This window comes from Betta splendens, chromosome 11 (genome assembly GCF_900634795.4).
Source record: "Betta splendens chromosome 11, fBetSpl5.4, whole genome shotgun sequence".
In the NCBI taxonomy this organism is placed as follows: Eukaryota; Metazoa; Chordata; class Actinopteri; order Anabantiformes; family Osphronemidae; genus Betta; species Betta splendens.
Window position 1 is genome coordinate 6,402,620 of NC_040891.2, and position 235,695 is coordinate 6,638,314.

Genomic DNA, 235,695 nt, shown 5'->3' on the forward strand with positions numbered 1-235,695 from the left:
TGGGAAACGCAAACACAATCTCATCCACCTCACACTTGACATTTGTGAACCTCCGCTCACTTCCTTGGGATCATTTAATTTCCTTCCCCAGCCTCTGCCTTGGTCACAGGAAAACAAGTTGTGCTATATTAACCTTATTAGTGGTATTTGCATTCTAATTAAAGAAGAATTTACTGGCCCGGCGGGGGGGATTAAGGAGCGCGAGGACCACTGGGGCATGTGGCAGACGGCAACCTTTAACAAGGCTCCGGCTCTCGTGTAGTAATGATACAGTGGCTGTTGCCTTTGTTAAAATGCCTCGTGTTCCTTTCATCCACCCGAGTTTTCTGAGCGATGGGCTCACGGGGGGGTATCGCGTAACCGAGCCCGTGGGTTTGCCAGGACGCCTGCGAGTCCTGTTCGCCACCAGCACATCCAATCAAAATGTGATGTGTCTAATTTACAGCTACAGGAACCTTCAAATCTTAATGCAGTCATCTTGGCAGTAGCACACCGCCGTTCCCAGTGTGCCTCCAGAAATGCTTGTAAAAAGTTCTCCTTCACTGAGGCAGCAGCGAACTGTTGTCAAACATGTCAAACTATTGCAGCATGATCTACTCCTGCTGTGAGCATCCGAGTATTGGCATAGAGAGTTCAGCAGTGACCTGCACTTTCACACATCTGAGACGCTTTCCCGCTGGATTTTCATTCGACTCAGCTGAGTCAGACTTTGGCAGTGATGGCCCAGAACTTCCTCTTCACTAATCGGTGATGCTCTAAACAACGGGACCTCGGCCGATGCTTATATCCCTCTCCTTAAACGTCAGTCTTGCGAACGCTTGGCCCCGTATTGACTCTTGGCTATTTTGTCTCACTGGTTCTGTCAGGCCTGTCTTGCTGGTCATTTTCAGGCTGAGTGGATGTCTGTGTCTGTCTCTCTGATGTCCTTTGCTTGGCTCACTGTAAAAATTTAAAGGGACGATGAAAAGCTCCGGATTGATTTGTTCTTGCAGACTGTCCCGCTCTTTCAGTTTTGCTCATCTCCGCTTGTCACATTCCGTCTTGTTTTGTCTAGTCAGTCGCCTCATCCCCCTGTCTCCTTTTTTGCCCTCCTTGTTAGCATTTTTTAAAGGGCCCATATCATGCAAAATCCACTTTTTAGACATTTTGGAGCGTCCCTATGACTCTATGGGTCACATATACACACACTGAGCACGGTAGAAATGCATTTCCTGCTTTTTTCACATTTTGAAAACGTAAATTTTCTCATCCAATGAAAACAGCCACGACCTACTCTGAGGCCGTGTCCCAGTTGTCGTCACACTGGTTGAAAGTTCTCCTTGCAAATCCTGAACCACCACCCCCACAATGATCCCGAACCAAAACTGGACTTCCGCCATTTCCCCCCTCTCACTCACCGTGAACAGACCAGCACGGCAGCGCCCAAGTCCTCCCATAGAAATAGTTCGGTTCTTAGGTGTTCTAACCAACACCAAAGTCTCTTCACTTCACCAAGGGATCAACAAGTGAGGATTTGTGGGTCACTTTTATTTTTAACAGACCGGTGCCAGAAACACTGCCTCAGCATTTATACGTATGTGCATTTCAAACGAGGGTGCGTACAATGCTGGATTTGTTTCACGGCTCCTGTTGGAAAAAAAGGACCTATTCCTAAAGTCCGTCATCCACTCACTGCAGTAAGTACATGCTTGATATTTATAATGTTTTAAAATGTTAGTTTGTCCGTTTAAATGTAGTAACCTATGTGTGAGTCAAGTTACTAGCTAGCTATGCTAACGGCTACAGCAAGTCGAGCCTTTGTCCCCTTCAAATGTGCTCATGTGGGCTCCTGCAGCCACACACCTGTGTGGAGAAAAGCTAATGACTAACGGCATCGAGCGGCTACAGACAGGGAGCGGTGGGTCTAGCGTCTGTCCTTTTTCTGTAATCACATACACCTGCGGGGAACAGCTGATCGTTATCGCCCTTCCAGCGGCGACAGGCAGGAAGCGGTGGATCTAGCTCGCTGTAGTAAGTTTGTGCTTGATACTTGTGCTATCTAAATATGTTAGTTGGGTCTGTTTAAAATGCAGTAACCCACATGTGAGACAAGCTAATCGCTAGCGTCGCTAACGGCTACAGTGAGTCAACCGAGCCTTTGTCCCTTTCAAATGTGCTACTCTGAGTTGGTGCAACCACACACCTGTGTGGGGAACAGCTAATAGCGATGGGCCTTCGATCGGCGACAGGCAGGAAGCGGTGGATCGAGCTTTTGTCCTGTTGACGTGCTGCCGCTCCTGTTTGTGTGTTGCGTTAGCCGTTAGCATGTCTTTAGGCCTTTGCACTTTAGAGCGACAGCTGGTCGATCGCTACAAAAAGAACCTGCAGATGAACGCGGTTATGTTTATTACCCCGTCCTGTCCAGCCTAAATCAACTTGTGATTTGGGGTTATGTCATTGTTCTATCAAATTCTAACATGATTAGTTGGAATGATTACTGTGTTGTGTTTCAAGCTTAGTTGCTAATTAGTCACATCTCTACAATACCTGCTGCTTATCTGGTCAGTTACCGATAGCTTGTACCATAGCCATTATATTTGTAGGACCAATACAATTTACAGTAAATGTAACAGTCTTTTCTATACTGTAGGAGGGCAAATCCCAGTTGCCCACATGCAAGGAGGCTGTCAAACAGAGAAATCACTGCAGACTGTTGGTACACAGACATCTGCTGCCCAGCTCAGGAGTGAAGGTATGTAAGTTTGTATGTACCAACAGTAAGATAGGTAATAGAAGATTTTAATTGGTATATACTGTTTAGATTTTATATTTGAATTGTAACAACAGTTTATCTGTTGTTTTAGCACAGACCAGGCCTGTCCTCGTTTGGTTTAATTTTTTGTCTGGTATTGTGTGTTCTTACATTAGAGAAGGTTTTGACCTACATAATAATTAACATTTCACTAATCTACAATTCTGATTGCACTACCTTTTGTTTTGATGAGGTGATGGTGAGGACAGCCACAGCTTCCATCTGGTAGAGGACTGCTTCCGCTCAGTCTTCCAAATAGTGATGAGAACAAGGATCACCACATCTCCCTGTTTACCCTACTTTCATGCATTTCGTCTGCAAGGCCCTGCAAAAGCTTCTCCTTCGTCCTCAAACCCCCAGACTTCTTAATTAACTCAGTAACCTATACATTGCACATTGGAGTGTGAAGGTAACAGTTTGTTCTAGCTTTGGAGTAGTGGTGTATTTTTTTGGTTTACAATAAAGTTGGCTTTAACTATTATGTATTTCACTGAACTCTGTTTCTGAAGGGAAAACACTTTTATTTAGGAAATCATAGTATTGAAATTACATGTTTTTCTCTTTCTAATATGGTAAGCTATAAAGTTGAAGCAGCCATAAATAAAACGCATATAAATTATATATAAATAAAGTTAAAAAAATTCTTAATGAGTGTTGCACTCACAAAAAACACATTTTTAATCAAATGGTAAAGGAGTTATTCTACAGGTGGTCTACATCAATCATACTATGAGTGTTTTAGTGTTTTATCCATCAGGAAACTGCCTTCATTTACAACCCAAGCATGAAGAGATGGCAACTCAGATTCTTCACCCCAGGAATCCTCAGCACCAGCTCACTAGCCTCTGTAGACTAGATACCTGTAACAACTTTAGATACAGAGACATATTACTGTCAAATTTATCATGAATGACAAAAAACATAATTAAAAGCAGTAAAAATACGTTAGGTCAATATATAATTTGAACCAATGCTTTTTGTTCCCAGGTAGGTCATGCAGTGATTGCTCTAAATATTAATGCACATTTTTTAAATAAAATTATGTCAGAGCAGCAGCACAAGTAAGACAAAAACAGTGAAATGTGTAAATGTAAAATCTATTTATATTATTTCAGCTATGCTCTCAAACTTATTTATTTGTATAATGTAAGCTAAAGTAGTGTTTTCTATTAACGAGAGTTTTCCAAGTAAGTCGTGTTGTGAATATTGAAGCTGCACACGCCATTTAGCATACGCATTAGCAACCGCTAGTCACTTTGCATAAATCAATTAAATTGAAGTAAATACGACATTACCAATGAGACACATCTTGCATCAGCCGAAATGTGGCGACTTCAACAGCCTCCTCTTCAGCTTCAGGGTCAGATTCGGGATCGTAGACGTATGGTTCTACTACGCTACGAACCAGCTGGCTAATGTCGTGCAGTCCTGTAGTGGGTCTTCTTCTGTGGAGGATTGCGGTGGATTGCGTTCTCAATGTCGCACTACTGCCACCTATTGTATCCTAACCGTGCGGTGGCTCGTATCCATGGAGCCAATTTAAAAAAAAAACAACAACAAAAAAGGTATGCGCTTCCGCACAGAGGTGTGTTGAGCAGCTTCGCTTGCGACACGCCCAGAAAACACAGCGTTTGCTGATGGAGAGTGAAAACCACACATTGACAGGGGCAGTGTGGACGATCTAAAGGGTTTTATGGGATGAAAATTTACAGAGACCTTACTGAGACATTAAAGTCTAATATTTTTTAGAATGAAAAGCATGATATGACTCCTTTAAATAAAACAATGGAAATATAAAAGCTGAAGCCTGACGTCGTACCACCGCTTGCAGACATGACTGTGTGAAGCACAGTGTCCTGTGCAGACGAGCGGTTGCAGGAAGCTCAGGCTCCTAAACAAGCAGACGACCAAAGTGAGGTGAGCCTCAGATCACAGTGATCAATAGGAGTCGGTGCCTGCTTGGAATTCATCAGACTCACTTGATAATTCAAGGACATGTGTCACTTCAATGCAGTTAACCTGTTCCCACCGTGGAAAGGGTGGTTTCAAGTTGGACCGCACACTATTTATACTCTCTGACTCCGAGCTTGAGTGAAACTTGATGTTTAGGACATATTTTTATTTTCTTTTTACTCCTCAGGTCTTGCTTGGGTAAATCAGCAGCTGATTTGCTTTGCTTTGCTTTACATATTTGACATGTCGCTGTCTCAGACAACGTTGTTTCCTGGCAGCATGTTCCATCTGGCTGCATCAAGATTTTTTTTCCAAAGTTAAATAAATTCTAATCCTAATGTCCAATGTGAACACACTCACTCCTAAAGTGATTACATAAACTGGAATCCCTCTGTAACTCCTATGGATTTGGTATAACACTAGAATAAAACTGTATTATAAAAATATGCTGAAGTCAATGGTTTGGATTACTAGAATCCAACTATTCATTATTAAACAAAGCTCAATTTTAGATAGATAGCCAGATTTCTTCCAGTAGCTCTTCACTATAAATAAATGTTTTTGTTTTTAATTTATTTCATTTATGGGTATTGGCCACTTTAATCAGCTTTTTTTTGTTTATCTTTTCTAATTTTTCTTGTCTATCTCTGTTGTGTCTTGTCGGGTGCTTGTAATTCAGAATCTCTCACAATCAGAGTGTTTTTGGTGACAAAAGTGAAGCACAGGGCTATTGTTTTATTTCATTTGCATGAGATTGTATGGTGCCGGAGTGAAAGCAGCAAGAAAAGGAGCTAAGGAAAATGTTGTTGCCCTTTTTTCCCTCTACGAAAACATGATTATGTTCTGAGGGTGGGGACTCAAAATGGAAGCATGGCTGCTACGGCAGCACTGGGGCATGAAATTTTCATTTGCTCCTGAAGTTTTCATCATGCAGAATATAACGCGTTCACAAACCAAGTGGGTGTCGAGGCTTCACGATCGCCATATCGCCGACACCCGTGTGTCGCTGCTCTACAACTTCCTCTGAGGGACGTGGTCCTTACTGCAGGGTTCAACCAGGACCAAGCTCTCAATGAAAACACCAACTTAAATGAAGAGAGCTCACTAAAAAAAAAAAAGCTAACTAATAACCGTGTCCTTCCAGTCAGTCGTTTTCTTTACACTTCTTTCATCTTTTATTTGTGTGTTGGCCTTGGCGATGACTACTCTGCTAATTATGTGCAAAAATAGTGTACAGTACAGTATCGGTGGAAACCACACGATCACTACAGAGCAACAGACCGTAACAGGAAGTAAAACGTTCTACTAAGAGGTGCTGCAAAATAGAAACGTCTGCATTAACACGGGTCCTCATGTTCTCATATTGCAGCTCGCAAGCTGTCAAAAATACATATGTATGTGATACTCATGTTTAATTGAGCAGTCATTTAAATATTGGAGTCACCCTGACTGTATAATAGCTGATAGCTGTTGAATATTGTTGCACGGCCATGCTTGCGCTTACGTGAACTCGGATCCTCAGGTACAAAAAATGTTCACGCAATGTTCTCGCTTCTACAGTTCTACTTACTTTGTCGCATTAAGAAAGTTCGGTTACTGCCCTTCAAAAATATTCTGGCCACATCTGATGAGATTCCAAGGATACTGTACAACTAAATGCTCAAGGGACTGCAACTCGCAGCTGCCCCAAGGACGCTTGAGTCCCACTGGAGGAGTTCAAGCAATTTGTTGAGGGGCGGAAAGACTTTTGAGCTGCTCTGTTCACCTTCCTGGCACCTTGGCACCACTTAGTAGATCACTATCTACTGCCATTAGTTATTGTACCTGGGTAATTTTGAAATAATGTCACATAGTCCACATTTCTTGCCCATCAGACTTTGCTTCTCTGGCCAAATATAGAATATTTGTTACTGTAAAAAGCCTCTTTTTCAGTTGTGGATGATAAAGCACAGAAACATGCTCCCTTGCTATCATCAAGTTTGGCACGGTATCCATCGAGAATTGGGCAAAAGAGAGGAAACATTCCATTTTTCATGAGACATGTGTGAATGTATTCATCTAATTAACCCAATTACCATCTGAGGCTCGCGTTGCATCGCAGAGGTTCACCATTAGGTCACTGTCAATGTGTTTTGATGACTTACGTCTTCCCTTTACGTCTCCCTCGCTCTCGTTTTGCTTTGTTCCCAGTCTCTCTCTTTCTCTCTCTTTCTCTCTCTCTTTCTCTCTCTCGGTTGCTCTCTCTGAGCAAATGCATCTTATTATGCAAAGGCCAAGCTGTGGAATTAGCAAGGTAATAGATGTGATCCGCTTGCTAACCCCAGCCGGCAGTCATGCACAGAATTTCAAACAGGGTCTTACACACAAGCGGGGTGCGCGTTGCTGCGTAGGGGGCCTGTCATCGCTTCGTTGACACTGAGCGTGTGGGACTGTGTCGCGCTTTTGTCACATATGTGTCCAACATCTGTTACTGTGGTGCATAAACCTAGAGGGCGGTCTGTGAGGAAATGTCATCGCTTACCAGGAATACTGCACGTGTGTGTGTGTGTGTGTGTGTGTGTGTGTGTGTGTGTGTGTGTGTGTGTGTGTGTGTGTGTGTGTGTGTGTGTGTGTGTGTGTGTGTGTGTGTGTGTGTGACACAGAAGAATCTTTAATTGAAGCAGAATCTGCCACTTGTCTACAAAGAAGAAGCCAGAACTGGTAAAATGCACTGTGACTTGTATGAGCTCATTTGCTAAAATACAGCCACTAAGTCCTGTTTTCAATCTGTTGGGTCGCGTAGCGTCGGCCTCATTGAAGGCCAGATTCTGATCAGCTGAGGGCCTGTGCTCAATCTGCATAAAAGGCAATTCGTGCCGTCGCAATGTGACTTTCACAGCGTGAGCGTGCACATGCATGTGCGCGTGCGTGGACGCCGCTGAGCGTGTGAACAGCTGACGCCGGGGCCGCGTGCGCTGGTTCCAAAAGCGCTGATTTGCACGGTCGAAGGGAGCAGATTTTCATATATTTAAGGACAGGCACGTTGGTGGGCTGTGACAGGCTGAGGGCATCCATGCATTAGAAAAGCCTGTGTAAACCATAAGCTGCCGGGGACTGGGCTGTAATACCTCCGCCCCCGTGTCCTGCTTCTCCATTTACCTTGACTCGTTTCCGGTTCGTCAGGTGACCTCATCACATTTCTGTCTAGATTTGAATATCTTATATCCTTAACTCATCTTTTTTTTAAATCTCTCCTTCTCTGCCTTCAGCAAAAGTTTTGGAATTGGATGAATAATGCATTTCACAAAATGACTGAGCTGTCAGAAACGGAGCAATAAGTGGGAAGACCAGCTCTCACCCCTTGTGTCCATCTTGGTTGTTGGTGACTTTTTCACCTTTAGAAAACAATTTTCATTAACAGCTGAATTAAACTGTAATGGAAAAGCCAATCTAAGAGAAACAGGATAGAGAAATATTAAGGATGGAGACTTGACGACTGAACCTCCACATCATGAAGTAGGACGGAGCTGCATTCACACTCTGTATCATATGCTTCTACGTCCCCGGTCGGTCAGAGCAGTGAGGCTCAGTGGATTCGAGTCTGTTCCCTTCACATGACCCCGTTTCCCCCCGAAGCACCGCATTGTTCTTGTCCTCCCCCTCCTTTTGTTCCCCGGCACCCAAAAAAGACTTGGCTCGACCTGCAGGCAAGTGTAGAGCAAAGGCCACGGAAGCATCCATCTATATCCACTTTCTCCCGCTCGCTCCCTAAAAGTGTGACAGAAGTCACCTTGAAGCCAGACACTTGTACAACAGAAGAGACAAACACACACACAGAAGCTCTGAGGCCTCACTCTGTCCTTGTCCGTCCCTAACCCTTCCTCCCCTGTCCCCATCCCTCGCTGTCTCCCCCTCACCCCCTCCCTTTTCTACAGCAACAGATCTGGAAGAAGCAGACCACTGAACAAATACTATTCGAACAATATCCATGATGGGTGTTATATAATTTATAGAGAAAGGAAGGGTACTTTTAAGAAAAGACAAATGAAAGCAAAGAAGTCGGAATCTAAATTTTGAAAAGTAGATATTTTTCATTGAGTATCTGACGAAGTGACTCTATAAAAGCAGGAATCTGAAGATGGTTGACTTCAGTTCTTCTCGCATTGTTACAGACATTTTCCTCTGAACGCAGTTCTTACCACGCTGCAGTGGGGACGCCTCCTACCACAGCTTGGCATCTGCTCCGAGCTCCAACGTGCACAGTTAAAACGAGGACAGCAGCTAAAGACCGCCGCACAAAGCCGATCGCCTGCTGTTTACTGTACATTCCTCGCTTGTTGCTTCGCATGTAAACACGTCCGCCCCCGCCCTCCTCCCTCAGGCTTTTGATTACCTGCTTCCTGCAGATGACATTTGTGGCTATCGGCTTGAACGTACGCCACAGGACGTGACAAGGTCAGAGACGAGATGGTAATCGTTAATTAAACAGACGCTGTATTTACATGACTTACACACTTTGTTTGGTTTAAGCGGAGTTGCTGCACACGGTGAATGTGGAGGTGAGGCTCATCTGGTGGAGACCTCTGTCTCTGATGTGGGTCCAGACTGTCGGCCTTTAGGTCGGAGGTGCTTGGTCTTCATATGGAATTATCAAAGACAGTTATTCATCACTAACTCTGAGGATTAGTCTTGCACATTCGCCGCTCGTGTGATTTATCTGTTGATGAATTAGTCAATCGCTGCCTCGAAACAGTTCTGCGAACGCAGCGAGTCTCCAAAGGTCACGCCACCGCAAACGCACAAACACCAGCTTCTTCCCGAGACGGACAGATGCCCTTATTCAGCATCAGTTAACAGGCGCCGCGCGAAGACGTTTAGGGCGGCGCGTTTAACATCCCCACCTTGTCTGCAGTTGTTTATCTCCCGCCCTTGATAAAGTGAAGGGCCCATTGTCTGCGCGTGTGTGTCACGGGCAATCAGCCGAAACATTTCCCACAGTCCCAAACCAGATCAATTGACCTTCCGCAGACATGTGAGCAATGAAGAGTGATGGACGAAACGGAGAAGAGGAGCGGTGCCGCTGGAGGAGCGACAGGGAGGAAGAAGAAGCGGAGTGAGGAAGGAGAGGAACACCACCCTCTGAATGTGAACCCAAATTAGCCATTATTCCCAAAACCGTCAGAATCTCACAGTAACTCGCTGGAATCCCTTTAAATCCGAAGGTCGGAGGGACTGAAGACGAGGCCGTCTTCTTCCACTCCGCGAGGTGCTGAGGTGTCTTTGCTGTAAAGGTCCAGCAGTGTGTTTTGTTTGTGTGCATGAACACCTTAGCGTCGCCTTCATCACAGGCTTCCTACATTCCAGAAGGAAGCAAAGGACATTAACTGCAGGAAGTTGCATTATATAAAGACGTCAGCGTTGCATTACGTAACAAAATGTGACCTTTCATTATTCTTCTTTCGCTGCTGTAAGACAAGGAGGAATAAACTGATGCTCAGAGGAAAATGTGTTTTTAGGTCAAACAATAAAAGATTCCAAGCTGAGTGGCCGCGCTGTCAAAGAGCTTGTCTCGTCTGACGCTCTTGATTCTTCTTCCACCTCCTCTTTTTTCCCCCTCAAGCTTCATCGGTGGGTTTTCCCTTGAGTTCAGGGGGAGTTCAGATTCTGGGTGTTTGGTCATTATCTGCTGTCTAGGACCAGGCTTACATTGATAACCTCCCATTCTAATTACAGCACATTCCTCCTTTTGACTTTCACATGTAATGTTTTTATTACTAGCTACTATTACACTTCGTCATTATTCGAGCTATTCATCCTATATTTAAATATCACAGCATCATGTTTCATTTAAATGTTCTAACCCCTCTATAAAAAAGTCTTGTTGGGTTGATTAAGTGTACCTATGCATCAGACTGTGCTCACTAGCCGAACATAGTCACGACTCATCGCGTTTCCACGGTCCGAGGCAGAGATTCATCATCATTTCATGAGCTCGTCATCTGAACTCTGTGCTCAGACTCTGCTCGCGTCCTCTCCTTCCATCCCGAAACCTCAAAGCCGGACTCATCCGTCTACAAAACAGTTTGGTTCCAGTCACATAAAGGCCACTGTTTGGGCTTCTCGGCCCGGTGTAACCTTTTCTTCTGATCTCGAAACCTCTGTGTTTTTTTCCTTGTCAACTTTGCCCGCGAGGCCGGCTGACCTCCCACACAGTGTCTGCGCCCACCGCTTCCTCTCTTGTTTTATTCAGCGGTGCAGCCAGTTCAACAGCGGTGAGAAATGTGTTTTTCATGGAGGACACACTTAAGGACATCTTCTCTGTTGGACAGATGTGCACTTGGGCCTTCCACTGTGTCTTCTGTCCTGATTTGTTGCAGTTGCAGCCGCTCCCCGGAGGCTGCAGTGTACGCTTCCCGATAAATCTTTAATTTCTCGGTTCTATCTTGTAGGAAACAACTTTCCTTTCTAACAAGTACAGACTGAGAAGTTCCCTAAGACGACTGATGGTGTTTGGTCATTTGTACTAATTTCACTGAAAACAACAGCCCACTCTTCCTAGAGAGTGAGGCCAAAAATAAAAGTTCTCTGCAGAAGCAGATAGCTTAAGCGCTTTTAAGGCCTCGGGCGTTGTGAGCAGTAAAATAAACAAATGCATAGAGGATCTTACAGTGCACGGCAGCACATTGGCACATCATGGAAGCAGCAGGAACATAATGGAGGACAAAAAAGTAAATGATGTCATTAAACCCTATGAATTGCCTGTCAGGTGCGTTTGAAGGTTCTTGGAGCGTGTGGTCTTGTGCGTTTGTCGTCTGATGTGGCTTTCAGGGGCTTCACTTCAATAGCACATTTGCTCTCTCTCCCCCAACGGTCACCGACGGCTACACAGCTAAGCCTCTTTGTCTGTCGAGCAGCCCCGTGACGCTGTCTGCTGCCTGTGTGTCATTGTGTGCCCAGATTCACCCAACAGGTGACTGAAAAGCAAAGAGCGTCACCAGGCAGCCGGCGCCCGAGGCGTCGAGCGGCGTCGACCTCCAGCTGTGCGACGGGGTGTCAGGTTGGATGCGCTGGGAGACGGGGAGACCTGTGGACTGTGAGGCCGACGTCATGATGACGGCCACAGCAGCACTCTCCCATTAGAGCAAGGCTTAAATCTGAGGCTCAGTGGGAATCTAATCATTCCCCTTTTACGCGGCTCTGTTCTTTGCTTTTCTGGCAGTGACGCTCACGACCTCATAACTACTCAGTTAATTCGTAGTTACATGCTGTTTATTTGTAGCCTCCTCAAAATAGATTGTCAACGCATTTGAGTAAAATCCGAATGAAAACGACTTTGCCAGCGTGAAAAAGACCTGAGACCGTGGATCCACGTGCACACGCGAAGGCGTGGCGCAGCACAGGACGTCAAGCTGAGCTCCTCACTGGTTCCGTCGCAGTGGAACCGCTGCAGGAAGTGAACGGCAAACCAGCCTCATGTTCAGATACAGAAATACACTTGAATCCCGCTGCTGTCGCCATTTCATGTCGGCTGGTGTACGAGCGGAACAATAACAAACACACATTAGCGCATCTTCACGAATGAGGCCCATTGATTAAAGCGTCATCGCTCCGATTAACTCATTTGTCAAATTGCTCATCTGCCTGTTGATGATTCGACTTTGACCCCTCGCGTCTTCTTTCGCTGCTTCGCAGCACATTTCCAAAAGTAGAAATAACTTCAATATATCACTTGGGATGCGGAGTCAAACGGAAAGTTAAAGTGAGTGTTTACCCCAGGTGCTTCATTTATCATCACAATGCTACGATGTGTCAAGGCAAAATATAGGTCAGTCACTCAAGGTGAGACTCGTTCCTTCCTTTATAAATACTAAGAAAAGTAAAGGTGTAAAAACAAAGGTACCTCAATACTTCCTCTAAAGATCACACTAATAAGAATAAACGCACCGATCAACAATTAGAACTGTTCGTTCAAATGCAGACTAAATATATCAGCGATGACGGATCTTGCTCTGAAAACGTGGGCCTAAAAGGTAATCGCTCTTCAAAGCTTTGTTCCCGCAGCGCGTGTGAAAGGGTTCCATGACACAAACCCACTCTGTGTTCCATTGATAAGGTCTGCGTGACGAGACGGGCCAACGGGGGCAGGAAGTGCCAGTTTTCACGCGATGCAGTCAATGACCTCCCCCTCCCCTTCAAAATAAAATATAAAATAGAATAAAAACACACACTGTCATGTTAGATCTCTCACGATACGTCTTTGTCACAGGAGCACCATGGGATTGCGTTGAACCCGCGCTTCTCCCACATCCGCGGCGCAAATCCGCCGCTAATCATAAATCACAGGCTCATCTGGGAGCCGTGATTGATTTCATTGCAGTGAATAAAAGGCAGAATCAGCCTCGTCTCCCGCAACCCCTGCAACTCTTCCCGCTGTGCTAACGCTGCCAATCCCGCGAAGCTACACGGCCGACGGCGGCGGGGGCGCGGGCGCGATTTCCGCGTGTGCGTCACTGGGAGTAATGAAGCAGAGGATGAGGCTGACATGAAGTCTATCAGAAGGTGTCAGTTCAGGTTAATCCTGATGCTATCCTGTCTGTACACACACACACACACACACACACACACACACACACACACACACACACACACACACACACACACACACACACACACACACAGGGTAAATTCATCAAGCTTATGAATAGAACCACGAGGCCCAATCCCTCCTACACACGAGCTCTCACATCTTATAGGTTTGACATGAAGGTAATTGAGGAGACCGTTCCCAATTAACACTATTTTACTATCTTCATAACCTGTCACCACTTCCATCATTACAGCATGGACCCAAGTTTGTTTTGTTCTCTCAGAGAACAGGTTGCAACATAATTACTAATAATCATGCAAAATATCAGGTGAGACGTTCAGATGATAATAAGGTGCAGTATTTTGTACTTTGAGCTTGTGATCCTCCATTAAGACGCGGACCGACGCATGCTTCTTGCCCTCGGCTGACGTGAACCCAACTATAGCCGCTCGTCGGCGCCGGCAGACGCGTGTGAGAGCGCAGCCTTTTGTGGCGGGTCGGCGCAAACTCCCGGCGGCGGTTGCTGCTCGTCTACAAAGCGCAAGAGAGGAAAGCGGGACGGGGCGAGGGCGAGTTCATATTTTATAGCGAAGAGACATGATGCAAGTCAGCGTGGTGGAAAAGTTTAGGAATTAAATGAAAAAATAAATAAATTAGAACAAAAAAAAAAAGTTGAAGCTGAGCTCAAAATCCCAGAATACAGTGATCTTTACCAGCACAACTGACACTGCAGCGCTGTCACAGGCCTAATGAGCTTAATTGGCACAATGAAGTTATAGCGGCGGTAGAAGCTGGAGAGTTTTTCTCTAGCGAGCCATAATAAGATTTCTAACCTAACCATTGTATTGCACAGCGTGTGTCACAACAATAGAGTCTGAAGCTTTAGCCACACACATAAACAGCACAATGTGATAATAATAAGCGGCTCCAGCTTCTCCAGTACAATCAGTTCATTCTTGGCTTTGTTTAATTAATGCGATTGGTTGAAGAACATTATATAATATCATATTTATTTAAAATACCTCATGTTTGCAGTCATTTGCTCTCTGCGGAACGAGATGCTTCAAAGTTCAGTTTAATTCTTCTCTGAACATTATCTGCCACTCGCTCCATCTGGCCCTCGCTGCCCCGCGGCCCGTCCGCACGTGGGTCGACATTTCCCAGCAGCGCTTGATGTATATCTGACCTTTGATGTTGTCGCCGCGTGTCCTAAAGCCCGAGGCCCAATTAAAACTAACAACCCCTGAGGCCCTCCAACGATCCCTGGAACCCACTCCGTTGCGGCGTCTCCTCTGCCTCGGCCATTACTTCGCCTCTCCAACGTCCTTCATCCTCGCTGCACCTCTGCACCTCCCTCGTCTGCTCATTTGCGATTCCTCCCGCGTTGTTGTTTTGTTTTTTTTTACTGATATTTGCAGTTCCACCACCTAACACGAGATCGCCCGCTCTCCTCCGCTCCCTCGTCCTCTCTCTCCATTTTTACATAGCCATCCATCCAAACAGATTTTGCCTCGGCTCCCGTTCGGGTAATGGTTCTGCTGGAAACTCCAGAACTCCCATTTCAGCGCGTTGCTCGTTTCCCTCGCTTGATGCATGGTCTGTGTCATGCGCCTGCAATATCCAGACCTCATTTATTCCATTTACAGCACATTTGGTAATTTCAACAAGTGCAGATGCTGTAGAGTCCCACAGCATATTCATTGTGATGACTTATGGATCTAATTAATCAGCGTGTGAGGCTGTGACTCCACCTCCCTGCTCCTCTGATCAGCTGCCATCATCTCTTTGATGCAGAATGTCAAAACAAACACTGGATATCACAGAATCCCTTAATATTAAAGTTGTGTGTAAATATATTTTAGGAAGTGTTGTATTTCAAATGTATTTTACAAAATTATTCACAGACTAATTAAATTCAGCATTTGGCAGAAGCTGAAGCTGTGAATCTTCTCACCTACTTTTGGGATCTTTATTCCAATAGTTCTCATTATATTTGTCAGATTGGATGGGAAGAATGCTGATGAATAGATTTCAAGTCTCGGATGTTTGCCTACTTCCTTACTTGGCTGTTTGCCTCAAGTGTCGCCCCATAATCTCACGTCTCATGCTCTCTGGAGCAGTTCGCTGCCCTCCACTGGGTCACATCTGTCCACTCAGCTTTAGCGAGATGCTCGTCATTCCAGCAGCTTCTCCCATCGCTGCGGAGGACTTCGGAGGCTTTATTAAAAATAGCTGGGTTCTCGGCCACCTCCCTCATCAAGGCCCCTTGGGTCCAGTAAAGTAGTTTAGCTGGATGGCTCGAGATAGTTGAGTCCTTGTGGATTAAACTATCCTCCATTTAATATGTCACATGCTGCTTTGCTCATATAAACTCACTGGATAACATTCACTGAGGCTGAATATGGATTCCTGTTCTTCGTCCAGCCAGAGGGGGGCGACGGTTGGCACTGAGCCCATCCGTACGAAGCGCCAGGCCCTCCTCCACCCGGTCCTGACCTCCTGTCCACCTCTCTGCCCATCTCCTTTAAATAATGCAGCCCGGCGACCTCCCTGACTCCTCCTGACAGCGCCGCCGCCATATCTCGCTATCACTTGTACTTACACCGCGCGCGCGCTCAGAGAAGGTCAGCGTACATGTAGCAGACATGTTAATGCGCAGATATATGTGTCAGTGGGGGTGGAGCCGGTTGGAGAAGAGATACAGATCTTGACCAGTCTCCTTCAAACCGCCACAGGGACAAAATGCCTGTATCTACAGTATTCACTGGCCACATTATTGGGTACTTCTGCACTGGCATGGAGGCCCACTGTAAATATAGGTCAACATTAATATTAGCTGTTAAATGGGAAATGAATTTCAGGTCCGTTCCGTCCCTTTATATCCTGCGTTTCGGTGTCTCTCGCCTCCTTCCCCCGCGTCTCCTCCTCCTCGGGGAGCGGTGAGCGTGGAGGTGATTACAACGTGGATAGGTCTCGCCACAATGAAGCTGTCAGGCCCGAACGAGGCACTGGAGCTTTTACACACTTTATCCTTCAGATTACCATAATCATGTGGCTGAACACAGGCCATGCTTCCTCTTCATTTTCAAATGCTAAAACATGCCTGCTCTGCAATTTATGCAGAGTGTCGAACACACCTACTGCAGCGTGCGGGACTTGATCCCCCACGGAGATCCTTTTAGAGGGATTTTGTCAAAGGCTACTTCTTTTTGCCTATCAAAGTGAATTATTTATCAAAAGCCTGTAACAATGTACAATTTTTTACACCAAAACATAATTTAGGGTATTTATCGCATGTACGTATGAATAAACCCAGTATTTAAGCTCCCAGATGTCTTTCAAAGAGTCGGGTCATTCTGAAGCTGCTCAGTCTGAGTGTCGGGGCCCGTGGGATGGTCCCCGTAGAGCGTTACAACGCGGGCTCATTCATCTTGCCCCGCTGTAGTGGGGGGTGTTGGGGTTGATGGATGCAGACAAACTCAGGGGTTGTCATCGATGTGGGCGACAATCTGGGCTTTTTGGGACCGTGTCACGGCGCAACTCCAGGTGTGATGGCAAAGGCTGAGGGAGCACGTTGTGAGGATACAGTACATAGAGGTGTCCTGCTCAAGGGCAGGGAAGGGGCATCGGTGCAGCGCTGCAGGCTCCTTCCCTATGAAGGATGCAGCACCCGTTCCAAAAGCAGCACCAGGCCCATTCCCATCCTGCACACATGCATAATACAGATGCACAGGCCACGGCTTATACAAGAAACCCACCCATTTGTAGTAATTCAGATGAATAGTGAATTAGACAGGCAGCTGTGACAGAATAAATAAGTTGTTTAAAGTTTTATCTCTATTTTAATTTTTTAAAGTTTGTGCCCCCTGTATTAAAGATGCATTCAAAGTGAACTTTTCTTATTGGCATTTTTCTCATTGGCAAAGTTTGTTGGGCTCACGGCTCCTCGAGAAGCCAGTGTATCATAGAAACAATGTTAGCGGCTCAGGCGGGCGCTCGTACCTCACTTCGCGGCGCCTCGGGCACAGTTGAATATTACACCATCCTCTGGTTTTCTGACTGCAAATCCTTGTTTGATGTCTAATGTCTCACCATAGGCAGCGAGGCCAGCCGCGGCGCTCTAGATTGACTGGGATCAGATCAAAATATGGAGGTGAAGCTGAGGCCTTTGTTTCAGAATGCTTATAGAAAGTATAGCTGATGTCGTGATGCTGAGACATGACTAATAGGTTTTCAGCATGAAGACCCTTTCAAATTAAGACATGAAACGTCAGGGATGTGCTTTTACTTTGCCTGCAGACTTCCTGCTGGCAACGGGAGGGACCTCTGTCATTAGACGCGTGTGATGTTATAACCACCACCTCTGACTGCATCTGAGCAGCCTCAGCGTGACGGCCTCAAACAAATAAGTCCACAAATGATATTAGAGTCAACAATGGAAGACATATCCCCAGTTAAATACTTGAACAAATCCAATTCCTTCATAGTTCTTTTAATAATTCCATATTCCAAATTACGGTCATTTACTCTGCTCACTAATGGGTGTCTTATTGGAAATGATTCTGAATCACGAGGTTCAGTGTGTACTTTTCAAAGTCAACCGCAAGACATCGTTAGAAAAAGCCCTAAAACTAACAGCTAATGGAAATTACAGAATATGTTTTATATTTCATCACAGCAGGGATATTTAATTCTCCTCCACCGCCAAAACCTCGGCTCTGATTTTTTTTTTCCTACGTTCCGCTCCAGACACATGGACCTGTGTGCAGGGGGGTCATGTCAAACCCACGTATGTACATTGCAGTAAGAAATATGTCCACTCTTTTCACACTGAAAAGTGCAGGAACCAGAATGTCTACCCTCATTTTCACATTCTTTCCTTTTTGTTACTTTACTTCATGGCATCTTGTTTCTTTGAAATCCTGAGGTGGAGAAAAAAAAAAAACACCTTTGATGTTCCATTGCAGAACTTCAAAGCCGAGAGCTGCTGTAATTGACCTTGAAGTAATTAGATGGTGAATTGTTGATCCTGACAGTTTTTACAGTGTGACGTCCTGCTGGTTAACGCGAGCTCAGAGCGGCGCCGCACGGCTGCAGTCGTATGGGCCCCGATGAAAGGTCGGACCGAGAGGCGCTCTTTCATCACTGTACAGTGTACACGGAGGTGTGTGTAGATGGAACGCACACAAAATCAGTAGACCGTGTGTGAGGTCTTGTTCATCTGTGTGTGTGTGTGTGTGTGTGTGTGTGTGTGTGTGTGTGTGTGTGTGTGTGTGTGTGTGTGTGTGTGTGTGTGTGTATCCATGATGCTGTGCTGCTGCCATTGAAGTGGCCTTAGAGTCGCTAATGAACCTTACGAGCGTGTGTGTGTGTGTGCGTGTGTGTGCGTGTGTGTGTGTGTGTGTGTGTGCGTGTGTGTGTGTGGGGGGGCCGCGGCTGCGAGGCGATACAGCATGCGTGCGTGTTGGTATGCGCGTGCAGTGAGTTTGTGTGAGTGATATCTTGTGTGGCCAGTGGGGCTGAGGAAGCTGCAAGTCGGCGATGGCGCCGGCCTCCGTGGTGCTCTAGAGCTAATCTAGTGAACTGCGAGACATGGGGGGGGTCAAGGAGAGGCCTCGTCGTCTCGAACCGGGTCAGCCCAGCAATCTAAAAACCTACTCCCTGACTAAGTGCCCCCCTCCTCCTCCCCCTCCCCTTCAATCACCGTGGAACAAAAGCCACGGTGGGTGATATGATCCCTGGAAGCCGACGCTGCTGTACAACGGCATGAAGGTGGTGCTGCAGTGTGAGCATTATTCAACAGAGTCATTAAAGGCTTTATTTATTCTCCGCTGTGCTACAGTATGTCTCTTGTTTTGTGTTCGTGCGGTGCTTTCCGAAAGACGTTAACAACGTTAAACCTGAAGGTTTGGTTTTAGCTGGATTAAGCCATTTCTCTGGCAAATCCCATGTGATTAGAGGGTAAACAATATAAGCCACACAACAGCTTTAAATAAGACGCGGGGCTGATTACACAAATAAAACTTATTAGAAATGTGTGTTTTTTATAAATTAATCTTGTCACAATGCCCAAGACTTGAACTAACCTCCTATGACTCAGACGTGAACAATGATAATTGTGCTCTGAATCCATCTCAGTATTGATTAAGGGCCCCGGTCGAAATGACAGCTCTGAATGTCTTTATTTAGTGTCTGGATTGAAACAATGATCCGTCCAGTCGACTTGAATCCATCAGAGTATCCTTGATTCTTTCATGGCTCCCTGAAAGGGAGCGGCAGCCGCCAAAGTAGCTGCGGCGACGCATTCAGGCTCAAACAACAACCATTAAGCCAAGGTTGAAATCAGTCAAGGGCCTCTCCTTGTGCCCACTCGCCGCTGCGTCCGCTGTGCCCGGCAGGAGCACAGTTCAGTGATTAAAATGTCTGTAATTACTGGACACGCGTATGAGGGTGCGTTCATCACACTGTCGTTAGGAGGAGGACGCGTTCCGTGCATCCTGGGTGAAAAGCAGTGGAGGATTTGACTCAAGGCGTTGGCACAGAGAGAGGTGTGTAAGCAGTTTGTCAGAAGTACTGCGTGTGTGTGTGTGTGTGTGTGTGTGTGTGTGTGTGTGTGTGTGTGTGTGTGTGTGTGTGTGTGTGTGTGTGTGTGTGTGTGTGTTCCTCACTCCTGTCACGAGGTGCATAGGTGAGTGTTGATCCCTGAGACGTGTGCAACGATCAGTGCGAAGAAGACTCTATTTTCAGAATGTTGGTCCTTTCGCACAGAGTTTCTATTCAAAGGGCGTTTCAAAATGCACCGAATCAAAGCAGATGACGGCCGAGAGAAGTCTTTCAAACTTTTCTGCCCTGTCGTGTTGCGATCCTGTGCATTTAGAGACATTTAGCACCAGGCGCATCTCTGAAACGCTCTCAACTCATTACACTGAATGTCCTTAAGATTGTCGTGTGCCCGACGGCTCGCTGAGCGGCGGCAGAATGGCAGCACGCAGACAAAGAGCCCTTGATTGAAGTGGCGGAGCGACCGCAAACACCGGCGCATTGTGATCCAGGAGTATTGTGTGGAAAGTGGCGGTTTGTGTCAGGGTGCATTAAGACGGCAGTCACCGCACGGCTCGGCTCCTTTGTCTGCTGGAATCAGCCAGCGGCTGCACGTGAGCGCCTGTTTGCAGGATTAAACCGGGAATAAAGTCATCTGTGAGATTTTGAATCTGGGAGTTTCAGGCGCATGTTGGACGTAGTGTATTAAAGCACACAAAGCGTCATCCTGGGGCGGTAGCATGGCGAATGACCCTGCAGGGATCCTGTGCTCCTGCTCTTTGCTCTGTTCATTATATGCAACACATACACCTGCCCAAGTGCACCCAGGAATTCCATTACAATGCACAAGCAGGGACACATGCACTTATATGCCAAGATTTATAGATTATACTGCACCGGATCCAGCAGGGATGCAAACACAATGCAATTCTGTTTCTTCATAGTCTGTGTGCAACTATTTATTAACTATCATTATAGTACCTGAAAACTGTTCTAGAAGACCAGGAAATCCAGATATAATATAATGTAATCCAAGTTACAAGGATTTTTCCAGGATCATATTTTCCGGAATGATAAAAAGTAGGTAGAATTCTATACTACAAATGCTAATAAGGTGGAAATTTAGACATGATGTGACGTTTAGAATCCAGTCATTTTAACAAACTACCACATGCATAAAAAAAAAATCATAATAAAGTAGTGAACTCTGAAGTACAACTTTATTTAATCAAGGCGATAAAATGCACAATGTGGCACACGGTGCTAATAAAAGAGATAAAATCCACATTGTGCTACAGGACTAAACCTCTTCTATATTAATCCAAGTGCAGACACAAAGGATCCTGTCACACAGCGGGGAGAAACGGGATCTCTAATAACTACACTGGAGACATTTTAATGCATTTAAAGGTCTCACAATAATTCCAGCTGCGATTTGTAGGTCAGATCGGGGCACGGCGACCAAAAATAGGTGAGGGTAAACCATAACATGCGGGGGGAGATTAAAAAAGATATGGAACGCTTAGCAGATCCAATACCAGAGGAGAGAGCAGAGACCCAGAAGAGGGTTTGGATCAAGAAAAAGGAAAAGTATAGGCTACTAAAAAAAACGCCACCGCACTAAACATTCAAAAATGTAATTAGACGTATTACGGCGCCGCGTGTGAAGATGTTGCATCAGGGCATCTCAGGCATCAAAGCCTCAGCGTCATCCCTCATTATCCCCGGGTTGTTGTGCTCCCGCTCGTCTCACACCTCTGCTACTTCAGCCTCCGTGGAGGGAACCGACACAGCAGAGATCCATACGGGCCTCTTTTAACGCGTTCTTATTCTAATGAGGCTGCAGATTAGAATGGGAGAAAAGGCGCTTTAATGCAAAAAAAACACCTTTCACTCCGTCAGAGAGATTCGCGTTGACCTCAGGAAGCCCCCGCGTCTGGGAAACAGGAAGGAGATGTTCTAATTACGGAGTATTTCTAGTCACCCTATCGTCAGCCTCCACATTTTCCCATCCTCACCTTTTTGGTCCTCATCACAGTCATGCAGGATCCACAGTGTGTGGACTTACTGTCACCGCTGCTCTTCTTGTAATTAAGTCGTCATCTTCCCAGTTTTCTCTCTTTTAAGACATGTTGGAGCCTCTGTGATTAACCTCCATCCCTGTTTATCGCCCTCCCCTCTCTGTCTCTCCTCCTCATTACAATGTGAGCGCTCGCTGCGAGGAAGGCAACAGGGGGAGCATTTAACCAATGGCTCCCGCCCATTAAAGCCACTGACTTGCCGAGGTTGAGCCCAACCGTGTCCTTGACCGGCTCTGTGAACCACACTGCAGACACGCTGTGGGGGGGGGGGGGCTAACGAGGGCCTGTGTATGTAAATGGGGTCTCCTTCGCCGCCTCACGCAGGGTGAGCACGGAGTACAAGAAGCACGGGTGCAGACGTTGGGGAAAAGCTGCGAAGCCAAGCCGGGCCTGACACCGCTCGTTTGTGTTTGGTGCCGATGAGGGGAACCCACGGCCCCGTCCCACCGAGCTCTGTGGAAGCTCTCTCTCTCTTTTGCTCTCGCTCTCTCTCTCTCTCTCTCTCTTACTCTTTCTCTCTCTCTCTCTCTCTCTCTTTTGCTCTCGCTCTCTCTCTCTCTCTCTCTCTTACTCTTTCTCTCTCTCTCTCTCTGCACTGTGCTGACGCCGCAAAGGTGGAGCGATGCTGTCACTGTGGTAGTGGAGGTGCGTCAGAGTGATGTGTGTTTGTCTAATTAATGACCTCTTCTGTTGTGTTTAGTCAGTATCTCAGCAGAAAACAAACAAACATTTAACTGTTTATTTCTTTGCTTCATTCCGTTTCTTTTCTCGGTTTTAATTATTTTCTTTGTATGTCAAGAATGAGCAGCAATAGAGAACGCTTCAACTGGTTTATTAGGTTTCAACCACCGACCTGCTGAGTCTAAAGCACATTTGCCATTAATAACAATTACGTCCAACTTGATTAGGAAACATTGTGAGTGACAGTAGCGAGTTAAACAGCCGAGCGAGGCGCAACAACTGGGGGAAGGTGAAAGCAGCGCGCCTCGCAACACAACCAGCAGCTTACTAAAAACAAACATTCAATGTGTGAAAGTGAAATAAGTGTTAAACAACAAAAACAATCCTGGAGGCTCCATTGGTTGCCAGGAAACAGCTGAAGAGATTCTGTGGCGTAAATCCACCACTTAACAGCAAGCTGTTAATTTTACTCTTCGTTCTATATGATTAAACTCCTGCACGTGGCTGCAGCTGCTTTAAAAGTCGTCCTCTCATCTCCACTGGCAAGCAAACAAACATTAGCTGATTTCCTCTTCTTTTTAACCGCTCCTTTACTTCGTTTGGCCTCTGTCTCATCCGCTACATCGCATAAAAAAAAGACAAAGTCTCCGTCTCCTCCTTTCAAAGGACGCGTAAATGAGGCCTGTTCATCAAGGTATCGGCGCGACGCCCGTCGTGTGCCAGGAGGCTCCGCGGTCGCGGCGGGGCAGCGAGGCACAGATGGTAGCGCAGGTGCGGCGACGCCACCACATCAAGCACCGTCACCGGCTCCATCTAAACGCTGCAGCCGCTCCCAGCGCGCCCATCGGATGCGACTCCGTGTCTGTCTCTCCTCTCCTACATATGTCGGGAAGCTGGAGTTAATAATTGACGCCAAAGTGGAGCTGGAATGGCCGTAGCTCTGACACATTAAACTTTGATGCGGGGAGTAAATGCGTCTTTTATCGTAACACGTAACAACGCCCTCAGTCCTGGTTTGCTTTCACATCATCACTCTGTTTGACAGCTTTCCCACAGCAGAGATTTCATATTTTTATTTATTTTTTTTCCCAGCATATCACTTGTTTGTCACATGAACTGGCAACCGTGCAGGAGTAAACCAAACAAGACAGCTTGAACGATACCCAGCATCAGCAAAGCACGGGAGAAGTTAAAACGTGCCTGTGGAAATTGACAGCTGCGCTGCTTGACATGTAAACACTTTGCATTCTGCTCCGACTACATGTGTTTTTTTTTTGACATTCTGTTTTGTGAAGGGTGCCCTTCTGCACAGAGGAACCCGGTTTGTGCATTTGCAGCAGAACCGGAGCAGGTGCACTGTACTGTGGGTGGCGGCTCCTTTACAAGCTGCTGCTTTCACTCAACGCAGCCTTGACCCTTCGGTGCGTTAATGAGCAAACGGAGCCCCGTGCTGTAATGTGCGAGCGCCGATAGCGGCGGCGGCGTTTAGAAACCCGTGTGCGGGATTAATTACCTAAAAAGAGTGCTCTTCATGCTGAATCCCTAAGAGAACGGGGTGATTTGGTTCATAATGAGGCTCGCTCATTACAATGACAAGTCCTCACGGCTCATCAGCCTGACTTTGAGGAGGCGAACTCGAGTGCCGAGTCCGCGGCCTCCATTTAGGCTCGTATCAATAGCCAGTTAACAATGAGAGCACATTGACTATTTTGTCATTTACCTCTTAGTTGTGGACGTGACAAACATTAGCACCTCGTCACTTTCGGCAAATTTAATTATAGCGAACCGATTCGCAGAAATGCAACCGCTCAAGGTGGACGGCAATGGAATAGAGTCAACAAACAAAACCCAGGGAGGTCAGAGAGCGAGAATTTGTGTATTTGATGTGTAAAGTTGTGCGAGTACAGTATTTCAGCACTTACACCCCCTGCAATCACTCCCATGTACTGTAACACCCCACTAAATGTACTGATATATGTACGGGGGGGTGTTGAACACTTTGCCTAATGACTATTAAATGCCTCCTAACAGCTTGCTGGGAACAAGACACATATTACGGGTTGGTGAGAATATATTGGCTGCAGCAGTGGAAGGGGACAAAACAACCGGCGGGCTGTTCCCCCTTCATCACAGCCGAGTTCCCGGGCCGGAGGAATAAAGAGAGAAATTCACCCGATGGCCCCAATGCATCAAACGGTCGGTTACAAAGCGCCGCTCCCAACTTGAGGCCATTTATAACAAACAGAAAGGCGTAAAACTCTCCCTCTGCCTCAATCAAAACTGGATTAGAGTCTGTCTGCGGCTATAGGTGCTGGATACCTGCGGAGAAGATCAGGGTTGGGGGTGCACGGAGTTTTAAGGCGATATTATCTCCCCGTCGCACTTTGTTAGTTAGTCCGACTCCAGCTCCGCGCTCCGATCTCCCCCCCGCCCTCCCTCTTCTCCCCCCTCCCGTCACCTTCTCCCCCCCCGATGTCGAGCCGCTGCTCTTTGTGAGCCTTTCTTCCCGCGCCCCGCGTGCCGCTGAGCAACGGCAGCGTGCGCGGTTGTGTCACATAGCAACTGCAGCCGTTGTCCTGCAGTTCCACTGTGGCCGCACACAACCCACAGACAACAGACCCACACCCACACAACAGCGAGTGAGCTACTAATACACCAAGTGAGAAGATCAGGCCTTAAGATTTTTATATGGGATTATTATACTTCGTTGTACAATTCTAATTTACTCTACTTTCATAAGACCAGTAGTTTTAATGTTGTGGCTGCTGGTGAACCCTAATCTCTCCTTCACTTGAATCACACAGCTCTTTATGTCACATTTAAGTTTAAGCTATCACAGCAATAAAGCACAGCTGTGCCTTCGTACCCATCGATCCTTCACCTTCAGACTGTGACACGTGCTGGTCCATCATGGCCGTCGTGATGTGTGCTCCACCTCGGCCCAAACAGAGGGGCTGTGGCTCGTTGATCGCGAGGATGGGGACCTGGAGCGCCTTAAGGTCGAAACGCGGCCCTCAGGATGCACACAAGTGATGTGTGGAACCAATTTGTGCCACGCGCGCTGGGTCATAAGTAGTAAAAGCATGGAATGGTTTTATTACTGTATTGATTGGAAGGATCGTGCTGCATCGACTGCGTGTGTGTGTGTGTGTGTGTGTGTGTGTGTGTGTGTGTGTGTGTGTGTGTGTGTGTGTGTGTGTGTGTGTGTGTGTGTGTGAGACTAAAAATTGCACTTCCCTCTGTCTCTGGGTGATGTGTTATTTTGCCCAGTGCCGCTAATTGCTGTTTGCCTCTTAGTGAATCAAAACTGGCCGTTAGAGGGTTTTAAAGGTTGCACCGACGAATATGAAACACTGTGACTGACAGGTGTTGATGTCCAGACAACGACTCCTTCCAAATAACCTCTCCTGGGCTCAGCTTTGCGTTTTAACACCGCATTTGTTCGCAGAAAAGCAGAAATGGACAAATAGAGAGCGGCCCGTGGGAGGAAATGAGTGACGAGAAATGATTCAATCAGAGGCAGCGGACAAATATTGGACACGGCTAACGCGAGATTATACGGCCGTTGGCCGGACAAGAGATTTGACAGCAGCCAACCTTGACAAGTTCGAGAAGAGCAAAGCAAATGCATTACCACAAAGACTGGAAAATAACAACTCCGTGACATTAAGTCAAGGTCAAAATGACTAATGACAGTTTAAGGATCCAACTGTACATGAGCAGCTCCCTCACACCTTTACATCAAGAAGCATCCCATTAGACATTCATCCAAAACTGACAAAAGATGTGTCCAGACACAGAGACAAAGGCTTTACTGAATGAAGTCCGGTGGGATATTAAGTTGCACAGTGGAGACGTGAGCAAAAAAGGATAAACCGGACCTTAAATTGAATTAATTTACTCTAAAACGGGACAAGAAAGTATCTGGCGTTTAAAAAAAAAAAAGAGAGAGACCACTAAATTGGAGGCGGCAACGTTTGCAAAGCGGAGCAATCCCCTCTGCCTGATCCCGTCTCCAGAGAAATGCCTGAGCCAAACATTCCACCTGGCGCCAAATCTCCCTGTCTGCAGCCCAGGAGGGTGTAGCTGCGGTGCGACCTTCCCCCTGGGAGTGAACCCAAAGACCCCAAAGGTTCCCCAGACCCACGGCCTCTCACAGACTCCCCAACTGTCCAGTAAAGGTCACGCCACATTATGGAGGATCAAGCAACACTTAACTTTCTGGTGATGAATTGAACATGTATGAATGATATTTAACTATTTAACCTGTGTGGGAAAAGGAACTGGTGCTACATCAAAAAAGCAAGTAGAAAACTGCATTCATGAGTGTGGGAAGGGTTACAAGCCCCTTCCAGAGCTCTGGGACTCCTCAGATCCACAGTGAGAAACGTTATCGGCAAACAGAGAACACTTCAAACAATAGTGACCTTTATGAGAAGTGGCTGAGCTTGTGAAATTAGTGGAGGAGGATGGGGATGACTCATCAATGAACTGACATAGCTTCAAAGGCCTATAACTCAGCGAGGGTCAATTATCGTGACGGAACTATTTGATATACAGCAGCTGGTTGATGACATTCATGTGCGAGTGAGCAGGTGAAAATCGCTTAAAAAAACATAAATTCCGCCATTTCCAGAGAAGAACTGAAGTGTTGTTTAATTTAATTTGAAATTTTTAGTCCATTTGTGAATCAAGGATTTTTTTGACTTAAACATTAATCTGCCGCCATGTGCATTCACCCGCCATTTGTTTGACGATCTGAAGTGGTTCAGTGCTAAATACCAAAAGCGAAGCAATCGGGAGGAAGTAAAATAAAGTCAGGAAAAGTTGGAGGCTGCTGCTTCGGGAGAACAAAGGGTTTGACCTGAATGCTAAAATGCTACTCGCCCAACATCATCTCCATGTCCCCTATATCGCCAAGGATCCTGTGCCTGTCTTTGAGTTTGCCTTTGATCCTCTCCGAACGCGCTCCCAGACAGAGCGGATGTGCAGCACTGGGATGGATGGCCATGAAACGAAGGAGGTATCTAAACGAGGCAACATTTCCCATCTGCTCCTCTGATATCTCAACACTCTTCATGTGCCACTTCCCGGCGTCAACCTTCCCTGATTAAAGCGCTAAATACCCAGATACAACAAACTCCTCCGATGTCCTGAGGCAAAGCGCTGTAGCTGACAGCTGAGAGGCAGCAGAGGCTGTTTCAGCTGACACTGATTAGCCCGACGTTTCCTCACTGTATGTTTGCTTTATTACTATAAATATCAGACAAATCAACACTCGGTGTGTGTCTATCCTCAATCTGCTGTCATGTCACGAGATGCACTGCTTTTCGACTTGAAATTACATCTTGGTGAGACGGCGAAGTTTCCTGGTTATTAACTTATTTTGAAGCAGGATGCAAGTAAAACTGAAGCTCAATTAACAGGTAATTCATTTAATTGTACCTTCATCATTTTATGTGTTTGTGGAATAAAAATCCAGTCGCATGAAGCTGGAGCCTTTCCGTTGATTACGCGCTGTCGTCGTAGCATCATCCTCTCTCCTCAGCAGTCGCCGTGACGACATGGGAGCAGCGTACGATCACCCCCTCTCTGTTTTTACCCGCCTCCCCCTTTGTTTGCTTTAACGTTCCCCTTTGTTTGGCACCTGTGTCTCCAATATGACTCACTCCTGGCTGAAACCGGCAGATGATGCTGACTGTCAAAGAGGGGAGGAAGGCAAATGTAGAATTTGAAAGCAGGAAACGGCACGACTCAGCAAATGTGGGAAAAGGGACACATGGAAAGAAAAAAAAATGGGACCCCAAGAGGAAGAACTGTGGCTTTTGGGAAAAACAATAATATATTAATACAGGCACGTGTCAGTACAATTTTAATGAAATATTTAGGCTATAATGACATCAGGGAAGAGATGCTGAACAAATCTGAAATTTATTATCTTATAGAAACCTTAGAGAATGATACGTTTGGAGCAACAAGTGGTGGGGAAGTGTGCACTAACATCGCAAAGTGCATTCATTCATTCATTCAAAACAAAATCTGAAAGAGAAGATGAGGAAACTGTTAAATAAAAAGAGAGCATCTAACCACAAACCACTCCTCTCGGAGTTCACCTCCTTCCACCGCACAGTATAACTGTCACGGAGCATCAGAGGCAGTCAGGTGTGAAGGACTGTTTGGTATCACAGCTTGAGAGGGAGCCAAATCCTTCAAGGCGAAACCTACTCCCCAGAGAAGGCGCTTTGGATCCAGCGACTGCCGGATGAATCTGAAACCTGGTGGTTTCAGCCAGTCCCGATGCAGCAATCCTAAAATAAGCGTGTGGCTCGATTCTGTATATATTCTGTTATATTTCCATCCATGATTTATTAGGGGGAAGCAACATGTGCAGAAACATATGCCGCTGATGAAAAGTGGGTAAAACAAACTTAGTCCACAACACACGGCAGCTCGGCCTCAGCCCGTGTGGGCGTTCACAGAAAACAGCCAGCACAACTTCCTTTAAAAATTCAGGAACGCACGCGCAGCTCCTTCAGCCGCGAGGCGTAAAAACTCTACCCCGGTAAAAAAGTGAATGTCGGTCAGGAGAACAGCGTGTGTGGGAAATTTAGAGTCGGTTGACAGATTGTGTTGAGGTGGGATCCTAAGTGTTAGAGAAACACCCACAAGCACGGCAGCAGCAGCTACACCAGGTCTTACGCAACCACTTAAATCGCCTGCTTTCATTTGGCAACAATGAAAATATTATTTTGCAGCTGTTGTAGCTGTGAATATAAAAATCTGTGAATTAATTTTATGTCTTTAGAGACATAGAATTAGTGTTTAATACAAAACTGCATGCTCATTATTTTATCCATTATATATGTGTGTTTAGCTTTAAATCATCCACGCATAAGAATCTGGAAAAGCAACAGTCTGACGCGTCGTCTGGCAGCGCGACACCGGAACGAGGACGGTTGAAGGCTTCATTTTTGTCCTCGCGCTTTCGAGAGACGTTGCGGCGCTAATAAGAGCGCGGGGCCATTAAAATGCAATTTGGGCCGTGTTCAGTGCGAGCGGCGCGGAGGAGTGAACAGATTAGCCGCCCGCTCCGCGGCGGGAACGAGCGTGTGTGTGTGTGTGTGTGTGTGTGTGTGTGTGTGTGTGTGTGTGTGTGTGTGTGTGTGTGTGTGTGTGTGTGTGTGTGTGTGTGTGTGTGTGTGTGTGTACGCGCGCGCGTCCGGGCGCCAGCGTGAATTATTGATTTCTGACGGCCATTTATTTTTTGGGGGGGTCATTCTCTGCTCATTGACCTCTGTGTAATTACCTTTGGGATGACTGGGAGTGTTATTTAAGCTCATGACACCCTGATCTTGTTTACCTCCCCTCCAAGTGTTAGAATTGCAATAAATGAGCTAATAATAGACTCTAAACACCATTAGTTGGATACACTTTCCCTCCATATGTCATCGTCAAATGAACTGCAGGCACCTGTAGCGCGTTCCTTTGTTTTGCTGCATAACCTTACGCTAACTGGGGGGATTTACTGCAGCAGAACCAGGGCCGAGGATTCACGAGTTCGATCAAGCGAACGCCGGCAGCCGGTCGTCGGAGCTGCCGTTCGTAATTATGACAGATGCCGTTTAAATAATTCATTCCTGTTCCCGCAGCATTAAAACGTGCCATCAGAACTAATCTCACATCAATGCCTCCGTGAGTAAATCCTGCGTACGTGCAAGCGGGGCCTTCACAGGGTTTTTAAACTTGTTTACTCCTCCATTAATAATGATGTTTTTGCAAATAGATAATGTATAAATGCAGCTTTTGGACAACTCGTCTATTTGTAAATACTTTCAGGAGCCATTTGCGAGGATGCCGCCGCCTGTTTTATGCCATTCAAGGTATATGATACCTGCCAGATGAGAGAGGCAACACTCAGCTGATGCACCGCTCGCGCTCCCTGTGGGAATATTTAGTCTGTGGAAACAAATACATTCAGGGCGGTTGGTTCGTTGCTTGAAGTGATATAACTCAGCTGCGCCGGAGCACAGGAAGCTAAGGTGTGCCTGCACTGTGTAACAGTCCCTCCGCGAGTCTTCCGACCGACTAATAAATTTTGTGTATTGTTCATCCGGATACGAAGATGTGACATTTAGAGAATACTAATTGCTTTGCCTGGGTTCCCAGTCATATTTAGCTATTAAATTACAGTCTTTCATCATTAGCTCTGCCAGCCAATTAAAATGCAAATATCACTGACTCTATCCAAAACACGGGGGTAGCCAGTGATTTGTTCTTAATATGTTTTCATTCATATTGATAGCATCTTTTCATAGCGGTAAAAAGACAAATGTGTATACGCAGGAGTGAATAGACTCACACACGGAGTCGTATTTGAATAAATGGCTAGAAATTACTTCCTGGAGGAGAGTGAAGTGATATTATATTATTATTATTATTATAACTACAAATATCCACATGCTGCAGTATCAAAATTAACATGTGAGTGTCTGAGTGAATATGAGCCAGAGGCCCAGCTGTTAGTCAGAGCAGCAGCTGTGTCACCAGCGGCGACTACTCAGCTAAATGGAACAATAAGCACACGGGAAATTGAGAAATAATTCATCTAAAAGTAGTTTTAGTATAATTTACTAGTATCCACCAAATTCCACAAGTTCTTTGTTGATCGTGATCATATTTTGTCATTGTGTGTCATTATTATATTGTTCTTATAAAATTAAAATAGTTAAATTACTGCCTCAGTGAATATGCGTTAGCGAGAACTCAGACCTTCTTTCAATATAATGTATGATTTAAAATATAAAATGATATAAGTATGTTTAACATTTAAAATTCGATCAAATATCAATCACAAAACAGAAACATTTTGCCAAGCGGGAACGCAGGATGGTTTGTATTTGCTAAAGGTCACACAATCGCTGTTTTACATGGATGTAAAGTAGAGTAGAAAAATATAGTGTTATGTTTTTAATATATATATTTTTTTTCGGGCACTAAATCAGTGCAATTTTAACATCAGACATTCTTGTTGCCAAGTAGCGGCTACAGTGAACATTTAAACCTCCTCATAATGATGATGTCCCCATAAATAGAGTTACGGCAGCATCCTCGGTTACTGTGTGTTTGGATCAGAATGTGGAAGGTCTGCGGCTGCTTCATGGACGTGAAGAACATACGTGGATGTCTCACTACACACACTACAGCACATGCACTGAGCCTTTACCGCTCCCTGTCTTCTCTTATACCTGCTCACTCCACACGCGCCCATATGTTCTGATCTCTGCCAGGAGCGAAGCAAGCGAAGGAACGCCCGCCTGGGTTCCTTAAAGGGCACGCGGGTCGCGACAGCGCCGCACTTTACTACGTGTGCGTCCCCTTTGGGTGATGAAGGAGTCGGCGAGAGCCAGGAGCTGACACAAGTTTAAAAGCCGCAGAGGATGTGCACCCACACACACACACACACACACACACACACACACACACACACTCACACACACACACACACATCCTTGTACTCCCTTGGAAGTGAGGACTCCCCATTGACATAATGCTTTCCCTAACCCCTCACCCTAACACTAACCATCACATCTAAAGGCCGACGTCTAACCTTTGCTCTAATCCGAACCAAAACTTAATTCTAATCTCAGCCCTACAATCACATCTTAACCCTCAAACAGGCTCTTCAAATTTGTGAGGCCCAGCCATAGGGCCCCACAAGTGGCCATAGGGCCCCACTTTGGTAGTAAAACAAGTTCTTTAGGCTGCACTTCGGTGGAAGTGCAAGGACACACACATGCGTTTGATCATTGTAGGTGAACTACATCATTTTTTATTATGTATATACCGCCTTCCACTAGGGGTTTCATGCTTCTTGCCTCTTGCATGTCCTCAGACCCATGTACTGTATCTGCATGTGAAGTATGTACCGTAACAAGCTGAAACAAAATACTGTATATGTTTAGCAAACCTTAACTTTAAAATCATTTAACCAAGTACAGTATTAGTATTCATCCAAAAGGAAAACATTTTAATTCCCATTCTGTTAAAGGTGATTAAAACCAATAGCAAACAGATAATTGACCTTAAAGTGCCTTTAAGGGAAGCTTATGCCTGTTACTTCATAATAAAAGACTTGTTTGTATTTGAGGCATTAGTTTAGGTCTTATTCTAAACAGGCAATAATGAGCAGTGCTCCTGTTCCGCATTAATATGTTGCATGTGTGCACGGCTGCACGAGGCTCTACCTCAGCACTCTCTGCTGATGGATGGTCGTTTTCATCGGCTGCCTCGCGCTTAATGAACCCCGCCATCCGTGTCTTAATTGAATGCTTTTCATGCTTTTATGTTCTGCATTATCCAATCAAGTCTCATCGCCCCGTCCATCCGTCCTCCGTCTCCTCTAAATAAAGGCTCTGGCGCCAGTGCCGCACCGACCAACGCAAACACGAGGAGGGAACACGATGCTAACATGCATAAACAGTAAAAAAAAAAAAAAAAAAAAAAGAACAGGACACACCCGCAACTAAAATGCGGACTTTTCTTTCAACTTCTTCGCTGGTGTTTTTGGGAGCACAGCCCTTTAAAACTATCAGCAGGTTCATGCTCAAGCTGGAAATGTCAGGCTTTTAAGGCATAGGCCTCATTAAGTAATCTATAGTAGTCTTTCAATACACACACACACACACATACACACACACACACACACACACACACACACACACACACACGGCCTCCAAGTACCGACAGCTATTGGAGCCCGAGCATCCTCCCTGCAGTGACACTGCTGCACTGCCTTCTTTCCTTTTTTGTTGTTTGGCCCCTTTTTGTTTCCCACTTCCCCCCGAGGCCAACGGAGCTGTGAATCCTCCTCGTGCACAGTGTGCGCACGGGCATCCGGAATCATACATCGCCCTGGCTGCACCGAGACGCTGAGTGACTGGACGACATTCAGCCCTATTGATCTGCATGTGATCTCACAAATGGCGTGGCTCTTTACTGTCAGTGTTGGGGCTCCGGTCATTGCTTACTCTGACAAATAAAAGGAGTCTAATGGTCGTTAGCCATTACTGTCCCCTTAAGGAGCCAGACTAGTTGAGGACAGAACACAAATGTACAACTTTATAACATCACTGTCACCATATGAATTTAAAAATCAATAAAATATGCAAAATCGTGAACGAATGCATCAATTATGATGGTAGTTTAAGGTTCTAAATTAACATTAGCCCAGTGTCCCCATCAAACCGATCAATTACTTGTCAGTACTTAACCAGGCCACCAATTGGAGGCATTAGCTGTAATCGCTTTTAAAAGGCTCTTGTAATCTGTGTATTAACTGCAGGACCTGTCATCTAACATACATCGGCGCCTAATTGAAGTGATTATTATGCACTATGTATTCAGAAACAAATCATAGCTAAAAGCTTTTCACATGCTCAAAGGGCCAGACTGCATGACAATAAAACAGGTGAGAGATGAGACAGACAGGTTGTTTTAAGGTCTTGATCAGGGTAAGAGCAGGAAATACTGTAAGAAAACCTGTTAAGACTGAGGAAGCCAATAACAACACAACAGCACTAATAACGCGACACAGCTTGTTAGCCGACTGATGTGAAATTAATATCGTTCTCGTTGGCAAATTACTTTACAAATTGCAAATAAATGTACAGAAAGTAATCATCCAGTGGAACTGCTGCACCAGAAGCTAAAACAAACACAGTCCAGCGGCTGCGAAGCAACAAGGACGTACGAGGTTTTAAACACAGATCATCCATCGTACGATGGAGTTTAAAAATACAGGCCGACAAATAAATTGGCAAAAAAGCTGGCAAAGCAATGCATACAGAAGCAATTCCACCTCCTCCACCCTTCACTGATGATGTGCTAGTTTGGACCAGAAATAGTATAGTTTCGTATAAAACTGAACTTTATGTCCAAACACAAGTCTATGGCTGTAGCATGTTGAACTGAAGACGACTGAGGTCATGATACAGTGAGTTTCCCTCATTCCCTGATCTTTCTTAGAAGGCATCAGCACTGCAGGGTTCTAGGCTGAACTGCTGCAAGGTATCTGAACAATTAATGACCTTCAGCACTGCAAACCCAACCTGATAGATAGCGGGCCTTCAGATAAAGGAAGCGCCGCTCAGGGACCGGGCCTGAATGTACGGTACACGCAGGGACCGGAGCCAGGTTCTCCAAAAGTTCCCTCAGAAGTGGAAGGAAAAGCTCCTTCAGAGCAAACAGGAGAAATAAAACGCTGTAATACAATTAGATTCATATTGTAGTGTAGCTATCACTCATGGATTTACATCAAATCATGAAATTTTAAGTGATATAACATTATTGTACTTATGGAATCTGCTAGGCTAAAGTTAACACAAAGGACAGAAAATCACCTTGACCTTATTCATACAGTAGTGTAGTTATTTGTATCACAGTGAAAGGAAAATTTAAAGCACGCGCAGACTGTGTGAATCAGAAAACGTCTCAGCCTCCGAATCCCGTGACCTGAGAAACCTTCACGTGCCGCCTTTATGACTCTGGCAGTGATGCATATGTGCCTCTGATGACATCACAGGATAAACATTAATGAAGCTATAGGGTGAGGATGCAACTTTTTTTGATTATGAGCTTGTAAAAACACAATCACTGACTGATTGGCTGCATTCATTTGCATCAGATCGTCCCTAATAAAGTGGTCCGCGTGTCTGTATTTGTCGGGTTGCATTTGCAGGTTAGATTTACACTCGTTCCTGCGTCTGAGCTTGGAAAGCAGTAAGAAAGAACCCAGATTTTATTAGGAGCCTGTCAAATTTTCCAGTATATGTCTCCACGATGTGAAGGACAACATCAAGGCCAACTGTGTTATATTGTGTTTGTACTTGTAAGACATGAATTACTCTATAAGCTCTCTGGAAATTAATATAGCCTTTTCCAAATATTAACTCTGAATATCCAGATTTTTTTTTTAATTTCCATCACAACTACATTAACTGATGAAATAATCATCAAATTGAATCAAATTTATAGAGCTGCAGAACAGAGTCTTCTAATATTTTGCCAACTGCAATTTTAATTTGTTTTCACTCACACCAGTGTAGAGAATCTTCTCTGTGTGGCTGGTGCCAGGGGAGCAGACTCAACTCTAACTCAACTGCACAAACAAACAAACAAACACACACAAAAGGCTTTTGGAGTTAAATGCTGTTTTTGTTGTTGAGGATGAAGCGGGAGGACGTGGGCCCGCCGGCGTTTAAGGCTGCGACCCCAGCGGCCGAGCGGCTCGGCCCGACTTGGGGATCCTCCCGTGTGCTGCATTAACAGCTGCTGCCACCATTAGCCCCTCAAACGCCGTTGTGTTTGCAGCGCGCCTTTCATTCTGCGTGGCGCATGAATATTCATGAGGAATTTGCATTGATCGTTCAGCGTGGGTGTTTTGAGACGAATACGAGACCGGCCAAAAAAGCACACGAGTTAATTGTGATTTATAAGAGAAGTTTATATATAAGATTGTAACTTGAAGTTGTCACAGTCTCTCGGGTGAATTCAAACGTTGCATGAATCCTAAAAGATGTGGTAAAGGATAGTTTTGAAAGTACAGATAAAAATATAGACTTATATTTCAGACTGATCCCTGACAGTTAAATAAAATACCTCTCTTTAATGTACACTGTACTGCTGCTCAATTAGTAGCATATGATAAATGAAACACAAAGAAGCCAATATGAATATTGACGCAAAAGCATCAGATACTATTACACGCATCAGCTTGATATGAATTCAGCAAAAATAATATTGCCTAATTGCGCTGACTCACATCAATATTTATTTTGATGAGATTTAAAACCTCAATACCAGTCTGAGAGAAAACATTAGAGTAACAGCTGATATCACCCAATCTGAAAAGTAAAGTGCAGCACGAGGCTCTGACGATTAGTCAAGAACAGGTGTTTGATATCAGCTAATGCAGTTTAGTCACATGGTGTCAGTTTCACAGCTTCTGGAGCTTTTTTCTACTTGTAAAATGACAAAGGATTTACAGTAGGAGGAGTTACAGACATGTGGGGGGGGGGGGGCAACACTGCATTCAAATGCTTAAAATTACAGATAACCACTAGATGGATTAATAATGTGATATAAATTGATGTTCTAGCATGCCTCTGTTTGTTCCAGCTTCTCATTGATCCCCTTCACCTGAAGCCTCCGAGCACAGGGAGGAGGGAGAACGGAGCGTCTCTAATTTCAATCAAAGGTGCTGGAATGAGCCCAGCGTGCCAGTCAAGACCGAGCCCGCCTATAAATCAATGACCTCTGAGCCTTCATAAATTTCCAAATTGATTGGTTGCCTCATTGAGCATTACCCCGCATTAGCCAATCAAACGCCTCCGCCAGTAAACAAACTCACCGTGAAGACGCATCCTGGGAAGTTCGGTTCCGGATGAGGCGCCAGCGATGTGAAGAAAATATATAAACTGAGATCCTCCTTGGAAGAGAATTTCAAATCATAAGAGTACTTAATATTTCACTGGCTTGATGAAATATGCATTGTACCCCAGAATGGAGGAAAAATGCAATGATTTGGATGCATTATGTATGAGAAGGTCCGCTGGCGAAAATGACACTGCACTGTTGAATAATCACCATTTCACTATCACCGCAGCACAATGAGATTCTGTTATTACTACGCATCGCTCAATTCATTTGCAAAGTCTCTATAGTTTGCATTTTAGCCTATTATTTACATGCACACATGCAGAGGCCGCTTAATGAAGTAAGGCACAGGCTGGATGCGGTTCCCCGCATGTGACCCACATGATGAAGCTCTTTGCGGTTCAGCCCCATAGGAAGTGAAGAATACAAAAATAGGTGTTTACACAGAATTTCTTCCATTTAAAGTAGATTCTTTGCACCAAAGTGGCCACATGACGCTCAGTGGCATCTGTATAGTTGGGTAGGTTCTTCTTAAATAGCTGCTGCCTGGTTCTGAGCCACTGGACCGAGCTCACTCCCAAAAGCATCTTAACCCAAACATATCTGATTGTCTCAGGAATTGATGTGTCCCTAGAGCGTCTTTCCTCCCACATTCTCACAGGAAACCAAGAGGGAGAACGCTTCCTTCTTGCTTTTCTTAAATGTTCACTATATTCTTCTCGCTGACATATCTTCAGTTTATTAATATTTATAGTTCGTGCCTTCGTAATTTACCGTGTGTTCATAAACAGGCGTTCTATAGGAACTGCTGACAGCGTGACATTCAAATAAATGACGCGTAGCCCTCGAGATGCAGACTCTGCTTGGTTTGACTGTTATTTGACTGACAGGTAAATACATCAAAATTTACTTTACTTTACCTGTAAATTACAACTCATGAAAGCAGCCTCCTGACAGCTTATTTCAATCTGTAGGCTTAGACAAACGTCTATCCTGGGAATGTGTCTAAAGGGACCAGTTCCCCGACGTTGGACTCCTCAGACGCTCAGATTAAAGAGCTCACTCAAACCCGAGGCCTCGGAGTGAACCTCCTCAACGCTGGCAAAGTATCAATCGTGCATTTGGTCCATGATTACTTGGCACGATACTCTGTGAACGCACCTACTTAGACGCATTCCGTTTAAGACAGAGCAGGTGGTTTGTGAGACAAAAGTCACTTTCGAACTCATGGAAGTGGTGTGAAAAGAGGCAGTGAAAAAAGCAGCCCCTCTCAAAAGCAGAGTGTATATATTCAACCTGAGCGATATGAGAGATTAAAACATGCAAATAATAGAAACACTTAATAACCACGAGGGCTCTAAGGAAACATAGAAAGCACTGAATGCATAAAAGCCTTGGCAAACACTACACTGGTTTTTCGACAGGAACTTAAACACAACACACACACAAAAAAATGTCTGGCTCTCAGCCACCTCCCTAAATATCATTCAGAGACAGCCTCATTCCAGCCGTCCCCGAATGCCAGCATTTACATGTGTTATTTCCCAGTTAGCCTCCTTGTATTTGCTCATTTATTAAGGCTGATTTGTTGCAAATATATTTCGGTGCCGCTCGGGCTCGGGGAGTCTGGCCTGTGGAGGGATGAGGTCACAAAATCCAAGTTTCAAAGGAACCCGACATCAGAAGCATCAGATATCAGAGTTTCACATCATAAAGATACTAGGATGATTTGAGTTCTTAAGCTGTGACTAGCGCACAGTTAATTGAGGTGGGTTTTGCATTGTTTAACGGAAGCGACTGCGTGCCTTTGTCTCAGATGTGATGCGTGATGGACAGGCACTTCTGAGGAGCTGCGTCCAGCCCGCCTTATTACTGGTTTCACTTTCAAGGAGAATGAGACGCCATCATAAAAAGGACGCTTCACCCCCTCCCCCTCTTCTGTCAAACACTGGAGAGACAATTTTCCTGAAGTAACAATCACATGATCGCTCTCGGCCGACAAAGCAATCTTCCATCTATTTTGAATTAATCCATCTAAAACTGGAGCTCGACAAAAGGGCTCCGCTTTTGGTCCTCCTTCTGCTTCGGAGCTGCTTCTTTCTGGTCCTAACAATTCCAGATGGGTCACTGATTGTTCTCACTGGTCCCAGTTCGCACACCTGTTGAAACGGCGCCCCTCGCCCTGAGGTAACGGCTGAGCGTGGGCTCGGACGCGTCCGTGTGCAGCGCTGATACATCAGCCGATCCGTCTAATACTGCGCGTGCATCCGTCTGCGTCGCTCTGTTTTTCCCGTGTCCACAACAATGAAATTCAAATAACACATCAAGGCGAGCGAGCGTTTCAAGCATTTGGATGCTGTTTGAATGACAGCAAAATATTGGCCTGGCAGTGATATGCCTTTTATGCCATCACTCTGACGGTCAGCAAAAAAAAGAATCCCTTTCTTCACTTTCTTTTCTCCGCTTCCTCACAGACGCCGGGCCCACACTGTTTCTCACAGGGTCTGTTGCCAAAACCCGAATATTTCCAGTGAAAGCAAGCGGCAGAAATAAAACCACGGTTCGACTAAATGTTCTATGTTTGTATCCACGGCGTATGTCAGAGGAGGCATGAAAAAGCTCCCCTCATTCCAATGAACTCATACACCCAGGATAATTAATGACCTCCAGTACGTGTGAAAGTATGGAAACGCAAGTGGAATGCTCTGATCTGATCTGATAGAAACCACCGCAGAGATGGAGTCATGCACACGGTGCAGAAGAACGGGGAAATAAAGGGAGGGTGCACGAGTCAGAGTCGGAGTCAGAGTCAAAGTCAGGTGGCTGAAAGGAGTAACGAGGAGAAAGAGAAGAAATGTTCTAATGTCTATAAAGAGCACGTGCCTCCTTTTTGTCCCACAATGGCACCGCTGACCCGTGAAACGCATCGGACCCCACCCCTCGTGCCTGACACAGATCGGGCCGATCCTCGCCCTCTCCGTCGGCTGCGGAGTCCCGGTTATCGAGGCCCGGCGCACAAAAGGGAGGCGGGGAGAAAATGACATTTGAAAGTCTGAGAAAATGCAGCGACACAAAGGCGGTGGCTGATGAAAAGCGCTGTGGCGTTCGAGGGGGAAAGGGGTTCTGCTGTTTCATTTCGAAGATGTGTTTTTGTTCTCGGCCTTTGATGCAACTCAAAAGAACCTCACTTGATGTCAGGAAACAGATTTCCTACTTTCCCATGAACACCCCACTGCTGGAACCAAGGCTGCTGCAAAAACTAAGCTTGTATAAAAACAATCAGTTGGACATTTGCCTCTTGGCCTGTTTCCTCCTCCTTTCTCCTTAAGTAGCACTTTGTTTTATGTAACAGTGCGTTTACTACCTTTGGATGACGGATCAGAACGCTTAAAGGGATTCATTCACCTGCAGCGTGTCCAGTTGTACTTCAAGTCTCTGCCATAGTGCTGTTTTACACATCTGGCATCTTCTCCAAGCACAGAGCTTTTCAAGGGCTTCCGGAGTAGTCGGTTTCGCCTTGCGATGATGACAAAGCTTTTCCAGAATTATTATATATGCCTCAACAAAAAGTCAAGTGCTGTGTGTTAAATTTCTTTCGCCTTCAGCTTCCTGTTTAGCTGCATACGATGCTAGTGATGTCATGCACACACGGCACGTGTCCTTCACTATAGTTACTGTGCGTTTGCAATTTGAATTTTCAAGGAAAAACGGCAGATACCGACCTTCACGATCAGGTACACACTATACTGTAGTTCCAAAGATGATACTGGTATATTTTCATTTTTCAGAATAAATGTAGTAACTGAATAAGCAGATGATCTTTGGACATTGATTCAGCCTTGAGGTCCTTAAATTGAAAGGAGTGCTTTGCATTCAAAAATTCAGTAAAGCATCAACTTCATAACATCATTGAGCAGCAGGAGACAGGCTGCATCACCCACGGTGTCCTGCTCATGACCTACTATTATTACTAACACAATTTAATGTACAATGCCATGCAGAGCGGAGGAAGACCTCTGTTGTTGCTTTAAATCCTTCACCACGGTGAGTTACGGCTTTGCCTTGGAAACAGCTTTTCCAAATGTGGGTTCATGAGGATTTGGCCACAACTGAAAGAAGCAGCACCTTCAGAGTAATAATGTGAAAATTAGCTGGTGCAGCTCCTTGAACCATCCCAGTTTCAATAAGGTTTAAATTAGCAAATAGCAGGAGTCTGATGCCAAGCCGGAGTCATGATGACAGCAGGCATGGAGCAAATCTACAAGGGAAGAGGAGCTAAATTGCTGAGGACCCCGTTGTCTGACTTTTACTTGCATTCCAAGCAGCTGGTGAGTTTCAGCCAAAGCGTAAAAGCTATTTAGACCCTTTTCGGCTTCAGCAAGATCAACTTGGAGACACGGTACCAATGTTCCCGTGGAGTTCAGAGTGCTCGGCTCTGTGTTTGAACGCAACGGAGCACGTGTTCTGTGGAACCACAAACACATGAAGCCTTTTGTGCTGGTCTACAACGACGCAGAAAAGAATTGTGGGTAATGGCACGAGCCCTGGGCGGCGGCGTCTGGCTCAGGTTCAACCATTGGGAAGTCGCTGGTCATTCTGACTGGACTCTGTGGCAGATATGAGGGAGCAATGTAAACAAACCAAAAAGTAGCTCGTCGGCGCCCGAACAGAACTTTTCAGCATGCAGACTGCAGCTCTCTGTTTAAGATAACCTAGATCGGTGCATCAGATAAACACAGAATGTTTTGGAATAATCTATTAAGCATCCCGCCTCCCTGTCTTCTTCCTCTCCTCCACTATTTCCTCTCATCCACCTCATCGTCTCCTCTTCATCTCCAGGGCGGGAGGCGTTCCACATCGCTCATCCGCGCGCCGCGGGGCGCGTGTTTACTCATTTATTATGTCAAGACTTGAGGAGCAACGCCGTCACCCTCTCTCTCCCACTAAGCCACCACATCAAGGGACCACGCGCTCCGCCGAGGAACGACGCAGCCCGTCCGTCTTATTTATAGGAAACGAAGCACGGCGACGTCACTTCAGGATCAGGTGGGAAACCCTCTGACTGTGTCTGTGGACCGCATCCACTGTGGAACCGGAAGTCCTCCTAAAACGCAGCCGTTCACGTCCATCAGTGCTCTGGTTCAACTCGGCAATGGCGCCATGTAAGTTTAAAGAGCTTTGTTAAATATTAATAATGGGTTTCATCGACTCAGTGAAGTCTCACCAGAACGAGGCTCATTTCTGCCTGACTACAAAAGAGCGGCGCGCGGAGGGGAACGTGTCCTTTGAGCGGCGATTAGGCCGACGCGTTTGAAGCCCCGGCGCCCACCGCCGCTCGCCGCACCAGGTGAGCGGGGTTCAGCTTCCATCAGACGTCCATTCCCACCGACCAGACGTGTGAGGCATCGCAGGCAGACGCTGAACAGACTCTCCGCGGATCGGCTTCTCGACGCGCTGTAGTTACAGGTTATGAATATAAATGGCTACGAGTCATGATTTAGAGCACAATCAGCGCGGCGCCTTTGAAGTGGAGGCTCCACGCCGCCGCGTACACAGGGCAGACAATAAGCTGACGCGGAGAGACGCACTCAGTGAGTGTGAGAGACACAAATGAGAGTAAGACGTGTGGTTTTTAAAGGAATGGCTTGAATGAAGACACTGAGAGGACTTTGACCTCTGACCTCTGACGCAACAGCACAGCCGCCAGGTGATGTGATCACTGCCTTTAAGGTGCGTCCAGTACGGGAGCTGGTGTTACGCCAACACACAGCTGGTCAGGGCTTTGCAGAGACTCTGTTCCTTATGAAAGGTCATTCAGGCATGCTGCATACTGTACATGGCATCTTACAGAATGACACAGCTGTCCCCCGACTGTAGTAAGGCCTAGAACGGCTGCCTCACCCTGCGACCACAGCGTTAGCTTGGCATTTCATGATTAGCGAATAGGGCCAACAGTGCAAGTGGGAGCATGCCTGATAAATTTCATCATTTACCCTCCATGGAAATGAATAGCTCCCATATTCTGTTGGTGTGACGATGCATGACTGTGAGATTTGTTCCACACAGAGGGCTGGTGGTGGCACCCAGAAATGTATCCATGCATCCAAAATGGAACGCTCAAAGGACAAAGGAAGTGTGGACCGGCTCTATGGGAACACTTCACAACCATCAAACATTAATGTGGCCTTACGGAACCCTTCAACCGGTTCCCCCCATGCAGAATGTATGGTCTTTAAAGTAGAAAACGATGTATATATGGTGCAGGAGCCGCCTGATGCGGAGCTCTGTCGTTTCGCCTTCCCTGGTGACTTATTATTAAAGACGCCCGGCCTTCTCCTCAATTAGGACAGCACAGACACAACATGTGGCAGCATGAAATTCACTGTGACACCGTCGACTTCCAGCGCCAGCAAAGTGAAAGGGGGAAAATAGAGTAAGCGTTGGGCTGCGGGGATAAAATATGATGGAGACGAAAATGTACGGAGTGGGAGGAAAGATGAGGAATGATCCCTGATTGTGCTTGTCTTATGAGGGGCATCCATCAGAAATGACACCCGCACAAATAAAACCCTTCCCCCTCATATTCAATTATATAGCATGGAGCCATTTTTTCCACACAAGTGCACACGCCCATGCATAGACACAGAACAAAACAACAACACATCTGGCTCACATGTGTGCGATAGCGTCTAACGCGACTCATATTTGGCTCCGCGCTCGCTCCCCGGCGATTGTTGAATATCTACTGTGGAAGATTTATGGCGCGGCGACAGCGCATTTCTGCGCTATATAAACCGACAGTTTCACGGGATAAAATAAGAATCAGCGCGGAGCCGAGTGGCACAGACTCCCACTTAAATTACAGCCGAGCGTAAATCCGGCCGCCGCCGAACTCGAGGCGCGAGTGAGAGGAGGAGGAGGCTGTCGACGGCCTCACCTGCAGGAGAGGGAAACGGGGCGACCGGGTTCTAGGGGCGCGGGTGGTGGTCCAAAACCCTGCAGGAGCCGACGAGATTGAGCAAATCATTGGGAGATGCAGTATTAACAACTGATTGAAGGATGGAGAGAGAGAGGGAGAGAGCGAGAAAGAGAGAGAGAGAGAGAGAGTCAAGTGGAGAAAAAGACAGATGAAGAATATGCCTCAGGATGTGAAAGAGGGAATCGATGCTTAACTAGTTTGTAAGCCAAGAAAGTGTCAATGAGGAGGACTGAGGTATTCCTCTGCAGATAAACTGTCTGACCAGGTTGGGCAGCTTAGCCTTGGTAAACCGAATAAATAAGTGAAGGGATGCGTTCAGGGGAGCCACAGTAGAGGAATGCAGCGAAGTTTACAGGACAATCAGCAGCTGCTCAGACATTAAGATGAAAAAATGCCAACATTAGCTGCTTTTTTGTGTTACTTAATTGGTAAAACACTTGCTGGACCTCGATTCAGACTATTAACCAAAAGTACACAACTGGCAGTAAGATTAACAGGCAAATGATAAAATGAGCACTATGATGAATCCCTGCGGATGCTGAGCAGTCAAACTCTGTGACAGACACGCTTTTAATTACTAAAACGTAACCACCACACAGTAATCAGCGCGTTTTCCAGTGTGCGGCTCATCACAAACGCGCGTTTGTGACACGTTGGGACAAGTTTCACGTCTTCTATTTGACTTAAACCCTGAATTCAGGTAAAGACCTTGGTTAAGTGGCCCAGCTGGACACCCCGTGATTTGGAGGAAATCTATTCTCCGGCCCCTGGTTGAGCAAAATACTTAGTGCCTAGTGTTTTAGAGAAAAGCAATAGATACCTGAAGAAGACTTATGAAAGAACAAGAGAAAAACAAAGTCAAAAGGAAACAGATAGCGGATGTTTGATCTCCACAGGAATCCGGTCTACTGACAAAAGCAACAGGTATCAGTCAGGTCCACGCGTCTGTCGCCAATCCTGCATGAAACGAGTTCAATAAACCTTAAGAAAATCAGCGCAGTGAGGAACGACTTCCTGTCTCTTCAGGCGCGCATCGACGCATTAAGATACTGGAGTTCAATCATTCCTGTTAAACGGTAATCGTCTGCATTGTGTTTTGATGAGCTGTAAATCATAGCAACGATACAGTCCGCGCCAGCTAATGAATGCAGGGACCGGGTGGACGGCAGTGAATACAGGTAATTCATCATGAAGCTAAGCGGCGTGGTGATAATAGCGGCGCCGCGTCGTGCGTTGCTTTGCGGCTCAGGACTAAACTGTAAACGATGCCAGGCGCTCGCGCATCGCACCGTCCTCCGTCTCCGAGCGTCTGAAAATGCCAGGGCGTGGGCGTGGGGTCGATCCGAAACAGAGTGCGGGCTGGAGAGTGAGCTCCGAACGCCAAAAACATCAAGACTTGGCAGGTGGTTCTGGAACCATGAGTAACGAAGATTCTGCTCATATTTAGCTTTAGAGCGGCGAGGATCTTATTGTTAACCGTCTATATTTAGACGTCTGTATATCGCTATTTTTTGCTTTGATACATATTTGACTTTGTTGCCTAGTTACAAGTCGTGCGGCGTTTTTTCGCTTCAAAGATGAAACAGGTCCAATAAGAAGCGCAAACACGCGGGACGGACGAGGCCAAGCGGCCAAACTGCGGGACGAGGAGGTGAAGCAGGAGCGCGTGCGTTCCCGCCGCCTTTATTTCTTCGGCTTTCCGTCTCCGCCCTGTCGCCCTCATTTTGCCGCGTGTGAAGTAGACGCGCGTGGATCCGCGCAGGCAGGCAGGCGCGCGCAGAGAAAGGCCACCTGCCGGGCAATAACAACAGACCTGTTGCCTAGCAACAGCTAGAGACGGGCTTAGCTGGGAGAGAAAACTTTAGCCTCCCGCCCCCCATGCCCCGCCCCCTTCCTCCTCCCCCACATCCTCCCAAACACTGACGGAGCAACACACTGAAATGTTTTCTACGTCTTCCAGCACTTCGGTTCTGACGTAGTTCACATTCTGATCCATCCTCGTGTGCGTGACGCGAACCTCTTCCTACCTGTCCTTTCTCTCTCTCTCTCTCTCTCTGCTGTAAAACTTTAATAGCAGAATATTTGGGTTATGGGCAGGTAGTTGCCGCTGAGTCAGAGCCGGGACGCGCATGCGTGGGAGAGAAACAAAGTCGGAGCGAACGATTTTCGGCTTCTGAAATAGATCTCATAACTTTTTCACACTCTCTATAAACATTTACTTCATCTCCGCATCAGCTGTTTTGCTGCCAAGGATGAAACTTTTATAACGTCCCCCCCCCGTCGCCGTGGCGTATTTTACCCCCCCCCCCTCCTCTCGGTCGCGCATCTCATTGGAAGCTGACACGGTGGGCACCCCAGCGTCGCCGCCTCCACCCAGGGAGAACAGGCATCCAGCAATTATCCCGCGGCATCGGAAGCGCCGAGGCCGAAAGGCCGGACGCCAGAGTGCAGCACCGCCGTCGCCTCCGCCGCTGCACGCGGTCAAGAGGAAGCGCAGCCCAAATTTAAATAGGTCAAAGATGGAAGGGGCAAAGCGAGGAAAGATCAGGGGGAGGAGGAGGAGGGGGGGATGCAGAGGTGTAAAGATATGCTGCGCTGTTACTTACAAACAAAAATATTCCTGCAGACCTTACTGCCACACGCACGCACGCACGCACACACACACACACACAATCAAGAGAAATGCCAAAAATGAAATGTTGGAAAGTGAAGGAACATAAACCATCAGCCACATTCATTTGTTGGACAGAGGACACTTCTTGGAAAGACCTAAAGCTGGTACAATATGTATTGTATAGCTTCAGAGACAATGTTAATGAAAAACATTTTGTGCTTGATGAGTACTGTGAACGGTGTGAACTGCATGTTATTAAGCCTTGATTCCTCATATTTGAAAGAAGAAAATGACAGTATGTGACTGTAAAGATGAAGATAGCAAATAAACATCATCATTTTCATCAGACGTTACCAGACAGACTGGAGGAAATATCTTTCATTCAGTTTGGATGGAAAATAAGTCAGAACCATGTTCTTTGAGAATAACTGCCACAATGTACAGTGACATCACTGTGAAACCGTTAAACATCAAATGACAAAGTTAATACAGTAGGTCATTAGGCTCAATTACGTCTCAGTACAGTATGTGTCAGAGAAATGCAGGCTCCATGTTGGAGCTGCTTATTGTGGTTGACTGAGAGGTGCTCAGACCGTGAGCATCCTCCTCATACATGCACTCTGAATATGCTAGTAAGTACCACTTCGCCTTGTTGAACGTGTTACTCCAGTATCCTAGAGACCACGAGGGCGGCAAACTGTTTTTCACTGCACGGGAGAAAAAAAAACCCACAAAGTGTTTGCTTTCAGGAAATTAGCCGTAGCTGTTAAAATCTTTTTTTATTGGACGACATAATAAACCGACAAAATAAACCGATATGCAATTCACAGCCGAATCGACACATCCGCCGGGCGCAGACGACTTAACAAACACATGCAGCGCAGTTCTAATAACTTCCAAGGACACGCTACAAGTACAAATACTGTATGTGATAGACGGTTTAGCAGCAGCTGTGTTTTGAAATGTTTCAGAAAGGTTTTAATTCTTCTTCGTTGGTTTTTCTATGGCTCAGTGAGAGGCTGACAGGAAGGAGCCGTCGCCGCCTGGAGAAGCACTGTCGTAGTGAGAGCTGGGTTTAACAGACACAGCATATGAAGCTGAGATTGATGCTAAAACAGGCTGCAGGTGCACGCGGCTGTTTACTGACCTGCTGGGATGGAGGGTAAACAAGTCTGACGAACCGGTTGGGGTCACGACATGAACCGGCCTCCAGAGGACCGACTCCCCGAGCCGGAGCCTGACAGCCGATGAACGACGGAGCCCCTTTGTTGGTGGCGCTCTGATTGACAGCTGTGAAAGGACACGGAAGCTAATCGAACCTCTGATAATGCATTTGGTTATGTGCGCCGGGAGAGTTGTCCCCTTCAACACGGGGATTTACATACACTTAACTAGAGCTCGAGGACACGTCTGTGTGATGTAACGCCGCTTGCATCACAGCATCAAACACAACCGCTAGCTCGTCTCGTGCGCCGGCCCGTCCTAGCGCACACGCGCCACCAATCAGGAATCAAACACACAACGGCGAGCGCAGCCTCGACCCAATTTAGACTTTCCCTCCGCACGCAGTCCTAGAGAAGCTGCTCCTCCACGGAGGCGACTGACTGGATCATTACATGTGGGTGACGGTAAATAGTGAATCTGGAAACACGCAGAACTCTGTGATGTCAACATGCATGTGATCAGCATGAATGTAAGGGGCCCAGTACAAAACTAAAAGCCTGTTGTCGTGCAGTATAGGAAGAAAATAATCTGAAGTAAAACGTCTTTCATTTCATTTTTCTGTAGGTTGCTGCTCTATAACTGGCCCAAAAGTTGTTTTTAAACTGTCATATTCATTTCAGCCCAAACGCTGCCAGAAACCTGTCACTGTCGCGCTTGGTAAAAAGGCCCAGGCTAACGAACGTCACACACAGTAACACTACCGCCGACGTAGAACAAACCACCAATCATTTCGACCGCAGCCTCGTTACAGCGGGATGAAAAACAAAAGAATCACAATTCATTTGACAAAGATACTGTATATTGATGCTTCTAAAATTTGACACGCAGAACCTCTGGTCTGCTGAGAGGAACCGCTGCGGCCTTCAGCTTAGCGCGCCCTGCAAAATTAATGTGCCCAAGCAGTGATGATCGTGTTGAATTCTTCATGTGGACCACCATGAAACATAACACCCACCTGACCCCTGCGCGCACACACACACACACACACACACACACACACACACACACACACACGCTTTGGATAAAGTTGCCAAAGGATAAACTTACCTTTGGCTCTGTTAATGGTAACTAGCTGCTGAAAGCTACAAGGTCTGGCTCTCTCCTGAGGGGCAGCTGCTTGCTTCATGCCTGCTTTGGCAGCGCAGGCCCAGGACCTGGCATTAACGCCTGCGCCATCTGCACCTGCAACTGCAATATGCAGAGCAAAGGGGGAGGGGGGGGGGTTACAAGGATTACTGCTATATCCATTTTACACGCACGCCGTCTCGTCGGGACTGCGTCATGTTAAGTGAGAGGCACGGGGTGAGCTCGGTAGAACCCCGTTTATAACCGTCACGCAGATATTTGCAGCCGTCCTCCCTGAGGGGATCAACAAAGAGCCACCGAATCAACGGGACGCAGGGTGAATTCTATCACATCAGCAGCGCGCTGGTGGCGTGCCAGCGCTGTGGCTCACACGTGCACGTTTGTTGAGCAGAGCGGCCCTCACCTGCTAGGAAGCCGAGGGAATTCTGCACCGAATGTACCGCGACCGAATCCCACAACGGTGCATTTTCTGTAACGTGTGTTGTCGAGTCCCTAGAAGAGCACAAATACCGTACGACCCCGACTGTGACGCTCGGGGGGGTACATACAGTACTGTACGAGCCTCACACTTCCCACCAAAATTAAGGCCGAGCGCTTAAGTTGTTGTTGACTAAACTCTTATCTGTGTCCACTGTTCTGCTGTGCACCGGCGTGGACGGCCCGCCGTGTAATTCACTCTGCCACTGCACTATAATCCCCTCATTACGGAAACGTCTTCCCACTGACTCATCCAGCTGGGGAAGAACTTCGCTGATGCAGGGACGCAGCAGACGGAGAGATGCAAAGCGTGCATTTTGGGAGGGGGGGGGGTGCATATAACTCAGATCAAGAAATTGGTCAGAAGTTTGGTAAAGTGAGAGAAAGCATTAATCATACGTTTTAGGGTAGAGATGTTTGAGTGAGTAATTAGCATATTTAAATCATAACGAGAGACACACCTTAAGAGCTAATGCTTTGGGAGCCAAAGGTTCGAGGGCTCAGCTCAGATTTCTGATCTCTGACACAGATGGAGGAAACCTCGTGAGGCCCATTTCTCACCCGGCTCTCCTTACCAGCCTTGGCCTCCTGGCCATCATTTGGTCGTTGAATAATCTCTCTTTCCCCCACAGCGTCTCTGCTTTTGGGATTCCCACCGTGCCGCTCGCCCAGCGCTAAAGGTCTCGTCGGGGGCTGCAGAGCTGGGAAGTCAGCCAGCAGGTCATATGGTCCCCGCTGCGTCCGGGCTGCCGGTGGTGCGAAGGTTTTGGAAGCTGCCCGAGGTGCTTCTGCTCCGCCTTGGACGGACGCCGGAGCGCTAGCCAGCGTGTCAGCGGGGGGGTTGTGTGGGCGGATTGGAAGGGGAATCTCCCACTGGCCGTGCAGCTTCCCTGAGGCCGGGGGCCCGGTGGGGTGTGGTAGAAGTCCACGCCCCGCGGTGGACAGCGGAGGAAAGTCACTCTGATTGTGTTCGTCCACGCTCTGGTACCTTTCACCAGATGGGTCATAATGATTGATTGACTGGCTTCTGGATTCATGAACCCAAATCTTCCCGTTCTGTTGTTCACCTTTGTCCTGATGTGACAGGGGATTTTACAACACAGGTAATAAATAATATGTTATTTATTAACACTAAGAAGCACTAAAGCTAAGTAGTGGTAAGTCATCCTCCACGCTCACCAGATCTCCTTTCCCCTCTGTCTCTTCCTTACTGAGCTTCATCTTTTCCTCCATCGCTGGACTCGTTGCCCGTGCAGACCTGGCAACGCAGGGACGCCCGCGGCCTGAGCCTTGAGGGCAGGGAAGGGTGAACTCGGTGCAGTAGCGTTGCTGCACCCCCTCCTCGCACTGCGCGTTCTCACTCCAGTCGTTTGTATGTCTCTGCTGCTCATCGGCCCTAGAAAGGAGGGAGTAGGACGTGTAGGAGTGCGGTGGGGTTAATGCACAACACACCCTCACCCCGCCGCCACTGCCACCGCGAGGTTAACTTGCTCATGCAGCCTATGAACGACGTACAGTCGGCCCAGAGGTCAACTGGCTGCCACTGTATACCGCATGACTCACTAGCATTTCATTGCCGTGTTCAACTGAACCTTTCCTTGAACCCAACATCTTGCCCGATAGACGATGAAACGCCGACTCCATCGCTCCCTATCCTGTGTTTGTGGCGAGGCGCCGGCTCCAAACCATGACTTTTTAATGAGGCTACTCTTTAGTCACCAGCCTGTCGACTGTCGAGCCCCGATGCGAAACAGACGGTCCGGTGAGGCCCAGGATGCTTATGATAACGGAGACGTCACGGACGCTCCGGGCGGCTGCCGAGCAGATGGTGTACATTACCATTATACAGTGGGTCTGTGACCGCACGGGAGCCCACCTGATCTCCAGCGCCATGGCAGGAGCAGAAACGGGCCAAACGTCTTATTCGTGCCTCTATCAGTTCATTTAGCAAACGCTCAAAACGTTTTCACTTTCAGCTAATGTTTGAATATAGAATGAGCCTATAGATGACTTGTAGATGTCTATGCCTATAGCGTTTCTTATTTCTTATTGGAAAATCCCAGAGCTAGTGACATAATGGCTGAACGAAAAAGTGAGTAATTATTCACGGATTATTGTTATGTTCATATTATTATATGAACATTTTTAGTGACATTACTGCTGAACACAAAGGACAAAACTCCTTCAACCAAGACTTTCACAAGCTAAAAAAATGTATTTACAGTTTCTTACAACAGTAAAATCAGACACTAGCTTAGAATCCTAGGCCAAGGTGAACGCGTTGGCTCGTTTAGCGTCAGCATTAAGCTCTTATAGCAGCACTATGGGACATTTAACTAGACGCTGGACCGGGACAGACCGTCTTACCGGTGCGTCCGCTTGTTGCCAGCAGCACCGTAACCTCTGCCGAGCCTCGCCTCGCACTTCTTTGCTCTCGCCCAGATGACTTTGCAAACACGGTCAAAGTCGTCGCACGGCACGTGCGGATGAATCCAGGTGGAGCGCGGGAACGGCACGAAGGCCGCGTGTCTCTGCCGCCGATGGTTTTCGCTGATCATTGTCAGTGTGATGTTCACACGCCTTGACGTGTCCTTTGTTACTCCTGTGTTTTTTTTAAATTTGAACCAACTTTTTTTTGAAGAAGAAGAAACAAGGAAACACCACGGCTGCCATGGCAACCAGTTCAAATTGCAACATTCCGACCACAGCGCTGGAGTCCTGCTAAGTTCAGTTTGGATCAAACCCTCGTTTTTAAATAATTATTGTTAATATAGCTAATGCTATTACCAATAAATAGACAGTAGTTGTTGTCCCGAATATATAATCTGCTTTAGTTAGTCTTTTATTTTCCCCGTGTGGACACAAGACGGACTGCGCAAACGGGATCTTCCCTGGAAACAGACGCAAGACCATGTCCCAGAACAACCTGATGAGGAGAGCGGCGTTCCACGCAGGACTATTTATGACGTCCATCATATATACGAGGGGCTCTGGGGCCAACGCGCATTTCATTATCCTGGCTGTTTCCACGCACGGCGCAATGCGGAAAACTAATTACACCGTTCATATGCGAGAGTGGAAACGACTTTGAAATTTACTGGCGAGGGTTCCGGCCTGTTAAGCATCAATTTCACGTTTAGTGAGCAGGAAGTGGACGTCTGTGTTAAACTGCGAGGCAATCCTGTGATTGGTCTTAATGGATGGAGGCAGTGGCCTTTTTGGTGGCCCCTGAATGTTCACCGTAACCACTGAACAAAGTTATTATTATTATTATTATTATTATTATTATTATTATTATTATTAATATTATTATTATTATTATTATTATTATTATTATTATTATTATTATTATTATTATTATTATTATTATTTATTTATGTTGTTTCTTATATTATGGGTATAATATCTTCGGAATACAGTTATTCCTGAGACTTCAAGAGGGAACGGAGTGAAGGGGGGGGAGAAAGAGAGAGAGAGGGAGGGAGAGCGAGAGAGACGCGCAGAGAAGGAGCAGGTCTGCAGTCTGAATCTTGGCGTCGCACAGACCCGAGACGACGCTGTGGCCAAGCGCCGCTACACTGGGAATACATACAGATTTGTCTGTAGACGATAAGACCACTGGCTACGGTTAAGTCCGACGTTGCGTCGAGAAGTTCCTACAACGCGGCGGGTTTTTCTTCGGATCCGGATCTGTGGCTCTCCATCATCCGTCGTTCGCTGAGCCCGAATCTCGGTCCAACGACGAGTTCGAGCGTGGATTATCGACACCGCAGATGCTGCTGTTAACTGTGGATACATTAAGGAGACGGACAATTAAGTGCCCCCGGACAAACTGAAGGAGGGATCTCCCGGTTTCCGCCGTCTGTCTGGTGGTATCAATTACATATGTGGAGCGGACGAGGATTTGTCGTGATTTTCTTCGCCCGTGGGGTAGATCAGTGACCACTTGAATCACGTCTCCCCTTGGTTACCTTCCCCTCTTTCCTCCCCTTTAGGTGTGAAATCTATATTCTCAGACAGAGACTCCGAACCCCTCGGTCCCTGCATGACATGGTTCAGTCCAGCTGCGAGATCCGAGTCTCCTCCATGCATTGGGATTTTTCACAGCGCCTAAAACGAGTGAATCTCCCTTTTCTGACTATCTGAGAACTATCGCGCCTGCCAGACCAGAGAACAAGCTCTGCCATGACCGCCGCTTCAAATCGGGACGGAGCAACGGGACTTGCGAGGAGAGCGGAATGCGCATGCAGGAAAGGGAACGGAATACGGATTTTTGCTCTAATGAAGGCGGGAGTGCAGGTGCACCACTGGAGCCGGGTGCTTTTCTTATATATGGGGCTGCTGACCGCCTCTATAAAGGGTAAGTCCTCATGTGTGAAGCTGAAGACATGCAAAATGCACCAGGCTTACCCCCACTCCACCGCCCACCCTCCCCGAGCCCTGACTGAATGCAAATCAGCATCAGCAACACGCACTCATCCCGAAGGCGCATTTGGAGCGAGCTGAGCGATGATGTCGCTGTTCCAGTATCCGCAAACTTATTCATAGGGAGACGGCTCGTTTGGTGAATAGCGGGTCTTTAGGAATTCCGTCCGAGCTCCTGCCTTATTAATTGCCTTGACTCCGACGGCGTCTTGCGCTAAAGGGACGCGCTGGGTGATTTTGTGTGAGTTGTGGGGTTGTTTAACCGTAAGAGCTCTGCGTGGATGCTGCTGCTCCTCCTGTGAGGAGACGACGTTGAGTTCAGCGTGCCCGCTCATGGGGAAATCAGTTGAGGTGGTCAAGCAGGCGGCTGATTATTATGCTGCTCAGAGTACAAAAAGTGTGTGTGTGTGTGTGTGTGTGTGTGTGTGTGTGTGTGTGTGTGTGTGTGTGTGTGTGTGTGTGTGTGTGTGTGTGTGTGTGTGTGTTTGAATGGAGGGGGATGTTCTCCTCTATGAGTCTCCTCTTGGAAAAGACACCCTATAAAATTTCCACTTGGTAAACGTGTGTGTGTGTGTGTGTGTGTGTGTGTGTGTGTGTGTGTGTGTGTGTGTGTGTGTGTGTGTGTGTGTGCGTGTGTGTGGGCCTTGTCTATTTTTAATTATTTTCTACTTGCAACCGGAGCCGGACATTCAACAGATCATCATTATTATTAATTTACTTCTTGGCTGCGTATGCGGTTCTGACAGGAGAGGCTCAGCTACGGATCCACTTGTTTTATTTATTTATTTATTTATTTCCGTAGCCGTGGGCATTCATTACGAAAAGCTTGAGGCACCATTTAGACTCTAGGCTTTTTCCGAAAAAAAAGGCGCAATGATTTTTTTTGTTTCCCAACCCGGGCAGGTAGTTTGGCAACGAAATCCAAGCGTTTTATCACTGTCTTGGCTCCGCACCACAGAACGGGCACTATTTTTAGCAAAAGCCAAGAATACTGCCACGGCCACAATATGAATTTGACAGTGAGTCATGGCTCTGTGTTCGCCCACTCATACCTTTGGTTGGACAGCAGCGAAATCCACCAGTGAGTGGAAAACGAGCACATTTTCAGCATCACCAAATCGCCGTGGGCCGCGTCGTCTCATACTGTACACGCGTGGCTCGGGCTGCAGCGTCTCTGTAACACAAACGTCACTTCTCGTGCCTCCTATCGTGTTACTCCCACTTCGTCACCCACGTCTGATCAAACTTGTGTCATCAACCACCCATATGGTTTTATCACACACTCAGCTCAGTCCCAGTCATACCCACACGTCTCTCCTGACTTTCCTACGGAGTAAATCTCATTGCGGGGATATTCTTAGGAGGTTGCTTGTTTTATTTGCGTCCTGGGAGCCTTTTATTGCCCACTCTCTTGCCGTTTGAGTCTACTTTCGGAGCCAGTAAAGCGACTTTAACTTATTGCACATATTTACGGAGAGCAGGACGGGGGCCACACTATCCATCAACTCCCCTGTAACCACGGTTACTTTAAACGGCCTCAATAAATAGCGTTGAATAACCCACGCGGGCGACGAGGTGGTCTGGCGCGTCCCTCGATGCTGCTGCAGCCACCAGCAGTTGCCCCATCTTCCCATTGAGCGGCACCAGAGCCTCACGCTATGCTGAGAGGCGGAGCGGAGAGAGGAGAGGAGTCCTGGGTTCGCGGCATTTCCCTGCGCACAAGCTTCATCAGGACCAAAGCGAGGCTTGGAAATAAAAGAACATCATTGACTGATGCGTGCGTGACGTCGCGTGCCGGTCAACATCAGTGCACGGTTTGTTTGTTAGTCAGCGCCACTTCAAATAATCTCCAGCTTTCACTATCGTCAACGGCCACATGGAATGTGTGAAATGTAAAGCAGAGATATTGAAGAGCGCAGCGCATTGTCCATGAGATCTAAAGCAGATATCCCACTGGACTCGTCCCTTAATAGGCTCTAATCTGCGTTTTCATTGGAACGTGGAGAGGCGGTAACACTAAGGGCAGGAATGGAATAGATATGAATTTAGTGTGTCAGGTGCACGCGTATGGTCCCGTGCGCCGCAGCCCGCCCCGCATTGGATCATTCGTCAGCGGCGCGTGAGACAGTCGCTCAGCATATCCATTTACACGCAAGATCACGCTCCGCCGTCCTCTGCTCTCAACAACGCTCCCCTTTATCTGAAGGCGCCGCGTTGTGCTCATGATGCAACTTGTAGCAATGTTATGAGGACCGGAGGGCTTGATGCCCCCTTTGCGTTTTATCTTTCTCACTTTATGACATTTGCTCGTGTTCGCACAGTCACGGATGGCGCTCCTGAAAGAAGCAGTGTGCGCTCGTGTGCGTGTTTGGGGAAAAAAGAGCGCGCGGGTGCGTGTGGGCGGGCGTGTTCCACGCAAACCTTGGCACAGAAGTTTTTTTTTTTTAAATTACAAACTTTCACTATAAAAATCTTCAGGCAGTGAGCGAGGACCGTGGAGTGCAAATGGATCCCATTTCAGTTGGAAAAGCTTATTAGAGTCTCTGCTGTTGACGCTTTATTAACAGACTATCTAATGTCTTCACGGTATGTCTGAACAGCATTAGAAATTCAAGAGAAATTTCTCTAATCGCCGGAGCATTTCAGCACCCCGGACAGCGACAGCGCGCAGCTGAATGTGACGCTCAGTTGAAGGCCTGTTCAGCACACTGGACAGCTCCTCCGGCCAATACCCTCGACAGCAGCTGCTCTTCGCTGATTGGCTCGTTGGCTCTATAACTTGGGTTTTCTCCAATGTTTTAATAGCTTTGAACTCTCCATTAGACACAGACGTCAAACCTCTGTTTGACAAGATCATATCTTGAGGCTTCTACCGCTGCTATTATGCTGATATGAAGAAGCAAAAATGTTAATTACCTTCTTCCAGCATTTCAAATGTTAGAATTTGTAACTTTTTGCCCAGCGTGTGTATCCTGGGAAGGTCAGCTGGTAAACAGAACAAAGTAGCTGTAGCAGTACAATAACATGGCTCTGTAGCATTGCATAGCTATCATTACCTCCCTCTGCAACTGATAACACAGTAGATAGCTACTGTAGAAGCACAGCGGGATTGCAGTTCTATAGAAATCCGATCCCTCTTGTTAAAATATTCAGAAGTCACAGATTCAAAGTCCACCGATACGATACTGTATGTGCTCATTCAATAGTGACTGGTTTACACAGTGAACGCTCTCTCGCTCTTTCCACACAAAACAGGAAGATAGACCAGCATGCACTGGGTAGTCTACTTAGTCCTGTCACCTTGGGTGTCATAGTTATGAGTAGCAAAGATAAATGGCCACTCATGTCCAACACAACATATAGGAAGAAAGTCAAACTATGACATCTTTTTAGACCTACAATATTTGCATCTTGTCCAATTAAACTATAATTGCTGAAACAGTAATGTGATATGTTGCTATAGAAGTTGTTTGAAAATCTTTTCAACACACTTCATGACGTGTATCAAAATGATGCATTGACCTCCTACATAGTAAAGATACACTCAACCAGACCATATATCATCTGGCATCTGAATGGATGTGTCCTCTACACGTGTACAGTATGTTGTTACTTCTAACTTTCCCTTTGTTGGACAAAGAATTCAAGGTGGAATGGGACTGAGAGAGTTCTGGGGTTGAGATGAAGGTGCAGACAATTCCCAGGGATTGAAAAAAAACAAACAAAAAAAAACAGAGCAGCAAAGCAGCATGACAGAATCAGCTGTGAGGGGAAATAGGCGACAGAGAGGGGAGAGGACTGTTGGTGAAGAGAGGCGATAAGCCTCCACCAGCTGAGAGATAATCTGGGCCCTATGTTTCTGTGTCTTTTGAGTGCTGGGTGATTTTCCTCTCGTGGGTAAATGATCTATTTGGAGGGCTCATTTTCTTATCAGGCATCAAGCAGACTTCTATATTTGCAACTAACTGTTCAAGTAAGCTTGAGAGCGTGTGTGTGTGTGTGTGTGTGTGTGTGTGTGTGTGTGTGTGTGTGTGTGTGTGTGTGTGTGTGTGTGTGTGTGTGTGTGTGTGTGTGTGTGTGTGTGAGACTAAAAATTGCGCTTCCCTCTGTCTCTGACAGACAGTGAGGTGCCACCCCTATTCAACATGGGATGATGAGACTAAACTGTTGACAAGCAGATCATTAGCCAGCTCAAAGGGGACCAATGTTATGCTTGTTATGTGTGCGCCTGTGTGTGTGTGCGCCTGTGTACGTGTGCGCGTGTGTGCACAGCTTTCAAATCATGTGGGCGATTTGTCCTCATGCGCACCCTGTATTCCCACACTCCACCCGCTGTGTGTGTGTGTGTGTGTGTGTGTGTGTGTAGTCATGTTCCATGCTCCCTTTGTACCGTCTCCCTTTATCCTACCTCCAACCGTCCCACCACCTTCCTCTGTCTTCCTCCAGCCTCATCTCTGGTGATTCACACTGTCATCATGTCTCCAGATGGCCGGAGCTCTGTCGCTGTGCTTCGTCACAGTGATCACAGCCACACCAGTGACTCACAAGCACACACACACACACACACACACACACACACAGTTATCCACACAGACTTGAAGGCTCCCGCGCCCATAAAATCTTCAAATACATTCCTGCAGCCATTCACCAGCTTCAATAACATTTACACACACATCAACATATGCAAGAGCTGAACAAATAGACCTTGGTTGGAAATTTGCTGAGTTTCTTTATTAAAATGAGATGCATTGATATAAGCGTAATTGAGGTTTACTTAAAGTCAATAGCTTCCCTGCAGTCTTGTCTGTTAAATGCTTGATTTATTTGGTTTTGATGACTGGCACGGTAGAAGAACGTCCATCACATGTGGAGCCTAGACATTCAAAGCGAGACATTTCTATATCTGGGGGCATTGGTTGTAAAGTCAATAGTTCAAAGCTAACACCAGCAGAAAACATGAGAAACACAGATTCCTTTCAAATATGACTGAGCGTGTCCTTGAGCACAGCACTGAATTAATAAATGTATGTTTTGGCGGCGGCGCTTATTCAGGGAACATAAATCTAACGCTGTTTAGACTGTTATTGCTGTGCAACAAATTCCTATGAGCTCTTCTTCTGTCTGGCGTTAGCATTGCAGCATCTTTAGCTCCCTGGAAGATATTGTATAAGGTGAAAGCTGGACATTGCAGGACCTGAGCTGCCTATAAGGACAAATATGCAACAGATAACTGTCAGTGTTGTTTCAGATTCTCCTGGCTGTGATTTCTTGAGACACTTTGTGAGCTACTGTAAATCCACACAGTGAAGACATATGCAGATGTCTGGTCTGCGTGGAATAGAGGGCAGACTCAGGCTGGGGTCCTTTAGCTTCCCGCTTTACACTGGTTTTATCAGATATCAGTGATCCCAGTGATTGGAGATTAGATCCTGGGCATGAGCTGTCTTGTCCCCTGTCTTTTTTTTTTCTTTTTACCGCTAGTGCACTTTCTGTCATTTGTACTTCTGGTCAAAGACAGTGAGCATATTTGGAGGTGGTTTCCATTTAGAGCTCTGCATCTAAAGCATATTGTCATTTTACTTTTGCATTAAGTGTTGACCTTTAGTTTTGTAGTCATTGCTGAGGGGGATTATTATTTTTTCCAATTAACGTATGAAGCTTATTAAATTAGGCCAGAACAGTACTGAGTCATTTGAGGCATGCTGTTCTAGTGTTCCAATCTAGTTGGTGAGTTCTGTGAACCTGGAGGTGCAGGGTTTAAAACGTAGCCAGTTGACGCCGTGATGTCATCATGCTTTTATTTGTTTTTCTAAAATTATATGTGAATTGAAGCACATGGTCTTTGCCTTATTCTTCACAAACCTGTTCTTGCTATGGTGCGGATGCCACAATCTTGTCTACAGAAAGACAAGTGTCCACTAAAATTACTGGCGGGGGTCAGATTCAGGTCTTTCACGTCTTCCATCTTCTTTTCATAAGAGCAGCATTTGTCTTTCTTTAGACAACTCTATGTCAGTCTCATGACAAAAGAAAATTCCCTCTCTGTTCTTTTTTGTGGACAACGTCGATAATATCTTAAAAAAGAAAAAAACACAGACTTTAATTTACACACATGCTGAGTCCACTGGGCTCAACGCTGTCAAAACGAAACATGCGGAGAGTGCTCAACAGCCTCCTTTGATTGTAATCGTGGTCTACAGCCGACACGTCCTGGGGGGCGGTTCAAATTTGAATTGAAAGGTTAAAGTGTGTTACAGCATGTCGAAGTGAGGCTGACAGATCGCTCGCTGCTCATCGGTCTCTCGCTGATAGATGGAATGGTCCTGCTGGGACGGTCATGACCTGACCTTTGGATCGGCGCATCCTCCCAGGTCTGGTTCACACTTCTCAAAGGGGCTCAGATGTCCATGATACCCTCTCACTGACTCACACGCTTGTCCTGGACGATCATCTTAAACTATAAATTTAATACGTCCATAATTGCGTTGCCCTGCACCCCCTATTGATGTTATTTATTGGTCAGAGTCCAGCAAGTCTAGTTAAAATGCAAATACGTGGAGGGATGTAACAAAGACCTGCTCTTCAGACAAGGTTGAGGCTAATGTAACTGAAAGAGTCCAGCTGTTAGATGTGACGGGAATGAAAACGAGGTGATAATTGACTTTCACTGTTTCGCACATTAGTGTCACACGTAATTGCGCTTTCTCCCCATAAGTAGCAGAGAGGCTGAAAGAGAAAGCTGAAATTATCGAAAGCATGTCGTGTGAGAGGGTGCGTCTCAAAGTGAACGCGCGTGCGCGTCGCCGTGCCATCGGGCGTCCGGAGACTTAATAAATAATTGTGGCGTGTGTTCGCTGCCTCCGTTGTCATGGGAACAACATAGAGCTTCTGTGAGAGGAGCTTCGATCAACCATATCTGCCTTGTCCTCGCCTCTTTCCTTTTTTAGACTCGTATTTTAATCATTGACACAAACAGGCCCAAATGTGCAAATATATAAAAAAAATGTGCCCACAACCCGTTTCCGCAGGCATCCAGCCCAGCTGTGCTTTGTGTGGGAGGCGCTGAATACACTCCCCCACAAAGACAGGGGTCTTTCTAAAAGTGAGGAACATCAACCGTAACATGCCTTTGACTCTGAATGGACTGTTTTCTATTGAACAGCTTGACGCCTTGGTGTGTGGGTTGTCGGGGAACTGTGTTTTTCAGAATACACAAGGACTATTATACAGTAGCTATAGTTGGATCAGAGGCTGAACTGCTCGTGTCGTTTTATGGCTGGAGCAGAATTTGTGTTAAGAATAACGGGGTGGGCGTTTCTGGGGGGGTGTCGTTTGCTTGGCGTGAATATACTGCTGGTTAAATATGACCCAGCTGGAAGGAACTGCCCCCCCCCCTTTCCTTCCTCTCTGTCTGAAAGGACACATGCTCCATTGTACCTCTGCTACCAGCCGTGATAACAGGCAGACGTGTGTGGTGATCGTCCAGGTGGATGATCCATGGAAAAGTGCATTCCAAGCTCTGACCATTGACGAAATCCAACATTTAGCCGTTAGCTAGGAGCTAAGTGGACCAGCTAGTGTGTATCGTCAGCTGGTGCCATCCGGCCCGGATATTAGCCTAATGTATGGAGTCGAGCGGCGCCGCTGAGCTCGCCCATTTCCATTTTAATGGCAGCCATCTAGAGGTTAATCCCGCTATGATGCGGGGAAGGCGCGCATCCACGCCGACACGCTGGGAGACAAATGGCGGTGCGGCGGGGGAACCCGTGGGGCGGAACGCTTTATCCTCAACACAGAGGAACGCACACTGATCAGAAGACCAAGAAATGGAAGCAGGGTTTGAAGTTTACACAGGGGTTAGGTTAAACATGATCATGCATAGCATTTGTACTGAATACTCCCTGAGAGACGCAGCTTTTTTAGTGGGGAATTATTCCTACTCGCTCCGGTGGGACGCTTCAGTGGGTAGAACCCGGTACCACATGCACATAAAAGTCTTTATGGTTCCTCGGGAGAATAGGAAAGAGCTGAACTCTGCATCTCTGCCGCGGAGTGTGATATGGGAGACGTGGAACAGCTAGCGCTAAAGGTATATTAACATTCCAAGGGACCCCTCCTGAACTTCAAAAGGCAGTCTTTCCACTTGCTTTCATCACGCACGGCATAAGAGGCGAGGTGAGAACGGCCTCCGTGGCTTTGTCTCTCGACCAAAGGCGAAGTGGAACCGAAGACGAGGAGACGAGACGAGAGGTAGCGCTTGTCTCGCGCGTGGACGCGTGGAGCGAGGCCTCCGTCCCAGAGGAGCGCCGCTCGCTAACAGGGCGGAGAGGCGCTATCTTGTCGCGAATGTCACTGCGGCCTCAGCGCAGGAGGGCAACGAGATGGAGGAGATAGACGAAGAGCAGCCCCCTCCTCAGTCTCTCTCTCTTCCGAACCATTTGCTCCTGTTGGCTGCTGCTCTTCCATTTATTGACCTCCCGACACGTTCTTTCTTGTGCACTTTCAGACCCCCCTCCACCCCTCACGTCGCGTCTTCCAAACCTATTTTCTCTCGTGTCTGCTCATTTCGTCAGTCTGTCCGTCTGGTCTCGTCCCACAACCCCCCCCCCTTTTCCCCAAGCCTCCGTCTTTCCACTTTGCTCCCTCCCGACCGCGAGCTCAGCCAAGTGCGGCGACAGAATCGGCCCTGGCAGAGTCAGAAAAGGTGCGCGTACAGGTAGAACCTGGAGCGTCGCCCCCCGCGTGCACGTCCAGGCGGATGCTGCCAGTGGGCAAAGCTGGACATCCACAGGTAGAGCACCAAGAATAATGGAGCTACCGCCAGCGTACAAGCCAAAGCACATAGTTTCCCAGACATGCTGTGTAATAAAACTCACCAACCCCCAGAATAACTCATCAGCTTCCCTAATTGCTGAACCAGCGTCCGCAGCTGTTCCTGATTCATAACGGCTCACCTGAACTTTTACAGCTTGGGGAAACACGACCTTTCGCTTCGTCCGGGCTGGAACTGAAGTGAAACAGCACGGCCAGCGCTCTGTTTATTGGGTCTTTATGGTCTGTCGTGGGGGTCAACTGGGAAATGGACTCGTCCCCGCAGATTTACGCCCGGGGGTTTCAGAGTAGGTCGCCTGCTCCCAGAAGCTAATTTCATAATGCACGCGGGGCGAGGCTTAAATAACGCAGCCAAGGCCCGAGTGCTTCGTCAAAACCTCGGGGGTTTCAAAGAACCACGAGAGCAGAACTGTCTCTTACTTCAACTGCACTTGGAGCTGAATGTGCTCCACATTGAATAGCCGTGGAATGATGAACTGGCGAACCCGCCGGGTCTGATGAGGTCCCCAACCGCTCCCGCGAGTGCGTTCGTACATTAAGTGAACTCCGAACTTTCTGTTTTTGCTCCGATTCAGCCCTGAGCGTCTAATATCCACAAGGAGAAACTCCTTCTTCTTCTTTTGCTTAATTAAATCCTTGCCTGCTCTTCCGATTGCCTGTTTGCCTGTTCATTCATGATGTAGAGCATGTCCCCTCCCTTAATAACACAAAACGCTGCTCCTCGTTTAAAAATAACAGTCCTTCACTTGCCTTTTTTTAGCTTTTTTAGTCTTTTCACTTTAGCTGCCAACGCCGCGGAAAGCTATTACATTTTAAACACATTGATTTCCAACATGAAAGTCTGTTCGGCCTCAAGACTCCAAGAACCACTACTTTCATTTCAATTCGCCGGCGCTGATTAATAATAATTCCCTTGCCTTAATGTCCTTACTCTCGTATTACGATTCAGCCCAGGTTGCGCGTCCTCGCTCCGCGGCCCCGCACGCGGGGGGTTCACCGTCCGGCCTGACCCCCATCGAGCGCCGCCGTCGGCCGCCTGTCTGAGCCGCTGATTGGCGTTTGACGGATAGAGGCCTTCTGATGAAGGAGATAATGAGGAGATTATTGACGAGGCTGCGCGTATGAAAAGCAGGCAGCGGAGGTGGATGTGGATGTTTTACCTGGATATTAGTATTGATCTGAAGATAATGGGAAGGCTGGATGCTGACTTGCTGGGCCTGTTTAAGGCTTTAATGAAAGAGTCAGGTGGAGACGGCCCCTGCTTTGATCTTCTTCATTCTATTCTCTTGTTCTGTTAAAAATGAGGCCTGAGACTAAACGTGATCAGACTAAATAAACTGTGCTCTGTTATTTCTTTATATTTATTTTTTTATTTCATATAGTCAGGTTACATAAGATTCATCTTAATCCCAACTTGCGCTGTTCTGTTTTTTTTTTCCCATCTCTCATCTTTCCCAAGAATTCCCTGGGACTCCGCCAGACTTCAACCACAAACAAAGAGGCTGAACTCTCGCTGCAGAAATTATACACCTCCAGTAGTCTAAGTGTATTCAAGTAGACAGGGTTCAAGTGCACGAAGCATTAGCATCTTTTGGAGCAGGTCAAGCACACATGAAGCGCCGAAAAGTGACGGCTAAGAGGCCCCCGTCTGTTTTTTTGATGAGACGGGCCCCGGGGAGTCAACAGTGGTATGATGGATATACTGTGACTGGAAATGCTATTATCCTCCTGCTGAGGCTGATTCAGTCCAGGCAGTCTGGGTCTTTACTGCCTGACACTATCTCCCCTTTTTCACCTCCTTGCAAAAATGCATTTAGATACAGACCACATGTCAGCTTTTCCTACGGTAGTTCACGTTTTATAAACATCTTTGTTGTGGCCTTTTACCTTCATACCTTCATTCTTAGACACAAGCAACTATTCAGAGTGTAATTTGGACATATTTGGAGCGTTTCCACCAGCGTCCAATAAGGAATGACACGATTGCATGAATTTAAAGCTGAAAAACGGTCTGAGGACTCTTTTATTTGAATGTCCTGTTTGAATGCCCTCAGGTAGTTTAGCTCATTTCCATGCACTGATTAATCATAGTCATTTGCTCAGTTATGCATTTGGATATAAAAGAGCAAAGCAGAAATCTGTCTAATGCGAGTGTTGAATTGTTTGTGTTGTTGAATAATGTGGGTTATGCTGACAACAGATGTCCTCCAATTATACTCCCCTAATTACATTTTAATCAGGCGGCATTAGGATTCAGGTTTGTGGCTGATACAAACACGGGGAAAGCGCAGGCTGTGTAAATGCCATGTTTTCATTTTCAACCCCCAGTGGCGAGGATATTTATTGGTCCCCTCGCCGTCGCCGTGATTCCACTTACGCTTCGTGTCTTCCACGCGGGCAAATTAATTTAAGGCGCGTTGTGCTCCCGCTGCCTGGGTTCAAAGGCAGTAGCACGTGACGCTGCTTGTGGCGCGTGACCGTCTGCGCCTGAACATCTCTCGCGGGCTGTTGACGTCCAGCTGATGCGGAGAACCATTCACGTGAACCCGTTTGGACCGGCGGAGGTCAGAACAGGCGCGTTGTTGGTGATCCGTCAATGCAGCCCACACGCGGCGTCGTCCACGTCGGTGATTAGCTTCAATGAAAACGAGCATTGACCGAAGGCCTCCGCTGTTCCCGCGCCCGCGCAAGCTCAGCGCACAGAGATGGCAACAGGTACAAATAAAACTTTAAGATCGAAAGCTGCCGCGACACGTGCGAGACGAGAGCAATTAACGCCGCGCTCGGGCGCGCGTCCCACTCGCGGGCGCGCGCGCCTTCGATTGTTATCCTTCGCCTTTTCCTCCGGCCTCCTCATCTTCTCTCCCCCTGCTGTGTCATGTATAATGTGGGAACCTATTACTAATGTGATGAAAGGGCCGGTGAGTGAACAAGTGTGTGATGATGGAGGTGGGGAACGCTGGTGGAGGGTGATCCATTTAGCAGCGCTATATTAATGGCTTATGCTGAACACTGGAGGTGATAATGGATGCTGCAGCACTCTGTCTGAGGGAGCGAGGGAGCTAGTTAGCGAGCGAGTGGGCACGTGTGTGTGTGTGTGTGTGTGTGTGTGTGTGTGTGTGTGATTCCTATTCCTGGATGCCGAGGAGTGATGTTGTTTCTTTATTTATTTCCCTTTTTTAACGTCTCCGCTCTCCTCGCCTAATAAGTGCCACCCTTCCTTCTTTGTGTCTCCACAGCTCAGAACTGCAGTTACACGCTACACAGTCCCAACGGGACCATAGAGAGCCCCGGCTACCCGTACGGTTACCCCAACTATGCCAACTGCACGTGGGTGATTGTGGCGGCTGAGCACAACAGGATACAGCTGGTGTTTCAAGGCTTCGCCCTGGAGGAGGACTTTGACATCCTGTCTGTATACGATGGACCTCCGAGCCCTGGAAACCTGCGGACACGGTAACGACATCATCACTTTCTCACCTCCAGGTTTAAGGTTTTGAGGAGTAACATTTGAATGTATCCAGTATTTTGGCCAAGCATCCCACGGTTCGTGCCTATCTGGGTTGTGGTGCATTCAGGGACCGTTTGTAGCAGATTGTTTGGAGGCAAATGCAGGACAGACTCTGCAAACCGCGTGGCAGCCACAGTTTTTTCACTGGAACTCGCAGCGAACGGGTCCAAAGCAAAACAAGGAGTCACATCGGCACGAAGGCTCCAACGAGTAAAAACTGAATCAACTGTCTCCGCCACTTGAACAGCCATCAATTTAACAGCCTCGGAAAGTGCTGCCTTGCGCAAACGCGGCGGTTTACGCGGTTTTAACAAGTCAGGATTTCGCAATCAGATGTTGCTTAAGCTCAATTCGCTGTGTGAGCAGCCAGACTTCTGTTTTTCATTAGCTGTGATTACAGGAGCCAGCCAGAAAGCTGCTATTCGCTGATGTGTTTAAGTATTTTGGGATGCTATTGCTCGCAGTCTCATATCAGATCAGATCTCTTGGCAGAGCCTCACATACAGACCAACTTAATTAGTGACAATTTCTGCATCTGACAGCTGAGGCTACAACAAAGCTGCTTTTAATTCCTGTCACCTCCTGCTACGAGCTTAGCCTTACAAATAGTTTAAAGCATATGTTACGCAAGCCTCCAGAGCCAGATGAGAGGAATATTCTTAAGGGCTTTTGTTATTGACACTGTTCTGAGTCTCCGTCAGCCTCTGTGCCTCTCCCCGTCAATACCCCCCCCCCCCCATGCCCCCTCCCGTCGCTGCGTCTCTCATTCCGTGCCAGCATCGCCTCCATTGCATCTCCCCGCAGAAAATGAAATGAAAGGGAGAAGCAAATCCATTATGGATTGGTGTTGCGCTGTTCTCCTCAGCCTTTTCTCCGGTTTGGACCTCTGGGCTCTGTTGTATATTGATGCTCCCGTGGGATGGGGAGAAGTGTTACACTCTCACTGTCTAAGCACTTTGAAGGGAAGTGAAGGGAGAGAAAATGAATTTAAAGGGGGAGGGGGGGGGGGGGTGAAATGTAAGCAAAAGGTTTGGAAAGGAAAAAAATGTAAAGCTAAGAAATCAAGAAGCGATTCTGAAGATTTAGTAGAAATCACAGATGATGCTTCGACTGTGTTCCGCAAAAGCGAGACATCAAACGTTATTTTCGAGGGGTGGGAAAGCGCCAGAGGAACGTCTCAGAACATACATGTACATTTACACACAAAGATGCACGTCTGATAATTCAGCGTTGCCTTTGCTCTCATCTGCCGCTCGTGTCAAAAGTAATTTTCTTCCCATCTCTCTTGCTCCTCTTCCTCCAGTGTCTCTCTCGCCCTCCTCATTTCCTCCTCACCCGTTTTTTTTTTTTTTTTTTTTTTTATACCTTATCTCTTTTTGTGTTCTGTTTGCTGCGTTTGCATGTAGAGCACACTCTGGATTGTGGAGCTGGTTACATTTCCTTTAATCTGGATTCAGATCAAGAGGGAATATTTCACCTCACTTTATAGTGAAATAATCACCTTGGATCGAGCGTTTCACGTTTGTTTAGGTTCCTTTATTTACGCGGCAGCCCCCACACTGTACTGTATGCGTGCTTGTGTTATAATGTTATAGTGTGTGTGTGTGTGTGTGTGTGTGTGTGTGTGTGTGTGTGTGTGTGTGTGTGTGTGTATATTGTCTCCTCCACTTGCCTCATGAGTCACAAACACTTGTTAAGTAAAGGCTTCTATGAGTCAGTCTGTTGCTGCAGCCCCTGATTAAACGTTTGATCCCACCTGACACACAGGAATCAGCAATAATCAAAAATCATCAGCCCCATCATCTGCAGTGATGTATGCCTTCGACTTCAAGCATGGGCTGCTGTCTGGGCTTGATTGCTGTTAATTAAGCCGGGCTTTATCTTCCAGAGGTGGCGCACCGATGAATTGGTTAAGTGCTTCTCGCGCCCTAAGTGTTGCTGAAGCTATCAGTGATTTCACGCAGGGAGGGGCTCGACTGCAGCAAAACTAACCTCAAAGGGAAATTAGTTTTGTTGACTTAAGTGGCTTAAATGTAATTAAAAATCCACAGTCTTGTAAAATTAGAGTAATGTGACTCATTTCATAGGGTAATGTCCTCAGACGGCCTCTCGTTCACAGCTGCCGGAGACGCTCTGCAGCTGGATCCCAGTGAGGAGGATGCACAGCGGGTTGAGGAGGATCATTGTGTTGATTTGGATTTGCAGGTTTGAGCTCAGAGGCAGACTCTGTTTCCTCAATAGGTGGATAAACACGGTGGAAGCGCTGCGTAGCGAGGCGTGAGACACTAATGCCTGCGTGTGCTGCATTTGTCCATACAGCGAGGAGCTGGAGTCAGCATGCGCTTCATTTAGCTTAGCGCAGCTCGAAAGAGAGGGAAGCAGCCGCTGAACGGCGGCTCGGCGGCGTCTGAAGTCAAAACAAACACAAGGGACGCACTTCTCTTGTGCGGCGTTCGTGGCGGACGCGTGGGTTGCCAGATGCTGCCTCGATTCGCCCGCAGACCTCCTTCAGACGCGTAGCAAACCTGGCGACGTGGCTGCAACTGCAAAAGCTCGGGAAACTGCACTTTTTTGTTTGTCACTAAACGCAATACAACCCACGAACGGCGCAAATGTGTGGTTATACAAAATGGGGGGGGGGGGGCTGAAAAGCCCCACCATACGTCACCTTCCATACGTTGCTAGCGTCTAGAGCGTCTGTGTCTGTGTAAATGGGCCTGAACTCCATCCAGGCTAGCGCCGGTCCCATCACAACAAGCTGAGTCAGTGTCAACCAAATCAGGGCTTATTGGAATCCGGATAAAACCAAGCTCACCCTCACAAACACGAGCAGTGAGTAAACGGCAGTGGGGCGTTCAGGGACGGAGGCATTTTAAGGCCCTTATCCAGATAACGCCTGTGTAAGATTGAGAAACAGATCCATAGAGTAGATTTGAGTGACAGGCCTCATGCTGCCTTTCAGCCTGGTCTCGGTCTGAACAGGGCGCGTTTTAACCAGGAGTGGAGTCCTCTGCCGAGCGTCGAGGCCTTTCACAGTGCACACAGTCCTCCGATCCTCCGTTAACATAAAAACGCTGATTCTAACGGCTTTATACGTCATTTTATTAGGCCTTCATTGCGTTATATTTCTTTTAAATAGTACCAGCTGCGCTCATAAAAGGCGTGTTTTTTAATACTCTTTAACACTTTATTTTTCCTTCATTGCAGCTATAACTTCTTATTTTATCACTTCCACTGTCGGGATTCATACACGGAGTCATTCAGCATGGAGCATCTAAAGCTTTGGTTAATTCACTTTGTTGTCTTTATCTTATATTGGTGCGTTTGTGTGCATCCCCGCCTCACTGTGTGTGTGTGGGGGGGGGGGCGTAAAGCGCCCACGTCTGCAGGTCAGGGCTGGAGCGGGTGACGTACTACGGCACTTCCTGCCCGAAACACCTGCCATAACTATAACTCTTCCCCCGCGAAGGCCTCGGCCGTTAATCTCTCGCAACACACACTTTGGAAAATGATCCCGCTTCGTGTAGACGACGGCGCGCGCGTGTTTAGCGGGAGCTCGCGAAAATCGCGCGCGCGCACGCGCCTTCGTCCGTTCGACCTGGACGTGCACGTGCCCCCACACACACACGGGCGGGTTGGAGTCTATAAAACGGCTCCAAGGCGGAGCGGATTTATTTCTACCCGCCGGTAATGACGGAGCGCCACCTCCAGCAGCATCCGCGCGCCGCTTCCCACTGTTCACGCGCGGCTCTCTGTCCAAACACGGAGATTTTCCGTCCGCATCCGCCGACGGACGCCTCCAAAAGCAGACGAGGCGCGCGAACGCACGCCGTCGGATTTATGGCTCCTCCGAGTCTGGGATGTTAATGGAGGGACGGCCACTTATCAATGCCAGCTTTAACAACACACCGCTAAAAACAGGAGGAAGAGTGATAGTTTGTTTTTCATCATCTCGCGCCGGGGAAAAAGTGAAACGATGTGGAGATTTACGGCGTTGGCTCACCTGTGAGGCAGAAATATTATGCTCCATAACCCCAGATTAGAGAAATAATCAACTAGATGGCCGTGAATTTATATCCCACACCTTGCGGATCACTCATTATGTGTATTGCTATTGACATTTCCCATCCTCGGGACCTATCAATGTTTTAACAGGATCCACTCCACCGGCGGCGTGAAATGAAATGTTTTCCTACCGAGATAAAAGATTAAATATTCAGGGCACCCTCCAAACAGAGGCTTCGTCTTCCGCCTTTGTGTGTTAAGGGTTTGACTCCTTTAATTAGAAGGCGCCGCAACTTTGAGACGTGGACCTGTAGAGTCTTCACTGTTCGACTGGAAACACGCGCGCCGAAAGTACACGCGTAATTACACCCACTCAGCTCCGCCCCTTATTTTAGCCAGCGCGTGTTCCCGCAGCACCTAATTAAAGCCCTCGCCTTGTACAAACCCCGCTAATCAAATTTAAATGAACGAAGCTGATTATTTTAACGGACGTTTATATAAGAACAAAAGCGTAAAACAAAGCAAGGTGAATCTAGTCGTTCGCAACGAAGGGATTTGTTTGATTTTCCAGCGATCTCGAGGTACAGAGCTGTGTTCAGAGTGACGTCATCCAAGTCAGAGAAAGCCAGCGCTTTCATTATATAGACTAACGAGTCGTAGCCAGCGATGGAGCGAGGCATACGTTGAGCCTCCGTCGTCTGGAAAACCTCTTCATTTGCATGACAACTTATGCAAATCGCATCCTTCACAATTTTCAATTACCCGGAGCGCAGTGTGACTCATGAGCACGCGGGTTTAACGTGCACAGAGCCTCCGGATCTGACAGACAGCGAGCCCGGCGTTTAGCGCTTATGCATTTTATATATCATATGACATGTCGTTCCTGTTCGCTTCGTGTTTGGGGGAGTTGAAAGCAATGTTGACACAGCTACACAACACACACGGTCCCTTTATTCCATCTCTTAGTATCTCTTATTCATTTTCATGTTTTCATCTTTGAGAATAAACTAAAATCATCTAAACATGTGATATTGGAAAATGATACCAACACTTTTGCTTTTATTTGTTTTTGGATTTATCTGTATTGCTGGTTCAAGCTGAGTTTGTATTTACAACAAAAACAGGAAAAAAAAAAACACAGCGTGACAAAGACAATACAATGATGGCGCCACGATCCACCCGCTGAGTCATTTCACTCTTGATTGGAGGAAGTGCTGCGACGGCACAACCAGACGTCTCTCCTGCCAAATTTCTCCCAGCTCAAACGGACGGCGCGCGTCACGAGCCGTCCGTCCACCGATCCATCCATTATCCCGACGGCTCCTGGTGTCCGCCGTGGATGGGTGGGAGGCCGGGTCCTCCCGTAACAGGTCGCCAGTCTGTCACGGGGCTGACGGACGGTGACTCACGCTCGCATTTACAGCCAGGCAGCCATGATCACCTTTATACGTGGGACCATTGGTAGAAATGAACCTCCAAATCAAAACGAATGACATGTTTAAAGTAACAACAGACCAAACCGAAGCCTCAGCTTTGGACCTGATCTACAGGACTGTGCAGCACAAACGTTCCCGCACTTGAATTAAGGCTCAAAGCAGGACCAGCATATTTCTCAGTCATGGTTTCTGCAGGCGTGTTTTCCCTTCCTTGATTTCACTTCTTTGTTTTTTTTCTTTTATTAATTCCTGGAAAACACAGAGCATAGCAGTGTAATTAGCTATTCTAACACCTTGTGAAATGTGATAATGGAAAAGCCTGCATATTTGACATGACACACACACACACACACACACACACACACACTGGGCTGTGCTGTGTCTATCCAAAGGATTTTCCTGGCATGTAATTAGACACATGTTGCATGGAACCAGTTGCACCTGGGCTTATTTGGCTGCTGGTTAAAGGTTATTCATCTGTATTCTGATCTGCTTTATCCCAGAATCAGTGCGGACACAGCAGGGGACCAAAATAGAACAGAATGGAGGAGGTCTCCATACTGACGAGACACTATGTCAAGTCATGAATGTCAGGAGTCACACACGATGGAGTCGTGATATGTGGAATACGCCAAACACAGAGCAGCACTCGGCACAGAGAGTGCATATGAGGAAACCGGTGTTTGTGAGAGCCTGTAGCTAATTCTAGATCAGAACCAGAGCTTTATTCAGTAACACCCCCCTCCTCCCCCCTCCCTCGCTGTCTCTTTGATCATCCCTGCCACGGGAATGAAAGGAGCGCGACGCGTAGAAAGCAAATAGCACTGTCCGGGCGCTCCATCGGTCACCGTGTCCCTGTTAGCTCCGCCGGCTAATCAGATCGTCTGCTCAGCCTTGTTTTGGACTTTATTAGTGGCGTCCCTCTGCGGCGCGAGGCAGACGGACGGGAGGGAGGGGGGAGCAAACGTTAAGATTCGGAATGTATAATTCAGAGCTTCAGAAAGAGAAAAGAAGCATCAGTGGAGGAGACTTAAAGCTGATATTACAGCCTCACTGTGTGAGAGCGAGGAGAAGACGGAGCGGGAGAAACCACGTCGCTGTCCTTTTTCCAGAGGGAGGGAGCGACACGGCAGCTCTGCAGGAGCACAGCCGAGGCCCCTGGACCCGAGGAGCCGCCGCGCTTCAACAAGTCCACGCTTCTTCTCCCGTCAGGATCTGAGTGCAGGGACGGCTTGCGTGCCGCACTGAGTGGCAAATGGCTGCATTTGATTAAACCACGCATCCTTTTAAAGCCAGAGATTCTGGGAAAGGCACCGTTGCACTCGGCCATTACCGGAGTCCACATTAGCGGTTGTTGGGTGTTTGTGTGTCTTTGTATGTGTGTTCCCCCGTCGGGCCACGTGTCTTGTGCAACTACAGAGTGTTTTAGCTCGTTGCGCTGACTCATAAATGCATCATTTGATCCTTGATCAGCTTATATAACACACATCTTTGCAGCATGTGTTACATAAACAGAACTAAGAAATACTAACTAGCGCCACTGTCACAAAAAGTCATAAAATAATAGATTTAACACAACAACCACGCAGGAAGCAGATTATGACTGAATCCATTTGGGGTCTTTGTGGTCACACATGAAGGGTCTGTTTCACCTTGTTTCCTATTTCCTATCAAATGAGTCTGTCCTTATTCTGTCCTTCATCCCTCTCATCCTAGTGTGTGTGTGTGTGTGTGTGTGTGTGTGTGTGTGTGTGTGTGTGTGTGTGTGTGTGTGTGTGTGTGTGTGTGTGTGTGTGTGTGTGCGTGCGTGTAAGTGTGCGCGTGTGTGTGTGCGTGCGTGTAAGTGTGCGTGTGTGTGTGTGTGTGTGCGTGTGTGTGCGCGTGTGTGTAAACAACGGCCTATCTGCCGTCCAGCACTTAGCTTTGTCACTTTCCGCGGGGCGAGAGTGGCGCCGCATTGGATGACTTTTATTCCGGCCCTAATTGTTTCTGCGCCCGAGGATTACGGGACGTAGCCGTGTTCCATTTGTCAGCCTTGATGTGTTTGCTGTAAGTGTAATTGACTCGTGTCTTTACAAAGGTGGAACAAATGAACACGGAATGCAAATCTGTTTCCACTCCTTACTGTGAGACCAATGGTGTTATTGAATGATTCCATATTAAGGCTTTAAATATTTATAGTTCTATAGTAAAGGCTGTTTGTCTATACGTCTATGTAACTTAATGAAATGGGAAACAAGCGGCATCGTTAAGGATTAACATATTCACATTATCAGCCGGGCATTATGTCAACGTTTCCGCTTTTGCATGTGGGAACAGTGTGTCTGGAACTTTAAGCCCACTGCGTTGCCTCACAGGCATCTATGACGCTGAGGATATGCACATGAAGGGAAGGAACCAGTCACATCACTTACTTGTTGACCGCAGTGGAAGTCAGTGTGTGTGTGTGTGTGTGTGTGTGTGTGTGTGTGTGTGTGTGTGTGTGTGTGTGTGTGTGTGTGTGTGTGTGTGTGTGTGTGTTTGTGCTGCTCACTCCTACCCCCAGGTGGACCCAGATTTAAGGAGCCTGTGATTATGAAGCCCTTATCTGTCTCCTCTCATTCACACGGACTCATGCGTTCCTTAAGCTGCCTGCACAGCTCCACTTGCTGCGTCGTCCCGTGTCTCTCCGTGGCCCAAAAATGAACCCGGCTCACAATTCAGACAATTTAACAGAGCCCTGACACTGTACAGTAAATTATTCACTCCTTCGCTCTCACGTCTCTGGCTTGAACTCCTCTCTCTGCTCCGAGGTTCATGTTTATTATTTTGCTGTAATGCCAACCAAAAACAACACACACACACACACACACACACACACACACACACACACACACACACACACACACACACACACACACACACACACACACACACACACACACACTTACAGTAGCTACTTAGCTGTTTCCTCTTGAGTACTTCTAATATTTCCTCCCGTTACTCTCATCCACTGCCACCTCTCACCTTCTCCTTCGCTCTGTTCTTTCTCATACATCGGCATCTCTCTCTCTCTCTCTCTCTCTCTCTCTCGCGCTCTCTCTCGACACTGGTTTCTTAATGACTTCACTGCGGTTTTGTCTCTCTCCTGGCGCTGAGTGCGGTTGATTATCTCACCATCAGCATTCAGCGTGAGAGAGATCTGGGAGACTCTCCCTTCCTTCCCATTCACCATTGATGCACAAATGCCCAGTGATGTCACACACGACTAAACCCTAACGAGGGACTAACTTCAGTGAGACTCCGTCAGTCGATTCCATTCATGAAGACGCATGCTCTGAAAGCTCACGTCCAGAGACCGAGAGCTCCACCCTCACGTCTCAACTCCTCCTGTCAACCTGCTCACTTCCCCGATCGCTGCTAACACGTATGCAGGCTTTCACACACTTTAAGTGAAAGTGAGAGCGCTGAAGGCCGACCGCGAAGCGCTGCCGAGGCGAGAGCGTGCCCTTGGGCGACGTGACGAGGCGCATTAAGAGCCCAACGCATAATAAGGCCCATGGAAACATCTCTAATTGCTGGTGAAGCCCTTCCTCTCAGCTGAAGGAATCAGATCATGTGCGGTGGGAACGCAGTCTCATTTTAACCTCCACCAGGCGACGCGGCCGGCTTTTTGAACTCCGTGATGAGTCACACACACGATGAACGCTGGCTTTTTTAATTAGTGTTTCTTCTTCATTAATCCTTTCTTCTTTAATATCCCTCTGCTTCCAAAAACATATGTGTATACAACCGTTGGCCTTGACCACAAGTCATAGCTGCACAGGTCCTAGTGTTGATAGCACACACACACACACACACACACACACACACACACACACACACACACACACACACACACACACGCACACACACTCCACCTCAAGTACCGCTCTCACTCACCACCCATCATTTATTAGCTAATGTCTCCCCTCAGCCATCAAAATCTTGCTGCTCTATCTCCCCCCCTCCCTTTTCTCCCTTCTGGGTGGAAATTCAGCTGCATCAGCACTAAAGCTTTACCTTCCACCTCGAGCACACACACACACACACACACACACACACACACACACACACACACACACACACACACACACACACACACACACACCAAGAATCAGATTACAGGCTGAATGACCTGATTTAGTCTCCGTGTGCGCACGGCGGTAAACACCCATAAATGTGGGCGGGAGATGAAAAAAAACCGTGACGTCGTGGGCGCGAATCCCTGAATAGCCGCGAAGCCCAACGAAAGTCTCTCGCCGTGACTCATCCTCCGTCAACCCGCCGTCGCCTGCCACCTCCTCATTACCCAACCTCCGCTCCGCTCCCACGCAGCCGTCTTCATGCACGGCGTCTCACCCCCCCCGCCTGTCTCACGCCCTCTTCCTTCCCATGGGGTCGTGGTGGGATAATTGGAAGCAGAGGTTCTTCATTGAGATGATGCTGAGGCCATTCAGGTGGAAAGTCCTCTTAATAGACCTCTGCTCCCTTCATGCATACACACATGAGCTTATGCAAGCACTTAAACACACACGCAGCACAGAATCCTCACACACGTCCATTCTCCTCCTCACGGGCTTGTTTTCCTGCTGAAATTACCCAGTTTCTATACAGCGCCGGCAGCCAGTGCTTTCCAATCATCCCATTATTTTCCCTAACCTGTCTGTCTCTTTCGCTCTCCTTCCCGCCCTCCCGCCATCAATTCGCCGCTCACTGGAGACACCTGTGCCGCGATTCCGCTCTTTTGTGCCGCTCAGTTGCAATCACAGCGCCCATCTCTTCCGTGATAAGAGGCAATCCCCCAGCCGGGCTTCCTCGCGACACCGCCTGCGCGGCCCACATCGCGTCGCAATATTTAATCTGCCCTCGCATGTGGGGCCAGTGTTGTGCGCTCTCCGCCTGTATCCATTTAGTTTCTCACCTTGCTTGGGAAAAGTGGTTCAGAGCGGAGCGCCGTTAATGCCAGATGATCACATTTTGGATGAGCCCCCCCCCCTTTCTATCATATCCTCTGTCAACCCCTCCTTTCCTCGCAGCGAGCAAGATGGCTGCCCTCCAATTCAATTTGTGGTCAGTGAAGGGACCATTTGCATGAACACGTGTCCCATCGTTTAGCGTTTGGCTCATATCCTGCCATGACAATCTCACAGAGGAATGAAGTCGTGCATAAATTACCCCCCCTCATGTGTTACTTAAGGATTAAGTGAAACACCGAGGCCCCTTTTAACACTTGGAGATAAATAGAGGGGATGCACTGTAGCAGATTAGATAAAGTAGGACACACATGCATGGAGAGCACACGTGGGAACAGAAAATGAAAATCAAAGCGACGCATGGGAAGAGAAATTAGCCAAAGAGAGAAACATTATCTTTGAATCTATGAATCAAAGATCTATACGGCAAACAATTCACACATACCCTAAATATAAAATAAATTAACCTGTTGTGACTCACAAACCAGCTTTTAAATTTGTGTGTGTGTGTGTGTGTGTGTGTGTGTGTGTGTGTGTGTGTGTGTGTGTGTGTGTGTGCGTGTGCGTGTGCGGGGGGCGAACATGTTAAATGGATTTATTAGCTGAACATAGTAACGCTGCTGCTGAAGCTGGTCCTAATAAGACAAGGCTCATTACTCCAAACTATTTAGCTTGTTTCCTACATAATTTCCGTACACTGGTTATTAGGCCCTCGGAGGTTTTATCTGCCACAGCACTCGGTGCAAAGCTTCGCTTCAACATCTCTAAACGGGGACTCTTTTACTTTGGCACTAGTGTGTAATAGAACGAAAAGGGTCATGTACTGTAATTATCAGGGTAGCGAAAGGTATTGATTTGACATTTGAATTCGCTTAAGGGGAAAAAGAAGGAAAGTAAAATAACTATCATCGCGGGTGGAAAGAAATTCAACATATTTACTGCTCACTTCTGAAGAAACTGTATCATGACTACTTCTATATTATATAACTTGAAGTTATGTAAATAGAATTTTTAAGGGTGGCAGTCAGTGGGTGCTTTTAATTTGGTAACGACATATAGAAGCTGTAGTTTTTAAGCACTTGATAAACAAATGTGGTAGCAATATAGATGGATTGATGTGTGAACTTCCTGTAAAATAATTTTTTTGTTGATTATCAAGTAACACTGAACAGCTTTTACTCAGCCTGACTGTTAGAAAGAAGCTTCTCTGATAAGACAGGCTACTGCACTTGAAAGCTCCCGAGACCCTGATTCAGAAATGATCTACTTAATGCTGTCCATCAACCTGACGGAGCCTTCACTGACTATGATTCAGGCGCTGGCCGGATCACCAGTCCATCACGGGACAGACGACCAGTCACACTCGCTCACACGGAGCCTCCAAATAGCCAGAGTGCATGTGTTTGAAGCAGATCTCGTTGCTACAGGAGTGTGTTAACGCCCCTAAGGTTGGCTTGCAGCTATGATGTTTATTATACTATAAAGCTGTGTGTTGTAGAAAATGTAAAGGTCACATGATCACAGAAGACAGAAGCAACTTATAGGACCATTCTCTCAGTTTTCTGTCCGCTTGAAGGTCATTTCAATAATCTGTTGATGTGTGTAGAAGTGTCTATAGGTGAAAAGTGAACCTCGAATGCTTTGGGGAACAGTCGACCTGATGAATCAGTCTTCATATCGGGACCTGCAGCCAACTGCGCTATTGATTGGATGTGTCCTTTTCTCTGATTTTTACTGTCCCTCTGTCCATCTGTTCTCAGGTTAACGGGTTTCCAGCTGCCGTCACCTATTGTGAGTACAGGCTCCAGACTCACTCTGTGGCTACTGTCTGACTACGCAGTCAGCGGGCAGGGATTTAAAGCCGCTTATGAAGGTAATTCAGCTTTCTTTATTTATTCTTTACTATTTTGATTCAGCCATGTTAGCATGAAGAAACTAATTGGATGTTCACCTAAACTTAAATCCCTCACGGTATAGTTTAATAGTTCCTATCCAGCTACTGTCTGCCCCCCGCCCCCCCTTCTTCTGGGCCAGAGGTTCACCCTTATCATGGTGACATGGCTGCTTTATGACCCATGGCGAGATCCTATTAATTGTGGCACTTTAAAGCAACGCAGGAGGGAAGGAAAACTGAGGGAGGGAAAGGAAACACGAGCCAGTGACTAATTAGGCTAATTACTTGACAGGAGTTTGTCAGTCGTTTTGAGATATTGCGAATGTTGGGATGTGGCTCAATGGAGCGACATCAAATGCCTCTTGAGACCCGGGACCACATTGCGTGACTAGATAAAACCCAAGACAAAAGAGCGAAGAGACTGTTTGTTATCTCTGCTAGGAGGCGATTTGGAGCGCCGGGCCTTTTTCTTTTCAAAACTGGAAACAACACTGTCCTCATGGTTTTGACCTTGGATGGTTGTAGCTTGCGTTTAATGTTTTTCTGAAAAAAAAATCAGCAAAGGTAAATACAGGACAGTGTGAAACAGCGTAGTGAAAAAGTGTAGTATCACAGAGATGGGGTGAGGAATATCAACCCTATTGAGCACCAGAGGAAACCGGAGCATAAGCCTAATTACCTGTCGTCTACCTGACATGACACAGGTGAGACAAAATGCAGCGGCCCGTGTCAGAGGCCCTGCTGCGCTGACGTGACGCTGCCCCGTAGGTTCCACAGAACGTTAATTGGACGGATAGTGGGCCGAGCGCAGCTTCCTTTCACTGGAACTGACTGGATTCTCCTCTTTTTGACACACGATATGCACACGTATGGAATTTCCTGCTCGATTCCACACTTGGATGAAGTGGATCCTCGACCCCTTTCTCCTCCCTGTTACAGTATGCTCTGTTCCTGTAGTCTCTTTGAAGGTCTCGGGCCATTTCCTCATTGCACCCGCGGGTCTTTGGATTTTCTGTACCACCCAGCTCGAATAGAGCTGACAAAGACCAGATAATCAACTTTGATGTGGATGAAGATTAGAATAAACATCAAGCTGGATAAACAAACATGCCTTATGTACAGTGCACCCCCTGCAGAGTCGGCTCTAAGGAGATTATCATCTTATTAAATAGAAGAGATAGAAAATTGAACTTTAAAATTTCCGACAAGAAAGTCCTTCTATACCTGCGTGAGTTGGACTAATGTGACGTTTCTGATGACTTTCTGTGGAACACGTCGCGGGAGTTGAAACAGTGATTTGTGTAAGTCTACGAATTGAACACAGTCCGTTGGCACAGAGCTAATGTTCTGCTTTAATTTGATTGGGTCACAGTTGGAAACCGTGCACAATGATCGGCGGCGGGGGGGGGTTTCACTCACAGGAAATGTCCAGTCTTTGGTGTGTTGTTTATTTCAAATTAAATCCACGAAGAAGAAAAAACAGAAACATCCTATCTTTACTTTATTCCTTCAGTAACTTGTAAGTCCCTGTAGCTCAGGCTGAGCTTCTCTTATCACCCTCTTTCTCATTTGGCTTTCTCACTCTCAACAATCACTGTAGCCGTTTGCTACACTCCATTTGAGCCAAAACGGCTGCTGAACAAATCAGTCAACACGCGACCGGTCCTTCGCCTCACTTCCAGCTGCACGCGGGGCTCTGTTTTCGAGCGGCGTGATGCGATTGGCTGCAGGCGTAATGGAATCTTACAGAAGCTAATCTCATTTTACTGTCTGACAGCGAGCGCCTTTTATGGCGGCCTGTCAATAGCTTACCCTTAGCAAAGCCGCGGCCGCTAATGGTCCCGGTTAGATCATAAGCAGCCTGTCAAATCATACGTTTATTCCCGGTTAGGTTTATTTGGTGTTAAGAGCCCCACCGCTGTCTGGGCTTTGCTTCTTTTTCTAAGTGCATGTCCAAAAGTACTTTGTCTTTTTTGCCTCGGGGAGCGTGAAAGTGTGAATATTGCATCAATAGAGCAAAGGATGCCAGCTGTGTTTAGGTTGCGTTACCCACAATGCAGCTTGGTTGCTCGGTAGAGGAATGCTAATTATAGGGTTTTACACAGACGGCTTATGATTTCTAATACTTAAGATATCAGAAGAATGCTGAAAAAGGCCTTGTTTTGTTTTATGCCCCATCGATCTGGAGCTTTTGTTCCTTATTACATACGACCCACTTCGAAGATGACAACTTGGCTTTTACAGCTCTTGTACTTCTTTGTCGTGAAAGGCGATCAATGCTTTTCTGATTATATTTAAGCGATTGCATTGATCTGTTTCTTTTCGTATGTGTGTTTTACTCGTTGGGCATCCTTCAGGTTTCCCAGATGCTTTTGTTTCTTAAGCTCTGGCTTTATCTCTCTACCTTTTGCAGCCTCCTGTATCAGCACTGTGCTTATCATCCACCATTTTGGTGTGAGCCCATCTCGCCTATATTAGATATCTGTTCTGATTCAGCCTCCACTGCAATAAGCCTAAGTGCTGCACAGTCCATCTCCCCAACACTGCGTAATGGCCGAGACCGGTCCGGAATCTCTTCTCTCTCCCTCGTTACCATGGAAACCACCAGACTCCCTTTCTCAGCTGTATTCGTCTCCTTCTCCTCCTCCATCTCTTTGCTAACTCCTTATTCATGTTTAATCTGGAGCTATCGAGAAGGAAGCTAACGGAGGCAAGGGGAATTAGAAACATTTGCCGAGCGTCTGAAAACATCTAGTGGGAATAGAAAATAACTCTTATCTCTTCATGTCTTACGGCATTTCTCGCGCTTCGCCCGTTTTCTCTCCAGCTTTTTCCCCCTCTCCCCTTTTCGCCCTCCGCACCTTGAGTCGGCACCTCGATGCCTCCTCCGTCGCCCTCTCGCTCTTGAATTTTAAAGTGCCGCGATGTTGATCCAGTCGTGTGTTGCCAAGTTTCTCCCCCGTCTGTGTCTTGGTTGCACAGTCAATGTGCCTCCAACTGGGTCAGCCAAAAACAGAGGAACGATAGAAAAAAGAAAAGCATTAAGCGCTGCAGGTGTCCGTACTGAGCGTTTGACATGTTCAACCAGTGGTGATGCAGCATCGGCAGCATCGCGTATTCGCTGTGGACAAGAAGTCAACACAGGCAACGCGGCCTTCGCATGTTCCATCAGACCTGATCTACAATAGTGCCTCTATCTACGCCCTCTCCGCCGCTCGCTCTCTCCTTCCTATTAGTATGAGGGAGAGGAAGGTGTGAGCTGAGTAGATGAGGGTGATGAGAGAGCAGCGGAGCGTGAGTGAGTTTAGTGCCGAGCTGAGAACGCTAGCTCCCTGCTTTTTAACTCAGGGAGTTGGCCCGATGTCTGATAATAGAGCAGTAGGAAGAGGGTAAACCTGGATCTGAGCCTAAAGTCCCAATTAGCTTTTAGTGTTTTCTACCTAATGCTGCCTCCTGTGATTTAAAGATGATACGTGGATGCACAGTGTGATTATAACACGTTCAGTGATCTTTGTATTGTACATGGCTGTTGCATGTGTGCGTCTGTCTGCCCTGTTGTTCCACATGAAGCTGCTCTGTCAGGAAGCTCTGGTTGCATGAGACTGGTTCATTTGGTGCCTTCAGCGGTGCAGCTGACTGTTAATGGTTTCCCCCAGGAATCAATGTACAGTATACACCTAAAATGATGCAGCAGCTTGTGATATGGGTGTAGACAATTGGATGAATTTTTTCCTTTAAATTAACACAAAGCTGTAACATAGTGATAATAGAATTATATTAATATGGTTTATGTTGCGTGAGTCAATTCTGGCATGAGGTCAGAGGCACGAAAAGGCCACGGTCACTTTAAATGTCACCACGGTTTGATGCTGCTGGCATAGTGTTAAAGTCACAGCAAATGCTGTGGACCGGACGCTGTGGAATGTATCTGGTAATAACGCACAACCACTGCACCTCCTCAGCAGTAAGAACATGCCGCTATAGCATGTTTGCATGATAATGACTTGCCCCCGTCTTCCTTCTTCGTGTTTTTCAAACAAAATTATTGAAATGATTTATTCATCGGGCGGCACGGTGGTGCGGTGTCGCCTCACAGCAAGAAGGTTCTGGGTTCGATTCCCGGAGGCGGCCCTGGTGCCTTTCTGTGTGGAGTTTGCACGTTTTCCCCGTGCTTGCGTGGGTTCTCTCCGGGTTCTCCGGCTTCCTCCCACAGTCCAAAGACGTGCATTAGGTTGATTGGCTTCTCTCCATTGCCCGTAGGTGTGAGTGTGTGAGTGAATGGTTGTCTGTCTATGTGTTGCCCTGCGATGGACTGGCGACCCGTCCAGGGTGTACCCTGCCTCTCGCCCGTAGCCAGCTGGGATAGGCTCCAGCACCCCCGTGACCCCACACTAGGGAGTAAGCGGTTAAGAAAATGGATGGATGGATTTATTCATCTTCTATTGATGGACACTGACACTGTACATTTAATGCCCACATGCTGTGCTCCAGTACAATTCAGCAGAGGTGAACACAGATGGCTGAATGCTTCTGAACACTCACACTCATCTTTAAATAGCTGCAACATGCCTATTGTTTATTGTGTTTATTCATTGTTATCAGCTGCACCTGTCTACTTTTCTTCTACTATTACTATACTGTATATACAGTATGATGTCCCCTCAGTCCACTGACTGTAAAAGTGTGCACTAACGTCAGAAGTGAAGCGCTCGCTAATCTTCTGTGTCATCAAAAGAACAAAATCAGTGTTTGAGTTGCGCTGCCGGTGTTTTCCTTGAAAAGCAGCGCTTGGTGGGAACATTGGCATAGAAGTATATGGAGTTTCGATGGAGCCTTTGCTGCAAGTTGTAGGAGCTAAAGTTAAGACAACAGCTTAAGTAAAACTATGAAACATTGAAAGTGTCCAGAAGTTTTCATAACTGACCTGTTGCTTCTACAGTAGATGTTAAATGAAGCCCAACTATTATGACTGAATGTATTTACCTAACTAAGTTGTCTTAATTGTGTGTTTCAACAAACACACACATGTAATTATCTTTCATACACTCGGGCTTTACCTCAATGCACCAGAAAAAACTGCTGCGTGAGACTGTTTTCAAAAATAAATGACCTCTCTCTGAATAATTCTGAAAATTTTAGGAAACGAATCTCCTGTATCTCCTTCTTCCCGTACAGATTTGTGGAAACTAAATAATTCGTAGACCTGCCGGTAGCGTGCGGGGGTTAAAGCCAGGCTCCTTTATCATTGGTTAAAGTTTAACAATGCTATATATTTTTTTTAATGCAAACTGACTGGTGCTGCTGGTTTAAGAGAGTGATGTCGTTGTTGAAATCCTCCAGCCGTCGCTTTACCTGCTTCACATTATGTTAATATTTGATACCGACTCCCATCTGAGCCTTTTTGGGATTATTTTTCACATTTCCTTCATCCTTTCTTCTCTTTTTATAGAACTGACACGAGCTAAGCGAGCTCTTGACAGTTCCCTTTGCCCCGCGAGTCACTGCCAGGCACGTCTGCTCCGCAACACTTCAAGATACATTTTTCGGAGCCTCTGCTCTTATTCTTTTTCCGCCCTCTATTTGTTTTCTGGGTGAACGGGTAGTGGGACGAAGTCTGGGTCTGTGGTCAGGAAAATTTGTTTGGCTCTTTGGATAAAAGGGGAAGGGGGGTAGGGGGGGCACTCACTCACACACAGGCACATGTGCAGTCACACAAGTGGACACAGTACACACTCAAAAATAGCATGATGCATCAGCTGTGCAGCGGAGCAGCGCCGAGGTCCATCCTTCCCATCAGCCCGTGCTTCTGGGTGAGTTTATTTGCAGGTTCAAAAGGTGTGTTTATGTCTTGGATTGCAGTTCTCTGGACAACTGCACATGATCAGACTGAATGTGAACTCGCCGTCAGCGGTTTAATACTCTAGCTGCGTACTGTGCGCGTTTTACTCTTGGCTGAAGCTGGTCCCTGTTTGGAATTACTGTATGTGAACTCTAGGACCGATTATTATTTTTATTACAGTGCTGCAGGAAGCTTAATATGGTTTAGTTTTCAGAATCTTGAGTAAATGTCTCTTTCAGTGGAATATTCACATTTTCAAAATCACCTGCATGTACGGCAAAGCACCAAAAAGGTCCACGGTTCTCAAATCAAGGCCTCTTTTATTACTAAAACCAACCTACTCAAAGTAAGAGGTGGTAATTTAATGTTTCATTTGATTTCACTGACTTCAGTTCAGGCTGCTCACCATGATCTAAATGAAGTCCTGTTTCCCATCTGTGCTTTTCACATACTGTAGCTCCAGTATGAAAAATTACAGTCCCATTGGAACCCAGTGTTGGGTGAGGATGTTTAACCTGGAACAAGCTGTGTGTGTGTGTGTGTGTGTGTGTGTGTGTGTGTGTGTGTGTGTGTGTGTGTGTGTGTGTGTGTGTGTGTGTGTGAAAATGCATGTGCGACACTGTAATGAACACATGTTGGCGAGTCGCGGCAGACGAAGCTTGTCCCGCTGTGGAGAAGCAACTGAGGTGTGAGCAGTTTGACAATGGCACAAAGTGACAGACAGACTAAGGGGAGAGCGCTAGAGTGGTGGGCGGGATGTGCTGAGCTGTACGTCTGGGTGTGCGAGCGAGGACGTGCAGTTGTGTGGATTTTTGTATAGCGCGTCCGTTCAAGGCGGTGCGCGTGTGTGTGTGTGTGTGTGTGTGTGTGTGTTTGTGTTTGTGTGTGTGTGTGTGTGTGTGTGCGTGTGTGTGTGTGTGTGTGTGTGTGTGTGTGTGCGTGTGTGTGTGTGCGCGCGCCGTCAGGAGGAGTGAACATTGAGGTGTTACTCACATGCCTGTCTTTATTTTGGTTGGCTGTGAAAAGCCCCCTGTGCCCCCTGCTGTTTCCACACTGACAGGCTACACGCTGACAGGGCCTACCCTCGCCGCATCCTAACAAAGAGGAAGAGAGAGAGATGTGAGGAAGACAACAGGGAAATAAAGAAAAGAAGACATCCACCGGTGGAGAGGGGGCTTAGCTGCAGAAGGGACTGAGGGGATGATTGAAAGGTAGAGGCGGAGGGAAGAGGGAATAGAGGAAATGGAGAAAGCGCTCCGCTGGCTGAGGCGCGAGAGCCGGGGATGACTCACAGTGGAGGGTGGGAGCCATGATGGGGGAATCTTCTCGCGCTACCCTGAGCAAGGTGCATCATCAAGAAAAGCAGGTCACAGGAACACATGAACGCCACACGACGCATTTGCTGCACTATTACTCATTCGCAGCACCCCCCCCCTTTTTTTTTTTTTTTTTTTTTTTACAGCCATGCATATTTTAGGCACTGAGCTCATCTCCCAAAAAAGCAGCGGGGGCCCAAAGTGCACTCGCCTCGGCTCCGACACAGCACTTTGTTATTGGGTTCTGACCGCACAAAATGTCACCCTGAACACTTCCTCGCCTTTTACCCGCTCCGTCTGACTTCTCCTAAAGGTTGCTATTGTTGTTATGCCTCCGCTGTTTATGTGGGGAAGCAGTCTGGCAGACTAATTCTTCCACTTTATGAAAGTGTGTAATTAAGCGCCTCGGCTGGCCTCTTGTAAATGTCATGTGCTCGGCCCTCTGGATCGCAGACTTTGATGTAATTAATTCCAGTCTGAGATAACCCCCATCAGCCAAGTTGCTGAAAATAAAGGTGATGCTTCACCTTTTGGAAAGTCTGTTAGTGAAGGCTGTCGGGGTGAAAGCGGTCCTTTGTGTGGGCTGCACAACAACTCAGGTATGTCATTTTCAAATTGCACGCGCTTGCGATGGAATAAACATTAAATCAAGAGCTATTAACTCAGATTTCAATGCTTCTATCATTTGTTCCACAATACTGAGACATAAAACCCTAATTGCACTTTGTTAATTTATTTGGGCTTTTCTCTCGTGTGAAAACAGGATCATTATTTCGCAGTTACGGGGAATGAAACGGTAAAAGCCAGATGAATAGAAGAAACTATGCCTTCGTGTCGTGGTTTGTGACTCTTCAGGTGCGTGTCGGCAATCCGCACCGGCTGTTTGCGGTAGTTTAAGATGACAGCCGCTGGTTTTCACCAGGGGAGGTGACAGAAGTCGTTGGATTTTATCAGCTGTGTCTTAATCTATAATAACAGCGTAATAACGCACAGAAGGTCGAAGCAGCAGAACAATAGTTTCATTCCGCCGTCTCCACTTCTTGTCTGATGCTTTTGCTACTTTTTCTCTCTCCCCCCTTTTCTCCCAGTCGCTATCGCTCATCAGGATTAGCCTCCTCCGGTTGTTAGCGTGCTAGCTCCTTTTCCTGTGCCGCGCCCGCCGTTTGTCTCGCCGCACAATCCCTGTTTTGTGCGGATTAGCGCCCGTATTGTCCCCGGATTAGGGTGTCATTGTTTCTGAGCCGGGACGAGGTGGGAACTCGCCTCGGAATATGAACGCGAGCGCGTGCGCGCACGGTTCGTTTAGCAGCGCTTCGGCATTTGAGACTGAAGATTCAAGCAAACAAGATGCTCCCAGCAGACACGTATGCGTATATAATTTCTAAATAGATATTATTATAGATTAAGCTGCCAAAATACTCTCTGTTTGACCTTCATCACTATATCTGGGGAAAACATCCCATCATTCCACCTTATACACAGGTGTTCTGTGCTCCTCAATTATCCCTCCACAGAAATCACATGGTTGCCCGGAATCACCTTGACTAAACGCACCTGTCTGCATCTGCATCGACTCAAATAACCGCTCCCGTGTTAAATAACAGGCAAACTTGATTTTCAAATTACAGGATTCCTAATTAGGTTTCTCCCGTGTCAAACTCAGGTTGCTCAACCAGGAGTGAGCAATATTCCCGTTGGCTCAGCATGAGAGTAGCTGCTGATGCTGCAATGATCAAGATGTGCAAATGAATTTCTGGTAGTAGCATGTTGGACCTCATCTATTGTTTGTGACATTATGACGTTACTGAGAATGTTTCTCTGTTGAATTTATTGAAGGGAGACTGTATATTATCCCGCTTTCTTTTGTGTAAAGCTTGTGGTTCCCCTCAGCTGCTTTTTTCCAATTAGTTTGATTGAAATTAAACCTGTAACAGCGTGAAGTGTATTTACTGGAGACTCCGGCACACGCGACTCCCATAAACCCACATTTATCATTAGGCAGTCGTGTAATCTAATACATCATTAAGATTGCCTTGCATTTATGTTGCCTTCCGTGATGAAGTACCCGGCGACAGTTATGAACAGTAACCAGCGAGTTCGCTCTCATTGCTTTAATTGATATCAAGCGAGCGGCTCCTCACTGGCTGCTGCGTTTAATCACTCCTCTGTTGTAACGCGCAGCCATTCATCAGGCCAGACGTATCGATCAGCCGGTGACAACTGCCTCGACTCATCTCTTTCAGATTACATTGACTGTAGTCACTCTCTGGACACACAAAATGCCAAATTTAGGGTGTTTGTGACTGTAGTGAACGGTTTGTTCAGTCACATTTCCTTTTTTCATATTTTTCAGTTATTTCAGCTAATTTAGTTTGTCTCAGGTAAAAATGCTGAGTATTTAAAAATACCTGGGCTTTTAGATGATTCATTTTTTTATCCTCGGGTTGATTTGCGTCCCGCTGTCCGCCTTCGTGTGTGTGCGCGTGACTAGCTTAAACTCCTAGCTTAAACTTGCAAGCGCGCCATCGCTGGAGCGTAAGCCTAAGACGCACCTGTTTGTTTGCTGTCTGCCTCTCACCCATCGCTTGGCATCGCTGCGTGCTCCATTTGAGGCCCTAATTCGCCGCCGCGGTGCAGTCTCCTGTGGCAAACGCTGGGAACACGTGAGGAGCTGCTGTTTGTGTGTGTGCGTGATGCACAGGTCTAAGAGTAGGAGGGAAGTAAAATAGGCAGCGTCAGTGAAGGTTTAATAAATGACTATTAGCATTAGCGGTTTAGCATTAGCATTTTAAGTTTAAGTTGTTCATTCCAAAACCCCTTTAGAGTTGATAAAATGCCATCTAACCTCATCCCTAGTTACAAACTATCTATGCTTGTGTTGAAAAGAAACATAATGGATGGAAACCATGACTGTGCGGCGGTAGGTCCCTGTGGTTTGAACCTCAGCCGCCGGTTCGCAATCAAAGGAAGACACCAGCTCGGGGAATTCTGCCTGGGAATTGAGGGGAAACAGACGAGCGCAAGGAACGTCTCCTTCCACATAAAGCCGTCGCTTTTCTTTTGATGATGCTGAGGGTAGAGTGTATAATGTAGATACGATGAATATGCTTATGATAGGAAAATGCCTAAAGTCAAGTAGTGAATGAAAGACTTTCTGATGTGGAGGAAATTTCCTGGTGGGTTTTCATATTGTGGAAAACAATTCTAATGAGCACTAACCACTACTTTGTCATTTAATAATTGCATCAGTCATTTTATTGGACTGCAGTTCATCGACATTCAAATGCAGACGCTGCGTTAAGCTCGAACGCGCTCCTAGCCCTGAGTTTTACTTGCTAATGTAATTTGGGAAGAAGAAGAAAAAGGGATGTAGAGTGATTTAACCGGTGAAGCGAAGCGTGCGACTGAAGGCAGCACTGTGACTTAGAAGTGTAGAACTGCAGAAGGAGACTTCATTTATGCCGATGATCGCGGCGCCGCAGCGCTGGAACAATTGCCCCTGACCTTTTTTTGTGTGAGAAAACCTCCGTCGGCACGTGAGATATTCTCTGCCTCGCCTGATCTGTGTGGTTCAAACAAATGGTAGATCACTAGCTTCTGGATGGAAAGTACAATATTGTCTCTGCCGTCAGTGGCTGCGGCGTTGGAAAGGTGGCCGTGTTTATTCAGTGCTGTGCGCCGTAATCCTTTGATCGTGCGGCCCTGAGTAGTAAAGCTATTATTAGGCCTCTCCTCTGCACTGCATCCCCCTCTGGTTGGGAATCGCAGCTAATTGTGGAGGTGCAGGAAAGTGCGAACTCCGCTGGACTGGGAGTCGGTGGCGTTTCTCACCCAGAAAAAGCAGAAGGTCTGTGGCGGACGCGCTCTGGATGTCGAGGCCTCGCACGGTAGACGACGGCGGGATGACGGATTTAGTTGAGACCTCAAGGTTAAATAAACGTATTGATTCATCTTCCCAGCGCACCTTTACTTCATCAAGCCCCCCGCTTGTGTATTCTCCTGCACAAGTCCGATAATCAAACCGATGGAGGGCGGTCCAGTTGCTCCGATGCGACCACGTGACCTGTTGACCCGAAAATGAGATGCAAATCAAATTCGTCCCAAGCCGCGTGGCACAAACGTGCCCAGCGGGTTTCAAGCGCACATGTATAATTAGGAGCATTTGCATGTGGTGATAATGGTTTTACATCTGCTCTGCATTCTAAGAAAAAAGAGGTGTGTTTGTTTGCTGACATTTTCCACAAGCCTGCGCGTTTACGCACCGACACTTCCCCTTCCACCAAGTCCCCTCGTGGGGAGGGAGGGGAGTGGGGAGGGGAGGGGGGGCTTTACTGTTTCCAAGGCAACCTCCAGAGGTGGGGAGAGATGATTGGCTGAGGGGAGGGCAAAGCAAGACAAAATGCAGAGAAAACAAGCAAGACAGGAGGATCGAGGCTGGGTCTAAAATACATAGAACTACTTTGTTTATGGATAACTGGCTTCTATCTGATCATAGAAGTGGTTGAAATACTTATTGTTCTTGCAGCTGTTGTATACAGTATAATTATAAGCATCCGTCCAGCCATCTTTCCATCCGTCATCTGAATTGCTAATCCTAGTAAGGGGATCCCAGCTGTCACTCAGGCGAGAGGCGGGGTGCACCCCCGGACAGGTTGCCGGTCCATCACCGGGCCGCGAACACAGAGCGACAGCCGCTGACGCTCGCACCTACGGGAGCGTGAACGGCTGTGACAGGCACACGGTGGAAACCCACCCACAAGGAGAGAGGGGCTCAAAGATGGGGGAGGCCGCCTGCAAACTGGGCTGGCCAGTTAAAACCCACCACGTGGCCTGTAGAGTGGGAACGACTGGCTGGTAAATCCATCAGCGACGGGAGGAAGAGCGGCTGTGGACTAATGGGAATGCCGTTATTCCTAATGCTTGTTTCTTTAGCAGTTTGTGTCCCTGCAGTGGAATTAATAAAGTACACACCTACCAGTTTACTGACTCAACCACAAGATCCTATTCATATTGTACATCAGCAACTTAAGGTTTTAACCAAAACCTCTGTTGAATGTGTATTCGACAGAGCAGTTAGCGCTTCTCTTCCGGCCCCTCTGTGTGACCACAGAAATTCAGTAGTTGTTTGAAAGAGTAATGTCAGTGGAGAGATAAGCCTGAAAAGCCGGGGGGGATTTGGATGCTTGAAGCCAGACAGAGTCGAGGCGGTAGCGCTGATCTCACCTCTCAGCTTCCCCCGGTCCTGTCTCTCATCTGTCTTTTGGCTTTCCTTGAAGTCTCTCATTCTGCCTGATCCCTCTTAGTTTAGTCTCATATATAGTGGATGACTACTGAATAGCACATTATTCTGTTTTGCAGACGGTGTCGGCAGCCATCAATTGTGTATGAGCTGTTCCTTCACGCCTGCACGACTGGCCCCCTTTTTTTTTTTTTCACGTGTGCGCTGGAAATGAGGAAACGCGTGGTTCCTCTCCGTTCTGTAGTCGGCCACATCAAGCCCTTCAAATCCAGGATCACTTGTCTAGTTAGGGGAGCTTTGTACTCAACTAGTCTCAAAATCAAACACGATCTTTCAGAAGTGGGTTTGCCTTCACACGCACGCACGCACACACACACACACACACACAATTACATTGTGCAGCTTAGATAAGGGTTTCGCTGCCTATCTACATCTAAGGTGTTTGGGCTAAGTGTTTGTTTCTGCCTAGTTTAGGGAAATCAGCATTTGAAGCGAGCGGAGCTGCAGAGAACAGTAATTAAATGATAACTCCTGATAAGGCACATTTAGCGTATGGCGCTCCAAGTATTGGAGCTCTGGCTTTTTTACCCTCGGAAGCGTCGTGCATTATTTATCCTCCCTCTATCTCACGATAGTTGTTAGCTGAGGGTTTTATGTCAGTTGCGTCTGACACTGGCGAACAATGAAACTCCCGCGAGTTCACACGGACGCCGTTTCCCTCCCCGGGAGCGAAAGGGGAGTCGGCCGCTGCGTTCCTCAGCCCCTCTAACCAGAAGCGATGGCCGCTGCCAGCTTTTGTCCGGCCCGTGCGCTCGGCGGGGAACAGGGGGCATTGATTGAATTGCTGCTTGACAAAGCAGAAACTGCTTATTGAGCTAATGCACCTGTATGTCGGGGATCGATTGTGCAATGTCACTTCCCGATGCATGGCAGGAAGACGGGGGAGGAGGGGGGGGGGGACCAGGAAAAAACACACCAACCTGGAACTTTGCGGCTTCGCACCGCTGAAATGCTGCTGCTACAGTCGGGTTGCCTTTCTTGCCCTGCTTTTTCTTACTGGAAACTAATTTGGAGCCAGGTGCTGCATAATTTAGCTCCTTCCCATTGATGACAGTGTTGTTTCTCCCACCATCCCTGCAACTATTTATTTCCAACCATCTGTCCACAGGCTCTGCATCATCTCGCCTTCTTTCAGACTTTCTTCATTTTATATATTTTTTTCCTACACTTATATTTAATCACCGCCTGAGAGGCGACCACCTAGACCTTTAGCTGCTGTTTGTTTATTTAAACATCTCTGACTGAACTCCAGATTAGAGCGTTCCACCTCTGCGAGGAGACGTCCTCGCAGAAGAGCTAAGAGATCAAACCCCTCGTTCGGTGGAAGCGCTTGGTTCCGAGCCTCAGCGCTGCCTCTCCGGGGACGTCTGCGCGCGGATGCGTTTCCTGCCGCGTTCCTGTCAATCACGCGTCCTCCTCAGCTGTTTGACGCCGCCGACAGAACGGCGTTGCGTCAGTCGTACAAAGACGCGCTCTTCTCCCGCCTTTGATGTGCGTCTCTTTGCCCTTTCGCCGTCTTCTTCGGATTTACTTTATACCAACTCGCTGAACAGGCCGAGTGGGCAAATTAGATCGGGAGAACAAAGAAGGTTATTGTATCTTGTGATCAGTGATGTGCAGCGTATTTAAAATAATTCCTTATGACAAATTGTGTCAGACATTCAGGATCTCTTTCATGTGTTTCTAATGTTATGTGACATTTACCGTTTTCCCTGCAAGGAATGAATGAATGTATAGACATGAAAACGATCAGGACGGTCAGTTTTATTAGGGTCAAAGGTCACCTCACGGGCGCTGAGCTTCGTACCTGCTCCGCCTTCAGCTCCGTGTGCCACAGGAAAGGCTGAGGGAAAGGATGGAAGTGAATGATGTACAGTGAGGGGTGAGGCGGGTGATGGATGGCAGGGCTTCTCATTACCGCCGTGTTTGCGTGCGCGCGTGTGCACGTGTGCACGTGTCCGTGGCGGATGCGTTGATGGACGAGGAGCATCCTTCGCCGTTTCCGCGATGGAAGTGCTTAAAGCATCCGGGCCCCAGGGGTGAGCGGTGTCACAGTCTTCCATTTGAGTGACTTATGGACCTGCCATGACGAATGCCCGGGGGCTCCTGTCGCGGCATTGGATGTTGGGGGTTGGGGTCTAATGGCCCACGTGACAATAGAAGTCGGACCTCCTGGAAGGAGCACACCTGTCGGTTGGAAACTCACAAACCTCCAAAGCTTGTAAAGCAATTTGTGAAGTAATTTTGATGTATGAACGTGTGTGCAGGGGAGGAAATTAATGGAGAGTAATGTGAAGTCGTCTCGCAAATATTTAAACCAGTTCCTCATTGTGTGTGTGTGTGTGTGTGTGTGTGTGTGTGTGTGTGTGTGTGTGTGTGTGTGTGTGTGTGTGTGTGTGTGTGTGTGTGTGTGTGTGTATACCGTCTGCTTCTGAGGATTTAGCCTCTGGAAACAAATGGAATAGATTGAAATAAATGAGTTCAAAGTACACGGTGCAAAAAAAAAAACCAACAGGCTGCTCGGGTTTTACGCCGCTGCCTTAGCGTCTCGATCTTTGGCAGCAGATAGTCTGTAAGGTTCTCCTGCTTTATTGTGCACAAAGAGAGAGAGGCGCATTACTTTTGCATGGATTGTATTTCTGTCAGCTGCAAAGTCCTTCTGCTATCACATCAGTTTTCCGTGGGAAATAATTGCATCGGAACACAATGAGGAAACGGCTTTATTTTCAGGTGTGTTATGTATTGGTGTTATGGTGCACTACATTACATCCTGTCAATGTTGTTTACCGCTGATGTGTATTGGTTACATGCATACATCTTGGGGATAGAGAGAATGGAGAATATTATACTGAGGATATTGATGGTCCTGAGTCAGGTTAAAAGGCTTTTTCCACTATGATGCTGCAGCCGTAGCCCCGTTCTGTGGAGCGTGTGGGTCAGACTTCATCTACTGCCAAAAGCAGTGGGGAGTGTGTACATGCGCACACACTGATGTATCATCCAGTGGGTCCACGCCTCCAAAGCGGGACCGCTCCCGCCGTCCACACCCTGACTCGCCGTCGCGGGAAAAAGCACAGGTTAACTAATAACATTAACGATGGCTCGCCTCCATTTGCGCGTGCCAGTAGTCCGTGCCAGCAGCCCAGCATGCTGGATATCAGAGCCCCGGCGCTGGCACATCTTAATGGAACGTGGCCAGGGTCAGTGTTACTGGTTGCGCCGCTGTTAAAAAGGACTTGTGTTCTGTTCAAATGAACAGAACAGTCTCGCTCAGACTCCCTCGATCAGCAGGTGAATCGCTACCAAGTCATTTAGTTGCAGGTGTCTGGTCTTTAGCAGATGTTCCAGCTGTGAAAATCACTAAGAGTGCAGCTGCAAGCGTGAACCTCAGATGCTCTTCTCTGCCCAAAGTGAGACACTGAAGCCGAAGCGCAGATATTCTGTGCGCTTTTTTATTTTTGGATTGGAAATCCATGTACAACAAACTAGCATGAGATTGGGTTCGTCAATTAGTGTGTCGACATTTTTAATCGACTCTTCATTCAAAGCGATAAATGGATTTTTACAGATTCCAATTTTGCACATAACTCTGTATTTTGTTATTTTCCAACTACAGAAACCAAGACAGTGCTGAGACATTGAGTCGAATTCGTTTTTAGTATTATCTGTAACTTGCAACCTGCCAAATGCAGATAGAAATAGTCAGGATGCATTGGAGCCAAGAGACGCCACTGCCTCGCTTACAGAGCTGCCGGTTCAATTTCTACAGACCAAACCTTTTCTAAAGCCAGCGTGGGTCGTTTCTGCAGCCAATCGCCATGACTTTTATTAGCCCATATAATGTCGTTACAATATGAAGCGGAGGCGTCTGATGAGGCGCCAGCGTCGTTGCATAGGAGCCACTCTGTCCTCTGTACAGTTGGGCCCGGTTCCTGTGGAGAGAGCGAGTTCTATCCAAAGTGCAGCTCCCTCACTGTGTGGGAGTGTGACTGGTCCTGGAAAGCCAACGACGCCAGGCTTTTCTGTGGAAAACGCATATGTGGTCATGGTTTGTTTTTTTTCATACGCTGGTTTGCTGTTTCAGATGTGGTTCTATGAGTACTCGCTTGTTCGAATCTACATTGTGGGTGTGAACGGAGCATCCCTGGGTGAAGGGACTTCGACGCGGGTGACTCACTCGGTTCCCCCGTTCTCTTTCTGCAGCTCTGCCCAGCTACACCTGCGGGAACCCGGGCCAGCTCCTCAACGGCCACCAGCAGGGCTCCACGTTCAACATCGGCGACAAGATCCGCTACAGCTGCGGCCCGGGCTTCGTGCTGGAGGGTCACACCACGCTGTCCTGCCTCGCCACCTCGGCCGGCACCGCCGCCTGGGACTTCCCGCTGCCCTACTGCAGAGGTAGGAGCGCGTGGCGTCCGGCGGCCGATAGCAACCCACCGCCCGTCTGGTGTTTCCTGGTGCATTTGAACTCGCCTTCCTGCGACGTGACCCGCTTTCTGCCGTCACGCCGATCTCCTATTTACCCTGACAGGACCTCAACAGTCAGGTGCCTGTGCCGCCGTTAGACAGCCAGCCAACCCCCCCCCCCCCGCATGTTTACGCTGCCTGTGTGTCCATGTGGCCCGCGGCCTGTGTCAGCGTTCCTGCTGGGACTCAGCGCCATCTGCATCCAGGCCGGGAGTCTGGAGGGCCACATAGGAGCACACATGGCTGGGCACCACACGCCAGCAGCCCCCGCCCCCCAATCACATGCAGACACATGCACTCTGCAGCTAGACTTGACATTAGCATCCGCGCCCTCTGCCTGCGTCCCCGGCAGCTTCCCGAGAACTCCGCTGGCTCCTCTCCCCGTCCGCCTCTCCTCTTTAATGAACTAATATTTGTTGTTCGGCGCCGAAGCGCGGCTCCTTCGCTCTCCTCGTTTACGCCTGCCGTTCCTCGAAAAAGTGCTCAGGCGCTCAAGGATGCGATTACGCCACCTTTTCAACAGAAATTACATGCCAACAAGTTTTTAGAAACTAGCACGCCCCCCCCTTCACCCCCCCCATGATTAATTAAGGTTCCCGGTGCCACATAAAAGTCAGCGTGCACACCTGAGTGCTCTTTGATAATGCATAAGTGTATAGTTAGTGTCACTCCAATTATAAAGCCTGCCCTACAGTATACTGTATGGAAGCTGGATGGGGGGGGGGGTTATGTTGGCGCGGCCGCCCTCCTGGACTCAGCTGAGTCCTCATGTGCCAGCACCGACGGGCCACAGACGACAGTGATGCTGCAGATACAGCAGCGGTGAGCCTCTCTCTGGATGTAACATTGGTGCTAATGCACATTCAACCTTTAGCTTATGAAGAGGCCGCGTTCCCTCGTATCACTGCTACTGTGAGAGTAGAGGTGAGCTGGTGCATCTTTACAGACGCGCGCAAGAGCTTCAGTGACAGGCTGAAGAAAACAAGGCGGATGCGTCCGCTTGCATCACTGTTCAATAGCTTTAAGGTTTCACCTGTTCTCCAGCCACTTCTTGTGTACCTTCATTTTGCTGTTGCGTCGCCAGTGGCAGCGGCGGTATGGGCAGAGGGCAGCGGGGAGAGTCAAGGTGAGAGGGGGGGGAGTTGGGGGGGGGGGAGGCTTCCCTTCAAGTGTGAAGAAGGCGCCTCGCGTGGAATATCAATGCGCCGCCTCCCCCTTTCTCCCTCACTTCCTGTCACTCCCAGTGCAACAATCACCTGTCACCCCCCTCGTCATGTCTCTTTCTCTCTACTGTCCAACCCCCCCTCCCTCCCTCCCTCCCCCGCCCCGTCCCAGCTTGTCACCTGTCATCCTCCTCATCCCTTTCTTCTCGCCCTTCTGCCGCGGTTTCCCTCCTATTCAAGTTCACACCTCACAGGTTTTCCGTACACTCCGCTGGTCTACCCGAGGGGTGTTGCCATAGTGACAGGGAGGATGGATGACAGACAGGTCTGGGCACCTTTCAGCCCCCCCCCGCGGCTCGCTGGCTGCCCACTTATGAATCCCACCGTCCGCCCTAATACACAGAACTGTGACAAGTCTGTGCTTTCACACATTCACCGCATTGTTGAGATCAGTAATGAACTTATCAGACGCTGGGCAGGGGAGTTATGTTGGCAACACATTAAGTGCTCGCTGTATTATTTAATGCTCTCCTTAAAGCAGTCTTAAGGAGGGAAGAGTTGCTTTGATTAATACAAATCTGAATTAATCAGAGTTTAATCATTCGCGCCGGCATTGCACGCGGTTGCATCACGCGCCCGACTCTGCTGAAGGGCTCTTTTTGAAATCCTGTGTCTCTGTGGCCTGTGGCAAAAAAAAAAAAAAAAAAAAACTGAACACAAAGTAACAATACGCTGTGAGTCGGTGCTCATTTTCATGCTGCTCTTCCGGAAACACCTGCACTTTGGCTGGTGGCAAAAATGATCATTTGAGGCCCGGAAAAATAAATAAAGAACAAATGTGCGTTTTTGGAAAGCATGCATGATCCCTGGTGAGGATTCTTCTCCCCTCTGATCCCTGGAGATCATTATTTTTCTGTTTATCATATATAATATTTTTTGCTGTCATGTCGGAGTCTCTTTAAGTAAAGTGCTCTTTTATTACAGCTGCGGGTTTTGTCGCTGCACTTTTCCATCTGCAGCCATGTACATACACACACACACACACACATACACACACACACACACACACACACACACACACACACGTGCATGCTTTTCTGCTGGCTCGTGCTTTGTGCTCGCTGCTGGAAACGCGCTCCGGCTGAAAGAGCGCCTCCTGGCATCTGTAGTGGACAGAAGTGGGACCGAGCGGCAGCCAAACGCGAGCGCGAGAAAAATACTGGCGGTGACGAAAAAAAAAAAAAAAAAAAAGCGCTCGCGGCGGAAAATGTTCCGCCGTCTGAAACTGACCACTTCCAGGAGCTTGACAGGGACCTACCACTATGTCCATAGCTTAGCCAAACAAGGGCTGAGGGAGGAGTGGAGCTGCTGATTGGTCAGTCTTGACCTTTCCTAAGTTCATATTTCCCGTCCCAGTCGTCTGCGTGATGTCTGAGTCGCTGGCTTCCTTTAAGCCCTCGTCCTCTGTGCTCTCTGCAGCAGATGATGGCTGCGGTGGGACGCTGCGGGGCCAGAGCGGGGTCATCACGTCGCCCAACTACCCCGCAGAGTACAACAACAACGCCGACTGCACCTGGACGGTGCTGGCCGAGCCCGGCGACACCATCGCCCTGGTTTTCTCCGACTTCCAGCTGGAGGACGACTACGACCTTCTGGAAGTCAGCGGCACCGAGGGCTCCTCGCAGTGGTAAGTCGAGATCCTGCTGGGTCTCAAGCTGACTGTGACGGTGAATGCAGCGTTTTGAACAAGCGACCATCTGAACAACTGGACCTTCGCTCTCGGAGTGACTCACTTTTGCTCTCGCTCTGCTTTGGTGATGGGGAGGTGGTGCCATGTTGGTCTCTCACCATCTGTGGCAGCTCATCCTCTCCCCGACAACTCTCTCTCTCTGCTCAGGAAGTAATTAGTGAGCTCCATAACCACCGCCAGTCATATAGTGTCACATGACCTCCATGAACGCACACGACTTCCTCGTACGGTACTGAGGTGCTGTTTCTATGTCTCTTCTATGTCTAACGCACATAGCCGTGGGTTTAAAACACTTGCATCCTCGCACGTCCGGGCTCCAGGTCCAGGATCATGTGGCAGACGAGGAGTTCGCATAAACAAGAGAAAAAGGAGACGAGTTTGAATTTCAAGCCACAGGCAGTTGTTGAGGCAGGTGAGCGGATGAGCTATTAAACAGAGGGAAAGACAGGCTGATGCTGTGCTGAGGAAACGAGTTCAGAGCGAGTGTAGGAGAAGTCATCCTACTGTGAGACGGCCTCTAGAAACCTTTGTCAGTTCCAGTCATTCACGCGGCAGCTAAGTAAAAACACATCCTGAGAAGAGGCTGATTGACTCTGAGACGTCCTAACGCTGAGAACTGTGCCTAGAAGCTTGATATTCAAGTCTCTTTGAATCCCAGCTCGCCGGACGGAGGGCCGATCTCTCCCCAGACACCCACAGACTGCAGTCGGACCTCTGCTCCGGCGCGTCCTCTGACGTCATTGGCTTCTCGTCTCGTCTGATTCGCTCGCTGCTGCCTTTCGGGGCATCGCGTCACTGATGCTGTGACTGTGTCTGGGTTGAGTCAAAGAGAGAAAGTGACCAGAGAGGAGGAGGGTTCCTAAGTAGTGGGGTCATGTGGATCACCATAAAGCTCAGTGACTTGTGCTCTTCTTCTTCTCTTATCATATAATTGGTTGGTTGTTATGGTTGGGAACCTGCTTTGAGCTCTGATTCAGTTTTGGATCGTACAGTAGCATTTTTTCATGATTTATTTGTTTATCCTCCCTTTCAGAACCATTTCTCGTCTTTATGGTGTCAATGGCAAGACTGGAAGTGTAAATGATCATTATGATTATGATTTCACAGATGTTGAGTGGATGCAGACGACACGCTGCCCACTTCATCTGACCTAAAGCGGGTTTTTGCGGGTTTTGCATCTTTCCCCCCATCTGTTATTCTGCTTCGAGGGGAAGACGACGAACCTGAATAAACCACATCAATCACCATCAGTCACTCGACACCACTGCGTCTTGATCGCTTGGATTCCTGTTCACTCCACCATCCAGTGTTTGATACTTTGAGGGGAAACGTGTCAGGAACAAACAGCTGGAAGGAATTTGCGGTGTAATTTCCATCTGTGCCCGATTGTTTTTGCATTTTCACCAACCTGCAGCTCTCCCCGGAGGAAGCTACTCCCGCGGCACCTTGGATACTGTAAACAGAGAACACAAAGTGCCTAAATTTGGAGTTGAAAGCACTCAGAATATCGCTATTAGTCCCCTGGTTCTTTCAAAATGAAATTCTGCTTTAAAAAAACGAAGCTGCAGCGTTACATCTCGGTGAGCACAGTTTTACAGGAAGACTTTTCACTTTCCATTCTGGTAACTTCAGCGAACTCTGTTTCTCGTGAGAATCTCCTTTTGTTTCCTTCTTTTCCCGCGTCTATCGCTGGCAACACGCACATTCGTGGCGTTTCTTTCCTTCCTGTTGGGAGATCTGAGGACCCCGTTGTGTTGGGTTTCCTCCCCCGTTCCTCCCATCTTCTCCCCCCTCTCTTCAACCTTTACCCTCTGGAATCCAGACACTGACTCTTAGCGCGTGGATGCGTTGTCCCCGCGGTGCTGCTGTGTGTGAACCTGTCCCAACCCACGGAGCGAGAGGCGCCCGCGTGGGGGGGGGGTTCAGAACACTAGAGATGTATCGATCAGCTTGACTCACCTGAGAGGGAGCGAGCGAGCGCGGCGGCTTCAGAGGAGCGTTTTAAGTCCAGGGGCTGTTTTCACCAGTGTCCAATGGGAGTCAGAACGAAAATGTGTGTGTTTCACGTTCGCGGAGATAAATGCCTCAACCTTTTGATTTCGTGGGTTCAAAGATACGCTTTTCTCCGCGATGAATCCCGTGCGGCGTGAGTCTGGGTTTACCGCGGCTCAGGTTCTATTACCATCCCTCCAGCAGGCGATCCATTGGCATGCACTGGTGTGTGCATGGACACTTTTATTTAAGTGTGTTTGCCTGGATGCCACTTCCAAAACGGGGCCAACGCACTCGTACAGTCGTCGGTCACGTCAGGCTGCCGGCTGCCACTCACACACTCTCCTCTTACCTATTCGCAATAATAAAAGCGCCGGGGTGAGCGATCGTCCGACATGCTCTCCAACCCTTGCGTGAGCGGGGTTGGAGAAGCTGTGACTTAGTGCGCGTCGTGTTGTTTTCCGCCCGTGGATCCAAAGTGTTGGCAGCGTCTGCCGAGGCACTTTGCATAGATGTGTTTTTAAATGGATGCCGTGTGACGCTTGAGTGGGCGTTTATTCTTGGTGTGAATGTTGAATCAGGTTTTTTTTCTGTCTCTCTCTCTCTCTTTCTCTCTCTCTCTCCCTATCTGTTTCTTATGCTGTGGCCTGTTTCCTGAGTAAAGGAAGCGTTTCGCTGTGGAGCTTTACTGGTAATTCACCGCGACATCACCAGTCTGGTCACGTCTGGGAGGCTCTGACTCGGGCGTCTCTGTCCCTCTTGCTGTCTCTGTTTCTCTTTATCGTTGTTTGATCCGCGGATGCTATAAAATATCAGAGTGGAGAGTTTGGTCTGATGATGAAGATGAAGTCAATTTCCATGTCTGACATGCAGCTCCGGGTTTTTATGCAATATCCCAAGAATTGCATTAGGACTTGGGTATTCACAAACAATTAATGTATGAGTTATGATTATTACATTTTATTAATATTATTCTGGGTTTTCTGCATCTTCTATATACCTGAACAAAGGGAAAAGCTGTGGAGATGAACACAGGTAGCGACGGAAATGTCTCACGGCTGATGTGAGACATGCTAATGAAGCCCTGACGCACGTCGAGGATCATCACATCAAAGGCAGCAAACAATAAAAGAGGCCTCGAATCGTGTTGTGAGGCGCGTACGTCTATAACATCATCTGTTCCTCCCTTCAAAATCCCTTCCTCTCCATGACAACACACTCACCCAATTATCCTCTCGGCTTTTATTTAGATTCCTAGAATCTGAGTGGTGTAAACAATATTTTGATTATTTGATTATAATAATAATAATGATAATCATAAAAACTAAGTCAGCCTATTTTAAGTTTACTTTGCCCAGTGCATCAAAATGTCTTCTTCACTTCTTCTTACTACTTTCACAACCAGCGTTGGGCTCGTCCTCCAGTGCTCGACCACTGGATCGATCGCTGTCTCTCCCAGTCCCCTCCGCCGCTGCTCCTCTAAACCTATTTGTCCGAGTCAGGATTTATTAACAGCGGCGCTTGGTTGAGGACTCAATCTGCGACGTGCCATCGATCAAAATTGCACTTGTGATGAACTTTAGCGCCACCCACCGAGAACGTCATCTCCAGCGCCCGCAGACTGGCTCGACCTCTGTCTCATTCTCAGACTTAAGAGCTGGGAGAGCGACTGGGAGAGCGACTGGGAGAGCGAGGCTGGCGAAAAACAGGCCAGAACTCACATGGGCGTTTAATTAATCAACCTTTCAGGCCTTTGTTTTTCTCACAGTGTTCCGTATATCGGCTCTGCCGCATCGCACGCACAGCGGAACGCATCCTATTCTTGCTTCTGTATTTAATTGCCATTGATCATCCGCGTTATGCTAAAAAGAGCTGATGCAGCAAAAACCAACCAACTCCCCTGAAGCAAACTGCTTCGGTCGCGTGTTCTGCCTCCATCCCAGAACATGCAGAGGTCAGAGGTACTGGGCCCGATCACGAGCCCTGACTGGGAGTCTCTCCTATTTGTCTCTCCCCAGCTCTGCACCACTGGGATCCAATCTGTCGCAATAGTCGCACAGATGCACTAATGACTTGTGATTTGTACTCAGAGACATAGTTGAAGTTACGTACACTGGCACCCCGGGGCCTGGGAATGGGCTCAGGGCATTCCAGAGACAAAACAATGACAAACCAGTTTAATCATATCCCCATGGGAGACGTTTGATAGTGAATTAATGTCCAGCATCCAATGTTTTTCTGTTGATTTATAATCCCAGGGTCCATTCATTCTCTCCAGTTATCCTCGTTGAAAACAATCTATCTTGCTACATATTATGTTAAAGGACTTCAAACTTTATCATAGTCAGAGGCAAAATTCATCTCTTGTTTTGTGCACCCTTCATCATCTGTCACTTTTTTTAAATGGTTGTTCTAGATGCATATTTATTTTGCAGCTCCCACAAAGTCGCTCACTTTGATCTCTTAATTCACTTCCTGGGTCAAGTGCTGCTGACCTTTCTTGCTTCAGAAGCTTTTTGTTTATGGCCTGATCAAAAGAGACTTGTCTCGTCCTGGAAACTAATTCTTTGTGACCCGCTTGGTCAACATCACAGGTTTTGCACCTAAAACTGCCCTCACTCCTGGTTTTTATACAGAGCAGTCGAAGCATTACTTTAAGCTTCATAGGTCTGGGAGGCGCGTCACCCATGTCGATTAATCAATCTCTGTAATTAGTCCGGATAGAGCAGCAGGAAGGGCGAGAGCTGAAAGCAGAAGTTGAGGGAGAGGAAAGAGACGCATGAAATCAATTGGTCGAAAGCAAAGAGTGCTCGTTGTTGTGTTGTGGAGGACATTGGGTTTCACAATTAGATCGTAAACGTGGGGCAACGAGGACAAGTGCACCGAGCTTCCTTTATGCCAAGTCACTGTAATATCTTAGAGTGTGTGTGTGGAGGGTTGCAGGAGCCTCACAAGGTGATTCTCCACTGCAAAAATGCTCAAAAGTTAGATCTTAGAATCTTAGAGTTGTTTTGTGGAACAAAAAGCCATGAGTCAGTGACATGAGCCTGCCCCAAATGCTAATTGTTCAGCGTTATTGTTCTACTGGCCGCTCATTGATTACACAAATGCAGTTGTAATTACACTAGTTAATAAAATCAGCTTCCCAGAAGCTCTGTGCTGCAGCGCCGGCAGAACATCTGGTCCCTCGAGTGGACAGAGACGCCCGCGTCTGATGTGGGTCAGCGCTGATTCTCAGCGCGACCGCTGTTCTCGGCCTTCGCCCTTTTTTTGTCGACTCAGAGCGACTCGCGAATGTGAAAACAACGGGGGAACGAACGCGGCGCGTACAGTAGGGAAGCCTCCGTTTTCAAATCCAGCCCGTCTTGACGAGCAATTTAAGGCGACAGCATCAGCCGGCGGCGTCGCATTTGCCTTGTTCTTAATGCAAATCGCTGCTGCTTTTGTCGAATCAGGCGCCATTGTGTGGACGCGAGCGGAGTGATCGGCTGTTTGCAGACATTTGGTTGTGTAAATCTCCTGAACAGTAGGAGGAGGAGCAGCAGAACAAAAAAAAAGACACTCTGTGTAGCCTGCGTCTAGAAAGCTGAGTCATCGTGGACCTCAGGGACCAGACGCGCGATCATTCATAAAACATACGTGATAGATGTGTGGTTTTATGAGGGGACCTGTGAATGTGCACACGGGTTGGAGTCTAACACCGTCCATCAGTCAGACGTCCTCGCGGCTGTGAAGCCGTTTGACTGTGGTGAAAATACCATCTTCTCCCTTTTTCTATCGGTCTTTTTATTTTATTTTATTCTTTGTACGAAGGGACGCGCAGCCAACCCGAATATATTTCCCGAGGACCCTTCATGAACTCGGACGGACGTGCGCCCACCAGCAATCGCTGTGAAACCTCTCCTCCGCCGCATCAGTAAACACGCAGAGGCCGAGGTTGACAGGAACTGTGAGGGAAGAGTGGGTAAACTTTAAATCCCGGTTCAAACCGGATGCACGTTTGTTGCAGCGGCCTTTTAGGAGCTCCTGCGCTTGTTCTGCGCCTTTGTTTTTTTGTGTTTTTGTTTTTTCTTCTTCTTTTGTTCTTCAGGGGTTAAGTCAAAGCCAGAGTGATATAGTGGTTATGTGATCCATTAGAACTCCCTGGGTAAGTGGGTTTTTGCTTGCTAGATATTTTTGGAGAGTGCCAGTGAGGTGTCAGCATCATATTGATCCCCTTGCACTGCAATCTTTCTTAATCCCACTTTCCCCACTGACAGAACAAGACAAAGCCAAAGACAGTATGAGAAAAATACAGTATAGATCTTGACAAAGCCCTAATAATACTACAGCACTTTTTAAATAAAAATACTTAATTATTATGTAATTTTGAACCAAGAAAAAATTACAGGATTTGATGTTTGTTAGCATGGCCGTTTACTGCACTGTATGCATTTAAGGACCAGCTTCGTTGCCTTTCAAAATAAAAGTGAAACTGTGTTGTAACACAGTGGGTTTTTGTTTCTCTGTCTTCGCCTTATTGTTGTAGGTTCTTAATTTTTTGACATTTTGTATTAGAGGTGAACAGAAGCAGACGGGTCGTCTTTGCTTGGTGTGTTTGCTTCATCAGAAGGTTTTAAACCTGAAACAATCGACCTGTATGAATGCATCCCTCCACAGCTCCCTCCTCTCCGTCTATTCATCTTTCCTGTCGTTCGGGCCCGTGCCATGTTCCTGCTGCCGGCTCTTGGCTCGGCCGGGGATCAGGAAGCCCCACGGCAGATTAGCTTGTGCTTTAGCCGCGCTCCCCACATCAAAGGTGCGAGGGAGCGAGGAGGAGGACTTTGGCGCATTTAAGTGGCACCGAAGCCACACCGAAGTTTCAACCGACAACACTCAGGCGTCGCTTTGAGGGGACGTTTGGTTCGTCCTTAGATGCCGGCAGGAGACGGGGCTTTGTTCTTGTAGCTAATCGAGTGAAGAACAATGAGCTCACCCTTCATTTAATCCTCAGACGTTGATTTTCGATGGAAAGGCAAACAGCAGGCAGGTGTCCACCTGCACCAGTGCTTCCTCAACTGGGATTCGTTGGGTACCAGTAGCAATAAACTGTCCCCAAGTCCGTCTGACCTCAACCCCTGCGGCCGCGACCCGCCGCCGTGTTCCAAGATGGCCGCTCGATGAAGCCAATCACGGCGCTCGCCCGTCCCCGCGGCGCCCTCCCTGTGCCGAGGCGGCCGCGTGTTTGCAGAAGTGGCCGATTCGAGGCTAATTATCAAGCGCACGCCGCCGCTCAAGGAGCTCGGTGGCAGATCCCCAGACAGAGCGGGCGCGAGCGTGAAGCAACACACACGTTCCCGCGCACAGCTACATACGCACAAAAGATATATTTTTAGCGGGGAGATATGGGTGCTCATGGGCAGGGCATTAAAGTCACTTCTTTTATTTAACTGTGACTAATTGAGTCCTGCGGGATTGTTTTGTTATGATTGAGTTTTCCTTATGAGCAAAGAAAGGGAGGAGGAAGAAAAACAGAACTTCATTTCTACACACGTGTTTTGTTCATAATCCATTTTTGGGTTCTTATTTCCTGCCTGTAACTTCGATGTGCTTGTACCTGCCTCCTATTAACATGGGTTATATTTCACACAGTCGTAAATACTACTGTTGGCTTCTAACTGATCTGTGCTAGATCAGCCTGTCAGTGAATTAGATAGCATTGATTTTATTTTTAACCTGAAACCAGAGGCTCATTGATGCCGTAGAGGATTCGTCTGTGGCGGTTAATCATCTGCATCAGTGTTACTTCTGGGATGCCAGAGAATTTGTGTGATCAGAGTGATCTAATAGCATAAGATTGATATTAACGTCAAGCTTTTTGGCTGCCGAAGCCCTTTTTTTGACTGACAGTCCCAAATTCAGTGGCATGACAAGCAGGATATGGATGTTTTAACAGCAGAGATTCACCAAAGTCGATATTTTGGTTTGCGCTCCAAAATATGTCCCAAGTTGGTGAACCAATTAAGGAGCTGGGCAGGTTGTTTACCCACGGGCTTTTACCCCAGTTCCTTGTCTGTCAGGTAACGCTAGGCGCTGCTTGACAGCTCCTGTACACATCCTCCATCCTGACCCCTCTGAGTGGCACTGACTGGAGGAGATCAGAAGCCTGCGTGTATTTCCACCTACCCATGGATGTCGGTTTATTGGTACAACTGTATGTAGGCCACTGTTCCGTTCCACGCTGCATACTGATTTAGGCTGTGTCAAACCCACGCTATCCACACAGCCACCCACACAACCTTTTTGATGCTTTTAAGAGCTTCCTGCTCGGGGCTCCAGCATTAATGAGAGCGAAATTAGAGATAGTGCCGCCATTGTCCTGACATTAGGCTGCTCCTGCCCCAATTAACTGATGTTGCCGCTGTCATTCTCATTATGGCGCCTCGCAGTTTGGAATTTGGAATTTGAAATGAATATCAATTACTGCTCTGTCTTTCAGCGGAGCTATTTTGAGAGGGGGGGGGGGGCGTTAAACTTAGTTGAGCAGATGGATGCTGGGATGACTTGAAAGCTTGTTGCGAGGCGAAAATTAACCATGACAGTGGATGTTGAGTGAAACAAGGCACAGAAGACAGACGGCTGTCAGCCAACGGCGGTGGCTGAACATGCGTGTGGAAGTAAAAGCCTGATTCTGGCTGCCGGCGGCTCTTTTCTGCACATACAGAAACCAGCGGCCGTGCATTTTACTAATACGTAACACATTATAAAGGGATTATTTTTAAGGGCTGACAGGATGGTTTGACCCACAACTGTCTCATCTCTGTGCATCCGTCATGTCGCACAGCTTCAAGTGGCCAAACGTATCGGCTCCGATCGAGAGCCCACGTTCCAGCAGGCGCGTCTGTGCATCGCTGAGGATTAGTTCTTATTTCACTGCCTCTGTGTGCTTTAATATAACGTTTTAATAGCAAATTAGTAGCTTCCATCGCCATCTGCTACAAAAATCTAAATTGTTGGGTGGGTCTGGAGTCTGGATGGTCCAGGTTTACACATGAATTCTTCCTGAGGATCTGTTTATTCAGGCTTTAATTATTTGGATGAATTAAATGGAGGCAAGTCCCTGCTATTTGAGACTTTAGGAGGATGAACTCTATTCACATTCAGAATGGAAGGTGCGTTCACTGTCGTACAGCACGTGTTTTCCAGTCTGCTGCTGTTTGGCGGAAGGAGAAGGGCAGCGTTGTGATGCACGACTGCTGCCGGGGCCCTCACAAGGTCACCATCAGATGGAGTCTGGAGTAACGAAGCAGCGCCCATCTATATTTGAGCAGCTGTTCTCATTACACTCCTCCCTGTCTTTGGTGTTTCCACTCAAGGTGCCGTGGACTGTGGATGTTAGCAGGGAAATCCACCAGTGTTTTCTCCACTTGTCCCGACACACATGCTGCTCCTTAATGAACTGTGGAAGATTTCAAATGCCCACATGGATGATGGATATCTGTATATTGGTGTACCATTTTAAATACACTTCCGTCCAGGATAATGACCTGGCCTGAGCCTCCATTAATCCACACCGTGAGGGAATGAGGATGGTGACGATGTGACTCTTCCCTTACTGCAACCACTGCAATGTCCTCCATGGAGCCAGACGTTATTTATACCCTGAAGTGAGGTGACAGTGAGGGAGCGTTTGTTTTCCCCTCTGAGATTAGCTGAAACTAGGGTCATGGAGCTCGGAAATCACACAAAGCGTTCGCAGGCAGGCGCACACGCACGCACGTTCACTGTAATTATCCTGATCACCTTCATCATAATCAGCCGAGAAAAACATGGGCTGGTAAAAACTGGGAGACGCTGAGAGTATAACAGACAAATCTCAGTTATTTCTGTATATATGTATTTTAGGTATGCATTCATTTCTACAGTTTAGTCATTAATTTATTTAAAATGAAGTTATTTCACTTCCTCCATAGTATTTATCTTTTCAGAGTGGCTCCATTGTTTGGTCTAGTGTTTTGAGTTTATCACTGAGTGGGTAATTTATCTTAAAAAAAAAAAAAGAGTGGCAGAGAGAAGGCAGCGTTTTAGGCTGACGCACCATTTCTTTGCTATAAGTCACAGCAAGGTTGGAAATTACACAACTATTCTTGGCAAAAGTGCAATTGCAGTAATTCGTGCCCCCAAGGCGAAGATCCGACTTTTTTTTATTTTAGTCGTGACACTGGTGAAGATGGATAATGTAAACAAGCAAATGACACGTCCTCGAAAAGATTGCAGAGGAACAGTGACCCATGGTCACGGCTCCGCTTCAAAAATCCAGATCGCTTAAGTCGCACAAAACTACATTTAACCAGTTAGAAACAGAAACACAGAGCCGGAAAGACTCTTGTTTATTATTATTCCTACATCCAATTGATTGATGATTTTAATATGCACCCGCAATCCTTTTTCAACAAAAAAAGATTGTAAAGCAGAACCACATGAATGAATTAATAACGCTGAGGAAAACACATAGCATGATCATAAGTGGCTACTGTATGTGAGTGCATGTTATCTCCCCTGCCTGGGAGACCAATAAAGGCTGATGGAAGGAGAGATTAAGCTCGGTCAGCTGCTCTCTGCTGTATAATGGAGGCGCGCTTGTTATGCAACATCTGGTTCTCTGCATCATCATGTGATTGGCATCTTCTGTCAGCTTTTTTGCGGCCATCTGTCACTTTAGTGTCACATGCACAGAGTGGGTGCTAGCATCCCTGAACCGCTTCTACTATAGGACAGTGTCCACTTTGGTTTAACCACCATATGTGCTCTTTTTTTTTACAGTGCTTATGTTTAAGAATGGAAAAATGAACACAGCGGTTGAATAAAGATCTGTCTTTTTTGGGTCCTGTACTTTTCATTCCATGCACGATGACATCGATGCAGTGAAACGATGTGTAGGACGGAGATGTGACTGATCTCTGGCCGATCGATGACTCATCCCCTATGTTGCAATACGGCCTCTCATCTCCTGCCCGTCGCCCCTCCCTGCTGTGAGGCCATCTTTTTCCACCACGTTTACCATTTTCTGCCTTGAAACGCTCCCAGCCTGTCCCCGTCATCCCAACCAGAGTGAGATGGTGCATGATCCGAAGCGCAGCACTTAGACGGCGACGGTTGACACCGAGCGAGCAGGACCACAAGGGACTGGGGAGTCTGGATGAGATGAAAGACAAGAGCATCTGGGACACCAGATGTCTGCAGTTCCCCCTCGCTCTTTATCCAGCTGCCTGACTGGCTCACTAAAAACATGCGAAGAGCAGGAATCACTTTACTCTAACAAGTTCAGACAATTAGCATTGCACTTGGACAAACCTTGGACCCAAATGTGAGCCAGGGTGGAGTCGGAGCATTGGTTTGACCAGTAGATGCTTTAATCAATTTTAAAAGAAAATCACCCAGTCTGGTAAAACGCAAGCAAACAAGCTGCTAGAAACTAAGGATCGCTGCTCCGTGGCGCGAATATCAACAACTTAAATAGCCTTGAATATCTTCAGACCAAAAAGTCACAGCCAAGCAGGAAAATACAGAAAGAATAAAACAAACCTACTGCAGAACGGAGGCGACCGAGAAGATCAGCTGATGGTTTTACTACATACTGTAGCGATTCGAGCCATTGCTGATACGAGCTGCTGTTTGGTGGTGGAATCGGTAGAAGCAACCTTCATTTCAAGTCAAGTCAGTAAAGGAAACAAGTTTCACACAGGCTGTCTTTATAAAGCTGATGTAATGTTTGCATTACTGCGACTACTACAACTAAAGGTGTCCGGTAGTTTATCTATGACAGATGGCAAAATCAGGAAAAAATAATAAAAACACATTCCTAAATAAACTTGGATGATTATCAAGATTTCACTGTTTACTGCAGAGATGTAGTCATTAACATGGTCACCATGACAAAATGGAAGAAAAAGCCGCAGAGAGAGATGATCAGCCTCAAATCAAATCAGCTCCTCTCATCCTCTTTAAACGTAGCAGATTTTGCTAATGGCCCAAAAGAAACTCATTTCGCGAGTCCCGTGTGTCACATGTCAGGCATGTTTTTCTCGTCACGCAGCTCAGATGCCCAGACTTCAGATCCACCTCCAGAGCGTGGAGCGTCTCGTGAAACTCTGGCTCGCGTCCAGGGCGATGAAAGACCCTCGACTCGTGTGTTGACTTGTGCAACATTTGTTTTTCCGGTGGAAATGTTTGGTTACGTGATTAGTCAAACCTCGAGTAGGTGGTAATGTGAGCGCAGATCCTCCAAAAAGCTTTCAGAACTTGCCTGTACTTCTCTACTTCTGCATAATCACAGGCCCGTCTTGGTCCAAAGAGGGAACGTTTGGATCCCGGAACAAGGCGGCCACAAAAGAATGGACCTGACAGAAAAGGCACGCGTGGTGAAGTCGGTGCCATTGACGGCCGCCTGAAAAGATGCCTGTGAAAACAGTGGGTTTGGATGTGAGCTACGCAACGTGAGGGTTAAAACACAGCACTGGTGATTACAGTCAAGCTGTAAAGTGTATTCTCTGCTGTGTTAGCATTTGCATAAGTTGCTGGTTATTTCTTTCCTCTCTGACGATGTAAGAAATCCATTTTCTCAACCTCCACCAATAACCTTTCAAAATAAAACATAGCGGAGTTTTAGTGGTTGTTATTATGTTGTGTATTTTTCCCACTTGTAGTTAATTAACTTGCTTTATATTTGGTCAGCCTTTATATACTGTAGTAGGCTTTAATATGTGGGGGCCTTGGGGCTTATTGTTTTAAAGGGAAAACTCTGACTCGGCACTTTGCGGTGGCTTCATTACAAAAAGTGCACAGGGGCAGATTGTGTGGCAACACAGGTTTATATGCCATTAGTTTTATGAATGCCGGTAAGTTGCTGCTACTAATGGGCCGATGTTAAATCATGCAAGCATTTAATGGCCACATGAACCAGAAATGATGATAAAAAAAATATGCATATACTTGACGTTTCCTGAAACCAGCAGTAGTCTTGGGAGGCAAGCGTATAATGGTGTGTGTGTGGAGCCCGTGCTGTAACCTTTACCTGGAACAAAAGATGGTTTCACAAGGCTTCATTACAGTCAGTGCGCTAGAAACGCACCAGCATCGGGCGTTAAGCGTGCTTTGCTCACACACACACACACACACATACACACACACACACACACACACACACACACACACACACACACACACACACACACACACACCCCTGCAGCCGCTCTCCTCACAACATAACAATGTGGTTATTTTAGGACACCCTGGTATCAAGAGAATTCAGTTTTCCAGGTGTGTTTGGATGATGTGACAGCGTTGCCAGGTTCTGCATCGTTACGGTGGCTTCACCTCACGTACTGCGTCGTCTAAGGCTCACTTTGAACAGCTAATCGCTTAGGGAGAGAGAGAGAGAGAGAGAGAGAGAGAGAGAAAGAGAGAGAGAGAGAGAGAGAGAGAGAGAGAGAGAGAGAGGGACGAGCGAGAGGCAGGAACCGCCCAGAGTTTGAGTCCTACCTGTCCTTCCCACCGTCACTGTGATGGAGGATGGAGTCGCCGTAATCGGCCCTAGGATATTATTGGCGTTTGTTTATTGTTGTGTCTGATAGATCTTCAGGGAGGGCTCAATTATCTCTGCTGCTTTTTAAAAGTGACCTTGGAAACTCATTTGCTTTTTCTCCCGTTAACCACCGATCTCACACGGCCCGCAGACCATTAATCCCACTCAGGACGTTTAATGTATGCGCGCGCACTGTTTTGAGCTGTGTAGAGCGGTGTGTGTGTGTGTGTGTGTGTGTGTGTGTGTGTGTGTGTGTGTGTGTGTGTGTGTGTGTGTGTGTGTGTGTGTGCGCGCGTGTGCGTGTGTGTGTGTGTGGCCGTTCACTGGTAGCACCGGCCAAGAAGTGCCACGTTAGAACCATTCCAAAGGGAGGAAACGGACAGAACAACCACAAGCGTCACACGTCAGTAATTGTCTTTGTCTTCATCTCACTCAAACAAGTAATTTGCGCCAGTGTAGGTCATTTTGTTGAGCACAAACGCTCAGTAATGTAAGTCATTAGGCTCCGTGTGGTTTCCTTATCAGCCCTGTTCCACAGTCTATTTGATGGCAGCTCGGTCTTATTACTTTGCTCTTCGTGACTTTGCCTAAAACCCAAAACCTCCACTTTCTGAGCGGGATTCATAAATCACACTGACGCTGGGATCAATTGTGGAACAAGGGGCGCTAACTTCTTTAATTCCATAAATTGAGCCTCCGCACCGACTGTGCCGCTGTTATTTGCATTTTGCAAAGTGTCCATTTCTTTCCTATTTGATGATTCGGTGAATGTGCAAACTCCATCGACAGGTTTGATGTTCTGTACTTAGCGTTTGCTTCATTTGCATAAACACACTGTAGGCTGCCATTTAGCTCAAGCTTGGATAACAGCTGTCCTTTGAAACAGCACCTTCTGAAACGGTTTGTGACCGACTCGCAGCTTCCCTCTACCTGTCAGTCCCTTTTTACACACTCTCCCACTGTCAGCTTGACAAATCGGGGCTTAAGCTATGCTGATGGCCCTGACAGACGTGACACACAGTTTGTCATGTCCTTGTAGGAAAAATCAGCGCACACTTCTTCAGTTCGAGACTTGTGCGGCTGCTGGAAAGTTCTCCTCCAGCTTCGAGTGCGTTCCAGCATCAGCTTTAAGATGGGCAATAGGTTCGAAGGAGTCAAGACGAAGACTGGTATGTTTTTCTACCCAAAAGGAAATTTCTTCCGATCAGTGTCCATATTATATGTTCTGTGAGGGCAGAAAATGAGTTGTGGGAAGAGGAAGGAGCGAATCCCTCACAAGATTTAACAAGGCTTTCTGATGAGGCCAGAGGTCCTTCAATGAATAATGCATACGAGGGGAGAGGAAGAGGAGCAGACATGCTGGCTCTGTTGGACCAGTGAGTCTGGGAAGAGTGAGCATGTTGACTGTGATGGATCTGCACTTTGACTGGTTGAGCCTCTGCTCGTTTTTGCACCTAGACCTTCAGTCCAGTGTGGCGGAATCCCGTGAGACGCCCTCGAGGCCTCTCGCAACACGTTGGCCCAACCTCACAGCGCAGGGTTGATGCGGTAGTTTCTGCTGCCTGGGTGCTTGTTGGAGGAATGAATGAGCAGTGTTGTGGGTTCCGTGTTGGGAGGTGGTGGCCTCGGCCGTTCGTCTTAGCCCCGCGTGGGCTCGTGTGGTCTCGGTCCGTCTCAAGGTCACAGCTCCAGCTGCACCACCCGTGCTTTAATACTGCCTTTCTGGACTTAAGGGTCTTTCTCACTGATTAGTTTTACCTCTGTGTGTGCGTGGCTTAGCTAGAGTGACGGAGTGGGAGACGCTATTAGCATCTGCACATGGGCTTTTAGCGTAGCCGTTTGCGGCGGCGGGTCTGCGCGTGCATCTGGAGAGGCCGCCCCGCGCTATAACTCACACAGCCTCATTAAAATATTAAAAGTTTGGCTTTAAAGACACCGTGACCCTCCGTCTGCTGGAAGCAACAGGACCTGCATACTGAGCAGATCTCTGATTGATCTGCCTAAGTAGCTGCAATTAACAGGGGCCTGCTTCGCCCAAAATGGCCTCTCTCACCGCGGCGCCCACACACGAGCGCACGTATAGTCATCAGATACTGTATCTCCATGAATTCATTTGCCTAAGTGCAATTTAAAGCGTTTGATCCTAATGTGGAACTGGTCACCTTTGACACCCAAACGCCGCCCATTGCTGATTATGCATCGAGTCATTTGACACCTTGCCCTTTGAAAACAGATGACACGAAATGATGAATGTGAAGCAGACAAAACGACGCGTTCAGGTCGGAAGATCCTGAAAAGGCGGCAGACGTTCCTCAGGTTTCTGCAAGTGGAACCCCAGATGTTAATGAAGCAGATTGTTGTCGGTGTGCGTCCACGTGTGGTTCAGCGTCCTTGCCTCGCCCTAAATAACGTTCCTCCGACAATTCTCAAAAGTCCGACTCAGACCGTGGAGCTTTGGGGCCTGGAAATGGAAACGAAATGATTTAGCGCTGCACTCTCAAGACAATCCCACATAAAATCGAAGGCGGCCAGACAGAAAGTGAGCGCGAGAGAGAGAGAGAGAGAGAGAGAGAGAGAGAGAGAGAGAGAGAGCGAGCGAGAGAGAGAGAGACAGAGAGAGAGAGAGAAGGAGAGAGAGCGAGAGAGAGAAAGAGAGAGAGAGCGAGCGAGAGAGAGACAGAGAGAGAGAGCGAGCGAGAGAGAGACAGAGAGAGAGAGAGCGAGTGAGAAGGCCCAGTGAGGAACAAGAGGAGTAGCTACAGTACAGCACCCTTCAGGAGACCTCAGCCTACTCAGGAGTTTTCCTCCTGCTCCTCACGGTCACTTTGAACCTAGAATGTAAAACCGAAAAGTGAGGAAAGGTGGAGGTGACTTTGTGTCCAAATAAAATTTCTCCTCATATTTCATTTGATATTTATTTACTGTCTAGTTTTTACTAAAAAAAAACTCATTTGGTTAATTGTGATTGAGGTCAGTTTTTTAATCTTGTGGTTTTCGGCGCTGGCTCCATCTCAGATTGCTTTTTATTCAAAGCATCTTTGTGTAATGGTTTCCCTGTTTCTAAAAGCCATCTGCAGCAAGAGCATCTGAACTTGCGTTCAAAGCCTGTTTGCTTTGGTGAAGTCAAATCGCTAACCTTTTTCGTGTGCGGTCTCCCTTCAGTTTCTCCTTGCCTCTAATGTGTTTCCACCCTCGCCGTGTCTCGCCGTGACCCTCCTGCTGAGTTTGTGTCCGGTTTCGTTAACAAGTTGAGCAACAGCGAAGCGATGCTGTGGCCTCAGTGCAGAGCAGAAAGGAGCTGTTCTCGTCAAAATAAAAGCTAATCCTGTCGAAGCGCCCGTTGGTCTCTGTAAAGTAGTGCATTTTCCGCTTTAAGTTCCCTGTTGCTTTTTGCTGCTTAAGTCTTTAATGTGTCTTTGTCTTACTTTGATCCTGCGTTTCAATTTGAGTCCATTTTTTCTGCACATCTGTCCCACGTACATGATCTGGTGTCTGTGCTCTGCTACTATGCATCTCTGTGGAGTAAAGCAGACGTGTAGGTTGAAATGAGGTGGGACCCAGTGGGGGAAATGTAATTTGCTGTTGGGGAATTGGAAATTCCTCCATGAACTCGCACAGGCGTGTGCGGGAGATTTGGGTTTAACATATTGTTCGTGTGTGTGTGTGTGTGTGTGTGTGTGTGTGTGTGTGTGTGTGTGTGTGTGTGTGTGTGTGTGTGTGTGTGTGTGTGTGTGTGCGTGCGTGTGTGTGCGTGTTTCGCCGCATTTGTTAGTCAAAGTCAAGATAAAACTTAATGTGTCCCTAAATGGCTCTGGCTTTAAAAGCTAAAGAAGTGCCTGGTAAGCAGCAGCCCCCATTAGCATACAGATCAGGAGGCGCTGTTAGCTGTTTGTGAAGTATAATTCACTATTGCAATAAATGGAGTGTTCCCTCTGTGCAAATGCCAGCGCTGGTCAATCCTGGTCGCCTCTTTTTATTGGGCTACATTTTGGTTAAGAGTCATTAACATTAAAGTTTCCCCTGAGTATCGGTCCATCCCTCTAATAGAGCTTAAAGGTGCAGTGCTTAACTTATGGCCACATTAATTCTGAAACATTAGTATAATTACCATAAACAAACAAGACAATCAGTGGAAGGATTGGCAGTTTCTGCCCCCAACTACAATATATTGTCTGCAATTGCACTTGACTTTATTGGAAATCTGATTTATTGCATAATTGTTTATATCACAGAGGAGCGGCACGAGCCAGAGCTGCTTCCCTGAAGCGAGGAGGAGACGATGGCGCGCTTGGTTTCTGTGTATTCATTCTCTGTGAGCGCAGTAGAGACAGGAGCAGGTGTGTGTTAATGTGTAATGGTTCAACGTGGCCTCCTCTCTCTTTCCGTCTACAGGTTCACTGGTCCCAATCTGCCTTCTCCCATCATCAGCAGCAAGAACTGGCTCCGACTGCACTTCACCTCCGATGGAAACCACAGGTTGAGGGGTTTCAGCGCTCAGTATCAAGGTGAGGCAAAGGGGTGTTCTCCTTAATTATAAAACAGCTTGGCCACATTTTCCTCAGAAGGATCAACAGGTTTTACCTGCGTTCCAGTGCTGGTGGTAAAACTCTCCTCCGTCCGCCTGCTGGAAACCTCCGACGAGGAGACGAGAGGAAAAAATACAAACGCAGAGAGAGTTTAATTAAATATTCCGCCATGTGGTGGGTTCATATTCTTTCTTCATCAAGGTCCAGTTTTTAGGCTCAAGCTCATAAGAAGTGCGTGATGCTGTTGAACCACATTACACAGAAAGGTGGGGAATTGGAGACTAATATCTTTATTAGATTAAACACCTACTTCATGTCTAGCATCCTCCGAGCCCCGACAGCTATTCTCATTATGACGGTTCCCATGGCACTGCAGCACAGTGGCACGCTCAAGTGTAGAAGTAAAGATGGAATATTTTCACAGGCTCTATGGCTTTTCATCTTCACTGTTCATTAGTTCGCACGCACACACAGCACAGGCCCGCCTAATCAATCCCCGCACCTAATAACTGAGTTAGCCAAAAACAGGATTTATATCATCACCATTTGATTTTTTCCTCCTCTCTAATCGCTAACACATCTAAAAAAAAAAAAAAAAAAAAAAAAAAAAAGGTGATTTAAAGCGTGTTTTTTTTTTTATCCGGATGCATAATGAACAGCATTTTTGATATGACTCAGATGAGCGTCGGATTAAAAATGCAGCCAAGATCATAACGCGTTTGTGCAAATACAAGAGAGGTTCCATTGTCGGGAGGCGTCAGAGTAATTAGACAGGACGAGTGTGAGGGGGGCGCAGATAATGCTGATGGTGCTTTTGGAATTGCTGAATAAATATGCATTTAGATCAGCCGCACACTTTGCTATGATGACTTAGTTTTTTTCTGTAATTATAATAAAACTCAATAATTCAGACCTCGTCTTTTTTATTGAATAGTAATGGGGGTTTTGTTCCTCACATGCCCTGCCTCCTAATCCATACTGTCAAATAATAATGTGGTTTCCTGCAAGATTGTGAAGAAGCTGCGCATTGCTGAGCTTCTTTAATCAGTGGAAAAGTACAGCCAAGTATTGTACGCGATTGAACCAATTAAAAAGCTGAGTCGTTTTTGCCGTACGGTTTTTGAAGGGTGCGGGTTCGAAGTGGGCGCGAGCTGCGTTTACCGGACGTGTCTGTGCTGGTTTTTCCCTGCAGTGAAGAAGATGTCTGAGCTGAAGTCCAGAGGTGTGAAGATGCTGCCCAGCAAAGACAACCACCAGAAGATATCAGTGTGTGAGTCCTTAAATTTGCTGCATAACGTCAATAAACGACTAACACAAACGCTCAAAGGCTGAAGAAGACCAGTCATTGCTGGAGCTGCACCGACTGCTCTTTCGTCCCTTCTCGCTCCGTCCTAATCCGGTCCCGCTTTGTCTGAAGCTTCATCCGCTTTCCATCTGTGAGTCACCTGACTGGAGTGGCACTGAGACGGGGATGTCGACGGGTTTAAAGAACAACCTGTTGAACTCGAAAGCAGGGTATTAATAGTAATCCTGCCTCAAGGCCATTAACAATAGGCTTTATCCCCGTTTTACTTCATCATTTTCTCTTAATTCTTATGTTTCTCAGATAAAATCACTCTTTTCTTCTTCCCTTTAATTTGCATTGCTTTAAAACATTTTTATCTCCCCTTTGCCTTCCTCCGCTCTCTATCTCCCTCTCAGCAGCATTTCCGCCCATTCGTACTTCCTGTGATCCCTAAAACAAAGTCAGGCAGAGTGAAATAATAAAGTTTGGTACTTGGATGTTTTCCATAAACTGTAAAATGGATTAAAACTTTAACATGGATCTTTATTAGTTCATAAGCTCTTCATGCTGTTTTGATTTTTCCCTTCACAGTTGAAGTAAGTCAAACTCCTGTTAAGATGCGATGCTCTGTATCCATGTAGTCACATACTAGTAGAATCGCATACTTTTCTGCATCTGTCCAAACTCTTATTTCATCCCTTTCCCCTCATTACCTCTGATTCTACTTTAAATCCACCGCTGTCCTGGCCAGTGAGCAGGTGTCCTATAGATCCGGCTCTGCAGACCTTTGACCTCCGTCCCGTCAGTCAGAAACGCTTTGCTGCTTGGACAAGTTTATCTGACCCCTTCTGGCACTTGATCATCAACTGTTTTGCACCCAGTGACATGATTTAACAGAGCAGCGCCGGAAGAAAGTCTGTCTTCTGCCGTTCTTTAAGTTCAGAAGGCTTTTTAACTTTCAACTGTTTATTACGTAGGGGCTGTTCATGAAGAAAATTGATGCATTAATGATGCTTTTTTGTCTCTGTCATCTCTGAGTAGTGTCTCAAATGGGGGTCGCGCAGGGACACAACATGTGTCCAGACCCCGGGATCCCAGATCGAGGAAAAAGAAAAGGCTCCGACTTCAGGTAAAAGCAGCTAATAGACAAAAGATTGTGCGACTAGATTTATGACATCTATCTTCTTTAATGATCACTGTAATAATTGACTTAATTAACTATATAATTTTGTAAATGCAGCATATTATATTCCGTAGTTTAATTTGTCATTTTGTGATGTTGCTTCTTGTACTTATACTTTAATGTAATATACCTTAATAACTTCAGCACAATGCTTCTGGGGCTTTTAATTTCTTCCTCCAGGCCTTATTACCTTGTGTAAGCGTCACGTAGGTGCCGTGTGACTGATTACATGGTTTTATGTAATATTTGGCTTAGGTTTTAGATTTTCTTCCAGAAGTAGGTTTTGTTTTATTCATCTTCCCTTTTATCCACAGTGCTGTTTAAATCGCAGTGTGCCGTGAGAGCATTCTGCTATTGGTGGACACTGTTTGGATGCTATATTGGTAAAAGGACTGCATCCTGAAATGTGCCCTAGCATAGATCACATTATCTGCCGTCATGCCACAAGTCCCCGCAGCCGATGCAAATGGAGAAACGTGTAGACTGAAACAAACACCCCAGAGCTGGAGCTCAGTAATAGGCTGCCTCTGTGGGATGGTGACATCGCCGGTGGGATTACAGCGTTTGGTTCCTGTCAGACTCATTGACTCTATCAGTGGTCAACTGTAACGCTGATAAATAGGGAACATCCATCTCCCACAATGCAGCAGCACAGGAAGTTTAAAATCCAACCTGTGGCTGCTGCCTAGGAAACTTTTTCACCTCATTTGCCCCCCCCCACTGCTTAATAGTTTAGTCAGTTCCACAGGAGCGGTTCTGACGTGTCTTCCTATATACCGTCCGACTGTAGGAGAGGAGCAACGGTGCACTTCTCCTGTGATGAAGGTTATGAACTGCAGGGCTCAAAGAGCATCACTTGTCTCAAAGTGACTGACAGCTATGTTGGCTGGAGCGACGACCGGCCCATATGTAGAGGTAAGGGCTGGTGTGTGTGTGTGTGTGTGTATGTGTGTGTGTGTTTGTGTGTGTGTGTGTGTGTGTGTGTGCGCGTGTGTGCGCGTGTGCGTGTGTGTGTGTGTGTGTGTGTGTGTGTGTAATGAGGTGTTTTTACATAGGAGGCGTTTTAATTTTGTTTTTTGTTTTTCTTTTTTATTCGACCTCTGGCCGACATTTCTCTGCTTCCCATTGTTTCATGCTGATTTTGTGCTGGATGTCAGTTGTTATTACAGTACATTACTTTCAGTAGACTATAGATTTGTCAGATACGGCATATAAAGGACCCAAATGCACAGCGCCAGGACACGACGTAGTCGGTGAAAAATGAGGGTTTATTCCCAAAATCAAAGTCACAAAACAGTCCGGGTCATACACAGGCCAATATCAAAGAAAAAGGTTCAGCTCTTAGAATCCAAATCGGCAGGCTTAGACAGGTCATAAACAGGCAGTGGTCAACAACAGAACGATGACTTACAGGGTCGGTAAGGAGCTGCGGGAACGTGAGAGTCAGGAATCAGTAAACAACGATCTGGCAAATGATGACGGTGACAGGTGGTGCTTAAATGTCCGGGGAGTAATGATGAATGAAAAACAGGTGCGTGAACTGAAAACCGGAAGTAAGGTTAGCGTGAGTGTGATGGACTGGTAAACCGGAAACTATCAAACTAAAACAGGAAGCGGAAACTGGAACCCAAAACATGATGATGAGACAGAACAACAAAGTGCCTTCAAAATAAAACTAAAAACAGTGCCGGAACCTGACAAGATTAAAAAATAATAACGTGATCTGTACCAAAAATTCGTTTTGGGATAAACTGCCGGTGTGTCGCCTGTGCGGTGAATAGAGCGCCGCTCCGTTCTGCGGGTTCACAAACTTCATAATAAATGTCAGCTCCGTGTTTGCTGCGCTGCTGCCCCGGTTCAGAGCAGACGATGTGAGGGTTAGTTCCGTCCACCGCTGGACCCTCATATCCCACAGATTTGTCAGGAAGCGGCTCCATCAGTGCTGAGCTCACGTGCACTCAGAAACGTAGCGCTCCACAACAGCTCCTTTTCCCTTGGACTGATTCAATAATGGCAAAATCAAATCACAGCACTGAGCAGAGGGGCTGTGATCTCAGACGTATTATATGAGTGAGAGCGATTGATTGCGCTCCATCTCATCCAAACCACCAATCACCTGCATTTTAAAAGTGATGCTGATGTTTGGTAGCGACCAGGACCAAACATCCTTTTCAAACGTGAAAAGACACGTTAGATTGACACAGCGTCCGCATTAATGTCACTTTTATGCCCGTTAAAAATATCCATCATCCTCGTTTAACCTTTGCTACTGTGCCTTTGTTCTGCCCCACTGTTTAAATGAAGATTAAATATCATCCGGTAATAATTAAAGATCTGTATCCTAAATTAGCATTAGTCATCATTAAATTCAACGGCACTATCATTAGCGCGGAGGGAATTCATCTTTGGCTGCAAATTCATTTCCTTTATGAAACTCTGGTGTCTTCTCAGTTCAGGCTTTCCATTTAGTGACACTGGGCGTCATTGTCTTCAGTTGCTGTCGGCTCTGTCGCACGGTGGAGTGTATCACACATGATGAGCCCCTACATTTAAAAAAAAAATTAAAGGGGTGGACTCTCGCTCTGATGTATTGTTTTTATTAAGGTCACCCTCACTGTCAGCACAACTCATATTAATTACTTTATTTCCCCCTTAACTTTGCCAAAGTTCTCTCTACATTTTAATAGGGGTGATTTGGTGGGAGGGAGTTGGAGCATGGAGCCAGTAAGTGGGGCTTAAAAGAAAGGGACCCGGAGGACCTGTCTGAGATGTAACTCATTAAAATCAGGGTAGCGGGCTCCGGCCCTTTCAAATGCTTTTGGGTTGTCCCCCCACATGTGTACACGCACACACAGAGTGCTCATTAGAAATTCTGCTTTCATTTAAGGGGGTGTTTAACAATTCCTCCTAGCAGACGCCCTCAGGCGCCGATAAGAAAAGTCACATTGTCCTTTAAAGCTCGCTTTTCCAACCCATCGCCTCCTCGTTCAGTTAGAGCCCGATGTTTGATTTTTGACTTGTGTGCGTGTGATTCCCAATATACTGTGTGAGCGATGGATCGTATCAATAACCGACAGCACATCGGGTTTGGGTTCTGGTTCCGGTGGGATCGGGCGGGTGTGGGTTTTTGACCTGCTGTGTCTCATTCCACAGCGCCCATGTGCGGCGGTCAGCTACGGGGGCCCGGCGGCGTCATCACGTCTCCAAACTACCCGGTCCAGTACGACAACAACGCCAACTGCACCTGGGTCATCGCCGCCACGGACGCGTCCAAGGTGAGCCGCCCGCGCAGCGCTTAGCCGTCGGCTAAAAACGAAGCGCATTTGGATTTCGTTGAGGGGGGGGGGACTCCAAAGAACGCACGTGGCTCATTTCGTGGCCGCGGATCGATTTTGATTTGTTCGCGACGGAAGCTCCCTGGGAGGGAGGGAGGCCTTCAGAAGCACCTGGGGCGAGCGAGGGAGCGAGAGAGCGAGCTGGACGGACGAGGATGTGAGCGCGAGCTCAGAGGAGGCCCTGAAAGCCTCACGGCCGCTCTGTTCGGCCCGTTGACTTTGGTGTTGTGTTCAAGGCCACCCAGCTGCTTTCCTGCCAAATCTCCTTCTCTGAACGCCGAACACAAAACTGAGCAAAATACTTACAAGTGTTACCTACGCGGGGGTGAAAGACGAGGCGGGGGAGGAGGGAGGGGGGTCGAACCCAGCACAGACAGGCCGTCTCCCGCTCCGCGTCCGGTCCAGATGAAGATGGAGCGGAGCTGCTCTTTCCGTTTAGGGACGTAATGGGCTTCTATTCCTGCCCGCGAGCACGGGCCCGGCCCCGGGGGAGACGTTGGGTCGGGCGGGAGACTGGGGCGGAACAGCACCGAGCAGGAAGGGGGGGGGTGACAGAGCTCCTCTAGACCTGAATTCACCCCCATGACATCATGACTAATGTGGGCTCCCGTCGAACGCCGCTCCTTCATAATAACCTGCGGGCGCTGATTGCGGCCGTTTTTAGTTGACAATCTTTCAAGTGTTTATCTGTCAGCGCCTCTGTTGCCAGACATCGATGTCACCGCTGCCCTCAGAGATCGCAGACAATATGAAATATATATAGTTCCTTTGCTTTTTCCCATTTTTTTTTGTTTATTCGTTCCCCCACTGTCCTCACCTGTTGGCTGACAGATGGGACATGACTTTGTGCTATGAAACTCTATTTATCGAGCGATCTGACCTATTTTGCCTGCGCGCCATCCATCTCCTCTCTCCACCTTGGCAATTTTCATTAGGCGCAGGGTTTAACATAGGACAGAATGCAATTTGCATTTATATAAGCTTTTTCATTAGGTCTTGCTGTCTCAGCCCTCTGAAAACATTATGAATTGGCGGAAATCCGTGGCAGTCAATTTAAACCAGTAGGCGACGACGGCGCGGCCGCGCTTTGCTTGTGATTTATTTAGGTTTTAGTCTCTTCTAATGCGATGCTTTTAGCCTTTATCATCATTTTACAGTATCATAATCAAATCGTGGGTTTGTCTCTATTAGAGCTGTCCCTTTGAATTCATCAGGCCGGGCGCAGCACCCGCTGTCCAAAACCTGTGGCACAAAAGTTAAAAGGCAACAGATACATATTATTACAGAACCCTAAAATCCCAGTCTTTTTAAAAAAAGTTTCATCTTTTACAGTATATTTACTCTGTGACCACCTATGGTGCATTAAGTCGATGCTGCTGCAACTTGCTGATTTGGTGAGCGGAGGTCATGCAGACGCTTTTAAATAAATGCATGAAAGATCATAATCACATATACACACTACATATACAGCACAGTGACCAAACTCCGTGTCTATATGGACTAAATGCGTGTATGATTCACACCAGTAGAAAGCACGGCAGGAGCTGTGATCACAACCAGGCGAGGCCATATTTTGTATGTTAGGCGTTGACAAGGGAGGACGTAAATAAACAGGGAAGTCTGGATGTCGTGCACAGCTGGTGCACGCACGCCGTAACGCGGCAGACGGGAATTCAGCAGAGGGCGGCAGACGACGGACTGGCGGACGGCGTAATGGGGAGCCGCAGATGGAGAGGGCTCTCTCCTCCGCACCCGGTGTCGGGGGCACTGGAGCGTGCGCCGCTGACGGTCGCCGCGGCGATGTGCTCGCTGTTGTCCAGGTGATCAAGCTGACGTTCGAGGACTTTGACCTGGAGCGGGGCTACGACACGCTGACGGTGGGAGACGGCGAGGTGGTGGGGGACCAGAAGACCATCTTCCACGTGTGAGTGACCCGCTCGACCTCCATCTTTTTCACCTCTAATCTCCGCTCCCTAACTTCTTTTGGCTTTTTACCCGGCGCTATCATCTCTAGCAATCATTTTCATTTTAGCCTCTCGTGTTCCATGTAATTAAATTCCCCCCTTCGCGCCTTCTCTCACCTCTTATGACACAGTCACCTCTCCTCCTTCCCCACTTCCCTGCACCCGGCAGCGCCCCCCTTTCCCCTCCAGCTGCTTTTCCCTGTTGTGCTGTTTCTCTTTCATTTCATCAGCACCTGATGCAGTAGTGCATGAAATATAGATGCCACACCACATTGTCAATCATCACTCCTTCCAGTGTTAAAAGCAAGATCACAGCCATGTGTCGCAGCGCTGCCAAATGCATATTGATATCCCTTAATGGAGTTTACGCCCGCAGATGCTCCATAACTATTCACAGGATGTTGTTATTAATTGTGCTCAAATTTACCACCTTAATAAAGTTTTTATAGATCAGTTTTCATGCCAGGCTGCTTCACACAGCTTGGGTGTGAGAGGAGGAGGGGAATAAACGACGGAGAAGTTCAAATAGGAGGAGTTTGTTGATGATTGTCCTCACTTTAATATTTTGGTGCATCTGAAACACAAACTCAGAGTGTGCTCTAATCTGTTTAATTAGGGTCTCTCTCTCTCTCTCTCCCCCCGTTCGAGCGAGCGAGCCCATCACTGAGACTTGAGGCGCTCGTGCACACACGGTTTTGGGGGAAGAGGATTTACTGCAGCTATTGACACAGTTCAACCCGGCGCCATATTTTTGTGTGTCAGTGGTGCAGACGAGCGTGTGCTGAGGTTGGAGGGACACATCCTTACAGCAGCGCGGTCATAAATGCGACGCCTAAGAGGCAATGAGTCGCACGTCGAATCCACCCTCCTTCAATAAAGTCACGGGAAAAAAATGACAGGATAATTCCTAGGACTCACTGCAGTGCATTGGCGACCTCACCACGTCGCACACACAAACAAGACGACGAATAAAGGTCGTAAACACGAGGCCATCCTGTGCAGACACACCTTCCTCACCAGTCCCACCAGTTCCGCCGTCACTAAAATTAGAAGCCTTAATCACTTACTCTGCAGCGCCACGCTTCCTAATTAGTGTTGGGTGGAATTACTATTCAAATAGGATTAAATTACTTCTGTGGCACTGACTGATCTTGCCTTCATTTCTTACGTTGTGTCCCTCAACAGTTTAGAATTAAAGCGTTAGGTTGAAATCAGTCCCAACTTTTCCTTGATGACACACATCAGGTAGGTTCGTATGTAACTCCAGTAATTGTTTGATGATGGTGAAATTGAAATTATGCAGAAAAAAAATTAAAGTGACGATAAAGTTCAGAATGCTTAAACCCCGCTTATAATAACTGATTCAGTTTCCGCGACTGACTCACCTTTCGCTCCTCCTAAATATACCTCAAAGGCAGAGTACTACACAAAGAGGGCTATTCTTAGACAACCTGCTCTCTTTTTTGTCTTGTAGACTCTCTGGTACCACGACTCCAGACCTTGTGGTCAGCACCAGCCACCAGATGTGGCTCAACTTCAAAACGGACGACACCAGCGGCTCGCTCGGCTTCAAGGTGTCCTACGAAGGTGAGAGCGCTTCAAACGAGGACGCGCTCGTCTGTTTGACTGGTTTGAGGAACTGTTACTAACTGAACTGACAGTCGAGCCTTTTTATGAAATATTATCCTATATTGCCTCATGCGTCACAACTTGTGATGCAAGGTTCTTTTTTCTTACATAGTTTAATTTTTTTTACTACTTCAGATTTAGATTTGTGTTTTTTTTTTATTGGTCCACCCTTTTGTGCATTGTACTGTTATAACTGTCTACGTGTGTGCTTGGCTGCACATTATTGTGGAGTCACATCTGTATGCACCTGTTTACTGTATGCGTGAAGGGACACAAACGAACCACAGTGAGTTTGCCTGGGAGGAGCAGAGCACTTTACTCGACTTTCCCTCCCGTCTAATTCGCCTGTTTACGCCGCGGACGCGGGCCGAGCCCGCTCCCTTGCCCACGAATGCTTATTTCCCCATCTGTAAAAATAACAGCAAGAGTGGAGCCGCATGCTGCACCAAAGTGTAATTAAAACAATGAGTTCGACTTAATGAAGGGGAAGAAACACTCTGAACCACTTCACCCACCAGATTGGAGCGCCCAAAATCTAATTTGCATTCTCAACCGCTTGTGTTTTTAAGCCCGATCATCAAGTGTAGATGCAAACATGGGCAAATCCGCCCTGCCTGAGCTGAAGTCGCACTGAAACGCTGTAAAATGACCTTGTGTAGGCTTAAAGTTTGAACATTTGGATTTATTTAAGGCGATATGCAAATGTATGCACTGACGGGACTGTAGCTGACGCCGAGAACACAGATGTCCTGCCCTTTGTGCTTCTCAGTGTCTGTTCAGAGAGCAGCTGAGACCATACAGGGTTTTACTATACCAGTAAAGGTGGCTGCTCCCTGCTTCTCTCATCACAGGCCTCGGAAGACGACGGAGTAGTTGTTGACAGTAACGGGAGTCTCCATTACGATCTGGAATGGCAAACAGACAGGACCACAAACATTCCATTGCATCTAATCCTTTATTCATGAGAATCGGACGCCGTTTCATTCATTCCTGCACCCGCTCATGTTACGTTTATGCAGCACATGTACTGTAGAACAAGTAGCATATGCACGCTCCAAAAGCTCATTTATTTGCCAAAGTATAGGTCTCAACTCGCTCTGAGGCTCACCTTAAAACCTGCTTCCAGCGTCCCCCCCTTTTAAAGGTGACTTCCGCGTAAGATCAATGAGTTGTCTTGTGAATGAGGCTGCCTCAGGACAGCCATACATCCAACAGTGAGCTCTAAATATGTGTTCTAAATGATGATCATCATTAGGGCTGAGTGTGGATTTATACCCGGCATCACCCCTGGTGCGATTTAAAACCGTATTAGGCCCTGCCATCATCTCCTGGATGGATGATCTTATTCGCTTTCTATGTTCCCCCATTCAAATGTCCCGATAGGATGCCTCAGCATTCCCATCTGCAATCCGCAGCCTCAGAAAAGCAGAAAGAGGAGTCGGTGAGAGAGAGGGAGAGGGGCCTGCATAAATCCCACAGTAATGAAATTGGTGTGTGTGTTTGTGTGTGTGTGTTTGTGTGTGTGTGTGTGAGGCATGAATGTGCTCATGTCAGCTTCCAAAGCAAGTGAGAACATTTATCACACAATAACCGAAGATGGGACAACATGGAGGAAACATTGATATTAGATATTAGTGCATATTATTGTCATGATGTGTTTTTTCACGAAACAAGGTTAATTAGGTCATTTTGCTCAACATGCAGTCATTATTGATCATTCATTGCAAATGGGCTTCCAACTGACTGTTTAATTCAATGCATGGTGGTGCATCCTAAGGGCAGTCAAGAAGGTCGTCATGTTTTTTGCATTATTTTCTTTGTCCCTGCCCAGAAATCGAGCAAGGCAGCTGTGGCGATCCTGGAATCCCGGCTTACGGCAAGCGGGAGGGGACGGGTTTCCGTCACGGGGACAGACTGTTCTTCGAGTGCCTGCCCGCCTTCGAGCTGGTCGGGAAGAAGAACATCACCTGCCAGAAGAACAACCAGTGGTCGGCGAAGAAGCCCAGCTGCGTGTGTGAGTCCGACGTCGGGCGTCGCGTGGATCCACGAGTACAACGATGCGTCTGTTTGTACAGCGCTGGGGGGGGGGGGCTGCATAATAAATGGTCAGATTATCCCTACAGTTTGCCGAGCAGAGACCGTGGATTTTAAAACAATAGGACGGCTTACTGACTAATTAACAATGTGGATGACAAACACTGGAGAGCGGGAGAGCTTTGCGGGGCGAGCGAGACGGGAGAGAGAGAGAGCTGATCGTGCAGTTAATGCCCGCTGTTGTATTATTGATAAGATAATAGCATGGACAAAAGCTGCAGCGTTCAGATAAACATCACGGAGCTGAATGCCACAAAGGTTGCTGGCACGAAACCTAATTAGGCCACATAATGCGGGGAAACGATGTTTGTTTCCTTCACATTTAACAGACTGCTTCTCCCGCGCTGATTCGCTGCAACGTGCGCGTCTTCGTCATTGAAGTTGATAATGTTAATAGGATAATGTGATGACCAGTGATTCGGTTACTAATTGTTTGTTTACGTGTGCACTGGGTCTCGCTGATATTTATTTATACACCCATTTAGTCAAATGAGCACGGTGCTTGTGCCGTATTCTAATTTTAAATGACTAATCCTAAATCAAAGTGACTTTTAATTACTGTTGCTGCCCAGGCAGAATGTCACCAATTATGTCAGAGCACATTCTATTTACATGCGCCAGTGTAGCATGAAGCCAGAAAGGTACAAGACTCGCGCAGCAGATACCTGTTTGGAGGTTGTGGACCATCTGTATCCTCAGTCAGACAGTCTTGAGAGTAGTTGGTGCTGGAGATGAGCCCATTTTTTGATTTTTTTTCCCCCAAGCCATTGATTGAGAACACAATTTTTCGGCTTGTATGTTTTGTAATTTTCCGAGGCTCAGGCTCCATTTCTAACCGGAGTGAGCCACACTACAGTTTAAATGGAGTGAGATTTTGTCTTAGTAAAAACCAAGAGTTTATTTTTGTTATGTGAGAAACTTGATCCCATTTGCACATCATCTTCAAGATGTGAAGTGAATCAAATGGCGCGTAGTCGGTAAAGAGACTTTGTACTTAAAAAACCATTATAAGACTTTCTCCTCCTCTCTCTTCTACATTTCCATCTCTTTATCTCCCGGTAGTTTCCTGCTTCTTCAACTTCACCACCCCGTCCGGTGTGCTGTTGTCTCCCAACTACCCCCAAGAGTACGGCAACAACATGCACTGCGTGTGGCTGATCATCACCAACCCGGAGAGCCGCATCAACCTGGCCTTCAACGACCTCAGCATGGAGAAGCAGTTTGACTTCCTCTCCATCAAGGACGGAGGAAAGGTAGCGCCATGAGCTCCGAAGCCACTCTGAATGGCTCTTTGTGCGACTTCGTCTATTGACTTGTCGATCACTCACTGCGCTTGTCAGAGGGAAAGTCGGCCTGTGTGATTATGTGTACAATCTAAAAACCTTTGTCTGAACACGGCCATGCTACGACAATTTGCCTCCTTTTTAACTTCATGACACCATTCGCCTGATGGTAGCGTGTCTGTGCCTTCGTCAGGCCGAGTCGCCCATTCTGGGAACCTTCTCCGGTGACGTGCTGCCTCCCCCAATCACGACCAGTGCCCACGTGGCTCGCCTGGAGTTCCTCACGGACCACACCTACACGGACCGAGGCTTCAACATCACATTTACGAGTAAGCGTCGCCCCCCCGCCGGTCACAGGAGCCCACCCTGCGTGAATGGGTTTGCTCATGGGACCACATGAACCATTCGCCATACAGTATCTACTATACGTGCCTCCCACAGGCTGCATAAACTCCTCCAACCATCAGCGACGTGTTCCTTTCACACTCTATGCAAATGTACACAGAGGATGACAAAAAGGCTGTCTTTACTGTCTAAATGGAGACTAGACGTCTAAATAAAAGCCAAACAGAGATGCAGCATCCCTACCTGACAGCGGCACTGCTCATTACCTTCTATTCTGGGCTGCTGCTGACTCCTGAGGGGTTTATGCTGTGACGCGGTGCATGTTGGCTGCATGCTGGCAAAACATACTGTAAGGCACCAGAACTATTCCACTGTGTGTGTGTGTGTGTGTGTGTGTGTGTGTGTGTGTGTGTGTGTGCTGCTATTTGTCATCGAGCATGAACGTAAAAGTAATTATGATGTGGTGAAACGTTTTTCTCCCCCTATGAAGATCTCTGTGTTGCGCACAAAGGGTCCCTCTTCAAAGTTTGTTTCAATAATCACCCAACTAGAAACAGTCATCAGACTTGAAAGGCACTTTTGTAAAGTGCACGGCGATAATGGGGAAACTAGAACCTGAAATAGACTTTCATTTTCAGTTTCATTAAACCTCTATGAAGTCTACACTTAACGGTAAATGTACCTGAACATAACATAAACAAAAACATCGCAGACGTTTGAAAAGATGGCGCCTCACATGAAACTCTCCAGTAGCCGGAGTGAAGCCCTGCCCCCAACGTCTGCCGCTTCCCAGAATGCACCGGGGCCGTGGCTGCGCCTCGTTGGCAGGCTCGTCTCGTCCCGGCCCAGGTGCGACTGTGAAGCCAGCATGTGGACAACACATGGCGAGTAACGCATTAATTAGCGCGTTAGACGAATGAATAAATAACCAACGCTGCGCGTTGAATGCGTGTCAAGAGCGGCTAATTGAAGACGACGCCTGGTTCCGGAGAACAGTGTCATCCACCCGCGGCGCGGTTTTTCGGGGGCCGTGGGGCAGATCAGACACTTTACATCATTCATGCTAATTAAGGACATGCCAAACTGTATTGAGTGGATTTCTTAGCGCGTTAATAAATGCGATGATTGTGATGGATGAGGCGTTGCTCGGCACTCTGTTTGGGTCCGATAGACACCGGAGAGGGATCCATCAACACCTACACGTGTCGCCGTACCTGCGCGCGCGTACGCGGCCGCGAGCGAGCGAGATAGCGGCGGGGGTGATGTATTTGTTTACTCGCCTCGTTCCAGGGTCATGCCTCTTCTAGCGTGACTTTGTTTCTCCCGTGGCCTTTCTGAGCGCTTCCGTCTCATCGAGGAGTCTGATAGATAAAGTTTTGAGGATGTATGAAAACAGTTCCGCTCGTTTGTTTACTCCACATATCATTCAGCGGTGCCATTTGGCGCCGACGATCTGCGCGCGGCGTGTTTTTTTTTTCCCGCCCTCTAGAATTACTGCAGCGGGGTGAATCAATGTGACTCACTAAGTGAAACGAATTTCTTCTTGTTAAACGCTGGCATTGACGAATGCTGATCGCGGAAGGAAAAAAGAAAAGTTTGCGTTAGTCTAGAAAACTTGGGTAATTATTTTAGAATCTTCATCGGAAGAAGTGTATTTTTCACAGATCTAGACAGATTAATGCCAGCAGAATAACATGGAACAAGCTCCTTTAAAATGTTATTTAGCTAATTGACAATCAGTGCCTTAATTTCTACGAAAACATTTAATTTTATCAGACAAAGAGCTTCGGGAGTTATGGAAGCAATTCTCCGTGTAATCACTGACTGCTTAAGTCAATACTGCGATGGCGTCGTCGCCTTCTTCTTTTTCCCGTCCGCAGCCTTTCGACACAACGAGTGCCCGGACCCGGGGGTCCCCGTCAACGGGAAGCGCTTCGGCGAGAGCCTGCAGCTGGGCAGCTCCATCTCCTTCCTGTGCGAGGAGGGCTTCGTCAAGACGCACGGCTCGCAGACCGTCTCCTGCATCCTCAAGGACGGCAACGTGGTGTGGGACAACGCCGTGCCCCGCTGCGAAGGTGAGCGCGGGCGGTGGGAGTCGTCAAGGAGACGCCGTCGTCTCCCGAAGGCAGCCGTTCCACGGCCTAGCGCCTCGTTAGCCAGTCGCCCGCTGTGTTCTCCGCGCGTTACAACTGTTGAATAAACCGATGATGTGGCAGAACGCTCGCCTCCATGTTGCCTCTAGGTTTCATGCGCGTCACAGTGTGATGTGAATGGATTGTGTTATACCGCTGTTGAAATGGATAATAAAGAAATAATTTGAATGATATTTAAACTCTTAAACCGTTTCCATCAGAAATTATAAAAACTGCCTGGTTAAAATGGCTAAAGTTGTTCAACATCCGACAGAATGTCGTCAGATTCACTGTTCGCGATACGCAGAAGAGAAACAGTCGTTCCTCCCGGCTTTGTATTCCTCTGGGACCATCTATCACAGCGCTGGGTCTGTAGCGCAATGCGTTTGGTAGATGTCCTTCAGTGTGCTGAGTTGGCTGATTGAATCATTCCACTTCAAAGTGAGCGGGGAGCCGGCGATGGGAGCCTGCGTCTCCTGGTTAAAGATAGGCGTCGGAGAGCTGCGCGGCAAGGTGACCAGTGACGCTGGGGGGGGGGGGGGGGGTCGACGCGCTCAAGTGTCTTTTGTGCCGGCGATCAAAGATGCTCCGCTTTCCCTGTTTGATGAGGATGAGAGCGGAGCCTTTTGGAGGATGGGTTTGATGACGAAATTAAAGGCCGCACGCGCGTCCTGTGTTTCGCACGCGTCGCGTTACTGGGGGGAAAATGGTTCACCTTGAAGTGAGCCGCTCTCCATTTATATTAGATATACCCCGGCAGTGAAAGGAACGAGATGAGCCCTGGCTAATGTACGGAATCATGTGCGGACACAGTCATATATCAGCTGGGGAGGACTTGCATATTTCAATCTCTTTCTGCTTTTACTCTTCCCCGTTAGCCCCATGTGGAGGGGATCTGAAGGCTCCCAGCGGGATCATCCTCTCCCCTGGCTGGCCAGAGCTCTACAAGGAGGCCCTTAACTGTGAATGGATCATCGAGGCTCCTCCAGGCTACCCCATCAAGATCATCTTCGACAAGTGAGGCGCCCGGAAAGCGGCTTCCTGTCAGGCCACTTAGTTTTCCTCAGATTTCACTTTCTCACACTATTCAGCATGGCTTCTCATTCATCTCTCTACTAACTCTACAGTACTTACTTTGGGCAATGCACGTTAATGTAGAGCCTCAAGTAGGGTGACGTTATGTTTTATTTAGTAAGTGCTCATTAATAGAGCTACATCCTTCCATTTGAATGTCCACTCATTGAATATACATCATTTGCATGCACATGCGGGCGGAGAAAGCCAGCCAAGACGAGCTAATATGTAAATGCACACGTGTACAGTGTGAGAGCGGATCTGGTCCTTCAAGGGGAACCAGCGAGATTGGAGAGAAGGTAATTTGTCCTGATGTTTGAGCGAGAGGAAGAGCGATGCAGTCACGGGATCAAACGCTAGATTAGCGTTTCCACTAAAGCTCAGTCTCGCGTGTCCATCTCCCCCTTGTTCCTGCCACCATGCCACGCCATGCAAAATGAATGCGACATAAATGTTTGTTGCTTTTTCATTTTTATGTAACATAAATAAAATATCACAAACCGCTTCATTTAATCAGCGTAGCTCTGAAACTAAACACTTTATTCGTGGCTTTGAAGATGAAGTGGCTCTGGCAACAACGTCGCACACACCTCACTCACGCACACACGTGCTGCAGGGATGCACTCACTGAGGTGTAGGATCTCAGGATAGTCCGAATATTCAGTGTGCACAAATTGGATGTATTCCTTCCATTGTCTGAACTTCTATAAAAGCTACAGTACAAAATGACCATATTTAAAAACAAATCTTCATACCATTGCACAAATTTTCAGTAGTAAATAAAACACAGTTCATCTAGCTATAAACTATATGACATAAGTCATAATACTGACCCTGATTCATCGTCATCACACACAATGCAAATGTTTTCCTGTCCTCAGGTTCCGCACAGAGGTCAACTATGACGTGCTCGAGGTGCGTGACGGACGGTTCCCCTCATCGCCTCTGATTGGCAGTTACCAGGGCACCCAGGTTCCACAGTTCCTCATCAGCACCTCCAACTTCCTGTACCTCCTGTTCTCCACGGACAAGAGCCACTCGGACATCGGCTTTCGCATCCGCTATGAAAGTAAGGACTTGTAGACGAAGCGTGCACTCCTTTAGAGAGACAGGAAAGGAAGTGCGATGCTGTAAAAAGTTCATCCACGATGCCAGGACCCTAATAGTGTGGAATCCATTAGGAGGAAACTCAATGTGCTGTAGCACTTACAGGCCTGGATCACAACTCTACTAAAAGCTGTGGAGTCTCAGTTTCACCACGAAGCCAGTAGAACAGAAGTGCACCTGTAATTAGAAAGTGAATGGCATAAGATGTCTCTGCCTTAAGAACCACAGACTAACCTGCGCTAACCTTTCTCCGGTGAACTCCCCCGCAGCCCTGCAGCTGCAGTCCGACCACTGCGTGGACCCCGGCATCCCGGTCAACGGCCAGCGGCACGGCAACGACTTCTACGTGGGCGCGTTGGTGACGTTCAGCTGCGACGCCGGCTACACGCTGAGCGACCCAGAGCCTCTGGAGTGTGAACCTAACTTCCAGTGGAGCCGCCCCCTGCCCAGCTGTGATGGTATGTTCCACAGTACTGACCTGGGAGTCGTTCATAGCATATTTTTGATTTGTAAAACCCTTACAGGTGGGAGGATTCTTTCCACAACTCATGTTTTAGACTCGTCTGGAGCTTTTGCCTCATTCCGTCATAAATGTTTTATGGGTGCGGCCGTAAGCTTCCCCCTTTTTCCTCATCTGTAAATGCTTTTATATTTAAGCACAGTATTGATTTCTATCCGCTCTGCAATGATATTGATGATACAACTCCCTCCTTTTTAAGCCATCTTGAAGGGCACCTCTTGTAAAAATGCATTTTCCCCCATTGTGGATGCAGCACCAGGTTTATTACGTTTTGGGAAATCTGGCCTCTCCGGTTTCCTCCGCTCTGTTCTCATTTCTTCCCATCATCCGTGTCCTGTTTAATTCTATTTACCCTGTGTCTCCAGCCTTGTGCGGGGGTTACATTCAGGGCAACGTCGGTACCATCCTGTCGCCCGGCTTCCCGGACTTCTACCCGCACAACCTGAACTGCACGTGGATAATCGAGACCTCCCACGGCAAAGGTTAGCGCAGACATTCCGTGTCAACACATGCGGCAGTCAAATTCAATTTCCTTTACGATGTTACTTCCTGCCACCGAGTGGCCTCTTTTTATTTTGCCCAACGAGCCGTCTGTGTGTGACTGGAGCGCTGAGAGGCAGGCCTAGGGCTACGGCGCCACGGGACGGCTCTCCAGTCATGTCACCTTTGGTGGCGCGCTTACATCAAATTGACACAGGCTTATTTGCAGATTCTCAGTCTGTGTGGGTGCAATGTATTTGATAAGCAGTGTGGGAGGAAGACCTGGAATTGGCGCTGTGCACATTATGACACGGATAATAATGTGTTTGACATATATCTGAAAAGGAAACCGGCAAAACTTTGTACTTAGTGTCATAATTTTCCTGCTCAGTGGCTCAATTCCAGTTTTTTTATTACAGTATTTGTTTAGGTGTCATATGAAGACTTCACTTTGACTCACTGGCTCTTTCCTCCTCTAATGCTCAGGTGTCCAGTTCACCTTTCACACCTTCCACCTCGAGAGCCCTCACGACCATTTGCTGGTAACGGAGAATGGGAGCTTCTCTCAGCCCCTGTGGAGACTGACGGGCTCCACGTTGCCTCCGCCTCTCAGCGCCGGGCTGTTTGGAAACTACACTGCTCAGATCCGCTTCCTGTCCGACTTCTCCGTTTCCTATGAGGGATTCAACATCACCTTCTCTGGTGAGATCGGAGTTATTCATTCAAATCACTAAAGGATGATGGATTGTCAGGAGCAGGCCGCCAGTCGAGAATAACTAATCACCAATAAGTATATGAGTTAGGAATATGGAGTGGAATGCATTTAAATGTGCATAATGAAATAATTAACATCAAGCATATCCATTAATTTCAAATAAAACAATTATTTAGAGCCCAGGTGGCTCTTTGCCTGCTGAGAGCATCATTTTACCTCCTTCTGTTTCATAGCAAGGAGAATATTGGAATAAAGCTGCCTTTCAAATTAAAATACCAAGAAAACAAATAAATATAAGCAGTTTTATTAGTTGACATTTAGTCTCATGATGTATTAAACGTGGAAAGAAGCAACACTGTGTGAAAACGTAAGGATGCTGAAGCTCCCAGTAACATGTTAATGCTCTTATTTTTTCCAGAGTATGATTTGGAGCCGTGCGAGGATCCGGGAATCCCACCCTACAGTACGAGAAAGGGCCTGCAGTATGGCGTGGGCGACGCCCTCATCTTCTCCTGTTTTCCCGGCTACCGGCTGGAGGGTCCGGCCAAAGTGGTGTGTTTAGGGGGCAGGAGGAGGGTGTGGAGCTCCCCTCTGCCAAGGTGTGTTGGTAGGTGGTCACATGCTTTATTTTGTCTTTCTTCACGCCCCCTTCGATGCCCTCGCGGAGCCGGGGCCGCCACATTAGCCCTTCCGCTCACACCCACCCACTAGGAAATGTACAAATCTCTCAGTGATGTTAGAAGACAAAGCATTTCCCTTTCAATTCTCCTAATTATCGTCTCTCCGTCCACCCACGATTTGTCTCTCCGTTGGATTGCTTCCCAGAAACAGCCTTTTTGACTTGGTCCAAATTACATGAAGCAGCAGCTCTAACGAGGACGACATTAAAGAGCTGGAACATGTTAATAATTACTGATGTATGTTGATGATGATCGACAAACATCACAGGTTGACGATTTAGGTCAGTGCAGCGAATGCACGACGCCGTGAATGTTAAAAGGTGCGTTTGTGTGTCGATGTGAATGCTAATTGTATCCTAATGATTCCAGTGACACACAGGTAAATCACAGACCCTTGTTAGCAGCCCTATCGACAGACTTTAACATTTTTTCTGAGCTAATTCATAAACTCAAATGAATTTGGCTTAAGTTTCTGTTAATCATGTTCTGATTCTGATGTCACAGTATAGCCAGCGACCACACTCCCCTTCCCATTACGCCCCTCATCTTCCTATGCATGACAGCATGAATAATATTCAGAGAGTTTCAAGCATATAGCCATTGACATGTCCTCTTCTCCCCCCCAATATCACCACCGTCCCCTTCCTCTCCCGTCCTCTCCGCGTGCCTCGTCTTCTCTCTGCTCCCTCTCCTTTCCTCTAGCTGAATGCGGCTCGTCCGTGACTGGCATGCAAGGGGTGCTGCTTTCGCCCAACTACCCCGGTTACTACGGCAACAACCATGAGTGTATCTACTCCATCCAGACGCAGCCTGGCAAAGGCATCCAGCTACGCGCGCGAGACTTCAGGCTGGAGGAGGATGACATGCTTAAAGTGAGCGCGTGGCGGGGAGACGTTTCCTCCCGGCAGCCTCGTTAGCATGTCTGTGTGACCACGATCTTATAGCAGATGCCTCCTCTCTCTCTCTCTCTCTCTCTCTCTCTCTCTCTCTCTCTCTCTCTCTCTCTCTCCCAACTCCAGGTCTTTGATGGCAGTAGTAATAAGGCTCGTCTGCTGGGGGTGTTTACTGGCAGCGACCTGCTGGACACCATGCTGAACTCCACCTCCAGCTCCATGTGGCTGGAGTTCATCAGCAATGCAGAAAACATCAGTAAAGGCTTTGAACTCCACTTCACCAGTAAGCGATGCTGTCTCCTATACTTCTATATGTTCCTTACATATACTCCCTTACATAACAAGCGCAGTTTAGTATAGATTGTAAGTGTCTATTCTGTATTTTATCCTGACTGCCCCATATACATTGCACTTACGCTTCAATCTTCACCCTCCCCTTCTCTTTCTCTCTCGTCAAGGCTTCGAGCTGGTAAAATGTGAGGACCCAGGGGTTCCTCAGTTTGGCTACAAGCGGGAAGACAAAGGTCATTTTGCAGGGAGCACTGTGTCGTATAACTGTGATCCAGGCTACACCCTGAAAGGGCCCGAGGTGCTCACCTGCCTGAGGGGAGAGAGGAGGGCATGGGACAGCCCCCTGCCCCTGTGTGTTGGTGAGTATAGAATGTTATTTTTGTTAATATATAAAAAAAAATTATTAAAGAAACTGGCAGCTGAAAAAATGAAGTAAAATAAACAGCCTCCTCTAAAGTGCTTAAAATGCCTGTTTCCAGTTTTAATTTTATGCAATGTTCTCTGCTGCCTTTGCTTTACAGTGTATCACTAACTTACTGTAGCATTTGTTATAATATTCTAACGTGTTGCAGCATTGCGTTGTATAATATCATCATACAGTATTCATCAGTCATGTCTCTATTGTCTGCTGCATTGATAATCTGAACCAGTTTCAGTTTTTAGCTCCAAAGTGTGTCTGACCTACTTCTGTGTCTTAATAGCATTGTGAATATACTGGGGAGGCGCTGTGGTTTGTTTAGCTCCTCTATTTCAGGGCCTCCATTTGGTTGCTTTCCCAGCATCTCATTCACTGCATTATCTCACTGACTATGTCTGTGCTCCATTTAGCTCCTCATATTCACTTTCTATCATGGTCGCAAATTCTATTGGTTGTATTGTTTCTACCAAACACGCACACATGTATAGAGTAGATTGCATGTATGGTGTCACGGTAACACACTTCAATCAGCTTTTGGACCTTCTCCTAGGTGACATTTTTTGTCAGAGTCTCTCAGAAATCAGCCAGAGTGTCAGTAAAGGAACCGGCAGGACGGTGTTCCTTGACATCCTCCAGGGTGATTAGAATAGTATGGCTTGGCTGCCTTTTCAAGCCTAACTGACAGGTAATTTCATGTCTGGGTATAAACAACATTCAGCGCGCTGTATATCTCTGAATACGTCTGTCCTCCCCGAGCCTCTTTGACTGGAGATGATAGCCTAACAGCCTGAATGAATTTAGGAGCAGATGAGGCGCCGCTTCTGTTTGTAATGGTGGGATTATTCTCTCGCGCTGGGGACATACTGCATACAGACGTGAAGGATATAGTGAGCACTATAGAGGGAGACTCAAAGTGAGTTAAAAACAGTGGGAGGAGTTCATATTTAGATGTAGAAAGTTGCTTTGTGATGCTGTGGTACGTCAGGTGGAGGGGCTGGGATGGGTCACTCACTTATACCTGAATAGGCTTCAGGGTTAATGGCATGTTCGTGCTAGCTCCATACACCGAGCAATGGCTGACATTTAATAACCAACATGAGTAAGTCCAGTGTATATTCAGTATGATTTAGATCTTATTAAATGCTAAAGACAAACACAGTTTATGATATTTATTGAGGGGACTTTTTTGTGGGGGAGAGGCTCTTTTGCGAAAATGTCCCATGGAGATTTATGCGCCTGGGCTTGTCTGACTAAGCTCCACACTTTTGCCATTTTCTTCTCGTAATGAGTGATGGAGCCAAAGCGATCCGGTTCTACCATGTGGCCCAGAATGGTAGGCGAGCTTGGACCAGACCACACAGCGTGTGCCACTAACATGCTGCTTCTCGCTTCATTAAAATATGACCCCAAAGCAAACAAGGGAGAGTCTTATTTACATGGAACACAAAAACGCTGGAAACAATTTCCAGATTTCACTCCCCTTTACATATGTTATGAATTATGTTAAATGTTAGCACCTTATCTGGGAACTTCCCTAGCTGTAGTGTGCTTTTCTGTTTGTATGTCAGACGCTGCTAGAGTCACCACCATCGTCATGGCCATCATCATCATCATCATCATCATCATCATCATCATCATCATCAGTATGATTCTGAGATTTCCACTTTGCTCCTGTTTGAAGGAGCTATTTTCCTCTCACTGAAAGGGGACAAAAAAAATCTAAGAACACTTTTACCCTCTTCTTGTCAGTTGAGATAGCCTGGAAAAAAAACTGAACAAAACACTTCAGATCTGTTCTTGGAGAACCTTTTATACTTTCCCGTCACTTTTTGGATAAGGGTAAGAGGTGGTAATTGAAGGGGGGCTGAAAATCGCTTTCCAGTGACGGGGGTGTTCCTGATGGCAATTCATTACCAACGCTGAAAGAGAAGTGTTCCTCTCTACAGTGTTTGACAAAATATTTTGCCCTCAGCTTTGGCTCTGTGTGTTGTTTTTGGAGACATTACGTTGAGTGGATGTCGTGTGGTGCAGAACCACCTGCCACTGGTGAAAATCTCATATTTGAAAGTTCTCCTGAACTGGCGTCTTAGCGTATTGAATGCTGGGTTGTTTGGAGATCAAGCCTAACAAAGGCAACGAGATGAGATGGTGGATTGACTTCGCCGAGCCAAGAGGATCCCCATAGAGTATATTGAGTTGGCTGCTGGCCCTCCTATCATTCAAATCGCAAACAAAATGATGGAGCACAGTCGAATGTATGACTGCTCCAATATGTCAATACCTAATAATGATGAGAGGAAACTGATGTAATGCACTTTACTGGAAGTAGAACGCTGCAGCCTGTGGTGTGTTAATTAGTTTAACCTTGCTCTATGCTTCATTTTTTGGACATTGGCAGCATTGATTAGCTTGTACCTATTCTGCACAAACTCCTTTGTGTTGTTTACCTCTTTAAATCCCTCGATCCCCCTCTTTTATCTGCTCTCTCTAGCGGAGTGTGGCGGCACCATAAAGGACCAGCCATCTGGCCGCATCCTGTCTCCAGGCTACCCGGCTCCGTACGAGCACAACCTGCACTGCATATGGACCATCGAGGCCGCTCCTGGAAGCACTATTAGGTCTGATCAACAGCCTTTGTTTCCTTTCTCCGTGCTTTCTAGTTTTCTGATTACATTGCTCTTTTTTTCCCCGGCTTTCTTTCAATCTACCACCTTTCAATATACTTCCAATTTACTCCTCCACCCCTTTTTGGCAGTGGTATTCATCACTTTCACAGGCTGCTGTGTAATCAATCTTCAGTGAGCTGCTTTTGGCCAATAGTTGAGTTACCACTCTTTGAGGAGAAATGCCACCTCAGAGCCTCTAGGTTTTAAACTACACCAAAGAAAGTGTGTTAAAGTGCCGGTATTGTGGAAAAAGTATTAAAAAATAGCTTTGGGATAGATTAGGTTGATGGCGAGGCCCCCCACTGTGCTGTAAAATTACTGCGCTATATCTCTTCTGCCTTTTTAAGCCCAAGCCTCAAGTGCAAGCAGCCGTGCCCCTTGGTGAGCAACGCAGAACAAGACGAGTGCTTTAAACACTGTATTTACTTTTGATCAAATCAAACCACACTAAAACTACTTGATCTCAATCTACACATACATAGACGCAACCCAGTAGCAGCCAGTAAATACTGAAATAAACAAGCATGGAACTGCTAACATGTATTTGCTACGTACAGTACAGGGTCTTGTACTGTGTGTAGCCCGATAACTGTGCTGCCAGGGAAGAGTAATGTCAGCTAATGTACAGTAGTAATACTGTATTAGGCTTAGGGTGGAGTGCTCTTCCTCTACAATATGGCCAAATCTATAAGAACATGTGGAGGAGGCAGTGAACACAATAGATGGGTTAAGTGGGAAGGTCATAATCGCTCCTCTAGTAAATCGGATTAACTCATCATAGTGTAACATTTATCACATTTGCAGCGTAACTACATTTTTATACTACTGTGTATATTTATATATATATATTTGTTCTTATAGTCTTTCACTCCAGCCCTCTGATCGCACTCGATGTCTTCTTCTGCATGGTCGTCTGCTTTCACCTGTTTGTATGTCTCGTAGCTGCACGTCTGACATCCGTCGGTCCCCTGCGATCGCTAGTTAATGTTCATTAGTGCCTTTCCCTCCACTCCGGCTTCCTGGCATTCCACCGCAAGGCACGCTGCATATCCGGGCCTTTGATCATGCCCTCTCGATTCATTATTGAGAAGAATTTGCAATGCATCAGCCCCGGGATTCCTCGTGCATCCAATGCCGCGGCTGAAGGAGGCGATAATAATCAAACCGCGCTGAATGTGTGACATACCAGCGCTAGTGCCGAGTGGCAACAGGCATCTAAATGGAGCACGACCTAAACTGGCAGAAGTTCCTGATGGACAGAGGATATAGGTGGGAGTGAAGCTTCCCCCCATTCGTATGCACTACAAGTATCTTTGTACTTGTTGACCTCAACTGAGAACCAAGCTTTGAGGAGACACACAGTGCTTTCTAATGCAGAGCCTCTCTGGTGTGTTCTGCTCCATCACAGTAATAGTGCCTTCATCCTCAATACCACATTTGTCACTTCCCCCTTCCAACTCATATATTATGTATTTCCAGCGTGGAAGCGGCCTCGTAAATGAAAGGAAGTGCGAGTGCCTGTTTTTTTTTTTTTTTTTTTTAACCTCCGCTTTTATCTGTCTGAGCCGTTTCACAATTTCACACCTTTTCCTGCCAGAAGATAATTGTAGATTTCTGTAATCTGTCCGATAAAGCCGCTTGCATTCTGTTACATCACGCGCCTCGCAGCGGTTGAACCGGACCACAACATTTCATTTACGAAGCCGCTGTCTGCTGCGCCGGGTGTCTTTTAAGGCCCATCGTTTGGATGCGTCCGACCCTTGATGGATGATCCCACGGGGACGATCCCACAGAGGCCACATACTCACACACTGATGAGGTTTGCTCTCAGTGTGACATCGACTTCATACACAAAATCTCGGCTAGTTGTGCAAAGGCAGGCAGTCTGGAGCATATGTTGGCTCAGTATATCTTCCCTCCCCCTTACCCCCCCCCACATACTTACTTATTTATTATCTTCATGCACACATGCACCTTTTCTGAAGACTCCCCACAGGACTTGATTGCAGCTCCTCTGTTTTGTATTCATAAGAGAGAGCCTCAGCGCACTCTATTTCTCTCTCTGTTTCTCTCATATGATCTCATATGAATACAAAATAGTTAAGGCAGAATCAAAAGAGACCTGAGAAATCTCTTCCATCTCCTCGCGGCGATTCCTCTGACACCTGCTTGAACTATTTTATCTCGTTAAGAGAGTGGGACCAGTGTAAAGAAGAGCTCGCAGCTGTAAACTTCAAAACACGGTTTCCTATGATTCCCCAAAACTGTTAACTGCACTCCGACACTCACATTTCCCTTTTCTTGGGGAGACATGCAGCGATGCTGCTTCTTTCAACCTGTCATTCTTCCCTTGTGTGTTCACAGCCTCCAAACATCCTCACTTCTGCTGTAGATGTAAGTGGACTTTCTGAATCAGAAGCCAAGTCTGGTGTCATAATAAAGGGGGCACCTGAGATTTGTTAAAGGATCTAAAAATGAGGGTTTGTGTTAAGTAAGTAAATAAATAACACAATCTGAGATTCATCCCAAATAAAGACTTTTACATTGAAAATTCCTTCATTAAGTACAACCAAACACAATTAGAGTGATTAGTAGAGTAGATTAGGTCTCAGGTTATTTTATTTGGGCATTACATATTTTGGCATAATCTTTGAATTTTGTCACTTAAAACAAAAGATTACAAAAAGATTTTCTTTTTTCAATAGAGATGAATAAGGCCGTAGCTCATTAAGAAGACAGCACTACTACTACAACCTTTTTTGTTCCTTCCTTTATAACGTGTTCCTTCCTAACCTTCTCACTCCTAAACTGACACAAATCCCGGTGACTTTCTATCCCTTTGGCCGCTCAGAACAAATCTTTCCAATCCTCAGAGCCTCCTGGCTCCTCGGAAAGCTCTCATCCTCCTCCTATCATCCTCTCAGCCACCAGGCAATGATTAATGTTAGACCTGGTTTTGTTTCATCTCGTACCTTCTGCCTGCCCATCCTCACCTCTCCATCCCGCTTTAAAATGAATGTACGGAAATAGAAATGGTCCGATGCCATTTGGCGTGTGACAGTCCTGGAGATCGCATTAGAACATGAGAGCTGTCAGCACGCGCGTGTGGGTTCAACACGTGACGGGCGCTTCGCTCCGACGTTGCTCATGCAAATCCCTACAGCTGTATTTAGCTCACACTGTCAGGGCCGTCTGACACATCCTGCACATATGGAAGCACATTCACATGCATTTTAGAAAACATGGTATTTCTGTTCCATTCACGTTGGCAAATGTAATGAAATCTGTTCGTGTCTCCTGTCTAGAGCACGGGAAGGTGGAGTGTAAGTAGAAGGATTGTAGCACCTGGGGGATTCATAACAGTATTTGCATACCAGTCATCTGGTGCTTAGGGCAATTACATGCCGGAGATGGAGGCTTTTGAACGTGAGCTTTGATTGCTGAAGGAACAGACATGTTGATACTGCGCATTTGAGACTATCACCAAGGTGGAATTACTGTACAATCATATGTATTGTAGTTTGGGTAATATGGGCAGATGTTGACTTGGTATTTTCGTGTGCAGTAAGTTTGAAGGGATCTAATCTAGGTGGAAGCTGTTGTTGAGATTTTTCCCAGACCTCATTGAGGTTTAAACGACTATAAGATATCACGGCATAGTCTCACATTGTTACAGTTTCTATTGGTCGCTTTGACCTGTTTTGCATAACTAGGTTCCATTTATTTTCATCATCACTATTAAAGCAGAGCATCAGACACATATTGACATATTTTCTCCTCTCTTTTGCAAAACAGATGATCACCATAGCACCTGTTTGACACTCCCCCACAAAAATCTTCAATCTGCTATCAGTCTTTAGATCTTAAAAATGGCACCAGGTCTGCGTTGGTCTTTACCAGCGTGGATGGAGGTAGAGAAGAGACTGAGTATCAACAGTGGTTGTGTCTCATCCTCCAGTAGGTTTGACTGCATTTTAGTTTACATGTATTTTCTGTAATATTTACAATATTTCAGTTTTCTGAAACAAGAATGTCATGGATTCAATAAATCAAAGCATTTCTTTATCTGGGTCCAATTCTTTGCATAAAAGGTAAATTTGACATAAACTACAAAGACAACAATTAGCAACAGGCTTCAATGATGATAAATGAAGCACTGATTCACACTGAGATCAGTGGTCTGTGTATTGCTGTCCACTGTGTTATGACTGATTGGACGTGTTAATGTACTTGGTTGCAGGTTGTATTGTTTGAAGGCAAAATGAGTTGCTGCATATTTCCAGTGTTTTTAAACAGTTAGAGCCTTTAGCAAACAAAGAGTGTCATTATGACATTGGAGTCGCTGTTTAGACCTGTGTGTGAACACTTAAGAGAATGTGTTGTTTCACTGGACGGCTGCGTCAAAGCGCATTGAATATTAGCAAGGGGTAAGTCAACTGAATAGGATTCATATGTGTGCTAGTGTTTAGATGATAAAATGAGTGAATGAGACTTTAAACTGTGCAAATGCATCTTCATATCGCCGCTCCTGCATCTGTTTCCCAGGTGTCCCTCCTTACGTGTGCGAGTGTGTAATGCAGGACTCCCACATCGCACCTGTCTGTTTCATCTGCACGTCTTTTACAAGCCCTGCACCAGGCGTCGTCGACCGCCCTATGTACAGTATCCACATGCGCAGCACATTTCCAAGGAGCCTCTGGCCACTGCTCGCACATCACGCGGTATAGGGATCAGAGTCTGACACCAATTATGCAGAAATGGTGGGAACTTGTTGCTAAAGCCGACATTTTCACTGGGTTGCTGTGTTCCCTCTGCATCATGTGTAGCTCTAGGCCGCGTGTGTGTGTGTGTGCGTGTGTGCGTGTGTGCGTGTGTGTGCGTGCGTGCGTGCGTGCGTGCGTGCGTGCCTGCGTGTTAAGAAGAATGCTGAAACCACATAAAGTTCCATGCTTTCCCCTGGATGCCTGAGCCAGAGATTATTATTTAGCATAAACTACTGGACAGATGTGCACAGATGACTGACTATTTTTTTAATACAGTCAGTATGACTAAACTACCACATTCCGCATGTTCTGAGCTGCTGTCATATCCCTCAGTTCGGTGTCAGGGCTTCTCAGCTGCAGACGGAGGCAAATGAGTTTTCCCACAGAGTTCACATTCATCTGACGTATCTCGGTATCTCCGCGACACGCACCAAAGCCGTTACATCATCCCCGTAGAGCTTTTGAAGCAACATTAGAGAGTGTTTTGGTTTGTTTCACATCTGCTACAGCGAAAAAGAACGCGCAGCGTTGTTGTGATAAACGGCTGCAGCGTGCGCGTGTCAAATGGAGTTCAACGCGGCTCCCTTTATTTGGTGGGCACATTGAAATGAGCCGACAAAACGAGGCTTTAAGTTCGCACCGCAGAAGAAAGCTGCCGCGACGGTTTGTCTGTTAACAACTTTTTACAGTTGGACTGGAGTGTTAACATTACCAGCGTAGCTCATTTAGTCTAAAACACCACTCTCTATCCCTTTTAGTCTCACTGAGCGCATCCAAAACGCATACTTACACATGCTCAGGTTCCAAAGCAACATATTATTATGAGTTTCCTGCGCTCGCACGTACGCAGCTGCGGCGCGCTCCCCATCCAGTGGACCACCAGCTGGCTGACAGCTGTCTGGGCCCAAGTGAAGTGTAGATGTTTTGACAGCATCATCTTTCTGATGTCTAGACCGGAACTATTAAACGCTGTGGCAGATGTATCTGCTTGACTGACACTGTGGAACACGCTCAGCACTCGGGATCCGCTGTTTAGGATTCACCTTCACATGTTAGTTTTTCAGCTTAAGATAATGCTTTTCGTAAACTACCTATTAAATAGAGGGTTTCTTGAACAAAATGTGGCCTGTTATAGTTTTCATAGCAACGTTTTCACCCGAATTTCAAGGTTCCAATGAGAAAATAAACACACTTGGTTCTTTTCTTTCTTTTCCTATACCAGTCTGCATTTCCTGGTTTTCCACACTGAGGAGATTCACGACGTGCTCCGAATCTGGGACGGGCCTCAGGACGGAGGGGTCCTGCTGAGGGAGCTGAGCGGATCAGCGCTGCCCCCAGACGCCCACAGCACCTTTAACACCATCACCCTCCAGTTCACCACGGACTTCTTCACCAGCAAACAGGGCTTCGCTCTGCAGTTCTCTGGTGAGGAGGAAGTATATGTGTATGTAACACGGGTTAATTGGCTGGGAGCTAACTGGATGTCCAGAACAGCAGTAACTGGAGTATGACTATACTGTAACTGAGCCTCCTCCTGCTTCCACAGTTTCTACTGCAACCTCCTGCAATGACCCGGGCCTGCCTACCAACGGGACCCGCAGCGGCGACAGCAGGGAGCCTGGAGACCATGTGGTGTTCCAGTGTGATCCTGGCTACATCCTGCAGGGGGCAAACAGAATCACCTGCACTGAGATCAATGGCCGCTACTTCTGGCAGCCAGACCCTCCCACGTGCACAGGTACTTTGTTAACACAGCATGCAGCCGTGAGTTATGGCTAATGATGCTACATGAGCTGTGACCTGACAAATGTTGTCTGCTTAGTCCTACAAATGCACACGAGTGGAGATCTGACTATTTCATCTGTACTAATTGATGATTTAAAAAAAAAAACATTTCATAACAAAACTAAGACAAAAGAAGACAATATACAAGGTGTGGGCGTAAACCAGCCTGACGCCGTGCCTGCTGCAGTCGACTGGGTGACTTCCCATACTGCTCTGACTTTCATAGAACAGGTAGACAGCACAGGTTCCTAACCTGATTACCTAACAGACTCCTTGAGTGAATCTTAAGTGGCAAACCTGATTGCCATGTTCCCTGGACGTTTCCTGCTATCGACAGACAGAGAGATGTGATTATGCTGCTCCACAGTACCAAAACCGACCCCCCAGTCTGACCTCGACTCTCCCACACATATGTGTGTGTATATATGTATATATGTATATATGTATGCATAAAAAATGTGATCCTACTCAGTTCCCCCAAAAAACTAAATTAAGTTTTTGTCAATTTTAATTAAAACGATTTAATTAGATGCCTTGGTTAATTAGTGCTCAGCTAAATTAATTTGGTTTTATTTTTGTGGGGAGTGTCCTGACACTTAGAGGTGGGATTATAGTAGGTTGGAGTCAATGGACATTAGTTATGTCTCAATTAAGCACATTGTAAGACCTTGCTGCAGGGAAGCCATATCCCATCACATAAAACAGGATCGAGGTTTCAACCTCTTCCGCGCACAACTCCTACCAATGTGAAACCTGTTCATTTGCCACTTTTAATGCTTTTACCCTGTTTTTAAAATGAAGTGAACTAAATCGTTGTTTTCTCTCCATAGCTCCATGTGGTGGGAACCTGACGGGGCCCAGTGGTCTGATTCTGTCTCCAGACTACCCTGAGCCTTACCCACACGGCAGAGAGTGTGACTGGACGGTCACGGTCACACTGGATTACGTCATTGCTCTTAGCTTTAACCAGTGAGCTTCGCTTTGATTTGATGCCGTCTACTTGTTGGACTTCCATTAAATTCAGATATAATTTTGCAAACCTTTGCACCTAGGTTCAGCTTGGAGCCCAGCTACGACTTCTTGCATATCTACGACGGGCCCGACTCGCTCAGCCCGCTGCTCGGTAGTTTCTACGGGACGGACGTTCCAGATCACATTGAAAGCAGCTCCAACACGCTGTTCCTGGCGTTCCGCAGTGACGCCTCCCTCAGCAGCAGCGGGTTCGTGCTGCAGTACACAGGTGGGCACAGGTTTTCCCCTCTACTGCACGTGTCCTCCCATGTCCAGCATAAAAAGATCACGACCACAGCTGTGGATTTAAAATGGCATGTGAGACTTTATCCCCTAAACAGTTCATGTGTTAAAATTCTTCCCCGGCCCGAGAGCGAATGGATTTTACCCCCGTGCTGCTTATGGACCTTGCCGATTGTTTCTTCTTTAACTTTTTCTCCTGTCGGCTGCGAAGCGCATGCGATTAGCGGTGTGAAAAAGAACGGGCCGCGGCGTCGTGATCACCGCAGTCATTATCGATCTGCGCCTCCTTTAGTAGTACTTACAAGAATGAGAACCTGACAGCCCGTGTGCTTAAGCTCAGTTTGATCAGCGCTTTGCGGCTGTACAAAAGCCTTCTCACAGACACAGCAAGACCAAATAACACCTCGTCTTCTCATATCCAAGCTCAGCTGACTGCGGCTTGTTACTTGGGGGTGTTTATTCGCTCACATGAGCCGCTCTGTACCGTGGCTGTATGTTAAAGCCTCTCCCTTAACAAATATACAGACTGTGAACAAGCTTTAAATTAGACGGGGCATCTTCGTTAAGGGCTTCGCTTGAAAGAACAGTGTTAAATCTTCCTAAATCTCCCAGCCTCAATTAGAGCTGTTTAAGGTATCAGACGTTTAACCAATGCCACATCGACTCCCGAGTTCTCCGGTTCCTGGCTGGCGTTCAGATGGGATTTGATCTATGTAAACAGTTTCCCTTTATGCCGTACAGCTCTCACTTAAAGAACTACACATAATTGGGTTCTCTTTTACAGAGCCTGGCCCTTAACTCACTCCGAGCAATGTCTACTGCAGCGTGCGACGCAGTGTGTGATATTGTATGGCCAATCTGGTCGAGCAGATGGACTCAGTGTGTGGCTCCTAAAAACCTCCCTCTCCTCACTTTCCAATTCTCCACACTAATGAACCATAACCAAATAATACATAAATTACCTCCTCGGTTTCAGACAAACAACATGGCACAAAAGCGTGTTTGGCTGCAGGTTCGGGTCTGTTTGGTGAGGAAGCAGCGAGTTGACGAGTTGGCCCCCGCTAATGTTTGGTCAGCCTGTCGCTGAAAATTTCATTACAGAATGTGCCCGAGGTGCTGTCAGCCTCTTTACAAAGCAATTGTTATGTCTCTCTGTTTCCGTGTCTCTGGCCGTGTCTAGTTCGCTTTCTCCAGGGGAATATGTGCGCAAAGTCTTTCCAGGCTTGAGACCCATTTGAATAACACCCATAGACACAGTTAAGGGGGAAAAAAACACACGCATACATACACTCGCATCTCTCTAATTCAGCTCTAAGGTCATTTCTCACTTCACATCCCATCCAAAAAAATTCCGAAACATGTGAATCCAGCCCCATTGTCTCCTTGCACCTGTTAATGTCCCGGGGCCGAGTTTTCCAAATCGCCCTCCCTTGTTGCAGCAAGCGACCTCCTTACCCCTGCGCTGCGTCCGGGGCCAGTGTGCACCTAACGCCTGCTGCATCCATCACTCCTCCACTGTCTGTCCTGCCAGGTGGGCTGCCTTAATGCGGGAGGCGGCTTGAAAAGGGTTTAGATCCAAATCCTCCCCGTGTAAGTGCTCAGCGTGCTTAGAATCGGCGCCCAAGGTGACGGACAGCGCACAAACCTGGCCGAGGCACTCAGCCTGTTCAGCCGTAAAGGGCAACGTCCTGTCTGGTCGCAGGTTTCCAGTTGTCAGGCGTTCGCCCAGAGCTGAAATTTCAGCATATGCACATTGTATTGTGTTGATAACAGTTGAAGCACTAGAAACTGAGAAGCGTTCCGTTAGATGAACAGGAAGCTGCAACAAATGGCTTTCATGAACGCAACTCACAAAAGGAGCCCTAAAAGTGTTTTGTTGTCCCCGCTGACCTGTAGATACAGTTTGCTTTCATCTCATGGAGGCCGAGATAATTCTGGCTACATTTGTCCGCCGAGCACTGAGAACATTTAATTCACAGTTCCTGTTATTTGTCTGTTTCCTGCGATTCTACTACGGACTGTTTAAGATGAAACAGAACAGCTTTGGGCGTTTTTACCATGTTTATTTTATGCGTGAGGCCGTGAAGTGCACTAAATTGACAGGCCTCCCCTCACATGCACATTCTCCACAAGAACAATGTGACGGCAGATTGAGTGAGACGTCTTTCTCACGACTTCAGCGGCGGTGATTGATATGCGGTTGGATATAGTGTGTGAGCGCCGCGCTCCAAGGCCGGGGCGCCGCGTGTTCAGCGGGCGGGGGGGGCGCGTCTCGCGTATGTGCATTGTCTTCTCTAGTCGACTGCACAGCGGAGCGTGGCGTGCGAGGCGGTCGTGTGCAGTCAGCAGACCTTGGGCCAGAACGGTGCCACTCTCAATCAGCTGCCTGTCCGTCTCCACCGCCGCGCGCACCTCCAGCAGCCACAGATGAGAGGGCACCGTCAAGGGCTGGAGAGGAAAGTGTCAGCGAGATATATTTACTGAAAGTGGAAGGCGCACAGAAACGGGGGATGAAAAGGAGCGAGGGGGAGACGGAAGAACAGCAAAATCTAAGGAAACAATTTTCATTCCAGCCCCACTGATGCTGCCTGGTGCAGGAATCCTCCTGTTGAATACCAACGCGCGCTTCCCTTCTGTCGCCGATTTTCCACCGTGTTACCTCTCTCCACAGAGAACCCCAGGGAGTCCTGCTTCGAGCCGGGCCTGGTGCGCAACGGGACGCGGGTGGGCGCCGACCTCAAGCTGGGCTCCACCGTCACCTACCACTGCGACAGTGGCTACACGCTGGAGGGAGACCCAACCCTCACGTGCGTCATGGGGGGAGACGGCAAGCCGAGCTGGAACAGGCCCAAACCCATCTGCACCGGTAAACACTGACATCTGGAGACGGGTGTTAGCAACCTGAGCCGCGCTGCGCGGGCTTATCAAACGCGAGCATGCGGGCGCGTCCGGGGGAGTGCCGCGCTACAGGTTCTCGCGGAGTTTGACGAGAGCGACTCGCTCTGCATATCGGCTCCGCGCCGACATCGACGCGACACGGCTAACGCGCTGTCGCTACGTCCTTCAACGGCACACAATCCGCCGCTTACTGTCTCAAGTGTCATTTCTACGTCAGGTGGAATACGTTAATGTGTAGGCGGGGAAAAAGGAAGACGCCGCCGCATACGGAGCTTTTCTAGGGGCTCCGAGGCCATTGGTGCCTCATCTCACCCAGGCTAACCCTGAGGGACACTCTGAAAACATTGCATTTTCACTGTGGCAAACACCGGGGACTTTTTCCACTCAAAGCCCAATCAGACAAAAAAAGTAATTTAGAAGTGATGTAACTGAAAAGGATGGAGAAACCGTAAGTGAGGGAGAAATGGAATCGGACACTGTTTGGCTTTAGACCTTTTCTCCTGTGTCGGCCCTGTTCCTTCATGTCTCATCTCTGCCTCGTCTCCAGCTCCGTGCGGGGGACAGTACACAGGTTTGGAGGGAGTCGTCCTGTCGCCCGGTTACCCTGGAAACTACAGCAGCGCGAGGACCTGTCTGTACTCCGTGGTCGTGCCTAAGGATTACGGTAAGCCAAGGATGTGCGCTGCCTTGCTATTTTTGGCTGCCTTCTTTAAAAAATTGTCCACGTAAGCGTGTGCATGTGTATATGGGGCCTCATTAAAATCGTACTCTGAAATCCTTACTCTGCTAAGAAAGCGATCTATTGGCTCACTAAATTACATTTATTAGGGCGTTATTCAACTGTTAAAGTGCATTTCTGCACTGGAATTGAGTTTGTCAGGTGCGTAGGAGAAACCAAGTTTGTGGAAAACTTGCAAATGCTCCCACTCACCGTCCTCCTAAGTTGCACTTCAAGTGCTTTAGTCGGAGATTTACAGGATGCCTGTTCCTTCACGGTGACTGATAGTCCCCAAATACATCTGTCCCATGCAGTGAGACAAGCAGTGCTGCGGTGGAGTAATTTTATCACCGTCTTACGCACTAAGCATAGTCTGAGACATGCGCCAGAAATAATCGGTGTCTGGTAGAGCTAGAGTTTCTAGATTTTCACTGTTTACATTTCCTTCTGAAAGGTCACGGCTTGCCTCCGATGTGTGAGCTGATACTGTAGGGCCAGCAAATCATTCTGCAAAGCAAAGCAATGCACACGTGTCACTTAGCTATGCATTAACAGCATCGCACTCCTCTAAAGGAAAGCTCAAGCCCTACTGCTGGTAAATTACACCCAACAGCTTGTGTTTGGCTTTGGACTCTTTCACCCCCGTGTTTTGAAAAGCGGAGGTCACGGTGCCCATTCCGAGGCCGGCACTTTTCCAAAATAACACATCACTTGTGGCCTGTCGGCAACATGTTTCACTCACTCAAGTCAAAACAGCAGACAGAAATTAAAATAATTAAGTCCACATTTGCATTTTGCAAAAAAATGACAACAAGGCCCAAGGCAGGGCACTTTGGTGTGGCCTGGATTCCTCCTGCCTCCCATTAGATCGATGCTCTGGCTTTACCCAGGTGCAGATAACTGGCTTATAATCCATGTAACCATGACCTTTGCCCTTTAACGCACACAGATGAAAAGGACGCACAACAAGACTCACATTGAACAAGTGTAGCGCATAAGCTAAAGTTCTGCCATCTGATCTAATAGAGGGCTCTAGTAGTGCCTCCCCGCTCTCTTTCTCTCCCCTTCATCCTCTTCAGCTTCCTCCTTAACCTGCGATATCCACCCCAACCAAACTAGACGTAGATTGAATGTGAAAGGGCTGAATATGTTCAGGCAATAGAAGCAGAAAGGGTGGTTTGAAAGGATGAAAGCACCATAGCGGAGCTTTAGCTGCACATTGTACAACAGATTGGCTGTCATTGCCCAAGCCTTTCATCTGCTGACAAGCCATCAAGCCCAGACAGGGCTGCTGATCTTCACGTGTAATATCACTATTGGGGTGTGTTGTCATAACTGCTGGCATTATCCACCTTACTTTAAAGAAGACATTTTGATTGAAATTGCTTTTAATAATGTCCCTTTTTAAAATAAATACTGCAGCATCTTTAAAGGATTCTTTGCGCCATTTCACACGTTTCCACTTTGACTGTGATGCTGTGACTGACTTTGGCTCCTTCCAGTTTCCTCTGATGTCAGCTGTCTGTCTCCGTCTTGTCTTTTGTAGTGGTCTTCAGTCAGTTCGCCTTCTTTCAAACGGCGCTGAATGACATCGTGGAGGTTTATGACGGGGCAACGCACCACTCCCGTGTCCTCAGCTCGCTTTCGGGAGCACACACAGGTACTTAACCCTGACACAGGATGGCTGCATTCATTCATACGGGAAATGTAGTGAGATGAACGATATACTAAGCGATGTATGTGCAACTGCAGGTGTCCAAGACAAGACTCGTGCATTTAGCTTTTGCTCCATATTCAATACCAGCGTGCGCCAAATGCGGTTTTAACTTTTACCTGAGCTCCCTGCCATGATGTCTTGAAATGCCTGGGGACTAAATGAAATGTTGCCTTGGTCTTATCCCTTTCACAAGGACCCAGTTAAAGTCAGAGACAAATTGCTGACACAGCCAGAGCTGCCGTGGCTGCAGGTGGGCTCCAGTGAGCTGTAAAACAATTCAGCAGTGACAACAACAACTTAGAGAGTCACGGGGATAACATATCAGCAGACAGGCTCCGCAAGACTGGCCTGCACTTACTGTACACCTGAATTGGTTTTACACAAACACACGTCAACCCTCGCAGTACGTCTGCATGCATTTATATTGGCAAGCGAGAACCACTTGTGTGCAGGTTTTAAGCCAAGGAAGCGACAAAGGGGATTTTTTTTCTCTCCTGCTTCCATCAGGAATAATTTGTACCTGAAACAAAGACACCAACTGAAAGCATTACCATCCTAATGCTGAACTACAACCGTGGAATGATAATATCCACTCAGCGTTTTATTTGTTGGCTGTTTATTTGTTATGTGACTGGAAAAGTGCCAAATTTGCACATGCAAGTGCAGGAATTACCTTTAACAAGCACTGGGGCGCAAGGATGGACACAAACAGGTTGTCAATACGCTGTGGTGTTTATTTTTGCTTAATGAAAATATAATTTACAAACCCTAAACATAAATATTCCTTTAATATATTCTTTACTTTGCAACCGGTGTCCTAAAAGATAAACGGTCATTGGAATACACTTGTTTTCTCAAATGTTATTAATGTGTTCAAAGCCACAACAGGAAATCAAATAAAAGAATGCTTATAGAGCTAAATGTGATAGGAAAGGAAATCCCTTCTTCAACAGTGTTGGGATAAATGCTACAACAGTGTTGATGGGCTACACAAGCAGTGGCTTGAATAAGGGAGGCTCAACCTTTGGAGAGGGGGTAAATCGAAAGGTGTGTAAGTTAAGGGCACCTCTGGATCTCAGGCCGCCCCAGACCTGTGCATCGGCAAAGGCAGAATGATTGCTTTGGTTTATGTGCAGAACTGCCTCGGAAAATCCAGTTGCAGTTCAATAAGCAGGAAGCTACAGTAGAATAACTGTTGCAGAGCAGAGACACTTTGGCAACGGGAGAACTGAAGAGCTGGTGTGCACAGTAACTAGTACATAGTAAGTACCTTAACAACAGCTGGTGGTTTTATTGTTGAGGCAAACGAGGACAAAATGGGTAAATTTAAATACTGTCCATGGTTTGACAGGCGTCAGACTGCACATATGAGCTGAGGCTGCAGACTGCAAGCTGTTATCAAGTGCAGTAAATAATACTAATATGTAGACAGGCACCACGTGTTTAGTGTTTAGGGGAATATCACTTGTCGAGCAGAGTAGTTCGCGGCTGTCAGAACAGGAGGCAGCGTGTTCTCCTTCAAAAGTACGTTTTGAGAAAGTTTTCACAGCGTCTCATTCAATACTATGTTTTATTCTTTTCACGATCAGATCACTCCACTGGAAATGAAAAGGAAATCATCATGATAAATAATAATATGAGGGAAGGGAAAAATGAACGATGAACTGTGGGAATTATAAAAGAATGGGAAAGGACGTGTAGGCAGAAGGGACAAAAGGACTGAATCGAGTAATCAAAGAGACTTATCTAAATGCTAATTTTCAAACCGATGTAAAAAAAAAAAAAACCTGTCAGACACTTGGCCATAATTTTTAATTATGACCAAGAACGTGTTTTTATTCATCTAGTTTAAAAACTTTTATTGCTAATGTGCATCTGTTTTGTTTTTGTGCAACCCAGTCTTTCTTCCTATACACATAAACTGCAACATAATCACAGCTAGAGCGTTCATGTCTGACCTTGCTCCTCTACTACTGTCTTCTGCCCTTGTCAGTCTGTCCCACGCCGGCGTCGAGGGCCATCGTGATGTGCAACATGTTACATGTTTGGCCTGTCTGGATAAACACCCAGCATGCAAAGCAAATTATGAAACACTGCCACCATGACGGCACGCAGCATGGGCGTCCTCTAATAAACTACCCAGCATGCCCAGGGAACATGCGTGGAGAAGGAGCCATCCCTGCCACTGCACTCAAGAGTCCTCACACTCAAAAAAACAGGAGGAATATATTCAAAAGATAGAAGCAGCGAGTGACACGCACACAGAGGAAGATACACAGATGTTGCCTCTGGGGTTAAGCGCGTCTGCCTCCCACTAAAGTGTGACAGCAAGCAGACACAGAGTAATGAGATCCGCTGCAGCGAGCCAGTCAGCAGCACACTGTGAGGAAGACAGAGATGCTCACACTTTGTATCGTGTTCTACATCAGTCAACAAATAGTTTTCCACCACACTAGATACATCATAGGGGGTTTGCTAGTGCTGATGAGGACAGCGGGACATACTGTAATTTGAAACACTCTTCAGATTTTGACACAAATTCTACAGGACGCGTATTTTGTAGGAAAACGATTTGACCATTGCTTTTTTGTGAACGGAGCACAAAAAACTTGCACGTCAGGCAGCACAAATCCCCGCGCGTGGCCACTTTTCTGAATATTTCCAGTCCGGTCGTGCTGAATCAACATGACGAGTCCCATCTAAAACCCGGGAGGGCATGAAAGGCTGCGTTGCCCAGGTGTGGACGGCGGACGGCCTCTGTGCGCTGGTTGCAGCAGGTGACCGTAGGCTCCTGCCTGCACCAAATTCGCTATTAAATCTTGCTGAATGTTAGCAGGAGCTTGATTGTGGAGAGCTTTACGCAGCAGGTGACAAACCGCCGCCAATGCGATTGTGTATTTCTCCCGCAGCCGGTGAAACAAAGCCAGGGGAGGCAGCTGGTTCTGCAGCACCATTACAAACTCTGGCTGACTTTTAATGAGACATGTTGAACTACTGTTGCTCGGGAGAATTCAAAACGGGACTAAACAGTAAATTTGAGATAAAAGATAATAATACTGTGTGACAGTAAAATATCAGGCTGCCGATAATCATCGTGCTTCATTTGACGATCACGCTAGGTTCATCCGTCACACACACACGCACACACACGCTGAAATCGCATATTTTTTTCACACACTACACACACAGTACAATGCTGTGAATGACCACATTGAATGTGCCTATATTTAGAGGCTTGTGTTACTTAATTTTTTTTTTTACAGAATCTGCATTTTGTGTTAGTTTTTTAGCCTCCCTAAATGGCAAAAATTAAATTCTATTGCACCAGGGGGGGAAATATTAGTACAGTAACTGCTCAGACGCCAGCTGACAGCTGTTTGCACTGTATCCTCACAATGACTCAGTGAACACATCTTGTTTGGCAAAAGTACGAAATTGAACTTTTTCTTCGTCTCAGGCGAGTCGTTGCCATTAGCAACCTCCAACCAAGTCCTGATCCGCTTCACCTCCAAAGGCCAGTCCAGCTCCAGAGGATTCCACCTGGTCTACCAGGGTAAGTGTGCGGCGCAGACAGGCACAAAAACAAATCCCGCTGCCTTGTTCCTTTCCGACTCCCTGTGTTCCGGCGGCCCCAGTCCGCCTCCATAATAGATAAACCCTTGAATGATTTAGAAGGATTCACCTTCGGCCAGTGTATTAGCTGTGACTTGTTTACGTGTACATGTGCAGTAGTGTGCCGACCGCTACGGTAATTAACAATCATTCCCTCCTCCTCTCCAAAGCGGTGCCACGCACCAGCGCCACCCAGTGCAGCTCTGTCCCCGAGCCACGGAATGGCCGCCGTATGGGGAACAACTTCGCGGTCGGCGCGGTGATCCGCTTCGAGTGCAACCCGGGTTACGTGCTGGAGGGATCGGGCGCCATTGAGTGTCTGACGGTTCCCAACGCCCTGGCCCAGTGGAACAGCTCCATCCCCAGCTGCATAGGTGCGACAAACCAACACAGACAGCCACCGGGTTGTCGTCCGCCTCCTTCCGTCAGAGCTCCTTCCCTGTTTTAACCTTCGGTCTCCAGCCTGTCCTGCGTCTGTGTCTGTCGCCCTCTCGTCGCTGGCACAGATGTGGGCTGTCGTCACAGGTGCCAGGCACCACTGGGGGTCACGCGTGCAGACACGTGTGGACGCATCCGTGTGCACTGGATAATACACACCTCGACTCACACGACGTGCAGCTGTAGCAGGTGGTGCTGCGCTGTCACCAGATGTGTAGACGTGCAGAGAAACCTGAATAGACTGTAGACAACTCTAATGAGCGTAGTCTGTTCATGTGTGTTTCTGTGGATCATAGTAATTTAGCTTTAGCATGTTTTAAAATTAGCTCAAACGCTTAAAATATGTGAAAATACAATTGTAATTTCCAAGTTAACGTTTTTGCACGCTAATATTTTATACATTGTATTATTTTGTTCCACCTGCTGCTGTTGTGTACAACCTGTAGCAATGACGCATGGGGCACATGTTTTTTTCAACAGTTCCATGTGGAGGCAACCTGACCCATAGAACTGGCACAATCTTATCGCCTGGTTTTCCTGAGCCTTATCTCAACAGCCTCAACTGTGTGTGGAAGATCACCGTTCCCGAAGGATCGGGAATTCAGGTCTGTGGAAAGTTTCTGCTCGATGAACAACGTTGGAATAATCGGATTGGTCGGACGTGCTGTCCGGTTGCAGCGAGTTTGATCTGAATTGGAATAAATCGAAAACAAACACATGACCTTGGTGCCATCTCTAGACTATTAGCTTCTACACCTCAGCTGTGTATTTGATAGGACTAGTACATAGAATCTGTACACTCTGCATGACAGAAAGAGTCTGACAACGATACAGTATATGATGGTCTCCGACACTGTGTGACGCATTAACCGCATCCACTTGTGTGAACCCGCTGCGCCGGAATCGGCCTCGTTCACCACTGCTCCGCCTTATCTCCCCCCAAGCCGCTGTCCCCTTTATCTCCCTGTCTGTTTCTCCCACGGTCGCTCCCCCTTCTGCCGGCGTGGGCTAACGCGTCGGACTGGAGTGTCACGATCCGGAGGAGAACTTAAAGGGCCGAGGTGCCTTGCCGGCACATTTTGCCGCGGCGCCCTAATGAAAGATCAATCTGTGATCTGCCTTGTCTCCCCGAGGTGCACCAGAGCCTCCGCCGTCCCTTTAATTGGCTCATATCCCATTTATAAGGGATCCGAGGAGAGGGGTCTGCGAGGGGATGTGAGAGGGAGGCCTGGACAAAGTGAAGGAATGAAATGGGTCACATGAAAGCTGAAGAAGTGGATGGGTTTTAGCTAAAGGCGGAGAGAGCTCTACTGTATGACAACCCTTAGCACCCATTCACCGGACTGCTCTGATAGCGTTACATAAATCATATCGGTCTAATGGGCTGCCTTCATGGGAATCCACAATGTTATTTTTGCAAGATGTGCAACGTTACTCGAAGGCGTAGTGAAATTTTTTCCCTCTCAATAATCCGCAACGCTGTTTATCATTTCCTTTCACGTCCAATGACGCCGTTTCCTTCACCTCATCCTTTTGTCTGTCTCTACTGATGTCTCTTCTCACTAATTACGCTTCCCTTCCAACCCCTCTTCTCCCTGTGTCAGATCCAGGTAATCAGCTTTGTCACAGAGCAGAACTGGGACTCGCTGGAGGTGTTCGACGGAGGAGACAACACCGACACCATGCTCGGCAGCTTCTCAGGTAACGCCGCCATGTGTTTGCGCAGGTGCTTTTATTTTCTCGGGGCTGTTTAATCACGCTTCCCCCCCAAACGCGTTGTAGCAATCGGTCATAGACGCCAGGCCAGAAAGCACAGTCAAGCAAAATAATTAGTGTAATAATCAACAATCTGGAACCCTGTATTTGTTAACTAGCTCCTGCCGCGCTTAAAACCGAGGGCCTCGCTCGGCACAGTTGGCTCAGCATCACTCAGTCAGTTGATTTCCGAGCGTAGTCGTGGGAAAGCATCGACGTTCCAGCTGTTTGAGTTTCCCTTGCTAAAATCGTGGCACATCTCCACAAAGGTGAGTCGTCTTTGCGGAGTCGAGGTAAACGTTTGTGTACTGTATCGGTGTTCCCCGCCTCGCAGCGAGAATGCGGCAACAGGGAATCCTCTTTTTTGTTTGCGCTTGGAACCCGACCAAAAGTAAATATTACAAGCACCCTGATGTAAAGAGATGAAAGAGAAAAGCCAAGCTGAGAAATTGGAGTTATTAAACCACCAATTTTAGGTCATGTTTTTAAACGTGAGATCGTTGTTTCCTGGATATTGTTGTCTTTTAATGACTAGAAGCTGAATATCTACATATCGGAATAAACAATGAGCTCCTCTCCTTTCATTTGATGATTTCTCCTGCCTACATGTTCTCTGCATGCAGCAGGCTCGGCCGCCATACTGTACAGTATGCAGGAGATAGAATCGCTTAACTCCACTATTAATCTTATCCCGAAGGCACAACGGTCCCAGCGCTGCTCAACAGCACCTCCAACCAGCTCTACCTTCACTTCTTCTCTGACATCAGTGTGTCTGCGGCTGGATTCAGGCTGGAATACAAAAGTAAGTCAAAGCACTCCTTGATGCAAAGATCTAATAATGAGGACTAGCGTTGCATCATATAGGGGAAGCATTGCTAGAGATTCTACACATGATGTGTCCTAATTCCTATTTTACATTATATATATTTATATTTTATGTGTAATTTTTACATAAGCTTTTCCTCGTTCTTCATTTTCTCCACTATTCTATTTCTCCACACTTTTATCTTTTAAGCGGTGTCACTGACCAACTGTCCAGAGCCGGTGGTTCCCATGAACGGTATAAAGGTCGGGGAGCGTCTGCAAATGAATAATGTGGTGTCTTTCCAGTGTGAACCCGGATACACTCTGCAGGTAACGTCTCCCGCTGTGGCACTTGCTGAATGCTAGTCACGATGAGGCTCGTCCTCCAGCACAGGGCACGGTCAGATGACTCACATGCAATAGATAAGTGGATCGCGTTGCTGAGCATTTTCTAGGTTTATTTAAGGCGCGAGCTGTTTGCCGTTCAGCCTCGAGGGCTGAAGAGTGAACTTGATGAACTGATTATATCAGTGTGACTGCATCTGTGTAAATATAATAATATGCAGTGTTCATCTAATTGACTCGGAGCGACCTATTTGGAAACTGCCTGTGTGGTTGGTTATGAGCCATTGTTGTCATCCACAGCTTAACGATTCTCTCCCTGGGTTTGTCCAATCATCCAAAGCATTCAAATGGAGGATGGGCATCCTTCATTAGCTGGCTGTAGTTTGTAGGGCTTGGTGCTTATCATCCCGGCTTCAGCGCGGATGGAACATGGATGCTGTATCCTGCACCTTCCTGTGTGAAATTCACTGTACAGTAGACAGGAGGACTGTGTGTTCCCACCAGTTCTTACTCCCTGTCCTCATCTAGAGCTTGGGTTCCAGCTCCTAATAATAGATGATAGTCCAGCAGCCACGCTGGCATTTATTTAAAGTAGATATATTGAAACAGTTGAAAAAATTATCTCAATTCTGTGTTTCGTCCTCATTTTCATGCCCAGTCCTTTCACTTCTTTATAAGTCAACGTCCAAACGCCGTTTCCTCAGCAACATGAGACATTATTTTTTCATTTTACTAAGCGTTTAGTGTTATGCTGCTAATTTGCACAATTATGTAAATGCACCAGATGTAATTTAACAGACTAAAACTACATTAAGACACACTAATGCTAGAATCACACCATCTCAACTGGTCGATGTTCATCCTCCTGTGAGTGTATTGTCGATGGTCATTCGCATTTTAACGTCAGCAAATGAAAACATTTCATCTTGGTTAATCATCGTACAAAGTCAGCGGCGTTCAGGTCGTAGCAGAAAAGGGCCACGTCGTTCCATTCTCTTCTCTGCGTATGATCGTCTCAACGTGCCCGTGATGCCGCATCTCCATTGGTCTGTCACTTCAGATGGATTTAGTCATTTAGCCGCCACGCGAAGCCGTGCGGCGAGAGGCAGCAGGTTCACATAATTAGAGCGACAGACGAGTGACAGCGAGGAGAACAAATGAATTAACTGTCTGCTCTTTTGCACTTTTGTCTCCGTGCCTGTTGGATGCCGCCTGCAGGGGAACTCGCACATCACCTGCATGCCTGGAACCGTGAGACGGTGGAACTACCCGCCTCCTCTTTGCATAGGTGAGAGTGTTACTAGCTCTTTTCTCTTCGTGCTTGTAGCCTGTGACTGTATTAGAGACGACTCCACCAGATTTGACTGAGAGCCTTTAGTATTTCAATCTTGGAAGTTGAGCATGTGCACTAGAGGAAACTACAGTTCAATGTCGTTTTTTCTCCACCTTGCCGGTGAGGAAGCCTTGACGAACGTGTTTCACTTATTGGTTCAACCTGCTATCGCCTAATTAGTTCCATCTCAGGCCATGATTGGTTGAAGTTGAGGGACGATTCATTGTGTTTACAGGCATCAGCAGTTTCCTGATTACCTCAGGGCTTTTTTTTTCCTCAGGACAACATTTAACCCATTACTTACTCCTTACACAGTCCTAATGCTACAGCACTCTTGGTTTTCTTCCTCTGACTTATGTATATGCTGTTTGGCTCATTTAGCTCTTAATCCTCCTCCTTGTGTTTGCTTTTTCCCCTTGCAATACTCAATTCTTTTTGCCTTGAGTCAGCTTATTCGTCTACTGTGATTTCCACCATTCTTTTATTTCATTTTTTTGTAATTTTGGTGCAGGAATCATTCACTCTTTTCATCTTGCTTGATCCCCATATTCTCTGCCACTCAATATGTGTGTGCCTTTCTCTCCTTTTCTTCTTGTTTCACCTCTTTTCAGGCTCTTGTGAGTCCTAGTCCTGGATTTCAGTCGATGGAAACATTTATCTATTATAGAGTTTAAGATGAAAGGAGAAGATCAAGAGCAGAGAAATACATAATATACAGTACCTTTGTATATATCATAAGGGGAAACAGCAGATAAATTGTCCTTTTGTTGAGATGCTGCGTCTTTAAGTTTCAACCATGTTCTTCTTGGTACAGTACTTAAAGTGTGTGCACTTACGAGCATGTGCTGAATGAATTAAAGCCTTTGGTTTAGCTCTACAGGCTGTTTCTCCTAGCTTTTTATTTCTCCAGTGTAGCAGTCAAGGGCTCCATCTACTACTCAAAAGATATGCGCTGAACCATGTTTTGTGTAAGTGTTCTAATCTGGGAGAGTCGCTATGTGCAGTTGCTAATAAGATGCTTTGTCTGCCCTCTGCCAGCTCAATGTGGTGGAATTCGGGAGGAGATGGAGGGCATGATTCTCAGTCCCGGTTTCCCTGGCAACTACCCTAGCAACAGTGACTGCACCTGGAGAATCTACCTGCCAGTTGGTTACGGTGGGCACCACGAGAGGCTACGCTTTAATTAGAATTCGCAGGGCTGGGTTGTGGAGTTGTAAACGCGATTGGTTAAATCAATTTGCATGTGAGAGCCCTGGTACCGGTACTGTGAAGAAGATAGTGGCATTCCGTTCTGACACTTTTTATCTCATCTTATTTTTTTTCCCAGGAGCCCACGTTCAGTTCCTCAACTTCTCCACAGAGGCCAACCATGATTTCCTTGAAATCCGCAACGGGCCCCTCGATACGAGCGCAGTGATTGGACGATTCAGTGGCCAGGATGTCCCCTCCTCCCTTCTTACTACCTCCCATGAGACCACAGTCTACTTCCACAGTGACCATTCACAGAACAAGCCAGGTTTTAGGTTCGAGTACCAGGGTAAGAATCTTTACATTATGATGCATGACACTGGAACAATTTTATGAGCTATATTCCTGACTGAGATGGAGTCTTGGCTATTCAAAACTAATCAGCCCAGGCAACTAGTAAAGTTCACAGTTCTATAAAACTCTAAGTTATAAAACTGTTGATTACCTTAAACCATTTCTTGCTGTGTGCTAGTAAAAAGCTTTTTTTCATATCTGCATGGCTGCAGGTATAAATTACCCTTGTGTGAAAATGCAACAAGCGCACAAAGTTTGTGTTCTGTGATTCAACAAACGAGCTGGCAAATCGTAAGGTTGCATTGTGCATTTACATAATTATGTGTACATTAGCATATAAATCAAGCATTATATTTGCAGATACACCCCTTTTGCAGCATTTGCATGAGTTATCTCCTACAAAAGAAAGCCACGATCCATAGAAATCAATTTCTTTAGTCATATTTATATCCTGGCTCTTCAAGGCTCAGTGCCTGCTCTGCTTTTGTATCCACGAGGAGGAAAAAAATAATATTTACCCACACTTACTGATGACTGCCTCACACTCCACAAGTCAAACCTGCCTCTGGCATTTTTTTCTACTTCTAAAAAACCCCTGTCAGAGGAGGAGGAGGAGGCAGAGAGAGCAATGAGAAGGTTGAGCAAAAAGAGAAGGAACAACTGAGGGATGAGGAAGAGGAATTAAAAGTAGAAAGTAAAAATAGAATCTATTCTAGTAGGAACCCGATGTTTGTCTAGAAGCAGAGTTTTCACGTACTGGGGAAAAGCTGTGGCGCTTCTGTGACCTGATTGTTGAATTCCAAGCAGCCAGGTGGTCGGATCACTGTGGCCTCCCACAGAGATAATTAAAAAATAAGTACTCAGAATCGGTGCTTTCACGGATCTGCTGATCTGATTAAACGGGTACAGGGTGCTATTTTTTCAGCAGGGGCATTTTTATTTTGCCTTTTTTGCCATTTCACAGTAGTAGAGCACTAGATCACTTACAACATGGCTTAATACTGTAAAAAGATGCTCCCTAAATGGGAAATTTGACGTAATGCATTTAACAGCTCCTCTTTCTCCGCCAGCATATGCGCTCCAGGAGTGTCCTGATCCAGAGCCTTTCCATTACGGAGCCGTGGTGGGCGCAGGGTACAACGTGGGCCAGTCCATTTCCTTCGAATGCCTGCCTGGGTATCAGCTCACGGGACATTCCATCCTCACCTGTGAACATGGCACCACACGCAACTGGGATCACCCTTTCCCTCGCTGTGAAGGTACCAATGAAACCAATAACGTCCTGCCCGGAACGCACTGATCTTAGAACATCATTAGAGCGTCTGTGGTCATGACGATAATGATTATCTATTATGAATAATGCAATTAAGCTGAATTATCATCCCCCATTAATAAAGCAAAGTCCTCCTCAATGGGAATCAATACTTTGCTAAAGAGGAATGGAGACAAATCAAAGATGAATAAAACAGGGGCATAACTGAGCGGAGACGTAATGGCCACTCTTTCGCTCGCCTCGTCCTTGACCCAGATTCTCACACTCTGGCTGTCGACCATTCATTAAGGTGGCCAGCATCAAAAACACAGGTTATGGCTGTGACACTGGAACTTTGAACGGGCGGGGAAATGAATGAGAGACGACGGGATAAAAAAGGCAGAGGGAACGGGAGCCAGGAGTTTGTCTTACGTATCGCATATGTGCATGCGCGCATTCAGTACATCCCCACTTTATATGAATGAAACGCCGCGTACGAGGAAGCGCTCCTCGAGGGGAGGACGCCTCCCGCCGCGTCTGACTGCGAGCGGAATGGAATTGGCTTTAATGATGGGACCTGGTGTGAGGAAGTGATGTAGCCGGAGATGAAGTGGCTGGAAATATCTCAGTCCTAATGTGATAAATATGCCTGAACGCACAGACGCACAACAACTGCCATTTACGATTTAACCTCGCTTCAAATGTCTCCTTTGTGTCAGACAGGAAATCTTGTCTCTCAAAAAAATCCACTGAAATCCTTCCCGAGTTCTGTTCTCTTTGTTAATCGTCAAAATGCATACTGTAAATTTCTGCCTTAGCAGCAAAGTAGATGTATTGATCTTTTGATCACATCTCCTCGCAGCTAATATGTAGTCATTAAAACATGGCAGCAAACCATGTTGTACCACCTTTCCTTGATCCTGCACAGCTCAGTACAACCTGGTCCTCCGTCTCTCTGTCACTCCATTGTTTGCATAGATTTCCTCCGGGGGCGATGTCAGACATTGATTTTTCTTACCTTGGCTCCATTCACCTTCTAGCCTGCTATTAAAACCACACTGTGCGGTGTCTATAACATGCATGCTTTGTCTCAGCTTCTTTCTGTGAAAAACCTTTGCCCCTTAGTTATCAGTTATTTTGTCACTACTTCTTTTACTATTTTCATTTTTAGCCCCAATCCAAATTTTTTAATAAGGGCTCTATGCAAACATTGAGCCCAATGTGATGCTTGTATTGATACACAGTACAGCAAATAGGCATCAAACATGTGTCTGATCCACTGGATCTGACACTCTATTTATTCACTCGCATTATTCCTGAGTTACTTGATCTCTTATAAGAAATAACTGGGATGATGCTGTTTTATGGAAGGAATGACCTATAAACTAGTTTGAATTCAACACATGGTTACTATGGTAACAGATGTGCCATTTGAAAAGTGAACTTTAACACTTCACTTTTCAAACAAGTTCCAACTTATCTGCTTCAACGAAAGTCTAGAAGTGGTGCCGCTTCTTCCGCACGCGAGTCTGCAGAGCGCGGCTGAGGTTTATTCAGCCGGTCTGATCGATAGCTCATTTACCAGACGAGGCAGCAGCGCAGTGGCCAGCCAACCGTGGGGTTAAAGCAGATGGCTGTGTGACATTAGCACACACACCGCCTACAAAACGGAGAGGAAAACATGGAATCTCCCCTCTGGAAATGACGACACACGTACGGCGATCCGAGGCTGAATACCCTCTCCGGGTTGCATGGGGAACGCCTGCACTACTGTGATTACTAATCCTTCCTGATTTCCCCTTCTGCACCACTGTGAATTTGGGGTGTCTCTGAGGGCACCAGCAGGAATGTTCTGATTGGTAATCACTGATTAAGAGTAGGTTGGAACCTCCTGGGTTCCAGTGGAGCATTCGAAATGTAGTTATGTACAATTTCTCCATACAGAGTGTGTGTGTGTGTTTTTGTAAACCTCTGCACGCCAGGCATGTGTGGAGTGATGTCCTCTCTGATACTGACATCCTGATGTGGAGATGCTGCTGTAACATTAATCTACAGTACACATCCAGGTGGACATAGTCACGATTATCCACTCTTGTATACACACACTGCACCAACCCCCACCTCATGCTGCTCTCTCTCCCCGTCCCTCCTCGCCCCCAACGGGAAAGGGTTGAGGCCTTATCTTGGCTAAACACTCCATCCAAGTCCCACTTGCTAACAGGCTTTACTGGCTCATTTTTAGCAGACGGGCGTCTGGCCACTACATGGAGAGCGAAGGAGAAAGGGAGATAGACACCGAGGAGGGAAAGCAAATGAAGACAGGGATAAAAATCCCCTTTTTCCACCGATCGCGGCTAAATTCTGTGTCCGTCCTCTTGTTCCTGCCCCCTCATGTATTTACACAACGCCTCCTCTCGCCCCTTTCCTCCCATCAGTGCCCTGCGGTGGGAACATCACGTCAGACAACGGGACCATCTTCTCCCCGGGCTACCCGGAGGAGTACCCCAGCTCCGCCGACTGCTCCTGGCTGATCACCGTGGCTCCTGGCTTTGGAATCAAACTCAACTTCACTCTGCTGCAGGTTCACGGGCTCAACAACTTTATCACTGTCTGGTAAGAAACGCTGTGGATGCGGTTGGTTTAGTGAGGACTAAACGCACGTTGTAAACACCCCAATTTACTTAAGTTAAGTTCCCTTGGAATGTTTTCGGTGAATATTTATACGGTTGCTCTTCCATTTGCAGTGTTTTAAATATCTCCCTACCTGCCAAGTGTCGTATTGCAAACCTGAGTGAGGACCCATTTAGCACCAACCTCACTTTTCATCCGCTGCCATCTTCTCCGCTAACACATGGCCTCCCACCACATCGCCCTTGTTTATCAACCACCCCTCAAATAACCGCTCATGTCAGCTTTGCTCTTTCACTTCATCTCTACCTTTCTTGTGTAATTGTTGCGCTCTTCATGCCCCCGTTTGTTCCCTCACATGGAAAGTAATTAATGGCAGCAAGGGATTTAATTTTAATATTATATCTTCAACGCAGAGTAATTGAATGACGGCAGCGGATTACATTTTTGTATTACCTATATTAAATGCTAAGCACAAACATGTAGCATGTAATGAATCCCCCCCACCACCACACACACTCGTTTGAAAGGTGTATGTTTTCGTGCCTGACTAGGTATCACAGGATAAAGCTTCCTTTCATCACCTCTATAATGCACGGCTGGTCCTGCCATATGTGCGGCCAAAGACAGGATTTTGCATGCATGATGGTTGCCAGTCCCAGTTGATCCCCTCTCTCTGGGACAAAGTCCAAAGGTCCCACTTCTCAGTGAGACCGGAGATCTGACTGTCACCCAATCTGGCAACTGGACAACCACATGAAAGGTCTGCATGGCACCGCGTGACACCTGTGTTCTCCAAACTGTTTCTTCTCCTTCTGAGGAAATGAGTTGGTCAGTATTTTCCACACAGGGGTGGTCAACTTGACTAAACTATACCAAAACATCCACTGTTGCTTCCTCCATAAGTGTTACTCTTTACTAACCAGTTCCCCAACAAGATGAGGACTATCATCCCCAGGTTCCAGTTACCTCCACTGTGTATCTAACCACAGAACCAGCGAGCCAGGGAAATGGGCTTCGTAATGGCGGCTTGGCCAGAGAGCTGTCAGGCAGCGGTCCCTAGCCAGCCGTTTCCAGAGCTGCTTGTAATCTCCCATGCCCAGTCAGACAGCCAAAGACAGATGGTTTTTAAGCTGAATGGTTGTGGCAGGAATTTGGGAGCTGGCTTAATCGGCCGTGCCCACACCAGGGGACTGCCAAGGCTGGGCCACAGCCTTCGGAGACACTCCCATCAGATGGCAGTTAGCAGCAACAGTGCAATCCAGACCTGTCATTCCGTGCTTATCTGTAATTTTTACCTTATTTCAACATAATAACCCAAAGCTGCAGAGAGTAATTACTGTACCGGTAGTTATGATGAAGTGAGAGCAGCTTGATTATAGTCTGGCTGCTGGAAGCTGGTTGACTCTCACCCGACACGTGGCCTTTGGCTTTCACACATACACAGTGTGTGTTACAGAGCCTCCAAGTGCTGGAAACCAAAGCGAAACCTGCGTAAGGGCTGCTGACACAGACGTTAATTATGGCCACTGTATGCTGTATGTGTGACTCATAGTTGACCTTTGTCTTCTCAGGGACGGTCCACAGGAGACTGCCAGGAAGCTGGGAGTTTTCATTGACGGAGAACCCAACGAACCACCGAGCAGCACGTCCAATCAGGTGCTGATACGTTTCCGAAGCAACACTGAGAAGGGTGGGCTGTTCCGCATCAGCTACCAAGGTATTTACTCAGCCGACCCTTATACTTATAGGTCACTGTATTTCATGCATATTCTGCGTTTAACGCCTTGTGTTTCTCACCCTGCCACTAAAGCCTACAGGCTACAGTACTGCCTGCCTCCTCCCATCATTCCCAATGCAGAAATCCTGATGGCGAGCAAGGAATTTAAAATTGGTAGGTGGAAAAGCTGTCACAAAAACCATATTTACAGTCAAGCAGACGTACTCACCACAGGTAGTAGATCTGTGTCCTTCTCTGCTAGTTTGTATTGCTTCAGGTCCTCTGAAGGTACTGAGGTATTGGTACGGTACAGCAGTATTATTGTACGAGGACAGAATATTTAGGAAGCTAGGGGGATCTGGGGCAAGTGTTCTCACTCTTTTGTAGAGGACAATGGAGATTAATTCTCCTTATCTGTTTGTTTGCCTTTTACCTTCCAGACTGATTATTATTCACAGATACAAAGGCAGCTATAGGATCCCCAGTGGGGATTTATAGTAGGGCTTTTTCCACTGTTAACTTTTCTTTCTCTGAGACTCATGGGATCATGATTAGTTCTGAGTCGTATTATTTGGGTAGAGGAAGACTAATTAGTTTGTGAAGACATGTGCTGTACATTCTAGTATCAAAAGCTAAGGTCTTGACGTCTCATTGACTCTATGTTTCCCTCCTGCGACTCTCTAGGTGATATAGTGCGCTACCGATGTCTTCCGGGGTACCAGCTGAGCGGAAACAGCATCCTGACCTGCCGGTTAGGCACACATTTGGAGTTTGAGGGGCCTCCGCCCTCATGTGATGGTGAGTGAGGAATCTAACCAGGGTTTGGGTCGGGTTTTCATGTAAAGTCCTGACCTTACACAAGCCTCACATCGCTGAGGTTCTGTTTAGCATTTGTGGAGCCGCATCATTTTGACAGGATATTTATGGCCTTCCCTTTGTATGTTCTCTATTTCTGGGCCTTCCATTTCTGTTGCCACTTTGTATTTGTGGATTCAGTTGCGGACCAGGAAGTGTGGGCGAAGTTGATAAATGTGACCAATTTCAAGGGCTAAATAGGAAAAATATGCAAATGCTCTCGGCGTAAGGTGAAGGGAGATGGTGATAAAATGAAGGTTTGGGGGGGAAGGAGCTATGTGTAGGCTAATAACGAAGTATCCAGCACACCCAGTGAGGGACAGAGCGTAAGAAACCAAAGCTATTACAAATCCAGTTAGAAATAAACTGGGAGGAAGAAACTCTTGTGTTGTGGAGGACTATTCTGTTTGTCTGCAAATATTTTCTTTATAACATGCTTTTGACTGTTGCTAAGTTAAACAAATCTCTATACACTTTTTAAATTTTTTCTTGGCTAAGAAACTTCACTTGTGTCGTGTGTAACTTTAACTCCTTCTGCTCTGAGACACGTTCTGCTGGGTACAAACTGTTCCAGCATCTACCACCTGACTGTCACTGTAACTGCGTGTACGGTGCCGCACACCGATCAGGGTGATGGAGAGTCACGGGTGGTGGGGGTTGAGTGAGACGGAGAGAGGGTTAGGGTGCAAACTAAGCGACAATACTGTGAAACGCGATCGAATGGGGAGCGAAAACAAACAGATCAGTTTGGGATGGAGAGTAGTTAAAAAGCCATGGAGGGAAAGTGAGAAATTTGTTTAGATGTTTGAAAGCAGAGTGGGGTCAAGAGACGAAGTGCACATTGGAATGCAGAGGACGCGCTGCCTGCAGCTGCACCTGTCAAATCACCACTTTTAGCTCTGACCAGCGCTGACAAACCCCCCCCCCCCCCCCCCCCCCCCCGTCACATATAACGCACGCTATCACCAACTGCCGTCGGTTGTGCAGTGCCGCTCCAGAGCCACCGTGTCCCCTCATCCGTCTGCAACACCTCCTTCCCTGCCTCCGTTCTCGGAGACTGGATCGAAACGCAGCGCAGTGGTTGTCGCAAACCAGAAACATGAAGTCCACTACATAACAATGCAGAAACCGCACACAGACACACCTCAGGTGGTCGTCTCTGGCTGTGACAACGTCATCGTAGTCATCGCACCCAGCTTTTAACTACTCTCTGCTGAGACCACAGGCAGCTCTGGCATCGCAGAAAAAAGCAGCAAAGTGTGGCTTGAATTCGCTAATGAATATACTGAGCTCTGATGATCCAAATCCCCTGTGTTTATTCTCCAGACACATTTCTGGGTAAAACCTGCATAATCACCCGTCACTACAGTTCCCCGGTGCAGCAGCTTTCTCTTCCCCACTTGTTCTCCTCACATCTCTCACCTCACTGTCTACTTTTAGCTCCCTAGTTTATTCCAGTCCAGCCCACTTCCCTGTGAGGTCCTGATCCATGCTAATGCTAATGCCGCGGCCCATCCAATAAAACCTAATTGCCATTTTGTCCATGTTAGTTTCTATTGGAGCTCATCTCACCTTGCATGTAAAAGCCACCTTTTTTCCAAGTGCCACATTTGTTGAGTTGATGCCTCATTTCGGCGGGAATTAGCTGAATAAGTAACGGCCCGTACGTATGAGTCCCGCCTGTCTGTGTCCATCAGCGGTGAGATGAGCTGAAGACCGTTTTGAAGACGCGTTGGTAGCTTTTTGAAAGGTCAGGGACAACACACATCCCATCCTCAGAGAATAGATCGTTTAATGAACTCCACTCTTAGATTTTATATACCACTTCCAGAGGCAATCGGTTTCACTATCGGTGATGGATTTAAGTCCTTTGACTCACATCCACTTTGGAGCTTAAGGCTTAAATGATCTTCCAGAGTTTCCATTCAGTCATCCAATATTAGCAACTCTTATGCTGTTTGGGTCATGGAGTGAGGCTTAGCTGGCCCCAGCTTTCTTTGATCAACAAGCAGGACTCACCCTTGATATAAATTGTGACACAAGCAGAGTCAGCTATCCTGTTTGGCTCCTCTTGTCTGGTTAGGATTTAAAATTAATCCTTTTACAATTAATTGTAAAATGTTTAGAGGGAAAAAGTCCTGACCAGAAACGTATTTTTGAAGAGATTTTCCTCTGCCATTGTGTGAGTGACAGCTTACCTGACTTTATGTGAAATGTCCTGAGGCGACAGAGCCCACGCCGCTGACACGCCAAGCAGGCTAAAACAAATGCTAATGGTTATTTTCGAACCAATCCACATGGATTTAACAAAGTCCTCCCCTACGACCACGCGGAGGCAGGCAGAGGGGGAGGCGACACTCAATTCACCCTACGCTGCTAGAATGTGATTCAGAGCCTTCGCTATCTCGCCACTGTAATGAATGACCTGCGAGTGCCAAGCGCTACCTCGCCCTAAGGCAGAACAGGCTCTGGTATTCAAATTGCAGCGCGCAACAGGGGCATCGACACTGCCAGCTAAACACACACACACACACACGAATACAAACAGCACCTGGGCGTGTGAACTCTGGAGTGGTTTTTAATCACATTTACAAAATCTCATAGTGTTTTTCTTGATTCGTGCGCCTCCACCCCGTGTGCAGACACCTCCGGTAGATTGAAAGGTTGGGATCACAGCATTAGAGAATAAATGTAGCAGACAGGAATGCTGTGCAACGCCTGATAATACAGACTGAGACCAATAGGAAATGTCAAATGATGTCACAGAGGTGTTCCGCAGGAATACAAATGATGGTGGGGGATGTGGTAGAGCAAATAGGACCTACAGACAGATCTGCGCATTAAATTCCATCTGTCACATCCTGACAATGGACAGAAAGGAGACAATGTGCTCAAACTTCTATAATATATTTACTAGACCAACCAAGTCCTGACACCTTTGATCGGAACAGGACCAGAATGACAATTAGCTCTTTCCCACACTGAGCTACCGTCTTAACACCAGTATATGTGGAAATGTACTTATATTTCCTTGTGTCTCTCAACAGTGACGTGTCCGATGAACGAGGTGCTGACGGCTTCCACGGGGATCATCATGAGCCAGTCGCCAGGCAGCAGCTTTCCCCATTTCGAGTCGTGCTCATGGGTGGTCAAAGTGGAGCCCGGCTTCAACATCACCTTCACCATCGAGCACTTCCAGACCAGCCGGCAGTTCGATGAGCTTGAGATCTTTGATGGTACGTGCTGTTCAAGTGCCAGTTCCAGTGAGTACAGTCAGCACCAAAGAAACCAGTCCAGCAGCTGTCCATGGCGCTTCACAAATATCTACAATTCTGGGCTGGAGTGGAACAGACAGCTGGATTAACTGACCCTAACAAAGCTGTCGGCATCCGCTAAGAGAAAATCACACACGGGCTCCTTTTCTCGGTGATAGAACATCTACATCTTGGTTGTGCATTTGCATGTGATTAAAGGCACAGTCAGCAGCTCTGAGAAAATGGTGGTTACGTACGCTGGGCTGCCGCTGATTAGGGCTTTTTATCTTCTGCCGTGTGGAGGGGAGCATGCATTTGCTAACCTCGGAGCTGCCAAGCCAATTATAGGATGAAATCGTTTTCTTTTTTTTTCGCCGCAATTAGTAGCTGAGCAAATTTAGGTTTCACCGTAACTATGTCAGAAGGCATAATCGTATCAAGATAAAAGTCAAAACTGTGTACTATGGTAAATTACACATAGTGACAAATAGAAATGATCATTATTACAGTACTTTCATAATGATTTTGTTTTTGGCTACCTTTCTGTTCAGGTCCATCCAGGCAGAGCCCCCTGCTAATCACCCTCAGTGGGAACTATTCCAGTCCACTGAGCATCACTAGCTCCAGTAACAAAGTATACCTGCACTGGTCCTTCGACCACACTACCAGCCATAAAGGCTTCCGGATACGCTACTCAGGTGAGTAGTAGTTCACAACATTAAGTAGAATTCGAGATGTTTTGCCCTCTAAGTCCAGTGGGGAAAGGCTACAAACATGACCCGTCTCCATGACAACCGAGCAGAGGCATCAGGCCTCGGTATTCCCACGCTCGTCCTGCTCCACGTGAAGGAGCTGTTAGTATACAACACCTGCACAACCTGCTGTGAATTATGGCTGTGTAAATATTTAACAGGCTCCCACCGTTCTGTATCAACTCCACTCAGGCAAACTGTGTAATTGTCTCTCTTTTCATCTTCATTCAGCCGAACGTTCCGTCTCCCAAACCGGATGCTCTTTCACTTCCACCTGTAATACATTTGACCACATTAGGCTCAGGGATGGACAGACGGATGACTGGATGCCTGGGAACCCAAGTTGTCACCATCAATGTGTAGTTGCCTCTCATTTTACCTTTAGTAGGGAACAGGAAACAGATGGCAAAGGATGATGCAGCATCTCCAATTGTTTTCTTCCTCCATTCATCTTCTGTCTCCATGGGCCAGTGTTCCATGCTCTGTTTTCTGGCCTTTCTCTCCATCAGTCATTCTGACTTCTGTCGCTTCATTTTGACACGTTCATCTGTTCTGCTAGCATAATCAACAAGTCTGTTTATGTATTCCTCTACAGATGTGCAATAGCTGTGTCGTTGACGTTAAACGTGGGACGTGTTGCGTTGCCTGCTTATGTAAAGTAGACATGAATGGGAATTCTTCACTTGATGATTGTGGAGATGACTAGTGTCTTATGTTGAGTGCTGCACTTCACGAAATTATTAAAGGCGGAAGCAACCTTCTGTGTATCATCCAGCAGGAACATTTTATTAGTGATTCTCTGTGTCCAATTCCCATAAAATCTGTTTTTATCGAGCATGCCTTCAGTAGCACAAGATGATCTGTCAGCCCCCTTGAAAAGTCTCTCATTCTTCGTCTCGCTGGAGCAATTCGTGCGAGGCAGGAACGTTTCATAAATGCTGAAGACGTCGCACACCTCAGATGGGGCTTTAAGTTTTATCTGATTGTCTGTGTGCTGCCAGAACTACTTTAAAACAAAGGGGATTTCCTTTGCCACATGTTAGAGAAAGAACCCAGATTTGGATAGAACTGTAACATACTGTAGTCATCATGATTAAGGCCACTGGATCCCAGTAACTCACCATAATTATCATCGTCTGACACCTTCATCCCCGCAGCAGATGTGTCGCGACACCGTTTCCCTCTTAGCTCTGCAAAATGCAATTCCGACTCCAGAGTCTTCTAGACCTCGGGAACCGTGGATCTGTTGTTGGCACCATTTTGGATGTTAAACGATTATTGCAGCCACCAATTAAGCCAACAAACAAAAACAGATGCTTTGTTTCTGTTATTACTTATCCATCACTTTTACGATCCTCCTCTGCTGCTGCTGACAGGCTCCTGTTTTGCGTTGCAGACCATTAGTTTCCTTTAATCAATTTTCCTTGTCTCTAGTCTGCAGTTTTTGCCGTTAAGAGATTGTGCTGTTGCATTTGTTTTAATACATATCTTGTCTACCTCGTCGGGCGTGGAAGGCATCTTGGGCTCCTTGCTATTGAAAGCACATTAAGCTTTCACCTCCTTCATATTAATTTTGCATCATTATTGTGTCTTTGTGCCCGTTGAACTCTGTTTTAACTGTGTGCATGTTGATGTCTTTATCTATTGCTCTTATCTTTTCCTAGCCGCCTACTGCAGCCCTCCCAGCAACCCTGTGAACGGCACAGTTCACAGCCTAACAGGCACCAAGCTGGGCAGCGCCCTGCGATTCAACTGTGACCAGGGCTTTCGGCTCATTGGCCAGAGCAGCGCCACGTGTACCAGGACTGCACAGGGGGTGTACCAGTGGAATGCACCCGTGCCGCTCTGCCAAGGTGAGGGCTCCATCACTTCAGCAGGTAAAACGTCAAGATAAGAAATCTGTGCCAGGAGAATAAGCATGCAAGAATTTTGATTGATTATGTGAAACTTCCCAATGGTGATAATTGTCAGTTCATTCAGCTTAAAAGTAATGAAACTAAAAACACGAAAGGAACAAGAGGAAATTGAAAGATAAAGATGCTCAGAGGCTATGTTTTCGTTAGTATAGTGCTTCAGATTTAAGTGGTTTGAAAAAAATCTGTGAATTAATGTTTGTTGGATCAAAGGATTATTTTAGTTGACAATGTGCCTTCACCAGCAGCACCTCAGCCTCGGGCAAGCTCCAAGGAAGCCGTTCCTCAGACTCACCCTGGATCAGATTGTCATTACGTGACCAACCAGGGTGGAATAGTTTCCTACATCAGACCTATGGAGTCCTGTTGTAAAAATATCATATCTGAAAACCATCTTGTACAGTACACATTGTCGGCTGAATGTGTGTTGTGAGCTAGCTGCACACCTGTGCCTGTGTGTTCACTCCACCTACCACATGTCTCTGTCTAGTCATGTCCTGTGGAATGCCAGTGGCGCCAGTCAACGGCAGTATTGTTGGCCAGGACTTCTCTCTGGGAGCTCGGGTCACTTACCAGTGTAATCCTGGATTTCGACTTGCCGGGCCCGTCACCACTTCAGTGATGTGTCAGGAATCAGGGAGGTGGAGCCCCATTGAGGCCCCACCTAGATGTATTCGTAAGTACTTATTTTTAGCTGAATTATTACTATAATTACACAGAGATTGGTGTAAAGATGAATATTCTGAGAGAGATTTGAACTGGTTTGACCTTTGACCTTCCAGCCGTGACCTGTCCTGATATTAGCCATTCTTCTGTGGAGCATGGGAGATGGAGACTAATCTATGGAACTCAGAACCAATACGATGCTATTATGATGCTCATCTGTGACCCAGGATATTACTACAGGGGTCAAAGGGTAATCCGTTGTCAGGCGAACAGCACCTGGAACTACCCAGATCCACGGCCAGTGTGTGAGAGTAAGTGAAAAGCACATTACCCTGGTAATGAGTCAGCTGCTTCATAGAAGAGACTAACAGAGAAATATAATTTAAAAAAGAATCTATTTAAATGTAATTATTTCCACAATAATATTAAGAAAAGAAAATGAATCATTTCACTAAGTAAAACATATTCTGCAAACAAAGCAAATGCACTGTTTAATACGTTTTGATTCCATGGGACTGAAACATATACTGTTTTGTTGTTTCAGTCATCTCATGTGGGGATCTCGGGACTCCACCAAATGGCAACAAGATTGGAACGCTCACCGTGTACGGAGCCACGGCCATTTTCTCTTGCAACACAGGATACACACTGGTGGGCTCCCGCGTGCGGGAGTGCATGTCCAACGGGCTTTGGAGGGGAACACAGGTCCAGTGTTTGGGTGAGATCCTCAGCATCCAAAAACATTTAGAAGGTCGTAAAAGCCCACAATAACACTTTGTGTCTGACCTTGACTCGTTTCTGCACCTCTCATCCATAGCCGGCCATTGTGGGACCCCAGAGCCTATTGTGAACGGCCAGATCATTGGAGAGAACTACAACTATCGCGGCAGTGTTGTGTACCAGTGCAACCCGGGGTTTCGTCTCATCGGGGTGTCGGTGCGGATCTGCGAGCAGGATCACCGGTGGTCTGGCCACACGCCTGTCTGTGTCCGTAAGTGACCAAACACTCACTTATTAGTTATGTTATTGGTGTGAAGTATGTAAACAACCAAGATGGGGCAGCAGGCAATTACAGTATAGGTAATTAGGCAGCCAACTAAAAACACTCAGAAGACAAGAAAGTGCCTTTTTTTTAAGTTTACTGCTGCTGCCTCTCATTGATTTGTATTAAGTCCAGCTTCTATTACCTAGAGGTGTTTTATTTAATGCCGATATCAACCACCAATTTACTGTGATTAGACTCGAGCCATCTCCTGCCGATCTTCAATTAATTTCTACTATTGAACACAAGCTGTGCAGTAAGTAAACTAGATTGTAAACTGAATGTATATATAGTACTATTTTTATTTACTGTACAGACAATTTGTTTTTAATAGCGTCCATTGATGACCAGACCACAGAGATCCCCCCCCCCCCCCCCCCCCCCCTCACTTGGGCAATCAGTACCCTAGCTACCTTCAGTATTGGAAACTGTAAAACAGATAATAATCTGCCTCAATTTAAAGCTAGTTGGACTAAACAGTGATCCTCTCCACTAATTAAAGAACCAGTGGTCCGTGAACGTTCACCGCACCGTCTCTCTATTACTCTCTATTCTCCTCGCAGCACAGACTTTTTGCATGAAAAAAGAACACAGTGTCAAGTAACTTATTCAGACGCTTCAATTTTAGTCCCAATTTGGGCCGACTTGATTAAAAAATGAGCTAGCATCTCTCCACCATTCATTCAGCAGCTTCTCTTTGTTGACAGTAGCACAGTGGCCTAATAATGTGTCTAGTTACTCCAATGCTTACGTGCTTGTAAACACCCTGCGTGGTGTGAAATCAGATTTTCTAATATTTGCAGTAAGCTCCTCCTGTGCAACAATCTTCTTACAAGCAAAACAGTTTTTCCCCCAATTTGGATCTTGAACTCATAATTTCTCTTTCTGCTTGTCTTTTCCAGCCATTACATGCGGTCACCCTGGTAACCCGACCTTCGGTCAGACTCAAGGGAGCCAGTTCAACCTGAACGACGTTGTGCGCTTTGTCTGCAATACTGGATATGTTCTGCAAGGGGCTGTGAAGTCTGCCTGCCAGGCAAATGGACAGTGGAGCAACGCTCTGCCCAGGTGCAAGAGTAAGTGTCAAGTTGATGCCCGACCTCAAGTACCTCATGCTTGAAAATAACACATGTGGAAAATAGGAGCTTATAAATAATGTGTTTGTGTATCCATGCTATATATGAATACCCATGTCCTTTCTGAGCTAAACCGGCTTCATTCATACCTCCTGCACAGAACGAGGACGTCTACAAACATGTACCTACAGTATGTCCCTGTATTCGCCTGAGAAGCTATAGTCCGGGTTTTCTCTCCATCTGTGTGCTTAGGTATTAAATTATCTATTATATTGCCCCGAGGTCATCTTCTCTGTGACCACAGACAACCCCAATCACAGACAGAGCAGAGATACAATGCAGCGACACTAAGGAGTGGAAAGGGTTTAAATGACACATATTAGGGGGAAGAGAACTGAAACCTGGAGTATTGACTTATCAAAGTGGCAAACGAATGGATCATGGTTCTAGATAATATTTACAGTGTACATGTGATTTAGTTTCTTCTACCTACTTTGGTTACACCCCAACGTTCACCTGCCTGTAACTGCTTAATAATCATGTAGACCCAGCTAATAAAAACCATATGAAGCTGGAGCGCGTGTGACAGACGGGAGCCTTTGAAGGGTTCTGTTATGGCTTTTGCCTAGAATAAAAAGTATGAGAAGAAGGCTTTTTTTTTCTCGGCACCCACGTCTGTCTCTTAAGTCCCTGCTAACAACGGACTTTGTGACAGGCGCAGAAAAGGGCCGCTCGCAAGGTCGAGCCCCGAGTGTGACAAGGCACTGACAGAATCAGTGACAGATTGACTCACGAGTTTGTTTTAAATGAGGAGAGAAAGGATTTAGCCTCTTTTTTTTTCTAGATATTTGTGAAAGGATGAGGAGGTTGCGGGTCTCACAAGGCGCCTTGTTAAAAAAAGAACGTACGTTTGACTGCTGCATGCATAAGCAGCCCAGATTTCCTCCCAGCCTTAAATCTCCCCTCTGTGCTGGTGACATCACATTACCATTGGCCTTGTTTCCATGCAGACGCTGACTCCTAAATGCATTTTGTGTGTTTTGTCTGCCTCCGTTCACGTGTGTGTGGTTGGATGTGGGCGTCTGTTTTGATGGGGCATTATCCTCCGCGCCGATGTGGAGACGTAAGTAGCTTAGAGGTCTTTTTGTCAATCAGATTTATCACCTTAATTACAGCATTCGAGGCGTTTCGGGTGACGCGTGCTCTCCCGTCTGTCACGTACTTCCTCACCTGTACGGCAAACTTTAAGTACTTTGATGACATTCTACTTTAGCCCGAGTTAAGCCATAACACTCTCACTGAGAAGCTACAGAAGGCAGATGGAGGTGAGGGTGGAGCAGGAGTCAGTCAGACAGAGGTAATGATTTCCACTGTCTAGATTTTAACTATAAGAGACTGGATCCATCAATAATGCAAGAAGCAAGGGAGCGCCGGCGGCCCAGTCGGATTCTATACCTCTCTAATCACCACCAATTTGAGTCACGGAACAGAATCTCAACTCAACCCTTTTTTCCTTTTTGTCTTCTGGCCATAAAAGCCAAAAAGACGCAGGACAGAGTAAAACATACCCTCTGACACGTCACTCATGAGGCCGTTAGAGTGTGTGACAGAAGGAGAGGATAACAGACGTCTTAGGGGGAAAAGAGGATTTACCTCAAACCCCTCTCACTTCTTCTGTACTTTCTTTCCTTTCATCCTGTACCTCCGCACTGGGCCACACACACACACACACACACACACACACACACACACACACACACACATACACACACACACACACACACACACACAAACTGACCAGGGGCTCAGTTGTCTTAAACCGCTGGATCCCTATAGAGCAGACGTCGCCCGAGCGCATTCACTCTGCGCTGACTTCCAAGCACGGGAGGACTCGGGCCGACGTGGCTCCACTGCCTCGACTGCGCTTCGTGGCGTCGTTATGCAGGAAGTTGTAAATGATGGCAGCGCAGGTCAGCGCTCCACTGCTTGGAATACATCATAATAGGTATTTGTGGGATGATTAAGTCGCGCCGGTCTGCTCGGGCGCATGGAGATGAGCGAGCTTTTAGGCACATTAGCATACAATGGGTTTGTTCTGGCCGGGGTAAAGACGCCCTCATGGGGGTGACGCCGGACGGGCAAACCGAGCCGTAATGGCTGCGTGGGCACTGGGTCAACATTCTAAACACCATTAGCGTTTTGGCATCGGCGTAAACATTGAGCTGTGATTCACTGTATGGGCGAGACAGCAACTCTTACTCACCGTGCTCTGACTTGGTTGGGCCAATATATTTAATAGTAATATTTTGGCGTGTGGCTGTTGGTAGCGAATTTTATTTTAATATATTCGGCGCCAACAGGGCCTTTTCCTCCATTACCCCTCCTCGCTGTCCCTTGTTGCTCACTCATCCCTCATCCTCCCAGCCTCCCTAACCCTCTCCATCTGCTGCTCAACTGACATGGTGCCTCCTCTTCTGTGAGCTCTCCATCCATCACCATCTCTGCACCACTGCGGCCAGCAGGAGACTGGCTCTAATGAAGCAAATGTTTATTTCCGGAGTCTGCTTTCTACTTCATTTAGATTGGGGTGGATGAATGGTTGCGAGGAAGTAGCAGATGCAGAATGTAATGGACAGACAGAATGCTACCGTACGTGCATGGAATGCATCTCTGTTATAGTTAAAAACGGTCCTGACGTTAAATCATCAACTTTTCTCGGTACGGAATTAATTATAACCTGCTGACACAAGGTGTAATTTGTTCAATCTCTCCCACTCCAGTTGTGAACTGCACAGAGCCGGGTCACGTAGAGAACAGCATCCGGCAGGTACTGCCCAGCGGGCCGCATCGCTACAGCTTCCAGACCTCCGTGTCGTACCGGTGTAACCCGGGCTACTACCTGCTAGGGACCAGCTCCATCTCCTGTCAGGGAGACGGCACCTGGGACCGTTCCCTGCCCAAGTGTCTGTGTAAGTACCTTGATACTACCACTCAAGTCATTACACACAAATGCTTCCACTGATCTCCTTTGTTCTGATCTGTCGGACAGTGGTGCTGTGCGACCGCCCCAGCATGCCGCCGTACGCGCAGATCTCGGGCGACCGCCGGACGGTCGGCTCGGTCATCCGCTACAGCTGCATCGGCCAGCGCACCGTCGTCGGCAACACCACCCGGATGTGTCAGCTGGACGGGCAGTGGAGCGGCTCACCGCCACACTGCTCGGGTAAGAACACCGGCACCTGTTTGGGACAATAAACCTGGAAGGAAGCGTTTAGTGGAGTGGAGGACTTACTTGGAACTGTATCTGACTGCAGCTATGTGTTGTAACCCATCCTGTCATCCTCCTCTCACTATTTTGCTCCAATAACCGGATAATTCAGATGTGTTATGACCACCCAGTCACACTGATGCCCTCATAAAGCCAGGCCAGGAAATAAAGAGTTTAGGTGGCAGCTGTTAGCGAGTAATAAGCAAAGTAGGTGGAGCAAAGATGGAGCTGTCTGCTCTACGGGCCTCAAGGGCGAAGAGAGTGTCCTCCATAAAACTGCTTTAATATGCTCATATTAGGGCCGAGGAACAGGGACACCCACAGCTCAGCTGCACCACGAAGCACCATAAAGACATCGGCCCGCGCACGCAGTCCTCCCCTTACAGCGATCCGCTTCAAGGCCAAAGCTTTTCACGCACAAGGCCACATGCAAATGCTTATCTGCAAAATACGAGCACGTTTGCGAAGGTGTGACCCGAGCTCGGGCCTGGAGGTGGCGCCGCAGTGGAGCCTGCAGGGCCCGCGGCTTACGGTCACGAATCAAGACGCGGGGATAGATGTGTTCTTTCAGTGGGCAGTAAATACAAGCTTCCATAAAGATGCGCCCCAGGTCCTCAGCTATGTGCTGTTAAATTGATGTTGACCAGCACCTTGTAAAATGAATGAGGGCTGTTCACAGCAGTGCTAAATAGTTTGTGGCCGTTTTAAATGGAGGACATGGACGGACTGAGTAAAGGTGCAAAGCACAGCAAATGTTCTAATGTAATACAGAATGAAGTAAATGCAACTGCACATTTTTGTGTAAATAGATTTAATAAAACTAATAATATAAAACCTTTGGATGTCAATAAGCCAAAGATTTGTGCTTCCCGCTGTCTTTTTCACATTTTTCCTTCTTAAATGATTCTCAGGGGATTCTGCCGGGCTGTGTGGGGATCCGGGCGTCCCCGTGCACGGTATCCGTCTGGGCGACGAGTTCACGGTGGGCAGCATCGTCCGCTTCAGCTGTGAGCCTGGCTACATGCTGAAGGGCTCTCCAGACAGAACCTGCCTGGCCAATGGGACGTGGCTGGGAACCCAACCCGAGTGCCACGGTAAGGATTAAATACAGGAGACGACTGTTAATGCAATAATAGGCTGACTGTGGTAATACTACAGCGGATCAATACCCACCATTTTGTGGAAAGGGGACTGAACTTGTAAGTTGAAACGCTACATCTTGTGGGGTTGTGACTAGAAGAGGACAAGCCTTCGGGGACACAGTGAGCAGCTTGAATATCAAGAGCCCGCGGTAGAACAGCTGCTGCTCCTTTGCATCGACTGTTGAGGAATCCGATCAGGACGTCTGCCCCCGTCTAGAGCGGAGACGGTGTAATCTGGACACTCCAACTGGAGTCCCTGGAGCCGACCCAGAGAACTATGGCAGGCCGCATGTGAACCTTTATAGAGCACTAGGAGAGCACTAATGAACACACAATGTGAGCATCCAGTTATGTTGTACAGAGAAACATCCAGCACAGAAAATATAGAAGTTTCACTTCAGTAACAGTGTGTTTTCCACAGTCTTATTTTGTCTTTCTTCTATAAGCTTAGACTCTAATTACACATGTAAGAGGGAGCCAAATTTCCTAAATTATAGGGTTAATTGTTGTCTTAATTCATATTTCAGAATACGAGTGTATTGGTAATGACTGTTTACATCTGATCATCCTCTTTACAGAGCTACAGTATTTGATCTCGGAAAATCCTGCCACTGAACCGAACAGCCTCTCAGCCTTCCCTCATTCAAAGATTGCAGCTAATACTGTAGTAAAAGTCTCTGATTGAGTAATTAGATGCTGCCTTTTCAAACCGACTGAATTTGCATGTGCCTGGCGTGTGTTTGCAAAAATGTAAAACGGTGATTAAACAAGACGGCACGGAGGCGAGAGGACAGAGTGTTTCCCCTGTTGATTCAAAGCACCGTAAGGTTTTTAATTTTTGTCCTTGTGCAGCGCCGCAGCCGTTCTGCCGCTGACATCTGGAGAAGCTTATTCTTTTAATGCGTAGCGCGCGACACACACAATCCCCGCTCGTTGCTGAGACAGGACAAAGGCTTTAGAGACGGTGACGGAACCTCAGAGAGCGTGTTTCTCCCTTCCAACGCTGTCAAACAGTTCGCATGTGTCAGGAAAAAAACAAAAAACACAGGCTGTGAAGTATGATCTCAAGAGGTGATGTTGTTCTAACACTTGCTTGAATTGGATTATTGTCAAAGTCAGTTGCTATTAAAATACGAGTTGTGTGTTAGTGTTAAACCGCATTTCTGCAGCTGTATGTACAGTAGGTTGGATAAACAGTGGTGTAAACATGTCTGCAGCACCGCCTCATACACACAACTCTGCCGCTCTCATCCTTACATACGCCAGTATTTTCCTCGTCTCCCAAGCTGCTCCCTCCTGCTCTCAAGGCCGTCCTTATACACACATGCACCCGCGCCCTCCCGCTCTGCTTCACTCCCACTCTGCCGCGTGGTTTGCCCAGTAGCCAGGGTTCCCCACCTGTTCTCAGTTGGCACAGACTTCAAGGGCCAGGCCACATCTGGTCATTACGGGAGGGCGATGCCCGCGGGGCCCGCGGGGCCTGGGGCAAGCTGGAGACTGTAATGAAGTGAACCGCCGCTGGCGGCCGGACGGACACCGAGGGAGTTTCTGAGAAAAGGAGGTGTCCATCAAAGCGGAGCTACTTATGAGGCGGTGGCGCAGGGGAAGATGAGAAGGTTGGTGGTGGGCGGGTTGTTCAGGCGTACGGAGACCAGAGTGAAAGTGAAAACACGCTGAGAAGACGCAGACGTAAGCAGGTGTAAAGGAAGGTATATAGAAATGGAAAAAGCTGCTGGCTTTACTGCTCTTAACGTCCACTGCTAGAACGTGCACATTTACCGATCATCACCTCATCATTTCCTGTCTCCGTCTCTCTCCCGCGTGCAGTCGTCTCCTGCGGGAACCCGGGGACGCCGCGGAACGCCCAGATCCTGATTCACGACGGCCTGACGTTCTCCCGATCCATCACTTACGCCTGCAGGGAGGGCTACTACTCCACCGGCCTGCTCACCCGACACTGCACCGTCAACGGCACCTGGACCGGCAACATGCCCGAGTGCTCAGGTGATTAACGGCTCTCGCCGACAGGAGGGGGAAAGGCCGGGCGCCTCTGCACGCGTGCACTGTATGGGCTTATCTCGTTTCTCAAATGGAAATGGAAATTCACGCTCGGTTACGTTCCCTGTTTTCGTGGCTTACACACATTTCGGGGGTCGTCTACCGTGGCAGTTCGCCGAGTTGTCGTGACACAGATTACGTGTGCGAACTAGCGGAGGAGAGAAACCCGGGTTGTTGAATACTGCGCGAGAAACGTGTGAGAATGTGGACGATATGTTAATTTCTTTGAAAGTCAGACGGTTCTCGTGGCACCAGGAGGCTACAGGAGGAGGAAATTGGTTTGTAGCATGGTCCAGTGAAATGGCACAGGTCTGACTGACAGTCCTTTATCATTATGTCTCACAAAAGACTCACAGCTGCTGTACAGAGCCAGGGGACCCTGGCAAATAGAGGTCACCAAGAGAACCAGCTTCCTCTGAAAGGAAGAGGATGAACCCTCACTAGCACCATTATGGATTTCAGAACTCTGTAATCCATAAGAGTAAAAGGGTACATGTTGACATGCTTCAGTAGGACATGTCCAGCCAGAGGGCGAAGTGAATAGCAGCCCTTTGAGTTGAGTTATTTCTATTGATCTGGAAAACAACATGCTAAAAGGGGATTTACTTGACAAAGGGGGCGAGTGGAGGCCTCATCTCCATTTCATTTGCCAGAGCACTGAGCTGGACCCCACTTTTCTCCTCAACCTACTGGGATTTTTGCAGGAACGCTGGACAAATGCATTTAAGAATGCCTTTTTGTCCCAAAGGCAACTTTAATAAAATAAAAGTTCGAACCTGAGAGGGGAATTTTTTTTCTGCTGCGGCGCCGCTGAGCAACAAAGTGAAGTTCCCACAGTTGTTAATCAGTCACACTGTTTTCTCTGCAGTGCGTGAAAATATAATCAAGGAGAAATGTGGTTGCTTTTGAAGCTTGAGGGAGCGACGGTACAGTGAAGAGGCGTCCATCACAAGATTTAGTCTCTCCACATCCTGAAAGCTCCAGACTGCACGCAATCAAAGCGCAGCCTTAAGACACGCTGGGGGTGATCTGACAGTTTGTAAACACATGTACAGCATCAGTGCATTATCTTAAAGCCTGTGTTTATACAGTAAACCAGGGCGATGACTTTATTGACTTTCAGATTGTGAAGTTTGGTTGATGGGGTGAACTGGTTGTTATGGTAATTGTGTGTTTATCTGCTCGTCTCCCACCATACCAGCGTGCGATATCGATTCCACAGTGAAATGTAGGAAAAGGCATTTACGGAAATTCAATATTATGACTGAAACGCGATGAAGTAGCAAACAGTATTTGATTTCTTTTGAATTGCATTTGTGTGTCCTTAACGTAGACTAACATCATCTGCAGCTCTGTCCTTGGACGGCATCAATCTCATCAATTTGTTACCTGTGGTTGTATCATGGGAAATAGATCAACGGATGATGAATGTGAGCAAGCATTATTTATCACCGGTAAAAGGCTTCATCATTGATCCAGAGATAGTGATAATAACACACTGAAATTACCTATGGTTAATATTAATTGTAATCAAATTAGATGGTAATGAAATAGGTAATGCAATAAATGCTGCAGCTGTGTGTTATACAAAATGCAGAGAAGAACTTTATTATTAAAAAATACAATTACACAATATTTACTGAGTGGTGAAAGAAACCAAGTAGATATTGGAATAGTTCATGGAAAATAAATAGCGCCGACCACCTGAGTGCCACTGATAAGACTGGCTCTCATTCGGAATATTACCAATTATAATTCTGAGCTCAGAGATAAACTTAAATAAATAGAATTTCTACATGGGTTTCTGAGGATGGTGCGTCTGTGGTCAGAGAGCGATTTGAGGAGCGTGGTGCCACTTAGCCAGGAAACTTGCTGTAAGTTGTTTCCAGTTTTTAAGTGACCTCCTAACACCCCTCTGGCCCCATCTGGACCTTTTTAGCGTTGTTTTGAGTGATCATAGATTGGAAGTCATTTGTGAGGGGTTGCTGTGGAGATGAGTTGAGGGGTCAGCAGGGCGGCGGCTGCATCAGGTCCTAATTCTAGGCTCTGTGCTCGTAAGGCGTCTTGTGCTGCCCGCTGCCATGACCTACGCCAGGTCTCTCAGTTTCACGCCAGAGGTCCCGTGCTGTAAATCATAGTCTTCATAGTAGCAGGACTGACACGCTGACTGTCTTGAACTTGGCAGACGTGTGTGTCTGGGTTTCTGGCTCTCCATTTGGCACGTTGTCGGCGTTTCCTCCTACAGTGATCAACTGTAACGACCCTGGGGTTCCAGCCAACGGGGTGAGGATCGGTAGCGACTTCACCTACAACCACACAGTCAGTTTCCAGTGCTCCCCTGGTTTCACCATGGATGCGGAGCGGGCCTCCAGTCTCATCTGCACCAAGGACCGCACGTGGAACGGCACCAAGCCGCTCTGTAGAGGTACACTTTACGTCACCCCTCTAACTTCTCGGGCTGGATCGCCATCAACATGCATAACACATGAAACCCTGCATCTCCTTCCTGTCAGCGATCGTATGCGGTCCGCCAGCTGCCATTCCTAATGGACAGATTGTGGGTGCAGACTTCAACTGGGGCTCCAGCGTTAGTTACTCTTGCAATCAAGGTTACCAACTGTCGCTGCCAACTGTGTTAACGTGCCAGGGCAACGGCAACTGGAGTGGGGAGAAACCTCAGTGCTTCCGTAAGTGGAGCGCTCTCCTCCTACATCCTGCCATTTAAGCCTGACAATCATTTCATTGTAACGCGTCTGCTCCTTTGCAGCTGTGTTCTGTGGAGACCCGGGGATACCGGGTCAAGGACGACGGGAAGACAGAGGCTTCACCTACCTCTCCTCCGTGTCCTTCTCCTGCTACCCTCCTCTGGTGCTGGTGGGCTCCACCAGGAGATACTGCCAGTACGATGGAACTTGGAGTGGCACACAACCCTCTTGCATTGGTAAGATACTTTCATAAAACGTCTAATTGTCTCGTACAGCCTCACTCTACAGTCAGTGGGACTAACGCAAGATCATTCATACCAGAATTGTTGTTTGTGTTTCAGATCCCACCCACACGACCTGTGGAGACCCAGGCATCCCTCTCTTTGGAAACCAGAACAACAGTCAAGGCTACCAGGTGTGAACATGTGCTCACACATACAGTACATTGAAAAACAGTATTTAAAGGCGTTTCATTTTTATGTATACATGTATAAATTGTTACTGTATGTTATATTTTTTCGTACTATAAAGTGCAAGGTTAAATCAGAGAAGATCAATGTAGATCTCAGATCTGTAAAGTACGTCACGATAAAGCGCTTTCATAATATTTTTTTTTTCATCTGGGCTCATTCATGAAGTTATTATACAGAATTGTAACTATCCATTATTTCATGACATGAAACTCTTGAAATTTCTCTTGGATGTCTTGGATGACTCTCATGTATAAAATGTGTACTTGTAATCAATTATCTACTACTCCTGAGTGTTGATTGTACTGAGAATTAGTTATTAAGGTCACAAATAATTTACAGCATCAAGATCCTCATACAGTGTTGCATATTCATTGTCTGACCTGCGTCCTCCTACAGATAAGCAGCACCGTGTTCTTCAGCTGTAGAAAGGGCTACTTACTGCAAGGCTCCATTTCTCGCACTTGTCTGCCCAACCTCACGTGGAGTGGTTTTCAGCCGGAGTGCATCGGTAAGCACGCTGTCTGCTCAGCTTGCAGAACTGCATGTATAGTTAAGTGCGGAACATAACCTTCAGCAAACATTTGCATTATTCAAATGCAACCTATATATATCCCATAATACTCCTCCTTGGCTCACTCGCTCTCCGACACGTTTTCCTTTTCTTGCTCCTATAATTCCTCAATCTCCTCATCCCAACGTTCAACCTGCTCCTCTAAATCTCGCTCCCTCTCTCATTAATCTTTAATCTCTCTTTTGGCCGCCCCCTCCCTCCAGCCCACCACTGCAGCCAGCCGGAGCTGCCAGCTCAGTCTGATGTGAGAGCCATTGAACTGCCATCCCTTGGCTACACGTTGATCTATACATGTCAGCCTGGCTTCTACTTGGCTGGAGGATCAGAGCACCGGACCTGCAGGTCTGATGGGAGTTGGACAGGGAAACCGCCGCTGTGTGCAGGTACAGTGCAGACATGGTGACGTTGCATCCGCAAAGGAACAGGGAAGAATGATATGAAATATGTAAAACACATTTATAGCATCATTTTTGCTGCTGTTCACTATTCTTAGTGCAGGTGAATAGAGGAAATGCCAAAACGTATGAACTGTAGTCATTTGACCAGCTGCTCTGAAAGCACATACACATGCATAAATGAATTATTCATCTACACTTAAAAGTAGGCTCTGCATGGGCAAGCATGATATAGAGATAATAATTCAGTATCAGTATATTACAAAAGCACCAACAATTCAGCGTAGTAGGATTTTGTTTTATTATAGACTTACTGCCCACACAATCATATGAATAAATGATGGTTGAACATGCAGAACACTGCCACCTAGCTGTGTGGGGTCAAAGCACAACACAAGCCAAACCACTTTCTGCCATAAATCTGAAACGTCCTATTGCTACTACTCCATGAGCCGCGTTTATTAAAACCCCCGGAAACTAACGCTGAATAGTTCTGTTAACGCGTGTCAGGGTAGGGTGGCCCATCCGTCACCCGGTTACGTCGCATGGAGTCGCACACACGTGCGCGACCACTTTGAAACATTAACACGGGGGCAAAACCTGATTAGGCCGATGCGTCCCATTGATTTGGTTAGCGGGAGCGCTGTAGTGCCTATAAATAGTGAGCCAGTGTTAACAAGGTCCACCTGACAAATAGACTGCCATTAAGACACCCTGAAGCATTCGCCCATACACATACAGTCAGCGATGCACAATTATCCAGAGTAGACGAATGCTTCAAACAAAGACATGCTAGGTGGATGTGTGTGTCGGGGATCGCATGCCAAGCGGTTGCTGAAATATAGCGGGTGAGAGAGGTCTGGCCAGTGCAGGATATTAACAGTGCCTGTGGGCACGGTGATGGAAGGGCGGCTCAAAAGACTGGCAGCTAATAAAGTAGCAGGCGGGAGGAGTGTTTGCACACACGTGTCGGTCTACATTTATCCACGCTGATGCCTGCGCCCATAAACCACCACCAGTATACCTGTCGCTGTTTGTAATTGCGTGTGAAGCCCCCGCTTGCTGTGTGTGTGTGTGTGTGTGTGTGTGTGTGTGTGTGTGTGTGTGTGTGTGTGTGTGTGTGTGTGTGTGTGTGTGTGTGTGTGTGTGTGTGTGTGTGTGTGTGTGTGTGTGTGTGTGTGTTTACTGCTGCGGCGTGCTCCCTGGCCCTGGCTGAGCACTAAGGCATTATTGAAGCGCTTCCCTTGAAGCTGCGAGGCTGTCTCTGTGACTCAGCCGTCACCCGCAGGGCGGCCCCTCGCTCCGGTCAACACAGGGGCGGCGGCGTGCGGAGGCAGACAGGAAGTGGTGATGGAGTACATGTGCCACAATTAACCTCTTAGCTCCGTTGTTTGAATTCAAAAATTGGACCTTGTCCTCCTTGTTACAGGAAAAAGGACAAAGAATGCGTTGGTAATGATTTTGCTTTGCTTGCTCTCCAGCTGATAATCGCCCAATTGGTAAGAGCCCTGTGGGAACAGTACAGGAGCCACCTTCCAAACTACCAGGTAATGTGTTTAGCAATGTCCTGAAGTAAATAAATTTTATTACATATGAGTTCCTGGTCAAAGGTCCAAAACAAGATGATTATTCGCTCTACTTTTGAGCTGTGGATAAATGTAATAACTCTATTCTTTGATATTTGGATCCTGCAGTGCTATGCCTTGTTTTTCATCGTGTCGTCCCTCCTACAGTACCTGCTGGTGTGTTTGCCAAGAACTCTCTGTGGAGGGGCTCGTACGAGTACCTGGGGAAAAAGCAGCCGGCCATGCTAAGCATCACTGCCTTTGAACCCTCCAGCAACCGGGTCAACGGGACGCTCATCGACCACAGCGGAGTGGAGCTCAAACTAGCTGGTGGGTAAAAAACCACAGCCTCCCTGGGTTGTGTCCACACAAGACGATCGGTGGGTATATTCAAGTGAGGACAAGGAGCAGGAAATCAATGCAGTCCCTGCACAGACGGGATCATTCCTGCCGTTACAGAGCAGCAGATATTTTTTACCCCGTGGCATAATCACCAAGCAGCTGCGATCATTAAGACGCAAATTTGCATCAGTAACAGCTTGGATACTTCACGTCACTGTATCTGGGCGCCATCAATCTTCATCAGCGTGCAGTAAAAATGTTCTCTAGCTCCGACCCGAGTGCCACGCTCTGGTGGTTCTGACTCGCAGAATAGTTCGGCTCCAGTAGCACGGCACCAAATGCCTTAAAACAAACAAACGAACGCTCGCCTCCACTCTCCGCAGGCACGTACAAGAAAGAGGAGGCTCAGCTGCTGCTCCAGGTCCACCAGATCCGAGGGCCCGTGGAGATCTTCGTCAACAAGTTCAAAATAGACAACTGGGCCCTGGATGGACACGTAAGTGAATATGCACATGTAAGGCAGCACACAAACACAATTGTGCGTTTGTGTGAAATATGCACCAGCACGTGTGCACACTAACCTTGTCACTGGGGAGATGGAGGGTCCGCCGAGAGTTTTCAATTTAATTAAAGTGTCAGTTAAATCATTGCCTGCTAATCAGGACCGGGCTCCCCTCCGCCCTCCTCGCTCCAGTATTATCCCCCAACCTCAGGCACCTCGCATGCACACGCTCCCACTACTCTGTATGTAGCCACAGTGTGCTGGTGAGCCACTGTGGGGTATTTTTATCTTCAAATTACACAAGAGTCTTTACATTAAGGCTTGTCTTGTGCAAAGTGCGGCGTTCTTCCCGAGAAAGGCGCCTGTGTGTGTGTTTGTGTGTGTGTGTGCAGCCTCGCTGGGCGTGTTTATGTTTGTGCCTGTGAGCGGGGAGGGGAAAAAAAGGGCATCATATTAAATGTCAGCCATAAGAGCGTCTTACAGCTCCTTTGACAAGATATTTCATTTTCTGTGCACCAGCCCCTGACACGTTGATGATCCACTCCTTTGTAAAGCCCAGATATAACACATAAAGTGTATTTCTTCCACTCCTCTCTCCCTCCCTAGGTGTCCTACATCTCTTCATCGAACTCCTTTGTGTACCAGGGATTTGTCAGAGGAAAAGGCTTCGGCCAATTTGGTCTCCAGAGACTGGGTGAGTGAGCCGTCCGCTTGATTATATAAACCACTGTGACCAAGTGGTCTCCTGGGGAAAGTGTATACTGTACCTGTGGGTTTTTCTTTTTTATATTTTCCTTCCTTTGGATTTTTTTTATATCACAGGCATCTTTCACTTAAACATGTGTAGTGTCCTTAAGCAGAGCTGCAAGCGCTTGCACAGCGTGTCATTTCCAGTGTTCATTTCCTCTTACAAATGACCACGTCTGGAGAATGAGGCTGGGAACCCGGCGTAAACAGACGAACACTGTTCACATTCATGATTAATAGTCAGAGAATGACACTCCAGACCCTTGTGTAACACGCTACACGAAATGTTCTCCCCAGTTCGTCCATCGCGTGTTGACGTTGACACGAAGCACTCCTTCATTGTTGCGTGTTGTCTTGATACAGTATAGAAACTGCTCTTTGCTGAATGTCATTCTGAGGTTCTTTCAGCAACTTTCACGCACAGGCGTCCAACTTTTTTTCACACCTATCCATATATTCTGCTTCATGTTTGTGACCTAGAAATTCCACCCACATGATTCCCCTCGCTGTGAATTTTGCTACAGTTTGTATACAGCAGCAATCCTTACATCCTGACTCTATGGATTCGAGCGCCGCTGGCTGTGAAGTAGTTGTGTGTGTGTTCGTTTTTCCCCCTATTGTCCTCGTGCTTCAAAGCACCTGCAACTGCAAACCCCCTTCTACTGTATATAAACTTTGAGGAGCATTAAAAAGAAAAAGTGTAGGTTCAGCGGCTACAAGTCTATTTTTAAACTACAAATAACTGATGAATATACAATGTTTACCTTTTAACATAATATCTTTATCTTCCTGGTTTTTGCATATATTTTTTACAGGAAGTTGCATGTTGGAGCTCAGAACATCCCTGTTACTGCTTTAGTACCAACCCCTTAGTCCTCTTACCCTCCGACCATTTTAGTGGATCAGGTGAGGAAAGACCTTAACAGGCTTCACTGTGGAGTTGACCCAAGGGTGCTTAGAACCTCTGCCCCCCAGCTCATGCACTCAGCACATCTTCAACCTGAACCTGTGTTTGTAGGGAGTCCATGTGGGGTCTACTGCACTGTTTCTATGCAGAAGAAGGCAAAATGGCCCTAGACTTTAATAGACGTCAAATCCCTGCATTTGATCCTCTGTAGTTTGCCCGCGTTTGGATCTCCCCACTGCACTCAGCACCGTCCAACCTGCTGTACCTGGGGAGAAAGTATGTTTAGTCTGACAATCCTGGGATTTCTTGGATCAGTCTGCAGAGTATGTGTCTGACATCCACTATGATCACGGTGCAAGTTTATTGGCGTCATTATTCATCGTGTGTCCACACTCCGCAACTAACTATTATTGAGCCATCTTTAGGGGTCTTTGTTGAAGTTATTCTGTATTTGTGTTGGTGCAGTTCTTTTGAACCAAAAGCAGCTGTAACAAGGCAAAACCATTTACCTCTGGGATTAATAAAGTTTTATGCATCTTGACATGAAGCCTTCATTCTTGCCTGGATACAAATAATGACAATTAAAAGACAGCTTGGCTTCTCTTCTCACCCGGTGCCTTGAGCTGTATATGTGAATGGCAGTCAACAGTAGCACAGTTGTTTCCTATGGGGGATGGATAAAATGATATAAACCTATTATGTGTCTTTGCCAAACAAATGAGTTCACGTTGTCTATTTAATTATATTATTTGGAAAAGCATAAAGGGTTTTAACCTGTTTTATATGTAATGAATTGAATTATTGATGATTTTAACCGGTTTATATATTAAACCTCACTGAGTGCCTGTGGTTCAAATGAATATGCTGCATGTGGAGACATGAAACCAACTGCGTGCTTGCACGTTATTGCCTGTGTGGTGAGCGGTATGCTTTAAAATGCAGCGCTCACAGTGGCTCCTCCTTCCCTGTGGCATTGATCACATCTCATCCACAAAAACAATTCGGATGGTAAACTTCGCGTTGATCCCTGTTGCTCATGGCGACAGATTTAACGCGATTTTAGCTTTTATAAAAGCAAAGCCCGGATTGGAGCGGCTTGTGTACTGGCTTCAAGACAAACCGAGGAACAGAAGTGAAAGACGGGGAGGAGCTGGGTGTCGAACAGGAAGAGCATTTGCTTTGAGCAGGTTTAGAATAGTGTGAAAATCTGCTGCAAGAAGTAAAAGTTGCTTGAACAGCAGGTGCAGCGCTCGCTCCCCCTCCGCCGCACACAGTCTGAGCAAACAGCACTTCATTTATACAGACGACTGGGGCCGGTGCCAGGGTATTTGTGTTTGTGTGTTTAAGTGTGTATGACTAAAATGGAGGCAAGTCTGGGAGATAGCTTGGGCGTCTTGGTAATAGCGCTCTCCAATTTGTCGACGCGCCGGTGTTTTGTTTTAGCTCGGCGGCCTCCGCGCACGCGTCGGGGCGCTCGCGCTCGTCCGACGGGGGGTTGATTGGCAAACGGCGTCGAACCCGACTAATTGAATTCCTTGGTGTTTGTCACTCGTCCTCCGTCGGGGCTTTTTTTTTTTTTTTTTTTTTTTGGCATTCCGCGACAAACAGGTGGGCTGTCACTCCTCCAACGCAGACGCACATCTCCATAAATTAGGAGAATAAAATGAGTTAATAGCTGTCGGCCTTTGATGTCAGTAATTAAGAGTCATTGTTAGGGTAATGAAATTTGACGTTCCCGGGGGGAAATGAAAATAAAGCACGGGCGGAAAAACATGCAAGGAGTCACTTGCAAGTGGAGCATCCCGGTAACCATCTTTAGCCTGGTCATCACGAGTTCCTTACAGAGCAGGGTTCCCTTTAAATTCTGATATTCATATTGTTTGAATATAACCTCTGCTCTAAGTCCATTTGTCCTGAAGGTTAAATTAACACTGAATGTCTTGTCTCTCTTCTCCAGAGAGCTTGGATCCCAGCAGAGACAACCCAGGCTACAACTTCGCTTCCAACAGCAGTTCAGTGGCAGCAGCCATCCTAGTGCCTTTTATAGCCATGATCATTGCAGGCTTCGCTCTGTACCTCTATAAACACAGGTGAGGTAACAAACGCAGGCGCTTTTATGAAGGCGCCTGTTTTATTTAGAAAGGAAAAGACAGTCGCACCATAATCCGTGCATTTCACCAGATTAAAGTAGCATATTTTTGTTTTATCGCTACAGAAGAAGACCCAAAGTTCCCTTCAATGGTTACGTGGGCCACGAGAACACCAACGGACGAGCTACGTTTGAAAACCCCATGTATGACCGCAACATCCAGCCCACTGACATCATGGCCAACGAGACAGAGTTCACAGTCAGCACAGTGTGCACAGCTGTATAGCAACCGCTTCCTCCACAGGTGAGACTCTGAGAGGTAAAGTGGCCAATCACACATCCAAGGCATTAGCACAGATGCAGATCTAATAATAATGTGTTTGTTTCTTCCCTTAATGTTTTCCTACATCCCACCTCCATCTATGTCTTTCTGCATTTCTTACCCCTCCCCGTCCTTCACACCCTCACATGCATCCCCGATTCAGTCTTGGGAGGAGACATGCACCACATCTTCGCCTTCCTGCCAGCAGAGGACTCCTATAGTTCCCTGAGCGGAGGCCAGATGAAGATTATTTTATTTGCTGAAACACATTCAAGAAAACATCTCCGGTGGAAAAAGCTCTTACCTGCAGGAGACGTGAAAACGAAGAAACCACGCGAAAACGACTGTAACAAAACCAACAACGAAATGCTTTTTTTTTTTAAATAACTTTCCGTGGTTTCCTGATTATTTCTCCGTGTTTCGAGGAAAGGCTTCCACCTGAAACTGCGCCCAGCAGGACTACGGCACTGCTGGAGGCAAAGCTGTGATGACTTTTCTCACCGCCCTCGGCCTCAACCCAAAGGGAATATTAACGGTCAACGTTAAGTCAATACATTGACCTGTAGCTAGCAGAGATCTCTGTGCAAGTGAACTGTACGCTGGACATCCCGTGTCGGCCTGTGGAACCAGACCCAGTCTGGACTTTGGTTCACGTTTGCTTCTCATTTTACCCTCTCTTCTGTCACATCCGCCTTGCTTTCTGTGATGAGTAATTGGGAGCCGCGTTTTTCCCCGACTGCTCCTGAGGCTGTTGGCAGAGTTCGTGGGAGCTTGCGGGCCTCTGGCTGAGGATGGATTGAATATTCAGTGAGTTTTGAAGGCCGTGTTGGAGACGCATATTCTACTTTAACCTTTTAAGCTTGACTCCGTATTCTCACCGTTTCTTTTTATTCCTCTTTCATTTATTGGGGTGGTTGTTTGCTTGTCATGGCAGCTGTGTCCAAAACGGGCCTACAAAGTAGCTAGGGTTGCTGAAAAACAGCACTTAGCGATAATGTATGCGTGTATGTAATTGTTACTGAGATGGCAAGAAAGGCCTGGCTGTGTGTATGTTTTCCACACACATGTTGGCTGCATCCCTGTCTGCTTTAGCCCCAAAGAATCCACCAAACATTTCAACAGATGAGTTGCTTGTTGTTTTGTTTTTTTTTTTTATTATTACTTTTTAAGAAATGCTCACGACTGAGTTTAGGCCCATGGCTTTATGTCTTGGACGCTCTGGATTGAATGGGCTCTGATGACTATGTGGAGATCCAGTGGGAGAGCCGAGCCCGAAGGCAGAGGCAGTCTCTACTTCCAACTCCCATCCTCTGTCTCTTGGTTTGTTGTGCTTCTTGTCCAGTCATTTTATTTTACTTCCTGTTCCTGGTGTGTTCTGATGAGAAAGTATGGAATCACGTCTCAAACTGATGCATCCAAATGGAAATGTTAAACACACTTCAGACACTTGAGGAAAAAGAGACACTGGTTGGGTTGAAGCTGAGCTGGAGCCAGGATGGGTCCACTTTTCTTGGACCAACACTGTATATCGCTGTTCATTTTGCGTCATTTCAAGTCAGAACAAAGCTGTGGCACCAAGTTACAGAGGAAGTTCTGTTCAGAAAGAGCTCGAGTGTGATGTCAAATTCCTGGATCAGCTGCCGCATGTATTTTCAGTTTGAAGGTGGTATGTACTGTACTTCTGTGAGATCAAGATGCAGTATGAGCTTGGCCTTAGGAAAACAAAGATCAAAGTGCGGTCATGTTCCGACTCTCTGGAAATGTTCAACTGAAGGCGCTCGAGTCGGAAGAATGGATGAGTCAGTGATGTTTCCCCTCGGGATTGCATTCAGGTCTTTTCCTCAAAGTTAACTTCTGACAGCTCCATCCCTTTGAAACAGAGCAGCGTTGCTTTGTTTTGCCTTCGCCCGTCATGAAAACCTTACAGAAGGCTTCCTCAGAGCTGTGACGGCCGGGGAGTCGCCGGCATACTGATTACTCCGGTGCGTTAAATTGGGAATGATAACTTTAATATGGGGGGGGTAATGCGTTTCTGCCTCTAATGCTAATAGTTCTCGCGCCGGTGTCAAGCTGGGAGACGCGTACACAAAAAGAGGCTTCGAGTGAGGAAACCGCCACTGAATGGACGGCCGGATTCAACCCTGGCTGGTGAATGACGAACCCGATGAGGCGAGGCGGCTCCCAGCGTCGATGCTTTAGTGACGCTCACAATGCGTGCGCATTAGCCGAATGACACCCTGCTCCCAGCTATTTACAGCTAACTATCCCTACACCTGTGTGTCCTGTGGATGCTGAGTGGGGGATAGTGCGCCGGATTCACTGCAGCGAATGGAGCCATTACATGCAATTTGTTTTATTTTGGCCTTGTTTCGTTGTGGACCCCCTGAATTCAACTGAAGCATCACCGCTGACGAGACGGAGCCGCAACGATTTAACGTTTGTTCAACATTCGTGCTTATCTAATTCAGCATGTTTTTGTTGACACGATGAATGGGGCACGAACATTTGACTCGTTTGTTTTTGAAATTATATATGCTAATAACTATACAGTCAAGCAGCAAGTGGCTTTCACAGTCAAATCAGCCCCCAAACCAACAGGTTTTATAATGAAGTCTTTAAAATCACCTAGAGCACATAATTTCCTTCTGAAATCCAGGCCTTTGAAACCAATCACTGTATTGTTCCTTCAATCAGTTTCGCTGTAGGTCGGTAATTGCTTTTACAATTTTATTACTTTTAAAGCTCTCGCTTATCTCGACAGTACAGATAGAATATTGCCCCTTGCCTGCTCTGGCCGTGAATTGATGGAAAAGGAAACGATTGAATTACCCTGGAGATTTCGCTGGGGAGAGGAGCAGTTGCAGTCACATTACCTTGAAGGCATCGCTACTCACTTTCCATAGTTCTGTGTGGCCGTTGCATTGTGCATTTCATTTATTTATTTTTTTTATATTCTGAAATTGCTCCAAACATTCCTGCACGGTGAATAGCCTCATTACGTCCCTGTTAGGTTCTGGTAAGGCCACTTTAAAGCGGTCTTTACGCCTCCATTCATTCCTCCCATGGTAACGTTTACCCACACATTATGCAACACTTTATTAATCTGCACTGAGCATTAAACAAACAAATGTGATTAGCTGGTGCAATAGGACACGATTCCCCCCACTCCCTGGACAGGAAGCATTCTAATGGGTCTGGAATTAGATATTAAATTAGGTTTAGTGTGGATTTGGACAAACAGTGCAATGCAGTTTTTTTTTGTTGTTGTTGTTGTTTTTTTTACCAACAAGGGCTCAGTGTTGGAAAAATGGGTTTTAAAAGGCTACAATCATACAATACCTTCCGTCCATGTTCCTGAATCTCCCCCAGTCTCTAAAAAGCACTTTACATTCATTATAGTGCCTTGTTAGAACCCAGTGATGTGACGGACTAGGAAATTCCAAACCTTAATGTTTCTGTTCTTTACTAACAATTAATGAAAGATTGGCTCACGTCAGAATAAATATGAGTGCTCATTTTAGCTTTTTGTGTAGGAACTGTATTCTGGTGCAAGATGAGTGTTGTGTGTTTAAATTTACCTTTCAAACCAAAGATAGTTCTTCAAATTTAACCATTGTTAGATTGGGCAAAATGTTAACATTGAGCTCAGTTAAAGTTGCTTTGTTTAGTTCAGTTTTACAATAGTCATTATTAAAAATCCTCAATAATTTTGCAGATTTACAGGTTCTTGCATAATAGGAACAGTATCTATGTACAGTGGGTGCATTCTCTTTTGAACATATCTGGGTTAGTCAGAAAGTTCTCAAAGAAAGTGCAGTGGAGTTATATAAAAATGAAGATCAGTGAGTTCTGCCGTGAGAGTTTTCATTTCTAGCAGCTGGCTACTTCCTGGCTCACTTTGCATATTTTAAGACAGAAACTGTTCATCCTAGGTTCATTTTCGTTATCAGCCAGACACAGCTCTGAGTTCCCCCCTGCTCACCATCCCTTCTATAATGAAACACACCACAGCTATGGTCTTTGAGTTCCCATCGACTTCACAGAATTTCCTCACCGTCAGGGACGAGACCAGAAGCCGCGCGATTCACTCCCTGGCACAGGCTGCGCGCATTGAAATCGGCCGGCCGTGCTTTGTGAGATATTCCGCATCAGCTATCGCTCATAATCTCCCATCTTTCATTGTCACCGCATATCGACGGCTGCGACAAAGCCACACTTACTGCCGTGTTGTTCAGGTAATTTGCCTTCACTGTTAAGCCCATTTCAGCAATGACTAGTGGACTCAAGCAGGAGGGAGCGGAAGGAGAGATGTGTTTTGAAAAGCTGTGACGCACAGATACATTTTATTCTATAAAGGGAGATAACGGTGGGCCGATGGTTCCATCATTTGTGAACAGATCACTGGTGGTATTGCTGAAAAACTGCAGAATGTATTTCATTTCACCGAGTGCATCAGAATTTATCCACCTATCTATACTGTGTTCAGTATCTGTAATCCGACAACTGCTCCTCTGTTTGTGCACAGTAATGGAAAGAAATTTGCGTTGTCAATAATCGTCAGCCTTGGAATACAAACATAGAAATAGAATGTCTAGTTTATCTTTACTACGATATTGCAAAGTATTTACCGAGAGCTGCTTTTTTACTACCAGAGACTTTACATTGCTGTGTGTTTGCCATCGCAACATTCATCCATGTTTAGTTATTTCATGACAGTCCAGTGGATCTCTCGCGTACAGTAGACTCTACAGGAGCCTGAACCTCCATAGCAACCCTTGGCACCTAACTTTGGGCTCCGCAACAAAAAAAGAGAAGATCCAGTGTCAATGTCTCGCTGTACACCAAAAGGGTTTCCTGTAGAACGTGGACTCAAGCAGGCTGTGTGTAACTACAGAGGGAAGATGTCTCTAAGAAAATAGAATATGTTAACGAATAAAAAACCTTTTTTTGTACAGAGATATATTTTTATGAATATACATTTGTAATATAAAAAGAAAAAAAACTTGATTGACATATGTAAATGTTTTTTTTTTCATTATTGTAGTACAAATGCTAGTGGGGAGTATATGAAAAATCTATATAAATAAATATATATATATATATAAATAAATATAAATATATACAAAGAAAAATAAAAACAAGGCTTTTTTGTATATGTAAAAAAGATTGTAAATAAAAGTTTACATACATACTGTACATATGTAAGACCCACCATGGCTTGTCTGCAATATATAAAATGTATTTTATCTGTCTGTATATGATGCTTTGCATTGTGTCTAAGCTTATTCTACTTTCTTGAACTTGAAACTTATTTTGAAGGTTTTGGAATAAAATGTAAAACCTACTTTTCAACCAGGTTTTTTTTGTGTGTGTGTGTGGAATGCGAATGAAACGTTTCACGCATCCGACCTCGGGTCTGGGGGTAAGAATGTCATTAAGCTCTTCAGCATCTCACACACTAATACTAGACACTAGAGTCATCTCCCCTTGTACTGATGAGTATTTCATCATTTGATGTGAACTGTGCAGTGTTTTGAAATCTCACCTACTGTAGCTGTCATTTTCGCTGCAGCACAGTTGATAATGGCAGCAGAAAATACCCTGCAGCTGCTTCTCTTTTGTGCTGTTGATGTACTAAAAGGCGGTTGTGGCAACGCTCCGCTCTCATCGTTTACCCGCAAGGTTTAACATTTCTGGTGTAGGCTGATATTTTATTCAAAATAACAGCTTTAATAGGTGTTTTGTCTACATTTGTGTCATCATTTCCTTCCAGAGCTATTTGCACGTTGATTATGGTGATGGGACTTTGTGGTGGTCGATGCCAGGTCTTAAAACAAAACCTATTTCAATGCCTGATCCTGTCTGGCTGTGTTTGACCCAAATATTGGCAGGGCCAGAGCCTCGTCTGGACCGATTAAGTCAACAGCCCTACACAGGTCACTCCTGTTCTCCACCAGGTTTCCCACGGCGATTAATCAAACCTTGTCAAGCTGCTCTGCCCTGCGGAAAGCGCTCGCTCACAGCAGCCAGTCGGCCTTTAGTCCTCGCTAGACTCCTCGGTGTTTGTTTTGCAAGTATGAGGCATTAACATAGCAGCTCCTCCGCTTTATCACCCACTGACAATGCCCATCAAAAGCCATGTATTGATTTCAATTCCAGATGGATAAGCCACGCGTGCTGCCATCTCACAAACACAAGGCACTCTCTGTGATCAATGATAATGGTTTATCCTAATTTCAGGTCGTTTGTAAAATGGTAGAATCGTAGTGAGATTCTGGGACGTCTGCATCGGGAATTACTCCAGTGTAGGTTTCACTCTGGCTTGATTCTCATTGACTCTGGCTTAATTCTCAATATTGGCACTATGGCCTCTGGGAAGTTTAAGTTGTGATTAATTTTCAGTTATTGGATGATCTCTCCTGTGAGTCGCTGTTGTACTGTAGCTCTCTAATACAGGCTCACAAATTTGTGAGTAACACATATTTTCACCTGCCAGCTCTGAGAGTTCATTACAACGCTAACGTCCGTTTCGCTGCCGCGCCACCCAAACGTCTCCCTCAGGCCTTTTAACATCAATGAGAAAAGTTCAGAGGAAGAAGAACGGAGGCGAGCGGCTTTTCAGCGCTCTCGAGAGCTGCCTTGAGCGCGGTATTGCGAGACGACAATTAGCTCCGTCACTTTTATCACCGCTCAGAGACTGACGCGTCACTGGCAAAGCCGCGCGCTCCGCCGTCTTGCCCAAAATGACAGCTTCCTGCAATTACCCAGGTGTCCGGCAGCCATGTTCCCTTTGTTGCTTTTTTAATAAGAGGAGCTTATTACGCCGAACCGAAAAAACAAGACTGCAATTCATTGCCGAGATCATTTGGGACTGAGCAAGTCCCCATCTCAATTTACAGCATATGAACTGTATGGAGGTCCTCTCCGGGAGGCTGCGTGTGGCGTTGACGAATGAAAAACGCAGTCATTACACTCTCATCAGGCTGATGCAGTGTTTAAACAGACACATTTCAGTGTGTCGCTTTGTTGGTCAGCTGATTATCATGTACATATATTGTTGATTTGTATCATTTCCTGCATTGAACCCAGTTTTTGTAACGGGAACAAATCCGCTGAATTTCCGACCATTGCTTGTTTCACCGTGTCAAACCAGCATATTCAAGGATCATGTGATCATGAGTAAATATGAGTTTCAGCACTTCCCGCTCGTCCTCCCCATGTTTTCATGTTACTTGAATCAAGCTGGCTCCTCGTGTGTGACTGTCAAACGGATTCATTAACAGATTTGTGTAATTATAAGGGTAATTGATGGGGAATCAGCGGGTAAGCGTTGCATTAATGAGGCTGCTGAGTGCAATGTTTTCATTTGCATTATGTTGAGTTGACGTGGAGCGAATATTTACATTCTGTGAAATCACAGCGTTCGCTTGTAGTGAAGAACTCATTTTGGAGAGTGCTCAGCTTTATTTTGGCCTGCAGTTCAGCTGCCAAGTCCTTAGTTTCCACCAAAAGCAGAGGCGTCAGCTGGCACCTATTCAGGGGAAACTCTCTAATATTACAGTCATTTGACTGAACAACTAGCAAACATCGAACAGATAATGTTACACTTCCTCCTCCAGTCTGTTGGCGGCGCTGTGGCTTTATTGTGCGTTGATGTTTGTGGTTCTTTTTTCTTTAGGTGTGTCTCATTTCATTGATTTGCATCTTGTTGCTAGTTGCAAGTGTTTTTTTTTGTGGTCGTTGTTTTTTTTCTACTGTTTTCCAACTTATTAATTTTTTCTCTTCTCTTGCTTTTGAACTGACTTTGTTAGTTCAGACTTTGGATCATTTGTAATTCAATTGTTACTTCCTGCTGTAGTTTTCCCAAATTTAGTATTTTTGTATTTCCAGCCTTGCTGTAATTTTTCATTCTGTACTTACTAATTCTTAGACAAGCAACTTGACATCTCTGCTCTTGGGTATAACTTATTAGCTGTTACCGTTTGTGACACAGTGCATGTGGCCACTTACAGAATAAGTCTGTTCCATAACTACAGTTAAACACGTATGTGAGCTATGACGCAGGTTCTTGTTTGTGTAATCACTCCTCCTGTTCATATCGACTGTGAATAGAATCGTTCAGGATTGAAGTGATGCTATGACGCTTCCTCTCTGCTGATCCTGGAGCATCTCCAGCTTCTCCATCTCGCAGCTGCAGTCTTTCCTGGGTTGTGGCACATCAAAATGCGAGATGTAAGTCTCAGATGGATTATGGGTAAAGAGGAAAATGATAGATGCTAAAAAAATAAACATCTGACCACTCTGATACAGTAACTCACACAAAGGCATAAAAATGTCCTGAAATCAATCAACCAAACCCAAACTTGCTCCTCAACTAAAGTTAGGATCGTTTAGCTCCTGGTGACGACAACAAAGGTTCAGACTGAGAGAAAGAGGGTAGAAAATACTGCATGTACTGTAGGACCCTCCATGTTTGACCTCATCATCAGAGTCCTTCATAGAAAACTCCGAGCGAGAGTCGGGCTTTGTCAGAACTGCACAGAAGGGCAAGTGATGCTGAAGATGTGCAGCCTACAAAAGGAATCTCTGAATTGAGGTCACATATTGACCGAAGGAGGTCCTCTGTGTGTTTAGAGAAAGCCGTGAGAACTACTGCTAGATTTAAAATGTGCATTCAACAGCTCCTGGGCTTGTCTGACACTAACTGTGGACTTCATCAGGTTTTGCAGAAAGAAACTACGATGACGTCACATGGCATTTTTATGCTACAGCATTTCGGCTGCAAGATATTTAGCTGATTTATTTCACACTTGGACGTGAAAACAGCATCGCACACCTTTGGCAGCTGCAAAGCCGTGATGGGAAGCTTTAAAATGGGTTCACTGGTGTCACACAGTGCCCCGACCCAGCGGGTGGTGACAGGGCGACAACCCGCTGGTTGGGTCAAGTAATAAGCCCTGGTCAGGCAGTGAAGAAGACACTCTGCCCCCTCATTTAGATGAGATGTGGACTGTGGTGTCAGACAATATAGCATCAATCTGTCCAGATGTGCTCACGAGCTCCTGTGTCAGCACTAACACACTGCACTGAAAAAGTCTATTGGCACAAGCTAAAAAGTTATGTTTTGTGTCGCTGAAGGCATCATTTTCTAATATTTCTAATTCAATTTGAAATTGATATTGGGGAAACTAAGTTACATCAAACCCACTCAACTTTTATTTATGTAGCTGATACGATAAATCACCGGTTTTCCTCCGAGGGCCTGACAGCCTCATCCTTAGACACGAATAAGTCCCCAACAACCTGTGAGAGGAAGACGGATGACGAAGCAACACGTCTCACGCAGTAGATTTATTCATTCTTACTACAGCGGAGCAGACGCCCTAAACATTTTCTGAAACCTCTTGTTTCCTCCTCGGTTGTTGATCTTGTCGCCCTTTTGTCTGCGCTGCGACTCAGCCCTCGCGTCTCCTCGCACAATGCGCGGCTTAGCGGAAGGCGAGGCAGCATCCGGGGGAAGTAATCAGCTTTGTGTTGGGTCAATAACGCGATCAGATGAACCCATTGTTAATTGTGGATGAGGATTACTCTGCACTTGTACTTGCTTCCCCCTCGGAGTTAAGGAGAAGATAAATTATGAATAAGGTATTCATAAAACATTTACTTATTTATGGAGATTAGGGGATATTTAAGACTGCTCTAATTAAATTTGGCTGATCCAAGGTATTTTGCAAGAAATCCCTGTAGCTAAGGTTTAATTCAGTTATTAGAATGGAATATAAAGGAACAAAGGGCAGGAAAGGCATTTATACACAAACATATTTTGACATGTTCCTCTTGTGCAGCAGATTTAGAGGTATCTCACAGTATCTGTATGTGACTGCATCTCAGTGAACACATGATAATCTGAAACATTCATGTGTGCATTTCCATCAGTTCTACATGTTCATGCATGCATGTTTCATGGCACCATAGTGCTCTCTCTCTCTCTCTCTCTCTCGCACACACACACACACACACAGACATCTGTGGAGTGAACGCACCCTCGGGTTGCCTGCATCACTGTCCAAGTGGTTCACAGAGAGATCAGACGTCCTGTGTGAGAGCAGGTTCATCCGCTTAGCCTGTTTTCTGGCATCATAATCGTGCAGCCTGGTGGAATCAGACTGAAAGAAAAACAGTTTTATTGCGTCGATGGATGCAGCATGTTGACCCTGCACCTCAATGCATAGCACATGTGCTTAGATGATTTCGGGTTTGCCTGAAATAACTTGAATAGCTGACACTTTATGTGCTCTGCTCCCACGTGGCCCCAACAGACATCAATGGAACCTGACGTTTGAGTTCCCACTGCTCTTCATCTAAATGTTGATGACAGATTGAGTCCAGTCCAGAAACTACTGAGATACAGTATGTCACAGCACTTCCCGCTGTGATACATGACATCTGGGTAAAGACATACAAGAAGTACTTGTCTAGAAGAGGAGATCTGATGAGTTGCGCAAATACAGAAGAGAGAGGGGTGACTGTGTACAGTGGAGGCTTCATTTAAAGTAGGCGCGTCGAAGATGCTGCAGGCAATGCAATCACACATCCTCTGTAATGAAAATAACTTGGTTGCTAACTTTAATGTCAGGCTCTTTACAAGGTGCAACAGATGAGCAGAGGAAAGAGAAGCTGCTGCATATTTTTCAAATCATGAAAAAAAGTTTCTAATTATGTGATCAAATCCACATATTGGTGGGAAAGTACTGAATCACAGTATTGTGTCTTATAAAAGGACTTTTAGTCAGATTTCATCCAAAGTTGAGGTTGTTTCTGCTTATGTTAGCCAGGCTGCACGGTTTCCATAGCAACAACACGTCTCCTAACTGTGAGAACAAAACGCTGTTTGACAAAGTTTTGTCAACCTACACAAGTGTCATGTAACAGATTTCGCCTGAAGGAGGAGTTGGTTCGTTCCTGCTCCGCGTAAAACCAACACGAGACACCTTTAAATCAACACGCGATCCACGGAGCGAAATGGGAAATGGCAGCGTCATCAAAGAGCGTGCCGCATGTGGGAATGTGTTCCTCTCTCTTATTTCTGTCTGTCGGCTGTTCCTCCGCGTCCTTGCGCGCTTTGCTCCCGTCTGAGCGAGAGAGGAGAAACGGAGGGAGGCGGCAACGCGACGCGGGCGGAAAAAGCCGGACCGCTCACGTGGGCGTCGGCCCGCCGTTAATTTACACTGATCCAAATGGAATTAGTGTCTCACGGCAGTTTACATGGACGTGGGTCCAGGAGAAGCTGCTGGGAAGAAGAAGAAGCTGGTTCTTCTACTTTGGTTCCTTTAGAACGTTCAGGTCCAGAAGTGTTTGTTTGGGCTAATACATGAGTGATGTCATGTCTGTCGATACAGGGGATAGAATGTTGTTTTTATGATGAATTATATCATATGATAAATGAGTGATAATAGCTGATTCAGTGGTCATCAGACGCATAGAACATATTAAAACCCACTTCCTTCACAGCTGTTTATGTTTACTCACTCCTCTTCACTGCTCCATCTTTCCAACGTGGCCCCTTGTGTCTCCTTCCTCATTCCAACCTTAGCCTGCTGTACTTTTCCCCCGAAGCCACGACATTTCCATCACATTTTTAGCTCTATTCACGTTTTTTCCCCTCTTTGCCCAACATCTCACCTCCGTTTTCATCTCTCCCTGCCGCTCTGTGCCGCCATCTTATCATCTTTGGCCTGTAGATTAGATTTTCTACCTATTGGGATGGCATGGATGCCGGAGGGCCGCATTTAGATGGAGCTCTGCACGCACACGCACACACACACACACACACACACACACACACACACACACACACACACATATATACTTTTTATACAGACATCCCTTGCCTGGAATAAATATGTCATTCATGTATCACTGTACTGCCTGGGGCCAAACTGTTAAGGTGTCTTGACACCGCTCATCACCTGGGAACACACACACACACACACACACACACACACACACACACACACACACACACACACACACACACACCTCCTCCATTCCTCTTTTGTCGCCCAGAACACGATCTGACAGATTAGAATCCATCAAATGATGAAACTTGGGTGAAATGTGACTGTAAGTGTGGCCTTTGTCATTCAAACACAAATGGGGCTTTGGATCATTTTATCTGCCTCATACTCTACAGCAACTAGTGTTTCAGTGTAGTTACTGTAGACTAAACTGTGCGAAGGAACAAATGTGCAGCAGTAGGTTAAAAAAAAAAAAAGCATCCTCCCCAAATCCCCAAATGAACTGGGTGACTCGGCTTCAACTTCGGCGCTCAGCACAAAATGACATCCTCAAAGTGTCAAGCTGGTTGAAGATGAGGTGGCGCGACTCCGTGTGAACCAAATGTTTCATTTCACACTGCAGATTCATTTGGCGAGCGTGCAGCGTCGCGCTCCACCCCAGCTGCTCTGCAGAGCATCACAGGGAAGGCGCAGCATCAGTCTCTCAGGTGATAGATTGGAAATCAAAGTTTTAATCATACACTCTGGGCTGTTGCCTGGCAACAGGGCTCCCCTCGCTGAACTTGTCTGTTAGCGGAGGAGAGAGAAAGAGGGACCACGGGGTCTGGAGCTGCGTGACACGTGGAACCGGATCAAACATTCAGAAATTAAATACTTTCAATTAGCGGCAAACATCAGTCAAGTTAACGCTGCGTGCTGAAATGCGCCGTTCTCACCTCGTCCAGCTTATTTGGGCTTTGTTGAAGCCCATTTGTCTTTAGTGCCGCTCTCTCGCGCAGTCATCGCTTTGCGCCTCGCAGCCGCGAAGCGCTTTGTCTGCGCAAAAACAAAAGCGCCGCGTGCCTCAAACTGCGTCCGGTGGAAACTGCGGCGCGGGCAGCGCGGATCCACGTCAACCGTAACGCTGCCAACGGCGTCTCTGGGCGCGTTCCACTAATCGCGCCGTCCGTCTGCGGAGGGAAGTCGACCACGAACCTTTGAGATTCCTCGCGTGGATGTTTGTGGCTTTAATTAAAGCACCAATTGTTGGTATATCGCGCATCCTGCCCTTTCCCAGTGTCCCAGCTGTCTCGTGATCATTAATCATGATCTCAGAGATGAGTCCATTCTTTGCTTGGGCAGTGGATGAACATCCACTCTCCTTTCCTTCCGCTGCAATGAGACCAGACAGCGTCTGAATAAGTCCTGTTGGAGCCTGTTGCTTTGGCAGGAAATCAAACGGATCCTGTCCGGTGCCTTATTTCAGACACACACCTCTGTCTTCCTTCTGCTGACAGGCTGAGGAACCGGCACCTAAAACCTAATCCTGCTACAGGCGTGTGTGTGCGTGTGTGTGTGTGTGTGTGTGTGCGTGTGTGTGACCCTGTGATGGACGGGTGACCTCACACCCAGCGTCCTTTAACGTAGCGTTGCACTGATAGAATAAACGCTCGAGCCTTGGCTTCAATCTGCCTGCGGACGTTTTCATGTGTAAATGCTGAGCGTGGAAGAGGATGAATGATCACTGGGCTCCTCTAATAATAATACGCTTGCATCTTCCTGCACTCTATTTCAGTCCATTCTCCTGTTTTTTAATACAGGCCGTCTCTTCCTTCCTTTCACTCGCTGACTTCTTGTCTTCTGCGTCCCGTTGTCTAATGACTTCCCTCGGAGGCGACGTCTGTTGATTTTGCCTAAACAAACTGCAAAGTGTGGTCTCCGGGCTTATTTGCATGTTTTATTGCAGAGGAGGGAGCCAGGTGTGGAACAAGCAAACTCCCCCACAAATTAGGTTCCCGGCATAAACGCGAGTTGAACTTCTTTGGGTTCACACCGTGTTGAGCGTGAGCTGCATCAGCGGTGCTTGTTTAATGCATGCGTGTGCAGGTCCCGACCGTTGTAACGTCACATCCTGTGTCTGTGGCCCCCGGTTCTTTGTTAAGTTACACTTTTCTATTTCTATACGGTTCTGCTGCGGGGTTCAGTTTACTTTAATTCCTTTCTTTGTTTTTCTTTTTCAAAATGAAGGTCCAGCAAAAACTGCAGAGTAATTGTATTCTGCATGGCAATTAATCTTCCGAGGCTGCATTGATGTAAATGACAGGGCTTTTTTTTATTCAAAGAAAAACAATTTACATTATTTTAGGAACCAACCCTTTTAGAGGAGCAAATAATAAACACTTGACCTTTAACCTCGCAATTTGTAAAAGGTGCACCTGCACGGGAGCGCTGTTCTGTGATTCCCTCTTGATAAGTTGGACCTTTCATCCGCCCCGGTTCGCGCATAGATCCCTCACATCAACAGGAAGCTGGATGGGAAAAAGGCCGTGGATGAAAGTGCAGAGGCAGCAGCCGCCGCTGACGTCCTCATTCCTCCTCTCGCTGCCTGTTTGATTACAGCCGTGTCAGGGCTGAGCCTTAATTTCATTCAAGATCACGGTGTCTCCTTTTGATGATGCGTACGATGGGAAACAGAGGGGGAATCAATCAGCGGCGGGCTCCGACAAGGAGAGCTTGCAGTTACACACATACCTGCGCCAATATTATTCTTTTCCCCGTGTTCATTATTTCTGAACTCACGTCCCCTCTTCTCCTCCTGCCTCCCATCACTCACACGCTAAATCGCAGCCCTTACATGATGCGAGAGAATTTATCCCCCGTGAGAAACCACCTCCCATCTTATCTTTTCCCATTTTTTAATCACACACACTCTCTCTCTCTCTCTCTCACACACACACACACACACACGCGGGCAGGCAGCAGCAAACATGTATTTTGTGGCTTTTGTCAGCATGAGTCCCAGTGGAAATGAAGCTGTGCAAATGTTCCATCTTCCATCGTGTGTGTGTGTGTGTGTGTGTGTGTGTGTGTGTGTGTGTGTGTGTGTGTGTGTGTGTGTGTGTGTGTGTCATCATGTGTCAAATGTGAAGTGTCCTGTTACCAAAAGAACGTAATGAAGGTGGCCCTGCCAGCGGTAAAGAGGATCAGTGCAGGATGGAGGAGCAGATTCAATTAGCTTTGTGGGCGCCATGAAATGGTGATAATACAGGCGGGTAATGTCAACAAGCATCAAATGGTTCCACGTTTTTTTTTTTTATGTTTTTCCTCCTTTTCTTCCTGCCTCTGCACCCTGCACGCGTTTGTCCTTCACGTCCGTGGGCAGTTGGGGTCACGCGCGCTGTAAATCGCTGCTAGCAGGACGTGCAGCCGGTGCCATTCATCAATGTAATTAGCGGCGGGCGCGCGACCCCGCCGCTGCGCACATGGCTGCCCGCGTCCTGACGGCCGATCTAACAGCCACCCTCCGTCCACGCCGTCGCTCAGCTCGCCTCCGAACAGGGGGCGCGTGCACCTGTCACAGCCTTCACCTGCTCCGTTCTATCGCCCGCCCCCCTGCACTCGCTTTCATTATTTGTTTTCTGGCTTCTCTCTCTCTCCCCCGGATGAGAGAGACGCAGGGGGGGGGTTCCAGGCCCTAATGGGGGTCTGTGTGCACGGCCGTTGGAGCGGGGAGCGCGCGAGCGGGCCGCGGCTTTGTGACATTGGTTCATTTGTCATTTCGCTTGAGTGGTGCAGTAATTACTGCCGCCGGGGGCTCGCGCTCACGTCTGGGGCGCAGCCAGAGAGCGCGAGGAGTGCCGCCGACGGGAGCGCGCGCTCCCCGGGGGAGGCGCTCCGCCCTCTGCCCTCGCCGCGAACGCGCCCGTCGTCGCCCTCAGCTCGCGTCGCCGCCGCAATGACGTTACATTTCTAAAGCGCTCTTAGGGGGAGACGTCGGAGCCGCGGTTCCGCGTGCACAAATCCCAATCCCGCGCATGGAGCGCGGAGATGGAATTCAAGACAAAAAGCAAACGCAAAGACAGGAAGTGTGTCGAATCTTCCCACGTCCTGCTGCGACGAAGCTTATTTCACGAGGCTCTTTCTCTCACCCACCCGTTTCCACCCACATTCTCCTCATCGCGCGTCCCCTTGTTCTCAGTAGGTGCTTGTTAATTGCCGGGTCTTGGCTGAAGAGGTTACGAGTGCTCCAGCGCTGCGCGGTGAGAGAATATGTCTTGTTGACTCCGCGTCGAGCCGGAGTCTGCATTCGGCACCGCGGAATGCCAAGTCCATTAAAGTGAGAAGGGTTCATTCGTCACACTTTCTATTGGTGCGGCGGTAATGACCAGGTATGCGGCTGATGAATGGCCTGATCTTTTCCTCTCCCTTATAATCAGGTGTTCCTGCAGGAACCCCGTGTTTAATGTGAGGATGTGCTGGATGCCGACACGGCCCAGGATCTATTACCGGGCCCGGATGGACGCGGAGGTTCTTGCCCCCAAACGTTCCAATATCAAATCAATCATCTGTTTAAAGATGTGGTATCAGCACTAGAGGCTGGAGACTCCATCCTGCCTCTGTTTATCATTGGCGTGGATTATAATTGATAAGGGACCTCTTGCTTGAGGCTTTCTGGGACACGGACTGTATGTTCATTGGTTTAGTTGTTTAATAGCAGTAGCACTTTGCTTTACTTAAATCAGAAATGTCCAACATATAATTGGTTTTATAGTTATGCATCGTACAGGTCATCTTTCATCGTGTAGTTATTTCAGCAGTGTTTATATTTTTGCTGGAGATTCATCCGCTGAAAGACTTTGGTCAGGCAAGTTGTGCATTGGTTGATTACTTCACATGCAAACGTGTTCATTAGGTTGCATTTTCGTAGTCGCAACAGCTGGAAGTGTTTACGTTCACACACTGCACAGCTGTCTGTCAGATCTGCTGGGCAACACATCTCATGTGCAAAGTGGGTTTGTGATGACTTCCAGCTGGGGTCAGACCAGTCGACGCCCGTTCCAGTCGCCCTCGTCCTGGAGGCTGAACAGGACCTCTGTGGTTCCCAACAGGGACGTTCCTCTCGTGTCATTCTGGTCGACTGAGCTGAGAGCGAAACCACGCTGGCGGTTATTCTGCCGGTTCAGTAGAAACTTGAGGAGGCCAGCTGCTGATAACACCATGGGACGTGTCTGGGAACGGCCGGCGAAATGAGTGATATTGAGGAAATGCACAAGGATGCGGTGCGATAAGGCTCCTTCTGTTTGAACGCGACTGGTATTGGTTTAATCTTGAACACAGAGGTTCATTCCAGTCAGACGGACGCACTGTGGGAGAGGCTGAGGTGAAACGTTGGGAGAAAACGCTGACAGGCTCGGCTTTGATGGGGAGGAAAGGGAGGAGAAGTCAAGATTGAAGAGACAAAAATAGGGCAATGGAAGATGCACACATCTCTCTCTCCATCACAAAGAGCTGAGTAAAAAGCTATTTTCCACGTGTTGTGTGCATAGAGAGGATAAACCATTTGCATATTATTTTAATAATATCTTAAGAGATTTTCCCTTGTTAGGTTTCGCCCAGGCAGGAAAGACTTAAATCATTACGCTGAGGACTTCAAACACTTGAATACTTCAATAACATTCTCCTCTTTGTGCTCGCTTTGCAAATATAATTAGAATGAAGCGCAAATCTTTTTAAAAGCTTTTCTTTTTATTGAAGCGATTGAAGGCAACTTTAAGCCTGTTGAGTGTTAAATCTACTCTAACTTCATATCAGACCTGTTGACCACAACGGCGAAAGATCACAAGAGTGATGCTGAGTCATTTGTGAAAATCAAGCAGGTTCACACATTTGCACAATCTGTAAGTTTACACAAAGCAAACTATAGTCATTTTACCAAAGTGCAGCATATTGGTAGTACTCTAGAATGTGACTGAAGTTTCAAGTAATTACTGGATGAAAAATTAATAATTGGAGCCAATTAAAATGTCTGAGCAGTCAACTTGAAGAAGTGATGTTTATGCTGCTAAACATGAAACATGTGGTAAATAATAATGAGCTAAACCCTAGAAGAAAAGCTCATTTCTCCCACACTGTAATTTGCTGCTTTGAACCACTTTGACCTGTTTATTGTCATCATTTCAAAAGCTTAATCCGAGTTATTGACTAATTTGTTTGTTGAGCCAAAACCTTTGTTCGTCGAGTGTAGAAAAGACTCAAATGCACTAATAACTAACATTTGCACTGCTTCGCTCAGTGCAAGTCTCAGGAAGCTTTACTTTGACACGCGACATTTCCTATTAAGTGTGAATGCGTCACATATACAGTATCAGCAGAGGTTCAGGCAGAATAATGCATCAGGGAAATACGGTAGATCAGGGTTATATATTATAAAAATACATATATACTAATGAATAGTGAGAATATGTCACCATGACAACCTGTGCACCAATAACATTAGTCTTCATGTGTAACCATGACCATGTATTCATCATTTACTGTAATGTGCAAAAGGCAAATATTGGCTCCTGGACAAACAAGTCTGCTGCCCAGCAACAGTTAGAGACGAGACAGAGGAGGTGACAAACAACACTCTAATATTTTATCCATCAATTCTAGTGGGAAGCGAAGCAGGCAACAACGAGTGGACAGAAGCGCAGGAGCACGAGTCTGAATCAAGACTAATATTCCTTCGCATCAGCTGCTGGAGCTGCGTCTCACAGCAGAAACTGAACTAATGAGCCATGGTGAAAAGCTGCTATTTAGTCATCTACAGTACGAGCAACTGTGTTGATTTCAGCTTCGCTTAGATTTTGGGTACAGATGATTTAGTAACAAAGCCCCGTCAAGCTGTATAATGAGCATCCAGTCACTTGTCGTGGCTGAGAGGAGTTACTGTAGGTGGCAGAGGTCCACCTGCAGCTGCAGCTTCAGTCTAGAATAGGACAAATCTACTGTAGCTGGTGGAATCAGGATGTGTCATCTTTCTCTCTGGATTTCACAAACAAGTCAGTAATAGCATGATGCGAAACCTGTTCCATACATGGATTTCTTGCTTAGAGCTCAGCCCGCTGCTGTCTTCTGCTGCAGAATGCATTGCTGTTCCTCCGGCGTGTCAAAAGTTATACAGTATACTTGTTGGACTGAAGAAGTCAAGACTATAGACAAGGGCCAAGAAGTTGTCAGCCTCACGCGGTCTCAAACATCCTCCACGAGGTGTTTTTCATAAGAGATGCATCACTTTATTGTTAGAAGGAATAATGCTGTTAGTTTGTTTGGAGCTCTGGAAAAACATGCTGACTAAGTGTTCCCCCGGCGACCTTGCATCCAGTATGAGTGTGTGTGTGTGTGTGTGTGTGTGTGTGTGTGTATTTGTGTGTGTGTGTGGGGGGGTGATAATGAAAGGTGGGGGCTTCTGTAGACACAGAACAGCTTAAGTTTAATTGCTTGTGGTGGCAGTCAAAGTCAATATGCTGGTCAATGGCCCGTGCATCCCGCAGGTTCATTTCCCCATAATTACTCTACATGCGCCTGGCCAATGCATAAGTCTGTCATCATTAAAATAATAAGAATGGGTTGGACAAGGGGCAGGGAAGACGGGAGGAACAAATGCAGGAGAAATGAACGAATCGATACTGGGGACGAGAGGAGGCGAGCGGAGGGACGGCCAGAGCGCTGAATGCTCCCGTTCCCACGCGGTCCAAATGCAAACAATCACCATGGATTTCCACGCACGCGCTCACGCTCACTGCGGCCAGCTTCACAGACTTTTAAGTGGAAATCCTTGAGGTGTAAAAAAATGAATGCAGCAAATGCGTTGCTTAAATAGGCCAGAGGTTTCTACAATAGCTGCTTGGTGAGTTTTATAGTTTTTCAGTGTCAGCTTTAAGTAGTTGTAGTTCATAAAAAAAAGAAAGAAAAAGCACAGACGCGAAGCAAAATTCTACTAAACTATGACTTCTTCAGCACAAAGTGCTGAATGAGGAGGTCACGATGAGCGTTGTTATGTGTATAACAATTCATCCGGCGGAATTTAACCTAAACGCTGCACCAGGAGCGTGTCTCGCTCAGGCCGAACTTGCAAAAAACCCTCTGTGATGATGAAGAAATGTGATCACATTTGCCTCATGCATTCGGATCAAAATGCCTGCTTGGAGAGGAAGTAATAAGCATTCCCACAAGCAGCAGCTCACCTCATTACAGCCCCCTCCCCAAGCCCGTCGGACTGCAGAGTAATGCGGAACAAATATAAGGTGTGTGTGTGTGTGTGTGTGTGTGTGTGTGTGTGTGTGTGTGTGTGTGTGTGTGTGTGTGTGTGTGTGTGTGTGTGTGCGTGTGCGGGCTCCGTGGCACAGCCATGTGTTCTGCAGTGGCTGAGCATAATCCACGGCCTTTACCAGCTGCCCACCGCTCTTTCTGAGCCGCCCGCTCGAATTACAAACAGGTGGACACAGTTTGATTAGCTTGTTAAAACACACCTGCTACTAAGGGGTGAGGCGTAACACACACCCACGCACACCCACACACACCTACACACAGGCACAACAACAGCTTCCTGCGGCCTGTGGAGGAGAGATAATTATAATGGAGGAAAGATTAGCTGTGTTAAAGGCTATTTATAGTACAAAACCACAAGTGCAACTTTTACTAACTCTACTGTATGTATAGAGTTACGCCTGATACATACAAACTGTATGGATTAGTTTAGTTGCTTCTTCTTCTTCTTCTTCTTCTGTGTAAATGTGTATCTAAACATTCTCTCCTGAACAGCAGCATGAGCCTCAGTGCAGTTTGACAGAAGCTTTTTACTTCACATGGACTTCATGCATTTAGTTGTCCTCAGATTTTGCTTTTATTTGGCTTTTATTGCATTGAGTCAGTTTTCAGCATTTATTGGGCCGTGAAAAGTCACTCTCCGATTAGATTTCCTCACAGCTTCCACGGCGCCCGTTGCCGGCCTTCCTACACTCAAAGTCAAAAGATGAAAACGAATTGTAACATAAACTGCGGATGGCTCTTGAAACAATGGCGGCGCTGCAATGCATTAATTAAACTAATCGATGGTGTAATGATTCAGCAGGTATCGCGCAGTTTTATGGTGCGCCGTGATGTTCCCTCTGGCTGCATTTAAAAGGCACCGGAGCCGTTCTCTGCGAAAGCATTTTATGGTATGCCAGCAGGTTAACAGCTATTTGAAAGCCCATTGAGTCATTGTTACACTGAAATGTTCTCAAACATGAAGCGTTTTATTCCCGTGTCTGTCTCTACCTCAGTGATCAGCATGTAAATGTCCGCATGTGTGTCTACGTGGCCGTGTGGGCTCAGACGCGGTTGCAGAGTAATTCTCCGCCGTCTCCAATGGGACAAGGGCAATTGAACGCGGGCACTTCATGTTTTAAATGGTCATTTATGCATCAAATGTACCTTTGAAAGATAATAGGACGCTATAATAGATTTTTATGAAAATGCATTACATGGGAAGGTAACTGGTACATGTAAAGCCTCTGCCTCTCCTCTCGTCTCACCCTTCAACGAATCCCTTCCCAGCAGCTACGCTCCGGGTGCATAAAACGTCCCCTATGAATATTTAATATCAACCCATGTAATACAAATTCTACAGTACTTTTTATTTTTCTCTCTGCCTGATCCATTATTTTGCGCTGTGACAGACATAATATATTTAATATATATACTCAAGCTATTATCACAAGGCCTAACCAGGAATAGAATGGAGGGCTGCTGTGTTCAACATGACTTGGAAGTAACTTACTTTAGGTATAAAGATAATAAAACTTGATAGATAGTGCAGATACTGCAATTCAAAAAATCTTTACTTGTACTTTTTTGGCTTTTTTTGCAGCCTCCTCACTGACTTATCGGGATTTATAAAAAGCTACTCTACTGTAGCTCTAATTTTGACCAACCTGTAAAAACTGTAGCGTGTGTTTCTCCCGTTCTCCATTTCACCATCTGCAACCTAGCATGAAGAATCTAGGAACTGCTAAATGCAAACCCCAGAGGACACGCATTTATATGCTGCTCTGCTATTATGGGTTTAAAAAACAGCAGATGGGCAAAATGATGGACCCAGGTCTGTCCAGGCCTGCAGCCCACCCCTCTCCTTCTGCCAGAGGTGCCCCGCCAGGCTAACACTTCCAGAGACCTGGGGGGGGGTTTGTGTGGTGTGGTAAAGACTTGGCTCAACAATCTATAGAGCATCAGTGGTAGAGGTCAGCGTGTGCAGTTAATTCCCTGAGGTAAGTCAGTGCTCCATCCAAAGCTCTGCCTGCTTCGATGGAAGCAAAGTAAAGAGACTGGAAAAAGAAAGGTAAATGTGAGAACTTTTAACCAGAATCTGCAGGAAATTTTATTTTGTGAACATGCATTCAATTAATTAATGGTTGTCAGTTGGCTGAGATGCGTCTCAGAATGAAAATCTGGAAGACGCCCCAGTTAGATTTTGTTGCCAGCTCATTATTAGCAGGCTGCATTTGAAGAAGACTGGCGAGCGCGAGGCGACAGCATGCGCGAAGGAACTGGCAGCTAAAGGCTAAGAAGCTAACGTTTAACTGTCATGAATGCATGTTTATAAGAACCTTCTAAATTGGTGTCAAAAAAGACTAATTCTTCCACTTTGGCACCTAAATAGCACCAACAAACTCTCCTTTCGCGTCCTCCGTGTCTGTAGGAAGGTTACTTGTTCATTTCAGACATCTGTCCAGCGATGCGATGGCATCACGTGAGAGCGGACTTGCATATTTCCCAGATCTCGCCCTCCAGTCGTTTCTGACGCTCGCTTCATCTCGGGACCTTTCGAAGCAGTGGATTAGCCTTGGACTGGCTGTCACGCAAAACAGCCCCACTGCAAAGCTGGCGCCGTGGCTCCTGCAGACCCCCCGCGTGTCCTGGGGACTTTGAGCCCATATTGACTGAACACCTGTAGGGCCGCAGCTTTGAGCGACTGCTGACACTGTCTGAAGGAGGATTTGACTCCCGCGGAGCACCTATGGGTCACCTGTCATGTCAGGGCTGCCCCTCAAAAAGCGAGTAGCGTGGTGAAAACGCGCTCAGAGCGCTGTCGCGCTTGTATCGACTACAGCCCCGTCTGCAGATCTTCAGCGCGGCTTCTCTGCATTGTTCTGTGCTACAGCATGGTTAACTGTAATGCTGCTAATATCTATTTCTAGGACTGAGGTGCAGTAGCATGTCAGAGAATAATCACATTTGAAGAGTAATTAAAGTTGAAGCCTGGACTAAAAGCGCGTTTAATTGATTACCCTGGATTCTCTCTAAAATAGGTTAAATACTCCTCTAAAATGAGTTCCATTAGTCTTTAGCCGACTATTTATAATCTCTGGGCCTCGTCTTATTATCCTGCTGAGACGGTCGAGATTAAATTGCTCTATGCGGCTCATGTCTCCGCTTCTTCCTTAACTTGCCCTCTCGCTCGCTCGCTCGCTCTCTCTCTCCACTGCTTGGTACGCCCCACTGATCAGATCTCCTTCATGTACTCGTCCGGACGGTGCGGGCGCTGTGACGCGTTGCTCGGCCGCAGCAGCAGGCGCTGATCTGTGTACTGTACCAACTATTTTCCCAGCTGGGCGTAGAATTACTGAAATAAAAAGAATTATTGAAGTTTTTTCTTTACGTCTGGTGGAAATGCATGATTTTTTTTTTTCAAAGCGCCTCCCAACATCCCGGCCTAACTTCAACTAAGTCCAACAATCCAATAGGAGCCAATACTGTGAATGTCAACTGACCCTATAGGCGTCGGATTCCAATTTGCCATTGGCAGCACTTTTGGGAGGAATTTCTTGCTTGGGTTTTTTTTTTTATCTTCAATACCTGGCGCTGCTGCAGTGTGAAATTCCCATTCATCATAATAACCGGTGCTGAATGTCCATTTATCAAATCCTGAATACAAGCGCTTTACTATGGCGAGTTGAGCCAAGGGGATTTACCTTCTAATGACTGTTATAAAACCTTGTACTTATGAGACAAATTAGACAACAAAGGCGGCGAAAGCAAGATGGCCGCCCGGCCCCTCACCCTCACTTCCCCCTGAGGGAGTTTCATAGCACTTAAAACGCTGCTGCTAACAAGCAGCGTGCGGCTTTTCTGCACTTGATTGCAGCTCACCTTTAGCGGTTCCCAGGAGTGCGAGGGAGTTTAACAAACGAGCAGGCTTTGTATCGCGGCCTTCATTTATTGCATCTCAAAGTGGATCTGCTTATCGAACACGCATCCATAGATCACGGGTTGATGTTCCGAGTTCATCATCATCTGCATTCACCGCACGGCCTGTCGTGTGCACTGCGTGACACGTGGTCCCGCTCTCTCACGGGGTAAAGCATTAACGCGCGAGGCGCCTTCATCACAAAACTAATCTGTAACGCACGCCTGTTTGAGCTTCATGCAAGCCAGCTTGAATTTGCCCAAAATATGATTAATACAACGTCTGGGTCCCACAAGGTGCTGCTTTGATGAATTAACAAATCACATGTGAATGTCTCTCATTTAATCACACTGAGGGATGAAACGCTGGACGGGTGAGGCAGGCTGGGTGAGTGTATCCATATGTCAGCGGAGATGAGGAGCAAGCAGTGACTCGACACCCACTTTGGCTTGATAGAAGCCCAAATGGTGAAAGTCTGCACTTGTAATCTGTTTTCTGTCAAACCGACGCCTGATCCTTGTTTGTGCTAACAGCAGCTGTGTAATTTGTAATCAGCCGGCGCCTTTTCAAGTGGAATGGGGGGAAAAAAAAGCAAAATGTGACACTGAAGTGTATGTAATTAACACAAGGAAACAGTGTCTTAGTCCGGGTGATTGAGAGAAAAGGACTGAAGAATGTGCACTGGCCTAATTCTTATGTGATTTACTAACCTAATGAGAGGAAAATAATGATGTAGACGAGGGTATGACACAACATGCTAACATGTATTAAAATGGGGGCGACGCTGGAGGGAATCACTGGCTAAAGCAATTTCACTCATCCAGGACTTTGTTGGGAAAAGATGGCAACATTTGATGGGATAATTACAGCCAAATGTAACCACGGTGTCATTTTATGCTTCATCTGTCCTGTCTTGTATGTGTTAGGATGTTTAATGTTGTAAATAAACAGACAGACACAAACCAGCTGATTTTAAACCTGCATTTGATGAGTAAAAGCTGGAGTTTGTTACATGAAAGGCAGCCGGTTGTCAGTCAACGCCTCCCATCAGGCTTGTGAGGCTGGTCCTCAGTTTCAGTGGTTGAACACGGTCATAATTCTCTGCTTTCTCCGTTTGTATTCACCTCCCAGCTTGTAACCTTGGATTTGAGTTTATAACCTCTAATTTGTTTTTATTCCTCTACTTTTACTAGTTGTCCTCCTCCTCCTCCTCATTAGCGATGTTCCACTAGAGGTTGACTATTCACCAAGAAGGCTGAATGAATTGTTAAATTCCTCCATTCACAGTGTCTTTCTTCTATCAAAGCGTTGTCCTTAAATAGCCAGCTCAGCCGCCCAGTGCCAGTGATTCAGTGCTGTCGCTATGGTAACCTACAGACGCATGGATGTTTAATAGGGATTATAGGGTGTAGGAAAATATCTACAATTTAGCATCGCATCGTTTGGTTGTCTGGGATCAGTTCTTAAAAACAAAGTAGTTTTGAATGAGTCATTTAGATGGTAATACTTCATGTGGTAGTAGTAAACATCCTTTAACTTAATGGACACTTGTGCGTGACACATGGAATGAAAGGCTTCTGATAGTGATCGTCGACCCTCAAGAACTTTAATGAGTTTTTGTGAGGGTGCAAATGAGGAGTTGGAGGGGAAACCATTTGGCAAATCTCCTAATTCACCTGGTGCAAATAATGTTTTCCTTTGATTTTCCCCAAAGTACTGTAGGTGCCACCGCCTTCCCTCCGCTTAATCCATGTGTCTGTCTCAGCATGTACACACTGAGTACACAGTGGAGGATGGGGGGGGGGGTAGATGGGTAGAGAGACAAATGCTTGCTCACAGCCCAAACATTCCTGATCTGCCTCCCTTTCGCTCACAGTCTCTCTCTAACAAGCTACATCTAACTTACGGTTAGAGCTGAAGCTGCCAGACTTTGTGTGACAGCAGACGCCCCAATTAGTCTGGATGAAACCAGAGACCTCGCTATGAGGCCCAGCATCATGTATGATACATGGAAACAGACAAGATCCTAGATCCCTGATTGAAAAGCTGCCCCCCCCCCCCCCGTAAGGGCCGACTTACCCATAATGAGCGGCGATAATGATTTTAACCACTGGGGTATTCAAGGATCAATTTTACAAAGATCAATCTTTGGAAAAGATACTATCCAGAGCGCCTGGTTTAAAAGAAAATTACACAGCTTCAGCTTCATTTCCATTTTCATATTACTGCAGGAAGCCGCGTTTATCAGGTCTATTTTATCTGATTGGACCTGTTCTTAAAACCAATCTCCCTGCATTTCCTCAGAACCAGGCGCAGTATGTGCTTGTGACTATGTGTGTGAGCAACTTTTACACACATACAGTATTCTGTGTTTATTCCATCGTACCCTTATTTCCCTGTGTGTCCCGATATTGGGCATAGATTACCGTCTATAAAACATCCATCCAGAGCCATGGAGCTGTGACTAATTTCCACTTCTTTCCACTGCGGTATGCATTGCTGGGTCTTTGGGATCATGCATCTATTTTCCTAGGTGTGTGGAGTTAAGGGAGCCTGAGCTTTGCAGATGCTTCCCCTAATGCTTGGCTATCTCTCCACACACGCTGGGTATTTTTAGTGGCCCTTATCTCTTTATGGAATGCACTGCGGAGGCTTACGTTACGCACCTTGGATGCTTAGGCTTAGGATAATGCAGGCACGTGGATGGGGGAGGGGGGAGGGGGGGTGACTGGGCACGAATGAGGGAATCAAACTATTGACTCCCTCAGCTGGGGGGGGGGCTTTTGGCTTCCTATGGGCGGGGAACGTTGCGGGGTTATTACAAATGGGGTGAGGAGCCGGGGGGAGGGAGGGGGGGGAGTTAAGAGGGAGGGAAACGACAGACAGACGCGCGGGATGAATCTTTGCAAAAGAAAGCGCTAAAGGGAGGACTCATTTGTTCCCTTCCCCGCCAATGCAAGAGCTTACGGGTCAAATTTGATCCAGCCGACGTTCTCCAGCTCAAGTGTAAACTCCAGCTTCACGGGCGGCTCAGATGCTGGTGTGCGGCTGGAAATAACAAACAGCGCGCGTGATCCTGTTGTCGCTGGCCCTTTACGACACAGTAAACCAGCAATATCCCTTGCCACGGCCGAGTGATAACATGATAAAGTGCAGAAAATCTCCCCTAAATGAGATGCGGGTGAACGTTCCGCACTAGACGGGGGATTTAAAGCGTGCGCGTGGCTTATTTTTTCGCCTCGACTCTCATCTCCGTCTTCAGTCGGGCGCCTTTGAAAGTAACAGACTCCCTCGTTAACCCCCGCGCCTTAATCAGCGCGCCCAGGCCTGACCTCTTGTTTCCTGCGCCGTCTGCGCTGATCTCTGAACTGACATGTTTTACCCAAGATTCTAGAAGAAGTTGCCTCCAACTAATTACAGGCTGTTATGAGTCAAAGTCACATCTTTAAGGAATTCTAATCTGGTTCTCGGGCGCCTTGGAAGCGCAGGCTCTGCAAAACAACCTCCTTCCGGCAGCCGATTTTTACGTTCATCGCCAGGCTTTGACGCGGACACGGCTTTGTTCGACCGCTGTATCAAACACCTTTCGGATCATTTGACAGCGATGGTGAGTTGCAGTTATTTAGGGCCTGTTTACAGGCGCGGTCTGTACGGATGTGCAGGCAGCCCACCCTCTAATCACCACTGAGAAAAAGCCAAATGAGGTTGTTACACCGGCTCCCTGCCGTCCTCCATCCGTGAATGCGACTGTAGGAGGGCGACCCCGGGTCGGACCGGGACACGCTGGAGAGAGGACGCCGTACAGATGACCTGGAAGCGTTCGGGCGGACGTCTGCGCGCCGCTGCTGCTTCACCTCGGAGTAAAACAAGGCAGGATGAGGACTCAGAGATGAGGCGATGACTCTTCAAGGTTGCTGACTCCCACAACTCTCCTCGTTTATTATATGGTTTAAAAGCAGCTTTGTGCAGTAGTATTGAGTTTGTTCACATCAGATTGTACCTGTTGTCTAGGTGATGCGGACTTGAATGAGCTTCAAGATTTGATTTTGATCTCAAACTAAAATAAAAGGTTAAAGCATAATATCAGCAACATTTCTGTTGACACAGGGACACTGTTGTTTTACTGTGAGCCCATTAATTCATAATTCATCTAATTTTTGGAGGAATCCATCCAAATGAGACCACTTGTGAAGCAGCTATGTAGAAATAGTCCCTTTTTTTTACCCAGCTAAGTTCTGGAGCCAAAGATCGATATCATGCTCGCAAAAACAAAGTCCACTAGTGGAGCAGCTTAACGGCCCCACAAAGACCTGGATGTTTGAGCAGGCGGGCAGGAGATCAATGGCATAAAATAGGAGCGAATTAGCAATGGTTGCCGAGCGAGGGGAGGACAGCCGGCGTTGACTTGGCGATTGTTGCCGCGGCGATCGCTCCGCTGGAGAACAGCTGTGACCGAGTGAAGGCGCCGCAGCCTCGGTGCATAAGAACGGCCAGCGAAGCCCACGAAATCATAACGGAGGGAGCACATTATTAAGTTTTCTATGCTGCAAATGTTGCAGCAGGAACATTTGTTCCATTGGCAAATCACACTCTGAAATTCTGTGTAGCAACAGTTTCTACAAGGTTAACATATTTAAAGTCCGTGAGTAATTCTGGAACCCTCGGAGGTTTCGCCTCTTTCTCAAATTTCGCCCCTCCTCCCTCTCTGCTCCTTCATTAGATTAACATTGATATTCATTAACACCTGATCTACCTTGTGTGCCTGTGCATCAGGCCTGGCACTGTGCCTCCATAGGAAATCAATGGTACTTTCATTCATCTAGTTGGGAGGGCCCACACCGCTCCGCTTCCACACGCAGCCGGTGCCGGAGTGATTAACAAACCAGCAAAGCGCAGAGATTCGTGACTAAAAGCTGCGACTCTGGATGTCAAAAGCAGTGTTGAGCAAACCCATCCAAGGAAATGGAGGAAGACTTAAAGGAGGAGAGGTCAAAACGAAAAGAGAAGCCACATTTATAAGGTCTCCTCCCTCTGTGACGGACCAGAGAGTGAAGGGTGATGACAAGTTGGCCAATTTCCACAAACTCCCAGTGGGTGTCCTTGAAAGTGACAAATTGCCGGGTTAATTGTGTTGGGGTCACGGCCATTTGGAAGGAATGAGGCACTTTAGTTGGAACAAAAATCTATAATAAATCTGTTTGGTTACCGTAAAGGATGACCACGGTCCTCTGGGAGCAGCCCTAAACCATTCCAAGTAGGTGCGCTGGACAGGGCATATGACAGGCGGGCCGGCCTGGAAATCTAGATCCTTTCCCTCAATTGAGAGCCATTACATCAAGTCCGCTCCCTGACAGGACCGTTTTCTTTTTTTTTTGAATCACGCTCAGACACCTGGGATGAATCGCGCTCCATTTTCCGTCTGATACCGACGAGGCACGGGACGTCTCCGTCGGAGAACTATTTCATTTCTGGAACAGCATCCGTCCCTAAATCCGGCCACCTGCTTTCTCCCTATCTTATCTTCAATCCACCTCTTAGTTTCTCCACAGACTTCTATTCTACAAATGCTAAAGGACGGCCGGCGGAGCCGCTTGAATGTACATCTTAAGCGCTACATGCCAGCTTGAGCAGGGTCGGGGCTGAGCCACAAAGGAGACACGGGCCGGGGCTTGTTGGGTCGGAGCGGGCCTTGGCGCGCTATTACAGCGGTAACTATGAGCAGAGATTTTTCTGGGCAGAGGCAAGCGAGCAGGGTTCTGTGTACATGAGGCGGCGCCAGCTCCGGCGCCTCTGCCATGTTGAGATTAGGGGGAAAAGCGGAGGCTTTCATATAACTGACTGTCCCTGTGGCCATGGATGGGAAGAGGCAGGCTGAGCGCGCTGGATGGATGAATCGGGGGAGGCGAGGGATTCTAGGAAATAACATGGGACGTGGTGCAGAGGAGGAACTATACTAAGAGAGGTATGTATCAGGGGTAGGAGTCCTCCAGGACTCTGATAATAGGTTGTGGAGAACCGACAGACCTCTCATTCTCTCCCTCTGCCCCGTCCCCGTGTTCTTCTTCCTCCAGCCCTGTCTCTATCTCGCCCATTCACTCTCTCTCTCTCGCCCATTTACTCTCTCTCTCTCTCTCTCTCTCTCTCTCTCTCCCCCCTTCCTGTTATTTTTCTAGCTCAGTTTGTATGGGAGCAGCCAGACACAGGAGCCTTGAAGTCTGAGAGGAGAAGAAGAAGGAAGAGCCAGGTGTGCAGGAGGGGGGGGGGGGGGGGGGCATGATGGGCCCTGAGGATGGGCTGAGAGGTGAGGGACAGACACTGGAGTGTGTGACAAAAGGATGAGCTTTGCTGCTAATGACTCCCACAGGGGACACCAGCTGCTCATTTTTTCTTTTCTTCCGAGGCTTATACAGTGCATGCGACGCGGGGTGTGATGGAGCGTGCACGCGGCCGCGCAAACTTTACCAGACGCATACAAATGCACACAGACAAAGTCACATATTAGTCTTGTTCCCCCTCTCCCAGCAACACACACACACACACACACACACACACACACACACACACACACACACACACACACACACACACACACACACACACACTCAAATCCTCCTCTAAAGGTCTCTCCCCCCTCGTCTCCCTCCTCCCGTTGCCCCGTTCCTTCTAAATTCATCTAAATTTTTGAAAAATCCACTCTCTGAGTCTGCAGTGTCCTCAATTTGCACTCCGGTGTCAAGAGACGCGATGCAGTTTTGCTTATGAAATCATGTTACTTTCCATTTGCTCTGCTGTTTCTTGTCATTCCCTATAAAAGGGATGTTTCGGCACAATGAAGCCCGATCAATAATACATTGGACAGTCATGATAGCGGCGGCGGGCTAACGGCCCCCTCCGACGCTCACACAAAGAGCAGCCCCAGTGTACGGCAATGCGTGTGAGCCCTCTAGTGTCTAGTATTTGAAGGAGGATAAAACACCAGCAGGTTTAAGGGCCCGGTGCCACGTTTGTGAGTCCTCATAACACTCAGCACATATTTACTTTCATCCTAACGGCATTTGGAAAAGGAAGGCTTTTTTTTTAAATGGCACGACTCTTGTGATGATACACAAATACACGGAGCACAATTTACCAGTCAGGTGACATTTGCCCACAGATGTTCAGGAGCAAACGGAACAATAAGCCCCACAGCTGGGACTCGGTCTGCTAGAGAACGGCATCTACAGTAAAGCGGAGGTGGCAGTGACGCAGTAAAATCCCAGCGTTGCTCAAACGCAGCACGGCTGCATTATTGGCTTTGACGAGACTTTTAAAGCCGGGTAAGCTGTCAAGCAGCCTCTTTATTTCACTCTATCACCATCAACATCACATGTTGTCTTTTAGAGATGCAGTTTTCCGTTGCTTAGCCAATTTTCCTTAGCCCAATCGTGCTAAGCTAACGTGCTAATCAGCGTCTGAGGCCACAAATATTAACAGTACTCTCTGAGCAGCATGGGCAAATTTTTTTTCACCCATCCATTTTCCCAACTGTCCTCCTAAGGGTCGTGGGGGGTCATGGAGTCTATCCCAGCTGTCAGTGGGCGAGAGGTGGAGTACGCCACTCCATCACAGGGCCACACACGGGTCTCCAATTAAGCTGAATGCACGTCTTTGGACTGTTGGAGATAGATGGAGAGAACCCACTCGACCCTGGGAGAACATGCAGGCTGAGAGGATGTAATATTTTAGCCTCAGATCTTTGCTCTGCTGCCATTAAATATTATGTGTTAACCCAGACAGGAGGCCTCCGAGTGTTTTTTCAGCGAGCTGCTGTACACTGTGTCCTTATACGTTTATGTTATGTTTTCTGCAGTCAGTATAAATGGTTTTAAGGAAGCAGGGAGGTAATTGACGGATTGAACAAAAGGTCAGAATGCAAGGGCGTAGTGGGACCGCACTGCATGAAGACTGTTTCACCTCGGAACGCCTCTGTCGCCGACACGCGAATCAATCACTCAGACAGACAAAAGTTTCAGCGATGAATTCTCCATTCGGCCATAAAATTTCAATGCTGACAGTTTATTGTGTTTTGTATCACCCTAATTTAATTTGAAGAAGACATGTAGAGGATTGTGGAAATAAATCATACAGTACATGTAAGTGTGTACACAGGTAGACACAGTAAACAGGAAGAAGAACTGTAGAATGTTTTAATGGAACACAAATTGTGTAAAACTTTTACTTGCATCTTTATTCAATTTTTACATGGAGGGAATGACTACAAGGGGCTGAGACTCTTACATACTGACTTCATTTCTGTTGAAGTTGAAGGAGTTGGACAACCGACCACAGTCAGTGGCTCCGGACCCCCTGCTGTGATAGGTTGGCTGGCAAACAAAGCTCTTTTCTGCCCGTTTGTGTAAAAACTAATGAGAGACAAAGAGGAGGAAAACAGTGTCTGACTGTGAAGTCATCCGTCTTTTAATAATCCAAAGACTGCAACCAAATCCCACTGTGCTCGCCGTCTAAGAAGCGCTGAACTACAGGATGCTCAGCGCAGTCTGTCCTAGAGCTGCTGTGGGTTTTATGCAGCCCACATCCCACTCCGTCGAGACCTGCTTCCCTCCCTTCGCTTCTTCAGACCACTGCTGGCAGCAGGTCTGAGCACTCGGCGGATGTAGCCCGAGACTTAAGAGGCTGGAACTCCCCAACTCCCATCAGGAAAGACGTTCTAAGATTAATGAGCGCTGCAGTGTCTGCTGGCTACATGCTTGGCCGTCACAAATCTGGACCAATGGACAAACTTCTGAGGACGCGGAGAGGGATGTTATGGATGCTTTTGAAGCTGTGCCCACAGATTCTCTTATATAGATATCAATGCAGGAAGTGCTCTGTGTTTACTTGGTTTATAGGAAACGTAAAGTCCTGTTTTTACCCACTTCTAGGACCTGGTATTCCAGCAGTAACAGAGTAAAGAAATAATGAGCAGATAGGGTATCCAGGCACATGTGACTGCCACAGATCAGGGTTTGCTGCTTTATTTCCCGTCCCAAGACAATCTTGTAGCTTTCAGATTTGATTTTATTTTCTTCCTCTAAAACCCCACGTTTCTCACTAAAGCTGTCTCATTAGGCATCGAGACAAAAGGAACATATTTCATTTTGTCAGCGTGTTACTCGGACAGACAGGCCGGTGGCAGGAAATGAAATAAATAAGGCGACGCGGCGGGAGCGGGTGTCTGCCTTGACATTTACTGTGAGGAGCGTTTGTAGTTGTGAACGCACCCCTGTCATCCTCTCACTCACCATCTTTGTTCGGTGCTCCTCGGCGATCCCTCGCATTCAACCTCGCCGGCTGCATGCAGATGCACTTGACCTTTAGTTTTCCCTGTATGAGATATAATACTGGGGGGACGGGCGGCGGGAATTCACGGAAGAACACGGACAGTACAAAAACAGATGGACTGCAGAGGCAGTCGCACAATCTATAAAAATATATAGAACAGAGTGTCTCAGCTGTGCAATCATTTACTAAAGATTTATTAGCAAATGTTGCTATATAAATATGCCCCCCCCCAAAAAAAACTCTGCATAACTTATGTAAATGTGTATTTCTTATCCACGAGGGCCCACTCCCACATCTGCGTCCGCAGATTTGCAACCTGCTGCGACTATTTTCCGTCTCTCCTCCAGCCACGTCCAGGGTTCCCCTCCATCAAGGGCATAATGGTGCGATCCGTCGGCCCATAATGGCGTCGGTCGACCAGCCCGGCGCCGGAGCAGAACAGCCTCTCTCATGGCCCATTACAGCCTGCTTAATGACCACGCTGATGACCAGGACTCTGTGGCAGCCTGTCCTCACTCTGCCTGTTTAAAACAACATTTCGTTCTCCTCCCTGTGCTCCACACTCCCTGGCAGCTAGACACAAAATAGTGGGTTTGTTTTCTTGTGTTTTTTTTTTTTTTTTTGCATGTGTGATGGTTGACAGATCTGTTCATTGTCCAGTCATGCATTAGCAGATACTCCATCTGTTGTTGCTCTGTGTTCATGTAAAGATGTTTGAGCTGCTTGCTGCAAAAACCTGTATCGCACACGTGTATAGTACAGAACAAGTGGATGAACAGCTGTTTATCATGTCTATACCTTAATTTAACCTTTACAATAGAGCAATCAATTGTAATCAATAGAACACAATAGCAATTTGGTGCCACTTGAATTAGTTTCCTTCATTAAGTTTGCTCCTGAGACTGACTGCTCCCCACAGAAATGAAGGGACTGAGAAAGAAGACGTGGATGTTAGTAATGAGACAAACTGGTGTGTGACCCAGCATTGCTCCATACGTGGCCCAGCGTGGCCCCTGCGTCTGTCTGGATGCGGGGGACGATCCATACTGGAAACTTCACCACACGAAGCCCGTGTTCGGATTCGGACGGCGACGCCCGCATTCGCGGGGACAGAAGCGCGCGGAGGAGAGCGCGCCGTCGCCGCGCAATCTCCACTCCTGTCCAAGCAATTGCAGCTGAGACGTGCTGAGAGCAGTGTGATATCCAGTAATTATGTCCAGCCTGTGGGGCTGAGAGAGCCGCAAATGATGTTTGCAGGTTTCTCCGTCACCAAGGACTCTGGCTTGTGTCACATTTCAAACTCCACACTCTTAATTTACAGTAATAGAATCCGTCCTGTGATCGTGTAAATATGCTATAGTATAAACTTTAAAGAGTCAGTTGCTCTTCATCAGCCCCATTTATCTCATCATAGGTAAATATTTGTCCTGCTTTGCTCCCTCCCTGTGTCATTTCTGTCTGGTGTGACATGTGACAATGTTGCATGGTGACTAGACATGACTGATGGCCTCACTGAGTGAGTAATGCAATCAGAGCCACGGGGCAGTAGACTGAGGCGAGAGAGCGAGGGAGACACCAGAGTGAATCTGGGTATCTTAATTTAGCGGGCCATAATTAAATATCTGTTTGCCAGTTTTTTCCTCTCCCGGCTCTGCATCCCGCCTCCCCTTGACAATTAAAGATTTAATCACCATCTGCAGGAACGGGCTGGGAAAGCACGTCTGACCCAAAACCAGAACCGCAACGTGATGATGTTCTGGGACGACATTCAGGGATCTTGGATACAATTTATTCGCTGTCCATTTTCATCCAAACATCAATCTGCTTACAGATGTAATGATCAGCGGGAAGCAGGAACATCTGATCAGTATTTTCAGGGCTTCTGGACTTTCATGTTGTACTAAAATGGAAGTAATTGCTGTAAATTGCAATAAAGGCCTGATTTGTATTCTGTCTCTATACAGGAATCAGTTGGGACACATTGGAAACCCAGAGTTACATGTCGGCCTAATGTTCCTTTAGCATTTGTTGTTGGTGTTGATCCGCTCGGGAATCATTTTCACGATTAAGGAAATTGAAATCTAAGATGTGAAGTGGTTTTAGAGTCGTCGGCAGCGGTCATTTTGTCACACTGGCGGCTCAGCAGTCACTCCGTTAGACACACTCAAACCTCCATTATGATAACCTCACAAAACCTCTCTCTCATAGAGTGATCACGCTGAAACACTTTAAAAGGAAACCTGGCTCCTACAGCCTGCATTATAGGACTACTTTTACAATAAGGTGTCAAACACAATTCACCAAATATGTCTTATTATGTTAATATAGGTTTCTGCTTCAGAGACACCACATAGTTGCCCCTCTCTCGCCTCCTCGCCTCCATGATCATCATGGCTTTGAGATAACTGTGCATGTCACCATCACTAACTTTGTGCTCCAAAATTGAAAATCTTATCTCACAATATTGGAACCAAGATCAATGGAGCCCTGTGACAATGACACAATGGTGCTTTACTGGAGTCTTTTAAACAAATAAGACACAGTTTGTGGATTGTTATAACTTTATGCACATGCATATGTCTTAATAACCAGGATTCACCTTCTTAAATTATTATATTGCAGTGAGTGTTTACTTGCATCAGTTTTAGCTGGGTGTACCCAGCAAGCCGCCAACAGATTGTATGTTTTTCTACAGAGATCAAGAGATATTTCTTGATTTAGCAAAGGTTGAAAGCTGCCTTGATTCAATTGATTTCTTTAGCCGCCTTCATAAAACGAGGATCAACAAAGAAACAGGTTTTATTTTCATTGACAGCTGCTGGATTTGCTGTTGAACTGGCTTTTACTAGCTTTTTATTGTTTCACCTGTGCTCTGCTCTGAGGTGTCTGTGACTGGTCCTTTCATGGGAGGGTGGAGGGCAGACATTTAAGTATTTTCCAGGCTAATGCTGGACATGGATGGTCCTGTATGCCCTGATCAGCCACATTATAAATTAAAGCATAGAGTTTGGGTCACATTTGGGTGACGTGAGTAAAAAGGCCAGATTCTAAACTCATAAAATCCTTAAAACACAAAAGACATTCAACATTTATTATGGCAGTTTGAAGAATTTGGTGCGTATGTCGCTCCAAAGTCCTATTTCTATGCTGGAACAAACTAAATCCCTCTGTAAAAGGACTTTATCTTGGACTTACCACAGCCTGTAATTAAGTCACAAAGTAGAACTGTCTGGAGTTATCTGTGGGGAGAAGGTGGGCAGGGGAACTTTCAAACAGTGACATATCATGAATTACAACTCAGTCTATTTCCTTGCCAGCTCTTATCAGGTTCAGAGACCTGTTCTAAAGGGGAGCTTTAGTTTTGTGTATCAGGCCAGTGCTTAATGGAATTGATGGCTCTGTATCAACTTTGGCCCAGCTGGGGGGGGGGGGGATCCGAGCTGGGCTGAACTCAGAGAAACTGTGCCAAAACACGGAAAGTCTCCTCCGCAACTGAGGTTGCTGATGTCGGTTTTGGAGTCAAGTAGCGAGATTTTCTTGTTTATGACTCTCGGATACATCACTTGTTGTTGTTTTTGGTTGAAAGGAGCTATCGTTTGTGGAGAGGCCATAACATCCGTGGAGGAAGGAGAAAATGAGAAATGGGATGATGGGCAAAAAAAAAAAAAAAAAAGATTGATGTAGAAGCAGGGAAAGAAAAAAGGGAAAGACCCAGCCAGGGTGCACGAGCTCAAAGGTATGTTGTTAGCTGGTGACCTGCTGACTTCTCTCGCAGCTCACTAACAAGGCAGCGTTGCTTTTAGCCCAGTGCCCAGAGCAGGAGGAGGCCGGATCGGGTAGGGAGCGGCAAATTATATCCCCGATCCAGCCACACACGCGTTGTGTGTTTTTTTTTTTTCTGATGCCTTGCATAAAACTCTCATAAATGTTTGATTGTGTTTACTGGCCAGCATAGTATGAAAAACTAGCCTCATCACACTGAGTAAGCCTTGCCTATGCTGAGAGCCCCAGGATAGGCTTCCAGTGGCATACAGTAGTTCGACAAGAATGAAGAGAAGTTGGATGGAGAAGGAGGTTGTGCCTGCAGACGAGCAGGACTCACTGCGCTGAGAACAATATGAGTCTAGAATACACGCAATTAGATTTATACAATAAACTGCTGAAACTGTGCAGGAGTAATCGGTATTTAACAGTTTAAACTATGCTAAATATACTGGGTCTCGGGTTTGCCAATAAAGTCTAGTTCTTTTTATTATTTTGTATAATTGTACTAAATCTTTATTTCTAAGTCTCAAATACCTGTCTCCTGACAGAGCTGAAGAGATGTGCTGCTAAGTGTGAACTGGCCCCAAATACGGCAGATATTCAGAGAACAGCACCCAGAACTGAAGGAATCGGCCTGACGGAACATTACATGAATTCAAAAAAAAAGAAGGAATCAATTATACAGATTAAGTAATTACACCGCTTCATATTATAGTCAATCTACGAGATTTTCCACGTTCTTGAAAAATCGATGGCTCTAAATGGAAACGTCCAAATCAGCCAAACAATGCGCATTCGGCCTAAAATGACTTTAATAGATCCGCCTGTCTGGTCGGGAGACAGATATTGGAAGAATGAAGTCCACTATTGTGAAACGCTTTCTGTAATTCCGGCCATTTCCAACAACACCACAGTAAAGGATGAAATGTGAAAAGCACTTGCCCTCGGTGCCGCTGAGCCCCAGACGGTCCCCTGGCAGCGGTGCTTCTGGCAGAGTGGTGCAGGAGGTGACTCCAAAGTCGAAGTCAACAACTTAAATTAGCAGGAAAGGTCAGACGCGCGCGCGGCTCAAACCGACCGGTGGAGAGTTACATAAACACATTAGCATAATTGATACGTTGGCTTCTTCGTACAAATGTATGACATGAGCGCTTATTAAGAGGTCGAGCTGTTTCCTATCTAATATCTTTGCGTAATTGCCCATTACAGCAACAAAATAAAGCTCGCTAAGTTGCTGTATGCTCGTCATTTTAAATCTGAGTACGATGACCTTAAACCAAGACTGAGCTTCAGCTGCAGCACTTTCATCATCAGTGCCTGCGTTCCATTAAGGTGAACAGCCATAAGTTCTAGTGTTCTTTCTACCTGTGTTCTACCTCTACTAAACCATCAATAACACATTAGAATAAAATCAGTGAATTTGAATAGTTTCCTCAAGTCTGAACCCAACGAAAGTGCAACACTCCAGAAATTAATCTTTCATGTGCGAGCGCACACTTGCAGGTATCTTGCAAAAAGAGCTCGCAGAGTAGACGTTCATTTATTTTTAATGGCGGCGTTAGCGGAGTTTTGTATGCCTTAATAGCCGTCAGTTCGGCTTAGTGTGGCGACGTGGACGAGCGAGCTGTGTGGCAGGTAGAGGAGAGGGCCCACGGGCTGTAACCAGTGTTCTGATTCTCCCACGATGCGTTTGTGGCTTCTGGCAAAACCAGCCCAAGCCTGTTACATTTGATAGACGTCTGTTCGGGAGGCAGTGCTCCACAGTCGTAAATCCTGCCCCTTAATATTGATAAAGTAGCACATTGACAGATTTGTGATTTTATAGAAAGCCCAAGCAAAACACCGTGCAGGTTCAATGAAAGGATGGACGAGTGCAGTACAAAATAATCCTCAAATATGAGCAGATGTAGTCACAGCGGATTGAGAGCCGGCATGAGAAATATGAAATGTCACCGCTACTGCAAGCAAAGATAAATGATCAAATGTTAAAATCACACTGTACAAGTGATATAACGTCTTACTAACTGTAGACGATATAAAACTCATCTTATTATATGTTCATGTGCACAGAAATTAAGCAAAAGAGGCCACATTTTAGTTCCTGTGCACAAACATATTGTGGCCACATGTTCATTTACACTATGACCCGTACATGCGATCAGCTGAGGACAAATATTACTGTAACAGTTAAACATTCAGAGAGGTAAAAATAATAATGAAGGACTCCTCTGAGCTTCTCTAACAAGTGAATGTTTTATAAAAAATTAAACACAAGCACTTAAGCAGGCTGAGCCAAGTAAGGCCATGAATACAACAAGCCATTAAGCTTTTAGATTCCACTGATCATTACTAATAAGTAGCCTGGCTGCCACAGACACGTGTCCATGCCAGCCGTGAATGAACACTATAGACGCGCCCACATTAAGATTGCATGAATTAGTATTTTATTAGAATAAAATGGTAAAAACTCAAACAACTCAAAGTTGTTGTGTTTGCTCTAAGACAGGAGTTACAGGAACACAACATGTAGCACAAGCGCTGCGAGGGCACGAAGAAACGGATGCTGTCAAGTCCCCTCGCACAACTCTCACGGAGGCTTGAGTAAAGGAGATGAGCGAGCAGTAGTGGACTGGATTACATGTCAAATGGACAACGATTGCTTCTGTTCCAGTGCCCTAAGGCATGGCTGCCAGGTCAGAGCTGAGTGTGTCATACTGGGACTCCACCGAAATTGAAAATGGTGCGTCCGCTCGGGTTGGACATTAAAAAGACACACACCACATCACACAGAAATTGCACCCACAAATATCCACACGCCGCAAACTCAAGGTTCAGATCGGAACACACACACACACACACACACACACACACACACACACACA

General features: G+C 46.8%; 2 protein-coding genes and 2 long non-coding RNA genes across 11 annotated transcripts; 2 read left to right on the top strand and 2 right to left on the bottom strand.

Annotated features, from left to right (window-relative positions):
- The first annotated feature begins 1,103 nt into the window (after positions 1–1,103).
- On the top strand, positions 1,104–3,272 carry LOC129604851 (uncharacterized). Of its 2 annotated transcripts, XR_008696155.1 has the most exons (3): positions 1,104–1,676; positions 2,630–2,731; positions 2,985–3,272. It is a non-coding gene; the product is annotated as an uncharacterized LOC129604851 (long non-coding RNA). The 2 variants fall into 2 exon arrangements; XR_008696156.1 differs by lacking the exon at positions 1,104–1,676 and having other exon boundaries at positions 2,038–2,731.
- A 24,888-nt stretch (positions 3,273–28,160) lies between these two features.
- Positions 28,161–52,063, bottom strand: LOC114866289 (uncharacterized). 4 transcript variants are annotated; one of them, XM_055512647.1, is made up of 6 exons: positions 51,793–52,063; positions 50,605–50,821; positions 50,001–50,499; positions 48,910–49,050; positions 47,786–47,928; positions 28,161–28,310 (listed from the first exon to the last, which is right to left on the bottom strand). In XM_055512647.1, the coding sequence occupies exons 1-6, from the start codon at positions 51,981–51,983 to the stop codon at positions 28,278–28,280; spliced, it is 1,224 nt and encodes a 407-aa protein (XP_055368622.1). In that variant the 5' UTR covers positions 51,984–52,063; the 3' UTR covers positions 28,161–28,277. The 4 variants fall into 4 exon arrangements, with proteins under 4 accessions (XP_055368622.1, XP_029023899.1, XP_029023898.1 ...); XM_029168066.3 differs by lacking the exon at positions 28,161–28,310 and adding an exon at positions 47,364–47,681; XM_029168065.3 differs by lacking the exon at positions 28,161–28,310 and adding an exon at positions 47,364–47,692.
- Positions 52,064–52,914: 851 nt separating this feature from the next.
- csmd2 (CUB and Sushi multiple domains 2) lies at positions 52,915–201,083 on the top strand. Of its 4 annotated transcripts, none has more exons than XM_029166976.3 (72): positions 52,915–53,785; positions 65,922–66,138; positions 78,389–78,501; positions 95,180–95,374; positions 98,086–98,293; positions 116,304–116,416; positions 117,630–117,707; positions 118,764–118,851; positions 119,696–119,820; positions 122,059–122,180; positions 124,061–124,164; positions 125,679–125,791; positions 127,665–127,847; positions 128,990–129,180; positions 129,404–129,539; positions 131,436–131,630; positions 132,566–132,704; positions 133,643–133,830; positions 134,138–134,326; positions 134,754–134,870; positions 135,355–135,570; positions 136,002–136,190; positions 136,966–137,135; positions 137,283–137,439; positions 137,615–137,806; positions 140,357–140,483; positions 146,517–146,719; positions 146,841–147,032; positions 147,910–148,048; positions 148,132–148,319; positions 151,005–151,199; positions 151,779–151,895; positions 153,496–153,609; positions 157,124–157,219; positions 157,449–157,652; positions 158,197–158,321; positions 159,321–159,417; positions 160,169–160,273; positions 160,487–160,605; positions 161,839–161,908; positions 162,992–163,108; positions 163,281–163,490; positions 164,566–164,754; positions 167,183–167,360; positions 168,950–169,095; positions 169,189–169,269; positions 169,780–169,893; positions 172,998–173,186; positions 173,756–173,902; positions 175,621–175,809; positions 176,360–176,545; positions 176,652–176,846; positions 177,080–177,253; positions 177,353–177,526; positions 178,480–178,653; positions 181,434–181,622; positions 181,703–181,876; positions 182,833–183,015; positions 184,891–185,067; positions 187,367–187,546; positions 187,635–187,808; positions 187,889–188,062; positions 188,168–188,241; positions 188,696–188,807; positions 189,074–189,253; positions 190,747–190,812; positions 190,999–191,160; positions 191,556–191,668; positions 192,281–192,368; positions 195,286–195,418; positions 195,544–195,721; positions 195,903–201,083. In XM_029166976.3, exons 1-71 carry the CDS (start codon positions 53,611–53,613, stop codon positions 195,701–195,703), a joined length of 10,806 nt encoding a protein of 3,601 aa, XP_029022809.1. In that variant the 5' UTR covers positions 52,915–53,610; the 3' UTR covers positions 195,704–195,721; positions 195,903–201,083. The 4 variants fall into 4 exon arrangements, with proteins under 4 accessions (XP_029022809.1, XP_029022810.1, XP_029022811.1 ...); XM_029166977.3 differs by having other exon boundaries at positions 98,089–98,293; XM_029166978.3 differs by lacking the exons at positions 52,915–53,785; positions 65,922–66,138; positions 78,389–78,501; ... (10 more) ...; positions 128,990–129,180; positions 129,404–129,539 and adding an exon at positions 130,265–130,439.
- Positions 201,084–203,428: 2,345 nt separating this feature from the next.
- Positions 203,429–208,871, bottom strand: LOC114865626 (uncharacterized). Its single transcript, XR_003787550.3, has 3 exons — positions 208,473–208,871; positions 205,783–205,905; positions 203,429–203,942 (listed from the first exon to the last, which is right to left on the bottom strand). It is a non-coding gene; the product is annotated as an uncharacterized LOC114865626 (long non-coding RNA).
- Positions 208,872–235,695: the final 26,824 nt, after the last annotated feature.

Excerpts from the sequence above, each read along its gene's own strand:
- LOC114866289 (XM_029168064.3), bottom strand. The coding sequence starts at position 51,983 with ATGATCAGCGAAAACCATCGGCGGCAGAGACACGCGGCCTTCGTGCCG. Across the intron at positions 49,051-50,000 it reads TGGCCAGGAGGCCAAGGCTG|TTGCAGGTGCAGATGGCGCA; the intron begins GTAAGGAGAGCC and ends TGCATATTGCAG. Across the intron at positions 47,708-47,785 it reads TTTACCCTCCATCCCAGCAG|CTCTCACTACGACAGTGCTT; the intron begins GTCAGTAAACAG and ends TGTTAAACCCAG.
- csmd2 (XM_029166976.3), top strand. The coding sequence starts at position 53,611 with ATGACCGCCGCTTCAAATCGGGACGGAGCAACGGGACTTGCGAGGAGA. Across the intron at positions 146,720-146,840 it reads CTTCGCTCTGCAGTTCTCTG|TTTCTACTGCAACCTCCTGC; the intron begins GTGAGGAGGAAG and ends CTGCTTCCACAG. Across the intron at positions 159,418-160,168 it reads CATGCTCGGCAGCTTCTCAG|GCACAACGGTCCCAGCGCTG; the intron begins GTAACGCCGCCA and ends CTTATCCCGAAG.